Source organism: Echiichthys vipera, assembly GCF_963691815.1.
Source record: "Echiichthys vipera genome assembly, chromosome: 1".
NCBI classification, from domain to species: domain Eukaryota; kingdom Metazoa; phylum Chordata; class Actinopteri; order Perciformes; family Trachinidae; genus Echiichthys; species Echiichthys vipera.
In genome coordinates this window covers 11,850,419-12,138,776 of record NC_139826.1, presented here as the reverse complement: position 1 = coordinate 12,138,776, position 288,358 = coordinate 11,850,419, and the positions used below count along the sequence as shown (strand labels likewise).

Below are 288,358 nucleotides of genomic sequence, written 5' to 3'. Positions count from 1 at the left end.
GGCAGAAAATTCCGTTTTCAGTCCTAAATATGGAGATATCCTGATTTTCTCTGTTTATATTCTATTAAACTGAATATTTGGGGGGTTTTGAGTCAATCTTTACTTTTTTCAAAGAAAATAATTGGCAGATAAAGTGACAATGAAAAAAAACCTGTTAGCTGCAGCCTGATTGGAGCAAAAGGGTACAAAACATAATTTCTTTTTACGCTCCATCATATTAATTAACAATATTGTTTATTGATGTATTCAGACCAATCTGATAACTTTTTTTACTAGTCTTTGTCAGTACCGGGGCTCCTACAATAAGGGCTAATCCAAAACGTGAAAAACCCTTCAGGTGTCAGACTAAAGAAACACTGCTCTTGTGTAATGATCAAAGAAAATGAATAGTAGAATAGCCAGAGGGACATAGAATCACGCATGCACGCACACGCACGCGCACGCACACACGCGCACACACGCGCACGGCTGGATGTCTCTGGGTATGAAAGCACAAAAAAAGAAAAAAAGATAGAAAAGGATTTGACTTTCCTCTTTGACCTGAGATTTAGTTGGGACTCAGCAGGGACGCCTGACCTCTAACCTTTGAGTATGAACCTGGAGGACAAAGGCCGAGGCGTCCCGAGAGAACGCAAGAACATCGATCATTGATACCATCACTGTCCTATAGTCAGATGGGAGGGGAAGTCACCGGTGTTTCAGAACACAAGGCAAACCACCGTACCTTTACGCAAACACAGAAACAAAACCAGCTCAGATACACTTTACACAATTACAAGCATTAAAAAAAAAGGACTGTAGTGGAAATGTTCGTAGATCCAACCTGAAGGAAGTTTTTTCTCTTTTTATATATATATATATATATATTTATATATATATATATATATATCTATATATATAGATATATATATATATAGATATCAACTATAATACAACCACAAGAGAAATAAGGAATAGCAGCTTCTTTCTGTACATGATGAATGTCTCCAACTGTATAAAAGTTAGAAAAGTGACACAAACAAGTGGCGCTTACATAAATGCTCTGCCCACGTAGATGTTGTAAATGTTGGAGACTAATGACTCGTCTAAAAAAATACCTGTTTGTATACAACAAGGACGCCTCTGAACTCGGCGCAAACCCACATCAAGAGGCGCTCCAGATCTAGTGTTCATATTTCGTTTCCTCTTTATGCACTTCCCTCCGCAGTCCTTGCTTCAAAGACTTCTTTATTGATTAGATTCGGTGTTTAAACCGTAACAGAACAGCACTTTGTGAGAGGATGCGGCTCAATTTCAGATGTAACCAAGGTCCAGTAGCTGTAGATGGCAAACAGCAGTAGAGGAGGAGTGTAGGACTGTAGAGGGAAAGTAATATCCCTTTGATCGCAGATTTAAAAAAGGAAGTGGTTGCAGATCAAAGTGATTTTCTTTTCAATCCGGTGTGTTGGAGAATCACAGGGCAAGACTGCAGAAGAGATAATTTGAGAAAAAGTACAATTTTGGCAACAAATTTGGCAGATTTGACCATTCTCCCTCCGGCTGTTTGTTTCGGCGGATCGGCTGTTGACCCGGGCATTACGCTGACGTCCAGCCTGCAGAGCAATGACTGAACGACTGACCGAGACGCTGACCTCTCTGAAGTGCTTCTTCATTAGATATGCTTAACAGTTTCACCATAATGCCCGCTCCACAGCATCCAAAACGCCAGTCATTTATAAAGGCATTCTTATTTTGTTTTCCCATTTTGAAAATACATGTAAAAAAGTAACAAACAACAATTTATAAAATAAGTTCAGCCATAAAGAGAGAGGGAGATCTCCCCCAAATTCTTTTTTTTCTTTCTTTTACCGTTACTTTTTGGTCTTCCCACTCAGCAGCAAGGGCAGTGTCACATCTGACAGCCAGCTGGTAGAAACCAAAACTAGAACAATATGAAACAGGTGTGTGGAGGTACAGCAGAGCATGGACATAGTGACAGTTTATTCCAACTTCCTGTGAGTCTTTGCTTCTCACTGAGTAGCCACTCCCACCTTGTGGAAATGGTTTTTGCTGTATGTGATTGAAGAAAAAAAGAAAAAAAAAAAGATCCCAACCACTGAGACATCAGGTGGCGGGGTTTGCAGTCTGGTGGGTGTCTCTGTCTAATCAGCAGGCAGAGGACTGTGGGAGGGGCATGGCGCGTTCGTTTTTGCGTCCTCCGTTCATGTGTGCGTATGGCGGCAGTTCGTCCAGAGACGGATGCGCCGTCCCTGACCCTGCCGCAAGGCCCGTCCCTGACAGCCCATTGGCAGCCTGCTGGCCGGAGGGCTGCTTGTCCATGGCAGTGGTCGACGTACAGGGAGAGGAGGGGGAGCTGGGGGCTAACGAGGGGGCGGGCGGAGCCTCTGAACTCGGGGAGGGTGGGGTCTGTTGGGGGACAGGGGTTTGATGTGGCTGCGTGGAAGAAGGGGGCTCAAGAGGAACGTCCTCCATGCTGTCCATCTTGTCCAGGTGGTGCGGCTGTGGAGCGTCGACCGGCTTGTTGTCGGCGCTGTAGAAGAAGCTGCCCTCTCTGAAAGACGGCTCCAGCTCATCCACCAGGCTGCTGATGATCTCCACGAAGGATGGACGCATCTTGGGATTGAACTGCCAACACATTCGCATCAGCTCGAACCTGCACACACACACACACACACACACACACACACACACACACACACACACACACACGCACAGGTTAGCTCAGTCTGCATCAACAACATGTCCTCCCGTAGTAATTACTCTATCCAGAGGAACTGTGCCTTCCTAACGACATGCCAATATTTACTTTTGGCAAATGTTTGCTTTCTGTTGCTAAAACGGCCGTATGTGAAGCCCCCTACTTCTTGTTTATGAAGCACAGAGCTGATGCAGCTTTCTCCAGGGCTCTACATCAAGCCTGACGCACAAGGGTGGTATGTTTGTTTCATTGTAGATTAAACTAACAAGATATAACATGTTAGTTAATGAACCTTAGAGGGGTAGATCAAGTTGCGTTTGGACTGGGCTAGACAAGCCGTTTTCAGTCTTTGTGCTAAGCTAAGCTCTTGAGAGTGATATCAATCTTCTTATCTAATTCTTTGACTAAAACATATTTCCCAACATATCAAACTATTTCTTTAAGGCTGGATATGTGCTTACAACAAAAATACTGTACAAGAGCACGCTGTTATTATTATGGACCTGATTTTGTCTTTATGTTTGAGAATAAGTTTATGGACAACTTATTTTAAAATGACTTCTGTTAGAGAACCAACAGAATCCTCTAATGCTTCCTCAGTGTTTTGTGGTTGGTGATAAAATTGGTCTCCCATGTTGTTTTGATGTGGATTTATACTTGGGCTGTTTCACTTTAAGAACAAACACATCGTGGAGAACACAACAGCACAAACAGACAGGCCGCGAATGCGGTCAGCTGGGTATGGAAATCCCAATGAGTATATGCTGAAGGGGCAGCAGTACTGCTTCACTGCTTGTGTCAATAAACAGGAGTCACTTAGGATTTAACAAGCCAAGTGGAGGAAACTTGGCAAACAGGAAGACATGGGCTTGTACGCTGAAATGTGTGAAATCTGCAGATCGTATGTGTGTCTTACAACATGTCCGGACAGTTCTGTGGTTTCTCCAGCAGCCCTCCCTCCATGACGAAGCGGAGCACCTGCTCATTGGACAGACCTTGGTAGGGCTGTTCTGACAGGGTGGAGATTTCCCACAGTACAACCCCGAACGACCTACACAGAGGGAGGGAGGGATGAGTGAGAGGGTTCAATCAGTGTGTCTTCCATTATCACTACCATACTCTGAACATATTCTTTGGAAGGAGTAAACCCTAGAAAACAAAGCCACCATGTGTGTGTGTGTTTTTGTTCGCCTGCTCACCAGACATCAGAGTTGGTGGTGAAGACTCCGTCCTTCAGAGACTCAGGTGACATCCAGCGGACAGGGAGTAAACCTTTACCACCTTTGCGGTAGTAATCTGTCTCATAGATGTCTCTGGTCATGCCAAAGTCTAAACACACACAAACACACACACGCACGCAAAGGGAGGAAGAGAAGCATTGAGAGCATGTTCAAAAAATCCACAGCATTTGATAATGATGCTTCGAACTGTTCTGGCTGGGTGTTGTTATTGTTGTCCTGTTATGTGGAGCCATATTCCACAGGAGGGCGCTCTTTATTGCTATTATAAACGTGGACATATTACTACAGTAACCATAATCCTGTAGAGATCACTCTATACTGCTATTACAGACGTTTACAACTCCTGGCACACGATTGTAACCATAATGGCCCTAGACCTTTTCACACTCAATGAGGTTACACATTCGAAATGGGTTGGATCCTATCCTCTGAGAAGGAATAAATGTGTTTTGTTGCTTCACATTTCCACTGAAGAGCTCAGATCTGGATCTGGGGATAAAAACCTGTTGACAGAGCTGCACTAGATGGTTCCCTTGACTGAGATTAAAGATACCCTGATGATTTGGCCACCCAGTAACTCGATGAAGTATGTTGAGTACTAATGCTTGCAACTGCCTCCCACCTCTGCTCCACCGCTCTCCCCTGACCTCCTTACAGTTCTTTACCTCCTATCTTAACAGTGAAGTCCTCAGCCACCATGCAGTTCCTGGCTGCCAGATCTCTGTGGACAAACTTGTTAGCGTTGAGGTAAGCCATGCCGTCAGCGATCTGCCCGGCCATCTGAAGCATCTTCTTCAGAGGAGGGAGAGACAGACTCGACCACTGTTGCTGGAGACGGAGAGACGGGAGTGAGTACGTTTTCAGAAGCCACAGGTTATCAGTTCGCTTATACTGTGCACACAACTAATGACATCGTGGGCAAGATGAAGCACAATTAATCATGTAAGCATAAAAATATGTACTGAAATATTTTATCTTCAGTTTATAAACTTACTCCAATTTGCAGTAACTGACTGTTGCAACCCAAGTATATACAGTCTGTAATTACGCTGTAAATATAATTAATAAATTCAAGTGTTCAAATGGTAAATCCCCATCATAACATCAAAGTTTAAATTGAATCTTTCCTTTTTAGGGTTGTTTCTTTATTGGGGGGTATCTATTTTCATTTTGTTGTGTATACTATATACCTGATACATATATATATATATATATATATATATACACACAAGTACTCATCTAAAACCAGCATACGTAAAAGAAAAGGGTTATTTCTATTTGGGTTGGGCAATATGTCAACATTTTCCAACTGGCCACCGTCAGCCCAGCAACCAGCGATTGCAGATCTATTCGGTGTGTGTGTGGCAGCGGTGACCCAGCTGGCAGATGTGTTCAAGCCGCAAGTTCACTACAAAATATCTCACAAACTCTCAACGAAAGACGCTTTTAACACTTATTTTCCTTATTAAACTTCATAAATGGAGATTCACCCTAAAATGTGTGTCCAATCAACAACAATCAAACCTACTCAAACCAGAACAGGGACCTGGTGGGAAGGAGCCAATGCAGGTTAGAAGTCAGTCAGTACCTCTTTAGGTCGCAGGGAGCGTAAGTAACTCTTCAGGTCTCCTCGCGTCATCAGCTCCATGATCACCAGGGTGGGTTGGCCCTGAGAAACCACTCCCAGGAGACGAACCTGCACCAAACACAGCGCGTCACATTACAATAACACAACAATTGACTGACACCTTTGTCTTGTACAATCAACCACTGCTCTGTATGAACTTAATGTGTGTGTGTTTGTGTGTACATACCACATGGTGACAGTTGAACTCCTTCATGACGGAGGCTTCATTCAGGAACTCTATTCTCTCCCTCATGCTGGCCGACTCATTGACAGTCTTGATGGCGACGCGTGTCTCTGGTTCATCTTTGACCACGCCCTTTGCCAAGCCCTCGTACACCATGCCAAAGGACCCCTGGCCGAGCTCACGGCTCAGGACGATCTTCTCCCGGGCCACCTCCCACTCGTCTGGCACGTACACTGCACAGAAAGATCACGCGTTAATAAAGACCATGCACTGAAGTTTTCTGTTATTCTGACAACAAAGACAAAACTGCCCATCATATTTCCCACATAAACAGCACTCACTCTCTGCAGCGCTGAAGTACTCTGGGTTGACTGAGGCGTAAAGGACACCATTACCGAGCCGGTCGCTGTTCCTGACCGAAACGAAAACAAAGTGTTTACAGACACACCTAAACACTTGCACATAACTTCTGGCACGCACGCTTTTGGGATGTGCTTGGTCTATAATCATGTAGATCACAATTTCAGCTTCCAAAGAATATTGGCAAAATGCAATAATGAAGCATTTCTGAAAGCCTCCTTAAAACATTGATTTAAAAGCACCATGTTATACTCATTTTCAGTTTCATATTTGTATTTTGGGTATATTTAAAAAATAAATAAATACATTTCTCATGCTACCTGCTTGAATATACCTGTATTCACCCTCTGTCAAAACCACTCAGTTTTAGTTCCTGTCTCTTTAAGACCCCCTCCCACAAAAGGAGAAGCCCAGTCTGCTCTGATCGGTCAGCATTTCTGGGTCTTCTGCATCTGCGCTCTCTGTGTCTCTGCACCATCACTGCACCCGGGGGATGACTATAACAGCACTGTAGCAGCACCTTCTATCTATATGCTGTAGTTGTGACATCACAAATACAGAAGTCCTGACGGCTTGTTTAAGGACACAGTTTCTGAATATGGACTGTGTGTATTGGACTGTGTGTATATGGACTGTGTGTATACTACAGTAGAAACGTAGTATATGGCTGGACTGTGTGTGGTCAGTGTGCTTCATTTTGGCCATATTGTTACAGGGATAATAAGCAGTGGTGTATATAACGTGAATTTCCGGATATTAAATGTTAACTGAAGTAGCATATTACATAGCATGGTTAAGCTATCTTTGACTGCTTTAATCTTTTAAATGTTACAATAGTCATACTATTTTCAACAAATTGTTGCTCTGAATAAGTGTCCACATAGTTTTTACTCTGAGCTTTTACTCTCAACGTCTTTTTTCAGTTGTTCCCAATAGGGCAAGTGAAAATTTGCTGCAACTGCTATCTTTTTTCAGAGTGGTCTGTTAATCTGCGTATACTCTGTCCATGTTGGTCAAAGCCTGTACATTCAAACGGTTAAAGCGGTAGTGGCAGCAACAACAAAAACTGCATATCTTTTCCAAAGAAATGGAACACCAGTTCATTTTAAAAAGGGCCCCATGCCAACGCCCAATGGGTGAGCTCCACCTCAAATAACGAATGGGTGTCGTCACTCACTTTGTGACTCATTGACAGTGAGTTAAGCGTTTATTGCTCTGGCCCGCAGACCAGCCAAAAACACTTGGAAATCTCAGTTTTTACAATAAGGGACCTTTAAGATTTTTAAAAAAAATAAGCAGAGCAATAACTTTTCCAGCATGGTCACAGTTGTTAATTACTTGCATGACTTCATTACTTCAAATTACAAAAAAAGAAAAATCACAGAACTGCATGATATTTCGTCATCTTCAGTTTGGTTTATGATTTTTTTTTGTCAACTTAAGTTATGGTGCCAATCACAGTGCAAATTCTATTTGCACTGTGATTGGCACTGTGTGTGTGATCACACACACACACACACACACACACACACACACACACACACACACACACACACACACACACACACACACACACACACACACACACACACACACACACACACACACACACACACACACACACACACACACACACACACACACACACACACACACACACACACACACACACACACACACACACACACACACACACACACACACACACACACACCTACACACACACACACACACACACACACACACACACACACACCTTTTCCTGCTGAGGACCACCAGCATTGCGACTACAACGCAGATGATGGAGATGATGAAAATAGGAATGAAGATCATAGCGTAGAGGGCGTTTTCATATCCTGTTGAGTCAAACACTTTGATTACATCAATGTTTACAGTCATCATTATTTGTGTGCTGTTCAAAAACAGAAACAAAGGTTTGTGTGTTGCAGTCACATGACTGTGTGCTCTTACGTTCAGCCACATAGAGGTCCAGAGCGTGTGTCCAGGAGCCGTTGCCAGCAAGCGATGTGGCTCTAACTCTGACTGAGTAGTTTCCTGGACTGAGGTTGGACAGCCGAACGCCATGCTGGGCCTGATACATCTGACCAGAGACACATTCGTGCTTCTCGGTCTGACACAAACACATCCAAGGACAAGCACACACGCAAAAAAGAAAGCTATTATAGACTGAATTTTAGAAATGCAAAACCAAAACAAAATTTGGACAGAAAAGGACAAAACTGCTGCGACACTTGGTATGTAGAACAACTAAATAGTCAGACCGTCGCACCTCCTCCATGCACTTGGAAGGATTTGTGCCAGAAATCCCCACTCTACTTCTACAATAAGAAGTCAGGACAGGATTTTCAGAGCTGGACTCCTCCTCCATCATGATGAATAACTAGGGCTGGTGTCAGGTCACTGGGTCAGTGGACCAATTGTTGTCACTTAAAAAATTGTGGCTTCTTTTGTTTCATGGTTGTGTTTCTGATACTTCACTCCCGTTTACTGGGTCAATATTCTGTGTGAAATGTCTTTTTTTTATTTTTTTTAAAGTTTATGACCAAAAATGATTCTTTAAAATGAGCATGTACTAAGTCTATAATATATTTTGTGTTTCTGAACGTACCTTGCACTACTGTCAGACTATTACGTTATGTTTTAAAGGTCCCATATCATGCTCATTTTTCAGGTTCATATTTGTGTTTTTGTTCTAGTAGAAACCCAAAATACATCTTTTTCTTGTACGGTCAGAATATACCTGTATTCACCCTGTGTCTGAAACACTTTCTTTTAGCGTCTGTTTCTTTAAGATCCCCTCTCATAAAAGCCCGATCTGATTGGTCAGCATTTCCGGGTCTTATGCATCTGCGCTCTCTACGTTAGTGCAGCTGGGGAATGACTGTAACCTATTCCCTCGAGGTGGCAGGTAGATGTACAGAAGTTGTCTTACCTCAGCAGCTAGTTTAAACTTGATCTCATACATGAGAATGAGTCCGTTGGGGTGGGGAGGCTCCGGCCAGCGCAGAAACACCCAGTCCTCATGTCCCTCCCAGCTCACGGGGCCGGGTATGTCGTCAGCCTTTTCTGCAGACGTGCGCAGAGAATAGGTTAGCATGGTGAATACAGAGGTCAGGGGTTTGATTTCCCCAACAGCTTTGTGTCTCCAGCAGTTGGTACATCCTAACATTCACCAGCTACCTTTAGTGTTCCAGCAGAAATATATACTTGGAAGACATTACACTACAGTGCTAGTCAAACATCTGAGTTAGCATGTACAGATCCTTCCTTCTCTAACCTGCAGGCTTGGTTCGGGAGAAGACAAACTCTGCGGCGCTGCAGCGTTGGACCTGTCTGTTGCAGGCGTGAATGTCGATGCGGTAAACTGTGAACGGCTGCAGGCCGGTGATCTGCAGCTCACGCTCCGTCACCTCTTGCTCCACAAACTCAAACTCCCTGTCGGCTGGCTCCACGTCCGCGTTGCTGCTGTTACCAGCGGCTTGGAGAGGTGGGACGGTGCTGCTGTTGATGTGCAGCCGGTTGCGGCGGAGGAGAGTGGAGTTGGCTATGCCAAAGAGATCTCTACGCCGACGATCTGGTGGCCTGGAGGTGAGAGGGAGAGCATGGTAGAATGGAGATACAAAAGGGATAGGAGGGAGGGTTGGATGGCGGAGACAGAGGAGAGTTTTAAGATGAGTGTGGAAACAAAATATGGTAAAGGTAAAATGAAAATGCTACGTTTTTGTGTAGAAGCGGATGACGCGCAATATATGACTGCCACAAGAAGGTAATTCTTTTGTTTCAGCCTTCTGGGTTCAACTACTGATCCCAGAGCTGTTGGGAATTCTTATTGACTCAACCTTCAGTCTGAGTAATTTGGTTGTTTTCATTGGCACTTGGCATCAAAATGTTAGGCAACCTGTTAGGCACATTCTTAAAGGAATTACTGTTTACCACGCTGTTACTTAAGCATGTGTATCCAATTTCATGACTTTTGGTTAAATGGGGAAATAAGTTAGTTTTTTTTTTTTTTACCTCAGTAGAAAAGACGTGTTTGCCATGTGTGCCAGGTTTAGTTTCATCTGGGGTCATTTAGCTTGAACTATATTTCTCTTTTCAGAGTAAATAACTACATGAGCAATAAATTCCTTCTCCAACTGTTTCAAACAGTTCCACCACATGTGGAGAAGTCTCTCTATGTCACATAAGCAGAGTCAGGGTCTGAGCTCAGCTGAAATGAAATGCAGGAAATGCGATGACACCCGATGATTATCCATAAAAGAAAACACATCCATCCCTCTCTTCTGCATCTGCAAAACATACTGAGAACTAATTCATGTCAACTGGACCAAGCTCTGCATGTGTGCGTTTGTGTGTAGAGACAAAAATAATGTGATGCAGATGTCTGTAGTGAAAGACAGACTCCCTAAATCATACAGAAGCCAAAACGTGATTTAGAAAAGAGGCAAAAAAAATAAGCTCTTTAAGGTGGTCAGTGTTTTTTAACGACTAAGCATAACTTTATAATGGCCAACAACTGAAGACAGTAACTGATCTGCTCTGAAGTTAATCAAACATTGGTGCCATATAATAAAGCAATGATAATGAGTCTTTTACCTTGGTGTAAAAATGGAGTTGTGCAGAAAGTTTTCAAAGACTTTTCTGTAGGAGGCGTCAGCAGCTTCGGCCTCCAAGTCCTCAACTGATTTGGGGCAGGGGCAACAGGGGCCTTTGTCTGGCCCGTCTGGCCCATCTGGCTTGGTGGGCTTGGTGTCCTCCTCCTGGTCTCCCACACCTATGGCAGCCATTCTTATGGGGATCTTCAGCTCTGGAGGAGGAAGCATAAGCTGCGTTTCATGGCGGATGCACTCTGTAACATGACTAGTAGTAGAGTTGAGTACATAAGTTGCGTGTGTGTACCTTTAGAGCAGTAATTGTGCTGATACAGCTCTCGATCTTCGGCTTGTTGCTGCCACCTGACCAGGTAGTAAGTTTGGTTTCCATTTGGTGAGATAGGGGGCGACCAACGCACCACCAACTGTGTAGATGAGTTTGAGTACGCTCGCACATCCAGAGGCATGGAGGGCGCTGAAAGAGAAACAAAGAATTAATTATTCTGATCTCAGTGTTATTGGCTACGAGATACAGTAAACCTAGTTTCCTTGCTTTTTCCTTCACGCTGAGATGAACAGTCTGCCAGTTGCAGATGTGATTCTCATCACAGATACTTCTTTACAGTGCAGCTGGATTGATTTAAAGCAATCTCCCATTTCATCTAATTATATCATGCAGTAGTTTTTGTACATCAAATTTTCTCCATCTCTTTGAGTTGCAGCTGTGTTTACAAAAACAGTCCTACTCTCGATCTCCTTACAGTATGTTTGGATCGCATCCAGAAATGCTAACGCGCTGTCATCAAGAAACAATCCCACATCTATTTGACAAACAAGCAGCAACATGGACGGAGCATTTAGCCGTCAGTAGCTGTCCAGTGAGATCATGAAACAAGTGATTTGTCATTTCTTGACATTCAAAGCTTCTAATGAGGTTTTCGAATGGGGCTTTGAATAAATCTGCAGTCATATTTTATGAGTACGATTTGTTAGTTTTGTCAACATTAAAACAACAACAGGAAGTCACTGAATCCACTATGTTTTTCCCCCCCAATAGATTGTGTCAGTTGTAGAATAAGATTCCCTCAGTGAGTGGGTATTGTTTCTCACTCAAGCCATTCAAACATTTCCATTAACTACTACGTCTCGCTACAGAGACAGCCAAACACCGTTTATCTAAACACAATGCCATGACACAAACCTGGATAAAATGGGTAAAATATCTCTTAACAACTGTTTGGAGTTATTGGAAATGTTTGAATAACAGCGGTCGGAAACAATACACATCCACCATGGGAATCTATTCCTACAAATAGTATGATAATTAATAATATACACTATACACACTATACACTAATAATATAAGTGTAGTACAATCTTTATCTGCAACTGAGAAGAAATACCGGGTATAAACTAAATGAATAGACATGCAAAAAAAGCACAAAAAAGAAATTCCACTACTGCCCTTCGGCTGTCCATCCACATAAAAGGGGACATATAATGCTCATTTTCAGGTTCAAACTTGTATTTTGGGCTTCTACTAGAACTTGTTCACATACTTTAATGGTAAAAAAACACAATATTTTTCTCATACTGTCAGCACTTTATACCTATATATAGTATAGTTGTGACATCACAAACGTACAGAAGTCCTGACGGCTCGTTTAAAGTCAGTTTCTGAATACGGACTGTGTGTATTTTTCTGTGTACAGTACTACAGTCACTTAAATGTAAATGTATCACACTCTCCTTCATGGCTGGCTATCATAGACCTAGCTTAGGCGGCGATATCAGTCTCACTCACCTCCGTTATTTGCTATCATTCCAGAGTCCCAGTAAAGTTTCTAATATCTTCTGTGAGAATGCAGGCTGCGACCTTTGACCTTGAACTTAACAACTGATGGGTTGTAACCAAAGTAATTGATGAAAAAACATTTACCTGAAGGGCTCGTGCGGATGTAGACCACTTTGCTCTTCGCGCTCGGCAGGTGTTTGTCCTCCACCATGAGTGTGATGGCCTTCACGAAGACAGCGTACTGCGTCCAGGGCTTCAGACCGGACAGCAGAACTCCGGGGTCTGAGTCCTTGTCCGGCCTCAGCTCCACATCTACCATGGTCCAGCTGTTGGAGCCACAGCCATCCTGACCCTCATACTCTGTGATGTTCTGGAATGGCCTGCATAGAAGATTGTTAATTATTAAGTATTGCCTTTTTGGCTATGTTAATTACAGTTGGATTCATATATTACTGAAGAGATTGAGAATTTTTGTATTTTCCCATGTATTGTAATGTATTATATAAGTATGTCCATTAACTACTAAACAGCATTAGAAAATACGGAGTGTGTTTCTGTCTACCTGTTTTTATGCACATTTTCAGTTTGCATAAGAAACCCTTGGTTGAAACGTCGGAAAGGAAAAAATATGAAATAGCACAAAAAAATTTGTTAAGGTGCTCTTTTAATTACATCATGTCTTTGCGCCCACTTCCTCTTCTGCAATAAAACCTGACTGGATAATAAGCAACACCAACACCACCAATTTTCTGCAAATTTGCTTGAAATTTGGCCTAAATTTAGATGAAAACTTGGCTATTAATTAATTAGATTTATTTGTTGTTCAATACAATAAATACATACAATTAAAGTCGTGTTAATCAAGTGAATAGTGAGGTTCCAATAGATCCCTGAAGTCCATTGAAAGGTCGATGAATCAAGTTCCCATCACTGCTACAATCAGCCAAAGGAAGGAACAAGCAAGCAAGCGACTGGGGCGACTCAGAAAAACTTACGCCTCCTTGTAGTAGACAATAAAGCTGATGAGGTCTCTGTAATCGGGGGGACGGTAGCGCTGCCAGGTCAGTTTGATCCTTGTACTGCTGGTGCTGTTGGACTTAAACGTCAGGATTGTACTTTCACCTACATAGACAGGAATGAGGGAGTGAGGGAAGAGTTCAAATCATAAGTCTTGTAGACAGAGCAGTGCAGTGACTACGGAAATGTGGTGCAAAACAACATCGGGCTGGGGGGGGGGGGGCTGGAAACTAAACTGTTGTAAACTAAAGTAACTCCTGTACATGTACTGGACATAGCAATTTAAATTCTTGAGGTTTTCAGACTGAAGCATGGAGCCCTTACAGCTGGCTCTGTCGCCGTTGTTTCGGAAATCGCTCTCATCAAAGCGCCCCTTTATGCCCGTCTTCTCCCACATCTTGCGGATCTCGGACATGCAGAGCTTTGGGTTGGCTCTGAAGAACAGCTTTCCTGCCTTGATGGTGAGGTTGTGCTGCTTCCAGTCCCAAAGATACTGAAGCTGCTGGTTGTCAACTGCCAAGAAGGCGTACATGCTAGTGAGCAGAAAGAAGAGAGGATGAATGAATGATAGTCAACAATGTGCCTCTTGATTCTACCTTCAATGTGAAATGTTTCTGTGTATGTATTGTGATTCATGTCGAACTCAAGGCCAACTTTTACATCAATGACAATGGCTTATTTTCAGTGCATAATGGAAAAACCGCACAATGAGTCGTAAAAGAAAGTGTATATAGAAGTGAAAACTCAGATATACCTGCTAGTCTTTTCCTATATGGGGGGGGGGGGGGGGGCTGTGCAAATTGTAAGAAAGGTAGCAGCAGAGTACTCTAGAATTTCAGCTGGTGATTTAATAAACCAGTTTGACAGTAGGTGGAGTGTTCACACAGTAGGATAAAACTGCTTCTTCACATAGGAGAGGTGAGGAGGTGCAGATTTTATGAGCCACTACGTAGCACCCAGACATTCAAGAATGAGGGCCTTGGGACAGTAAGATTCCTATGAACTCAAGGAGAAACAGACAGAGGAGGGAGTGAAGGCCTCTCCATGACCCTGAGAGAATCTTTCCTTGGACTACTGGATGTTATGCTGCACTCAAGGTCTTATAAGAAAGGGGACATCTGCCGTTAGCTTAAGTAAGTTTTAGTAAGTAAGTATTTACTTTTCCAGTTTATTTCAGGAATGATGTTACAGTTACCAACTAAAACAAGCAAGTCTGCCCTTCCAGTCTGCACCCTCACAGTCAAAACATCCTTTCCTTTTTCTCTCTATCCTGGTCAGGGTCACATAGGAGAAATAAATATCGGCTCTTATCCGCCTCCTGTTTACTTCTGTCCTATGCTAGAGACATTTGCTTCTGATTCCAAGGCAAATTCAAAATTCAATTGTTGTGAACTTTGACCAGTGAGGGCACAGCCTCAACCATTAGCAAAGCAGTGTGTGTGTGATTGACCCCACTTGGCTGTCTTTGGCTATAGTTTTCCCAATGGGCCAAGATGAATGAGACGTTGATTGTTGCTGAGTCTAAACGGTGGTCACTCTCCTGCATTTGCATGTGTGACCGACTGTGCCCTTACGCTTGGTTACTAAGGGAACTCTCATAGCAACAGGGAAACAGAGAGTAAAAAAGGAAAAATGTTGTCCTCGCAGTAAAGTGCAACATCAAAAGCCAGTGTTTAGTTTGTATATTTGACTATTGACAATAGAGTTAAATGTTTGCGTTTGTGCGTGCTCCTACTCGTCCAGAAGGTCTTCTCCATCGATGTATCTGAGGCTACGGAGGAAGGCCAGGGAGCTCAGAGTGTGAGAATGTCTGATCCGCACATTACCGGTCACCCTCTGGATCAAACCTGTGAAACTCTCCAGCTCTGCCACCATGTTGTCTGGACACACACAGAGATCCCCACAGACACGCTACTGTTATTACCTATTATTTCATTATCAGTTTAAATTAAATTACTTTAACTACATTCATGTTTCTGGACAGCTGGGATTGTAAATCTTGCCTTCATATTTCATACAGCTATATCCCTGAATTGCCTTTTCTCTTTCTTATTTCTATCCCTTGCGTTCATCTTCTACCCTCCTTTCCCTTCTCACCAGCTTCCTTTTGGGGCCTTCTTCCTCATTCTGCTATATGTTTTCAAGATTTTTCAGGCATCAAATTATACACATTAAAAGCCTCTCTTCTGCTTTGTAGAATAATTTATGTTAGCCGAAATTTTCAGTGAAACACCACGCTGCTTGTTTTGAAACCCCAAATCCAAAGGTGTCGCAGAGAAACAGTTGACTTTTCCACACTGGGAAATCTGGGTCCAACGACTCATTTGGCTACTGGTGTTATCTGTCATGGTTTAACAATATGGAACTAACCAACCTTTTTGAAATTTCCTGGAGATACGGTAGAGTGGTGGTAGATATGTTAGTTTTAACTGTAGTGTTGCTGTGGTACACTGCAGTACTTACGGCCTCTGCGGATGTTGATATGCAGGTTGCCTTTGATAACGGTGCAGCCTTTGAGAGATTGAGCGGCATCCACGGAGTCAATGACCTTCTCCTCACAAACTTTATCACACAGACCATCACAGGCTGTACAGAACATACTGCAGACAGACAGACAGAGAGAGGGACAGGAGATGTTTGCAGTACCAGCTAAATGATGTAGGAGAGATTCTGAGATTTAACTAGAAAATAAAGGACTACATGAAATTAAGGTGAATGGTTGCCTCTACGCTACCCTAAGTGCCATTTATTCAGCGTTCCAACTAGAATGTCAATTCTCTTCCTGAGCCCGATTAGGCCGCTGGGTTCAAGCCGGGTTGAAGCATTTGAAGTGATCGGGTGAATCACTTCAAATACCTCAAACTACAGCCAAAATCAACACACTACTTTTTTTTTTTTTAAAGAATTAGAAGCACGACGGAGAACAGAACCCACTGTCTTGTCAGTGTAGTCTTAATGTATTTGATTATAAACTAATTTCTGGACATACATGCAACATAAGCATATGTAGCCTACATACATGCTACATAATATTTCATGACATTATAAGCTATGGAATATTAAATGTACAGTTTCAAAGCATTTTTTACAACATCCTTTCAGCTTCTATTCATAGAGACGGAAACAGAGCGGAGAGAGAAAATTTAAGACAAAAGTACATACTACTAAAGAAAATGTTGTCATACATCGATGCATATTAGAGCTACTTTATGTCAACTGCTGCAAAAAAATACATTTGGCATTATGTGTTATTAACAAAAGATTACTGGAACAACAAAATTCAATGACTTGGTCCTAAAAAATGAGATTTTGGATTGCATGACTTTTCCTGGTTTTCCATGACCGTGGGAACCCTGTTTATTGTAGCTGTCGTATCAGATTCAGTTTTTGCTCTGATGAAAGGTTACAATGGAAACTAATAGCAGGGTGTGGAATTGGTACCAATGTCAGGCCAACAATAAGAGTACCTCCACCCAGTGGCTCCATTTCAGCTATCAGGGTGGACTGCAGCTCACCTGTTGGGTGCAGTCTGCATGTACCCATGCGGGCATTCAGACATGCACTCTCCACCGTGGATGATGAAGCTGTTGAAGTCCGGCAGATGGACTTTGGAGCAAAGCTCGGCGCTGATGCATCGCCAGCCTTCAAACTTGTAGGTGCCGGGTGGGCAGTCGGCCACGCAGCGTCCTTGGTGGTAGTAATGCGCACATGCCGCACAATGTGTGTCACTTCCAGGGGCTGTGCAGCTGCCCAGACACTGAGGGTGGCAGCACTCGCCGTCCGGTGAGCACGCTCGCCTTACACACTTCTCTGGACACTCTGGTGAGGGGAGGGAGGGAGAGGGAGAGAGAGAGAGAGAAAGAGAGAGGACATATTATAAATATGCAGTTGAAAACAAATTTTGACTTTTTTTCACGACACATTAGGACATCCGACCAATACTAGATCAGTTACTCATAAAGGGACAACTCCTCCTCCACAAATTGTACAAAATAAGTTTTCAACATTTTGTGGTACATCTGCAAAATTTCAAATGTCACCATTAACCCCCCCGCCCCCCCAGGGCAAAGGGGCATTTCCCTACGTTATGGAACGCCAGCATGTAGCAAATAAACCAGTCGGCCTTCAGCTTGAATTAGCCTCTGGCATGTCTGGCTACAGTCCTGAACAAATGATTTGCATTTAGTGGAGAGTGCCTGACAACACACATGCAGACGCACACATCATCTCTCTGAACCCAGCTTGTAAAAGACTAAAATAAGACACCCATGAGGAAGGCGTGTAGGCGGCTTCGAATCCAACCAACAAGTTTGTGTTTCTTAAGTCTAAACACAGCTAACTAAAGCAGAGATAAAAGCTGTGTGTGTGTGTAGTGGGTGGGCTGGTGTTCAGCCCAGTGGTTCATCCCAAATCCACAGAAACAAAAGCATCTCCACTCCGGGTTTTCCACTGAGCACTGCTACAAATAACTCCTTCAGTTGCTGTGGTGTCCCTCTAAATAAGAGGATATTGTAACTGATGACAGGGAAAAACTGATTGAGAAGAAGGAAAACACTGGACTGACCCACGTATAGTAGAGAAAGGAGCCACACCTCGCAGTGTCCTTTGTCTCTTCAACATAGACATTTAAATCAAGCATGATGGAGGCTGAGAGCAACCAAACAATACAACAGCTCATTTCACCAAGTTGACACACACCTTAGTCATCACCTTTAAGTTCAGCATCAACCTAAAACCTCGATTTTATTGACAGCAGCTCACTGGCTCGACATGCCAGTACAAACAGAGACAGAAGCTGTTTGAGACCTTCAAAGGCACCTGGACTGTCTGCCACAGAAACAAACACTAATTGCTATGGAGACACTTGGAATTACTGCTTGAAATTATTTGTGTGTGCGGTGGTACATGTCCTGTAAGGCATGAACAAAAGAAGAGAACGAAATAAAAACTCATTTTGATAATGTCATCCACTTGGGTTAGCCAGGGCTGTGTTTAAACAGGGACCAAACAAAGTGAACTTATGGGAAATGGAGTGATAATAAAACACTGAAGCATGCTTCAACATGTTGCCTCCAGCGTCTCTGTCAAACAAACTGAAGACACCCGGCCGGAGGAGATGCCTATTGCTCTTCCTCTTATTTATATTTCAGTGATGTGTCCACCATGACTCCAGAATCAATGGTTTAGTCAGGATGTCTGCAACTTGAACTCGTTGTACTGCTGTACTTAAAAAGGGGTAAGTGATGCTAAAAGAGCTGGATACTGAGTATAAGGCTCTTTGAATTAAAAGCCTCCAAAAAACAGATGTCAAATTGGAATAGGAAGTCATTCCCAGGGCCTGAAACACAACAGAGAGCTTCCAATCAATGATTTTTTTTTTCTCCTTCAACTTGGAGCTCAGTGTTTAAGGAAGTGTTCTTTTGGCGAAAATGCTACAATTAAAAAAGCACCGCTACAATTTTACAACCAACCCTTACTCTACATTTCTGACCAAATATATGAATACAGAATGCATTGATCTGCAGCACACCTGCTAAGGAAATCCCTTTCTGCAATGCAAAACAGAAATTAAAAAGTGTCTATGTGCTGCCAGGCGTGTTAAGCACTCTGATAACTAAGTTCATTTTTCAACTCCCCTTTGAGTGAAAGATGAATGCATGATGTTGGATTGTCCGATATGACAAACTGGCAGGCAGTGCCCATGAGATGACCTTCCAGCACGCCCCCTGACTGACACAGAAGCCAATCAGAACCTTCAGACTGTGTGGTCCCACCAACCATTCAGCAGCCTGTTTGTGCTCAGCAGGAGGGAACCAGCGCTGCGTGTCTCTGGCACAGAATGTTCTTTTCCTGCTCCGAGCCCCTGCCACCCCCCCGACTCCATCTCGCCCTCTGACCTCTGTGATGGGGTGATGGGAGCTGTGTTGGAAAGGTGTAATTTTGCAGTTTGATAATGTACAGCCTGAGGCTGACAGACAGAGGAAGCTGAGAGAGAGAGGAAGGAGATAATCTGCGCCTGAAGTTTTGGCTAAGGCTGGGGCTGTTTGTGTCTGTGGCCACTTAAACACAACTCACTGACCAGTGGATCAACATACAGTGCACATCGGCATTCCTCTGAACATCTGCAACATAATGGATCCCAGCTTTTACTGTTTTTTACTACACTTCCAGAGACAGGTTGATGCAGAGCTGCAGCACAAGGGGAGGATATGGAGAGGTACTGTTGGAGGAGACGGAGGAAGTGTACAGGAAGGAAGAGGAAGAGAATTAACTACAGAAGGGGGAAATGCGGTGGAGAAGACAGGGGTGTAAAGATGGAGACGGGGAGGGAGTGGTAGACGAGGAGGGAACTACAAAAACATTTTAACGGGTCACAACTTTTTGAAAGCAGCATGCACACAGAGTTGGTGGAGCTTCTGGCCCATAGCCGGACTTCTATGAGCTGAACAGACTACAAAACACACCAATTTGAACCTAAGGTCCGCCCTGTTTTCTGAAGCAGTGAACAATGTTTCCATTGCACAAGAACCTTATGGGATAGGAATGATTGTTCCAGGTATTAGTCAAACCCTCAGCTGTTACCATGGAAATTTGAGTTATTGTTTTTGGAAAAAAGGTTTTTGATTGCAAAATGCATGAAAATGTAAATAAAGGGTCTTTAAAAATATATATATTCTTTGGCAATTGACCATGGTAACAGTTCTGGCCTCCCATCATTATTCCTGTTATAGAACACGCAGTCAGAATCGAGTATTCACCCAGACCACTGTAAAAACTGAGGAAACTTAGAGCAGATTGTCTGTTTCTCTTATTGTTCATGTAACTTTCTCTACTGGACTCCCTTCTAGTGATGTCAGTGTGTTGCCTAATCTCAGACAATAAATCAGTTTGTAAAATGACACAAATTATGTCCAAAAAAATAGAATGTGCAGTTGCTTAGGAATTGAAAATATTGTCCAAAAGAAGCAACAAATCGATGAATAGCCTAATCTAGTGAAGCTATGTAATAAGTGTGGTTGGCACAGGTTGTGACCATTTGGTTGTGCTTCCTATTTTTTGTTCTACTCATTTTTGGTACATTTGATTTTCAATAACGTTATGAATACATCGGTCTACATGGGTTGTTACTTCCTAGACAGAAAGTTACTGTAAGTAAGGTAGTCCGTTCTGTCATTACGCAGCACTCTGGCCTCTGTGGGTCAAAAAGATGATACAGGAATACCAGCCCAGCAGGAAGGCCGGCTGTGAAACTCACACCAGTCACCTGCCAAAGAGCGGAAAAATGCTGCTCCTGAACTCATTTATCGTAGCAGCTAGAACCAAATAGGAGTTAAGAGTCAGATATGATTCTAAATATCTTGCTGGCCGGTTAAACAATGAAAGTAGCAGGTGGACTGATGTCTTTCTCTCTCTCTCTTTCTAAGAGGCCTTTCTAACTGTTAATCCTCATTTTCAGCCCCCATCCTCGGGGTGATAGGAACAGGATGTCCCACACAGACACACAGTTGCTGTGTTGACGCTCCAGGCTTTAGCAGTGTGTACTACTCAGCAGCACAGCACAACAATTACAGGCAAAGGCAGATGTCTAGACTGATGACAGCAGAGTTGATTCAAAAACACAGATAGAGATCTGTATTGGCTTCAGTTCCAACAGTCCTGACTGGAAATCCATCAGTGTTAGTGTAAATTCAACCCACGTTATATTATTGGGACAAATGAAATTTGGCATCTTCTCAATCAGATTAATAACCTTAGTCTTTGCCGTGTCAAAGACCACTGAACAGATCCACTGACATACATGTTTTAGTTCAAATAAAAACCCACACAGATCTCTATTTTAAGACTTAAGCAAATAACTTTAGAATCACTGAACCTTTGTACATGGTCCATGATTTTTACAGTACTAACACAAATTGGATGCCCACTTTCTCTTGAATATTATGATTAGAGTTTGAAGGTAAATACAGCACAAGTTTTTTACTTAAGAGTACAGGAGGTGGAGCAAAATAGTAAAGATTTGCTCTGATGAATAAGAATAATAATATAATAAAGGAAATAACATTGCGTCTATTCCATTCTTGTGGTATTGCAAGTTCAAACCCGGGCTTTATAAATAACTTGATTTGATCAGGATGTTAGATGGAAATGGCTGTTGTCAATATTGGGATTGTGATGTTTTTTTTCCATTAATTGTGTATCCCTGGTGACAAAGACTGCCAGGAAAAGAGCCCTGGGGGCTCCCTCGACTTCCTGTATGATTTGGTTTTTGTAAATACCCGACCCAACATGGCAGGGCTGTGTCATTAAGTCTCAAAATGACAATGAAGGTAATTCTCCAATATGTTCTAAACATCAACATCATTTATCAAATCTGGCTTATGTATTTTTAAATTGATATTTAACATAACCCTTTTCACCTTAAATAAAAGTCAAAAATAGTTTAACTTTTATTACAGGATTTATTCTAAATTAAATGTGTCGGTGATGTTGGAATGTCAATACTGTATGATTTGTGAATGCAGAAACTAAAATCTCCATACAACCATCCATTCAGAATAATCAAATAATCCTTATGTATGACGTGTCTGTCATTGCAGGAACTGGGCAACGTGAATGGGATAGACAGTGACCACCAAAACAAGAAGGCCCTGAGATCCAACAGCGTGACAGAAACACAGTGCAGCAGATATGTTGGTGTCGTCCCTGTTGATTCTCCCACTCACTGTCTTGAAGTACTTTCAAAAAAGCAGAGTTCTATTTTAAACATTATCATGTTGAAAATGAATTATCTAACCACTCATCACAAAAAAAAGACACGCATTGAACACATTACTGTGTTACTACTGACCAGCGGGCAAAAGAATATTGATCTGCACCGTTTCATTCATCATCATTCAGCCTCATTCACTGTATGAGCACTGCAGCTTTGATTCTCAGCCTGAACTCAAATGGGATGAAACCAACTGGTTTAGGCTGCGTTTAGCGAAGCTTACAAGGTCCACTAACAAATGCATGCTCGCTTTGTTTTTCTCCTTTATTTTGGCAAGTTCTTCCTTATTTTATATATTTAATTAATAGGGACAGAGCTTGTTAATGAACATCGGCATAAAAATATTATTTAAATAAGTGTAATCATGCCGGAGTTAGCAAGAATGGCAATTTACATCTGTAGTCCTTAGGCAGGCAACAAACAAACAAACAGAACATTACAAATAACAATATATAGAGACAACTATTCAATACACAAGTAGAAAAATCAAAACAACAAAACAAAATCATCTCTATGACTGGGGACCTGTACCAGGCATATACCCACCTCTAGAATCGGGAAATAAAAAGTGCCAGTACGGTCTCCTCAGAGTGAACAAGAAGTTGATGATGGACAGAAAAAACAACAATACAGCTGTGTTTCCAGTCTCCTACAAAGCATGTTCTGTTACAGCCAAGGAGTCTGTCAATGTGTCGGTTCAGACAGTGAATCAGTCATTCAGAAAAGCAGTCAGTCAGTGTGTGTGTGTGTGTGTGTGTGTGTGTGTGTGTGTGTGTGTGGTTTAATTTGTCAGTAGAACAAAGATCCCCGCTCATTCAGTCCATTCACAGCTCTTCATGGCTGACCAGCACTGTCCTGTTCACCTCTGAAGCCTCCCAGCAGATACCAGACATCACAACCAGCCAGCCAGTTCAGCTGGTTAAATGCATTAGACAGCCACAGACATGACAACCCGCCAGTCAGTCTGACAACCAGGCTGCTCACAAAGTGCTTTGAGTGATATAGACAACGACAAAAAGTGAGCACAGCATCAACCCTAACAGCCATGTTTGTGTGTGGGATGCCAAAATCCACAAACAATCAAACATAATAACAAAACCAGTTACAGGAATTCTTTTACTTATGTAATCTTCTCCAGTTCTCTTGAGAATATTCTCACAACACTCATTGATGAAACGGCACACTGTTCCACAAATTATTTGGAAATTTCCCCTAAAACCTGTGCACCGTTTGGACAGTAACAATGATTGGAAACAGGACAGAGGAGGTATAGTTTTCATTGGCTGGTGCAAAGATCCCAATTAGATGAGTCATAGAGACATTTTCATTGGGTCCTGTCCCAATTAAATGAAAGGGACTTATTAAACTCATTTTCAATTTTATAATGGTCAGCACTATGGGTTCTTCAGTCTCTGTGCTACTGCAGAAGACTGACTGCAATGCAGTATATCCTGGGATTTTCTGCTATCAAAAATCACCAATAAAGTCTCCTGACCCAAACATTACACAGCAGGCATGTTCAGCAGGAGTGTGATCTGAAATTCGGGAAAGATTAACAAATAAGCAACCACTTACACAGATTTGTTTGGCGTTAGCACGTTGCTACATGTAGTTAACAGTGGACTGTGAGGGAATGTGGCAGTATTTTCAAATCACAAATGAAGGGTTTAAAACCAAACACTACACAACCGGACATGTTCCAGCAGAAGTGTGATCTGAAGTTAGGGAGAAATTAACAACATCAACAACCAAAAATCATAGCTCCCCTGATTTAGCAAGTTAGCAGTTGACCGTAAGGGAATACAGTAGCAGTTTCTACCCAAAAAATAAATAAATACAAAAAATTGTTTATATGCCAAAAACTTTCAAAAAAAATACTTAATAACAATCTGAGCGAGAAAAACAAATACTTTAAGTTGATGTATACTGTCTGTGCGCAGGTGCAGTTGAAATACATGGGGAAATAGGGTCCAGGTTGAAAAGTAAAGAAATTTCCCTTTAATGATGAATAAAAAGGTTTTCCTATTCCAACAGGCTTTACTTCACTTTTAAGATGAGTCAGCTATCTAGTTTATTTCAACACAAAGGCAGACACTTGAGCAAGTACAGGCACTTTTACCGTTAAGCACCAGCTGTACAGTACAGGTAGAGAGCTGTAGTTTGCGCTGATGGGAATATCAAACATAATGCTTCGCTCCTCCCAGTGTGAGGAGAGATCCCCCAGGAGATGTGTGGTCGGACGCTTCCTGTTGATAATTACAGACTGTTCAAAGGGAAAACCACTAAGAGAGGTGAAGCGCTCTCAGAACATCTTCCCTGTAAGTGATGAAAAGCTGGACATGTGTCTCTATCTGGCTCACTCTCTCGATGAAAGCTGGTTCACACATGACTGAAGAATCTACTGCCTGCCACCTCATAACATTATACCAAGATGGACTGCAGTTCCTGAGACTGTGGACCAAATCTCATTTTGATGCTTGCTGAGTCATGTGACAGCAATAATACAGGTCTGTAGTGCGTTATGGTCTGGATGAGTGCAGTTGCTGGGGGGCACTTGGGAAGATTGTAGAGGAGCTCAACTAATTTGGAAAAAATAGGATATTAGGATTTGATGAAGAGAAGGACTATTTTCAAACTCGACCTTTTATTTTGATCAACACTGCATACCTGTTCATTTTTATGACTGTATCTTACACAGTTGGGACGCTATTGCAGTCACAAAATCTGTCCACAGGCAGACATAAGCACGCACGCACGCACGCAAGTTGCTGCCACACTTGGTGAAAACAAGGCTCAGCAGCCATTAAAAACAAAACAGTTTGAAAGAAAATCATAGGCAAAGCATATGAAACAATATTCTGTTTAAGCTAGTCTAAACAGAGCCAACATTTATCCTTGTGGAACAAACGTCTGTCAGATCAGCTGACGCTACAGGATAACTACAGACACAAGGAATTCCTGGCATCCCCTTACTGACTGACCTGGAAAAGACAAGACAAATCAAATACTTTGGTCCCCAGAGTCTCCACACAGGCCAGACAATAACAAGGGTGGATTAGGTTGACGAGGAGCCATCATGTTAGCCGTTTGCTGATACCTACAGCTCCAAGATAAATTAAGATTATGACTGATGTCACATATGGCTACAGTTCCAGAAGGGCAAAGAGAGTAGGGATGGGCACAGGTAGTTAATCCCAAAATTGAAGGATTGCATCCATTCCTTAAAAAAAACATAAATAGATTTGCGTTCACATTCTGTTAATAATCAGTCCCTCCGTGGAGAACGCATGCTCTGTTGGCACAGAGGTGGCAGGTATCAGCAGATGCTGCTTTGCCAGAAAGCTCAGTTTTTTGTGCCTGTTGGACTTCCACCACTCCAGTGGGTTTTGCTGAGGACGGATGTATGGCTTACTGAAATAAGCTTCTAGCTCTTTGACATCCACATTTTCGAATTAGTCCTCCGTAGAGGTTGTCTAGTGCCTCGACGTTGCTGCCCCTAGCGTCACTGCTTTCCCCATCGTCTGGGTCTTGCACAGTAACCCCATCATGTAGGTCACACAACTTCTCCCGGCTTCTCTATGGCTTGTTTACCAATTGAGCTCATTTGAAGGACTACTCGAGGAATCGATCACTCGGGCCCATCCCTAAAAGAGAGCTGTAAAAAAATAACGGATTATGGCCACAATCAGAGCACTTCTGAGGGTTATGCCTTAATCAATAAGACTGCTACAAATGATGACGGGTTGAATAGCCCTTGAGCACTATCTGTGATGGGACAAAGATTAGGGCTCACACACATTTTGACAGGAAACACACATAACCTGATTTTTATCATTCAAAAGACAGTTCACCACTTTCACTGTATTTACACATTTCCTTTATTGTTAATGTAATGATGTAAGTAACTGGTCTGAAAGAAACAAGGCCATGTTATAGTAATTCTGATGAAAAAGCACACTGTTTCTGTTCAGGAGAAAAGGACATGGCACTGAGCCCAGGGTTTCCATATCAACAGAAACCATAAAGCCGAACCTCAACCTAACTGGCGCTGGTTTATTCGCACTTGGACTGGGTCCCTCTTTATCATATTAGCTTGTTTTTGGATTTGAACTCAGCCGCTTTTTCCCTCATAAAACTACAAATGTTTTTGTTATGATTGGCTTCATTCACACAACGGGCCACATCCTTTTCTAGTTTTGGTGGTACAGCAGCTTAATTTCCCAAACCTACAACGTAAGTGTGAAACAGGTGGATTTAACCCTCAGCAGTCGACTTCAAGCTAAGAGTGGTAACTTAATTAGCCAAACACGAACGTGTGCACACACACACACACACACACACACACACACACACACACACACACACACACACACACACACACACACACACACACACACACACACACACACACACACACACACACACACACACACACACACACACACACACACACACACACACACACACACACACACACACACACACACACACACACACACACACACACACACACACACACACACACACACACACACACACACACACACACACGCACGCTCCATACACACAAGCACACACATACACCGCATCAGAAGGAGATTTCTACATTCTTGGGACTTTGTATTTGTGTCTTTATTTTGCGTGGGAAGACAGAAGTATCTCTGGAATTTGATAAAAAAAGGATGAAGGAGGCAGTGTATAAGATTCCCATTCACCTTGAGGCAGTCTAACCTTGGTACAGAGTGAAATTGCTTAAAGCCATCTTACTAGAACAAAACTTCCAAATCAGTATCCTTAATAAATAACATTTGATAAATGCAACAGCTTATGTTTTGGTTTGAGTACAAACCGGTTAGCCAATTACACGTAAACATAACAAATAATAAAAAAAATACTAAAACTGTAGTCTTAAATTAGAGGACACAAAACCTTCAACTGGGCCATTGTATTTTGTCTTTGTTCTCTCTCTGAAATAATCGAAAATTAGCCTTTATAACAAAACATAAACTATTCAAACCAACCTCCAATCCCCACACAAGAGACTCATCTCAGTCCCCGGTCACATCTCATCCCAATCTGATGGTGTTAACAGAGCACAATTAAAGGCCACATAATTACAGCAGGCACTTCAACACAGCCAAACCAGTAATGTTCTCTTCCAGGAATTTCAGGGATGGGTGTGACTGTTCACTAAAAGTAGTCATGGATGTGCCTGGTTTACAAAGCAGTCCCTATAATTACCAGCCCTGACAGCCTCCGGGTTCTGGGTCAGGGTACGGGGTGCATCATCATATGATGTGATTTTAATTTTGACCACCAATAGTTGCTTTTAGAATGCCTGCTGTAGGCGAAAACGATAACACTGTTTTTACTGTCACAGAGTACAAGATCGTTATATCTAAGTAATATTTAGTGTAATTATGACATTTTACTGATTGTGTACAAGAAGAGTGGGTCTGAACTCTCAAAGATCATTTAACCAAAATGTGACTTATTGTATATCAGAAGGTGTGACTGGCTGTTTCAAAGCCTTGATTCAGACAAATGGATGGATACACCAACTATGAGTAGTTATAGCAAAGCCAGCATAATATATATTGTTGTTGAACTATCTAAAAACCGGACTAGACACAGCCACGTCACTAATGTCAAAATATTTAAGGCTTTAGAAAATGTTGCTGGAAATACAAACATTGTTTTGTTATATTACATTACATTACAACTGGCTTTTGTATCCTTTTTATACCTGTCAAAGTAGTCACACAGTCAAATCTAAGGGCGCACTCACACTGTCCTTCCCCACCGTGCCCCGGGCTTTAGGGTACTTGTCCCCCCCTCCCTCTCCCCCCACACCCCAGACCTGTTTGTACTCACACTGCCTGGGCCTCGTACAAATGCGTCTTGCCTGTCCATACGTCATCACGTCGTAACACGTCACATGCATTGGTTGACGTCATCGCGATTTTCCATAGACCTCGGAGTTTTTGTTCGTCTTGTCCGACTGTTTTTGAATATTTTCATCTGACCAAATCTGCAGTAAACACTCCACCTCTGCATCACACCAACGTGAACCTTGCGCCGCCATTGTTGTTGTTAAATGTCCGCGCATGGTCCGTCCTTCTATTTTATTATTTATTTTCTATGTCCGAACAGGCGCACATAAATGACGTCAGAACCGCCGTAGCGCACGCTTGTGCATGTGCAAACGCATTCTACAAAAACCCACCTCTCTCAGACGGGCCGTGGACGGCTAGCTGGCCAAAGTTATGCGCGGAGCGGTTGCACTCACACTGGTCAAACGCACTAGACTTGACCCGAAAAACCTGTTTTGGCCCGATGCGGAAAGACAGTGTGAGTGCGCCCCAAGAAGGGCTGCAACGATGAGCCGATTGATCGCTTAGTCGACGGACAAAAATAAAAGAAATTGACAACTATTTGAATAATCGATTGAAGCAAAACTTGACAAACACTATCTGCCCCACTTCTCAAATGTGACAACTATTCCCTGATTGATATATTTTTTTAACTAAATAGCTTTAGGTTTTAGACTGTCGGTTGGACAAAACAACACATTTGAGCCAAGAGACCAAGATGCATGCTAGCATTTTATATGCTATTGTCTGTTAAATATATGCAGCTTTAAATGTAGATAGCAATGCTCAGCTCATGTGTGTGAGTGGCAATTAAAACACACCCACAAGCGTAAGACAAGAATAACCTGGGGTAGGTAATCATAGGGGTGGACGATATGTAGAAAATCACAGAACACAATATTTTTGACCAAATACCTTTATATTGAAATTGCAACGGTATTTTAAGGTTGACTATTACTGATTTCATATAATGCTTTTAAACGATGACATTTTTGATAACTAATCCTCAGTAATTTAGATATAAGGACTAAGTGGATAAAGGCAAATAATAGAAGAAGAAGAAGAAGAAGAAGAAGAAGAAGAAGAAGAACCTCGAACAGTCTGTTAAATTAATAAAATTACATCACTTTACTGTAATGCAGCCTTTGCCATAAGCACAGATTTAAATGTATCTTGGCCCTTAGGGACATCTCTGCAATAGAAGTTAAGGAAAGGAAGAGCATGTCTCAATCACTTTCACACCAGGGATTTAAACAGGCAGCCAACCACATGGTCCCAGGCAAACTCCATCAATCCCTTCAAGACGTGTGTGTGTAGCAAGACTGTCTGATATGAACTCGGCACATGATGTTATGGAGCTAATCATAGCAGAGATTAGACATAGATCAGCAGAAACTGGTAGTCACTGGGCTTCCTTAAGCCCTAAGCACCGGGTCACACGAGCCAGACTGTCTGGATAACTGACTTCACTGCTGGAGCTGGGCTCCTCTCACTTTGATTTACTCTGATCAAAAACACACCCACCCTCTCCCCTTACAGAATATAGATATACCACATACTGTCAGTGGTCTAGCCATAGTGCTCCTTTATGTGGTTGTTCTGCATGTGTGTCAGTATGTATTATAATCCTCTATTTAAGTTACAGGTCTTGCTGTCATGTAATATATAGAGGTAGAGCTTTGCATTAGTTTTATAGACCAATGCCATATAGATCTGGGCCAGGGGAGAGAATGGGAGGCAATCGCCCCAACTCTACTTCCCTCTCCCCTACTTCCGGTGCCCTTGCTCGAACCACACCGGTCTTTGAACTTGCCCTTCAGTTTGGTCTCAACTACATGCATGTAAAGTTACATGACAGCATTTTGCACATTTGTGATGCTATCACTATCACTTCTGGTCCACAGACAAACATCTCAAACCTCACCTCAAAAAACACTTAAAATTGCCTCTGTGGTAGTTCCCACTACAGCAGGTGTCTCCAGGATCACATTTTTCCACCATGACACACAGGCTCACAGGGTGAAAACAATAGCAATGTTGCAGCTGGTAAAATGGCCAGCCACAAACATAGTCTGCAATTCTGTTTAATATGTCATGACTTGCAGTGATACATACTGTAATTGCTGGAAACACACTGGCGGTTTTCACGACCCCCTGTACCAGTTGACATCCAGGACATTGAGATGGTGAAATCTGTCAGTGCAGCAGACTCTTTCTGCTGAAGAGAGTTAGGTCTTTCTGAGTGCAGGGGGCACTCCTGAGGGCATTCTTTGACTCTGGGGTGATATCAGCCATCTTTTACGGAGTGGTCTACTGGGGCAGTAGCATCTTGTCTGCTGACAGGAAGCGACTCAACAGTCCTGGGATGCCCCCTCGATCCAGTGGAGGTGGTGGGAGAAAGGAGAATAATGGCTAAGCCATTGTCTAATGGACACCCCATGCAGAAATCTGGACTGGACAACTCCCTCACTCAGAGATACTGCAGGTCCATCTCAATGTTTCCTAATGCAATACGGTGAACTAACAGTTTAGTCTGTCTACCTTTTAAATTTCACTTTTTACTGTTTACTGCTCTTTTATTTTTTACTTGATTTTTATTATTTAGTGCTTTTTTCCCACTGTTTCCGTATTTCTTATATATTGTATTTTTCTATTGATGCTTCTTGTTTTTGCCCTATCCCTTTGCTGCTGTAACACTGCAAAGGTCCCGACAGCGGGACTAAGGGCGCTCTCACACACTCGCCCAGATGACCTGTGGAGGGCTTTTGATTGTCCCCCCTCCCTCATCCCCGCGGCCCAGGCCCGCTTGCACTCACAATGATCCAAACCTCGGCTCGATTGCTTCTTGTTTATACGTCATCATCACCCCTCTGAGTTTTATTTGTTGTCTGACTGTTTTTGAATAGTTTCATCTAAACTAATCTCCGGTAAACAATCTACCTCTACATCAGACCACGTGGCGGACTTTAAGTTACGTATTAAAGAATACAGGGAGAAAGTGCAGTTGCAAGGAGGATCAATGATGTGATGTCTGGTTCTGGAAAAATTGTAACAAATGCATCAGTGTAACTATGTCTGAGTCTCAAACACTTTACAGCCCAAATCAATGCCTTAACACAATCCATATTCATGACATTTACCTAATCTCATCTGGGAGAGCAGAAACGATCACGGTCAAATACAGCAGAAATGGTTGACTACTGAAGCCCCCTCCCCACAAAAAAAAGAAAACAGTGAGGAAGAAACTGAAAAACAACTAGTTTACATCAAGAAAGTTAAAAGATTAAAAATGTCCTCACATGAAGCACTTGAAAAGGTAAATAAACACTGGGTCTACAACATCCAAAACCAACCAGCAGATAGGAGAGTTCACTCACTCTGTTGAGTGAGCTCGGTACTTTCCAAACACATGTGATGTCGCTAAATTCTTACTATTTACAACACTTCTGCTGCTCCTCCAAGAAGTTGTGCAAGTGCACTAATCGTCCGTGTGTGAGTCTGTTTATGTGGAAGTGTTGTAAATGGTAAGGTATAAGTGAAAATGCATGTGTTTGGGAAGTGCTGAGCATACAACTACATAAGTGAGACTTGGATTATACTGCATATGATATTGTTTTTTTGACACTTTGCTGTTGTTAAACGCAACCCCCTATTTCTTCAATGCATAAAGACTCTCGATTTCTGAGTCTCCGAAATCAAAGATTTCCCTAATCTGGAGGTATTTATTCCTTTAAGTTTAGAAATGTGTGCCCATACTTGATTCGTATCTTGCCTTACAATGCCACTGCTCACTGTAAAATAGGTACTTTAAATTGAAAAAATGAGCCATCATTGATATGTCAAGTACAGTAAATTAATCCTGCAACAACCCTGAAGACAATCCTTTTAATTTAATGTGTAATCCATTTAACCAGGGGTGGACAAAAGACAAAAATTCCTTCCAGTAAATCCCGGAAGACCTACTTTGTACTTTAATGATGTGCTTTCATCTCCTCAGACCATACAAAGCGCTGGAAAAACATCCCCCATGCTGTTCAATGGAAGAGCGTGTGTGCGGGTGAGAGAGAGAGAGAGAGAGAGAGAGAGAGAGAGAGAGAGAGAGAGAGAGAGAGAGAGAGAGAGAGAGAGAGAGAGAGAGAGAGAGAGAGAGAGAGAGAGAGAGAGAGAGAGAGAGAGAGAGAGAGAGAGAGAGAGAGAGAGAGAGAGAGAGAGAGAGAGAGAGAGAGAGAGAGAGATTCCCAGCATGCACGGTCATGGCTCTTTTTTAGAAGAAGCCTATGAGTTATGAAGGAGTCATAACACCCAACACCCAAACCAGACCCCCCCACCCCTACCCTACACTCCCCCACCCCACCCAGGAGAAAAAACAAATGAGTGAAGTAAACATGGGAGAATGCAGCCCCCTCCACCCTCACGACTAAAAAACACTCCACTTTCCCACAGAAGGAAACAAGCTTTCAACCAGCTTTCCCTTGAAACATTTTTATGAATGAGTTCCGGCTGAAAGAATGTCTTTTATATTACAATGCGCTTTTCCTTTTCCGTCATTTGTTGATCTAATTAATGACTTCCAGGTCTGGAAATAAAAATGCTTCTGAATACAAAGATGACTCTCATGTGAGCACAGCAGCGGGTCTGTGAAGGAGGCACACCTTCAAACAATACAATCTAGATAAGTTTACTGAAGCTTGATACCGGGTGTTATCAGAAGAGACAAATAAAAACCATCCTAATCTGGCCTTCTATTGTTGTATTGTATTTTGCTGATACTGATACAAAATCAAGCAAACACATGATTCCAAGTAAAGCAGCAACAAGCTTTACCATCTTTACTGCTACATACAACTAGCACACAGGATTGTGTAGCGTACACACAGACAGCGTCTGATCAGGTACTGGAGTGGCCAGACAACAACTTGAAGGAATATGCACTGTTTGGTCAGCCAGCTCAACTACTCCAGTTATCGGCCTTCCTCTTTTTAATGAAGCCTGGTTTTACTACCACCAGACTTCTCTAATAAACTGCCTAATAAATAGCACAACAATGCAGTCTCTGCAGTGAGAGCAGCAGTGCTCGTGTTGTTTCAGATCAATGCTGTTCTAAGGCAGCGGCAGCAGCAAGTGATGGCCCATTTGCCCTGGCTGACACACTCCCTCAGGAGCCCGGCTGACTGCTTATGCATCTTCACTGGGTCATTCTTCACTGCTTCTACATATAGTCTACTTAAACGGACTTAAAACATGTCGTCCTCTTGGATAGGAAGATGCCAACTGAATGCAAACACATTAGTTATGCCTAAAAGTGTTTTCTCCGTCCATTTACTCCGTTTCTGGAGATGTGGCTGAGGATATACTGTTACCATGTGGCTTTGGGGCAAGTGTGGTGGAATTATCTGGACCCCCGTGTTTTAACATAGCAGAGTAGAGCCTACATTCATTCTCCTGAGAGTTTCCCTGTCCTGCTGTCTAAATAAAGAATATAATTACAGAATACGAAGTTAAGAGAATTTATATTTTTTCACAGACTCAACTGTGCTTGCACCAGTTAGTCAAGAGTAATAGTGGAGCAGAGGTCTGTGCGCATACATGTGTCTATTGGGCTCTGACATCACACAGCTGCACACAAAAAGAATGTGGCCCCAGCACTACTATGTGCAGTAGTGTTGTTAACAGTGGTTTTAGGACGCACTCACACTTGGCACAGATGATCTGTGCTGTGCTTCAGCGTGATTGTCCCCCCTCCCTCTTCCCCCGCAGCCCAGGTCCTCTTGCCCTCACATTACTTGAAATGATCCAAGCCTCGTTACTGCTTGCTTTAGACGGCATCACCCCTCGGAATTTTCTTGCTGTCCCCTTTTTGAATATTTTCATCCGAGCAAATCTGCAGTGAACACTCCACCTTCGCATCAGAACACCAGGACCCCTTCACCGGCATCTTTTTAATTGTCTGTCACACGGAACAGTCGTATAAAAATAGCCGTCAATTCTGGTGCTCGTACACATGCGCATACTCATGCTGGTACATGTGCATTCGTGCTTTTATAAAGCCCACCTCTCTCAACCGGGCTGTGGCTGGGAAGCGTGCACAGAACAGATGTTTTCACGCCGGTCAAACAAACTTTAAGACTTTAAGCGTCATTCGTGCTCTGACACGGTGTGAATGGCAAGAGAGGTCATTTTTGCAATAGACTTAAACCAGCCACCACCGGGCCAGTAGGGTTGGGTATCGTTCACATTTAAAACGATACCGGTGCCTGTACAGGGAATTTGGTACCGGAACTTAATGCTACCTTTTTCTTTTTTCCCTCTATAATAAAAAATAATAATTTCAGTTGCAACAATGAGTGAAAATCTACTAATCATATTTACATGGAACATTATTATTTATTTAAAACAAATTTTAAACTAATAAAACCCCTCCTTATCTCCCTCAACCCTACCAAACCCATCCCTATAATCTCCAGCCTGTCAGTCTATCACCAAGGCAAAAAGAACGCTGTTGTGTTTGTCTCCGAGGAATTGTAACCCACCAGTCTCGGCATGTCATTAAATCATATTATATTGCAGAGAGCGCTGTCTGCTTGGAGTTCTGAAAAGGGTTTCCATACTTGCTACCACTTTAGTAGTTACTAGTAGCAACAGATGGCTGAGAAGTTGAAGCAGTAGTAAGAGAAACTGCTGTAGCATCAGCTGTCACACAAGCACTGGTAATAGAAGTCATACTAGCTGAGGCTTTTAATTGTTGGCTTTTTTAAATAATATCCAAATCTATTTCATGTTCTTCACAGCTCAGTCTGTGTGGGTCACCTGCGTCACCTGCCTCACTCACTGTGCTGGACGGGGAAATAAAGTCGATGAATCAGTTAAACACTGTTGATTTCTTCCCATTGAGCTGACATGAAAACTATTTTGGTTTAGTAAATGTCTGTCAGTCAACTGGTGAAGGTAGGTTATCCAGCCGGTGCTCAGGCTACACGGTGGCAGACACCGACGCGTTCTTTCTACTCGTCACATACGGAGACTTCGGGTACGTCAGGTGGCGACACTGTGACTATAACTTGTAGCCTGATGTTAGAGAAGCTGCGGGGGCCTTACAGTGCTCACTGTTTACCTATTGTTTGTGTCTCATCTGTCATTATGTTGCCGTTTCCACTTCCATATTGATATCGCCAGATCTCGTGGAACGATATATAGCCACACCCGTACCCTGTACTAGGGTTGTCACGATACTAAAAATTGAAGATTACAACAATACAAACAACATCAATGACAACATTTCAAAAAAGTTTTCTCTGATGTAGTGAAAAGAAAAAAGAAACACAACTGTAGGGCGTATATATGACAAATATGTTCAAATTCTCTTGTTTGATTTATTGTGTTGCATAGCTCAGGGATTTCTGTGAACATTGAATGATTCCATGAAGGAGGTTAAACCTAAGATTCAGTTAGTGAATAAGTTGTTGTTAGTCAGGTTTCTCCACAGTGTAAACAGGGATCGGCCCATGCTAATGTATTTAGCTAGTTTAGTTGGTTTATCTTCTGTGTCTCTGGTGACTTGGCTCCATATTATCGTTGCTGATTAAATAGAGTTGGTTCCAGGTTGCCACTGTTTCTGTCTCTGCATTGGTTGACTTTTCAGACACGTTATTGTGTCATCCTATTAAATTAACGTCTCTTAACGTTAGACGGTATATTATAAGATGGTGGCAGCTTGTTTACATCCTTAGCTCTTCCCTCGCTGTTAGCCTCGTATGCTAAATACTTCCAAACCGCATTTTGCTTTGTTCATTTTCTACTAAAACCAGTAGCAAAGGTCCTCCAGCGGTAGTGCTAGCTGTGTTCAGTCAGCTCAGAGTTGTTACCGTGATGAACCAGCGTCATGTGCTCAGAGAGACGAGCTGTAGCTTCTGTCTTATTTTGTCTGCACGCTGCTGGCTGACGTTACACGTCAACTGGAGGAAGTGGAGGTTGCATTGTTGACGGTAAAAGTGTTGATACTTTTGCAAGTTATAGATATAAGATATTATATATATATATATACACTCAATGCCTTAATATCATTTCATCTTTCACATAAATATTATCATTGGAACCGAATATTACTTACTCTCAATCAACATAAATACCACACTGATGAGCTTTATCTTGAAGTTCTAGTTGCTTGTCAAGTTACTGATTTAGGAATTGCAGCTTATTTGATTCACAATATAAACACTAAGAGATAATGGTCCCATGAATTACCAAAATGTATATCTCTTGTGGAGTTATTTGTCAAAGCAACACAGCTGCCGAGTTGAGGTTATTGTTGAGTTGATGGCGCCACAGTTGGGAAGACGGGTGGCCTTCTCGCATTTGAAGACACAACGGCAGATAGGGCTTATGATTTACTAGGTCACCAATATTGTGTCTTATAATAGGATGAAACCTTAGTGAACTTATAGTGTTTTCTTTCTGACGAGAAAAATGATAAAAAGCAAAGAGTTCTGCTTTTCCACCTGGCACCCCCTCCATCCATCTAACATGTCTTCCTCTAAAATATTCCTCCTCCTGGTTTCTTTTCCAGCTCTGCCTCTCCAACAACCCCCAAAGCAGGCCAGGCATATATGTGTGTGTCAGACGTATTTGCATCTCTGGGATTTGTCTGTTTACGTGTGGGCCTGCAGTGATCTTTGTCTACGTGTTTGATGATGGCGACAGCGTGTGCGTGTCTATGTGTGTATGTACATGCATGCAATCCAGGCCAGTCCTGCGACAGTTCCATGTCACAAGACTGAAAACATCAACATGCTGAGTCTGCAGCAAGGCGCCAGTCACCAGGGAAACAATTCAGCCAGACACACACACTCAGTCAGCCAAAACACATTGTCTGAAATGCACCGGCAAAACAAGTCATATACGATGCTGCAGTCGTAAACACAAAATTAAAGGGAGAGTTCACACTCATGCCTGGAGTAGTTTAATTAAACTGGACCATTTACTCCTTTAATTCAGTTTGTTTAGGCAGAGGAGAACATTTTAATTGAAGTTGCGTGGAGCCATTGTTCTGCGTGAGAAAAGCACGAATAAACACCCTAAAAATATTGTACTTTTTATATATATATTTATATTTTAAGTAAACAAAAGGTTGACATTGACCGCCAGTTGTTGCTCACATTCAGAAATACCCGTTTCTTCATCTTTCCTTAATTTAGGTAAAACAGGAGATATATTACAGCTGAGATCTGCCGACAAGTCAATCATGCATAACAACATCCCCCTGCTCTCCTCCTTTCCCACAGCCAAAACACAACAGCTCTTAAAGCTACAGGTAGCAGGCCACACAGCTGTAGGCATAGTGTCGTTCGTTACACTCTCAAATTCACATCTACACAAATCAGGCCAAGGGCTAGACTGTCTGCATGATCTACTAAATTTGCAATGTAAATCCCCGATGAGCTATGATGTGTGACGGTCAGCTTACCTTTCTGGCAGTGATAGGAATTCCAGCAGCGGTAGTTGTAGTTGTTGTTGAACATGGTCTTTCTGCACTGAGGGTTGTTCTCCATGATGCCCGGACAAACGTCGCTGCACTCCTTGGACTGCTTGTTCCCAGCGATGTAATTGTTGAACTCTGCATCCAGGATGAGGGACCAGTCTATGGAGTCCAGGTAGCAGAGCTCGGGGTTCTTCTCAATGCGGATGGCACCGCGGGTGATGTTTCTCAGATTGTACAGGCCGATGTCCTTCAGGCTGGTCATCTCAAAGATTACAAGGGCGTAGTTGTAGAAGAGGTTTCTTCCGCGTATGACAGCGAGGTTAGGAAAGAGCGTGCTCAGACTGTCCAGGCCGGATACCCGGAACAGCAGCAGGTAGTCCGTGATCATGGTCAGCTTGGGGAAGCTCAGGGAGCGGAAGACTTCCTGGTTGATATTGTTGTTGTTTTTGTCACCGATCAGGAGGATCTGCAAGTAGCCCTCCACCACCGTGCAGTTCTCCAGACGCCTGAATTCGCTGATGTCGTTCCCAATGTCGATGCTGGGACCACAGACTGCGGGAGGAAAACAAAAAAAGGAGAAGGTGAGGGGTGCTATCCAGTCAATTCAACACAGTAACGTAAATATATAACGCCTCATTTGCTATACTCTTATTTGTTTATTTATTTGCTTTCTTCTTTCTTTTGATGCTCTCCGTTGGGATCTGTACAGTTTCAACATCACAATATGAGCTTTTTTTTAAAGCTAAGCAGCAAAACAAGAACTCACTCTCACAAAGTATCTGGATAGTTTATCATTTATTTACAAACTCTTTAAAATAAAAAAGCTGTTTAATGTAACAATTAACAAAACAATGTTCTGAAATAGTGATATTTATAAAGAGATGTTTAAACATCTTTTAAATATTGACGGTATACTTAAGCTGTACCGCTGTTGACAGTACATGATTGCTTTGCAGTTCTCATTTTCAATGCCATCTTAACATGGCGTGACAAAGTAAATACTTGAATCAGGTTCTATTCAAGTTCAGGTTAACGGTGCAATATAGTTTACACTGCTCTGCCCTTCAGGTGATTTTGCTCTTTTGTTCACCTAATATGACCCCAGTTCTCAAACACAAGGACATCAAAGGCATATAAACTATTCTACTAAAAAAGTCGTAAATTTTTTTTGTACAGACTGATCAAATACAGTATGTGTCACACCAACCTGATAAACAAAGGACAAAGTGTATCATGGAGTTTCAATACTCTGGCATCATAACTCTTCATGAAACGAGTACACAACCAAGGTACCAGCTCAATAAGGCACAGTCACGCGTTGTGGTACATGCAAACATCCCAATGCTTAAAATGCTCACAATGAAAATGCGAACATAATGTTTTTTGCCAGTATAATGTACCATGTTCTCTACATCATCTCTTTTTTAGCATGCTAGATGAAAAGTCAACAGTTGTACGATTCATCCATGTTTCTTTGTACTAAATAGTAGAAGACACAAAATCCCAACTCTGAATGCTGTCCCTGTCACCAGCAGCAGCAGAGTCGCCGCACAGAGCAGCAGGTGTCAGGAGAGTTCACGGACAATAGCGGAGGATTTGTTATGAAGCTAGTGCTGGTAGCATTGTGGTCATGTGACAGTGGTGGAGCTCAATTGGAGCCTAACGTTAGCTTTTTACTTCTGGCGACTGTATTTGCACCAATGGGAAAATTCTATTGTGTCGATGGAACAAGGCCGATGCCAAATTTTTGCCTACAAAAATACGTCATAGCAGAAGCACTCTACTTCAGTCTGGACTAAAGCGGACCAACACACAGACAGAGCCATATTGGCACCTTTAAAACCATGCTGCTAACATGGTTAAAAACAGCAGAAGTGCAGAGCAGTGCCCCCCACTGGAACAGTCTCAGCCTGTAGCAGCCTTTGTATACTTTGATCTAGTGAATTTAATTATTTACGGTAGAAGTGAAAATGTCTGGGCTTTTGATCAAAGGACAGACAACAAAGAGCAGTTGTCTGCCCTTTGATGTGAACAAATTGTAAAAACATGTATTTATTCAATTTTATGTTCAGTGTAAAATAGATTTGTTTACATTTGTTTTTAAAACCTCAGGAGTAGCACTTTATTTACTGAGACAGTCAGCAGACTCTGATTCCATTCAGACAAAGACTAAACTTTTTTACTTTGAACCAGAACAACTACAAAGCAAAGTATTAAAAAAAAGAAGGCACTGCTCTGAATCTGAACCCGCATCAGGAAAAGTTTGGTAAGGCAAGATGGTGATGATCGGTGTTGGAGGTGGAGCGTTTCGCCTTTCTAACTTTTACTCCCACCTGTGCTCTAAACAAGTCTTGGCCGGAAGCCCCCGCAGCACCCACAGAAACATGGAGGCCATTATCGCACATCACTGTGAGGAGGATTTAGACTTCAAAAGCTTAAGGGCAGTGAGTCATGGAAAACTCACACCAACCAGCTAACAGGTTGTCACAGTACTACTTTATTACTGGTCTATAAAGTTTTAATGTAAGCATGTGACGAAGAAAGCTTTGGGAAAGACATAACCAGCAAATCATTGATTGTTTTCTTAATTACAACATGTTAGAATTCAAACATCAGGGCTGTTGTTGCAGGTTTAATGAGTGTAAAAAGAAATATCCTTTTGTCCTTCCTGGAGCAAGAGCAATGGGCCGTCTGCTATTCCCCACACTACACCGCAGGGCTGTACACATCATGTATAATCTAAGTAAATAAGTTGTAGTACAATGTTATTAACTTATTAAATTATAAAAAATGCATTATTTTTTTCCCAGACCAACTAGGCAATCAAGCATGCTTTATGCATCATTATCAAGGTATAAAGACAAACTAAAGAGTGATGTAAATCTGATGTAGACTGTGAATATGTAAGACCAGTTAATGTCTCAAGATTATAAGACAGTAAGACAGTTTCCCCTTACAAATGTGGTGTCTCTTCAGAAACCACATGGCTTCTGATGTGGAACAATGTTTAATTTCCTAAAGAACACCATGAACTTTTCTTCTGGCATATGGATATTTTCCCCAAACCTCCCCTTATGGTTTGATATTTTCTATGATTTTGTTTTGCTGTGAAAAATGTCAACAAACTCATGTTTCCCAATGTCTGAGTATGTACCGCCCTCTGTTAACCGCGACCAAAGTTGATGATGAGCACGATATTGAACAAATCTAGAGCTTTTTGTTGTGCAGCTCAAATGCTCTGTACGTATTCACTGAAGAGCAGCAGCCCTGGAGTCAGTTATACAGAGAAAGAGAGGCTAATATGATCGTATGGCACTATCCTAATGCAAGCTGCAGGTAAGTAATAAAAAGAATGGAAGTCATGGGTGTGTGACAGATGCACCTCTCCAACAAAAATCAGTCACTTGTTGATGGGGGAGTTAATATTCCTGGTAATTTCCAGAAACTTTTCATTTGGGGAACTAAAGGAAATGTTCGACTATTTTTCAGAAATATGACTTTAAGAAATCAAATTGGGTTTCTGTAACCCAACTCTCTAAAATGAGAAACGCAATGACGCGGGTCAAACCAGCATCTCCTGTATGAAATGGTCATTAAAAATTTCTGATGTCACAGTATTCCTTCGGTGCAGCTCCTAGACAGGGAAGCACAATTTCTTTAGTCATGTTTAAGATTGTAATCACGCTTTAGAGATTTATAAATAATTCTTATTAAACATCCCTGGTTTTAAACACTGAATACAGAAAATGAAGCAACAAATGAAACTCATTAACCAAGATTATGCGGATGTCTAAGAACTGTGTCTGTGATTGAAAGTGACAACATGAACAACCAAATCTTAAAGTTTAGTTTTAGTTTATGTTAACTCAAATAGGGGTACTGTGTATTATTAGATATAGAACAGAACTCCTTACAGTGAATGCTAAATTTTAGCCTTTTTTTCTCCACCAAAATCAGCACATATTTTTTGTTTCTTACATGTGTCATATGGAGGCCAGAGAAAATGTAACGTTGGTTACTTTTTTATATCGGTTTCTTTTTCAATCTCTCTTTTGTAACTCTGTGTGGAATCATTTGGAACGATGTCCAAGCTAGGCTGACACAGAGATGGACGGAAACTATGGCAACACGTGTCATAGCAGCGCAATGGGAAATTGGCGAAGATTTGCGTATCCACCAAAGTGTCATGTTTTCATCACTGCCAATCAGAACTGGAACGGTTATACCTGTGACTAATTAAGAGTAATTTGTCCAGGGAATGAGCGCCCATTGTAACCTTTCCCACTAATGACAAAAGCCAGATGTTAGTGGGTGTTTTCTCCAGTGGGAACGCAGCTTTAGTATGGTTAGATAATTGAAAACCAGCAGTGGTATCAGATGGTAAAAAGATGAAAGAAAGTGGCATTCCTAAATGAACATATTATGCAGTCCAATGCCACCTCACATATCTGCAACTTTGCTCCAAATCGTACACGCATGGTCCTTTATAACTATCTATGGAAAGCAGCAAAAGACACCGACAAAAAAGGGCAGAAAGACACACATCTCTTCACAAAAGAAGGCTGGGCCCACTTGTGCAAATCAAGTTAGTAAACTGGCAAAAACAAGTGTAAGCTTGTCCTATAATTCTTTCCCCAAAAAGCAAGTTTTACCACAGAAAAGGCTACAGCCAACAAATATACCCAATGTAAAAACTTTTTCTACGGTTGACCTCTTTCAACCCCACTTGTGACATAACTTTCAAAGCACTGGAGCTGTGGCTTGTTCTGTACCAGTGTGACTTTAATGTATCGCCTTTGGCATTTTAATTGGGGTTAATTTGGTTCTGACATTAGATAGAGGGTTAAGAAAGAAAAGAAAACTGCTGAGAGTTTAAGTCTTCTCTAGAGAGGATGCGAGAGCCTCTAGTGAGCCATTATAAAATGCCTTTGGTGTGATTTAAAGCAGGCTGTGTGCTGGTATGGCTGTTATGTCTTTCTCTATAATCTACTTGTCAGTGCACACTGTCAGCAGCCTTCAGCGAGCTGCATACCTGTTTATACAATCCCAACACCCGGGCCTGTAAAACGACACACTGCCTAGTGACGTTACATCACCACAGCCTCGCTGTGGCGTTGTAACGTCACCCTCTGTGGCCTCACTGCAACGCCAGCATGGCCATCTTTCATGGGAACTGCGCTTGTGAAGATACTAAACAGAAGTTTATGATCAAAATTTAAATCTTGTGCTAAGCTAAGTGAAAATACAGATAGCAGGTGTAGCAGCTTAATGACTCCCCCTCCGTCTCCTCTCACACGGACACATTTTAAACAGCTGAGCACACAAGCCTATCTCTGCAGCTTTGATGAGCCTCCAGATCACATATTTACTTTTGATAACCTTTTCCCAGCTGGCTGCAGCACCCAGACTATCCGCAGACAAGCAGAGGAAATCCACTAGAAGTCCCATAAGACAAGAAATAGGAAGCAATACGCCCTCAAAGCTGGTGCTTCATACACTGCCACTAGACTGCAGCAAGTCTGTGTACTCCTCATTTCCATCCTGTTAGTGACAGATTGCCTGAGGAGGGGAACATATTCGTAAATACTTTTCCACATGAGAGGCAAGGTGAGGAGCAATGCAATGGGAAGCTTTGGCAAAAGATCATTATTGACAGATAAAACTTGTTAGGTTCTTCTAAAAGGCTGTATCTGCAGCAGCCAGTGCAGTGTAAATACTCAGGGGACAAGTTTACCCCCCCATCTAAAAAAATAATTTACAAGATTTTGGGGGCACAAAAATAATAATAATAATAGTATTTAGTGTAAAAAATTGCTACTTAATGTGAAATGTGATGGGATTGGAATGCATACATCATCATAACCATCATGAGTAAATAAAAGGCAAACTACTGCTATTATCAGTGCCTTTATATGCAATGGTGCTGCTTGTGTGGGTGCGTTTAAGACTGAAATGGAAATTCAATGAATGGAATGAAAACAAAATGGCTTAATGTAGGATTTGGATATTGGCCTAAACTGGTAAATACTGTATAACTGTTGGGAGTTTTTGTCGAAATCTTGGACGCAATTTTAGCCACTCAATCACATTTTTAAGGGCATTCTGAGATTTCTTGGGGCAATTTTCCATTTGTTCCCCCCCGATTTCTAACACTGGCAGCAACAGAGCTGAACCTGGTTGACCCAAACCTACCAGCCGCCCTTTAGTCCCAACTGATACAGCAAACCAGCAGGAATGCTCAGAGCTTAGCTACACAAGGAACCTTTACACAGCTCCACACCGGAGCGAGAATAAATGTAGGATTTCGATGGGAGAACCTCTCTGCTTCTCCCAGGTTTGTCCTGTAACCACTGGGGCTAACAGTAAACCCCATGACACACAGTTCACAAGCTCCTCACTCTTTCCAATCAACAGAACTTAGTCTGTTTTGCTTGCGAATGTACTTTGGCTTGTTCTATTTTAAAACCCAGACCCTGGTTCAATCCCCCAACTCACCCCTCCCAAACATGTCATGATGAATGGGATGAATCAGGAAGCCTAGTTTACAGTATAACTGGAAACATGGAAAAAATTCAGATGGCAACACATAAAAAGATTATTTTGAATAAATATAGAAGCTTTAAAGTCATCCTGAAAGTTTACATGCTGACAGAAACTGTGAGCGTCAATATGCTGCCTTACGTATGGTTTACTTCAATAGTTTGTCATTGGACTAAAATCTATAACCTCAGCCCTGTGGTTACCATAATTTGCCTCATGAGAGGATGTTGCAGGCACCACCTGGTATTCATGAAAATATTTCCAAGCTCAAGGTATCCCCAGGTTTGTTTAGTAAAGGAGAATAAACGACAGGGAGTATTATTATAGTACCGCCATTTGAAAAGAACGCCTACACACAAAAGAATGCCCAAAATTGACAGTTAAGGCTGTGCTGTCGGGTTAGGTCGACTTATTCTCATCAGAAACTTTGTAAAGTTAATAAAATATGACCGAAAATGGCAAAGCTGGTAAAGCCTTTTTTATTGTTCTAAATTAAACCTATATAAATGCACCACATTGTGACTCAGAGATGAAAATGTGGTGTATATATATAGCTTAACAGACTTTCTCCAATGGCTGAGTCATAGTTATGCATTTACCATCACACTCAAGCTGACTCATGTTTTGACTCATTTCTGTTTTATAAAAATGTCAATATTACAACTAGACTTTCTACAACACATATCCCTTTTTTTCACCAAAAGTTAACTTCACCTATTTGCATTACTAACACACTAACATTACATATGAATTGTAATAATGTAATTAAAGCTTTCCCCAATAAGATAATACATTAACTAAATAGGCTTAGTGCCAATAGAAATCTATTATGGCCACATAAATGCATTGTGACATTTCATTTTCTATTTACCATTCACTCATCTTTCATAAATGCTGAAATATAATGTGTAAATTGTAAAGAAAACATGGTTGTCTCTATTTCACGTGTTCTGCTGTATTCAATTCAATTGTATTTATCATTTATAATGCCAAACCATAACAAAAGTTATCTCAAGACACTTATGCTACATATAGAGTAGGGCTATACCACACTGACTTATTTATGATTTACAGACACCCAACAATTCCCCCATGAGCAGCCAGCCGCATCTATAATAATATTAATAATAATAATATATGTATACAGTATTCATCCAGCAATCTTGTGCGCATATCATCCAGCAATCTTGTGCGCATATACATACACACACACACACACATAGTGTATATACGTAGTAACGCATGGCATTTTCACTGTAACGAAAGCCAACCTGACTCCCCACATTTCAACAACACTGGAGCCTGGGAGTTAAAGTGTCCCCCGTGTGTGTGGTGGTGTGGAGCAGCATTACTTACTCTCTGCGGTGGCGGGCCGGAGGCAGGACGACAGACCCAGCATCAGACCCCAAAACAAGGTCAAGCGGCTCCTTTCCGTTCGAGTCCTCATTCCTGGATGAGTAAATCCTCCCAAAGCCTGTAAATAAATACGTTGAGGGGAGGAAAACGTGGGCAAAACCTGCTGAGAATGTTTAAAAAGCGTTTTTAATCTCCAGCCAGCACCTTTTTAGCAGTTAGCCGGCTAATGGAGCTAATAGCTACTACACACAGGCTAGCAGGGTAGCTTTCTCACGTTTCCTAATGGGAGTCCAAAAATCACCGATTTATTCCTCTGGCAAGGACATATGCACCCATAGTTCTGATTTATTCCTGCCAAAAACAACCCCGAGTTGATGTGTACAATGAAACCAATGCGGTTAGAGTAGCGGCGGGGATTCCTCTGTAATCCGCATCTTCACACTCCATATCTGGAGGAAAAACGCTCAACGTCCCGCTGCTGGAGGACCCTCAGGAGGCAGAAAACGGGTCGAACACCTTTAAAAATAGGATGGAAAGAGACTGTCGAGGGCATTCTGTAACATATTAAATAGCTTCGCAGGCCCCTTGAGTGAATGGTACGACGTTTGTGTCGAAATATCCAGGATAAAATCTAGTTTCAGACCGCAGCCTCCTTCTCCTCCTCCTCCTCCTCAGCCGCTCATCATGCACACACACACCGCGTTGTTGTGGTAGAAGAGTATTTCACCTTCATACCAGTGGGAAACTGAGTATTTGACCTTATTGATCCGGGTCAGGTCAAGTCTTTTCAGTCGTCTAATGCCCTCCGTCGATAGATGGCTGAACGGGTAGCGTAGTTAGACAGATGAACGCTCAGGTACATGCAGTCTCCTTCGACCAGTCTGCAGTCTGTCGTGTTCGCTGTAAACACGGCGCCCTGCGCAGAGATCGTCTCTGTTTCAGAAGATGAATCACTCGAGCCTCTGCCCCGCCTTCCAGTCTGTGGAAGTGGGCGTCGCTCTCACTGCAGTTTAGCTAGAGCAGTTACCATAGTGACTGGTTTAGTACTCACAAGAAGGTCAGTGTCATCTCTGTGTTTTAACAGTGTCGTTAACAGCACAAACTGTATATACGATATATCATTACTTTAGTACTGTTATCGTGTGCACCAGATGACCATTTCACTACGCCAAAGTCTACGTACATTCACTACAGACACTGAGGCAGGGGTAATAAAGTGGACAGACAATAATCTAAATGAAACGTATGAACAAGCATACTTTCCAATTTGAATGCATTCATTTGTGCACTTCTAATCTGCGTTATCATCATCCCCATCATCATCATAACATAACAGATCAAAAAATCTAGACAGAGTGAGACCTCATCCTCCTACTTCTCCTCTCTGGTCACCGCCGTAGCGACTCCGTTTACGACGCGGTGTGAAGGAAAAACGGGATGCTGATCCAGGATCAGGGTTGTTTTGCTGCTCACAAATACACCGCGGAGGGCTGCCCATACAAAGATCGTGTCTGTCTGCACCACCTGTAATTACACTCTTGAATCTACGCAGTCAAAGCTGTGTCTTTATATGAAGGCCTTTAGTGTTATTATAAGCCTGTCTATGACTTGCGTCTTCATGTTCACATATTGCTTTTGGGGGTATCTCCTACAAGTGCCTGTCTTATGTCTGTATTATTGTTATCCAGACATAAAAGAATATGTCCCCATGTTTTTACATGATGACATAATATTAGGGTATTTGACTCACTGTTTGATGTACTGGAATATTCAAATTCTATTTAAACTAACTAACAAAGTCACATAATCCCATTGTTCTTAAGTCCCATTCCTTGTAATATCAGGGTTCATCACAAAAATGATCACGTAGTAATGTATTTTGCAGCTTGGTAGGTAGCAACTCATGCAAAAACATTTGGCTCTGGGTTTCCTCTGAAAAGACAAGACAGAAATGCTGCCATCTTGAGGGGAGCAGAACCAACTGCAGACTTGAAATCTACAGTAGGCTACAATCAAATACAAGAGGGAGAGGTAAAGCTATGAACATTTGTGTATTCATTCAACATATTCCTTCCCCCTTAAGACATGGTTTATATCATTTATTTCCCCTTTGCATGTGTTATTATTACAAAAGATCGCAGTAGTTTTATCTTGAGATTTCAATTGTTAACCTGGGCATGCATGACCTATTAAGCTCCATAAGAGCCACACAGAAAAGAGGTAAAGCCATTTACTGTTGTTTTATGAGCTGAATATATAAAGAGACAGAGCAGTTAAAGTTGTACCCAAGGTAGAAAATAAAACATTTTTTCACAATTTGCAGGTCAGTTATGGGCTCCCATGTTTGGAATTTGGAGGCAATGACATATACACACATATATATATATATATATATATATATATATATATGGTTCATTTGAGAAACAGAAATCTCAGTTTTTATTTCATGGGTTTTTGTCCATGCAGGGAATATCAATCAAACTGCTGTTGGGTTGTTTTGATAAGATATCTCAAATTCTTTGTTTAATTTTCATAAATTGTTTTGTCTTAATGTGCACTCAAGTGACTATCAATCAAACTAATGTTGGTTTATTCATTTTTATAATGGCTTTTGTCTATTTTAATACACAATCACATTTTTTTGTTTTGTTTTATGGGAAAAAATACCTTAAATTCTGAGGCAATTTTGCTCTTTTCCCCCTGATTACCTTCTGAAACCAGCGTCTCTTCATACGGCTCATCACCTGACCACACAGGTACAGTTGCAATGATCTTTTGAGGCCCAGGCTGACAAAGTGCAGGGCCAGGAGCTTGTGATGCTGTGAGAGGAGCAGACAGTAAACAAAACCGTCCATAGAAGAGTCCCTGACAGTTTTGATTATCCCTGTAATTACAGGCCGCTTTCATCACTTCACTTCAGTAGAGCACAGAGGCATTATATGAACTCCACACATTACCTCAGCCTTGGCAGACAGCGCTCCACATCCGTCACAATCCAACAATTAGCACTGAGAGAAGAAAAATGCACATTAAAAATGAAGTGAATATCAGTGGCCACCCAAGAGTCCAAATACAGTGAGTCACCCTATAACAAGTGTTCACTGTACCAACATGACCTCCTTGTGCCAGAGAATGTTGTGCCTGTCCACTTGCATTTGTTAAGTCCCTATTAAAGTCTCCATGAAGGCAGCCGGCGGGCCCACCTACCTCGACTGTCCCGGTGAAATCCATTCTCACACTGCACTCATGTGGAAATAAGCCTGTTTACCACCAACGGGTCACACATGCTAATGAGCGTCTGTTTGTTTTCCACTGTGCTCATGCAGGAGGAAGGGAATTCAGAGGGGAAATAATAGATGATATGCAGACAACAGTCCGGGTGGCTTTGCTGCACTAATGATGAAAAACCTAGAAGAGAGAATTAATGGATATGAAATCAGAACAGGAAATGTGGTCTGACATTTTGATGTTGCTGGGTCTGATTACTGGCCTGGTTTGGAAGTACTGGATGTGACCCAAGAATCCCCAGTTAGACTGACCCAGACCCAGTAAGGGTGGTCTGATGAGCCCCCATCTGACAGGTGAGGTATGATATTGTTTAGAATTAGATAGTTGTCTACACCATAAACTGCACAGTATCTACAGTTTATGGTCTCTTTGTATAGAAATATAATGTTGTTGTTTTTTTACTGTTGACAAGTTGTTTGCCAATATAATATATATAATATATAACACATAAAACACACTTTACATCTGTCTTCCAGGTGATTTAAAAAATTTACAACTATTTCCATCTCTTGATATAAACGAGCACAGTTAGGTATTGGTAAGGGCTATTTTTGCCATTCAAACTGCAAAAGCGCAGAATATTATGTTTCAAATGCAGTTTGAATAGTTCAAATCCACTCAGCTACTGTTGAGGTATCAAGTCAAAAAACTGTCTTGAGGGGTAGGTATCAAGGATATAACATAGGATATAAGCTCTAGGTGGATGATTTCAACATATTGACACAGTGAAACATTGAACTTTTGTCAGTGAAAAACACTGCTGAGAACATAAAACACATTGAAACGGTCTTAATGAGTAACACTAGAAAATTCTGCAAGAAAGTTAAACTGTGGGCTTGACTTTTACCCGTTCTGATACTTAGTGCATATCCCAATGCTGAGGTCAAAAGCAGTAAAAGCAGACGTTGGCTAGTAGTAGAAGTAGTAGTAGTAGTAGTAGTAGTAGTAGTGGTAAAAGTACATGGTAGTCCACTCCTGCTCCTGGAGAGCTACTGTCCTGCATGTTTTGGGTTTCTCTCTGCTCTAACACACCTGAGTCTAATGCTCTGGAGCTTGATAAGGAGCAGAGCATTAGACTCAGGTGTGTTACAGCAGAGAGAAACCTAAAACATGAGAGCAGGATTGGACCCCGCCCCCTGAAATAGATCAACAGTTAAAAAATCGGTCCAGACGCAGAGTGTGGTATAGCATTTATGGCAACAATACTCTCTTGGCTCAAAATCCAAAAGTTGTATCGGAGTACCTTTTTTACTGTGAACGACAGGAGGCTTTGCTGGAGATGCTGACTTTAATGTTTACATCAGTCTGATACGATATAAAGGCCAAGCAAAAATACAGAGAGCTATTAGAAATGTCAAATTAAGCAGATATAAGCCCGAGCAATAATACACTGTGGGCTTTTTAAAGCTCACGTGATAATAAACACCTGTATATAATCCAATCCCGTTCATTAACACTACTAGCCACTAAAATTACCATACAAGTTAAATCAACACCTCAGGTCCACCATAACATGCCACCTTCATAAATAAGAAAGATCAACAGCGTGCAGGTTTGCTGATAAGATGTGCATAAAATACATTTGTATAATACAAAACCTCTGTGTTGTTGTGCTCAGTTTTGTGAATGGTAGTGTCGCCAAGCGCACCTTTGTGGGCGTGAACAAACTAACAGGTCACGTCACTGTCGTCTATTTCCAGTGTGAAGCTGAAGCTACGTCATGAATTAGAAATACCGTTACACACCTGTTGGGATAACACGGTTACGTAACGGTAAATGGATAAATGAATGCACAAAAGTGCTCATTTCTACCTTTTGGATAGTTCACCACATATACGACGTTGCCCCAGCCGTTTTCCGGCGCATGTATGACCCCTTCCACGAGGCCCCGCGCCCCTGGAAACCGAGCCGCCGCCGCTGTCGAGGGCAGCACGGTGGGCTCCCCGTTCCCCCCCCCGCCACTCTTATATCAAGTGGTGTAATGTACTTGCCTTTAAGCGTAACACTTGTGAATAAATTAAGTGTTGCTTAACTCTGTTCAATTTATAAGTTATATTTATCTAAATGAATTAGGCCTAAAACATTTTTCATAGAAAGGAAAGTGGTGTTAATAAGTAGATTTTTACGGAAGCCCTAAAAGGTCATACATTACATAGAGTTTATTTCCCCCGCGTTCTCGATCAATGTCAGAGGAGCAGGAGGATAATGGTACACACCACATATCTCTTCAATCAGGGCCTGACAGGCTGATATAGCGTTATTCCTTTTTTATTATTATAGATAATGTTCACAGTGCGTTAGGAAGGCTTCAGTTTTATCAGGGGCATGAGTCCTCATTAACTACATTTTTTGTATTATTTTAACAAAATTTATCGCCAACAATATTACATTACAACAACATCATAAGAAACCAGTACAGGGAGGAGTTTGACAATGTGCACATACACTCACCGGCCACTTTATTAGGTGCACCTGGTGCTTAATAAAGTGTCAGTGTGGTCTTCTGCTGCGGTTCCCTATCTGCTAGAAATTAGGTGGTTTTGTGTGTTCACAGATGCTTTCCTGCATTCCTGTGTTGTAACCAGTGGATATTTGAGTTACTGTTGCCTTTATATCAGCTCCAACCAGTCTGGCCATTCTCCTCTGACCTCTGGCTAAAACAAGGCATTTGCCCCCACAGAACTGCCGCTCACTGGATCTTTTCTCTTTTTGGGACCATTCTCTGTAAAAACCCTGGAGATGGTTGTGCGTGAAAATCTGAAATCTTTCTGAAACACTCAGACCAGCCCGTCTTGCACCAACAACCGTGTCACATTCAAAGTCACTTAAATCACCTTTCTTCCCCGTTCTGATGCTCCCTTTGAACTGCAGCAGATCCTCTTCACCATGTTTACATGCCTAAATGCATTGAGTTGCTGCCATGTGATGGCTGATTAGAAATTTGAATTAAGGAGCACTTGGACAGGTGCACCTAATAAAGTAAATCTACAGATTACAGTTTAATTAACAGCAAATAACCGACTGAAATCATCTGTCAGTGTTGTCTATAGTGTTCTTCAAGATATGAAAAGTGTTTATCAGGCAGGACATGTCAGGAGTGATGGAAATCTCAGGCCTATCACGTTTCACTCAATGTATGATCGTTTAGGGCTTCTGTAGATTTTAGTACTTTTAGATACATTTTGACATGTCCAATCACTTAGTTGTATGCATACTACCTAACACACTCCTGTTTTTTGCACAGTAATGATGCTTCAGATGAGTATTTTCAGCATAGGAGCGCGGTTGACAGATTGGATACATAGTAAGTGGTTTCAGTTATACACGCTTTTCACAGCAGATATTTAAAATAGGTTAGTAAAAAGGTCATAATCACAATGATGATTATTAAATGTACTTGGTTAGACAAATGTTTCATGTTAAAGGGTCTATTTTGCGAGTTCATCTAGGCAATTGTTAAATAATAATACATTGTAAATGTGTTGATACTGTAGTACCTCCTCCGGAGCACACGGTGGTGCTGCATCGTCACATTTAAGACTGAAACAGCAGTTGTTGGTTCGGTGGTGAATCATTTGTGGCGCGAGTTTTTCCTTTTTCAGCTTCAACTGTTCTCTTCAAGCCAACAACTTGAAACATCTGTGTGTCTACGAACTGGTCGTCCAGTTTCGTCTGTCCCACCCAGATTTTGTGAGACTTTTTCAAATTTCACGTCTCTTAATTGAAGCCGCTGTGGTGGAAAGTTTCTCCGCAATAAAATGTCAGTTGATAAAGACGAGACGCAGCAGGTAAAGACGCTATTTGAACATGTTTGACTAATATTAGCTAGCAGTTCATTCATATTGAGTCCCTGTAATGGGATGTAATGTGCGTTTCAGAGGTTAAAGGCAGCAGTCCATTACACCGTGGGTCTTCTGTGTCAGAGGACGGGAGAGGAGCACAAGAGGCGGTTCAGTCGACAGGTCATAGCAGCGATAGCCGAGACAGCGTTCAGACAGTGCGGTGGGTGTCAACAAGTAGTCCTGGAGGGTCAGCCCTGTCATCCCTCATTTCTATTAAATAATAATAATATTGTATATATGACCGCACTGTTTTCACAAAACCATAATTCTATGACCTAAATAGTTGTATCCTGTGTTTTTGAATTAAAAATGAGTGGGGGGAAAATCCAGAATAATCTTTCTTAGTTCCTTAAAGGTTGAATATGGAGACTGAGCAGAACACCGCCAGCTAGTTTCTCAAGATCGTAGTCACAACAACAAATAAATCCAGCAGTCGGGTTGCCAGGTTCGTTGTCCAGCAGCCTACAGGAGACTGGAGTCTGTTTGAGCCTGTTTCAGCCCATCCCCTGCGACAAATCGCACCATTAAAAACAAGTATTGCAGAGGAGTTTGACAGCTACTATTACAACTAAGTAAACATGAAAGTTAGCTTACCGATCAAGGAGAAACGTAGCTGTTGAACTCTTTGATCACAGTCCATGGAGTGAATGCTCGGCCTATATTGACTAGTTTTTGCCCGTCTCCTCTCACTCAGCTACTGGGACAAAAGCTGCAGGATTGGCAAACTCCATTTCACCCAGTGCCAGCAGCCTACAGTAGCTGCACCGAACAACAATACTTTCATTCTGTACCCCTCAAAACGCCCTGTGGGTGTATTATTTAAAAAATATATAAAGCTTTTAATAAATATTCTACATATTCAACCTTTAATATTTCTTCCTTAAGTTTAATTTTCTTTTTTTATCAGTGAAAACGCATGAAAAGCAGGTGAAATACTCAATTCTATTATTAATTTGAAGGAACAAAGACACACTCCCATCCAGGATACATACACCACCAGATACAGTACATAATAAATATATACCCTCACCAGCCATTTTATTGGGTACACCTGGCTAGTACCGGGTTGGACCCCCTTTAGCCTTCAGAACTGCTTTAATCCTTCGTGGCATAGATTCAACCAGGTACGGATTTGTCGGCTGCACATCCATGATGCAAATCTCCCGTTCCACCACCTCCCAAAGGTGCTCTATTGGACTGAGATCTGGTGACTGTGGAGGCCATTTGAGTACAGTGAACTCATTGTCATGTTCAAGAAACCAGTCTGAGATGATTTGCGCTTTATGACATTGCACGTTATCCTGCTGGAAGTTCCAAAGATTTGCTTTTATATTTATATATGTATATGTGCAAAGAAAGCTTTAAATACAGAGTTTTGCTGGGGGTTGAGTTCGAGTATGTAACATTTGGGAAGTTGTGGTCATTTTCGAGAAATATGTGCAACTAACTTTAAAGAACTCCATGTTCCCTCACTTTTTTCAGATACATTTGCTAAAGACCTGGAGGCCTTTGCAAGGTTAGAATGGTTAATTTTGTTACCATATTAAAAAATGAACTAAACATCTACTGTTTTGGTAAAACTAGTATCTGTTTTTTTTTTCGTGATACATCGGATTTACAATCTCAACTTTTCAGGCATGCTAAAAGAACCACAGTGACTGCAGAAGATGTCAAGCTCATAACGCGACGCAGTACTGCATTGGTGAGTTATTTCTACTGTATTCTCAGAAGGGAATTATACAGCACTAGGTTATGTGTTATGTCTTGTAACGTATGTGTCAAGTTGAAATTAAAAAGCATGTAGTTATACCACTCAAACATTTTATGCTAATAATGCAGTATACTGGAACTATATAGGGGTATATATTCTACAGCAGACTTAATGTTTAATTTGCCTTTTATTTATTTTAGTACATCTACATACAAAACAAAAGTGAAGAACTGAACCAGGAGCAGAAGGAATTGAAAAAGAAAAATACTGCAAAGAGGAAGAGCAAAGACACTGAAGAGGAGAGCAGAGACTAAGGACAAGACACAGGCGGGTCTGTAGTGTCTCACCTGTGCCCAACATTCATATAAACATGAAGGCTATTTAAAACATGTCAATAAGTTAAGTGTCACTAAAGATGCCATAGTCAATCTTTTATGGGAAATATGCTTTTCAACTTTCAAGATTTCTACAGCAGGAGATCTTATTTGATAACCATGTATGTAAACTGTTTCAAAAGTACTTGTTTTTTCTGATATTGAATTAAAAACGTAGCAAAATCGTACCTGTTGTCTCCAAGTATGTATTTCTTTGTGCTGTTAGGACTCAGGCAAACAAACCACTATGTGCAGCGACCACTTTTTTAGGTACACATACAAATACTGGCCACTGTGTGTACAAGGGACACCTAAAAAAATCCAAAGGTCAGCAACATGCCATTAGTTATCATTCATACATATATATATGTATATACATATATGTATATATATACATATATGTGTATGTATGTATATACACGTATATGTGTGTGTGAATATATATATATATATATATGTACAGTACAGACCAAACGTTTGGACACCTCATTCAAAGAGTTTTCTTTATTTTCATGACTATGAAAATTGTAGATTCACACTGAAGGAATTAAAACTAGGAATTAACATATGTACTTAAAAAAGTGTGAAACAACTGAAAATATGTCTTCTAGTTTCTTCAAAGTAGCCACCTTTTGCTTTGATTACTGCTTCGCACACACTCTGCATTCTCTTGATGAGCTATAAGAGGTCGTCACCTGAAATGGTCTTCCAACAGTCTTGAAGGAGTTCCCAGAGATGCTTAGCACTTGTTGGCCCTTTTGCCTTCACTCTGCGGTCCAGCTCACCCGGAACCATCTGAGTTGGGTTCAGGTCCGGTGACTTGAGGCCAGGTTGTCTGGCGCAGCAACCCATCACTCTCCTTGGTCAAATAGCCCTTACACAGCCTGTAGTTGTGTTTGGGGTCATTGTCCTGTTGAAAAATAAATGATGGTCCAACTAAATGCAAACCGGATGGTATAGCATGCCGCTGCAAGATGCTGTGGTAGCCATGTAGATTCAGTATCCCTTCAATTTTGAATAAATCCCCAACAGTGTCACCAGCCTCCTCAATGCTTCACGGTGGGAACCAGACACGTAGCGTCCATCCGTTCACCTTTTCTGTGTCGCACAAAGATCAGAGATGGAACCAGAGATCTCAAATTTGGACTCATCAGACCAAAGCACAGATTTCCACTTGTCTAATGTCCATTCCTTGTGTTCTTTAGCCCAAACAAGTCTCTTCTTGTTGCCTGTCCTTAGCAGTGGTTTCCTAGCAGCTATTCTACCATGAAGGCCTGATTCACACAGTCTCCTCTTAACTGTTGTTCTAGAGATGTGTCTGCTGCTAGAACTCTGTGTGGCATTGACCTGCTCTCTAATCTGAGCTGCTGTTAACCTGTGATTTCTGAGGCTGGTGACTCGGATGAACTTATCCTCCGCAGCAGAGGCGACTCTTGGTCTTCCTCTCCTGGGGCGGTCCCCTTGTGAGCCAGTTTCTTTGTAGCGCTTGATGGTTTTTGTGACTGCACTTGGGGACACTTTCAAAGTTTTCCCAATTTTTCGGACTGACTGACCTTCATTTCTTAAAGTAATGACGGCCACCCGTTTTTCTTTACTTAGCTGCTTTTTTCTTGCCATAATACAAATTCTAACAGTCTATTCAGTGGGACTATCAGCTGTGTATCCACCTGACTTCTGCACAACACAACTGAGGGTCCCAACCCCATTTATAAGGCAAGAAATCCCACTTATTGAACCTGACAGGGCACACCTGGGAAATGAAAACCATTTCAGGTGACGACCTCTTGAAGCTCATGAAGAGAATGCAGTGTGTGTGCAAAGTAGTAATCAAAGCAAAAGGTGACTACTTTGAATTTTCATTTTTTTTACACTTTTTTGTTAAGTAAATATTTCCACACATGTTAATTCATAGTTTTGATGCCTTCAGTGTGAATCTACAATGTCAATAGTCATGAAAAGAAAGGAAACTCATTGAATGAGAAGGTGTGTCCAAACTTTTGGTGTGCTGTATATGTCCACAAATATATTGATTCTTAAGTCTTTTTACTGCTACATTACATAATTTAGCTTTTGATCAGATTCGCTAACTACTGCAGATCCCAACAAATAAAGATAGGTGTGACCTCAGTGCTTTGAGATTTCAAGGCAGCAAGAAGACAAAGGGTCCAGTAATTAGGTGGCGCCTCAGTTGCTGGTTCATTAGTCACAAAGACTGCAGATTTATGCAATGTGGCGGTGAAAAGTCTCAGAACTCCCGATGACACATGGGAAACACAGAAGAAGAGAAACAGTGTTAACAGTCAAAAGTGCTGACATGAGATATTGACAATACAGAGCTTCACATGGCCTAAAACAGTCTAAAATATCTAACTTAAACCCTAAAATAATAATAATCTTCTAATTATTCTTCAGATGACATTAACTACATAACTAATGTTTTGAGAAGAAATAAGTCTTCCTGGTAGGTAGAGCGTTATGCAAACTCTAAAAATGTCATGTTTGTCAGTGTGTATTGAGAATAAGTGGACAAGCATACAGATTACTAATGCAGGGATAACACAGTTCATAAACTCAATGTGTTCCATGATGCTATGATGATTAAGCTACTACAAATATGCTGTAAACTTATATCCTCACATTTATCTAGTCGCATTTTATCCACATCATGTCTGCACTTTTTTGTTTTTTGAATGATTGCTCACCATAGCTCGTGTATATTGCATAACATGTATACAATACAAATTTCTCCTCATATAGGCTAAACAAGATATATGTACAACATTTTAATGTAAGAATAAAAGATCAAATTTGAATGTGTGTTTACATGCACATTCATACATACATGTTTAGCATCATCATCAAATCTTATTTAGGATATGATCTGTATATGTAAGACGAGAAGCTTAGTTATTAATATCCATGTATAGGCAGCATGATTCTGACAGTAGGCTAATCCAGGTTTCTGATCATCTGTATGCAGACCCATCTATGTTTAGTACCAACAAAGAGTGTTCAGAAATTTGGATGAGGTGTTAACATACCACAGGTTTAGGTTTCAATAAACTAGAATGTGATGTTTACATGTGCAACACGTTAACAGAATATTCCAAAAGCTAGATAATACTGCAGAGGTAAACGCACTCAATGACCCGCTGCCCGGAACAAAAGATTGGTGGTGTTTGTTAGAGGTCGACTGATGAATGTGGAGACGCAATCGGATGTAACCAATTAAAGCATCCGCCAGCTTAGAGTCTAGAAGCCGTTTAGCACTCTAGCTAACGACACTTAAACAGTTCAAAGCTTAATATTTTAACAATTACTTCATATTGTCACTTGACAACACCAAGGAGTAGACATGATTAAAGCCATCTTGATATTTAACAACCACGGGAAACCGCGGCTCATCAGGTTCTATCAGTATTTTGTGAGTATTATTGGAGTTGCTGTTCAAAACATTAGCATGTTTCTGCTGCCTTCACTATCATTTGGCTCAGAGTCACTGTGGTATTATCCTTGGTCCCACACACACGACCAGGATATCCGTTGTACGTGTGTTTAAAATGTTTGTCATTAACCGACTTAACATACAATTAACAGATAACGTTAGCTAGCAGCTTGCAATTGGTCAAGACATGTTTTGGTTTCACTTCCCTCCTGGTCAGATAAACATCTCTCTTTGTAACATATTTTGAGATTGTACACCTCCCTTAATTAAGAAAGGTTTCTTGATTGTTACTTTCATGCTTTGTACAAGTACATTTGTAACTACTTACCAGTTGGGTAGTAATCACTGATTTAGGATGAATGATGACCTCGTAGATTAACTTAACGTCTGCCACAAATAACAATGAAGCGAATGTGATCATCAGGGCTCATTGATGGTACATAACATCCAGATCCTATTTGGGGGATTGTTGAGGCGAGGGTTTTGGGAAAATTCAGTGCCCACAGTGAATCATGACCTCAGTCACATAGCTGTCAAGGTAGTGCAGTGCAACACTGTACTGTGTGATATGACTAATGTTTCAGATTAGAATAAATAGATGATTACTAATTGATTCTTGAATATTCTTGATTTCAAAGCTCTAAATTAAAGCAAGTGTATGAAATTTAATTTTATGTTTTGTATGATTGGTCCTAAAAAAACAGCCCCATCACTAGCGCTGTGGGAATGTAACAAAGTACATTTACTCTAGTACTGTACTCCCATGAGTATTTTCTTCTTTGCTTTATACTTAAATCTTGTATTTAAGTCCACTGCATTTATTTATTTGGCAGCTTTTTTTTTTCTATATTTGTGAACCAATAAATCAATTCATGATGAAAATAACCAGCATATTAATCCATAATGAAAGTAATTATTATTAAAAAAAAATTAATACAATAGTTAATTAGCTCTACCTCAGCCAACAGTAAAATCCTGCTTTTATAATGCATGAGAAATAATCTAATTATATAATATACTAGTAGACCACCGACGGGCCTGCGCTGAGTCCTTTTAATTTTAATACTTTAAGTACATTTTCCTGATTATTTTTACATAACTGTACCAAAGTAACATTTTCAATGCAGGAGTTTTACTTGTAACATTTGTGGTCTTGTACTTTTAATTTATTCAAAGATCTGAATACTTCCATGACCACAGTCCACACGAAGGACTCTCATGTTAAACATCAGCTTTTTCAGTGACGTAATAATATTTCCAAGTGCATGAAAGGCAACTCGGTTTGATCAAAAATCAGTTTTTTTTGTCAACACAATGTCCAATGTGCAACTTTCACTGCTGTATCAGTCAACTCAATTGAGTTTACGAATGACATGGAGAAAAGTGAATTTATTAACCAAACACAGACTACATTTCCTAGAATGGCCGGCACTTACCTGACCGTGTAACATGTTTTCTTGCAGGCGGAGGACATGCAGCAGCAGATAATTCGGGAGACTTTCCATTTGGTATCTAAAAGAGACGACAACGTCTGCAACTTCCTGGAGGGTGGAAGGCGAGTATTGCTGTTTGCTATGATTCTGTGCTAAATTCATGTTTGACTAAAATGGAGCATTTCACACAGAAGGTGAATTCAGGTATATTCAGACAGACCATATGTTTTTTGAAAGTTAAAGCATGTAAACATGTTCTAGTAGAAACTCAAAATAAAAGTATGAACCTGAAAATGAGCATCATATGGGACCTTTAAATGTATGTTGGGAGAGACTTCAAGGCAGACCTGTAATTTCAGTTATGATACATTTTAACTAAACTTCAGATATTCACTAAAAAAACCCAGCGACACATTCGTAGCATTTCTCAATTGGTTTGATGTCACTACAGAAGCTGACATCATTGGCAGCAAAGATAAACAGCTGATCAGCAGCTGCAGTAGCACGACTTAACCGTTAGATGGAGTCAAACCCACAAAAGCAGACCTGGTCTCAGTCACTTCTGTTCATTTGTCTAATCTACTCTTTTAAATACCAAACCCCAACTGTGAATTTTGCAGCATGCATGTATTTCTCTGACCAAGTTTAATTCCTGCTGTCACAATGACACACAGCACCACACCTGTCTTTTCTTGTAAAGTAGCATTTTGTATCTTCCTTCAGTCTCATTGGTGGCTCCGACTACAAGCTGATTTACCGGCACTACGCGACCCTCTACTTTGTCTTCTGTGTGGACTCGTCTGAGAGTGAACTTGGCATCTTGGACCTGATCCAGGTCTGCTTCTACTTTATTTAAGCAACTTTTTATATTGTTTTGTTTTTTAATTAGAATCACACATCCCCTTCTGTTTGCTCATACAATGTTCTGCTCTTTTCCATTCATTATGATGTATTTCCGTCGCTTTCTCACTGGTTCCTCCGTTGATCTTAGAAATGAAACTCACTCTACTCTTGATCTGATGTAAATCTTTCTGGATAAGACGGTACCCAATAGTGTAATAAAGTTTTCCCAGCACTGACACTTTTATTGTCCCTGTGAGGAAACTTAATTGTACACGTGATTGCACATTCTGTAAGAGCTGTAACTCATCCACACTTTCAACAATAAGTACCCTAAAAAGTTAAGCAACATCAGTTTTCGGATCAGGAGTGAGTGGACCTGCTCTGTTCTTCCACTGGTGACTGACATCACATATTTATCAGCACAATCCTGCATCATCAATAAAGGACATTTATGTGGAATAAAAGGGGGAAAAAGCGCAGAATGCGGGATGAAGATTGAAATTCACAGATTAGGGGCTGTGTTATGATCTTCTCCTTTATTTATCCTCTACATGCTTTTTGATCAATGCACCAGCCACATTGAGTATCCGTCTGAAAATATTCCTCAGCATCACATCAGAAAAACCAACACATGATACAAACGTAGGAATACTTTTAATAAATGACCTGTAAATGTATCATGATTGTGGGATCCAGAGAGGAACTCCTCTTACAGTCTTTGTTGATTGATTCCACACTGACCTGCATTCAACCCAAATGTTTGATTTGATCCTACTACATGTCCTCACCTTTAATACTGTCATCCATATTGGTATTCTATCCAAAATCAGTCTCCATTTCTGATTACCATTTAGTTTTTTTTAATGTTTAACATGAGGTATAAGTCATTGCACCAGCTACTGGCTTTCTACAGATTTGCTCTATGACTGTCTTTACTTACTTATTCAGAAGAATTTATTAGAGCTTTGTTAAGTAACGATAAAAATACAAATCCCTGGGGAGAGCAAGCATTTGTTACACCCTCAAATAAAATCAGAATCTCTATTAATAACCTTTGAAATATTTCCCCCTCTGATAACATTTGAATGTTCACTCTGCAGGTGTTTATAGGAGAATTGAGATATTTAACCGTCCAAATTCTTTTTCTTGTAGGTGTTTGTTGAAACTCTGGATAAATGTTTTGAAAATGTCTGTGAACTCGACCTCATATTCCACATGGACAAGGTGAGTGAGCCTTTTGTGTAATGGTCATCTTCAAGTGTTTTTGCTACAGTTGGAGCAGCAGCACAGTATGACCTGCTGAATTATGCCCCTTTCTAGTGTCAGAACAACAACGTGCTGTTAATTTTTAATCTGTTAGTGACACAACTCTCCTATGTGATGTTAATAAGCTTTCAATATTAACTTCACAATAAAAGCATTACAAGACAATTCTGAGTAGCAGCTGCAGGAAGCGGAGACTCTGTCTCTAGTAAACCAGGTTAGTTGAAGCCAGGAGGTCGACTTCTACATTTAAGAATTTTCTTTGCCGCTATTTTAAAATTTGCTTCATGTAAGTAAATTGGCATGGTAAAAATCCACAAACAGCCCATATTATGCTCATTTTTCTTTTCTTGTATTTTGTGTTTCTACTAGAACATTTTTTCATGCTTTAACGTTCAGAAAAACACATTATTTTTCTCATACTGTCTGTTTGAATATACCTGTATTCACCCGCTGTCTGAAGCGCTCCGTTCCAGCACATGTTTCTTTAAGATGTTTCTTTTATATATATACACACACACACACACACATTGGAGATCAAAATTAGAGAACAAATTCTAAATATTTGATTTATGCTGAAATATTCTTTTTATTTTTTATTGTTCAGAATTTGAAAGAATATCTGCTGTGGCTATACCACTGCTGTACTAGCATGTTTTTAAGTAACCAAGGCACTTCAACAAAGACTTTTTATTGTGAAAAAAGCAGTGAGCAAAATTAGAGAACAGTAACCATTGTGTCAGAAGAGAAGATTTAAACAATGTTTTCTTCGGGCTATAGGATTAAAAAATGAACAGGAAGTGTAGAGGCCACAGCTTTGAATGACTTCAGCACATCTGCACCAACAGCACATCACTAGTTTCTCACACTGCTCTGGTTTGATCCGCGTCCATTCTGACTCAGCCTCTTTCACGGTTCGGTAACTGTAATGGGTTTCTTAGATATTACTTTGTTGCCAAGGATTTTCCAGAGATTCTCTGTGGGGTTTAGGTCTGGACTCTGAGCTGGTCATTTTATTGTTTCAACATTCTCAGCTTTAAGGAACTGTTTAAACTGTTTTGCAGTGTGACAGGGGACATTGTCTTGTATAAAAATTGCAGCTGATGGTGAGACAATTGCAGTGAAGGTGTTGCATTTTGCTGAAAGAGGTTCACATAAACATTTGCATTCACCCTGCCATGCAGCTGTACAAGAGGCCCAACTCCTGCTGCAGAAAATATCCCCCAAACTCTGACAGTTCCTCCTCCAAATATAACTGACTTCACACTTTGGGTTCAGTATTTTCTCAGTCAGATGCCAAACATGATTGGCAGAGACAATAAATTGAAGGTACTCTCATCACTGAAGTCACTCTGGACCAGATGTCCTCTGTCTCCACAACATGCTCCTCAGCAAAGGCAAATCTTGCCTTTTTATTCTTTCTGCTGATGCGAGGTTATGTCACTGCAGAGTGGGCTTCGTTTAGTATAGTTTTATATAGTTTCTAGTTTTTAAACGGCGAGACACAGTGTTCCAAGATCCTTTCCCTGTTCAGCACTGAGCTGGCGAGGAACTCCAGCTGCAGCGTTGAACTGATTCCCCATTGAGAGTCTTTGCATAATCCTGTCCTCTCCTGCACTTGTTTTACGTGGACGACCTTTTTGAGGGACTAACATGATCTGTGTCCTTGTAAAGTTTCAATATTATTGAAATCGCAGACTTGGAACGCCCAACCTCTCTCTGATGGCTGAGAGGGTCGTCCCTTTGGCCTGTAGCAGGGTTTCAGTCACCTTAGAGCGACTTGCCATCATGTAAAGTAACCAGGAGAGCGGCCAGAGAAATAGGGTGTGTCCAATAATTAAGTAAATTGTCACTAGGTGCCAGATTAACACCAATAACTGGGAGGTAAGTGTCACAGTATTATATAGCACTTCCATCTGCTTTATAATCAACAAAGACATGGACATCTCACTTTCTACGCTATGGGCCCTTTAAAAGCACATTAGCAGAATGTTGTACTAGAAACAGACAAGGTACAAAGCATCTGTAAGACTACTTGACATGACCCAGAGGTAATGCATCATAGTAGTGCGTGTTTGTCTTTTCCATTCAGCCAGATGCTTTTCAGGAACAGCTGCATTGCTGGAATTCATCCAGTTCCTTTTGGTTCGTGGACTGAGCATGTTTTATTAACACTGTATATCAACGTGGGCTCCTGACATCATACAGTCGATCTTGAAAGAGTGATTCTGCAGCTCTGAGAGTGCGTACTAGACTCTGCTCCTTTTGTCTGCGCAGAGCTGAGCTAGTAGTGTTGCTGGAGACTAATCACACACATCTACGGCCATCTTGATTTAATTTTCCCAGCAGGAAATTGATGTCATGTGGTGTAGCGGGGTTTGGCCTGAGGAATGTTCCCAGGATGAAACTTCAGAGAAATCCTTTGGTTCTCAGAAGGCTCTCCTCGCTGGACACCACCGCCCTGCATTGCATCGTAAAATTCTAATTTATACATGCAGGTTTAAACAGATTCAGATACATCAGTTTTATCGATTACACATTAGAGCTGTTTTATTATTTTTTATTTTTTTATTATATATATATATTTTCCTAGTGTCATTTCATGCAGCTATTACTGTATATTTTATTGCTAGGAGAACATTTAGAAATATAGCTTAATGGAATACTACCATACTGATTTCAAAGTCTTTCCAGGCAAGATTGTTTCCAGATTATCATCCCGAACTTCAGAGTAAGTTTCGCAGTAGAAGACAGTCTCATGTTCCCGAAATAACTTCTACCCACAGGAATTCCCAAATCTCAATTTAAGAGTGAAATTGAAACAGTCTGTGAGTAAGCGGTGAATAACGTTCTGGAGAGGACTGAAGTCTCCAACATTAGATGTTGTACTTCTCTCATTCCTGGTGTATCATTTGGTGTAAAGAAACACAAATGAGCTGAGTTTCAGAGTTGTAAAGTACTCAACTTCACGCTGCTTTAAACACTTACATATGGCCGTTTGAAGCAGACAGTTTTTATCTTTGCATTTTCTATCTGACATCATTCAGAATGTTGTGTTGCATTTGGCGGTGTATTTTGAGCACAGCACCCAAAGAGACCTGTTCTAATGACTGCGGTGACATGTACAACAGGTTGCTGCTGTATATTAACCGATGTGACGTGTCTGTCTGCAGGTCCATTATATCTTGCAGGAGGTGGTGATGGGAGGCATGGTGCTGGAGACCAACATGAATGAGATCGTAGCCCAGGTGGAAGTGCAGAACCGCATGGAGAAGTCAGAGGTCAGTCTGTCAGGCATATTAAATGACCCTGCCCGTATATGGTTCTGGAGACTCTGCTGTTGTTGGCCTTCTTTCTTTAGGACTGAAGAACTGGACTGCTGACAAACTGGTGACTTTAGATTGGAAGTTTTGTCCTGCTCTGAGTAGTGGGAGGATAGATGGAGCTCTGCATCGCTGTACTTCGTGGGCGTGGCTGCAGTGCAACCCATTCTGGGTTGGCTCCATTTTCACTAAGGAAACTAAGGAAAAGCATAATAGGTCCCTTTAGGAAACCTTTTTTTCACATCTGCAGCAGTATTTCCTAAGACCTGGAAACAGACCCTGGAGTGTGAAATCAACATATTTCTTTGACCACTGTGAAAAATGTTATGTTAACTGCTCTTAGTGATCACACTAGTGAACTGAAAATGTTGACAGTGGGACAAATATGTTAGTGCAAAACAAATGACTGAATCAAATGAAATGGCAATTCAGTCTGATTACCAGGCTAACTCACTGTTGCTTTTATGTCCAAGTCCTTCATGTCCTGTCATTTTGGTCATGCACTTGAGGGCTGGGGCTGTTTTTCCTTTTTGATGCATACATGCGCCTGTGAGAAGTTCCCACAGTGTACCTCAAATCTGAGAATAGGCTGCCAAAAAGCATCACGTTCATGAGCTACAGTATGTCGGTGGAAAATGAAACAAACAAAAGTGAAACATGAATGTTGTCAAAAGATTAGGTGGATTTCATTTCATCTTGGATTGAATCAATAGTATGGTGTGTGGGAAATACACTTTTTTTCTTTCTTGCTGAGAGTAGGGCTGCAACTAACTAGTTGGCCTGCCGATCAAGCTGTAGTTTATTTTCTCGATTAATCGATTAGTTGTTTGTTCTATAAATGTCAGAAAATAGAGAAAAATGTTGATCAGTGTGTATCCCAAAGCCCACAATGATGTCTTTTTATAGATGTTATTTTGTCCACAACTTGGACAGAAAATATTCACGTTTAAGAACCTGATTTCAGAGAATGTTGACTTTTATTTTTTAAACAAATAATCAAATCGTTTCTTAAAATAGTTAGTGATTAATTTAATAGTTTACAACTAAACGATTAATTAATTGAAGCTCTAGCTGAGAGTTAGATGAGCGGGTAAATGCCACTCTCATGTCTGTACAATAAATATGAAGCTACAACCAGGAGACGCTTAGCTTAGCATAAAGACTGGGTGAAACAGCTTGCCTGGCTATGTCCAAAGGTAACAGAATCCACCTGTATCCATAGACAGGGATGCACGGATCGGCCGGACATTAGTATCGGCCGATATTGTTTAATCAGCTTTGGCTAGCAATCAAATTGTTATTTTAAATATTGGTATTGGTATAGGCCCAGACTTTCACAAACGGTGCATCCCTATCCATAGACTGTATAAAAGAAGTGTACTTAGCCACCCTAACTTCAGCCATTTGGGTCTGCACTACAGTATTTCAAGAAAGTCTCAAATCTCTGAATTTACACTGCTCGGAAAAATAAAGGGAAAACTCAAAAGGTAACACCTAAACATGAATGAATGAAATATTCCAGTTGAAAATCATTATTCATTACATCCAGGGATGCATTAAGAACAAAATAACATAAAAATGATCAATGAACAGCAAAGTCATTAAAGGGTGATCCCTTTCTGTGGAAATTCTTCAAGACAATTCAAAATGAGGATCAGTAGCGTGTGTGGCCTCCACTAGCCTGTATGCACTCCCTACAACGTCTGGGATCCTGATGAGATGACGAATATTCTCCTGAGGCCTCTCCTCCCAGACCTGGACCAGGGCATCAGTCAACTCCTGGACAGTCTATGGTGCGACGTGATGATGCTGGATGAAATGAGACATGATGTCCCAGAGGTGCTCAATTGGATTTAAGTCCGGGGAACAGGCAGGCCAGTCTGTAGCATCAATGCCTTCTTCATGCAGAAACTGCTGACACACTCCAGCGACATGAGGCCGGGCATTGTCATGCAGCAGAAGGAAACCAGGGCCCACAGCACCAGCATATGGTCTGACAATGGGTCAGAGGATCTCATCCCGGTATCTATTGGCAGTCAGGGTACCTCTGGCTAGCATATGGAGGTCTTTGCGTCCCTCCAAGGATATTCCGCCCAAGACCATCACTGACCCACCGCCAAACCGGTCATGCTGGACGATGTTTCAGTGACCACAGGCCCCACATGTGGACGTTGGGCCCCCTCCCCTCATACCACCCTCATAAAGTCTGGTTCTGAGTGTGTGAGCAGAACCATGCACTTTAGTGGCCTGCTGGAGATCATTCTGTAGGGCTCTGGCAGTGGTATCTCCTCCATGCTCCTAACACTATACTGAGAGACACAGCAAACCTTCTTTTCACATTGCAAATTGACGTGCCATTCTGGATAAGCTGCATAACCTGAGCACCTTCTGTGTCTTCCAGACACTGCCTCATGCTACTTGTACTGGTAAAGGCAGTGGCAAAATGCAAAAGTGACCAAAAATCTGCCAGAAAAGATGAGTTTAGGGAAATGGTCTGTGGCCATCAGCTGCAGAACCACTCCTTATTTAACTCAAATTACTTATGCATTGTGGGTATTTCATAGTGGACTATATAGTTAATGAAATTAACATCGGAGAATTTGAACACCACTACAAAATGGCGCATACACTGTATAGTGCACTACTTCTATGATGGGGAACGATTTTGAATAGCTATATTCATCAGTTTCTCACATCATTGTCAATAGTGTAGATGACATGATGTCTCAGACAAATTGATGTTTGTACTGTAGTGAAATTTTACTTACCAACGGTAACCGCTTACTAGAAAGAAAAATACATTCAGAGAGGCAATTGCTACTTTGTTAAAGCTGACATTAAGCCTAATCTGTTGGCACACTTGAAAAATGTGTTGCAGTATAAAATACTGACAGTAGTTATGCTTGAGTTTTTTCCGTAGACTAAAAAGTGTATCTGTAATTTTGACAAGGTTGTTATCACATAGACATTTCACTCACAGGGGTTTTAAAGGTGTTCTAATAATAATGGTAATAATAATGCATAGTTTTTTTGTATAGGGCTCTTCAAGAAGCTCAAAGTAGTCGTTTATGTTTTGTGTTTGCAGGGAGGTCTGTCAGCGGCCCCGGCCCGCGCCGTTTCTGCCGTGAAGAACATGAACCTGCCCGAGATTCCCCGCAACATCAACATCGGAGACATTAATATCAAAGTGCCGAGCCTCTCCCCGTTCTGACCAGCATTTCCAGCTGAGCTCTGCTGGGCCGATGTACTACTGATGCCGTTCCCCTCCACCCAGTTCTGTTGTTAATACAAAGAATCAGTTTTCTATGTGTATTATGGAACCACAGCAGCTTACTCTCCTCCTCATTCCTATCTTCTCTCATGAACAGGAGACAAGCAGTGGGTTATTTTTGAGTTCTACTGTATACAAGTTACAGATTAATCCAGTTGAAGGATTTGCACAATAATGTAAAGTTTGATTCTAGAAAGCATCAAGAGCATTTTAATACATATGTATTTTCTGGTATCTTTCTGTTTATTTTTCGTTTTTTTTAATCCCTTTATTTGATTTTCTAAATGAGCTGCGTTGGCCCTCTGCATCTTTTTCTGCACAACTCTTCCAAAGCTCTGACATTCATCAGCAGTCGTCCTGTCCAAGGTCTGAAATGTTTCCCTCTGTTTGGAGCAAGCTTTTGGACTCGGCACAGTTCACTGTAATAAGATCTTTTGGCTCCTGTACTTGGTTATAATTACTCAAACACATCTTCCAAGCGTGTGTTCATACAGACTGGGATTAGACTCCTGCTGGGCTCTTGTCAAAATGTATTTTTCCTTCTCTGTAATATATTGTCTCAGACGTCCTTGTGATTTGTGAATAACATTATTTCTCTCCTGGGTGCAGATTGTGCTCAGTACGGCAAATGCAAATACTGTTTAGTTTCAGCCAAGTTTTAATGTGCTATGACAGGATCTTGCCAACATCTGCTCAGAGGCAACAGACTTTTTGGATCTTTAAGTGTTTGTATAAAGTGTATTTGTGTCTTGTTGGTTGTATTAAGTGGTCAAATCAAGTTCATATAGGTTTTACCATTACGTCCTGTCAAACCTCTTAAGAAAGGCGTATGTGTCCGTGTCAAAGACATTAACTGTGATGGTAAAATTAAATAAATGAAAAGACAAATCCCTCTGGCTGTGCTTTGTTGTAAACCAACTCTTGCGACATCGAATTTTGACTTTGTCAGCAGGTCGGCTGAGTCACCAGGTTGTGGTCTCCTGCCATTATGTGAAACTTGTATCGACCTGGTCAGAACGCTCTGTAACTCTGAGGATCATATGCACCGAGTTCTTTCTCAACCACAATGAGTTAGAAGTCTTGTTGATACAGCCGCGTTCCTTCAGCCACCCCCCCTCCCACTAATTTAGTAAATTTTTTTGTTGGAGGGGGGAATTGTGGGAGTTGCTCCCTCCCTACATCCCCTGGAAAACCTGTGGCAGCTCCAACTGCCGCCCTCACAGATGCAGACTGAGAGAGTGTTTCACTTCAGCCAGGATTATTCCAGTTTAACTTCTCTGTCTCGTGCAGACTAAAATCAGAGCTCACAGTGGACATTCAGCTACACAAGGTTTGGTATGTACTGTTTTCCCCATGTTTGATGTGTTAATTTATCCAACATGCTGCATGCCAAGTCACTCCTTTTTAAGTTGGCAAATGATGTGTAACGGCCTTTGTCTGCAACAAAAAGGTCCATCCCTGACTGTTTGCGAATGGTGCATCAATGCAGTATTCTTGCTAGCACATGTTTATGAAAATCAGAGATCAATTAAGATCATTGGCTTCTAAAGTTTACATAAAGCAGCCAGTTTTCTTGCAGTCCGTCTTGTTTGGATTTCACATCAGGCTAGTAACACTTTCAATAGTATGCAACAGTAAATAACACTTGTGCAATGCAGTAATAGGACATATATTGTATATTAAAAGTACCAGTTTGACTTCTTGGCTATGCTGTGGATCAATTGGTTGTCAGCATCCCGTGTGGGCTGTATTGGATGTAAACTCTGCGCATCTGGCGGAAGCATGTGTAGTGGATCTTATAGTGTAGCTTACAGGTTCATGTGCAGGTAGAAGGATACTGCAAAAGCATGTATGGATTTCACCTTCACATTCTTGAGATACGATGGATGTTATTGATCCCCAACAGGGAAACTGATTGAAACGACAGTAAAAAGTTTGAGAGAAGAGACAAATGATGCAAACAGAATGAGTGGTTATAACAGTAAGACGGCAGATGTCCTTTTAGTCCTTCCCAGAGGTCACCAGTAATTCACAGTCTTGTGTAAAAAGCAGAATAGTTTTACTTTCTACTTTGATGTCCAAAAAAGGCACTAGCACGTATGCATGTGCATATTATACAGAGCACTTCAGGATTTCTGATCATATGATGGAAAAGGAGGTGCACAGGTTTTGACCAATAAGAATACAGTAACCTACCTGCAGAGAACCGAAGACGAGAGTCTGTGAAAATCACACTGTGAAATAGAGGCGGTTACATGGCTCTTTTGTTGTCATTCTTCACCCCATGAAAAAATTTGATTTTGTGCGTCCAAGATAAACATTCCCACTCACAAGACTACCTGATCTGTACTGGCAGGGAGAAGTTGCTTGTGATTTGTTAGGCTTATATTTCTCATTTACTTGGCCTCATGGGCATTTATCCAACAGATTTTTATCTAGGTGATTTATTACCACTACTTTGGTCACCCCTGCTATTGACTTCACATACTGATTTTGATTCACTCTGGAAAAACAATTACATCATTTTTTACTTAAAGCACAGACTGCACCTGCGAAGTCCTTCTGATCTGTAATTTTAAGACTTAATACTGTATATACAGTATATAATCAGTGTATTAATAGTCAGAAATGTCATGACAAACCCAACCTCAACCCTTATTTGGAACTGTTAATGAAAATATAGCAATTTCTATTATTTATGTCACATGTTTCTAACAGACAAGGTGATTAACCGAGAAAAGCCAACATCATTTTGTCTAAAGTGAGTTAAAAAGACCTTAATCTGATTGTTTTACCTTAAAAATATTATGCAGTAGAAAAAAAGTCTCTGCAAACTTCTTCTCAAAATTTGCAAGAATAAAAAACAACCAAAACACAGCAATGTACAAGCTAGCTTGTGAGACATTAGTTTTTAAAAATGTTTTTTTGTTCTGATGATTTCACAATACAAATTTTACAAGCATAAAATATTGCTCACAATTATACAGTTTGAAACCGAGCAAAATAGTAATACAGTGCAACATAAACAAAGTGCATAAGAGACAATGAAAGCCAATGAAAATAATAATAATTGTATCATTTCTATCTGGGGTCAGATTGAATGAAAGGTCTGATAAACATTCATAAAGAAAAGAAGCATTTTTGGGTCTAATCAATCTTAAAAAGTTTACAAAAATGGATAATTCTTAGTTAGCTAGTACTATCAAATAATTAAACAAAATTTCTATTGTTTTATCATCTAAAATCAAACCAAATTTAATATTACTATAAATCAGGGCTGGCATGTTCCGATTATTATCCCAAATCCATCATTGTAGAAGTCCTCCCAGAATAAATGAGATGTATCTGAAGATAAGAATAAACACAACATTGTTTCTACTCCTGAATTACAGAATGTACATTAATTTGGGTCAATGTTAAATATTAAACGTAAAAAAAACTCTTAATATCATTCATTAGTTTAAAGTGCACCTCTTTAGCTTTGGGTGGTAAGGGGAATGTGATATATCCACAGCTAATCCTTTTAGAGGTCACTGTAGAGTAATCTTCCATTAAATATTCTCTTTTTAAAGGGAAAGGAAAGCATTCTTTGGAAAGCACAGATCTTGTATTGCTACATTTCTTAGTTGACAAAAGAAAAATCATGGATAAACAATGGAAACATTCTGGGTTCTCTCATTGTGTATAAAAAGGACCCTCTGATAGCACAAATAAGGGCTTGGACAATAGCTCTCATTACGTAACAGTAGTCCCTACTAGTGCATGTTAGACTGTATTTGTATCTGAATGCAGCGGGATCTAACATCTATCAGATGTTCAATAGACCATTACCCCTGATCCATCCTTTAAAGTACAATGACTTTAATACATCTGTTGTTCCAGATTGGTGTGTTATGGGGGGAGACATTATGTTTAAAGATTCATTTCCAACAATGAAGGACTTGTTGGTTTACGTCACTCAAAGTCAAGAGCACCAAGAACACTTTTGAAAGGAGACTGAACCAAATAAATGTATTTATAAAATTGAATTTCGTTTTAGGGAACCATTCATGGAATCAAAATCAAGGGCATTCAGGCCGCCTTCCTCCGGCGATTTAATGGTGTATACCTTTCTGATGTAGTGATGTCTGGTTTTCCAAACAAAATTCAAATGGTTTTGGTTGATAGTTCTAATTATATTAAATCAGGGACATCTGGAGAGTAATAAGTCTTGACAGGCCTTCTATTTTGGAGAGAAGAATTCTTCAGAATATTGATAACTCCCTTTGTAACCAAATGTTCATTCTTAAGATATTTTTAAAGTTTCAAAGCTTTCTCTCTTGGAAATAGTAATCCCAGGGTATTTGACTTCATTTTTCATTGGCATGCCTTCAACAGGAGTTAAAGGGTGTTTGTGGATTGCCATCAATCACATTTATTTCAATTCAAGTAAAGTCCTGATGCCTTTGAAAAGAGGGAGATGATTTTTACAGCTTTTGGAATTAGTGCCTGTTTTTTAGGAATAGGGTAGTATCATCCACCAGTTGACTTCTGTAAGATTTCATTCATCTTTATTTATCTTCAACCGCTTGTCCCTGTTGAGGTCGCGGGGGGGCTGGAGCCGATCCCAGCTGACATCGGTCGTGAGGCGGGGTACACCGTGGACAGGACGCCAGTAGAGACAAACAGAGACAGACAACCATTCACACCTACGGGCAATTTTAGAGTCATCAATTAACCTAACACGTTCATGTCTCTGGATTGTGGGTGGAAACCGGAGAACCCGGAGAAAACCCACGCAGACACGGGGACAACATGCAAACTCCAAACAGAAGGGCCCCAGTCGGGATTCAAACCAGGAACCCTCTTGCTTTCATCTAGTTAATTGTCTGTAAAGTAACTATCCACAGAATGAGAAGCGTCTGGCTGCGGCCGCCACTCTGAGGCAGCGCCAATCTAAGGCAGGAAATGCACACAAAAAATACAAAATAAAATCGTACTGACACTTAGGGTGATGCAAACTTTAACTTTAACTTAACACATAACATGTTGTCAGTCTGAATGGGCATTAACGGTTGTTATCACTACATTAGATATGAGGCGTATGGCTCTACTCTACCTGCTAGTTGCCTCAGAAGGCCGTTATATATCTTAATTGTTAACTGGATCAGTAATTACTTTTTTTTTTTAAACGTAGCTGTAAAATGACAAAAATGCATTTTCAAGAAACTGACATATTGTTATTGGGTTTGTTATCCCACATAACCAAATGTGGCCGCTGTTTAATCCAATCGTGATGGAGAAAAACAGTGCTACACTCCAACTAAAGCTACAGATGCAGCCTGCACCTGCACTTCCCCCTCCTGTTTCCTGTCAGTGCGTATCCAGATTCCACTGAAACCACACCCATTCTTTCAAGTGCGGGGTGTCACCATGAGATGGCACTTCTTTCACAAAAACACAAACCAACCCTTGAAGTGCACTGAAACCCTGCTTGTCAGTGGTGGAATGTGGAATTAAGGTAGAATTAAGTACAACGTACAATTACTCAAGTACTGTACTGAATATTTTGTATCAATAATCTAAATAATATTATACCACAAAGCAATATATGAGCTCTGCCTTTACCACCTGCAAGATTCCTATTTATTATAATGGTACCTTAATGGTTTTTAAGTTGACAGTATTTCTTGTTTAAACACTCCACTGACTGTAGGTCAACACTGAGTGAAATATTCAAACCAGATACTTTATGTTTTTGTGGCCAAATCGTTCCATCATATGGAAATGTGCTTGATGGAAATTTCCTTGGGTTGGACAGTTTTTCTGTTACACGTATCCTCATCAACGGGTTCGTAGGATATCGTGCAAAAAGTTCTGCAAAAAAAAGTGGACCACGATGTTTGCTTTTGGTATCGCTCAGGCTTAGGCAGCAACACCAACGTTACATGACCAGTTTTAGCCTTCAGAAGGTGGCGGTTAGGGTTAGGCATCAAAGCGACTTGGCTAGGATTAGAAAAATAGTTGTGGTTCAGTTTAGTACGTACGGAACATGAGAGACTACGGCAGACAAACCCGCTCGCCCAGATATTACCTACAATACATGACTGCTGTGGGCTGACAGTCAGCTGAGGTACACTGAGGCTCCTGTAATAAGAAAGTTGATCTACTGGCACCTTTAAGATTACTATCACAGCACACCATGGGTTGTAGATTAACTATTATCAGTTCAGTTAATCTTAATCTTAAAGTGGTGTGTTAATGCGAGACTGTATGTGCTGTTCACCCCCAAAAATTACTACTTTAGGCACACTTTTTAGAGTCTTTATTATAGTATTTATAAATTGTACTGTATGCTTTTAATGGTATGGGGAACCATCTAAGTCAACTGGTAGAGGATGCACACCATACACAAAGACTGCTGCAGCGTGGGTTTAACTCTGACCCTTGGCCCTTTGCTGTTGATGTTTTCTCTTGTCTCTTCCTCCTTTCCTGTCAGCCTTGAGCTGTGCTGTTGTAATTACTTACTAAGGTTTATGACTACAGATATTATAGCTTAGAGAGTGGGTCCGAGCAGGTCTGCAACTGTAAATGTTACAAAATCATTAAGAAAAACGTGATTTGCACACTTTCAACCACAACTCAAAGTCTTCATCAGGAGATAGTGTTTGCTCCAGTGTTATGAAGATGACTCGGAGGTCCTTACGTGAGGAGTGTCAAGGTCCAAGTGCAAGAATGAACTTTAAAGCTCACCATTAAGTTTAAGAAAATAAAAAAAAACTATGAAATAAGCCCTGTTACTAAATATATATATATATATATATATATTCAATATATATTTATTTTTTCTTATCAAACTATTTTTTATGAGGAATATCATAAAATATTATTATTATGAAAAAAAAAACTATTTAGAGAAAAACACGTGTGCTTCTGAAAAGCTCTGACAGATGTGCTGACGTTTCTGGGTGTTTCTCATGTACTCCCACATGTACGGCACAGTGATAAGATGATGGTGTTGTAGAGGAAACACATGTGCATGCTGTCACATAGGAAGGAAAGGAGGGATGTGAAACTTGGACAGAAATTGCACAGTTAGGATTTTAAGGAGCAACGTATGATTTGAGCTTGTTCTTTTTCTTTCTGTGTGTCAGTTTGCTCTGTACCAGCAGATATTTGCACAGCTGATCCCTCTGCACTTACTGATAATGTGAAGGGATTTTGATATACAGTAGAGGGGGAACAACCTGCTGGTCTCCCACAAAGACCAGAAGAATAAGGTTTACCCGTGACTCGTTGGAAGACTTTTTTGGTTAAAATCTTTTTTATATTTATTTGATTTATTTATCTTTGTCTTAACTTAAAGGAGCTGTACTTCACGTTCACAGCACTAGTAGTAGCAAAAAGTCACTTTCCCGCTGTGTGTTGTAATCCCAAACTGTTTTTATATTTTTATATTGTGTATTTAGTAGATGTGGGTATTTTTATATGAATGTGTATGTTGAGCATATTGTCTCAAAACATAAAATAACAAATTTTATGTTTTTATGACATGGTAAAATCAAAGACAAATTTCCACTTTGTGGACAATAAAGTTCTCATATTCATATTAATAAATGCTCTGTTTAGTTTAGGTGAGGGTATAATGTGCAGGGGGTAGGAGATGACACGGACTACACCGCTCCGACAGAGCCGGTTCTTAATTTTAACAACAGAGTCTCTTGCTGTTCTTTGAATAATGTCTGATGTCGGTTTGGATTTTGATGTCGGTTCTTTCTGACAGAGGTTCCCGAATCAAGTCGTCTCTGCAGTTAGACATTTTTGTTGCTGTCTATGTGTAAATCAACCTTCTTCAGCATGATATAAATGTCATCAAGATGCCCCCATTAAACTCTGTGGATACGTGGAATAAGTGCTGTGCCCACACATGAGCCTACTCAGAGAATACCCAGTCTTTGTAGGCTACTAGGCAGCTGGCAGGGTTACTCTTTAAAGTCTGGTCTGCCTGAATCGGATATTTGCATTCACACATACAATCCTGCCGATTAATGTCTAGATAATTTCAGGTTTGTAGTGCATGTGTGAAAGGGGATCGAGTTGTTTGGTTGCGTCCAGCTGCGTGTGAATGTTAGAGCATGTGGCAGTGAAAAAACGTTGCTATTTCACGTATTGGGGAATGGTCTGTGAGGAAATCACAGCCTAATTTCTTCAGTATTTTGAGTACGGCTCCTTTAAGTCTGAGCTGCTTTGAAACCACCAGTTTACCATCACATTTTTACCAGCTGCAACAGCAACAGTGGCGGATTAAGGTGGTCAAGGCTAGGCCCTAGGCTACTGTTTGTTTGGCCACATTATTAATCATATTTATCAGAAAAAAAACAGCTAGAACAGAAGAAGAGTCTGCAACCTTGTCAATTTTTCGCTGTTCTTTTAGTCATTGTGCTTTTCTTTTTCGTGCTCATTTCCTTTCTGACATTTTGCCGCTATACTGTCTAGTAACAGTGAGTGATGTATCATTTGACAACAAAACTGACCTTATGAACCCGGCCACATGGTAAATGTGTCCCATATATATTCAATCAGGGACGTATTTTTTTCAAATGTTTCTAAGGGCCCCCCCAGTGTAGTAAATTAAAAAAAATAAAATCTGGCCAATCCAGGGCCCCTGCACACCTGGGTCCCCTAGGCCAGCCTGTGCATTAATCCACCTCTGAACAGCGACATTGGTATTGTTGTCACAGTTGTTTTCTTGTGTGTGTGTGTGTGTGTGTGCGTGTGTGTGTGTGTGTGTGTGTGTGTGTGTGTGTGTGTGTGTGTGTGTGTGTGTGTGTGTGTGTGTGTGTGTGTGTGTGTGTGTGTGTGTGTGGCATCATGGCAAAATATCATCCTGAAGACACCTACTGTAGCAGGAACTACCACAGAGTCAGTTTTGAGTAGAATATTCTGTCCGTCTGTCTGTGGACAGATTTTGTCACTACGATAGCTTCGCAACCATGGAAGATACAGTCACAAAACGTTACAGCTTAGTGTTGAAATCGAAGTGAAGGCAGAATTCATATATGGGTGTCGTCCGAGCAAGGGTGGTGGAGGCAGGGGGGTAAGAAGTAGGGCCATTGCCCCAACACTAGGCCCTGGGCCTGATTCAGCTTCGGCCCTGATGCCATCCCATCGCAAGATTGTCTCTGGTCTATTGCCTTTATTTTATTGCTGTTGTAGGGAGATCATAACCTTTATTGTCTGTAGTGTATGAGTACGTAAAAATGTCAGACTGCTGGGAACATCAAAGAATATCAGGGATTTATCAGTTATATTATCAGTCATAAATGCTGCTTATCAAGAAAGTAATTAACCAGAGTCTGTTTTATGATGTCACACTGTGATCTACGTTCTAAACAAATTGTTTCTTACTGTACAAATGTGACATGGTCCGTTTGCTCCTGGACATGCATAGTTGTAAAACAATCCAGATATTGTCATGGCGACTATTGTCCACACTGCTGGTCAGTGTTTTATTAAAGATGAATTACTATATACTGCAACATAAACACTAATTATAGACAAGAAAGACAGACTAATAATACAAAAGAGAATAAATCAATAGACGGGTTTCCGCTTAAGAGATAATTAAGCCACACTCACACAATCAATGTTCAAAAAAATAACTTTAACATGCAGTTTGCCTGCTGAACAAGTTAAGAGCACTGACAAACTCATTCTGGTTATTATATCTGTAACATTAGCTTTCATACAAATCCTGCTCTTTCCTCAAAATATACCAGGCATAATATATGTCAGATGTACTACATTAATACAAAAACAAGCCTAATAGTACTATTAGGTTATTTTCCACCCAAAGCTTAGATCATAAGGGCTTGTGCATGCTTTGTTTAAACACTTGTGTGTTAAAGCTTGCGTCAATGCCAAGGAAACTTGCAACCCTGAGGAGATGTAAGAGATTCATAAACCTCTCAACTTTATGTGTACGCTGACAACATTCGTCGTTCAACCAAAGAGGATAATGGAAGTGATGGCAGAAGTCGCTTAAAAAAAACATGAAAAAAGAAAAAAGACAACACTTTGAATGGAGCAATACTACCAGAAGAATGTTCTAATCATCAGCGGCAGGAAGACCTGACAGCAGTTATATACAAGGGCAGCTGCGGCCTCTGAGGATATCTCCGCCAGATGTTTCCGAGTCCAAAACGAGAAACATTGGAGCACTGGTGGCCTTTTTTCACCCGTTTCAATTGAAATGGGTCCCAGCTTCCCAAGGGCTCCTGACTGACATGCAAGAATTAAAGAATTCACCCCCTTTTTTATGCTTTTATTAGCTGCCCAGCTCTCTCTCTCTCTTTACTGGCCCCACATTAGCTCTTGAAACAGGCCACCACTGCGTTGAACAGCTTCTTGAAAAGTAAGGGCAATTTTGGTTGACAGCAGTAACATTGAAGCCTTTGACAACCTGCCCAACAAGTGGTGCGTCACCAGCACTTTTAATCCAGTTCAACAACAAAAGGGTATGCGCTCCTCAGACAAGGAAGGAAACAAATGGGGAGTGTCATGTAACCTACTGTCATAGGTTCTAGACTGTAGTAAGTTGAATGGATCGACACCAGAGGCAGTAAAAGTCCTTGTCTTAAGGGACATCAATGAACTGAACAGGTTAATGACCTGCGTGGACTAATGGATTGTGGAGGTAGGACTAACTACTATCTCTACTGGCAATAACCATCTTTTGTATGATGATTAACTATGATTAAACAGTCTCATTCTCTTTTACTTTCCATGATTTCTTATAAACTACTGAGTGTCACCTGTGACATCTCCAGGGTCAAACGCTCATACATGTAAAGACGTATTTTAAATCATTAAATCCAACACAAAACTGGTACTGGAAACTCGTGAATACATACATAGATCATTTGGAGTATACTGAAGCTGAACAAAGAATTGACCCTGAAAACTGTCTTCAACAACTTAAGCAACAAATGATTTACTATACAAATGCACAATTTAACATGAGGGTTAATTCAGACCATGGAGTGACAATTATTCACTTATAATTAATCCACAATTCCACAATTATTCACAATTTATGGGTTTTTCAATTTATTTTGAGTTGAATACATATGAAATGGGAGAACAACAAAAAGGAAAGCACCGGTATGAAGAATAACTTTTGCCAGACAGAAATGACAGGTGAATGTTAAGCATGCTGATAGTGACGTTGTTATTGGATTTCTTTTTTTTACATTCTTGGGTAGAGATGTTGATTATGTATTAAGAGGAGGAAAATAATAGATCTGTTGTTGGGACACTGGGGCTGAGAGTGGTTTATGTGACATATTGAGGAATTAGATTAGTATAGACCAGAGGTAGACAAGCATATTGCTTACTCGTTTTCAGATACGGATTGTTAATATGTTGAATATTGTTCCCCATCATTATTAGCTACTTTGGTTTGTCAATATATTTTTTTTAAAGGTTCAAAATAAAGTATATTTGATTCTAAATAAATCAGTGTATCCATCAGCTGTCACCAATTCCTACACTGAAGCAAATGGTAACGACTGGCAGCCTTGCTTTACACCACTGATCACATATAACTCTTCCACGAGCTTCCCTGCACCGAAGACTTTGCAATGCACGGTATTGTAGGAGTTCTGCATATTCTCTGGAGTGTCATAGTTAATAACAATGTTACATAAAGCAGTTGTGACTAAATAGTATGACGACAAATTGAGGATGCTGGTAATGTGTATTTAGATAATTGAAAATTAATGACTGAGGTTTAAAGTTGTACTACTAAATAGATTTTCATCTATTTAAATGTCTGTTAAGTTACTATCTATCAAAGAATGAGTTATAACAATGGTGACTGATCATATGACCCACTAATGAAAGCACTTCCACTTGCCCTTTTGCAGAGTAGTCCAATATTTGTGTCTGTGGCGACATTCCCGGGCTAGATGTCAATAAGTTGCCATGTAAGTGACACTGCTGACAGCGGTTGGTCTGTCGGCCCAGATCATCACCAACAGTTATGCTGCATTTACTTGTAATCTGAAATTGTCAACCTCAACTTCTGGCTGAGGCTTGTGTAATAGGTATGTGTGTGTGTATATGGATTTAAGAGGGTAACATATAGGGGGACGGACTGGAAGTAGAGAGTTGACTGTGTTTCAATAAAGTTTACAAAAGAGCAAAAAAAAATAGCCAACACTCATAATGACCGTGGACTTGACAAGATCGAGGGCTCGGAAAAAAAAAAGGCTCGCTGGAGTTACATCTTACTGCCAAAGAGGCTGCTAGAAACAAGGTATCTCAAATCTTATGAAGTACCAATGTTAATGTTTTATTAATTTTAAATAAGCACACAGTAACAATAAAAACTACAATGCCAGTTTTGAACACTGATTTTGCACCATTGCTTGACATTTACAAATCGGTAAGTTGCTGACTATATGACTAGATGACGAGGTCTTTTCATCTTTCTATTTCTCCACAGTTGTTCAGAAAATGTCTCTTTTGCCATGTTAATAGCTCAACTATTAACTGAGGAGGGAAGAGACCTGATGTCCTGCACTAACACAGACTGAAACCCCTCAGAGTTCTTCTCTGCCCTCCTGAATCAGACATGGGGAAAGTCTACTATGTCAGTAAAACTGTGGGCCTCGGGATGCTTGTACTGGCTGCCATTGCGCTGCTTACAATTTTAGCGCTTTCCATAGCTTACGACAAGGAAAAGGCCAAGAATCGAGGCAAGCCTGGAACTGGAGCAACAGACATCACCACCATGCCACCTCTCACCACGCCCTTCACCCCGAAGGAGCCCTGGGACCGCTACAGACTTCCAGACTCCCTTGTTCCTGTCTCCTACAAAGTCACGCTGTGGCCCCGGCTGAAGCCCAACGCAGACGACCTGTACATCTTCACTGGACATTCAGAAGTCGTATTCAAATGTGTGAAGGAAACAGACCTCATCATCATCCACGCCAACAAGCTGAACCTCACCATCTTCTCTGGCTACCATGCTAAGCTGAGTGGCCTGAGTGGAGCCAATGCGCCCACTATACAAAAGTCTTGGTTTGCTGTGAAGACGGAGTATCTAGTTCTTCAGCTAGGCAGCAAACTAGCTGTTGGAGCGTTATATATACTTTACAGTGAATTTCAGGGAGAGCTGGCAGATGACCTGGAAGGCTTCTACAGGAGTGAATACACTGATAATGGTGTGAAGAAGTAAGCACAGAGCATAATGGTGTACCATCATTGTGCTCCTGACTATAAGATTTAATTGTCATGGTTCCAATGTTAGTTTTGGTGAGTATTTCGCTTGGTTGATGTCTATTTTGTGTTAATGTTTAATTGGAATATTTTGTAGAGTTGTCGCTACCTCGCAGATGCAAGCAACGTATGCCAGGAAAACCTTCCCTTGCTTTGACGAGCCAGCCATGAAAGCCGTCTTCATTGTGACCATCATCCACGACCCAGACACTGTGGCTCTGTCTAACGGCAGGGAAATTGGTTCGTCTAAGAGACATAAAAATAATTAATAACTTGGACATGTTATAACAAAATTAGCAACTAGGTGCTATGAATGCATAACAGAGTATCAGAGTCTAACCTTTTCTTCCCTGAACAGGCATTGCAGACTCTGTCATTGAAGGCGTGCCTGTCAGAGTGACTACATTTGAGCCCACAGAGAGAATGTCCACATATCTGCTGGCATTTATTGTCAGTGACTTTGTCAATATTCAATCAACCCAAAACAACAATTTTTTGGTAAGAATTTCTCATTCCATGTATCTGTTTACATTACCAGTGTAGTTAGAATACAAATTAATTGGATCATCAAGCAAAAGCAGTGCAAACAACCAGGGCTGATTATTGTAAAATCTATGCCTGTTTTCAATCCTTTTTTTACCCAGATCTCGAAAAAAATGACTATTTGAATGATTTTGCTTGCAGCCAATCACCGATTTAATAGGATGTGTAATCAGTCCACTACTAAAGCAGCTACAACCCATACCGTGTGTGGTGTGATGAGGGGGGCAGGGTGTATTTGGTGGAGTTGAGTTCAGTGTGTCGAGTTTCCATTCACATGATGGGTATTAAATTAATAAGAAAAAAGGTATAATTTCAAGTACTCTATTGGCACACGTATCACTTTAAGAGTACTGGTATTAGTACTGGTATTGTAATTTTATAAACAGTACCCAGTCAAACAACAGTGTTAATAATAATATAGGGTCAATTCACATGATTAAGATGTATTCCTGTGACCCCAGAATAATAGAAAATGAGGACAAAGAAAGTCTTTTTTCAAATTCATCATTTTTGCCTTAAAGCTGTCAAATTCTTTGCAGATCCGGATCTGGGCTCGAAGAAAAGCCATAGAGGACAGGCAGGGTGACTATGCTCTCAACATTACAGGGCCGATACTTCAGTTTTATGAGCACTACTACAACGCAACATATCCGCTCTCCAAGTCGGGTAGGTCAAATCCGCTTCAATGTGAAGATAGAAATACGAATCTCATTTCCTTTATCTCACTTAGCCAAGAATTCAGTCTTTCCATTGAATTGAAAAGAACCGCTTTTTGTGCATTATGTGCACGCTTTGCACATTTGCTCTTGGACATTTTAACCAGTCTTCACAAGGACCAGTAGGTAGAAAATGTTTTGCATTGTGGATCAACAATATAAAGGAACCAGTAGTAGTGAATCAACAAGACTAAGATGCTCTGTGAGGCAGTACTTATATACAAGAGTGCTTTGAGGTAAAATATCAGCATGATAGCATGTTCGCAATGAAGATGTTAACATGCTAGTGTTTAGTGATGTTAAACGTATTTACCCTCTTAGTTTAGTGTGTCACGATGCGATGCGATGCGATGTGATGCGATGCGATGCGATGCGATGTGATGCGATGTGATGCGATGCAATGCGATACGATACGATACAATATGATACGATATACTTTATTATCCCTGTAGAGAAATTTGTCTTGGACCCTGCACTGATAATGCCTCCACAGTTACGACAGAACAACGATCACACTATTACAGCATGTTATATAATGCTAACATTACATAACAGCATGCTGATTAGCACTACACACAGCTTAGTCTGATGGGAATGGTATTAGTTTTGCAGTTGGTCCTAAATCAAAGTAAAAATGTAACTTAATGATGGCTGTATAGAAAATGATGGATTTGAGAAAATTATCACGATTCATCCAAAGGATGAAACAATGTCTCTTTTCCTAGGATGGAGAAAGCATGCCCCACCATACTCTGCCTCTGATTGGCTTACACTGGTATTCTCTAACTTTAACCATTCTCACTTCACATGCCTAAACCTTATCAAGCTAAACAAGAGAGGAAACAAGTTCTAGTTAATCACAGGCAGAGAAGGAAAGAAATAAATGCAAATTTGCAAGGCGGACCTGACAATCCATCCAATAGCTGATGAGACATTTCACTCACAACCAAACATGTCAACCTCATGGTGGCAGTAGAAGAAAAGTCAGGGGATCAGCAAAGTCATTAGGATTCCTCCTCCGGGGAACATGAATGTCTTATATGCCAGTCTGGATCAAAGTGGTGGACTGGCCAATCAACCAACTGACTGTGACTTACAGACATTGCCATCCCTAGAACCACCAGCTAAAAGCAAAAATCAGACCAGATAACACATCACAAATGTTATCCTAAATATTCTCTATTCTCTCTGTTGTGTCAAACTCCATTTAAAAACCTTGGTTTCCAGCAAACATATACTTCATTAACGATGATTTCAGTGCCTTCAAAAGACCAATAAGTCCCACTGGTGAATTCATCAATTCAAGAGCATTTCAACCTCACCTTTCTTCTCTTTTTTCATATGTAAAATATCTGGATAATGTTTGATATGAAAGCTTACATTAAAATGCTCGATGTTTTTTATTGTTTGGTGTCACATTCTGTCCATTCACAGGGAAATTGGTCACATTAAGGCTTTAGTGCACACTGTCATTGTCCATTTCTTAGATATTTCTGATGTCCTTGTCCCCCTTTAGATCAGATCGCTCTGCCTGACTTCAATGCTGGGGCAATGGAGAACTGGGGTCTGGTCACATACAGGGAGACAGCCCTGCTCTATGACCCCATCATATCTTCCACTGCAAACAAAGAAAGAATTACAACTGTCATCTCCCATGAACTTGCGCACATGGTAGGCCATATTATTACTGCCAAAATTCTGCCATCACATCAGCACTGGAGAAGAAGAGAAGTTAGAAAAGGAGTTTACAATCAGGACATACATTTTTGTGCAAACTCAATCTCAACTTTATTTTCAAGAATAATAAAATTGTAAACAAGCATTTAGCCAAAGCACTCAACTTCCCTTGGCAAAGGCAGATGACAGATCATCATCTGGGGACACATTAATTTGCTCCCTTTGTGATGTATTTAAAAGCCTTGAATAAGTGATGTGAAATTCTGTGGTTGGGGGTTTTCTTAACCCCCTGCTTATTCAGTTTTTATAGTTCTTGGAGTTGAATTTCAATGGAAATGCTGGCCAAAATCTGTTAGACAGCAACAGGAGAACATTAGTTTCCCGAGAATGTACTTGTAGGCATTAATGGTTACTGTGGCAAGTGTTTTTTTTAGTGGTTTGGCAACCTGGTGACTACGCGATGGTGGAATGACCTGTGGTTGAATGAAGGCTTTGCATCATATGTGGAGTACCTCGGAGCTGACTATGCTGAGCCCACCTGGAACATGGTAAGAGACGTGCTTGTACGTTCAAAGACAGAGATCCTTGACAAATCATTCATGGATTCATGGATCAATGACATCTCACGGGCATGGTTGGGTAAGAACACCTGTCCTAACTCTTCTCTTCTTGGCTGCAGAAAGACCAGATCATAATTAATGACATGCACAAGGTGTTTGCTGTGGATGCCCTGGCTTCCTCCCACCCGCTGTCCCGTCAAGAAGACGAGGTCACTACCCCTGCTCAGATCAGCGAGATGTTCGACACCATCTCCTACAGCAAGGTCTGCTCCTCTGACAAAAATGTATACAGGATTCTCAAAAGTATTATAGATAATGTAGATGAACATAATAATTTTTTTTTGTTTTAGTAAGTAGCTTCAAAAATTGAAAAAAATACATTCAGAACCAATACCAAAAAAAACTATAACACATTTGTGACAGGAATGTTTCTGGCTTTTTAGTTTTTTCTTTTATCTTCCATTCATCCATTGACATTTCCTGAATCAGGGACCATGTCCGCCCACCAGGGAAACATTGTTTTAATATAATGGATGGAATATCCTCTCATATGGTTTCTCTTTGTTGGTGTTAGGGAGCGGCGGTGCTCAGGATGTTGTCAGAGTTTCTCACTGAGCCTGTGTTTGCCAAAGGAATCAGTGTGAGTATTCATTCTCCTTTAAGGCCCCATCACTTAAAAACTACTGCCGCTCTTTATGTGTGTGTGTGTGTGTGTGTGTGTGTGTGTGTGTGTGTGTGTGTGTGTGTGTGTGTGTTAGTGTGTGTTTGTTTGTGTGTGTGTGTGTGTGTGTGTGTATGCGTGTATGCGTGTGTGTGTGTGTGTGTGTGTGTGTATGCGTGTATGCGTGTGTGTGTGTGTGTGAACAATGGCAATGCAAGACTAGAATGATTAATAACACGATGTACATCATAACATACAGCATAATGCAGCTTTAACATCTTAACAGTTTCTGATACTCGACCTATTGTTCATAACTGCTTTCTCTTCTCAGTCTTACCTGAATGAATTTGCCTTCAGCAACACAGTGTATACAGACTTGTGGGACCATCTCCAGCAGGTCAGTTCAGTTAAAAGACTTCACAGTCAAAAAAGTGTTGTACCCACCCGTTCTCGTACCAATGTTTTTTAGGACCCTTTGATCTCACTTGTCAACTCACTGGGTAGCCCTGCACATCAAACTGTGACACTTTACTACAGATGCTGTTTTAAACAAAGGGAGCACATGGTTAACACTGTGAATTCCAACAAAACTACTTTGTTATGATTATGCAACAAAACCACTTGGTTAGAGTTTGGAAAAGATTTCAGTGTGGTTGAAATAAATATGTTTCTAATCTAATTACACTGAGTGTGTTTACATGGACATGAATATCCTATTTATGAGGCTTACCCCAGTTATGCTTATTCTCTGGATATGGTGTTTACATGAGCAAAGACAAATCAGGTTATTTATATTCACTGTATACATGATAAATAATACCCCCGATCTCCTCCCCACACAGACTTGGTAACTCTTACTTCTAAAAGCACACAGATGCTACTGACTATCTGTATCAAACGCAGAGGGCCATGACAAAGCGTTGCTTATTTGACACCCAGGGAATGTGAATGGTCTGGTTGTGCTAGATTACATTGGCAATGGCTCCCTGGGTGTGTGTTTCTCTTCTTAAGTTCCTGCAACTCTCTATTTGTCGTCAGGCGGTTGAAAACACAGCAGGAATGCATATTCCTCACACCGTCCACAACATCATGAACCGCTGGACTCTTCAGATGGGCTTCCCAGTGGTCACTATTGACACCCGGACAGGAAGTATCACCCAGAAACACTTCCTGTTGGATCCAGACTCTGTAGTGGAGAGGCCCTCTCAGTTCAAGTAGGAATCAGTTTTACCTTAACCTGTGAGTGCAGTGTAGTCAATAAATGGAGAGATTCCTTCATGGGATGAATGTCCACTCTAACTCTAACAACGGCTGTAACAATCACTACCTGCTTAAGCACAAAGAAAATTGCTCTATGTTTTGGAATCATAGTATTTGTACATATTATATATCTCAACAAAAGCTGTGTGAGGCTATATCTAGGCACAGCAGTGCTTCAAGCTAAATGCTAACATTAGGCGTTCCTGTTTTCCAGGGTCATTTTAACTGATTTTAACTGTGTGTGCAAAGTTAAATATTATTTTACATGCCAAAAAAGACTCGGCAGCAGAGCCTACCAGTTGACATCTCAATTGCTTTGTGCTAATTCATTTATAATAGTTACCATGGTCAAAATACATAAAACCAGAGTTATGCCCATTTTTATTCCATAGATGATAACATTTGACATTTTAATGATATATTGATTTCCTAACTGGAAATGTCCCTCGTTTTCATTTCATACATCTGGACACCTTAGCACACATGGGAATGCTAACATGCTCAGAATAACAATGCTAACATGCCAATGTGAAGCAGGTGCGCACTCACACTTGGTCCAGATGATCTGCGGCATGCTTAAGAGTAATTGTCTCCACTTCCTCCTCCCCCACAGCCCAGGCCCAACCTGTATTCGCAACACTTGAAATGATCCAAGCCTCAGCTTGATTGCATCTTGCTTAAACATCATCACTTCTCAGAGTTTTTAATAATAATGATAATAATAGATCAACTTTATATAGCGCTTTTCTCAGTACTCAAAGACGCTTTACGCATAAAAAGAACAGGAAGCATGTTAAACTTCACTAGAACAAAAGAACATCACATTAATAGAAAAAAAGATGGTGGATTATAGTTGTTGTAGGTGATCCTGAAGAGATGGGATTTAAGCTGACTCTTGAAGGATGGGAGTGTTTCTGAGTTCCTGATGGCGAGGGGAAGGGAGTTCCAGAGGGTAGGGTCGGCGATGGCAAGGGCTCAGTCCCCCAGGGTGCGTTATTTGGTTTTGATGATGGGGGTGAGGAGGTAGGCGTCAGCGGAACAGAGTCGGCGAGTGGGGGAGTGACGATAGAGGAGATCAGTCAGGTATGAGGGTGCAAGGCTGTTTAGGGCTTTGTAGGCGATGAGGAGGATCTTGAAGTTGATACGTTGTTGTATGCTAATCCAGTGAAGCTGACGGAGGATGGGAGTGATGTGTGCTCTGGAGGGGGAGAGAGTGAGCAGTCGGGCTGTCGAGTTTTGTACATATTGCAGTTTTTGAAGTGCAGTGGAGGGGAGGCCATAAAGGATGCTGTTGCAGGAGTCGAGTCTGGAGGTGATGAAGGCGTGGATGAGTGTTTTGGCGGCTGAGGGACTTCGTGTGAGACAGGGAGGATGTTGGATTTGTGGTTGTTGATGGATCTTTCAGACAGGTAAGAGATGAACCAGGAGAGGGCGGAGTCAATGATGCGTATGGATTGCAAACGGCTGAGGAGGATGGAGTGATTGAAGGTGTCAAAGGCAGCACTGAGGTTGAGGAGGAGGAGAATGGTGAGGGAGCCGAAGTCAGAGGAGAGTACCAGGTTGTTGGTGACTTTGAGTAGAGCTGTTTCAGTGCAGTGGTGGGTTCGAAAGCCGGATTGAAAGTTTCGGACAGGTTTTGTGCAACTGTTTTTGAATATTTTCATCTGATCAAATCTGCAGATAACACTCCCCCTTACCACTGATACAAATGGTAAGTGTGAGTAGACCCTAAAAGTTTGTTAGTATTCTATCATTTAATACTGGGCACAAAACAAGAAGTACAACTCAGGCTGATGGGAATATTGCTTCTAAAACAAAGTAGGGTATTCTTATGTTTAATTTTGATGAAGAGTATACGAGGATCACCAATTATTATGACTGTTGAAACATTTCACTCAAACCTAAAAGTCAGGAGATTACTAAAGTCAGAGGGATTTATGAATAGCCTGACATTACCATCCCTAGAGCCAAGCTGAGAGCATAATTGTTCCAAAGTTTTCACTCACTGCCTTTGTCCATGTTTCTGTTCAGTTACATGTGGTTTGTCCCGGTAAAATGGATTAAGACAGGTGTGGAGCAGCAACAATACTGGCTCCTTCAAGAGACAGGTATAACATCCACTGCTCTATCCTAGAAGAACATAACATAATTCCTGCCAGATCAGTGGACTCAACTATTGATCATTGTGTTGATATTTTACACTAATTTCTTTAATATTTTTCACCAGACACACACATTCCAATGAGAGTGTCAGGAGACAACTGGGTGCTGGCAAACACCAATGTATCTGGGTACTTTAGAGTGAACTATGATCTTGACAACTGGGATCGTCTGCTCTCATTGCTCAACACTAACCATCAGGTGAGTGACATTACGTTTTTCAATCCATGCAGTGTCATTGTTTGTGCTGTATTTCCACTTTTAGATGAGTGTAGAAATTATTAAGCTGTATGCATTTTCATGACGGTTGTTGGCTTAAGTCAAATCTAAGAGTCTTTGTCATTCTAACTTAAAAGTAGGTATATATATATATGGATTTTGGTACAATGGCACACTTCGCTGATAAACAATACACATTTTGATGGCTCAGGAGAATCAGTAGGGAGGCTGCCAGAGGGCAAAGTCTGGATGAAATAAAACTGCTCTATGAAACACATTTAGATTTTATTCAGTTTAACTGTTCATTTGTTGCCCCTTCCTGTTACACACATGTGGGTTTCAGAGTTTTTCTAAGTTGTGTTTAATCAGGAATGTGCTGGTTTTGACAAATTTCATTCTTACTACTACATTTTCAGAAAGTCCCAGAGTATGGTCTCTTATCCAATGTGGTTTCTGAAACTGCAGACACCAATTTGTATGAGAAAAGAACAAAGTTATCTTGGCCTTTGGCACCAGTAAAGTAGCTGCTGTTCTGTTTACTCCATCATGTGGGTTTGGTTGCGTGTGCATGTGAATGTGAACATGTAGGCCTACAAGTTTGTGCATTTCTTTCAGGCCTTATCAGTCATCAACAGAGCACAGATTATTGATGATGCGTTCAACCTAGCAAGGTAAAGGAAAATTAGTAAAATATTACATCCTCGATAAATTGTATGTCTTCAAAATTTGCCAAGGATTTGTTCCCTTTGTGTAGAGCCAAAATAATCAATACAACATTGGCCCTGAGAACAACCAAATACCTGTCCAAGGAAAGAGACTACATCCCCTGGGAGTCAGCGCTAAGAAACCTGGACTACTACAACCTCATGTTTGACCGCACTGAGGTCTATGGAGCTTTACAGGTTAATACTTACCATGAATACCAATGCTGGAGGAGGTGTATAAGGGAAAAGTGTAAAACAACTGGACATAAATACTATTGCTGATTTTTATTTTAGTCATACCTCAAGAAACAAATCCAACCACTTTTTGAGCACTTCAAGAAAATTACAGCTAACTGGACCAAAGTACCTACAGGACACACTGACCAGTAAGGAATTTCAATACCAGAGCAAAACATTTGGTGAAGTAATTTAGTACAATGCAATATTTCATTTGGCTTGTTAATTTTTCACACATGTTGGGTATTGCCATGCTATATTACAGTTTTCCCCATCTCCCTTCTCAGGTATAACCAGATCAATGCTATTGGAACAGCCTGCAATATGGGTGTGGTGGGTTGTAGGGAGCTGATCAAAAGCTGGTACAGACAGTGGATGGAAAGTCCACATCACAACCCGTAAGCAGCAGTTGAAGTCTGCATTTTCATGTTTATTCTCACAAATTTGACTTATGAACTGTTTGTGCAATCTGTATTAATTTGCCCGAGACAACCAGTGAAACAACTGTACTAACTTTAGCTCTAGCTATCTATCAATGTATGTATGTACATTGTATGTATTTTAGTCTAATCTACTGTACCTTGATGTTTACTAGGATCCATCCCAACTTGAAAAGCACAGTTTACTGCGGGGCCATAGCCTACGGCGGTGTGGAGGAATGGGACTTTGCCTGGAGAATGTTCAAGAACGCCACTTTGGCAGCTGAAGCTGCCAGGCTCAGGTCAGCCATGGCCTGCACCAAAGCACCTTGGCTTTTGAACAGGTATGTGGGGCATCCATATTTACGAATATTCTCGTACTCTACTAATGTTCAACACTGTAACAGTTACAGTTATGTAAGAGTGGAGAACTTTTATCTCTCCTGCAGACCATTTTTTTGCTGTATACTTTAAAATACACTAATACGGTAGATTATAATTAAATTAACTTGATATGTTAGGCCCTTTTACTTTGATCTGAAATTTTGTTCCAAAACAAGACTGTGGCTATTTGCCAATTGTTTTCCTCTAGAATTATTTAAAGTGAAACTGTAATTTATGCTAAAAAGCATAAGCTTTTGCCAAGGATTTGTTTTTTTGTAATGTGCTTTAAGACTTTAAGGGCGCGCTCACACTATCCTCCCGGACCAAGACCCGGACTTTAGGGTACTTGTCCCCCCTCCCTCTCCCCCCCGCGCCCCAGCCCCGTTTGTACTCACACTACCAGGGTCTCGGCCAATACTTCTTGCTGTCCATACGCCTTCAAGCCGTAACACGTCACACGCATTGATCGCGTGTGTGTGGATTTGTTTACAAATCTTTCCATAGACCTCGGAGTTTTTGTGCGTCTTGTCAACTGTTTTTGAATATTTTCATCCGACCAAATCTGCAGTAAACACAACGTGAACCTTTCACCACCATTGTTGTTGTTGTTAAATGTCCGCGCATGGTCCGTCCTTCTATTTACATGTCCGAACAGGCGGACATAACGCTACTGCCGTAGGGCTCGTGCTCGTGCTCGTGCTCGTACACGTGCGCACGCTCGTGCTCGTACATGTGCAAACGGCTCCGCTAAAGCCCACCTCTTTCAAGTGGGCCGTGGCGGCCCAGCTGGCCCCAGTTGAGCGCGGAGCGGGTGCGCTCACACTACTTAAAGGTACTAGACTTTAGCTGAAAAACCGGTTTTGGCCGCGGCCAAAAGGATAGTGTGAGCACGCTGTCAGACATAATCCGCAAGATTTTCATATAACTAATTGTGTTTTAAGTTATTGTCTACAGTATCAAAAAGTGGGTTAAATAATGATGATTGATCATTTGACCCACTAATGAAAGCGCTTGTAGTTGCCTCTTTCCTGAGAATTACCATCTGTGTGTCTCTGGTGACATTCCCTCCCTAAATGCAAATGCGTTGCCTTGGTCAGCAGCCATTGGTCTGCCGAGCTGGAGCTAGTACCCGACAGTAATGCTACGTTCACTTATACTCGGAAATCCGGAACTTCCAACTTCTGAGAGTAAAAGGGCGACAAAAGGGAACGTTCAAATCTGAATTCTGAGTCAGGTGCACTCTTATGTGTCTAGGAGATGAGGTCCCAGAGGCCCGCCTGCAGTTACATCCCACTGTCAAAACAGCACAGGACGAAAAGAGTCATGAAATCAAATCAATCCGACTCAGTAATGTCAAGTTCATAGCAATACTTACATTATATTTGCTAGCATTGGCTAATGTTAGCCACCATAAGCTAATGGTCATAGCTGAATGCCTTGCGTCACTCAAAATTTGACTGCTGGACTGTGCAGTGTATATTCACCTAATTAATTACTCTGTACAAATATCAACTATAGCTAGCAGCATACACAACAACTATGTGTGATTGTGTGACAGCTCAGACTGAGGCTACATCCATACTAAATTATTTTCATTTTAAAATACATAACTTTTGCTACATTTGCGCCTTGCATCTACACTACTATGTCAGCGTTTTCAAGCCCCTAAAATGGAGATGTTTGGAAATGCAGCTGCCACACCCAGAGTTTGAAAACTCTGAGGTGGCGCTTTAATCTAGACGGGCGGAAATGGATACCTTTGGAAATGATCAGGCAGAAACCCACGTCAGCCAGTCTTAGCAGTTAGCTAGCCCTACATGCCTTTGTGATTTCATCCCTGTGTGGGTACTCCTTTGCCATCACCATGACAAAGTATCAACATATTTGCTGTGCAATGACTCTAATGTATGTGTTCTGCCTTTACAGGCTTAGCCTCAGAGAGGTAGCATACTGATGAGCTCCTTTCAGTAACAGTCCAACCTTATCATGGCCATTGCAGTTCTGCCTCTGTATTTTAAACTCTTATTATTTTTTACTTATATGTAACATTAGACAATCTGGTTCCTGTATACACATTCCTAGTGTACGCAAATGGTCATGTTGTATGCTTTATCATGTGTGCTAATATGGACAGAGATCATTTATGATACAGTCCCAAAATGCTTTTTTTTTTTTTTTAATGAAAACATAGTAGTGTGGATGTAGCCTTAAGCCGATCTAAGAACTCAACAGTTTAAATTTTTTCTTCTAGGACAAACCAATCTTCACCTTAATGTGTGCCACTAAGAGCTTTGCATTTTCAGTCTGAGTACAGCTTTAAAGCTCAACTGACTTAACTCTTTTTATAAGAAAACCTTATGGTAACAACCGCGTCACCCTTTTTAAATGCTCTCAATGTTTAAGATATTCAATGATCTTCTCTTAATCTGTAATAAGTTTATTAGCAAGGGTTTTGAAAATGATTTATTCATAAGAACATGTTTTGGTTGAGCCAGGTATCTGGAGTACACCCTAGACCCAACTAAAATCCGCAAGCAAGACGCCACCTCTACCATCCAGTACATCGCCAGAAACGTCGTGGGGATGCCCCTTGCCTGGAACTTTGTCAGAGCCAGATGGAGCTACATTTTCCAGCAGTAAGAGCTCACTCTTTACTGGAGCGTCTGTTGGAAAAACACTCTCAAGGACTGAATTTAGGCCAGAAGAATACCATTCACAGAAAACACAGCTCCCAACTGTGTGTGTGTGTGTGTATGTGTTTGTGTGTGTGTGTGTGTGTGTGTGTGTGTGTGTGTGTGTGTGTGTGTGTGTGCGCGTGTGTGTGTGCGTGTGTGTGTGTGTGTGTGTGTGAGAGAGAGAGAGAGAGAGAGAGAGAGTGAGAGTGTAAAAGTTGAAAATGCTGAGAAATTCTAGGTAGAAATTTACCTCACTCCAATTGCAGTGCACACGGTGCAAGTTTGCTGAGTGTGCATGCTTTTCTTCAAGCCTGCCCTAGATATACAGTAGTTAGCTTGCAAAATGGTCAAGAGTCTTTAACAATAATGCATAACAACCATATATAAAGTGCTGATTTGTAGCTATCGCTGTGGCACTGAGCCTTCACACATGTCTAAACACCACCAGACTTTATCTGCAGACCTTCCTGTTTACAGGGATATTTATCTGGTGTTTTCCCAGACAGATGTTCAACAAGGTCAACAGCAGGATATTCACAATTTTCTTCTGCTTATCACCATCATTATATCACTACGCATTAAAAGCGTACAGCATCTTTCTTTTCTTTATCAGGTATGGAAGAGGATCATTTTCTTTCTCTAATCTTGTCAGTGGTATCACAAAGAGATTCTCTACAGAGTTTGAGTTACAGGAGGTATGCAGCCCACACAGCCACAACCACAATGAAATACACACATACAATGGGTATTTAGAGCAAAAGAAAGACAACTTATGCAATAATTCAGCTTTTCATTTTTTTATTGTCTGTGTGTGTGTGTGTGTGTGTCTCCCTGCAGCTGAGGAAATTCAAAGAAGACAACCTCCATGTTGGTTTCGGCTCAGCCACCATGGCCTTGGAGCAGGCTATAGAGAAGACCACAGCCAACATTAAGTGGGTGACAGAGAACAAAGCCCATGTGCTGAAGTGGTTTACTGAGGAGTCATCATGAGACGCTTAGACACTCAAATTCCGCTCATTACATCACTATCATCAGGAACAACTAATGGCCAGCTGATTTTCTTGGTAACAGTTGCGCAAAGACTGCCTCATACAAAGACCTCACTGGTCATCTGATGATCAGTGTATCATGTCAATATGTATCACTATATATCATGACATAAATAAAGAAGTTGGACTCCTGTCACTCTAGTCTGTGATTGTCAGAGAGAACCATTGTAACAAAAGATTGTTTTACTTAAACAACATTTATTTTTATTCCCAAAACAGCATCAACTTGTTTCTTTTTCATTTCTTCATACTTCACATTATATATAGCTGCTTACTATGATGTTTGCATGTGCATTTAAACCATAAAACCACTAGCAGAACACCAGAGGAGCGTCAGTGTCTGTTGACATCAGTTCTATAACCTGTGGCTGTGATAAGACAATGTTAACTTCATACTGTATTTCAAATTGACGCCTTTAATGACTGGTAAATTAACAATTCCTGCAGCTCCTTTCATGTTAATTCATTCTCAACACTGGATGTCTTTACATTGAAAATATACGGAGAGAGAGAGTCTGTTTTGATTTTTATTGTTGTCCTTTTTTTAACCTCATGATTAGTTCATAAATCATTGCACAATAGGAAGATGAAAACGGAGGAATAATTCAGAAAGGCCCTGAAAGATCTGATGTCTGTGTCTGTGTTTCTCTCTATAAAAAGGATTCCCTGGTCTCTCTTTGACGAGTCAGAAGCTTATGAACACTTTTCACAGTCTGTGTTTAGCACTTAAATTTGGAGGTGGTTTCTAGAAATGATCAAATTAAAGGCTCCACGTGGGCCAGTTTCCTTTCCATATTTCTGGCTGTGTGTACTGTATCGCTACAGTCCTTTGGGAATCGGTCCTGTCATGCTTTCAGTCCTACAACAAATAGCGGAAATGGAATCTTACAGAAACGCTCCACTTCAGGAAAGAGTGAGTGAGATTAGCACGGAGGAGAAACTACTCTTGTTCAGTTTGAAACAGACGTGGTGACATTTCAAGGTGACAGACAACATGGGTTGATAAGAGGTTGTTTTTACTGACTTTTAATGACCTGCTTAAAAAAGATTAAAGGGTCTCTCTGTCAAAGTTGATCTACTGTTACAGAGTACTGTACATCCTCTGAAAACACTCGTGTAATGTGGCTTTTGAGAAAATTATAAGTGACATCTGGGCTCAAGCTTGAATATATATTTTGAGCAGGAAGCAAGCATAAAGTAGGAAAGATATGTGCTCAGTGCGATTTCACTCTACTTCATGCTAATGTGAAACAGGAGGTCCCAATGCACCTGAGCTTTACAAGCAGAAGCGTAACTTTGAAACGTCAGACAGAGAAACAGATCTCGTGAAATTTACCAAGAATTCTTGATCCTAAATCATATCAGCAAGCATAGGACACAGGCGGACAAGAAACTCTGGATCTTGCTGGAGAGGTTTTACTGGTCCGGCCCACTTGAGATCAAATTGGGCAGTACCTGCCCAATGGACATAAATTAGTTTGACACCCCTCTATTAGGCATTTAACTCAATATTCTGTAAACTGTTGACTGAATATCACACATTGTACAATTCTACTGGATACAGATGTGTTCTGATCTTAAGAAATGCGTCGACCTGGATTCATCTTCAAGACAGGACACGGGAGGCAATGACTGTTTATTCTGGGTTTGAGGATTGTGCAATATCCTGCGGAATTATTTGGAAAAACCATCTGGATCTATTGGGGAAGTTGCCGCTGATTTTGCATGACCTGGTATAAATAGTTGTCCCCTTTGGCAACAAACTGAAGTTTTCACATTTTCAAACAAGAGATCTGCCGCATTTCTTGGCACCAGGGGACGAGCAGCCAACGTGCTAAAAGTGAGTGCAGTGAGGCAGACAACCCTGCTTTGAAAAGGTTCAATCATACTGTAATTTGGTGTTAGCTGACGTTTGTGGATGGTTATTTTGTAATCATTCCAGACCAAAAATACAAAAAACATACCTGTGTTCAAAGAAAAACACAAGGGTCTTCTTTGGTGGGGTTTTAAATATGATCCAGAAAAGACAATTGCAGAGATAGATCAGTTCAGATGGATTTCACAGCCACTAGAAGTCAAAGTAAAACTTTCACAAGTTAATTTAAATTCAGTTTATGGTGTTTTCCTGTTGTTTTCACTTATTTCTCAACAAAATGAATAGGTAAAGTAATTTGACTCGTCAAAGTTGTAATTTCCTGTCATTCCTTTGGAAATAATGATGACTGAAGACTTGTGGTTTTTCGTGGTAATAAGGCGTGTCTGACTGTTCTATTCGTCATTCTTCACTCTGCTCAGTAATGCTGATGCTTCTCTTTTACTTCATGTTATTTCGCCAAGATTTGATAAAGTGTACCATCTTAAATTAAATTATTTGCACATGTATTTCTTCCTCTGTTTGTAGAAGAAAATCAAAATGTCCTGAGGTCAGGAAAACATTTCAATGTTGACAGAGGCGCCTGTGCACAAAATATGTGTTTTTAGTTTAACCGTCAGAATGTCTCCATTTCTTAAAGCCGCAACTGTTTTGGTCAACTTGAGCAAACTTAGAATCTGCACAACATCGTCTAAATAAATGTGTGTTCAGTTTTATAAACCCATCTTTATACAATAATCCTCAATAATGGATAACTAGAGCTGTATACAGTTGACAGGTGACTTTTGTACACACACACACACACACACACACACACACGCGCACACACACACACACACACACACACACACACACACACACGCACACACACACACACACACACACACACACACACACACACACACACACACTAAAGAACAACACTGAATAAACAGATAAACAGGGACTAGCTGCTAGAGGAGGCCTTTATTCAGAGCCATTATGCAGGTATAAAGTTCACAGATTAGACAAGACTCTTTCTTATCTCAAGGACATTTTACAATTCAATGTTTTGCATTTTCCGCTGTTTTCCCCACCCAGGAAATCAACCATTAACTTTGGGCTCAATCTTACAAGGCAGGCCATAAATAGCAATCACTTTCCTCCTCCTGTCTTCTTTTTCTCTGGTGGAGACATGGGGAAAGGACTCTTCATCAGCAAAGCTGTGGCAGTGACCTGTGTGGTCGCAGCCATCGGTGCTGTTGCCACCATCATAGCCCTGTCTGTGGTTTACGCTCAGGAGAAGTCAAAAAATGAAGTGACTCCTTCATCCACTGCCAGCCCCAATACCAGCCCTCCTTCCTCTACTACACCCTCCACCCTGAAGGAGCCCTGGCAGAAGTATAGACTTCCAGACACCCTCGCTCCTGTGTCCTACAATGTAACCCTTTGGCCACGACTGGTGCCCAACGCAGACAACCTGTACATCTTTACTGGAATCTCCACGGTGGTCTTCAGATGTGTGAAGGAGACCGACCTCATCCTCATACACTCCAACAAACTCAATCTCACCAGCTTCGAGGGACACCATGCCCAGCTGAAGGGCCTCAACGGAGCTACTACGCCTGGCCTGAAAGAAACCTGGCTGGAGATTCCCACCCAGTACCTGGTGATCCAGCTCAAGAGCCCACTGAAGGCCGACAGCACGTATGAGCTCCTCACCGAGTTTGTCGGAGAGCTGGCCGATGACCTGGGAGGATTCTACAGGAGTGAATATGATGAAGATGGGGTGAAAAAGTATGATGTTCTTTTGAATCTGAATTTGAGTTTCGGTAAATATTTTAGTTCAGTTTTGAGAATTATGTCATAGAGGATTTAAACGAAGTGTTAATATACTGTAGGTCTATGTAGAGATGTTATTTGACCACATATCTTTAAATCAGACCTTCACTTTAAAGACTAGTTCAGCATTTTGGGAAATGCACTTATTCACTTTCTTTGAGATTGACAAACAGGGGGAAACGAGTGCCTGCATTTGTACAAAGTTATGAAAATCTGCCTACCAGCACCTCTAAAGCTAATGAATGAACACATTATATCTTGTGTGTTCAATCTTTACAAAATTACATTTCACCTGTTTGCAGTCTTCATGCTAAGCTAAGCTAAACTAGCTGGCTGTACAGACATGAGAGTGGTACCAATCTAATGATTTACCTCTCGGCAAGAAAGCAAGTATGTGTAGATCACGAAATGTTGCATACCTTTTAATAAGAATAAAGATAAATACATTAGCGAAGCTCTGTTTCTATTTGAATTTAAAGTTAAAAAAACAAACAAGGGATCATTTCTTTACCAGTTTATTAGTCGCAATGTCAGTCATTTATTGATTTTAGATGAACTTGACCTACAAAGGTTTGCATTACAAAATAGAAAAATAAAATAAAATAAAATTCTCATAGTATTTAAAAAAAAAATTTAAACAAATCTCAAATCCAAATCTTAATTTTGGAGTGTTATACTAGCCGCTCTGTGTATGATTTGAAATATTGTCACTTTGCTGACTTCTAGTGGTTGTATCAAAGACTGTGGAAGACAGCAATGCAAACTCAGCTTCTGCTGCTGGTGATATTTCTGAAGCGTTTTTTTGCAGAATCATTTCATTAATCTTCTGTTGTGTTCTATCTTTAGTTTCAGCCTCCTTGTCCAGCTCTGCCCCCCTGGGCCACTCAGGGCTCCCTTCTTAACAGCGCCCCTGTTTCTAGCAGCTGTACTGCTGATACAGTATAGGCATATTTCTTTCTATTTATTTAAAAAACCTACCAGCAAATGACAACAATGAGCAAGCCTCAATAGAAAAAAATCAATTCAACCACATGGCATGCTGACTTCTGTGGACATATCTGAGTGGAAAAACACTTGCTGTCCTCTTGCAATAGTTTCTAGTAAGGTTAAAAATTAGTCCACACCCTTTTTCCATGGGTTGCTGAAACATATCCTTGAAATTCCCATAAGAATGAGGAAGAAGTGAAAAAGACACATTTAGAGATAGTGAGTACACCAAAAACAAAAACAACCACTTAATTACAGAACACGTCAGAAGACATTGAACAAGGCTTTTAAGTATGGGAGTATCTTAATGTGGAAGGTTCCTTTAACATTTGATGTGGATGTTAATTATGCGTTTTCACATCTGCTATTGTCAGAATTGTGGCCACGACTCAAATGCAGCCAACAGATGCCAGGAAAGCCTTCCCCTGCTTCGATGAGCCCGCTATGAAAGCAGTCTTCCACATGACTCTCATTCACCCCCATGAGACTGTGGCTCTGTCCAACGCCATGAACTACGGCAAGTTCTTCTTTTTTTAATGTCCAGGCAAACATTTTACATGTACACAAGTGAAGTACACCTTACCTCAATTACATTATGATATGTCCTACAGCAAACGTATATATCTACAATATTCATACAATGAGCATATTATTACTCGTTTCTTCATTTGTTATTAATCTGCTGCTGTCTTTCCCTCCACACAGAACCTTTAAACGTCACCATGGAAGGACAAGATTTAATCCAGACACGTTTTGGACCAACAGAGATCATGTCAACCTACTTGTTGGCTTTTGTCGTGTGTGATTTTACATTCATTTCCACAAACCCGAATGCAGATGTTTTGGTAATTATTTACTTCTATATACTATACTTCTATTGTTATGTTATGCACTCACTCTGACTCTTTGCATAAAACGTATAACAAACTATAACATATATATTAATTCATCAGCTTTGAAAAACATAATTCACCTCAATACCAATTCTAAAATACTTTTAATATCTGCGCTTGTCACAATACAGTCCACTGTTGCTTCTACAGCTTGAATGAGGCCCAATAATGTAAAGGGGAACACCTAAACTGTTTGGTGGCTCGATCAAACAAAGTATCTTTGGGCAAGACACTGAACCCCAAATTACTCCCGAGGGCTGTGCAATCGGTGTGAATGTGCCTCTGCCATCAGTGTATGAAGTTCTGGGTGATTGGGTGAATGTGGAAAGTAGTGTAAAAGCTCCTTGAGTGGTCAGAAGACTAGAAAGGCGCTGTATTAGTACAAGTCCAGTCGAATTTTAGCGCTCTCGTTTTTGAATTTGAGAGAGGGTTGCTCCTGTTTTCTTATGTTTGGACTGTCTCAGACCATAGGGTTAACATGTATGAATTTTGAAAATAGTCATTGTTCCCCTTTGAGATCATCTGACTCGAGGCCCACAAGAACTAATTTTTACGTATGCATGTATTTGCACAATGTATCTGCACTGAACGCTGATGCATGGTGTGAAATTACAACACCAGAGCATATTAAGGTAAATTTCTGCAATGACAGCAGTTTTGAGGAGGTATTTTTTATGTTAATTTAAGAAAATGCATTTGACAAACACCACCACACCACACACCAGATGTTGGCTCGTCTGTCGTTTGCGACTCTTCCCTGCTGGTCACTGTGGTTCTATGCTGCCCTCTGCTGGACTCCAAGCTTAGCGTAGGCCTCTGGTCTAATATTTTTTGGGTCCAGTTAATAAAGTACTGTTTGTGTCCAGATCAGGATCTGGGCTCGCAGGAAAGCTATAGAGGAGGGCCAGGGAGACTATGCCCTGAATAAGACTGGGCCTATACTGACGTTCTTTGAAAAGTACTACAACTCTCCCTACCCCCTGAACAAATCAGGTAGGACACACACACACACACACACACACACACACACACACACACACACACACACACACACACACACACACACACACACACACACACACACACACACACACACACACACACACACACACACACACATATAACAGTATGTGTAGATTGTGTTTAAACAGTAGCTGCATACATTAGTTTTTGTTTTAGAATAGAATCATATAGAATAGAAATACTTTATTGATCCAAAACTGGGAAATTGCAGTAGCCGAACAAGCAGCTGGCAGTGAAAGAATTACCTGCATTGACTCCAAGCGGTTTTTTTTTTAGACCAGATCGCACTTCCTGACTTCAGTGCTGGCGCCATGGAGAACTGGGGCCTGATCACCTACAGAGAAACTGCCCTCTTATATAACCCCAAGGCTTCATCCAATGGAGACAAGGAGTGGGTGGCAACAGTCATCTCGCATGAGCTTGCTCATATGGTAGGAGGACATTCATTGGTGCACTGCCAATTATTTATTTGGTAGTAATTGCGTTTTGCTTTGAAATGTGTTTAAAAACCTGCCAATAAAATGAAGCTCTGTCCTCTCAGTGGTTTGGGAACTTGGTGACCACGCGGTGGTGGAATGACTTGTGGCTCAACGAGGGGTTTGCCACCTACGTCTCTTATCTTGGAGCCAACTTTGCTGAACCCAAGTGGAATATGGTGAGTTTTAGTCTCTTGTAGAATTGCATCCAAGCTGAGAATTTACCCGCTGAATATCCTGAATAGACCTCTTTTTAAATTAACCAAGTCCAGAAAAGGTGGATATCAATTTACCATGTAGGGCTGGGAGATATGAATGATATGGGTCATATGATTTATCATCTTTCAGTGGAATCGCATCGTGATGAAATCATTAATTGAGATATCATCTGAGTTGATCATAACAAGCATGCTACTCAAATTTCTCGGAAAATCAAATGTGAACAGTTATTATTAAATTAGAATTAAATTCACACAGGACTATATTAAAACATGGCTATTTATTTATTGAGTTAACAAAAAACATACTATATCGTGATATATATCATTATCAACACATGAAATAAATGTCTATCAGGATAGAGAATTTTGGCCATATCGCAAAAAAATGCAAAAGTACAAATATTTCTCTGTATTTTCCAGAAAGATTTAATAGTTCTGAATGAGATCGTTGGTGTGATGGGTGTGGATGCCCTGGCATCCTCCCACCCCCTGTCATCCAAAGAGGAGGACATCATGAAGCCAGAGCAGATCAGTGAGCTGTTTGACTCCATCACGTACAGCAAGGTGCGGTATAATTCAGGGTAATCCCAACTGCCTTATGGTTCTCTTCAAGCCCCACTAGACAAGATGCTGACCTCCACTAAACAAAAAAGAACGAGTTTTCTTTTTTCCCTGGGTGACCCAAACCAACAACTCCAGACATAACATAATTAAAGTACTTATGAATCAGGCATCCCCATTAACAGAATACTGTAACTGTGTCCCCCAGTGACGCTGCTGATATCCTCCTGTGTGTCATTACAGGGAGCTGCTGTCCTCAGGATGCTCTCAGAGTTTATCACCGAGGATGTCTTTTCCAATGGACTCCATGTGAGTTCAGCGGATTTTGTTTTGTATTTTATGAATGTTTTTTGACCACACCTACATTATTTTGTTCACAACAAAAACACTAGAGTTTAACAAATGGGTATTATGTATCTGCAGACATACTTAGAGGAGTTCAAGTATAAGAACACAGTCTACAAAGACCTCTGGAAGCACCTGCAAATGGTAAGATAGCACCATCATCACAACTGCTTACTTTCCACAAAACAGCTTCTTACTAAGAAAATGCCTTCAAAACCTTGGTTCAACGTCTGTGCAGTATCTATTAGTAGTAGTCCGATTTTTTTGACCACTTGAGGGCAGCGCAACAAGCTGTAAACACAAAAGAGTCAAACAGTTGCCTACTAAATCTCCAGCAGCAGACAAACGTTAGCATTCAGTTGGAGTTGTGTTTCTGCACAGACACAAATTACAATTTTCACTCTCCTATTAACTCTGATTTTTGGTTTCCACCAACTCCTGAGAAAAATATATTGCTGCTCCACAGTGTTCACCATCCTAGTGGCTAATGTGTTTTCTCCACGCTGGGCAGGTAACATCAGTCTACAGGGAGTTCACATTTCACTAACGTGTTATGTGAGTGTTTTCACTCGTTTTTTTATGTAAAAATATTGATTTAGTGATATATATGTCTTTTGAGACACATTAACGCATGGTTCCTCAAAATTTAAAGTTGAAGTAATACAACTAGAACTTGCTCTTTCCACTTGGTGCTACACCCTGTTCTTGTGGTAGCTAATGTTAGCTAATGTTAGCAAAAACTGTAACTGACATTACCAGTCATTTTCATGTACACTTAAGCATTTAGCACTTATCATGGAACTTTGAAGAGACACGGAAATACATAAAAACAAAATTATTTCATCTGCAAGGAGCAACAAAGATTCATAATATTACTAATATTTGAATATTCATTTATCAGGCAGTGAATAAAGCAGGCATTGTGCTGCCCGACTCTATAGAGGTTATCATGAACCGGTGGATCCTACAAATGGGGTTCCCAGTGGTCACCATCAACACCCAGACTGGAAAAATCACCCAGAAACACTTCTTATTGGACCCAGGCTCTGTAGTGGACAGACCCTCAGTGTACAAGTAGGGAATGTTCGAAATGTTTCATATGAATATGCTGAATAGACTGTATGTGGTCATATTGCAACCATGTCATAAGAAACTCACCTGCTTTCCATTTATACTCTGTGTTTATTCATATGTATGGCTGGATGGATGCGGCTCTAGTTATGAGTGGTATGTCCCCATTACATGGATTAAGACAGGTGAAGCTGAACAGCAGTACTGGCTTCTTAACAAAGAAGGTGAGATTTATTTCAGGTGTACATTCAGAGCATTGCAAGGGTGATGAACATATTATAAAAACATCCTTTTTTCATCTCCATCCAAACAGATACAAACACAAACATGACTCTTGGTGCTAATGAGTGGCTCGTCGCCAACATAAATATGAGGGGCTTCTACAGGGTCAACTACGACTCTGAAAACTGGGAGCGTCTCCTCGCCAAACTGAGCTCCCAACATCAGGTACAACATCTCCCAATGGAAATATCTACCTCTGTATTGTTTCTAAATTACTATCCAAGCCCCCAATAACAGTTCTTTTTTCATTTTTCAGGATATTCCAGTGATCAACCGAGCTCAAATAATCGATGATGCTTTTAACCTCGCAAGGTGAGGCCATATTTAGTTTTTTTTACAAAGCATCATTGTCATATATGGAAAGAGAGAGCTGACCAATTGTATCTGTCGTATTCAGGGCAAAGATGGTGAACACAACTCTGGCACTGAGCACTACCAAGTTCCTGTACAAAGAAGTCGAATACATGCCCTGGGAGACCGCCAACCACAACTTGAACTACTTCTTCCTGATGTTTGACCGCAGTGAAGTGTATGGGCCCATGCAGGTAAGTGTTGAATGGTCAATTTAGCCACAATAAATGAATTCCAATGCTGATCCCCAAAGAACAGCAGAGTAAGGATATTTATGACGGTATGCAGATTGACTGAATCATATACAATGCAAATTAAATGCAAGTATTTAATTAATCATTTCTGGCTGCCACATTTGTCGAACAGAAATGCAAATTAACAAAACGTGTACATCTTTATCCCTTAGGCTTACCTGAAGAAACAGGTCACCCCTCTGTTTAACCACTTCAAAACGATTACTTACAACTGGACAAAGATCCCAGAAAATCACACAGACCAGTAAGGATGTTACCATGCCGTCTGTTTGAAACCATGTCTTTTACACTCTTTAGAATGCATGTGTGTTATAGTAACACTCACCGTTGCAGGATATGGTTGATATACCAGCCTCCTCACTGGTTTAATCATCAGACGACTGGACAAGTGTTTGGATGATAACTTTCTTTGACAATTCCATTGCACTGAGACTGAGTAACCCATGTCCCCATGAATAATGCAATGTAGATTAGATGAAGCGTTAATTATCCCCACAGGGAAACTAGATTATGTGTCTATCTATCCTCTCTCATAAAACTCTTCCCCTCACATAACCTTCTCCACACTGTAACCTATCTCTTTAATACATTCACACCAATTTACTCTCATCTTGATAGAAACATTCTCCAGTATGTCATTAAATCAGTTAATATTCACTTCTTCACTTACATTCTCACTCTTGGAAAACTTCACTGCACTTCTACTGAAAGGTCGCACTATCAGCTGTGGTTTTCACTTGATGTCGTTATGTGAAAGACATTGTTCACCTCGTCGTAGAAGTCAACACTTAGAGTTTCAATGGACTCCTTCATTAGTGTGAACATTCCATGAGGTACCAACTGCAGGCGTCACGCCTGGGGACCCCAAGTCTGAGAACTAATGTGAAGAGATTAGAGTCTCCATATGTAAGATGCGTCATTTCATTTTCTGCCTCAGAAGTATAATAGCATATGGGCTACCACTTTTATGGTTCCTTTTTCTTTAGAATGAGTAGGTAACAATACCTTCTGTGTCAAAAATCTACAATTAGTGAAATAAAATCCAAGAAAGCTACACAAAGAGTGAAATATTCAGGTATTACTGGATGGCTATTACTTTATTTTTGCAGAATAGTACTGTCTTAAGAGGTTAAATAACGCTCTAAAGTTACCTCCAGATATCTGAATGAAAATGAGTTTTATGGGTTCTCATAAGTCTCCCCTTTCCAGACATACCCACTTTGTGCTAAGCAGTTTGTCTCATGCATTACAAAGTGTTATTTTCGTTTACCCCTCAATTCTCAAGTGATAGAAAATGGTTAAATTTAGTACCAAACTTGTTCACTAAATCTGAATAGGCGCCTAACAAAACACAATGTTTATTACAGATTAATGACTTGAAAAACTGGGCTGCATCTCAAATTAACATTCAGGTTCCCAACTTTCAAATGAGGTATAGCTTCAATGTGGTATTCTGCTATCCCCCCTAAATATCTTATGTACTTCCCTAAAAAATACATTTTCAAATCTGGTAAAGTAAAAAAACACTAGTAAACGAAGTGAACCATATCGCTAATTGGAATCCTATACTCTTCCCCCACCTTGTCCAGGTACAACCAGGTGAATGCAATCTCTATGGCCTGCAATACTGGAGTGGAAGGCTGTAAGGAGCTGACCACTGGCTGGTTCAGAGAGTGGATGAAAAATCCAGCTATCAACAAGTATGTTCTCACGCCATGCTCTCCTTTCACATTGACTCTAAGTATTACAGTTTCCTTGTTAAATGCAGCAGTTTCTTTATTTCATTCAATATTTATTCTTGTCTTCCTCTTGACCTCTTACTGCTGTCTTGGCTTTTAACTCTTGGTCATCTTTATCAATTGTTCCAGCATTAGCCCCAACTTGAAGGAAACAGTGTACTGCAATGCAATTGCATCAGGAGGAGTGGAGGAGTGGGACTTTGCCTGGTCCATGTACAAGAACGCCACCATTGCCTCGGAGGCTGATAAACTCATGTCTGCTCTGGCCTGCACCAAACAGCCCTGGCTGCTTAACAGGTCAGTAGTACTCACATCATGCTGAATAAAGTTTGTTCTCTCATTGCTCTTCTTCATGTCATTTTGCACTCTGCAGCATTCTGAGTGCACAAAGAATAAAAAGATGTCCTCTGTTATGGATTTAGTTTGTTTAAAACATTATGACTTACCTGTCCTAGCAGGGTTTCAATGGTCCTACTTCAACACTGTTGCAGCAGAAAACACATTAGGGTTCTGTCCTCACTGTGGGCGTGTTTCAGGTACCTGGAGTATTGTCTGGATCCAAAGAAGATCCGTAAGCAGGATGCCACCTCCACCATTGCTTCCATTGCTAGCAACCCCATCGGTCAATCTTTAGCATGGGACTTTGTCAGAGCCAATTGGGACCATATATTCAATGAGTGAGTATATGCCATCAAACGGTGCTGTCACATTAAACTCTGCTAATGTTTCTATGTAAGCAAAACATGTTAAAGTGACTGGTGTTGTCCATCACTTTGGCCCAGAGAGCATTATCTAATGTCTGTAATAGTTTGGTTTGTGACCAAATTCCAAAACTAATGCCTATCCCATCAACCTCTACTCTTCTGCTAATGAGCAAATGTTAACATGCTAAACCAAGATGGTGAACATGATCAACAGAATATATGTGCTAAACATCAGCACATTAGCATTGTCATTGTAAACATTTTAGCATGCTGACATAAGCATTTAGCTCAGAGCACAAATTTCCCCAAATGTCCAACCAAACAGCTTTAGTAACAGCCTATAGTTGTTTGCAGAATGATGAAAATATTGTTTTTGCCTCTTCTTCAGGTATGGTGGTGGATCGATTTCCTTTGGAGGAATAATTAACGGAGTGACCAAACGCTTCTCCTCCGAGTTTGAGTACAAGCAGGTACAGTTTCTCTAATATTTGTGCTTGTTTTCTCTAAGACTTTATACTGTATATCTCATCATTACCAAAAATACATTACTTCAACACACAAGTAATAGATAGATAGTGATATTCATACCTGTTAATGCTGACATACCTTTTAGTCTTCTACTCTACATGCAGAATTGAATCCCATTAACCCCCCCCCCCCTTCCTCTCCAGTTGCTCCAGTTCAAAGAAGACGTTGCAGAGCAGCTCGGCTCGGCCACCACAGCTCTTGAACAGGCGCTGGAGAGAACCAAGGCCAACATGAACTGGGTGGCCTTGAACAAAGAACAGGTGCTTGGATGGTTCACCAGTGAATCTTCTTCTCCAGTTTAACTCTTTCCACAGTTTTCAGATGTAGATTGTTTTACTGACTTTGACTTCAGCTGGAACCACATGTGTTATTAGAAATGTTCTGAATGTGATGGAGCTTTTTTAAATGTAAAGTTTTGATTATGGATTTTTATGAATAAAGACTATTTAATACCAAAATCTGTATATGTTTTAGTACTGTACATAGTGTCAACATCCGAGCGATTTTAGGTTTTTAAGGTTTTGCAGATTTTGAATAAATGTCACTAAAGTGGGATATTATGTGCTCACCAGGCTTCATCCACATTTTTTGCATTTTCTGTGTATGCTAGTCTAGGAATAAAAGCCATTTTAAGTTGTGACCTTTAACCCTTCTGAGAGGAGCAGCAAGAAGACAGAGATCATTCTGAGGATTTTTACAAAGGTTGTGAGCACAAAACAGAGCCCATTCAATGTCAACAATGTTTTAGCCACTCAAGGCATCTGGGGAGCATCACAGACCACAGTGTTGACATAGCAGTAGTGTAAAAATCAATTCACAGAGTGGGTCATTCATTTTCAATGACTACGACATAATTTGCCCACATTAGTTGTGGGTCATATGTGGACACTGCAGAGAAAACATCTTCCAACATGAAGTGACAATCAAAGCTGTGAACAAAAGAAAACCACTTCAGCAGCATTTTTGGCCAAGTTTCTGAACTAAATACAGGGGCAGTTAATTATTTCTTTAGTTTCTGCATTGTCTCAACCACTAGCCATGTTTACACAGGACAGAAAAGGTGCCAATTAACTGGTCCTACTTCAGCTGCCACTTCTCTCAGCGGGGGTCTTTCCTTGAGGACTTTAGAGAGGATGTGCTCCCTGTTTAGCACCTCACTGTCCTGACAGCTGCAGTGTTTGTGTAAGGAAGTGGAGGCCAAGCACCAAGTCTGATTTCATTTGTTTAGTTTGTATAAAACATCACTGAAAGAGAAAACCAACATGTGGATGAATGCAACAAACTCAGGGGTTATTTTGATAAATAATGTTTAATAATTTTACATTGTAAAAGCTCAATAAATACACAGTTCTTTACAAAAAAAACAACACGCAAAAAGGACAGAAATATGTTTTGTTCAAAACAACAAAAATTAGACGTTTTTTCCATTAATTTTCTTCAAGGTCATTGTTGCAATGAAAATAGTTGAATGGATGGATGGCCATATCTCTCAGCATGGTCCAGAGAAGGCTGCATGTTGAAGTTGCTGCTGCTGCGGCATCCAGTACTGCTCGTTTGTGAAGCAAAGCTCACTAGAAACCTGACAACAGAAAACAGTTTTAGGTTAAGAACTCATTCCACTGAAACACAGGATCACTGTAAATCAAGTTCTAATGAAAAGCTATTAATTATTTGACCATGATATGAACATACCTGATATGAGGGCTGCAGAGAAGACAGCTGGGCTGGGCTCGAGGTGTTACAGTCCGGTTCTTGTGGGCTGTAGCTGACTCTTGGCTGACTCAGGAACTGGCTGAGGTTTTGGGGCTGCTGCAAATAGCCTGAGGATCTCTGCTCCAGCACCTCCTCGCTGAGGCCCAGCTGAGCCGACAGGTAGGAGATGTAGCGGATGGTGAGACGCAGCGTGTCGATCTTGGTCAGGGTCTGTCCGGCTGGTGCCACTGAGGGTGGCAGGTATGTCCTGAGGTGATTCAGAGACTTGGTCAGATCCCTCATCCTCAACTTCTCTCTCTCGCTGGCTGTCTGGCGCTTCTTCCCCGGATACCTGGATCTGGATTTCTTTGTGGTGGAGGTGGTTGTTACAGATCTGGAGCAGGGCAGAGGCTGTGTCTCTTGGGTAAAACGAGGCACTGCCGGGCTCTTAAAGATGAAACTGTCCAAAGCGTTTTGTTCGTTTCCGGCAGGCTGAAGGGCAGTGGGGGAGAAGCAGCAGGAGTCCACAGAAGAGGTGGGAGACAGGCTGCTGCCTGCGCTGAAGTAACCAGGGTCTAAAGCCGGATCATAGGCCACAGGATCATAAGACTTGTCCAGCAGGAACTCGCAGTCAAACAGGAAAGAGTTGTCCTGGAGCTGGAGAGGAGAGCAGTGGGACACCTCCATAGCAGCTGTTGTAGCCATCGTTGTAGTCGGTGCTGTGGTTGTAAGCTCTTCCCTGAGCAGTGAGCTGTGTTTTTGGTGAGGCAGGCAGGGGATAGTGAGGAGGACCAGGGAGGCTGCTCCATATATGTGGTGGGAGGTGCGAAGTGGCACCTCCAACAGCCACCTCTGGTCCTAAGAAGCTCTGGGAGCATCGCTGACACCTCGGCCAGGGGGTCCCATGGGAAACATGCCAGCTCCAGGACAAGGTGTGACCCGGAGGCTCGCATGGGCATCATGAAGGAGACAAATTCACACTTATTGCTCCTGCTGCCTGAGAACATGACCCTGCCATAACAGGGCTGACCATGGGTCACAGGTCTGTCTGAACCTGAGAATTAGAAATCTTGAGTGTTGTGAGCTGTGACCGGGAGCATCTAGATGACTTGATACCAAATATATCCAATAATCCAACATGGCTTTTTTATGAGTGGCTGATTGAAAGAATAAGCCCTTTAACTTTAAGGTATCAGGTTCAGCCAAACACCATAGTCATTGCTATGTCACATCATCACACATGTATAAGAAGTTGTTTAGTGAGACACTGAAGTTAAATGGCAGTTCAGATCTCACTTTTTTTTTTTTCTGCCCTGGTGTTCCCCGATGAATCAGGCTGGAAAAGTGTGCCGGGCAGCTGTGAGGTGTGAGGAGTTTACACCTCGTCCTGTTTGGACAGCAGTAGGCCTCACTGGCCTGGGAACCCTGAACTGCACAGGAAGAATGTGCCAGACCAAGAACTATAAACACAGAAATATTCTAAACATTTCAGACATAAATTGAAGGAATATGGCCGAAGAATCTCGTAAAAGACCTTAAAAGAGGTTTCTGGTCAAATATAATCTTCAGTTTGTGGATTTAATAACATTACTTACAGTTAATGTCCCTTTGATAGAAGATTGGAGAGAAGTGCTACAAAATTGTTGCCAAAATAGACTGGTGCAGAGGAAATGAATGATTGATGGTTAATGATCCTAATGGCTTTTCATACATCATGTATCATTTACGTTACAATTTTATATATACTTTATATTTATATACTTTTTCAATTTCATAAACGTTATTGCTATGCAACATCTCTTTACACTAATCTCCTAAATATTGTTTCTGGTTGACAAACTGCTGCATACAAATTTATTTGTATGTCATCTCAAGGTATAGAATAAATATAGTATATAGTTTTAATTTCATATTGTTTAATTTGAACCAACAGAAAGTTAATTTAAGACACTACAATATACAACATACTTTATTTTGTGTAAATGATGAAGTTGATGGTGTTTTAATAGAATCACTGTCTGATTTCTTTGTTTGGGAATCCAAATGTTTGAAACAAGAATCTGCAATTCTTTTATTATGTTTAAAAAAAAATGCTGCACAAAGAATATTGCATAATCAAAACTTCACTTATGCCTTATGTTGTGTTTTCCTTTCATCCACACAGTTCATTTAATTGAGCAGAGCCAGACTTTTATTCTCGAAGATATCAAGTTAATTGTGAGTGAGTGGATTCTCTCTGATATTTCTGTAGGTCTGAATGTCAGGTGTTGACTCTGGATCTGAGTCCCGGGCAACGTTCCCACAAACCGCCGCGTCACATTTGACTCCAGCACAGGTGTAACCCATGAGCAGGACGTGTGAACCGGTCTCGCGCAGCTCTTTGTTATGCAACAAAAACAGACACCTGAATTAGGAAGAAAATCCAGAGCTGAGACGGGGCAGTAAGATTGTTGCTGAAAATCAACATTTTTAAATGGCATTAAAACTGATTTTGCTCTAGCTGGTTTAGTTTTTTCTATTTGTCTTGAGCTGGAGAGTGTGTGAGGTGACACCAGACCTGACAGCTGACCCAAGGAGTCCCCACAGCGACCTTCAAAACACCCTCCCACACACACACACACACACACACACACACACACACACACACACACACACACACGTGATCATATCATATCATGATATGTGTGACATGACATTACATGACTCAATAATAACAACAACTAAACATTAATATTTCTGTCGTTCCCAGTAACAAATCGTTTTTGGTTACATTTACAAATGTCATTTTCATCCTACTGACCTATGCTCTGTGACATTCTGGTTACTTTTTTAACACAAGCACTCAACAATCAATTATCGATAATGTGATAAAGAGTGATACTCATATGAAATGAATGACATTACAACTAATAATAGCGCTTCAGTCTTTGGTTGAGTTTGACGCTTTTACAGATGGGATCCTTTCAGTTTTAAATAATTGTCTTTATTTATTTGTGTCTATATTTTTGTGGAAAGAACATCTTTCGTTCTGTTTGTTTCTAATGATATATTATTATTGTTTTCCATTATATACCTTCTGCAGAGTTCCCCCCAGCTGTCAGTCTTCTTTTTCCCCTCCCGTGCTGATGAGAGGATCTGTCTTCTCTTAATCCACATTAAGATCTGACGGTGTTTACTCACATGTAATGAGTGAATAATCAGCACAGCAGTGTTAACCCTTTCATCCCAAACCCTTTTAGGCCACAGAGTTTATTAGCTTTTCTGTGATGAAAGACCTAAGTGGGTAATGAGGCTTTGTGTTGCATATCAAATGCACTGCATGTATGTGGCAAACTAAACACTCAGGCCTAATTCTCCTGCCTTCTATGCAGACCCACACTTCTCTATGAATATTAAAGTCCTCTCTGTTGGCTCTGGCAGGTAATTAGGGCTGTAGGTGAGAGAAAGGGGGAAAGAGAAAGGATCTTATATCTAGTCTAGACTTAGCGGTGCCAAGGAGCTCTCTGTGTTTGCAGAGCCCCATTAACAAAGATACACTAAATAAACTAGATAACCTGTGGCAGGGGCTGATCTCTAGTCTGCTCAGGAATAAACCTCAGGAGACTCACTCACATGCTTTAAACCATGAGAAGAAATTACTATTATGTTTCTTCAGGGGCTTGTCTCTCTGTGGCTCCCCGGTAATGTTCCCTGTTTAAGTGTGTTACCTATCATAGTGTTCCAGTCATATTCACATTGGAAAAGGTTATTATTTATGTGTGTATGGCAAAAATTACATCTTTATTCAAGTTGTTGAAAATGGTATTTATAAGTGTATACTTCTCCCTGCTCCTTTTCAGACGTGTAATATGTATTTATTTAGTTTATTGAGAATATGTTGTATGTTTACTGTTCATGTTACAAAAATAGACAGGACATTCAAAACACGACCAGAACACAACATTTCATATAAAGACATGAATAAATGACTAAATATAAATAAATAAATAAGAAAGTGTGCTTGTCGTCTCAAAAACCTGCAGCATAAAGAACTTGCATCCCTCTTTATTATGAAATGTGTCCTGTGCGTTAAGTGTCATTTAATAGTGGATAATTAGGGACAAATTATTTATTTAAGATATTTTTATTTGCTGTGATTGTTATTGGTTATTCTGGTTTTGTTTTCTGTTTAAAGATTTTTTTTTTTGGCAGTTTTCAAACCTTTTATTCGATAGGACAGAAAACAAATGGGGTGAGAGAGTGATGGGGAGACAGCAAAGGGCCGCAGGTCTGAGTCAAACCTGCGGCCGCTGCTTCAAGGACCTTCAGCCTCTTTACGTGGGGCAAATGCTCTAACCACTGGACCACCGACCATGGTTTTGTTTTCTTGATATTTGTTACATGTTCAAAATAAAATCTACCTATAACGTATGATGTGTATGATATGCTGTAAAAATGCTGCAGTAGTTTTTATACAGTTGTTTTATTTCCTAGATATGAAAGCATATTCATGTGTAAACACAAACATTTAACAAACAATTTTGCAAAAAACATCATATATTTTCAATCATAGGATCTTTTAGGGTTTATATTCTGAAATACAAAGAATTCATTCTTTTTATGTGTTTTCCATTGTGTTCCTTTTGCAGCTTTATTTCTTATGAAGTCAAAATGATTTTTTTCACAGAAGACATGTTGACATGTCACATTATAAAAGCACAGGTGTAAATATTGAATTAGGTCGGAGTTCTATTGAGCTGCCAGTTTCAGGGAACCTGCGTTAATGTCATCAGCGACACCTGTGTGTCTCCTGCTGCAATATGACATGTCAAAATACCTGCTGTGAAAAAAAAAAGACCTATTCAGGCTGAATTTGTGTGGAAATGTGGATAAAATGATGAACCAGACCAATGATCATTCATTCATCTTCAAACGCTTGTCCTTGTCGGGGTCGCGGGGGGGCTGGGGCTGATCCCAGCTGACTTTGGGCGTGAGGCGGGGTTCAGCCCGGACAGGACGGCAGTCTATCGCAGGGCACATAGAGAAGAACAGAGACAGACAACCATTCACACCTACGAGAAAACCCACACAGACACGGTGAGAACATGCAAACTCCACACAGAAGGACCCCAGCCAGGATTCAAACCAGGAACCCTCTCGCTGTGAGGCGACAGTGCTAACCACTACACCACTGTATCGTCTTTCTGTTTTAATAGATTGTTTACAGCTAATGTTGGGGGAGGTAAAAAGCTAAGATAAGATGTACTTTATTGTCCCGTTGGGGGAACTTCACCTGGGCTCACAGGTCTTTGGTGGTGCTCCACACAGGTCGTAGGTGTCTCAACTGCCAGACCACCAGGAGGCCCCTACAATATTTCTCATTGAAAGTAGCAGGCATTATTTTGGGTTTGAATATGTGTAAACACCATTTACTGTAGTTCCAATGAAGAGATGTATTGTAACAAGCTGATATGATGATGACAGGATATGATACAATCAGATTAAGTGGTGAACAGGGGGGTAGTTTCACAGTCTTAAAAGTCGGTCAGGTGCCCATATAAACAACGAATGAGGTGTTGCTTGATATAATCAATCCTCCTACGGACTTTAAAGAGATCCCTTACTAAATGCTTTCAATGAAAGCAATCTAATCCAAAGTCCTCATTTTGTGAAAACTGTATTCAGAGTTAATTTGAAGATAATACGAGGCTTCAGCAGCCTGAGTTACTCTAATCGAATGAAGTGAGTGTCTACTGAAGTTACAATCTTTGTACTAAAAAGACTTTGGAAGATATCCACATGAGTATCGACTCAGACTAATGAAGCCTCAAATTAGATTTAAAAAAAAGGTCGGAATACGTTTTGGATGGAAGGAAGTCTATGGTGTTATGCCCCGCATCACTTACATTGGATGCAAGCGAGGATTACAGCAAGAAAAAACTTTTTCATGGCATAAACATTTACCTCCCGTTCACTTCCATTCTGTGCAAACGGTATTCCAGTGGGAGTCAAATTCATGTTGAGTTCAACTTTGGTGAACTTTGACCAGCATAAAATATCGCCTCGACAGGCCATGGTCTGTCAGCTGTATTTGTGTGTGACAGACCACACATATATTTAGGAACCCATCCTTTAACAGGCTTCAAACTATCACATTGTCATTTGATACATTATCAAAGTAAAAATGATATCAATTATAGCCTCTTTTAGAAAAACAAACAAAATAAAATGTTCTTTTTAGTACACATGCCAATATATAAAATATATGAACCTTAAATAAATAAAGGGTAATAATATAACGTTAAAAAAATGATAGTGAGGCTTGCTTTTTTAATGTAATTTTTTTAGATATTAGTATTTGTATGCACAGAGCTCAATCCCTAATAAAAGTGATAACAGTTTTCATCCAGATTTGAAGCTACTGCTGGTTTTATGAGGTGCCAGTGTGTGTTCATGACAAACAGAGGGCGCTCTGTAGCATTCCCTCCTCTGCTCCTTTCTGCCCCCAAACTCCCAAACTGGGAGCTAAAAGTACAACGTCAGGGTAAAGTGTACTGCATTGCATTGTGGGAACAAGGCTTCGAATGATGACAAGGAATGAGACATTTTTAATATTTTATTATAAATAGTGGTATAAAGAAATATAAAAATAGTTGATGGACATATCAATATTTACATGGAACATTTCACAAAATAAATAAGATGTAGAATAGCATATACATTTCAAATAAATTACATGTTTCACAGTCAGGCAGTAAAAGCAGAGAAGTAGTTTGTGTCTGTTGTTGGATGATGCTGGTGCAGCGTTGGGGTGTTTAACCCCAGTACTCTCTGGGAACCAGCGGCATGTAGAAGTCCTTCCCACACATCTGTATTTAAAACATCAATAGGAAATTTCATTAGCATTTTGTACATCTTACAAAAAAAAGATGCAAACTGTTTGATTTCTACACATAGAGAGTAAAACATAATTTTGATGAGTGAATGTTCACAAACCTGATAGCAGGGCTGTGTTGCTGGAGGTGACTGAAGGATGCCATCCATGCTCATGTCACCCTGAGGAGCTTCAACGTATTCATCCACTCCGAAACTACAGCTCCCAGAATACAGCATGGTGTTCTGGCCGAGACACTGGGCTGGGTACAGGCTCTGGTTCAGGCTCTGGTTCTGCAGCTGGGCCTCCTGTCCTCCCATGGAGCCGTGCTGGAAGTAGCTGAGGATGTCAGGTGACGAGGTGTCACTGGCCGAGGTGTCTCCTTGCTCCCTCCTCTGAAACAGCACCTCCTCGCTGAGGCCCAGCTGGGCCGACAGGTAGGAGATGTAGCGGATGGTGAGGCGAAGAGTCTCTATCTTCGTCAGGGTCTGTCCGGCGGGGGCCACTGAGGGCGGAAGGTAGGACCTGAGATGATGCAGAGCCTTGGTCAGATCCCTCATCCTCATCTTTTCCTTCTCGCTGGCGCTCTCCCTCTGCTTGCTGCGCATCCGGGGGGCTCGGCCCATCTTCCGGCCACGTCCAGACAGGGAGCAGGGTAAGGATTTGAGGGTTTGGGAATATCCAGTCTTAGCTGCCTTAGGAGTTGACTGTGGCAGCCTCTGGTAGGAAGGGGAGAGGCTGGAGTCCATAGAGGGGACCGGGGAGAGGGTTTCTGATGAGGAGATGCTAGAGAGGTCCGAGTCGGAGCACCACTGGTACTGCAGGCCGTAGTTGAGCAGGGAGACCGATGAGGTATCCATGTTGTGCCAAGGGAATATGTGTGTCCGACTGGAGAGACCGGCAGGCTGTGAGTGCTGCTCAGCTCTCTTGCACTGGTTTATAAGTCCAGGGCAGGCCGCAGAGGTGTGAAGTGACACCTCTGCAGATTCTCACATACCGTCACTGTCTAAAGCAGAGGCCACTGCCCCTGAACACACACACACACACACACACACACACACACACACACACACACACACACACACACACACACACACACACACACACACACACACACACACACACACACACACACTCTTCTCTTGTCTCAGGACCTCTCCCTCTCCTCTGTGTCTGGGAAAATGCAGCTACAGGAGTGGAAGTGTGAATTTTGACTCCTGCTCAAAACAATAAACAGTTTTTTGCTTTTTGGGTTTTTGTCCCTTCAGCATCCCAGATGCATTTTGCACATGTTTAAGGGAAAGCGGGTGTTTTCAATGATCTGATTTCTCCCGCATTCACTTTTTAAGAGTGAAGCCAAAGACACTGGACAATATAATAGGAAAGTATGAAGAAGCCAAACAAATTTACTTGATTCTGCATAAATGTGTATCAATTAAAATCCCACCACCACCACTGTCAAAATAATCCTAAACATAAACTGAAACTGAATCTATAGAGGCAAAGCATGAAAATCCAAGGCTCAAGCATGCAATCTCAGGATCTAAATAATAGTTACTTTCCAGATTCAAATTAAACGAAGTTCAAAGTGCTGTATGATACACATAATAATAAAGCACATTTGAAAAGAGATCATTGTAATTTCCTATTTTGAGTGAATATTTCGATGACATTTACACAAATATCAATACAGGACTTTTACTTGAATTTGTGCCTGAGTACTTTTACATTTTGGTATTGTTACTTTTACTTCAGTAAAACATTTCTTGAGTATTTACAATTAAATTTGAAAGACAGATTATAAATATGTTCACCTGTGCTATAGAATTACACGCTAAGATAGAAAACAATTTAAGTCAATAAAATGAGCATTACAGAGATGGTTTCATGTTAAAATGTATACAAACATAATCCAAACTACATGTACATGCTACATAACATCACAACTTGACGTTATGGCCGCTGTGTGGCTGACTAAACGGTTTGTGGATGGAGACACGACGAGTTTTGATTTTGATGTCAGTTTGTAACCTGAAAGCTTGAGTGGGTTTGGGTTTAGCGTAGTGTATTTGTTCTGCTTATTATTATTCTGCTCAATTCTGGGCCCAGTGCCGACGTGTCACTGAGAGATTGGGACATGCAAAGAAAAGCGCTGAAACTTAAAATGTATATCATTGTGTCAGTGTGTCAGAAGTCAAGAGATTTCTCATTAAGAGAGCAGAAATGATCCTGTCCTTGTCTCCCTTCGTCCTCCTCACATCGCTCAACCTCCAACCTGACATCAGCGTGTTTTGCTCTTCTCTTGATCTCCACTTTATATCCCAACACCTCTCACTAACATGATTACTTTATTGTCACAGCGAGTCAGACTGTGATCTCTAATCTTTCCTCTTTTTTCTTAAATCTTGATCTTGGAGGTGGAGCTTCCTCTAATGCAGCTCTTTTTTTTAAATGTATTTCTGGATAGGAACATGTATCCTACATGGTAAAAATGTAAATGTGAATCCCTTTAATGAAGTATAATGACCTGTATTAACCAGTTAAAGCAGAGGTGTGATAGTTTCACGCTGATGAGAACTGATGAGTCTGGAGGCGTCACTTCACACCTCAGCTGTGAGAACTGCTACTGCTGGAAAAGACTGTCGAACTCTCTCTGTCCCCTCTTTCCCCTGTGCTTCTCCAGGTTTTGGTTTCAACATCAGATCTGTTGAGGAAGAGCGATGCATTTTTATACAAAATAACGATGCAGAGCTCTCAGATATTCCAACTTTTGTTGCTTTACAGCAAAGTGTTTAAGCACATTGCAATACTCTGACATGGACGTTGAACGTTCTGGTTTGTCTTTCTAGTAAAATAAGAACACATTAGAGATGAGATATTTTCAATTTCAGAGATAACACATTCTTCAATACAACTACTTGCTCATGGCTACAATTCTTCCTTAAAAAGGAATGTCTGAGTGAATGCTGAGTCACCGCATCTGTGTCCAGATCCAGTCTGATTGCATGCAGCATTTAAAAAAATAAATGTTAAACTATGAGCCATTTCTGTTAGTTCTCTGTATATTGTGTAAGTCGTTGTTCCATCACCTGGCATAAACCATCCCACTTAAACACAGTGGATAGTTTTATGATTTTTCTCAGTTTTCCCAACATTTTGTGGTTGGCTTGGTAAAAATATTTTATCATCCCTGATGGAGGGAGAACTGGCTAGCAGAAATACAGATCACTAAAAAAATACTCTGTGAACACCCCTGTCTCCTAGATTATATTTCAAGGGAATTGTGTTTTCCAGCAACCGCCACACGTTGGGAAATGATCGTTTTAAACTTGGTTAATGTTGCGATTTGAAACGAAACTCCTGAGCTAGCGTTCGAAAAAGATTGTGCTTTGGGTTTGATTAAGTACTTTGTACAGACTTTAATGTGCCCTGTGATAGACTGGCGTCCTGTCCAGGGTGGACCCCGCCTCACGCTCGATGTCGGCTGGGATCAGCTCCAGCCCCCCGCGACCCCGACAGGGACGGTTGAAGATGAATGAATGAATGTACGGACTTTGATTAGAAGTATTTGTAATATGCCCATTGTACTGTGTTGTATTGTTTTTAATTCTTTGTATTGTATTGTCTTTTATGTTTTCATGTCCAGGGACCCCAGATGTTAATTAGCTGTTTAGCTAACTCTGGCCCAAAAGTTATGTTGTGCACGGCCCCAGTTAAATAAACTATCAAAATAAGCTAAACTCAACAATAGGTTTGTCATATGGGAACATATTTTTTAGAAGACAGGGCTGCTGATAAAATGATGACACACAAAACCGTCCAAAATGCTCCTCTGCATGTTGTTGCCTGGAGTCCCCTTAAGTTCCTTTGACCAGAACACTGAAGCCCTACCAGCTCCACGGAGCTAAATAATGAAAAGCAGGTTGACTATTGAGAGGTGGTGAAGTGTTTAATATGACTGAATCAACTAAAGATTAAATATAATACGCCCTGAACAAACTAAATGTAAGAAGTGTGCTGTGTCAGGCTGAGGGCAGGGTGAACTAGAGTTGAATCTGCAGCACGACCCTGCCAGTCACCCTGACCAAGGTGAGGCTGTGGGAGCCTGGCTGGGAGTTTGGCACCTCTGGGTGGGCGCACATCCACAGCAGGCTCTGAGGCTGGGCTGCCTGCCACCTGTCTGGGCCTCCTGAGTCCGTCAGCCCCACCACGACCTCCAGTGTGCTCACTCTGCTTGCAATAAAATCCAATTAGATTTCATAATTTCAATTATTATTGTGGGGGACACTGGGTTGGTGCAACAGTGATACAGTAATGAAAAAAAAAGTAACAAAAAAGATCATAATAACAGTACAGAGGAATAATCTGTTGCTGGGGTCAGACGTCAAAACACAAAATGGTTCCAGATTTTAAATGAGGCTCATCAAAGAAAAAATGAATAAATGAGAGAAACAACAAATGCAAATGCTTCCATGAGAAAACAAGTGCTCAATGATTTGATACGCATGAAAATGTTCTATGTATAAAACACTATATTGGTGTTTCCTTTCATTTGTGTGCAGTGTGTGCCGTACAGTGCACATACAAATAAGGCATTCTATACGATTCTTCTCTCTGCTCTCTGTAATACGCACTCAATCATAAACAATCGGTTCTTTGCACATTTTTACGGTACTTTTGATTTGTATATATTACCATTGTAAATTCGATATTTTATATATATATATATATAAAATAGAAATATATACTGTATATATATATATATATATATATATATATATATATATATATATATATGAAGAGCTCTTTTTGCAAAACGAGATAAAAGCCAAATTTAAAACAAATGAGTTTGTCGTGCCACTTTGCTGTATACGGAACCTTTTCACTGCTTCATGAATGTTTAATGCCAAATCTCTGTATTTCCTAGTTTAAAATGGTCTCAAGATGCAGTTCCTTTCCAAACCGCGACCAGCGCCAAACCTATTTTTAGCCTAAATGCGATACGTCCTCTCGACCAATCAGAATTCAGCGAGCGTTCTATGTGATCCAACATGACGGCGCTCTGAAGCGGGAGAGCTTTTTGTTTTGTCCGTCCGTTCAACATGTTCAGACTGAGCCATAAAAACCATTTTGACAAGATAAATTGAATATTAACCAAATGTGTGGGTCTGGGTAAAAAATGTAATTTTCCTGAAAACTATTCAAATGGATTTATAGCGTTTTGGAAAAGAGCTCCTCATATATATACATACTGTTTTATATTTCTGTTTTTACAAATATGTTATATGTATAATATTGTTGTTGTCAAATATGTTGTTTGTATAGCTGGAGTTTGAAACAAAAACAATCTCCCCCTGCAATTATTAAAGTATTTCTGATTCTGATTCTGAATGCTTCCCAAAACAATGACAAAGGTTTGGTGCTCTGTGGGCTCTATGCCACAGTTTACTGTTCAGCTATTAGAAGAAGTCCCATTATTAGAAAATAATATAAAACTGCTGAAGATAATCAACAACTTTCTTAATGTAACCACATACAAATGAGGGCAGCATCACTCAGTCAACAGTCAAATGAAAATAAAATGTAAGAGTTTGTGTGTGTGCGTGTGTGTGTGTGTGTGTGTCTGTGTGTGTGTGTGTGTGTGTGTGTGTGTGTGTCTGTGTGTGTTTGTGTGTGTGTGTGCATGTCAATGAGTGAGGTGGTAGGTAAGGGGGATACATTCTGCACCCTAGGTGTGAAACATAGCTGGAACTGAAGGGGTCAGCCAGAGGAGGACAGTAAATTTCCTCTAATTGTAAGAGAATGACATTCGAAGCAGAACAACTTAACCAGAGCAACTTAACACAGTGAACTGACATTCATTAGTTTGAGACAGGACTTAAGGAGCAGGAGTGTTGCCTCTGTGGGACTGTTTGATAAATGTTATTATTCCAGGCCTCCTAGATTAGTAGGAATCAATCTGAGATATTTGAATCAGCCAAATCTCACTCAAGTCAAACTAGATCATATTAAATCATTACTTCTGGCGTGTCTTCTGTTAGCTGACCTCTAGTTTGACATCAAGATAAACCTGGTGGACAGATCAGCAATAGTATCTTTCACACCTCAGCCAGAGTAAACACATCCTCCTACTACTGGCACTTGCTCACACTTGTGTGCTGCCATGTTTTTACAAGCCCTCCTCACCTACCCCTCGACACACAGCTGCCACTGGCATGGGAACAGCAGCTCCCACTTACTGATATCATGCCTGAAATATACCATGTTTCAGAGTAAGAGCAATGTACGAGCAGAAGATTCAAATTTGTCTTGACAAACAAAATTTATTTCAGATTAAAGTTACAACAAGGAACTTTCATTTTGCATTGACTTTGGCGGAGCAGCCTGGTCTCACCAAAAGGCGTGTGAATGACACGCTATTTCTCTCAAGCCATCTCGCGTATAATTACAATTACTCCGCCACCTTGCGGAGAAATACGAAGTGGTGGAGCTTTCTGTCAGAGGGTTGTTTTTAAATCAATATTTCATGTGAAGGATGGCTGAAATAACGGGCGTGAAATGCCCTAACCCTAACCCTAACCCCTAACCCTAACCCTAAGCCTAACCTTAACCCTGGGGAACTACGGGCGTTAAATGACACGCGAAAAGCTTAATATGCGTAGACATGCACGCGAAAAGTCGTGAAAGTCATGAAAAGTGGCGTGCTATTTATACGCCCTCCCATGAGACCACGTAGGGCGGAGTGTTTCAATAAGCACCACCTTGTCCTGTAAAGGTCTGCAGCGGCCAGACTCCCTTTAGAAACTGCAGCAGAGTCTGAAGGTCTGAATTGAATTAAATTGTATCGAATTGACTTTATTGATCCCCGAGGAGGGAAGCACTCAGTTGTGTTTCTGGTTCTCTCTGACTTCCTTCCCTTGAGCGGGGCCCAGCAGCATGGCCTGGGCCTCTAGCTGTGTAGTGTCGGCTCCTAGGAACCGGGCTGTGTTATCCGGGTCCTGCAGCCACAGATGGACTTTGGTGCCCAGAGAAAACCAATGGGCTCACAATTCATCTCAATTTCAGAGGCATTTGAAGCACCGTTCTGTATCGAAAGCCGATGGGTTTGGGTTTCTAGTGAACTTGCATTCCATAAATAGTTTGGTCTGATTTTGCAGGGAATCAGACTGAGTGGCACGGCATAAAGAAAAATTAGATATATTCTTGCTGATGGTCTTGTTTACTGAATTAAGACTGTTTCATAACCAGTTAAAAAACTCCTTGTAGAAACTTACAAATACTTTTTTGTGCTTATTTTTCAAAATCAGGGTTCTTCTGCCTGTTAGAAAAGATGTAGACAATGCAACCCTGTAGTGCTTATGTACTCTATCCATTAACTCATTTTTACATCTGATCAGGACCACAGCTAGTTGTCAGTTGTCTGAAATCAAAAGGTTCAACATTTTGGTAAGTGCGCTTATTTGCTCTCTTACCAAGAATACTATGAGAACATTGATACCACTTAATTAGGTGTTGATAGAGAGGGACGGAGAGAGTGAGAGAGAGAGAGAGAGAGAGAGAGAGAGAGAGAGAGAGAGAGAGAGAGAGAGAGAGAGAGAGACGGAGAGAGAGAGAGAGAGAGGGAATGACATAGAGCAATGGGCCAAAAGATAGATGTAAAACCCTGACTGCTGCAGAGGACTTAGCCTACGTCAGGTATCTTCTTATTTCACCCTCGTATTTCCCAAAATAACAAAAAGTATTTTTTAAAGTCCAATCAGAAACTCTCCAACATTCATATACATTCATATACATTCATATAAATTATTTAACCAGGAAACTGGATCATAAGCCCTCAGCTTTATTCAAGTCATGATGGAGCTACTATTTTACAACTAATATACACAGGTCTAAAGTATGTACAACAACATATATAGTATTGGTAGTCAGACTATTGTGTCAATTCACAGACATGTGGATAACAACCGCACACACACATACACACACACAGCTCAGTCATGCCAAAAAAGTAACATGCTCCTTAGAAATCTTGACACGTGTTGTCAGAAATGCAGCCGGTTCTGTAAAACTGTTCCTCATCAGAACATTAAAACGAGAGCATCATATCAAAACATCTAATCTCACAGTTTTGTATCACTCTTTTTTAGAAAAAAAGACGAAAAAGAAATCATTAAACAAACAGAAACATTCCTTACACGTTGTCATGGCAAGAAGTGACAGATAAGACTCGATTCTACATTATCACCACCACCTAACAGAACACAGCTCTACAGACACGACGTCTCGGTCGAGGACGAGACGGCAAACAGGAGGAGAATATGGTCGGCTGTTCAGGTTGGATTTGGATCAGCTGGGAGAAATGAACAGGAGTGGATTCAAAAATAACAGAAACAAACTTCCTACGTTTAAACAAAACAGTCAATCCAGGTTTATGTCTAGAGATCTCAACAACATGTGAGCTAAAGAAGACTATACACCACAGGACAGTGCAGAATAAATAAAGACTGGGTGAACAAAGAGGCGTTTTTCTCTGCAGTGATATTGCTGCTGAGCCTCAGCATGAGTACAACAGGATTCAAATCCAATCCAAGTTATGACTTTAAGTCCTCTCTCTTTCCTTTTTTCAGCAGGGAATGAACTCAAAGCACAACATGGTAACACAAACTACTTCACCTTTCAAGTACAAACATATTTCATCTTATATTAATCTTTCTCTTACACAAACCTCAAACAATAAATTTTTTCTACACTCTGTGTGGCGTGTATGTGTGTGAGAAGAGGATGGGCAGGAAATGACAAAAAGGAAATGACAAACACTAGTTTTATATGATGTGACAGAAATGCTGGGCAGCCTGATGAGCTTACAGAGGGAACAGAAAGCAAACACAGGTTCACGTAGGCAACCAGACAGGTTTTCAACATTTGAAATCATAACTCATAAACACAGCTAGCACAGCACAGCCTTTTTTTTCCTTGTCTTTCCATTTAAGTTTAAGTTGATACGTCCAAAAAACTTTCCCCATAGCTGTACGGTGGGTGAGGCCTGGAGGCTGCAGGAGTTTGGCTTTTCAAGAGAGGATTTTCTCCCGGGTTTCAGGCAGCTTAAGAGCTACCAGACCTCCGCAGACCAGGGCGGCGAAGGCCAGGAAGATAGGGATGATCTTAGTGATGCCAATGAAGGCTGCGAAGATGGAGCTGCCAAGGATGGCAGCAAATTTACAGAGCCCATTCAGGATACCGAAAGCTGTCCCTCTGCAGAGTCACAAAGAAAGAAAAAAGATTATGTGACAGACTGATGAATTGAATATGCTTTGACAGTGCAACTCGTGTATTTCTTGGTGAGAGTGAATTGCTCTCTGACTCATGAATAAATTAAAATCTAGAAAAATATTGTAAGAATGCAAAAGTTTTAGGTGTGCTGTCCTAAAAGAATAAAATAATCATATCAGATGAATTATTGTCTTTGTCCAGTTGAATAAGATTTCCTCATTTTAGCTAGGAGGCATAATTGTCCTGTAGGTTACCTTTAGGTGCAGTGTAGTCGAGCCATCATTTCAGGGCAGAGGTTAAAATGGCACGTGGCTTTTAACAGAGGTGTTACATTGACCATTCACCAACTCCCATCCCCTTACTATTGATATGCTTGTCAAGCTTTCTGTTATAACACGGAACATATGCAGTTTAAAATGATAAAATAAGTTGGTTTTTAGATTTTTGATACAATAGGGCTTGCAAAGGTCAACAGGCTTACAATTTCTAGCCAACGATCAGCGATTTTGATGGAAAAATGTTGTCGCTAGCCTGTAATTAGTTAGCTAACATAAGCTACTGTAATTAGTTGTTGTTGCTAACTCTGTGGGTTCATTGAAACTCATACTATGACAACATAGTTGGACCGCTTACAAGAGAAGTGGTTTTGAGGATAACGATTAACTGATGAATTTAACAAGCGCTGCCTTTACCCTGGTTAGTGAGTTTGGCTTGAGTTGCTAGAGGACTGATCTGCTCATTTTAGCTTAAACTCTGATATTGCAGCATCTCTTTGCTTCCACATGGATGTTTCAACCCACAGAATAACGTGGATAGCAAATGACATGCGGCCTGGCTTTGGAAACGATATTACTACTACTGCAGTAAGATAGTTAGCTGGGCATGCTAGTCCACATGTTTTCTGTTGTGTTTTTGGTTTGGAAAGATAAAAAAGGCACCACTCGAAAAATGCTTTGGATATCAACTGTCTATCTTACGACAGCCCCATACATACCAATTCACATGTAAAGAAATTCAAAGCTTGCCAGTCTTGCTCTGTGCACAGTTGCTAAGCTATGACTGGACATTTAATGTTTGGGTGAAGAGTTAAGTGAACAATTAATGGAACAACCCTTACAGGGAATGGGTAGTGAAGGATGTGATATGGTAGAGATCACACTGTTTTACCAATGGGATAGTTGGACTGTACCTTTTAGAGGAGGGGTACAGTTCCACAGAAATGACCTCTAGTCCGTTCCAGGCGGCCACGCTGGCGCCATAGAAGAGACACTGCCAGCATATTACAGCTCCTTGACTGAAACTTAGCAGCAACAGAAAAGTGCAGGCAGACGACGCCAACATAGAACCACCTAGAAAGATAGATGATGACATACTAAAACAGGTTTGGCAAATATTACTGTATACTAAAGAAACACCTTTCCAGTGTTACTGTACTGATGCTGTTTTTTGCTGACCTCACCTATTATTCTGATTCGTCCTATCTTGTCCATGAACAATGCTGAGAGGATGTTTCCAGGCAACACAGCCAAACTTCCCAAGAAGCTGACCATGTAAATGACGATGTCATTCTCCTCCTGGAAGTTCAGATGGCAGCCTTTCTTTGGATGGAGGAAGGTGGTGTTCTCCATTCGACAGTCTTTGAACTTTTCCTGCCAGAGGTCTGGAGAGAACCGAGGGGTGTGAAAGGATTACGATTTAACAGTTTAACAGTTTTTGGTTTGACTTTACTTCAATCTGTAAACAGAAGTTTTCTCCTCTTAGTGCTGGATGAAAGTGTAAATGCTTTGACTAAGGGCAAGGGCAGCATTAATGTTTACATATTCTTTTAACAGTAATTAGTTGAGTTTATTGAGCTCTAGACTTTAAGGAGCCAGCAGTGTGCAATAAAAAATGTATTACAATCATTCGTCACTAATTTTGCATGATACCTGTGTTATAGAAGACAGTATTTTTGATGGTGCAATTCTCAAAGAAGGTGTTGGTTGATTTGACATCCTCAAAGTAGCAGTTTTCAAACAGAGAATCCTCAAACTTCACGGACTTAATCTCAATGTTTGCGAACCTAAATGAAAGGAAAGAAATCTTATTAAGTATCTGTATTTAATATACAAATATGATATGAATATATGTTTTTATATGTGTGTGTGAGGGGCAGAGGAAACATACTTGTCATGGACGTACTCTCCCTCACGGTGGATCTGGTTGACCAGAGAGAAGTTGAAGTGGAAGCGCTCGACGCGTTCCCGATGGAACACTCTGACCTTGGACTCATACTCCTCATACTGCATGTACTTGATCATATCAGGAAACCACACTCCCAGGCCGTGATAGCTGATACACATGGACACATACAAACCTTAGCACATTAAAACAAAATGATCTGCATAGCTAGATATTATCACAGGGTTAAGTGAGAAAATATGGGTGTTTTTTTGCTTGTTTTGGGCCACTGTCAGTGATATTCTTTTTTTTCTCCAGATAGCTCTGCCTTGGAGAATTTTGAAGATTAAAATGCAGTGTGCTGGGACGGTTTTGCCTCATATTTCTACATGAATGTGCAGGTTAAACAGATTTGTTGCTACCTGAAGGCCAAGCAGAACCAGACAATAACCAGGAAGAGGCCTTGCAGTCTGAGCTCTGGGGCTGAAAGCGACATGATGTTAGCCATCACCTGAAAGAGGTAAAGACAGATGTAAGGTTTGCAGGAAAACACACTCACTTTAAATATGACAAATGCAAAGTTATTTTTTTTATTCTACGGATTCTGTTGAAGTCTAGTGGAGGAGCGGTCTGCAGACCTGTTGCAGCATCGTCATGTGTCTGACGGTCCATCGCTGGAAGGCAGTTCCAGTGTCACTCTGGATCTCTATGAACTCATCTTCCTGAGTTTGTGGGGTCTTAATGTTGGTCGCCTTCACAAAAAAGAACAGTTTGGAAATACAGCATTATCTTTTTTTCAGGATTGCGTTTCAACAGAAAGCAACAGAATTTCATTTAAAGATTTGAAACTGGATTTAATGAGAACCGTAAAAGGCATTGGCTATCCGGGAAATAAAAGCTACACACTATAAATAGTCATTGGCTATTTTCACTGATATTCAAACCCACCTTATAAAACAAGAAGTTGAGCTTATTGCTATTTAATATTTTTTTATATTATGTAATTACATACCGCATATGCCATATTTGCAAAGTTACCTTGTTTATTTCCTTTATTTTTTCACATGTTCTATCACATATTGTGTCTTTTCACCTTTTTCACAGGAGACACAGCAGGAAAAGAACAGGTGTTACTTATATAATTAATGATAGCTCTGTTGTATTCAAGTGTCTCAGTAGGCTATGACAGTGCGACAGTGAACCAGAATACACAACTCCAGGACCCTGAAACCGTACCAGCTAAATGGAATATCATTAACTGTTATCTACACCTGTGCTCTTCTGGCATGATGAGTTCCTCCTTTTACCATGGCTTCACTCCATGCCATATACACATGATAAAGAATAAATACACTGTTTATTGACATTTCTGTCTTATTTGTGCCCCAATAAATCATTTGTAGGGTTGTCCATCTGTTGCTAAAGTCTTTGTAAACATATGCATTGTTATAAGATAAGAATAGGATATATATATACAGTATGTATAAAATATGTTGCTATTCATTTATATATTGTTATAAAGTAAAGATTAGTGGTGATTAATTTATATATATATATATATATATATATATATATATATATATAAATTAATATTATAAATAATTAACTATTACTAATTACAGAGCAGGAGTGCGATTAGATAGTGTACTTCTTCCTGCTACTTGTCGTTTTATTTTAACGTAAATTAAATTAATCTATGTTCAAGTTTATCTTTTTTTTTGTTGCTTAAATTATTTCTGTATGTGTTTTTTCTCTGCCATGGTACGTTAATATTGCTTTTTCGTATTATTTTTTATATTATTTATAGAATCAAACATTAACATTTCAATTAATCATTCAATCAACTGGTATTGCTAACAGTAGCTAACCTAGCTAGCGTCCCCCAACCTAGCTAGCGTCTCCCAACCTATTAAATACAATGGTTTTCCGTCTTGTAATGACGACGTAATTGAATGCGGTCAACTCAGGTGTGATGTCAATCCCACTTCCGACCTCCGATTTCCGAGGTAAATACAACACAGGATTAGTAACACCTGTGTTTTTCCTACTAGGACATGTCAAAATGACTGCTGTGAAAGAAAAAAAAACTATTGCATAACTGCTCACTGTCATGACTTACAGATGAATGTACCATTGCAATAATTTATGACATTTGTGACAGCTGATCAGATGTATATCTATTTTGTTAATGAACCGCTAAATTAAATAACAGGTGCTGAGTGAGTGCTGTAAATAAAGGCTTACAGTGAAGACTCTCTCTGGCTCCCCCTTGGCCTTCCAGTTGGTGTCGTGAACTTGTCGCAGGACCATCCACGCCTCATCATGTCGGGCACTCTGAAAAAACAAAAAATAAACACACACACATACAAACTCACCCGTCAATGTCCACATAACCGATTTCATAACCGTGTTCTATGAAACCCCTCAGGGTTTATGCCATGTTTATTTCCCACATACACTGCAGCCAGATGCAGTTGTGTGACAATGTTCCCATGAGGTCTGCCTCTTATCAGATGGGTAAAATGTGTGATAATTTGGGGGTGTGTGATATGAACATGTTGGAGCAGCCCTGCTGTAACATACAAATACAATACCACATGTGGTTAAAGGTCTGACAATGTCCTGGATGAGAAACAGGGGTGGGTGGTGTTTTGGTGGCGCCTTAGCAGCCTTTCGCTACCTTTGCACAGCAGTGGGATGTTGCTGTGGTCGCTGAGGATGACTCAACATTTTAACCAATCACAGCTTGATGTTTAATACTGTGCACTGACATAATGAAAATTAGGATATGGAGCGTACATCTCAATGTTTTTGTTGTTAATCTCTCCTGTGTTAGCACTAAAGATAAATATGTTTGAATGTTTTGCAGACAATCAAACCACATATTTTCATCTTGAGTATTTTAATCAGGCAACACTCAAACTGACCTCCAGGAGGAAACGAGGGCTCTCAGGCATGAAGATGACTCCGACAAGTGCAGCCAGCGCAGGGAAGAGACACACCAGAATGAATATTCTCCAACTGTGGATCTGGAACTCTGAACCGATGGCGAAGCCCCAGCCTGGAAAGCCATCCATCTATTAGCATGCTAATATGTCAAGGACTCATTTTAATATTCAAATCATATTAATACTGCAGTGCAACAAAACAGATATTTTGTATGTACGAAACTTATGTTATGCACCAGTGTATCTACTTGCTGTCATCTGCAATTCCTGATGTGGAAACCTTTTTACTTGTTTAAGTGTCATATTTTAGTGGCATATTGGCAAGCACAAAAATGATTGTATCCACATCCTATCATGCAGATTGAAAAGACAAAATATTGGAATGCTCCTCCAGTGTATTATAGAAAATAGGATCTCTGGCTCCTGAGTTGATGTAAAACTGTCTACTACGTGTGTGTCTGGTTATGTGAGTCTACGCTTGTGTGTTACCATAGTGAGGGATGATTCCCCAGGCGGTGAAGGAGGCGTACAGGCCTCCCAGCATCCAAAACATGCAGAGCCAGCTCAGATGCTCTCCACGTTTATCCATCTGCAGAAACTCTGTGAAGTAGGTGTACACTATTGGGATGGAGCCGCCGATTCTGTGGGAGGAATCACAAGACATCTCAGAAAATAAAATCTCTTCCTTAACTAAACTTTTTTTTTTTTTTAAAGAATGGACCCACAAGGTAATACCCCGATTCTGGAAAGCCAGTTTTTAATACTTAAAATAAAATGCATTTTGTGAGATAATGATGAATTCCTGTTGGTGACTGAATACTTTGTGGATAGTTTTTGGTGGTCAGCTTTTTCCGAGGGCTCTCAGTGTTCAGTATGATGCCATTACTGAGCATAAAATTAAGTAGAGGAAATTATTTGAATATACAGGGGAAAAAATCATTAAAAATGTTCATACCATGAGTTTGAATGTTTTATGGCTGGAACCAATAGGGACATTTCAGCACTAGCTTTGTTTAAGGGTTAGGGCATACTCAGATCTTTGGCATCTTATTTTATATTTGGTATATATTATGTGGACAGGTCTTTGACCAAAATCATAATAAATATATTTATTTATTACTATTGATAATTATTTTTGGATGATTTCAGTGACATTTCCCTATTTAACACCAGTTTAAACAGAAAACCTGAGTACATAAAATATGCATGCATACAGTGGAGAAATCACATGAAGGACAACAAAACTTGTACCAATGCCACCACTATGTTTAATCAAGACAAACTCAAGCTTTTCGAAGGCTATAGAGTGTGCCTGCTCCTTGTGTTTTGTGAAAACAGAAAACCAAGTACTTTAGCAGATTCAAGTGTCTAACTAACATGGGGCTCATTATCACAGTGTCTCAGCTACAGCTGAACATTTTATTTCTGTGACCTTTTTTTGCTTAGCAAAAAGCTTGATCAGCTAACATCAATACTGCAGGTCTGGGTACTCTCAGGCTATAATCATTATCAAAGGAAATGTGTCTCTGAAAGTTGCAAAATCGATCAGTGCACAGCAAAAGAGCTGGCGACTGCAGGTCTGCAAGTCAGTAATACAACTCAAATTTAAATAAAGCAAAGAGCATTGCTCCCTTGTTTTAATTGGTGTGATAAGACAGTCTAATAAAGTATAAACAGAAATGTCATTGTATGCAGTAACTATGTAAATGTGTTATATTAATAAGGGAAATAATGCCTTAATTGAGTCGACTGGTGTTCTTGAATTATATCTTGACCGTCCAATGTTTGTTTTGAGGGCTCTTCCTATTACTCATCTTGCTTAAATGTCAGGTGTCTTATTTTAAATACGACCCCATAGATCGTTTGTTCAAGCAGCTCATTATAACAGAGCAGCAACTGAAAAATGAAGTCGACGCAAAGAAACTGCAGTTCCTCGAATGGCCATTTGAGGCTGGTTCCAAAAGCGACTCAATCCCTGTAATAACTGTACAGGGGGCGCATTTTCGTATAACTCACCCGCTTGATTATATTAGAAACCAACCAAACCTCAGTTCCACAACCTTTGCCCATTTTTGGATCATTCGGGAGTCAGCCAGAGCCACCCACACTAAGCTGTACAAGGGCTCTTCATTATTCTTTGCGTACATCCATACTTACAGTTTATGATCAAGATCCAATATTTAAATTTATAGTAGCGGCGACCTCTGGTGGCTGTAGTAATTAAGGAGGAAGTTAGGTGACGTAGTATAAGGAGCAATAAAATCCACGTAGAGAAGAGGTTTATGTTAAAGTTGTACTCCATAAGAAGTGAGATACCTTGTTTCTAGCGGCATCTTTGGCGGTAAGATGTAACTGCAGATGAGCCTGTTCTTTCATAGCCCTCCATATTGTCACGCTCATGGTAACTTTGTGTTTTGACCATTAATCAATCCATTTATTTTTTGCTCTTTTGTAAACTGTATTGATACACATTCACCTCTCTACTTCCAGTCCGTCCCCCTATATGTTACCCTCCTAAATCCATACACACAGACATGTTCCACTTAAACCTCTTCCCTTACTACAAGCCTGACTCAGAAGTTGAGGTTCCCTATTTCCGATTACAAGTAAACGCAGCATAACTGTTGGTGACGATCTGGGCCAGAAGACCAAACGGTGTCAGCAGCGTAACTAACATGGCGGCGGATTTACACCTAGCCCGGGAATGTCACCACAGACACGGATATTGGAGTACTTAGCAAAAAGGCAAGTACAAGCTCTTTCATAAGTGGGTCGAATGATCAATCACCATTTTTGTTAACTCACTCTTTGATAGATAGTAACTTAAAAGACAATTCAATAGATGAAAATATTACGGAGTACAACTTTAAGTAACATAATAAACAGATTCATATAACCCAAACCATAATCTTTTCCTAAATCTTCCTGAACCTTTCCCTTAAATTCGGACCGCTATGTTTAGGTATGAGGATGTGTTGATCTCTTGCCACTGGTAGAGGGCACTTGTTTAGGAAATGCTACTGCACACAACAAAAATCTTAGACTTTCTTGTTTCTACTAAAAGGATAAATATCGGAAAAGGTCAGTCATTATAAAAAGCCAGTGGATATGTTTTTGTGTACCCTGCCAATGTAAACGTAAACATGTCTCACCCAAAGCCCGAGCAGAACCTGAAGAAAAGGAAGAAGCCGTAGCTCTGAGCGAAGCAGGACAGGAAGGAGAAGACCAGGTCGATGGTCAGGACGTAGATCAGACACTTCCTCCTCCCCATCTTATCACACAGACCCCCCCACACCAACGCTCCCACCATCATGGCCACGTACACCAGCAGACCTGTAAATACACACACAGACACAAACCTCATTTGGAGGCATTTACACATTAAAGGTATTTAGACCTTTACACTTATGTGCACACATCTAAACACACAAAAATCACTGGAAAAATAACCATAGTAGAGTTATTGAAGGCCGGGAGTACTGATCTCCACAAGGGGGCTCCCTTTACCCTTGTATGAAGACAGAGGAAAAGAGTAATTCAGTGTGATGCATCCTTCCTTATGTGTAAATATACCCGGACTGATAACAGCATTTCCAGAAATTTGACTGAGTAATACAAGTCATAATGATTTTGAGTCATCTAAGAGTGCATCACTTCCACCATATTCACCGTACATATTTTAAAATCTGACATTTAATTGTTACTTTGATTATATACTTTAATGGTGCAAATTCATTTTCTCACTTTTTGATCTGCAGATTTCCACTCTAAGTCACAGAAACCTGGAGCATATCCCAGCATGCAGTTGGTAGGAAGCCTACTCTGCCATTGCTTTTTGTTGTCAAGCAACAGCTATTAACAGTGACCAACTGTGCTACCCACGACTGCACCAAGGAGATAACAATGATGATGTACTTCCTTTTTATGTCTCCGGGGAGAGTAATATGTTCCCCTGCCGCCTGTCTGTGTCAGGAATCAAACCTTTGTAGGTTTGATTCCTGACACAGACCCAGACTCGGCCATCCTCCTCACCGTGTTGTTTAAACCTTTGGACCCATACCTCCTGCCTGCTCTGTGTTTTACTACACACAGCCCTAATTACAGTGGGACTAAGCAGCTTAACAGCACGTGGAGCCATAGTGTGCACCTTCCCTGTGGATTACTAGACTATCCAAATGGCCCGGTGCTTTACACGCCAAGCTGCACATCTCTAACTCAATCAACAAGAGACTGCTCAGGGCATCAGGAGACAAAGAGTCAAGGCTAATATGTCCCCTAATATATTGGCCAAGTTGTTGCTTAAGGCAATGTTTATGCCTTTGGTATGTACATGGACGTGTTGACAGGGTGGCCTTGTGATTACAGCCTGTCCTTACAGTGGAGGACCAAAATCAACCCCTGCAGCGTCTATTTGCCTGTTAAAGTGTCCTTGTGCATAGTGAAGACACTAAATTTCTGGAGGAGAAAAATGTATTTTTCTTTTTTCTTGAGGTATTAAAATAGAGAGCCCTTTAAGTTCACTCAGCACATCTAGATGCAGATGTAATGAACTTACTCGGAAAAACAGTGCGGACCCTTACAGAGTCTGCGTTCTTCAAAGATACAATATGTAAGCTACTATCTACAGAGATTAACCTGTATACATAATTAACACAGATATGGCTTTTCCGATCGATGACTTAGCTTGAAATTCAGTTTCATTGCAGATGTAAGAAATTACGCTAATTACTCATTGATGCTTCAGCAATATGAGATAAGATATTCCTTTATTAGTCCCACAGAGGGGACATTTCTTATTCACAGCAGCAAGTGGATAGCACACATAGAGGAAGCATCAATAAGAAACAATACATTTTAGAAAAAATAATGAACAATATAAACACAGGGAAATATAAAAATATAAGAATAACAGGAGAAATATATACAGAATTTGTAAGTGTTTTAAAGTTACAAATTTACACTGAGGCACAGAGGAAAAACAAAAGTACTGCACATTATGATTGAAATGGTCATTATTTATGATTATTGTTTTGGTGTGTGTGGTCTGGAGCTGGAGCAGTGCTGATTGTACAATATCCATACAACAGTGTAACATTTAAGGGAATGTAACGTGGGTCTTTATAATGCTGAACAATAGACACATGACAGCGTTATTCCAAAATGGCAGTGAAATGCCTTGAAACAATACTTTGTCCTGCTATTGAACAACAATATTGATTTAAGTTATTCCCGGTTGATGAACCAGCTGTTCAGAAGTCCAGACTTAGTCCCATATATAATATATATTAGCCTATAACACAAGTAAAATTTTGCACATCACTAAATCAAAACAGGTTGCGATGGTACTTCTTACAAAGAAATGTTCTTGCTGTTAATATTTACAGCCGGGTGTAGCTGTTGCGTAGCTAACTGAACCTACTGACAAAACTAATGCTAGCTTGCTAATGATCTGACTTGTTTGGAATTGAGAGTTAAGTGAAGTGGGATATGCGTCAGACGGGGGGAGTTAAGCATACGGTGCCCTTGCAAAATAGATAGCACTTAACCCAGCACTGTGCATCCAGTAAACCAGACTAACATACTGTACATTTAACAATAAATATAACACAATATAGCTTATCTCAAATAACAAATTGTTATGCCAGTAATGTTAGACTAAGTTCTCGTTACATTAGCATAATCAGATATTAACCACTCAATCAAAATCACGTGAAACTGATACTTAAGGGCTTCCTGTTAACTGTTAATAGCTTTTTATTAGACAGAGCAACTGATTTACACATTACTGTCATGATCTTTACTATCTAAGATACATTAGCTAGCTACACATACTTATATTATATACTTATATATATTTTGCAAGTTTTAATGGTGCAACACAATTAAGTAAGTCATCTGTTTAAAACTATAGTTTGTTGTTTCAAAGACTTAATAAGAATTTTACACATAATGATTGTGCAAAACAAGTCTCCTGGTACAGAAATAGTGATTTTATATGTTATGTAACAGCAACGACGGCAAAAGAAGTTGATCATTTTCGTTGATCATTGACAAAAAAAATAGAAAATCATAGTCGACCAAAAGGAAAAATACATCAAGGAAATGGACATCTGCTTCTATTGATGTCTAGTCTCACCAAATATATTCTAGATTATCTCTTTAGCAGCAGGGACGCATCATTAAACCAACTCATAATTTATGCATGAGTTTTTTAATTCGCAATTCCAGTTTTATTGCAGAAATGCATTAGCTGCATTGCAAGTTTAGCAATTTTCTTTGAGATAACTGGTGAAATCTCTGCAACCACATAAAGCCTGAGATTTAAAACCTGCCAGAACATGCTTCTCTTTGTCTCCAGTATTGTGTCTCCCACTATTAAACTCTTGTATTTCCACTCTATAGATTAGACACTAAATCCAATAAAGTGCACCAACCATCCTCCTGTTTTTAACAAAAGGTTTGGGAGTCTATCTGCTATCAAAGACTAAGATTAAACCCATTTCTGCTCTGGTGAGTGGTGAACGGAGCATGAGCATGAATCAAAAAGGATCATTCTGCAGATCTGATTCATATTCTCAGCTGATGATCAGTGCTCCCCTCCCGCTCTGCACAAACAGACGCTGTGATTTCATTTTCACCAGGCCTTCCTCCTGCTACCACAGCCTGTCAGAGGCCTGAAGCGTATCTGACAGCTCTGCACTGGGCGCTGCAGGCCTCCAGGCTCTCTGACTGGTGCAACATGCTCCATATTAGCCTGGGAACACACACTGAATACAATCACCACCAGGTTGCTCATCAATCTCTTGCAATGCCTCATCCCAGGAGCCTGTTGTTAAGATGAAATGAGCGATGTGCAATCTGCTGCATTGCCTGGCTACACAAGAGGCCTGGGAAATAAGGTGAGGGGCTTTAATTTGCAGTTTGGTTGTCTGCACAGAAAGTGAGGAACAGGCGCTTTCAAGGCACATTTCCCAGTAAGTTGGGTCTATGCTGCATACAAATTTCATTGTTTACTGTTGTTCCACAGTACAGTATTTCAGTACACAGTAAAGTATTTGGGAACAATTGAATCTAGCAGGAAATAAAGGAAACTTAATATACACTTAATACACAGCACTTATTTCTATGTCTGGTATTTAACATAATTAAACCGTTAACATGGGGTGGTTTCCCTCAGGTCAACTTCCAGATGCTTGTATTACCAACGCCAAGCCTCACTCTCCAGTGATTCAATCTGGTGGCTCACAAAGGACCCATAATCTATCAGGACACACAAGGTTGGTTATGTTCTTTATGCATAATTGCTCCAAGCGTCTGGCGTATATTTCTGTCTGACGCAGTGGTCTGCAACCATGTGCCATCAAAAGCCAAACATGCAGGATTTGGTTTCATCCGAGCACAACAGCAGATCATTGCACTGATGATATCCTCCTCTCTGGTAAAAGATTGGAGCTCCTCGACAAATCTTTAGAATTAGCTAGTAGGTTACCAAAAGGCTGTTTTGGAGAAATGCGGTTGCTAGATTAGTGTTAAGCCATGCTAACTGCATGGTTGGAAGAAGAGCAATGTCTGTCAGTGTTCAATGAATGCTGTGAAATTTGGTACATTCATGGTACAAAAAGGAACTACTGGATGGATGACCATGAACTTTTATATTAAGATTCATATCCCCAGCAACACATAATTGGTTGAAATGAAAGCCTTTTTCTTCAAACAAAACTCTTTTTTATTTTCATTTCAGAATGAAAAACTAGAACCAAGTTTTTACTACATACACTCAGTAAAAACCTCTATTTCCACCTTCTTTCACTTTGCTGTCACTTACCTAGCAATCCTTTGTCAGAGTTGGATATGCACATGTCCTTCTCAGCACTGGGAAGGACAAAGCCCACCACGAAGCCATCCACTCCATCAGCCATGAGCGCCAGGCCCAGCACGAAGAACAGAGTCCACTGGAAGCGTCCATGGCCACAATCCTCCATGAGGGTCTCATACTGCTCTGGCAGGTTCTCCTCCTCCTCTTCCTGCTGAGCGGCCTGACGGGCTTTCCTCCTGGCCTCCATCCGAGCTGCCCGCCGCGCCTCTTTGATCTCGTCGGGGTGGGGGACGCCTTGGTACTCCCCCTCATACATCTGCTCATCATCGTCTGCGCCCTCCGTGGCATCGCTACGGGCATCCTCTTCCTGAGGAGGGTAGTCCGTTTGGTAAGGGTAACCGTCTTGACCTCCTCCATCCTGGGTGTAGGTGTATTCTCCACCTTCTGTCACCTGTTGGTTCAGGTTGTTGTGATAGGGGTCATCCATTGTTAATGCCGGGTGTAAGTGGAGCGGGACTGACTTTGCCTTCTAGCCGTCGTACTCTGAGGAAGCCCAAGTTGTCAGCTATAATGGCATAATCCTCCCTAGGAGACGTGAGCTTTCAGTGTGGCTGCAGGTATTCTGGGCGATCTTCTGAGGAGTCTTGGTCTCAAATTTAAGGCCTCAATGGCTGCGTTGAAAGACTATTACCTTCCTTGATTTGCACAGTGCTGCATGCTGAACCTAAAACACAATAGACACCACACACATCACAAATGATCTCTCAGCAGAACAGCAGAGAATAATGCACATGTAGAGCACAGATATTGGTATGCAGCAGTCCCTTTTTGGACAGATTGTGACCTGCCAAGTCCAGTCAAAATGACAGTCTCAAAGGGCTTCACTACATTCATAATATGGAAACATTAATGACTTTTGACTATCTTTGACAAAGTCCTTAATAACCTAGAGAAATTTAGTATGTAGTATGTCGTTTGTCTTCCACATGTCTTGTAATTGAAGAAGGGCAAGACATTTCTTCATTCTTCAATGTTTTTTACTCCCACCATTTCTGTTTGTCTAGTTTTTTGTTAGTTTGCCTTCCCTATCCTATACATTTGTGTAATTTATTACTATTTGTAAAGGAATATAAGTCCTAAATGATTGGTGGTTATTATTGTAGATATTAAACGTGCTATTAGGCAGGAAAGAGCAGTTCAGGACTCCCAGTCTCCCTTGGAGGCTGCGTGTCCTTCCACACAGCCAGATAATCTCATTGTCTCTCTGCTCAGATGCTGTGACGCCATTTTGATCCATCACATAGCACTGCTGTAACGATGATACATTCAGATCTGTCTTGGTTTTTATGGTGACCAGGGGCCAGAGGCACTAATAGGACAGCATAACACAAATTATATCATATTTTAGGAATGTTGCTGGCTGTCACACACTTACTGACATAATTAAAATACTTGCACAGTGAAGACAGGCACATATTTTTTTTTGTTTTTTCAAATCAAGCAGCCTGAGGCTTGATCCTCTGTAATTTACAGATAACAAAACATGATGTGTTGTGGGAATGTTTTGTGACGGACAACAAGCTGCAGCTGAAATGCCAAAAACAACACACAATTCACGACTAACAAATCTTCATTTACCTTCATGGACGCAATCTGGGCCAACTCAGAGATGCTTTTTTACTTTTTACTGCTGCAACTACAACTTCAGTGCTAGTGCTGTGCCCAATGACATCTTGACAGCACTACCTTTAAAGCTAGCCATGTTACTTTTACTATGGGAAACAGAATAATGGTTAAACCTAAAACAAAATGCTAGTGACGGTAAATGCTAAAATGTAGTAGCATTAGCAATGTTAACACAAGAAGAGACAAAGTCAGTCAACAGACTAATGTCACAACAATATCAATCTAAAGGTTTGCTAATATTAGCCAACACTAGCCTCCATAAGCTAATTGTCATACCTGACCAAGTAAGTTGGCCAACCAAGTAAGGATGTACTGTAGCAGCACCACCCCCAAATGTAATATAATGATAAAGGGTTTGTTTTATAGCTTTAGAAATCAAGTTTTTATCTGTAAGGGGGAAAAAAGGGATGTGTTTTTTCTTCTTTAAAACATTACATTGTGTCACTTTATGAACAGGACATTTCTCTTACATTTGACACACTACTGATTACCACCATTTCAAAGCACTTGCGCTTTTGCTGTTTTACATGTGTAAGATTAATCAAGGACCTTAAACAATTTGGTACAGTATGTTGCATTTAATATCTTTTTTAACAAAAAAATCAATAAACTCATTGCTTTATTGAACTAAACAGGAAGTTTCTCCTGAGTAAGCTAAAGCTTTTATCTTTTAGTTTTGCATATTTTGAAACAAATGATGTGGGGGGGGGGGAGAATCCAACATGCATATTATTTCCAGTAAAACAAAAGGCAAAGCAGAAAAACAAGTAGCAACATCTTCTTTATAGTAAAAAGCAGCAAAGGCTGATTTAATCCTCATTTGGCCTAGTACCATAATATCTAGATTTGCTTTAATTAAACATTTGTAAATATTACTATTTTGCCTGTTCAAACATTTAACAAGGTTAAGACATTTTGTTTGTCTATAGTACATATATCTTCAAAATGAATAGCAGGCTTTTTGTACCATTCATGTTTTATTTTCCAGAATCCGATTATATTTGGGGTGTCACGTAATTCATAAAGGTATTACTTTTTAGATGGATATTAATACAGAAACAACTGTAGTCTTATTGTCTAACAAGTGGATGGTTGGTTTGGATTGGTCTGGCCTGGTTTGGAGCCAGGATGACGAACACTGTATTTTAATCCAGATTAAGACTGCAGATTTTTTTCATTTTGCCCTTGTTGCCTCACATTATTGTTTCATCACGAAAGTCATAGAGGTGGCTGACAGTGGATTATGGAGTCTGGATTGATGCTTAAATGTATTTCTCTGGTCTCGGATTTATAGTTTTGAATTCCCAGAATCAGCATTTAAATGTATTGATCAATTTTGCAGCCAGGAGTAGTAAGCGGAATCATAGTACCATGATGTGATCATGATCATCTGAGCATGTCAAGCTGTTGTTGTTTTTTTTCTCCATTTGCTGTTTCCTTCGGTAACCTGAATAATACATGACCAAAGCAGGAGAGAGAGTGTGAGAGGGTGGATGCTCAGTCTAGTTGAGGAAAGCGGTGTTGCTTTCATCATCCTGCTGCAGCGTCTTTACTCACACAGCTGGCGTTTACATAACAGTTAGGCTGCCTGGCCTGCGCTCACTCTTTCCCCCTCTGTCTGTCTCCCTCTCCCCTCACGTTTCACTTATCGATCTGTGTTTGTGTCTATAAATGTATCAGCTCAACCACCCTACTAATTCATATGTCAAATCAGCATTTATGCCAGAGTTTGAATAGGTCAGGATCTGCCTTCCTCTGAGAGTGTCCCTGGTGTTAAAAAGTCAAAGAGCTCATTTGATTCATGAAAATCAATGTGAGTCCAAGGTTTAATAGGAAGCAGATAGGTCACTGTGTAATTTACAAAAAGCTCTCTCAATTTCACAAGCAACCTTTTACCGTTCATATATTTTATTAGTTTGACTGAGTCGTCTTTGCTACATCAGTTTTTGTAGCTTGTTTTACAGAAAGTCACGGAACCACACAGACTTGTGAAGTAACATATTAATGCTACGGTAATCGACTTTGGAAGAATGGCTGTAAAAACCATAAAACATTGTTTTGTATGCATATTGCCTTTTGTCATCTTGATCCTTTTTTTTCATTCTTTTTTCTTTTTTGTATATTTTAATCAGTCCCTCAGGGTGACTCAATCACACCTGCACGGTCTTTACTAGTTGTTTATTTCTCTCAATCTGCCTTTTATTACATGCTAAACTTTGAACTAGTGGATCTAAAGAAAAAGGCCTCATTGCAAATACAATACATTATTGTACATGTAATACATATTTGATCTGAACCTAACAAAAGTGCTTTATCACATGAGCATGGAGAAAAAAAATGCACTTGAAGAGTTTTCTGGATTTTGCTTGAAAATGACCAACGTTGTATATGTTGTCATCAGCATAGCTGTATAACCTCATTTCCAATTGTCCTGCAACAAAAATGGCTGACAACCAGGGTTTGATTGCCACTGAGGCTAGAGATATTACAGAAACACGTAATGTTCTGATTGAAAAGAATAAGACATTTATCATCCATCTATCTACTACATGCATTGTATCTGTTGATGGAATAGCTCAACTGTCAAAGTAGTGAGTTCATTTTAATCTCAGCTCCTCTGTGACCTCAAGAGGTCAAAGGACTTTCCTCCATGGTTTCTGGGGACTACCTGTCCGCTAACCTTTAAAATGCATTTATTAGCAACGTGTTTCTGTGTCAAATACCATCATTAGAGGGCAAGAGTTTTCATTCCGGAGTTTATCACATATGTAACTTGATGTTTGCATGACAGTACCTTTGCTTACAAAAAACACTACATTGAATATTCTGGTAACGTAGACACTAGTTTCCACCTGCACATCAGGTTCAATCAAGAGCTAAAGAATTTTACATATGTTACCATGTCTAGAAAACATATTTTTAAGAGAACTAGGGTGACTCAAAGTTGACAAAATCCCTATTTATACATGGACTGGAACCTCTCTATAGATGAATAGATTTTGTTACACACATGGTAATGTTGATGAAAAAGAACTGCAGCTATATTTTGATGTTGTTGTTAAATTATGGAACCACAGGCATCTTTTCAGCCAGGATTATTTCTCGCTTCCTCAATAAATTGTCCAAACAAATAAATAACAAGCAAACATCTGAGAAAAAAAAAAGTTGTCGTCTTACCAGAGTTGGCATTCCAGTAATATAAAAATGACTTCAGAACAAAACAAACATACATTAAAAACAAAAAATGCTAACGTCCAAGTAGCATTTTCAAACGTCCAAAGCCTACATGTCAGTTTATCCCAGGGCCGTGCTGTAGCCGAGGCTCAGGGATTAGGATCCAACCTCACGATCCCCCACTACCACTCCTCCCTCACCAGGGCTCATCCCTGCAGGAAACTCCCCGAAATAACCCCCCCACCTCTCGAACCTAATGGTACAGCCCTTCAAGTGTAAAGAGCAACAGGCTCTACTGAGAGCAAACTGTGGAGACAGACTACATGATTTTTAGTGATACTCTTGATCTCTACAGACACTCCTTTACAGAAAGGTCAGAGGTGAATGGCGGCCCTGGAGCTGGTAGAGATTCTGTGTTGTTTTGTTTTTTTTGAGACTTGAACTCAATCATTGTCAAGAGGCCTCCAAGAGTGTGTACATACATACATACATACACACCAGGCGTATTGTCATCACAGTAGTGGGCTGTGATGGCATGGATTGCTGCCTACACTTACACCAGTAAGAGAACAGCTGTAAACATGTATGAAAGATGAAAGTAGATCTAATGAAAGTAGTGCTTCATACTAACTTACAACCATTTATATTATGGTTTTGGTCTGAGGTACCCCTATAAACTTACGTACCCCTTTATCGATTCCCAATGGATGTTACAAATATGACACTTTTATTTTATAAAAACAGATATTGTTGATTTTACTTACTACTGCATGGGGTGAAGCTATTTCAACCGTTTAGTACTTTTAGCTGATCATTTCAACTATTTACTTTTATTTATTTATACCATTTATTATTACTTTTAGCTAACTATTTAAACGCCTGTGCTTGCTTGATAGCTGATTTTTCACACATTCTCGCGTAACTGTAACTTGTAGAGTTCAGGTGTTACAGTTGATTTAATGTTAATGTGTGGATATATTTTTTTAATTGATTTTCTATTTTTTCAAATTAGTTGAGCTACGCTACAGTCTTTCCAGATGGCACTGCAGAAGTACCACTTGGAGTACAAGATACTGATTGGGAATCACTGCTGTAAAGTGAAGGGTTCCAACCAGGTATCAAACTGGGGGAAAACGTTATTTTAAAGATGCCCTTGGGCTTAGGGAAATTTACAGAAATCACCAATCAATGCTCAAAATACTCAACTAATAGTAGTAGTGGTAGTAGTGTAGTGTCTAGATACACATTTGGATGCATCAAGCTTTGACTTTCCCATCACAGGAAGACAGTGTAAACATTGCCAGTAAAAACAAACTACATAAAGATGCTTTGGCTGAGGGAGACTGCAGACAGAAAGTGGTGAAGGCCTCTTGAGGCTTAAGTAATACATCTATATATTAAAAGCTTTTTATGTGATATAATATACTATCATTTGGGAGGAGCCTGGCATCAATCCACCATTTCATCCAACTATAACTGCTGCTCTGCTGTGGCAGTCCTCTCAACTCTCCACTCGCAGCAATGATATGTGGTGCGGGAGAGCAGGCGCATCCATTATGACCTCCATTCACATCCAAAAAAACTAACCACCAGGCCGTCCTTTCTTCAGTAACTCACCATGTTAAATTTTTGCTCTCAATAATTTCCATTAAAAGGACTTCTATGTAGAAAGATGTGTTTTGTGTTAGAAACAATAGTGTGTGCTTATGTTATATGCAGTCTGTTACAATTACATGCTAACTACAATACATTATGTTGCATAATTTTGACTATATAGGCAACAATATGAAATGGTGCTCGCACCAGTACACTATATAACATATACTGAATGATTTTGACCCAAGATAAGCAGTTGAAGATGATTGAGTGAGAGTTCTTCATTTATTACAGCAGATAGTCTGGCAACTCATCCACCCCCACCAGGGGACATGGTATGGCCTGTTATGGGACATCATTATAGAGAGTAGATGTCTTGCATAGAGGCAAAGCTCTCTAATCCGAAGGCCAGATAATTCGAGTGTAAAGAGGATTAGCTCCACCCCAGCAGAGCCATTGGCTAAATTTAGCCCCCATCCTCTCTGTCTTCACCAGTCTCCATTTAACCCTCCCTCCAAGCCCCGCCCTAGACTGCTGTTAGCTGTCCATCCAGACGCACCATCCACCAATCACATGCTGCAGTTCATCATAACACCATCATGACATTTTTTGGACCTCGCCAACTGAGTAATCCAGCATCTAGGCCCAACAGTCAGGTTCTGAATCATGTGAATATTGTTGACATGAGAAATCACACACGCAGAGAGGGGCAAATAGCTTTTGCCTGCTAACATGCTATTCTCCCTGATTTCTCTGCCCTTCATCTGCAAGGCTTCGTCCTCTGGTGAACACTGGGATTACAGTTGATAGTGGCTGCTAGGCCGGCCTCAGGAGGAGGGGCCCAGCCCACACAATCCCTGCCATGGCGAGCAAACTGGGTCGCAGAGGTGTCTCGTGCAAACAACCAGGAAATTAATAGCTCTAGCGGGAGGATTCTGGGAAAAAGTGATAAAACCCACCCCTGTGTCCCTGGTCTAACTTGACACACTCACTGTTTGTTTCCTCTGACCCCTGACATCCTTGCAGGCATTTAGAACTTATTCTACACAGCCAGTGAAATGCACACAACTTAAAACACAGTATGGGTTGTACTGACTTGGGAAATGATTGACTTTCTCTTCTCTTCTTGTCTAACAACACCTGCTAAATGTCGGTGTTGTCTTTCCTCTTGTCTGAATTTTCTGTAATATTGTTTTTAAGACCCGCGGGGTTTCTGTTTCACCTGCTCATGTTTTAGTGTTCTTTTCTCTCCTTAAGTGCCTCCTTTTCTGCATGTGGGCACAAAATAACTTTCAGATAACAAGGCAGAGGAGAGACACAGAAATAAAACCCTGCTGGTACAATTACTGCTACAAACGTTTGTGCTATTTTTCCTCCGTTGACTGGGCCTTAATTGACTTAGTGCCACATTTTTAAAGGGTGGGTCTTTTTTGAAAACAGTTGTAGAGCATTATGGTTGGTCTCAGGGCTAGTAAGTCCTGGAACCATCCTGTTTTGCTGTGGCTCATTTTCCCGCTGCTTCTTGTCGGGTTAAAGGTCGCACACTGTAAAAAGTTAGATTTCCATGGGTTTTTTAATTATAAAACAGGTGCAGGGGCTATATAATTACTGTGAAAGTGTCAAAATGCTCAATCCACAGAGAAATGCACACAGCCCGTATTCAGAAACTGTCTTTAAACAAGCCGTAAAGATTTCTGTATAGTTGGGATGGATGTCCCAAATGTACTATATATGGGGAGGTAGAAAGTGCCACTACAGTACGGTTGTAGTCATTCTCCGGCTGCAATGATGGTGCAGAAACACTAAGAGCTTAGATGCAGAAGATCCAGAAACACTGACCAATCAGAGCAGACTGGTCTTTTTCAGGTGGGGGTCTTAAAGCGACAGGCGCTAATACGTAAAGGTTTCAGACAGAAGGTGAATACAGGTATATTCAGTTCAATAATGTGCTTTGTGAACATTCAAGCATGTAAACATGTTCTAGTAGAATCCCAAAATACAAATACGAACCTGAGAACGAGCATAATATGCCACATTTATGTGGGGAAAATTTCATCACCTTCTCTGATGTGATGCTAATGTTAAATATAATCTAAATCAGCAAGTGATTAACTTCATGACTGTGTCCTCTCCTCTTGGCCAATATGAGTTCATAAAGCATATTTAAAACCAGCAGACTAATGTATTTACATAGACACATTCAGAGATTAAATTTGCAATCATGTGTCAGCAACAATAATCAGGCCCTCTCTGTTTATTTCCCCAACTGTGCTTCTTTTGAATTTTCTTTCTGGAGTCACTGTGCCTTCACTCCCCCTGTTTGCTCCTAATTAAAGAGAAGAGATCTGAGGGAGTTAATCTGCAGGGATTTAGTGAATGGAGGTGGGATGTGGAAGTGGGTGGGAGGCAGCGTGGGGCAGACCTCCCCAAATCCCTCTCATTTGGTTGGACACGCCGGCTCAGCTTAAGTCACCTGACCCGGTCTCTGGCGTGTATCCAGGGCTGCATGTGTGGACGCATACATGCACTAGTGCATGTAGACTTAGACACAGGTGACTTCAACTTTGACCCTAACACTGTTATTGTGAAGGAAACTGACAACTGTACGAACGAGATTCGTAATTCGTAACATAATTTGACAGTCTTAGGTCTGAAAATGTTATTTTAACATTCAGGATGAGTGGTGGCACACTCACACACACACACACACACACACACACACACACACACACACACACACACACACACACACACACACACACACACACCCACACATATATAACGGGTTTGTGTGTCCGTGATTTGTTTTGTGATGTGTTTTAACTGTAAAAACAGTAAATCCTGATGGGATCAGCTGGACTTACTGACCTGCAGCACCAAAGACACTGACATCTTGTGGACATGACAGGCACTGAAATGATCACTCTACAGTTAATTATGATTAGTGGCCACTGACAGTGAAAGGTCCTTTGCATTCTCTTTGTCTCTTCCTGGAAATGTTTTTAATCTATGCTAGAAATGTCAACATTATAATAAATGTCTGTTTTTAGTTAATTTAACATCAAAGTTAAATGTGCACAGTGTCTCAGTGTTACGGCTTATCATCTTTAATTAGTATAAACATTTACAATTACTGAATGAATAAACAGATCATTTTATTATGAGAATCATCTCAGTTTTCATAAAGAAAATTGTTTTTTCAACATTATTATTAATATTTCACAGCACAAAACGCAAGTTGGCTTTTTGCGTATTGGCTTACACATGGTTTAGATTACTCTTACATTTTGAGCTTCCCTAAGAATGAGCAGGAAGAACGCACAAATAGAGGACGATGACACAAAAGTTCTCAAATTTGTGCAGACGATTCATACATGAATCGCATCTTTTTCTATATTTTTCTTATTCTCAACGAATCCCATAAAAAAAACAAACAACAACAACATTGTCTCTATACTTTACGACTTCCTATCTTCCTACCTTGTCGGTGGTACACAGCAAGTCACTGGTTCTTACTGAGGACGTAAATCAAGTCGAGCGCTGCAGTTTTTAACAAGCATTACTCAAACTGTATATGTGAATTGTGTATTTGAAGGGTACTATGTTCAGTAGAGTATTAATATAGATCTGGTGCTCTAGTGAGTATTTCTGGTGTGTTCATGTTTTTTTGAAATAAAGGCACATTTCACCAAGTTCACCAGTATGGCTCACTGATGTGTTTTAATGGAAATTGAAGGAAGACCATTTATGTACCAGGCTTTGCTTACACAGATTCCCTGTGTAAGCTCGCTAATATGATCAATTATGGTTTTGGTGTTTTCACACAATTTAGACAAAAAAATAGAATATCACCAGATTTATCCTTCAACAAGAGCACACACACTGATAACAGGGTGGCAATGTTGGATATTACCCAGTCCAAGCAGCAGCATGACCGGTACACTGTTGTCTGTGCAATTACACCACACGCTATCAAGGTAATTCTGAGGTACATTTTGATGCTCTGAGGCATTCTATCAAGCTGAGATGGAAAGAATGAGGAGCTGCTGGAAAACATCCAGAGTCAATTTAAAGTTGACAGTTACAGAGAATGTGTGTGAATTACCCTGAGGATGGGTTTTACCTGTAGCACTGTTAGCATGTAAAAAGCCCTGCTAAAACAAATGGTGGGTGGCAGTTGAGTGAACTGTGTTGCCAAGAAAACAGACAGCTTCAACCCAGAGGAAGCTTTTAGGGATCTTTTTGGTCGTTGTGCTGTCAAAACCTTTTACTGAACATGTTGCCAAAATAATAATGATGAGAAACTTTAAAGCAGAAACAGTCAGTCATCTTGTGTTATGATCTTTTTCACTCTTTTTTTTATTTTTAGATATAAGTCGAATAACCCAGTGAGAATTAACACCCGATATAGCAGTTTCCTATAGCTCAACAGGGTGTTTAAGCATCTTTTAGCTAACAACTTGGTTTTACGTCCCACAACTTTTGGTTAAGTCTCTGACCTATCATCAACCTGGTTTCCAACCACAGCAGACTGGGTCTATTAGCGAATGTGGCTGTAGATGTATAGGTTTTATATTCCTAACATTAAATGGTAGACTGACTGCGACTATGGTGGACACAGTGATGCATTTCAAGGCTAAAGGGCTAGATATTTCACTCAGCAGTTGTTAGCAAACCAAGTGTATTAGACCTACATTTGCCAGGTGTCCAGTGGCACAAATGAATGTAAATGCTGCAAATAAAATTGTACGTTTCTATCTCCTTGTGCCGCCCCCAAGGGGCCCAAAAAATGTTTGCAGCTTTAAATCAAGCTGCTACGAAGAAAATAAAACAAAACCTCTTATTTTCTCATTGTCATAGGGAAAGAACAGGGTAGAGGCAGCAGAAGAAATGTATCTCTTCTGTTTGGCCAGCCTATTCTCGTTTGAAGGGTGTCAAATACAACACATGGCACCCTTGAGCATCTGTATGAGACACATCAGGCTTTTAACTGTAATCCCAACCGCAGCAATATTATGTGCTCAGAGCAAATCCTCCAGAAGTAAGAGCGACAAAGTGGTTGGGCTGGTTGATAGGTCAAACAAACACAGGCTTGGGCCACCGCAGTTTGTGTCCCATTGGTGTCCCGTGTATCAATGTACTTACCTTACAAACATACTTTTTTTTTTTTTACCCAAACCACAATCTTTTCCTAAATTTGTCCTTGTCCTTTTGTCTGAATTCACAACATAGACCTCATGTTCATGTTCTCAACCTTGTGTTTAAAAGAGCAGCACATTTTGACGCGCATGGCCACCCAGTGGATCAACAAGTGACACCAAGGGGTCCTGGCAGAAAGTCCGTACAGTATGTGACGAGTTGGGATAAGAATGGGTTGGTTTGGCCTCAGCATTGTGGGAATGGCCAAGATGAAAAAAAACAAATCATTAACTATACATATGAAAAGAAAGTGACATCTGCAGACAACTGCTTTTTTTATGGATATTTCATACTCGTAAATAGTGAGTGCTTAGTGACGGTGAACATCCACACATGAGCGTCTCATCGTCACTGATTGCTTACTATTTCTACTGTATTGTAGGGTAAAACGTAATATTTTTGAAAATTCCTTGATGCCATTGGAGCACAGAACACCATGTCCCGTTGCCACTGCTGTCCTGCTTTTTGCCCTGAAGGTGTTTGTGTGTAAGTGTTGTTGTTGTTGTTGCCATCCTGCTTGTTGTTTTTATGAGACCAAAGACAAATTTCCACATTGTGGACAATGAAACTAACTACAGTTACTACCTAACTACCTAACTACCTAACTACCTAACTAACTAACTAACTAACTAACTAAATAACTAACTAACTAACTAACTAACTAACTGACTAACTGACTGACTAACTAACTAACTAACTAGCTGTTTCTCTGTTTATTACTCTGGTGAGTTTCAAAGATAACCGTTGCCCTTGGAAACTGTAGTTGACAAAACTATTTCACCTCAGGAGACCTGATGAAGATTATGTGATATGATCTAAAGGACCAGAACGCCTGCTAAATGGACCTTGAGGGGAGATTGTTTTGTGAACAAAGGAAAAATGAGACATTAAACCTCAAGTTTGAAGCCAACATGGGTGAGAAGTCCTGAACGACAAGATTAATTTTAACGGCAGCTGGGCAAATTTCATCTAATGATGACGATCGTGTGATGTGTTTGGAAGCTCCAGCACAGCTACGAAATGGCCCTTTAGGTAAAATTATTTTGCCAACTATTATTCACGTTTCTGATATGGACATTGGTTTGAAATCAACTGAACTGACATTCAAAGCTGACGTCATACAGCAGCGTTTTAAGTGATTGCAGACTGCCAGAATGTTGGGCAACTTATCTGGCAGTTTATTGACAAATGTTACATAGTTTAGATATTGACATTAAAACGTACACTAGCATTTCCCACTAGCTGCCATTTTGGGCCTCCAATGTTTCCCAGTACAGAACAATACAATCCTCTTGGCTCTGACTGAGTCAGAGGAAATGTCGGCACTGTGCAGCACTTTGAAGACACTTCAGCCAAATGTTATGCCTCTCGCTCCTTCTCTCTGTCGCCCTCCTCCCTCCTCTTGCAACTAGTGTGTTTCTGTCTCTCTATCCAAGTGTTTACTCTGGTTGGGATTTTCTTCAGCGCTATCTCTTCCATCCAAGTCCTCCAACTTACAAAAACTCCTTTTACTTCTGCACAAAGGCAGCTATGTACTTCTTTGTGTCATGCTTGTTTCCTCTTCTCTCCTGTGTTCTGGCAGTCTGCAGACCGCCCTGCTTCAACATTCCCCCCACGTCCCTCCACTCCTGCTCCAGACTGCAATAATGTGTCTAAGTGCAGCTCAGCGGGGCGGTGAATGGGAACTCTTTTCAATACCCACTGCCATTTATCTACCCCTCGGCTGGGTACAGGTGGAGTAGAGACACAAAGCCCCGAGCTCAGATCCTTGTGATGGGAGGAAACAAAACAAACTTTCTGTGGTTCAATTTCACATACAATGATGGAAACCATATACCCAGTGTGTTTCTAACACTGCCTGCACATGTTTGATGAGGTACCAGATGCAGAAAATGCATAAAGTTGAGCTTTACAAGGTGACAAAGTTTTCTACAGAGTAGGTCTTTGTTGCGTGAGATGCTACAAGATGTGTGTACAAGTTCCTGTCAAAATTATAATTTTTTGCAAAACAAATTCCCCACAAAAAAAGAATAACAATGCAATAACAGTACAAACATGGTCCTCAAATGTGCAGAATTTTATGGTATATTTATCTATCCATCAGGAATAAATGGGACATATTGTGCTAATGTTCAGGTTTATACTGTCTCTTTAAGACCCTCTGCCAAAAAATTAGTTGTCTGCTCTGATTGGTCATAATTTCTGGGTCTTCCGCATCTGCACTCTCTGTGTCTCTGCACCGTCATTGCAGCCGGGGAATGACTGTAACGGCACTGTGGCAGCACTTTTTTAACTACAGTTGTGACATCAAAACTGTACATACAGTAAGTCCTCCAAGTCATTTAAAGGCACAGTTTTTGAATACTTAACTACTATTATACTTTCACATTATTTATATAGCAACTCGTCCTGCTTTATAATAAAATCAGGACATGGAAATATCACTTTTTTACAATACGAGACCAATAATGTAAGTCTGTCTTCTGTCTGCAACAGCTGAAGACACACCAGGGTATTTATTGTGTTTTTCTCTTTCTGGCAACAGACATTTATTTGGAAAGCCAGCAGACACTGGTGTGATTCATCATTGTGCTTTTGTCACAGTTATGACCCACAACAACAGATAAACAATGCTGGGAGTGGAGTGAGACAGACTCAAAACTGATTCTGAGTTAGTAACTAACACTCAGAGATAAGTGTCTAACTCTGATAGGTCAGTCTGCTTACATTCATCGATGTGGAGTCTTAGTTTGCTCATAATATCATCAAAATAGAACAATGAAATGTATTAGGATGTGTTATAAAGACTCCCTCTGTTCCATAAAGAAGTGTGGACTCACATGGTGACACGGCTCAGCTGAAAACCACTCAATGTTTTTTCTTTCTTTCTGCAAAGCCACATAATACAATCTCTGTTCAATCCATGTCACTCACAGGGTGTCAATCAGATGAATCTGTGCACTGGGGGAAAACTTTTTTTCAAACACATCTTTGTCTTATTTGTTATCCATTTTCAATATCTTCTCTACAAGCCTTAATTAATTTATTTTTGTCTAACCTTTATTGGGTCAACCAAAGCTAGGGACTGAATGCTGCTTTTCAGCGCTGCTCTGCTTTGCATTCATGTATACAATTATGCATAAAAAACGGATGAAAAATAAGGTTATTCTAAACACTACATCCTTTATTCAAAGCTGTGTATACAACAAACACATATCTAGTTGTTGTATGATTTATTTCCATGGAGGGTTAAGACATGCTGAGCTGAACACATTTCACATGAATTGGCTGCTGAAGAATAGAGGCATTTCAATGCTCAGTGCTCATCAGAGGCAGGGAATCATCTGAATATAAGGAAACCACTTTAGTCAAGTTCTGTATGAGTTGTTGTTCTCTGCTTGAGTCTGTTTTCTGCTTTTTATGGGTCTGTATGATAAATAAAAAGGGAGTTAACTATAACCTTCTTACAAGGCAAACATCCAGTAGAGCACTTTAGAGCCAAGGCATTTTCCTTTTTCCTTTACACCGTGCATCAGCTCAGTACAGTTTAACAAAACTCTTTGTCTCGCACCATCAGTTAAAATCTACGCTGCAAATGCCTCAAGACAGTTTGGGTGCCTTTACTTCAAACGGTATCCCTGGATCTGTAGGCCTACAATGTGTGTCCCTGCTTTCAGAGATCATTGCAGAAGGCCTTCTGAACCAGCAGAGGGCAGTTCAACCCACAAGAGTTATTTGTTTTCTCCTGTACCTAAAAGGTGATGTACGTTATGCAGTCACGATGAGACAGCTGAAACCTCCATATAGAGCATTACCAACACCTAATGTTTACACCACTGGGCAATCCAAATCTGTGATTCACACTTAAATGACAGTTGGTTATAGTGTGGCCCTGGACATGGACCACTACTTGATACATTACTAAGCTGAGACAGAAAGAAAGAAAGAAAGAAAGAAAGAAAGAAAGAAAGAAAGAAGGAAAGAAAATGTTATTTGTAGAGATTCATACAATGTGTCTTTTGGGATCAGTGACCTTATCGTACTGTATGGTGTGCAGTCACTATGGCACTTCATACGATGGTCAAATACAGATTGAGTGACCTTATAAGTTAATGCATTTTTAATACTTATTGTATTACTATAACCTCTATGGGATATTATATAGGCCTAGTTGCCATTTCAGAATAGTAGATGGAAGTTACAGTGGTGGAGAAAGTACAGAGATGGTGAAAACTGTTTTATGGCGATACCAAAGTGACATCATAAGGATCTCTTCTTTATTTATTTATTTATTACTCTAAACATGGTAAGATCTCTGTCAATTTTACAGCAGTTTTGTAGCTAGATATTTTGTGGCTTTGAGACCTTCCTTCAAAATAAAAGTAAAGTTTTATTGACAGGTTCGAGCTGAAAACCCTTTTGCTACGGTTTCTGGGTTGAACGGACGTGTTGCCTAGTGACTTTGAGGTATGTTTTCTCTCGTTTGGTGGTTGTGTTAGAGACATTACCCAATCAGTACTGATGTGAATGTATACTTCCTATACTAGGCTACTCTGGGCCTGCCTGTGTTGGTGATCATCACTATGTTCCCCGCATCCTACGTTCCCCAGTTGCATAAGCCTATGAATTCGCTGATTGAATTCAATAATTTGTTAGAGTTAGGGTTAGGTTTAGCGTGCGCAGGATGGGCACCCCAGAAGGCACGGGCACAAGGGGACTTTGTGTCATTACAACACTTTAAAAACCTCCTTAAAAAGAACCTGGGTAGGATGTTAAAGGTTAAAACAATGGTTAAAATGTGAATTTAGATATAAAAAGAGATCAAGTGTGCCACTGGTCAACAAGGTCAACCAGAGATGGTTTGATTATCAAAGTGCCCTCCTTCCTGCACAATCACTCCCTCCTAAGACATCATAAGGTTGGGTTAGTGTTAGTGTTGGCGTCAAGGTCTACATAGGTCTACTTGCTGTGGCACTGATTGTGGAAAAAATAACAGACAGAGGAACATCAGACCCTTTCTGTAAAAAGGGTCTGATGTTCCCCGGTCACATACAAAGCAGGGAACATAGGACACGGGGACATAGGTACGCTCCCCCGGTGTAATATGTGGTCTTACAGTTTCAAGCACACACCACACCAACAACAAACAAAAAAACAAAATGAATAATACATGCTCTAAAACTAAAATGAAGTTGCACAGAACAACCAAATGAATTTCCAATGTTGATATGGAGCATTTTTATACAGCTATTAGCTGAGATAGGCTACATAGCAACGAAACGGAAAACAATAATGTTATGTTTAATTATAAATGTATTGTTTATACAATTTATTAACATAATATAGTGGCACCAGCCGGCTTGTTCTAAAGTACTCATTTTATTGTGAAAAACACAAACCGGATGACAATTAAATGTTGCTAGATTCATCCTGCCACAGAAGCGCGACCACGAGACTTATCTAGAACAGTCACAAAAATAATAGCATACCTCAAGTTGTCTAAAGGTTACATCAATAAAAAAGTAAAAAAAACGCGTTAGTTAGTTAGTTTGGCCTCCTTCAAGTCTGAACATGTGCTTGCTCTTAGTGAGAAAGTGTAGGCTACTCCTCAAACAGACCCAGCGCAAATAGGGTTTATAATAGCCCTCGTGCAGACTCCTCCCACTGAGTTGTCCTGGGAAACACTAACAACTGTAGGAAAGTGCCCTCAAATCTGCTGTTTGTGGACGGGCACGCTCTAGTGGGAGACCCGCATCAACCACTCATCCCTTTCACTCAACTGGACAAACTTTTTAACAGGACATTTCGACCCGCTTTAAAACACTGCGAATCCACCCATCAGGAGGAATATTATGCGTCCAAAAGCTGCTGCTGCTGCTGCTGCTTCTTCACACTGAGCTTCATCTGCTTAAGGTAAGAGGCGTCATTCACGATGTAGCCCGTCGTTAACTGTAGACACGAAGAGACTCCGGTGTTCATTTGTATCTTCCGGCGGTGTTTTACATTGAGAGAAGTTGTTTAATGGCTGCTGGGGTTTAACTTGTTGCTTGGTAGCCATGACATCCTCATTCACAGCCTGTAGGGCCAATGTGGGAACTTCTCACGTTTCTGTGAACTCAGTATCCCATACAAATGTAAAATGATACTAGAACAGCAACAAAAGTACAATAACGCGTCCTAATATTCAAACTAGAGGACTTAAAAGTAAAGTGTGCAAGTACCATTACAAAAAAACACTAAAGGCATTTAATCCATGCCTATTACTATTACAGTATTAAATGCATTATGAAAAAAGTAGATGGATAAATAATTGATACTACGAGCAGAAGACCTTGATATTAATATATTTTTATACTAAAGGGCATGTTCATCACGTGATGTTGAGTCACTCTGTGGTGATAAAGTCAAACCAGACATGTAAGATCATTTAAAGCTGCCATTCTCAAGTATTTCATCAATATAAAGAGGAATTAATGAAATAATGCAAATTGTGGGCAGAAGAAAACTATTAAAAATAGTAATATACTAAGTATTTTCATGTATTTGTTTATTTTCTCACTCAATGAAAAACAATAATAAACATTTAAATGTATTCGTTTATTTATTTTTCTAAAATCCCTTTTATTCAAAATGATGAATGTTGATATGTTGCCCAGTCTTAACTGTCCAGATTGCACTAGCTCTGTTGTGAGTAACTTATATAACCATCCCATTAAGCACAATACGATCATTATCAAGCTGGTGGCAGCACAGACACACAATCTCTATGGGGCTTCTTTTTTTCCAAGGACATTTATTTCCACATGATCTATTTTGCGTGGTAGTGGGAGGTTCTGCACACGTGTAAAGGAAAACAGTAGCCTACTAATTCATTTATACGAGCTTGACCTCACCCACTTAAACACGTTCAAAGGACCAGGCACATAAACATGGCTGCTCTTTGTTTTCCCATATTGTAACGCACCCATACTTTTGCTCGGAAGTCGCATCATGGAACACAACATCTTCACTTCCAGGATTACCTGGACCATATCCCAGTCAGTGTACGAAGAGCTCGATTGAAGAGGCTCAGTAGGGCAGAGAGTTAAACTCAAAAAGCTGGTTTCCTTCAAGTTGTAAAAGCGAGGGAGTTCTGACTGTAAAACCCACCCTTCCATTGTCCTTCAAAAATGACACCTATCTGATGATTGCATGCGTTATGCTGCCTCAATACCCACATTTACACCCATGATAATAATATTGGATCTCACACATTTTATCTTAAACGATCCTCAGTTGTAACCTTGGAAAACTAGCAGAACGTGAAAGCGTTTCTGAAAGGGTTTGAGGATCTTGAACCTGTTTTGTTACCTCCTCCCTCTCAGAAATGTTTAATTTCTGTCTGAGAGTATGGATCACAATGACTGGACCCAATTTTTTTCACTCCTCCAGCATACTGTAGTGGTAAGACCCTCTTAGTCACTGATTTTGAGCATCTGTTCATCTCGCTCTCATTGCAGGGAATTCTTACGGTCAGTGTGGACTCAGTATATCTGACTCTAGTCTAGTGGACAGCCTCGTCATCTGCCATTTCTGCGTCATCTGTCTTTTCTTCGTTTGCAGAGGAGGTGACAGTGTAAAAGAAGGAAATACCTCTTTTCTTACTCTTCTCAAAGGCGTGTCTGATTTATGGTATCACTTCACTTTGCTAATTTTTAACTTTTATGTCTCAGGAAATGAGTTTAAACTAGGAACTGCTACAGAGCAGCTCCACTGGGGATTGTTGGCTTTATGTTCCTTGCTTATTAGGACTTTGGACAGCTATAGAGGGAATGGTGTCCAGTAAGTCCTTGGATTTGAACCGCCAACCACCCAGATTATTAATCTTCCTTCGCCACATCTTGATTCTGCTCTTAAGGGCCATTCTAGGCTTTATTCAATATTCCCTCAAAATCTCTCTTTCTGAGACCTTAAGAATTTTTTTTTCTAAGTATGTGTTACGGCAATTATCAAGTGCATTAACAAAGTGTAGGTTCCTCAACATTTCAGCTAATACAATTCTCCACACTGAAGTGTATGTGGTTTTTACAGACTTAAAAGAAAATTTGAAGGACGTTTTTTTTAAAGTAATAGTTAATGCTGCTGTCATATAATCTTGTTAACAGCAGCATGTTGTCTGAGTGTTTGTCACGTTTTTGATCACTGGGTATGTAAGTCTGTTATGACTTTCTTGATATGCAAAAAAAATATAAAAGCAAGAATTTCATCAGCATTGCAAACATCAGGAAGCAGCAGCAGACCAAGTTACGGTTAAGTTCTAAGATTGACAAACATCCATAAACAATTGCATTTCATTCCCAAGACTATCAGGAGACTACACAATGCCTTGACTGAACCAAATCTTACTAGTCCACTCTCTGTGTCTCTTGCAGCAAACCTTAGGCTTAGCCTTCCCCATCAGAAATAAGTATTTAGCTCCGGTCCACGAGACAAACGAAAGGAGTTGGCCTCCCATTGAGAGTACTATAAATTACCATGAGGATTCTGCTGGCTCCAAGCTGAACCCAGCCGATTTCTCATCTTCACAAACCCCCTAATTTAATGATGATGGAGGATATTCACGTTGTCAGCCTTGTAATTATACTGTATTTACTATAGAATGGAAGCAGCGTCTTACAGGTACTAGTTCTTGATGCGGAATGGGTTTTGTATGCCTGGGAGGGCGACAGCTGAATTCCTTGCTGATATTCACAATAAGGCCTTGACTCAGTTTTTATTAAGACTGGAATCCTCTCAGCACGCCAAACAGAAGCCGCACTCGCTGTTCCAAAACAGCAGCCATCTCTGCAGCTTGTACACATTTTGTGCCCCGGAGTGGTGTCTCTTTCCTCCTGGGACTTATCAGGCTGACTTTGTTATTAATTGTTACTGTGCCTGTGGTGCTACATCGTCTTTCTAAAAAAAATTGGCCAACTTTGCCAGCCAGAAGTTTGTCTTGAAATAAAGTGTATGATCTGCTTATAAATCTCTCAAAGGAAAATGTGGAGCGGGTCGACGGTATGCTGGTTTGAAAGACCACCCTGGGACCAGTGCCATAGGTCAATGTATTAAGGTTGTCAGGATACCTGAATTCTAAACTGCGATACAATACTGGTATTAAAATATAAAATAAAATATATAATAATAATAATAAATGTGTAATAAATATACACAATACCTCTTTATATACCATGACAAAAAGGAAAAAAAAGTCCAAGGCACACAAAATTAACAGTCTAACAGACTGCATACAGTGCTGGTACAAAAAAAGTTGCTTCCAGATGGCAGAAGGGTACTTCACAGCAACAGTCTTAAGCCCTATTCGGACTGGATTAGTTTCATGTGGGGATGTGGGTAAAATAGTCTCACCTCAGGACATCTGTAATATAAAAATTGCTAATTCGCACGGGATTGACAAATCCCTGTATTCTACCAGGAGTGGGAGGGGTCACTTGATTTATGCACTACGTCACCTCCTTGTCACCATGTGCGTGCTACGTAGCTTCCTGATATCACAAAAATGAAGTAAACATGAAACTAAAGGACAGAATCGATTATCTAAAAAATGTGATTAGCGCTTCTTTAGGCGCCTCCATGCTCAAAAATATGTGGAAGCTACATATTGACGGGATATGACAGTATAACAACATATGTTTCACAGAGGGTCGTACTGGGATGGGACTAGTTTTACCGAATGTTTAATTACATTTCATCGTTTTAAAACTATGTTATCGTAAAAGTATCTAAGGGCCGATACTTTTGACATCCTTAATTATAATGGGAATTATTTGGGGATAATAGTGATGATATAATAAAACAATTTTGCTATCAATACTAAAACAATACCACAGTCTAAGAATGTTTATTTAAATCAAAATTCTGATCAAAGAATTAGTAAACAATAAGACAAATCTGACCAGACATTTGATCCCTACGTCATGTATCTGACTGTTTTTGACACCTTGTGCTGCTACAGATACATTTTGGTTCATATCAAAAAAGTGTTGAGGCTTATTGCTCTGTACTGTTGCTGCATGTATTGGATCTTACGCATAAAGTGTAATCACACACAGGCCTGATAATTTAAAATGTCCTCAGGAAGTGGTCTGGTTGCATTTCTTTGCAAAAACAACAATGTGTAAATATTAGAAGTCTCCATATGGACAGAAATAAATATTTGCGTGCCGACCCACGAGAAAGCAATCACAAAACAAACAGAAAACCGGGGGGCTTAAATACAACAATGCAAATAGATACTTGCAAAAACTGGATTGTCAGGATGGATAGAGAACAAACCAGCTGGGGTATTTACTATTGGGTTCAAAGCTATCTGGAGGAAGTATACTCTTGAGAATGGAATCCAGCCATGTGCATGCGAGGTACATTTAAACCAGGTATAAAGAAGGCAACTGAGCCTTTGTCTGCAGTGAGACAAGTTTGAAGACATTTTCAGACTTCTTAAACACAAAGACTCATCTCTGCTGCTGATAAGAAATCTATTCAGTCTGGTGCGGTGTACATTTTGAAAATGATTTTTTTGGGGCATTTTATGACTTCATTAGATAGTGATATTGGAGAGCATCTGCTGTAGACCTCAGTACAGTACATTTTTAACAAGTTTCAAATAGTGCGACTCTATTCTATCAACTTAAAAAAAGAAGTCAGCTGTAGTGGTGTAAAAGTAAACAGGTACATTTACAAGTAACACAAACTCTACATACATTCAGTTGTAATTGAGTATTTTCCATTTGATGCTACTTTATACTTATAACTTATACTTTATACTCTACTACTACTCCACTACATTTCTGAGGTAAATGGTGTACGTTTTCCACTCTGCTATAATTATATGACAGCTAGTTATTAGTTGTTTTGCAGTTTAAGATTGAACATGCAAAATGATAATCTTATAAAATATGGTACATTGTGATAGATTAAAATACCCACTATGAAAAAAGTTTGAATAAGCGCCACCAGCTGCAGCATTAAAGTATTGCTTGCATACTTATGCACCAACAGGGACCACTAGTCGTAATGAGTACTTTAGATACTTTTGATACTTAAGTATGTTATGCTGCTATTTGCTATCCTAATCAACGGTGACAAATATGTTAACAGTAAAAATCCCACCAATATTCAATTAACTATCATGTAAGACCAAGAAAAGCACGCTACTATATATCTGAGAACTTGAACCTGTCAAAAAATTGAAAACATGTTTTTCACTTGACGTAATGAATCAATTATCCAAATTGTTTCTGACTTTCTGTCAATGGACTAATCAAGTAATCAACCAATTGTTGTAACTTTACCTTAAGTAACATTTTGAATTTACGGCTTAAACTTTATTGAATGTTCTTATAGTGTAGCAACAACATGAGCAGCTGTTACCATGGCACGAAAGCCCATCTCTTTATATTATCCTAGCATAACACTCTCACCACTGCTGATTATGTAGTCTGATTGATAAATAAATGGGAGTAGCTTATCTGCACATTCTCCAACACTTTTAATTTGGATATGTTGAGAAAGCTGTGGCAGGATAGCTGCAGTTCCACCATTGCAGTAGTAGCAGACACCTGACCTGTGGCCTGTAGGCTCCGCCTCTCCCCTCTGACATCAGGGTTTGATCTGCCTACTGTCTGTGTTAGCACAAAGCCATATTTAGCTCAGTGTAATCAGTGTGCTGAGAGCCTGCATGCCTGCTACTCAGGATACCTGCCTAGTATAAACACACCTGCTCTCTCTGATGGACTTAAAATGAAATGAATGTGCACCTGAAGGAGTCAGCTCACCGCCGTCGTCATTAGATCGACTGAAGGTAAAGTTTGCATTGATGCCTTCATTTGCTGCTTTTAAAGTTGGTAGGTAGTTTCAGTTGACAGTGAGACGTAAAACTAAACAAGCAGCTCTTAGATTGTAGGTGGTGATGTCAACTAAACAACAGCTTTATTATGTAGGAATTTACACATTGATTCTAGGAATTTACACAATGATTCTAAAGGTTTTCTCTCTTGTATTTGATTTGATAATATTCTGCAGGGCTGAGTTTGTCTGTGATGCACCTTTAGTATCAACGTCTGACTAGTCTGACTCTTAATGGTTTTGTTAATGTGTGTGAGCAAATATTCTGCTGTTAAATTAAGTTGTAATTGGCCTCTGCTTATGGGAAATTACAAATTTTATTTCTGCACACACATTTCCTCGAAATCCAGTTTGTTAAAGCTGTGAACTCAGGCCTTCTACTTAAACTACTGGTTGGGTTATTACGGTATGAAGAGGAACCTGATACGTTTCTGAAAGGTGGAACATGGAGGATTCACTCATTAACATTTCAAAAACAAGAAGGCAGAGGCTGACATATCCTGACTTTTAGTCCCTAGTATTTATACGCCCGATGACATCATTGTAACAACTGTTTTCACACGTTGTGGGACACTCCGTATGATGATTAAACTGATCTTCATGTGTAAAATTTGGGCCCCCTTCATAAAGTATGGAGCATGTGTCACAAACAAAAAAAACTGGTTCTCTTTGTTGAGTACCTGCGGTTAACACTGAAGCTTATGGCCAAACTCCATGTGCTGTGTGGGATGCGCAACAGGTGAAAAAACACGCAATGCAACTGACGGAGTCTGTGCTGCAGGTAAAAACTCTCCTGCGCCCGGTCCACGTACATATAAAAAGGCCTATCTCTCCTTACCCCCTTACCTGTGAAGCCCCACTTCTTGATACATTTTCTTTTACCCATATTTCCACTGTGCTCTTAATTTTTACATTTTATGCCGATCTACTACAGGCAATATGCCACCACATTCTCTCCTCTGTGGTACCTAACCGGATAAAGTAAGACTAAGTGTAGCATTGGTGGAAAGTGAGGGTCAAACAAAGCATTGCAATGCAATTATTGAGGGTCATATGATGATGCCATCACCAGTGTGCAGAGTCCATGCAAGAAAAAATGTGGTTAATCAGCTGAAGTGATGAGTGATGGTGAAGAAGGCTTGTAACAATGATGGCAGACCTCATATTATTTAATTTGCCAACATAGATTTCTACTTACATTTGGTGAGTGCTGGGTGCTAATTTTGGACCCTGCTTAAGTGAAAAGACAGGATATTCTATTCAAAATGTTCTTGCTTTAATCTAATACTTAAATTGATGTTCTTCAACAATCAACTCTTAGTTTAAGAGTAGGGCTACTTCATCATATACTTAGATCATAAGTATTAATCTCAGTTAGAAGTGCATCATTTTCTTCACGTCACATTTGAGAATAGAGTGTTCTTGTGGGCTGAGATGACTGTTACAAAAACAGGGAATCAGTGGGGGAAGTGAGAAACTCATGCACATCACTGGCAATTCAGTTCCCTAAACCACTGCAACGGCTTCAGTTTCACACTTCTTGGACCATTTTTGAATACTTAAGGAAGAAATCGAGAGTGGGTTGAGATGTGTCATCTTGTTGTAATGTAACATGTTGGAAAGACCCTAGAGAGGTCACAAGTGTATCACATGGTAAACACACATGTTTGTGGGCAATTTAGTGTTTCTGATTAACCAAACTTGGGGCTGAGAATCTAACCCAAGCCTTCTTGCAGTGAGATGATTGATGATTGTATTGACCAGAAGGCCGATGTTACTGTGGGAGGCAGTATTTCTATTTTAGCAAAACAACAAGCAACATTCAAAATGCTACTGATACATTTCATACACACACACACACACACACACACACACACACACACACACACACACACACACACACACACACATACACATACACATACACATACACACACACACACACCGGAATGCGAATGCGAATTTAATTACGTTTTTGTAAGAAAACAATGTTTTAAAGAAAGAAAAAAAAATGATTGGGGAAAAACGTTTACTCGATTGGCAGAATGGAGTTAGAATTGATGCGATCCCTTGATCTTGGAATTCACTACTCGTAAAACAACCCGAATCGGCACCGACTACAGAATTTTTCGGTATTGTGGCATCTCTAATCTATCAAAGCTTTGGAAATGTGCATACTTTTATTGCACTTTTGCTAGTTTGTAAATTGAAAAGGATTTACAATACACACATACTTAGGGCGCACTCACACTGTCCTTGCGCACCGCGACCCGGGCTTTAGGCTACTTGTCCCCCCTCCCTCTCCCCCCGCGCCCCAGCCCCGTTTGTACTCACACTGCCTGGGCACCGGCCAATGCTTCTTGCTGTCCATATGTCATCACGCCGTAACACGTCACACGCATTGATCGCGTGTGTTTGGCTTTGTTTACAAATCTTTCCGTAGACCTCAGAGTTTTTGTGCGTCTTGTCGACTGTTTTTGAATATTTTCATCCGACCAAATCTGCAGTAAACACTCCACCTCCGCATCACACCAACGTGAACCTTTCACCGCCATTGTTGTTGTTGTTTAATGTCCGCGCATGGTCCGTCCTTCTATTTTCTATGTCCGAACAGGCGCACATACTGCTACCGCCGTAGGGCTCGTGCTCGTGCTCGTACACGTGCGCACGCTCGTGCTCGTACATGTGCAAACGGCTCTGCTAAAGCCCACCTCTTTAAAGCAGGCCGTGGACGGCCGCAGTTATGCGCGGAGCAGGTGCACGCACACTGCTTAAAGGTACTAGGCTTTAGCTGAAAACCCGGTTTTGGCCCGGGACAGAATGACAGTGTGAGTGCGCCCTTAGACACACTCAAATGAGACCCACAGCAGACACTTTCTTTTTCCTTCACATGCTTGAATGAGTAAGTGAAATAACTTGCTGGTGATGTGTGGTATTGATAATTTTGAGAGATTTTGTACCAGTGTCTGCTTCTATAAATAAGCTGAAATTCCACATCGCTCCCATCAGGATCCTATGAGAAATCTGATTGCCAAGTGCAGCTGAATTCAAGTAAAAGCCCTCTTGATAGTGTAATGTGTTGATCATTTAAACACGGGCAGAGGTATTCAGCACATTTATTCTTCTGCAGGTTTCTGAGCCTTATTGAATTTCTCAGTGCAAACATTCCATCAGAAAGCCATGCCACCCTTCAATAATCCCTTTAAATAGTGGAGCCTGTTCTTTCTGAAGGGTCACCATGCCTAAGACATAGCAGCTGCATTTTTTTCCCCTTAAAGGTAAAGATGGACATTTTAGGAAATCTGTTCATTTGCTTTCTGTACACTGAGTATGAAGCTACTGCCAGCTGCCAGCTAGCTTAGCTTAGCAGAAAGACTAGAAACAGGGGGAAACAGCTAGCCCGGCTCATTAACTAACATGGTATATTTGGTTCGTTTATGTCTATACAATGGGTTGGTTTTTGTACAGATTAAACGAAGAAGATATAACAACGTGCGCTTTAGATGTGTTTAGGGTAGAGCCGGGCATGATGTTTCCCCTGGAAAATCTAACTCGGAAAAAAATGTCAATAAGCAGATTTCCAAAAATGTTGAAGTATTAAGAGGAGCACCTCATGGCTCTGCGGTGTGGAAATGGAGGGGGAGGGGTGGCATCAAACCTGGGGAGGAGCGCTGATCAAGGCCCAGGCCCTGATTACAGGTCGGCCCCCAGTGTGCCTCACAATAAGATAATGCTATCTGGGCCCACAGGTATTTGGTTTCAGTGGAGAGGGTAATAACTGTCACCAAACACTGAGGAGACCTTTCATCTCCCAGCCTTGTGTTGTCAGCCAGCGCTTGTGTGCAGTCTCTGCACAGAGGCAGCTTTTGTCTGGCAGGGTGAGGTCACATCACCACGATGGCCTCATATCTGTCCATAGAGACAATAGCAAGGTTTGATTAAATCAAACAGCCGTGACTATCTAAATAGTAGTCAACATTGTGTGTCCAAGTTACTGTGGCGTCGTTGTTGAGGAGGTGACGTAGCCCTGACTAACTTAGTCGTTCCCCAGAAGAACAGGGCTGATAGTGAACCATAAAAAGACACACAAGGGTTCAACACAGAGCAGGCACACTTTGCTCTCTTTGGGGTTTTGTGCTCAGCTGGAGTGCAGTCAGTATTGTAGTGGTAGGCCAATAAGTGGTTAACCAGGGGAGAAAGCATGAGAGGTTAAACAAACGACTGAGTTAAACATCAAACCTAAATGAGCCACACATTGACTTCACCCTCCCTTGGTGTGCCATATTTAAACGCTTCTATTGGAAATGTTATGTATCCATTTAAGTAACTAGCTGTTGATATGGTCGTCAAGAGTTTTAGAAGTCTTGTGTTATGGGTCAGATGCTGTTCATGTTTGGAATGAAACTTTTATTTGGACAGAAAGGCAAGAAACTGCCTTTCAGCAAAAATGTAAAATTACATTTATTATCCATTACAGGCTCTAGGACTTACAAATTAAATAAGAAGTGCATGACATGCAAAAGACAGGCTGATAGTATGAGAATAAAAGTCAGTTAAGAGGAGTTAAGAGTAATCTGTTGGACAGTTCATATGTCTCTCACCAGGCTTCAATCATCCTGAAAGCTCTCCCTGGCACTCTATATCCGCCATTTGGTGGAGGTTTTTATCCAAAGCTTCTTACTGTACCATGAGGCCTTATATCCAAAGCAAGATGTCCACTTGGGCATCGAACCCCTAAACTTGGCAGGGTTTGTCGAAAGCTTTTAGTGTTATTGCTCACACTTGGAAAGCAGTTTTATGTCAAGACAAGGGCCACAGTAATATTTTGTATATTTGTCACATGGAAGAAATAGACCAAAACAGGCAGAAAGAATAAGGTATCCAGGACAGTTTGTTCTTGTCTAGTTTATATGAGAGGGAGTACACCTGCATTGTTGAGATACAAACTCTGTCCCACCCCTCTCTGTCCTGTCTCTGTGCCATCATGGAGCCCTGGTGTTGGATGTCACCTGAGGTCTATATTGGGCTTTTGTCCCTCTTTACAGGTGTCTCCATGTCCTTGACTGTAGCTCTCTATACACCATTCAGAAAGTTTCATGAAGAAGAAGACCCAGGTATTTGTTGTCCCCATAACACAGATCTGCATTGACATTCTTCTAGTTAATTAATGGCCAATGGGAGGTTTTTGACCCAGAAAGATTGCAGCATGAAGCTTTGAGGGGATAAAACACTTATGTAAAGTTGTATATTGCTTGTTATGTACATTAAGTTCAAACAATGTGACCTGTTTTTATTTCATTTTATTTTGCTTCCACTATTTGCTTTTTTGGCATTATTTATCGAGGAAAGCTTTAATGAACCCTGTGCTTTTTTCAGCAGCAGATGTTAAGATTTAAGATTTAAACCGAGGAGTTGATCAGTACAATGGTTGTTGTTGAGGTAACGTGTTGTTCATTAATTTTTTTTTGACCTTATCTAGAATCGGGTGGTGTTCACTTCTCTAAGCTCCATGCTGCCGACTCTGATTTGCAGGATAGGCGCAATAGCTGCTTGGTTGAAAATGCATGCATGTCATGTTGATTTCGAGGCAAGTGCAGCAAGTACAATGAGACACCGTGATGAATATAGCCGTTGAACTTTATTTCCCAATATTGGTGCCATTTTGTTGATAAGATTAGTAGGCAGCCATCCACTATAGCTGTGATAATGACCCTGTAAATGACTGAAAGGGCAATGCTCCAGTATGTTGCATATGGGCACGTAGATCATGGTTTTAGGGTCGAGTTAGGTTAACGCCACCTCTAGGTCACGCAAGAAACCATACTGCTTTTATTTCCTGAATATTTTGGTTTTGTAATACTTAATGGTCTCCTAGCAACTGAAGAACTCTGACCTGCACCTATCATGTGCATTTGTTTTAGTAGTTTAAAGAGATGTGGCCTTTGGACAGGAGGAATTAGATGTTCCTACAGGAAGTCTCTGAGGTAGTGGTGCTGACAGAAAAGATTATCTTGATGCCATCACGGGCCTCTGTCACCTCCGATCTATGCACTGTTTACTGTTCTTACCGTCATATTGTTGTTAAACTATGATTCTATCTATAGTAAATTCTCTTTGATATGAAGGATTTTGAAAAAGTAAACCTTGTAAGATGATTACATGCCTTTTTAGAGTGTGATGCCAAAGAGGGGGAACAGGCAAGAGCAGGCATGTATTGTATGAAAAAACACTTGAATATTGCCGTACATTTGGATTTGTTTTGTTATTTTAGGTTTATGCTAGGTAGTCTATCAATGTTTTATGTTCAAACTCTTGGTTCACTTGATCATTGGATATTTTATATACTGTATATATATATACATATATATATATATATATATATATACATATATACATATATATATATACATATATATATATATATATATATATATATATATATACATATATACATATATATATATATATATATATATATATATGTATATATATATATATATAATATCCAATGATCAAGTGATGTATATATATGTATATATGTATATGTATGTCTGTATTCTTGAGATCTAACAAATGTGTTGCCTTCCTCAAAAATACATTTGCAAAGCCACGTTTTTGTATTCCAACATTGTTTACAGTCACCTTAATCTTTAAACAGATATCTGCATATAAATAGCCCGGATATTCTCTGGCTAGACCAGATCACCTCAAATATTGGCCGCCGCACCCAGAAGCTGAAATCGACTTCAGACAGATATCCAATGGGTTCTAAGATTGCATTTATATTTACTAGCTTACAGTGTTCTTCTTTCCTGTCTTTGCTGGCATATTTCCCCACGGTTTCCTAGCTTCCTAGCATACATGTATATGTAGCTATTTATATTTCCAACTCTGTAAATGGAAAATCATAAGGATTTCCTGACCTTTCGAGTTGTTTTTGAGTAGGTTCCTGATAGCTTTCCTTCTAGCTTGTGCATGAGGATGCCAGGGATTAAAATCAACGGTCCCATCTTCCCGAGGATCAATATACTCTCTCCGGTCGACCTCGGGACGAAGAGAGTTTTGTGGGCACTGAGTTTTCAACACTTTCTGGAAAACCAGAACGGATTTGCAGTCGGTGGAATAAATGGAAAAAAGACTGAGCTTCATTCAATTGGCGAGCGCGCTCTAGTTTGTGTTGTTCAGTGAGACGCAAACGGTGCTCTAGCACTGCCAGAGGCGTTAATAATGTTAAATACAGAAACACCACTGCCCTTTTCGGCAACGGTGGCAGTTTAAGCTAGGAAGCTAGGAAACTGTGGGGAAATATGCCAGCAAAGACAGGAAAGAAGAACACTGTAAGCTAGTAAATATAAATGCAATCTTAGAACCCATTGGCTATCTGTCTTAAGACGATTTCAGCTTCTGGGTGCAGCGGCCAATATTTTGGGTGTTCTGGTCTAGCCAGGGAATATCCAGGCTATTCATATGCAGATATCTGTTCATAAAGATTAAGGTGACTGTAAACAATGTTTGAATACAAAGACGTGGCTTTGCAAATGTATTTTTGAGGAAGGCAACACATTTGTTAGATCTCAAGAATACACACAATACATTTTTTGAGAATGTAAAGGAAACTTATTGTGTACAAGAAAACTCTATAGGGTGCCTGTACATTTTGTCAGAATACAATCAGGTCTGTCATAAAGTCACTTCATCGTAATAGCTAGAGTCAGTGAAGCTGTTCCTGTGGCTTATATTGGACCCAACATGGTGTTTACTTGACTGTGACATTAACATTGGATGCACCCCTATCCGGGGAGGATTATTGAATCTTGTGTGATGGCAAGCCGGTAAGTCCCACTGAGAACAGGAATATCTTTTTCCAAGAGACCCAACCATGTCACAGACAATAAGCAAGACATTTACAGACAGAACTGCAAGAAAACCATTTAATATTGTGCATGTGGTTGTGTTGGGGAGTCCTCAGCTGTTAATTGGTAAGGATGTAGTCCGATTAATGAGTTGTGAAGCTAATCCTGTTCATCCTCCCATTCACGCTGCAGTCACATGGCTATTATGGCTTATTCTGATTACCAGGGGACCTGTGGAAGCCATAACAAGTCCATTCACAACCCTGACTTGGCGTATCACCACTCCTATCCCAGCATTGAGGGGCTTTTGTGTCTTGATTTAGTGGTTCATTTGTGATGGCTGTGCACTTGAACGTGGCTGCTGCTATGTGGCCTTCCTGCTGCAGAGGAAGAAAATTCAGTTTTAACAGCAGTTCAAAGGCAGTTTCTGCCACTCTTAAGGAGCTTGGCTGAAGGTACCCAATGTTTTAGGTAGAGTTAATGGGTTGTGTAAGCTCTATAAGCAGGTGTCGGGTGACCGTAGGGTGAGCTTAAGGGGTGTCATTTCTCAAGGTTCTTCTGTTACCAGAGAAGGAAACAGAGTTTGGTTTGGAAACAAGGCCCTTTCCTTAATTATGTGAACAATGCACTAGTTTAATTCATCCATCTTGTTTCAAGAAAAGATTGCAGATTAGAAGAATATATATGTGCGATTTGGTGAAGACTATAGGGATGAAATGGTTACAGGTTTAATGATAAACTGCAGGAAAATTCCAGACGGTTACTATTGCCATTTTAATTTTTAATGAGATTTTTCAGTCTTCTAAGGGAGTCTGTAGTGTCGTCATATTTTGCTTTTTAAAAGAGTCCTAAGAAACTTGATCGAAGAAGATTACGCGGTTTGCAGAACATGCATAAAGAAAGTCCCTCTTTTCTATACAAAATAGTACATCTGTACATTTTCAACATTTTTGTGATAGCGTGATAATTTTGGTCACTTTAATCTTGATATGAAATTTTCATAGGAAATAGGATAATAGGTTTCACTAGAAATAGTTTGACTCCTGTCCCTGATTGCCCTTTTAAGTAAGCTAAAAATCAAACTAAATATTATCCTCTGTTTAGTTTCGTTAAATTTAGGCTTTGTGAAAAACTGTAATCGTAGGATTTATTTTTTCCCATCACATGAAAAATACAGGTTGAAAGTTTGTTTTCTTGGTCTTAAGTGTCTCTGGTTTTACCATTAGTCCTATAACGGACACTGTAACTTGACCTATAAGTCCAGGTGTTATCCACAGCACCAAAACATCTTGTTACAGTAAATTGCTTGGAACTTGTGTACCTCTGGGGACAATACTGCAGCTTTTTGTGTTGTGTTCAGTGTTTCGAGTCTTGTTGTTTGTGTAGTTTCCAGAAGTTGTAGTAGAAATGTCCTACAGATGTAGCTGTTTCAGCAATGTACTTTATGAATGATTGCTGCTGCCCAAGAGGAACTGTTTGAACAGATGAAATGTCACACCCAATATACTGTACTACTATGGAGTCAACCACAAAAAAAAAGATCCAAGGCAGTCTGGTGAAAAGATATTAAACCTGTATAAAATAGATATTCATGATATTATCATAGAATCAAATGACTCTTTGTCTTGTGACAGAGTCTCTCATAGTAGTGATGAACACAGAGGATTGCAGCTCCACACAGTTCATTGTTATTTTGGTATGATTTATTGTTTGGTTGAATCCCACCTCCCTTTTATAAGCCCCTCCTTTATAAAATGCTTGGCAGATGGTTGCAGCAAACAAGCTTAGACAGCCAAAAGCATGCTAGATGTCAAACACAAAGCAGCAAAGTCAAAACCCCAAAACTAGTGGCCGCTGAAGAAAGTGAGCATCTAGCTAATAAAAAGGTAAACATGCACATTTTTTGAGTTTGTGGGGACCAGAAAACTGCTAAAAAGGTAACTGAGTATTTGATGTTCATTAATCAGGTGGCCAGAAATTCAACTCAAAGCAATTACAATTAACAAATCCAGTATGTCCTGCAGTGTTTGAATTGCACTTTAGAAAATAACAATCATTACTATTTTCCCCCAGAACCTTACTCTTAACAAAAATGCCTCTGAAAATAAATACACACCATAATGGGGCCCTTCCAGCCAGGTCTGAAATCAACTTTTTTTTGAACTGCCTGCCACTGTAGCAGGCAAGTATTTTTTTTTGTCTTTTTTGAAGGAAAAGTAATACAGATCATTTAGACATCATTTCATGTAATAGAAGAATAATTCAATGTTCAATATACAGTATTTACACTTAGTCTTTAGCTGCATGCTTTGGCTGATAGGCCTTGGTGTTTTTTTTTTTTCTTGAGACGTACACAACTAGGTGGGTTCAGAGAGTCTCTGTAAATCAAAAGGATTATGGTTCAGTAGCATAGTTATTGACTGCTTGTATATAGCAGTTACAAGCAGTTATGAGTTGCGAGTGTGTTGTCTATCAAATCATACACTAACATAACTAAACATGGCTTTCTGTGCGTCCCCCCTACCTGTTCATTAAGTGGTAGATGGCCTGCGGTTTTCACTCCACTGCCAACAATTCACCCACATGTGGTGGGTGCTTATTTCAAACCCTGCTTTATATGTTAGCTTGATTACACAGGCCCAAAGCTTCCTCCACATCTGGCTGGATATGTCTTCTGATTGAGACTGGCTAGCATAGCTTGACAGCCACAGTTTAGATTTAGTATGTGGCAATGTTACGGGCCTTTAACAATAAATACAAAGCAAGCAGTGGAACAATTCAGCTTCCTTTTATGTGTAACTTTCATCTCTGCATCATAAAATAAAATAAAAAACAGAACAAAAACATAAGTGACCAAAGAAGGAAATTGGGTAGAAAGTTGTACTCAAGTTCCACCTGCACACTTGTACATGTAACATATTGTTTAGCTGTTTAAAGACAGGAGAGACCATTGCAAATGATAGTGTTAAAGACTAGCTAAACCCCATATCTAATGTTTAATGTAGTCCCTCTTTGATCAGATGAACTGTCAAGTCAAGTCGAGTCACTCTGTATAACCACATGTTTGAGTGACATATCTGAACATTTCTAAAAAGACATACAGCAGAGAAATATTTAGTATCACACTGGCATCAAATATGTAGATCCACATTTCATCTGCCATACCCTGGTAGAACCCCCAAAACTAAATCTCACCAACAGGCATTTCCCAAAATGATGTGATAGATCAGACTGTAAATGTAGTAATTTTTAATAGTTACATTTAAAAAAGACAAAAGTTTTGATGTTTTTATGAATTTACCCTGACTGGGAAAATCAGGACTTTCCCTCTCCCTCAACAACTGCAAAGAAGTGACCATTACAGTGGCAGACTGAGCCATTTTGTTCAGCTGCCAGGTGTGAATGTGTAGAGAACATAAACCAGAGTGGAGTTAAAAAAAGGTCACAGAAACCTTGCTTGTATGAATAAATGTTATCAACTCTGTCCTCAACAGTGAAAACGGTGAATATAGTAACTCGCTTACCAAATATTTTTTTTTGTGCAATGGGTTAGGCCACCTGGTGGTCAATAAGAAGTCACATAAAATGAAATGTCAGCCGACAATGATGTCAATAGTCAGTAGTTTTATGAAAAAAAAACCACTAGCAGGTGACAAATGTCTAAAATATCCTAATATAAAAGAACCAGTGAGCCTATTGGGGACAGTATGTGAGAGTCTTATCAGTAAGAGCTGTGCATGTGGTGAAGAAGCTGGTCCCTGGCCCAGTGCACTTAAGGCAATAGGATTAGACTCCAGAGTATTATTAGAGCTACTGATTATCCCCTTACCTGATGCGCCTTATTCTAGCTCGGGCCTGTTTATTTAACAGAAAAGAAGAAAAAAAGAAATGTTTGGATTGGGTTGGAGAAAGTGAATTGGCCTTGCCGTGCTTCAGTGCTCTTTCGAGTCCAACATTGACTCTTTTGGTGTTTTCTGCTGAACTCATTAGGTCCGGGACTTTTGTCGCTGCCTCCCCCGCTGTTGGGTTCATGTGATTAATGCACTGCTGATCACTGAGGCCAGAAGCAAGGACTTGTTTTAGTGCCAGGGAATGGCAGACAAAAGAAAATTGTCTCTCCAAATAACTGAGAAGAATACAGGCCCTCAAAGCCGACCAATCCCTTGACTCATTGACAAATGTAAGGAGGCCAATATCTCTTCAAGATAGCAAAAAGGTTTCCAAGCCATTCATTCTTGAGGGTACCGATGTAATATGTTTTTTGGATAGAATTACACACCCACTGCTTCTGACCTTGTGCCCAGAAAACAGCTTTGAGGCCACTTCCCAAACTTAGAGTATGGAATCAAACATAAACGTGATCAATGAATCCTGCTAACTGATCTTCCGGACATAAACCTCTGTAGAAGATGCAAAGTAGTGTTTCTTTGCTTGGTGAAAAACTAATGGCCAGACCAGAGGAGGCAGGAGCACACAAACGGGCTGCCATCATTGCTGGGAGTGTCTTTAAATAATCAAGCACAAATAGAGACTTGGCATTTTTGGTTGGATGAGTGTGTGTGTTCCTGGCCACGTGTGATTCAGTGTGTGTCTGTTCTACACTTGCACAATTAACCTCCCACAGAGTGTTGGGACTACTGCCAGGGTCAAGCTTAACTGTCACCTTGTCAGCAACAATGTTCTGATGCTTCTAGAGCTGATATACATGAATTTAAAAAAAAACAAACAAAAAAAACCCAAACGCAAATACAACCACCCTGGCCTGTATCTTAAGCAATTTGTTTGCAGGGTTTAATTCCAGCAAAACCCAACACTGGCACATTTCACAGAGCTAAAAGGGAGAGTGAATATTGTACCTACATTTATTAAGAAGCCAGAAAAAAATACTTCAAATGAATGCTAAGGTTGCTCCATGTTTCATACTAAAGCATTTACCCCATCAACTTAATTATGTTCTTATATGACAATTAGCGATGCACCGCTTCATCGGCTGAATATCTATTGGCCGTTTTTTTCCTTTTTGACCTATAACGACCAATAACATGACAGGCAGTGGGCCAAAAAGATTTTTTGGAGAGATTTCTTTGTTATCCCGTGACATAGAAGGGAATAAAAAAGAAAAACAAAGTAAAAAACCACAACAACCCAAAACATTGGCATAGGCCAAGTTGTTTTTTAAAATATCCGTATCACTTTTGGCGAGAATGCCACAATCTGGGCATCCCTAATGTTAACATTGTGTTGACAGCTTGTTGTACTGCTCAAACACATCATCTCGTTTATATATAACGTAGATTACCAAACCACACTGCTATAACCTCTTATTTGTTCTTGTCTTAACAGTGCCCAGGGACATGAAACTCAATCCACAGCAAGCTCCACTATATGTAAGTATCACAATGCATACTAGAAATGACATGGAAGCCATTTCTCCAGTGCACACAGTTTGTCTCTTAGGGCGCGCTCACACTATCCTCCCGGACCGAGACCCGGACTTTAGGGTACTTGACTCGACTGTTTTTGAATATTTTCATCCGACCAAATCTGCAGTAAACACTCCACCTCCGCATCACACCAACGTGAACCTTTCACCGCCATTGTTGTTGTTGTTAAATGTCCGCGCATGGTCCGTCCTTCTATTTACATGTCCGAACAGGCGGACATAACGCTACTGCCGTAGGGCTCGTGCTCGTGCTCGTACACGTGCGCACGCTCGTGCTCGTACATGTGCAAACGGCTCCGCTAAAGCCCACCTCTTTCAATCGGGCCGTGGAGGGCCAGCTGGCAGCAGTTATGCGCGGAACGGGTGCGCTCACACTACTTAAAGGTACTAGACTTTAGCTGAAAAACCGGTTTTGGCCGCGGCCAAAAGGATAATGTGATCACGCCCTAAATGCCCCTACACATCGTTAGTCCGCCCACACAGGTGTTTTCCCTTTGTCTGATTAGACCTCTTCTCAGCACTATGTACTGTACGTGTGTGCAGACTGTTCCTGAAGATTCGTTAGTTGCTCTTTTATCATACTTATTAGTATTGTATATTGAGTTAGATGACTTCATGTAATTCCTGTCATAGCTCCGCCTGACTTCCACTCTGAGAACAGGTCTAATTAAGTAGAAGGAACTGAAAACAAGCGTGCGGGTGTGCAGGGCCAGATAATGGAGAACACAACAGCAGACTGCATGCAAATAAACTGGCTATTAATGTTTACTGACTGGCAAACATTTAACTGTGTGTCCTCAGCCTGCTGCCCTCTATTGTGTATTTAGTTGTCATGTTTTACGTTATCAGCTAATGAAATAGAAACAACTTGGTGGGCTGGTGATAATATAAATATAGACCAAATGTAAATGACTGATACAGCGACATGAATCTGTTCTTCTGAACACATCTCCCATCTTTTTATCCAAATACATTTTTTTTGTACGGTAATTCCAATAAGGATTTAACCCCCAACGCAGTCAGTGTCTTGTTCCACCCATTAATGTGATATTCTTCCTCATCAAACTATAACGAACATCTACATCGTCAAGCCTTCACTGGCTCAGATTTTGGAGGAGCGTGATCAAAGAATAGGTACTAAATCTCTTACAGTACTTGGAACTTAAATAATCACCCTGAAAAGGACAAATTGAGGCCTAGTTTACCGAGACATGTTCCATTTGTCCAAATCAATAGGTGAGCAGGTAATTATAGTTAAGAGCTTGGCGCTTTGTGTGAGGTGCAACCTCTTGATTGCTGGCTCTTCTTGTTTTTTGTGAGTTTCAAATATTTTGATGATTGATGTACTGAAAAGTTGCTTTATATCCAGGAAGCAGGGTCCACTCATATATAGAATGTCTGACAAAGCAGTAAAAGGTCTTCACCATGTAGTGACAAGATTCTCAGGTATTTTATTTCCTAAATAACTGAGCACAAAATGAACTTTGTGGATGAGTGTCCCAGGCAAATTTACAATATTCTTTTTCAATATGAATAATCCGTTTAGGTCATATGCAGCTGATTATAATTATTTGAAGTTTTTGTTTATTTTTTTTACATTCTTTTGTACCATCTACCAAGTGTAAGCACTTACCTGGATCTGCACTGCAAGCATGTGATCTCCGACATCCTTTGCCCACGAGGGCCACCTCATGTCGGGTCGATAAGCTGTGATATGGTCGCAATGTACCATGGCCTATTGTGAGCTATTGCTGAAGTATACCAGTGGAGCCAGATGAGGTGACTCAGGTGGAGGAAGTGCAACTTGTTGCTTAGGTTCTCTCAGATTGCTGACCTATTCACTGTTCAGAATGTGGCAGTCACCCTGTAGAGGTTATCTCAGCAGCTTTAAATCTCCTGGCTTATTCTTTGTCACTACCCAAAGCTTGTTACTGCAAGTGAGGGTCAACTTCTAAACTGAAAGCTTTGATTTATGGCTCATATTTCTGCTTGTCATCATAGGTAACAATGCAGCTTTCTGCACCCTGTTCCCAGACTAGCCGTCAATAAAGCTCCAACATGCCAGATTTTCCCTTTCAGTTAGATAGAGAATGGCACTTTTCATGCCACTGTGCCCGCAATCTTCATGGCAGTAGCCATTATGTTTTCAGGTTGTTCGTCTTTCCTATTCTTGGATATGTGATATTTTAGGGGCGCCTAAGGGAGATTTCCTCAAATGTAGCATGGATGGACGGATGATTTTCTTTACACACTTTATGTTCAGTCTTTGCCCAGTCCTACGCCAAACATAATGTTTCCATCAGACACAAATAAATCAGCAAAGGCAAGTCTAGCCTTTTTATTCTTTCTGCTGAATACCGTGACCTGAGTTTGGTCACTGCAGAGTGGGCTTTCAGTCCAAATTGTCTTAAACGCAGAGACACTGTGTGCTGAGACAGATCCTTCCCTGTTCATCAGTGAACTGGCGAACAACTCCAACTGCAGTGTTGATTGAATTGGAATTTTGTTCCCTCTTTTTCACAAAATCAAGGTTTTTTTTGAAGTGCTATGGTTATTTAAAAAAAAAAAACAAGCTAATACAGCAGTGGTATAGCCACAGCTGACGGTAAAAAAAAAAACAGTATTTCAGAATGCATCAAATATTAACAATTTGTTCTCTAATTTTGATTTCCAGTGTATATCACTCTGGATAGGAATAAACGTAAACTGCAACGTGACGGGTTGGCAGAGGCACGCAACTTTAAGGCTGTCATTCTAGTTTTTTCCAGGAATACGCCATGGCCTCCGGCTACTTCTTATTGACCTTTTTCTTATAATAATTGTTTAAAGCTAAATTATAACTGAGCTACTGTTAGATTACAGACGAGCTGGTTTTGTAAACCTATTCTTTTTAGGTTTTGAATTGCTCTAAAATACACTTCCACTTGCATTCTTTGATATATGAGGTGTATTTTATTATGTGAGTGGGAGGCATTTCTGAGAGAGTGTCTGGGTGGTGGCACAGGTTTACGATCACTAGCAGGTGAGGAAGGCACACAGGAAATGAGATAAGTCCAAGGTGTGTGTGTGTCTCTCTCTCTCTCTCTCTCTCTCTCTCTCTCTCTCTCTCTCTCTCTCTCTCTCTCTCTCTCTCTCTCTCTCTCTCTCTCTCTCTCTCTCTCTCTCTCTCTCTCTCTCTCCCTCTAAAGGCTAGAGTGGCTCACACATTAACCACCCAGACACCCTTATCTGTGATTTACAGTCAGACTCTTCAGCAGAACCGGGCGAGCAGTCAGGCCTCATTAGACATCAGTCTTAGACACTTACCACAGTAATTTTCAGCAAGATAGGGGTTAAGTAGTCAACCTGTAATTGTACCTCTTAAAAATACACAGCCATCCGTAGTCACCGAAAATGAAATGAAATGAAAGTTTAGTCTAAATTTCTAGATGACCAACTGTAGAAACAACCAGTAGTAAGGAGGTCATGACCTTGATGTTTGTGCAATATTTCTTAGGCCAAAGAATGACTTTTAATGAGGAAGATCCTAGATTTCTTTTTAGCACTGTAGCCAGGCTGACAGAGAGCCACAGCTCTATTGAGCCATGTATTCCTATAACCCTCAGTAGTAACGACTTCATGACCTTCTTTAATGACAAAATTATAACTATTAACTGTCCATACGCCATCACGCCGTAACACGTCCCACGCATTGATCGCGCGTGTGTGGCTTTGTTTACAAATCTTTCCACAGACCTCTGAGTTTTTGTGCGTCTTGTCGACTGTTTTTGAATATTTTCATCCGACCAAATCTGCAGTAAACACTCCACCTCCGCATCACACCAACGTGAACCTTTCACCGCCATTGTTGTTGTTGTTAAATGTCCGCGCATGGTCCGTCCTTCTATTTACATGTCCGAACAGGCGGACATAACGCTACTGCCGTAGGGCTCGTGCTCGTACACGTGTGCACGCTCGTGCTCGTACATGTGCAAACGGCTCCTCTAAAGCCCACCTCTTTCAAGCGGGCTGTGGACGGCCCGCTGGCAGCAGTTATGCGCGGAACGGGTGCACTCACACTGCTTAAAGGTACTAGGCTTTAGCTGAAAAAACGGTTTTGGCCCCGGCCAGAAGGACAGTTTGAGTGCACCCTAAGTGCGCCCTAAGCTCGCCCTAACTGTACCAAGCCCAGGCATGGCACACCCACTGGCCAAGCCCCTGTTGATAGAGGTGGGCTTTAGTAAAGCAGGGATGCACATGTACGCTCACGAGCGGGAGCCTTGGCGGCAGTCCTGATGTCTATTTATATACGACTGTTCCCCGCGACAGACATTTAAAAAGATGCCGCCAAACACTTCGTGGTGTTCTGATGCGGAGGCGGAATGTTTACTGCAGATTTGGTCAGTTAAAAATATTCAAAAACAGTTGGACAAAACTGAATCTCTGAGGGGTGATGACGTGTAAGCAAAAAACATTTGAGCCATGGCTTGGATCACTTCAAGTAATGTGAGTGCAAGCGGGCCTGGACCGCAGGGGGTGAGGGAGGGAGGGAGGGACAATCACCCTAAAGCACAGTACGAATCACTCTAGCCAAGTGTGAGTGTGCCCTAACACAGAGCACATGACTGTGGGCACAGAAGCAGTTGTGTTGATGGAACAAGTGACCTCTGCCGCAGGGATGAAGGATGCTCTAGATGTCAGCTGCCTTTGTAAATTGGAGAATTTTTGTAGTAAGCTTACTAAATGTATTGTCATGTTTGTGTGAACAGGAGCTGACTTGACAGTGGTGTGTGTCTGTCTTCCGAAACTCTTAGAAAAGTATATAAGATTCCCATAAATTGTCTTCTAAATTGGCAATTAGGAACAAAAAGCAGCAACGGGTAAACCACACAGAAGGTTGCAATATTATTCTGCTTTGTGAATGCCAGCAGGGATGAATCACACTATAAGGCAAGTGTGGCCATAAACCTTTATTTATTTATTTTTTTATCACCTTGTGGTGCATCTAATGTGATCATGCAACAGGACTGAGTAAAGGGTGGATCTATCACATTTACAGTAATTAATGCTGAAAGAATACATTCACCTCTCTACTTCCAGTCCATCCCCAATATGTTACCCTCTTAAATCCATAAACACACACACACACACACACACACACACACACACACACACACACACACACACACACACACACACACACACACACACACACACACACACACAATTACAAGTGTAGGCAGCATAGCTGTAAGTGACATGTTTGGCAGACCAACCGCTCATATGGCAGCTAATTTACATCTACGAAATGACGACACTCAGCTGTGGTTAGATTACTGTTATGGTTAGAGGAAAAACTTTAGGGAACTGCAGTCAATTTCCCAGTCAAGTCGAAGTGTCCTTGGGCAAGACACAACACACAGGGATTGCTCCCTGTGCTGCGCATGGGTGTGTAAATGTGGTGAGAATGGTTAGATTAGATGGTATTTAGATGTCCACTGCCATCAGTGTGAATGGGTGAATGTGACTAGTGTGAAAGCGCTTTGAGTAGTCGGAAGACTAGAAAGGCTATATAAGTACGAGATGAGTGTTCTTTATAGTTTATGTTTTATGAAATATTGATTATTGTTCCATCCCTAAGAAGTTGGACATACTTGTGTGTATGACTGATTAAATTTGACACAAATAAGACAAAAGTGCTAATAAAAGGTTTATTCCTACATATTTCATTACTGTTGATGCACGGTTGATCTTTGATGTCAAGGTTAAAGTTTGTGAGGTTCTTCTGACTCTCTGACTTCAGAGGACGTTCCAATTGAAATTTCTGACTGGGAAGTCGAGCTTCTGAATTCCCAGTTAAAACAGAATGCACCATTGAACCCAGTACAGTTGCATCATGTGAGGAAAAGGCTACACTCACTGACTCACATATGCATATTTAAGAAGAGGGGGCTGGGTTCATAGCCTCCAGCTGTTCTTTTGATGTTGCTTAATAGTTGCCTGTTCCCCACTGAAGCGCCATGATTAGCAGGTCAATACCTCAGCAGGTCACTTTAAGTACTTATTCCCAGCAGAGAGCACAGTCATACGGTGTGACTGAAAGACTTCCATTTGTGCATGTCACACAGCTTAAAAACCGCTGGTTTGCTTTTCTGAATTGAGCCGGATACATTAGATCATTTTCTATTTTGCATTTTAGTTATTGATATTGTTAGACTTATCTTCAGTAACTTGACTTTGTGTGTGTGTGTGTGTGTGTGTGTGTGTGTGTGTGTGTGTGTGTGTGTGTGTGTGTGTGTGTGTGTGTGTGTGTGTGTGTGTGTGTGTGTGTGTGTGTGTGTGTGTGTGTGTGTGTGTGTGTGTGTGTGTGTGTGTGTGTGTGTGTGTGTGTGTGTGTGTGTGTGTGTGTGTGTGTGTGTGTGTGTGTGTGACAAAGGTCACTGTGTGCAGCTGTGTAGGCAGCCTGTGGTCTCCAGCAGATGTTTCACATCTCTGTTTCCCCACCTCCACCCCCCGCCAACACATTTTCCTCCATTGACAATGATCTTATTCAGCTGATTCTTTTCTGCTCTTGATTCTCACAAGTCTTATTCAAATAAGTTTAGATTCATAGATAGCAGATTGATTACAAGCAATCATAACTCAGGAGGGTAAATGTAACAGGAGCAGAGTGAAATGTTTATGAGTAGTTTATGATTTTATTTATGATGGGTGGATATTAATTTTGACAAAATGAGATACTGATGTGGTGCCATCAAAAATCATTTTAGCAGCTAATGTGCTAAATGCAGCAGGTCGATATTGTAATTAAGGTGATTTGCCACCGGCCTTCAGCAGTAGAACAAAACAATTTCTCTCCATTTTTTTTCTTTCCTTTTGTTCATAGTGAGAATGTGGAACTTAATTTGACATTAAAACATTTTCATTTACACATGGAGTTTAAACTCACAAATGAACTGAGATACCAATCCCTTCAGTATTATCAAACCCTAATTTCCAATCTGGGCTGGGATAAGAGATGCATTTTTAATGGGGTGAATGTCATGCCTGCTGGCTTTCATCCATCTACAACTCATTTAGGCCAATGTCGCTGCTCTGCTTGTTAAAGTGGAGACTCTCTGTGCATAGCAAAGCCTGCCTCCCTCATGTTGCAAGTCAATGTATTTAGTCCCAGCTCTCCGAAGGTTACTGCAGGCTCTTTCTCTTCCTGTGGCCTCTGGGCTATGTGGTCGCCTTTGAACACATTTTTTCCCCACACATTGCTCAGCAGCAGCAGCAGCTTGCCAAACAGAGACTTGCCAATCCCAAGGCTGCTGGTTAGCTGCTGTCAACCCGCTGATCCCCCTTGTATAGAACAAGGCCCCGAGGCTACCACTTTATAAAAGAAGGAGGAAGCACCTTTAACCCTGACTGTTAAGCTCTCCTTACACCGGCCTTCACTGTCTGCCACGTCAGGCTGTTAATGTTGGATCGGGCTAGTGAAAAGATTGCAAACCTTGTCAGATTAAGTGGGATGTAATGTCTCATTATCCCTCCTTCGGGTCAACAAGCTGCAGTCCCTACAGCAAATTTTAAACAATATCCCCATTTTCTGATGCTTTTTCTCCTCCTCTTCAGTCTGTCCTCAGATGACACCACTTCATTGCCCACCACAATCCATCCACAACATAGCCAATTGTCACTTTAGAAAAAAAGCAGACTGCACAATAGACTCTGCATAACTGTATTTTCACATTGGAATTATTTGGACATTGGGGAAATACATGATATTATCTAGCAAGCACAATATGGCTGAGAAAACAGGTTTACATAAATTGAAAAAGTAGCTGTAAATTGTCCCTCAAATCACTTATAATTGATTGTGTGCAAAGCCCAGTACCTTTAAATAAGTATTTCCTCACCTGATATGTTTCTCGTCCTTGCACAGAAAGCTTGATTTCAAGTGTAGACAAAAGCAGCTTCGCAATTTTAGCTGGCAACCATCTGAGTTTTTGACGTTTTCAACTGAATCATAAATTGACATTCCTGTAGAAAGGTCTTAAATATGCATTTGATGTCTACATGCATGATGTGGTGTTAAAAGATCATTAAACACAAGGTCATTTCTTGTAATGTTTGCCAGGGTTCCTGGAGTGTCAATCTTGGAACCCTGACGAAAATTTAGCCTCTGGGGGCAAAGGCTAATATTTCGCCAAGACTTCCTTTTCCGAGTGGCAGTTGTCATATACGATCCATTTAGAAACTTGAGACACAAGAAGGGAGTTGAGAGATGCTGTCTCTTTAAATAGATCATAATCTGTAATATCACAAAATAATGTCGTTCATGTTGTACTTATTAGTACGAATAGCAAGCTAGCTAGCCAGACATGCAAACGGTTGCCACTTACAGACCATTTCACAGTTGTAATCATACATTTTCTAAAAGTGTCCCAGTTTATTTCCTGTTGCATTGCAAGGAAAATATGAAAGCAGGAACGATCATGACGTCACTGTATTCTACACGATATCTGACCAAACAGGGCAGGTCCGATCTGTTATCGATAGAGCTAGCTAACAATAGCACTCCTGAATATTGTTTAATATCATTAACAGTTTCATGGTTGGTTTCCTTACTGATAACATATCTGTTTGTGTTCGCAGCGAAGCATCTATGTTATAAATAACAAACCAACCATAAAACTTTTAATTATATTCAACAATATGCAGGATGGTCATTAGCTAGCTCAGTCGATAACCCGTCAGACCTGCCCCGTTTGTTCATGCATCATGATGTAACAGTAATCTATGACCAATCAGGGTTTTGAGCTGAGCTATATGCTGCTTCAGCAGTTCCACAATCTGTTTGGAGACCTAATAACAAGGAAAACAAATGCACACATTTTGGTAAAAAGGTAACAATCAACATCACATAATGTTTTTTATTTATTTTTATATCGAAGCATTTTTCAGTGAAAGGTTAAACAGCAGAGATATGATCAGTTATAATGGGGCTTGCCATGTCCGCTCCATTAACTTCAGTAGAACTGGCATCAAAGTCTGGCACCAAAGCAGCTTTCGAACAAGTAATGACCATTCCTTCTTTTATATTTTCGTGCAGTGCATGTGGAAGCTAACAAGGACCCAGGCTGTAGCACAGGAATGGAATTTTGTTGAAAATGTCTATAATTGAGCAGACAAACACACTAGCAATTCGGTTTCTTGCACCTTTTAAACTTGTGTTTTTGGTGTTGCAAAGACAAAAAACATTGTCGTTCAATCTGCAGAGCTGCTCCTTCTCAAGCCCTATACACGGTCTTTGCACCAAACTGGAACATACGGCTATGGAAAGTGAATTGGTACACTTAATAACCACTGTTTGGTTGCCAGTGAACAATTATTTTAAACCATAACTGTTGCATTAAGAAAGCTCCTGGTGTGAAGTAGGGCTCTGAAAAAGAGCATTGATGGATGCATAAGGGTTAAAAAGCTTTATTAGGTGATAAAAAGTGCTAATACCGAAGCTGTTCATCATGTTGCCTCCTCCATTTGTAAAATAGTTTTATTATCCTCCCCTTTCTCCTCCGCTGCAGTCTGAGCCTGACGGTGCTCGCTCACTGAGTTGGCGGAAAGTCAAGCTGTTCCTCCATGTTTCAGCACAGTCTGCTGCCTCCCTGTTTGTTTGTTAATGATGTGATGAGTAGCATCTTAACGTCAATAAATCATTACCATATTATCTTTGAGGCATTTGTGTAATTGTTGTAAACAAGCGTGGTGCTGAGAAAACTGTCAGCCTTCACACAGAGTTTTACACCGTGGCCCTGTTAAGATTTGACATCCAGATATCCAATCTGCAACTAGATCCAGTGATGAAGGATTGTAGTTCACATCTGGCATCAGCATTTGTCTTAAATGCATCTTAAGTGACCGGCTGATTGGATTTCACTCTCCTGATTGCTTTTGATTTTATCAATGGGAGACTGATTAATGTGCACTTTTTCGGTCAGCCAGAGAAGAGGACTTAAATTAGAACCACTACTTTTTGCTTTAGTTGTGGACTTTATTGTCGAAGTTGATTGGGGTTTTTTCGTGCTATACACACACTATTGAGGCTGTATTAAATTATTTAAGAGATGTTTTTGTGTTCTTGAGCATTTTTGTGCACACTGGACAATGTATACCCGACTAGTTCCAAATGTGGCTCGGTAATTGTAATCGAAATGCATTAACACAATCATTAAGAGCTGTCTGCTTGAAATATGTCTTAATTAAGACTTCATAGAAAATGAGCTCCTTTCACATAGTGGTTCAACTTCTAATCAGAATAAGTCAAAATGTGCTGTATATTGGCAAATCAATAGATGAAGAGGTATACGATAAATCTAGATAGTAGATATTTTGAGAAATATGGTGCGGCACAACATATTTACTACAGTCAATGGTTGTTTCCTCCACTTTTATGGTGACATTTTTGCAAACTTATTTAGATCTATCTCTCTGTTGTTTTTCCTTCTTCCTTTTTTGGTGCTTCTTTCTTTACTGTCTTCCTCCCTCTTCCTGTCTCTCTCTCTCTCTGCAGGGACGGTGTGTTATCACGGTGCAGCTCGCTGATGAAGAGCTTGCTGCGGATGAGGAGGGCGTGGACTACTTCCTGCTGTTTGCTGGCAGCACGCAGAAGCACCTGACCAGCACCCTAAGGAGCAGTCATGACACCTTGCAGGCGCTGTGTCCCGGTAAGCCACCCCACCCACATCGCCTGGCAGCTTCCCTGTTACCTCTAATGAACCCGTGGGAAGGTAGCTCCACCTACAGTATTTGATACATGTTAAACTCATTTTTAATTCTGCTGTCATGTCTGTCTGTGTTAAATGATAGCACAGACCTTGTTGCAGATACCCTTTAGAAAAGTGTTGGTAAAAGTCTGTGAAAGTAGTATCATGGCAGTCAAAGTACTATAAAATAATTAATCTTATAACATCATAATACGTTTGCTTGGACGTGATGTACGTTAATATAATGCAAGTGCCCGGTGTGTTTATTGCGGACTGCGCTCTGCACCCACTGCAGCAGACTCTGTCAGCCAGCTGCTTACGTTACATGAGTAAGAGGTAATGCTTCTTCCACACACTCTTGTCACAGTGTAGGAAAGCACATTGATGTTCAAAGATTAGTGACAACTTTATTCCCCTCATTTGCTGTAACAAGTGTAGCGTTAAAGCATAATGGAATAAGTGAGCTAGCTAATAAGGCAGTTAGTAAGCTTATCGCTGTGCTAGCAACACGTGCGTTTACCAGTGGTGGTCTGATAAACAGTAAATTCATCAACTTACCAAACTTGTAGGTTGTGTACAAAATATAGTCCTGTGTTATCCTCATTCCATACATCAATGTTGATCAATCATAGTTAATGGATCTGGGTAAAATAGCACTTATTTTCTATACTTTGTGGCCACTCTGTGGGCACTTACGGGTATTGCAACACATACCAGTACTTTTTTTTTTGGAAGATAATATCGTTGTTTTTCTTAAAGCAATATTGTCATTCGGGGAATTTCAATATCGCCCAACCCTAAGGGATGCTAATGCATGCCGAAATGTCCCAGAATGTTTAAAAATAAAAGTTATTTTTAAGAAGATGATGGTATTATTCGTCCCTGACAGCACACAGATAGCATAGGGCAGTCAGGAGTTATTATTGCTGTGGAAGACCTAATAAATGATTAGTCATCCACCACTACTGTCCTCATTTTCAAACTAACGTTGTGTGTTGGAGAGAGAGAAGTCATTTGACTTTTTCTAGAGCCTGGCTTGCTCATCACACCCCTTGGAGCACATCCCACTTTATCTACTTGTAAAATTGAAAGTGTTTAGCCAGTACTTCAGTCAGAGATACTTGCTGTGAGTGAATGGGCAACAACATGCAGCCCAGAAATCAAGGGTGAAATCAAAGGTCACTGTACACAGAAAATTGGTGGACGGTACGAAATGTTTGGAAAGACATAAAATATGAGATAGACAGTAATGAACAAAGGTGGAACATTTTAAACTGCGTTATCTTGTTAAGAGCTCGGCTGAATTACAGTCATCTGAGGGGGTAGGAGGAGGGGTTACTCTCTGCTAAGAGATTAGCTCTGCTTCACTGCTCCCTCCATCAGTGCACACTCGGAAAGGACCCGTCCTGTGACCAAGCAAAAGGTCGAGGGATAGAATTTCCTTGTGGCATGAGAAAATTGGCTAGATACACTGGATCAGTACTTTGGCTTGGATTGAAGTGCCCCTGAGCAAGGCATTTGAACGTTAATATTCTAGTGGAAATGCCAAGTGACCATCTGACTACATTTATAACGACAAACAACACCGACGTAGAGAAATGAAATAAGGTGATTGGAAAAGCGGGTCTGATGTGGTAGCTTCAGATGCGGAGGGTGCTATCAAGGGCCATTACCAGTTTGTTTCTTTTTAATGAGTAGAATGACAAGGATTCCTGCATCCACGGCGTATGACTTGGCATTCAGGCAGGACGTAAATTGATGCAGAAGGCAAATTTGAAGCAGAGATGTCAGAACTGCATGCATTAGAGCCTTTATTCCTTTTTAGTCGTGATTTGAAACTGACCCTGTATGTGGACTACACATACTGCCTCTTTGTTCTTTGTTTTTGTTACAACAAAAACTGAAAAACTCATTTGCACACATTTTCATTTAACTGATAAGATTCTGTGTAATTCATTTGTTGGTAGGTTGAGTTTGATTTCTGACTTTTCAATAGGTATGAGTGAGATCAATTGAAACATGTTTTCATTAAGTAAAATCATTTTCAGTTTTATTGGTATTAATTGGATATGATTAAAATCATAAGCAGTGCAAATCTGCATTGTACTGTATTGTAGCTCATTATTTTTAATGAGCAGTTCTTATTGTGCAATTCTGTGATGTTGAATAACTAAAATATTGTTGGTTATCTTTTGTACTGCCTATAGAAAAGTAGGTGTTACTAATAGCATTGATGATAGTAAATGACAATGTAAATGACAATGGCTCTGTTGTATCCAAGTGACCCAGTAAGTTGTGACTGTGTGACAGTGAGCCAGCGTGTCCAACACCAGGATCCTGAAGCTGAAGCAGGCAGCTTAATGGAATTTAACATTTATTTTATTATTTACACCCTCACATAATTTTCCTACCATGAAGTGTGATGTCAAAATGTGTTTCACAAAGTTTTGAATGAATTTGTTTTTGGGAGCGATAAGTGACAACGGTTTGCTGGAGGAATCCTGTGAGATTTTGCACTGCTAGCATGGTACTGTCGCTGTAACCGGCTAGCACCCTCTATGTTAAGTATCTCCGTTGCTTCTAAACCCTTTTGCTTTCTCATGATTTTCTTTCCCCACACAGGTCACAAATGTTGAACTTCTAATGTCCCGGTTATTTTATATACTATTTATTTTGTCATTATTGTTTTTCTACTCTCTATGACTTAATGTGTTGTTGCTATGACACTAAACTGACCTTGCTAGCCGCAATTAGCTAACACAGTTAATGCACAACACAGGGATGTAGCAACAACTTTATAAAGGGTGAATTTTAAAGACACACTTTAAACAGACAGACTGACAATAGGCGATATAATATAACCACTAATTTATTTTTGTAATGTGAAAAACGTTTTAAAACTACAGTAAGTTATAGTACTCTTTCTCCTTTCTTCTTTTAACTCACCCTATCTTTCTGTGTCCCTCCACGTGTTGTCTTTTAGCACACGACTGCTGCGAGGTGGTGACGGTCACCTTGTGTTCAGTCAGCCCAGGTGTCCCTGAGTCCCCAGAGGACCTAAAGACCTGTCTGGGTCGTGTGGCTCCTTTGTCCGAGCAACGATTCAGCTTTGTCCAGGATTTAGCTTTTGACATGGCCCAGTTCCTGGTGAGCAACAAGATGAGTCATTTCAAACTGAGAAGTAAAATAACTGCACAGACTGAGGCTTGTCACAGGAAAAAAGTGTTTACCATTGGTGACAAGTAATAAAGCAATGTGAGGAAAGTGACAGTCAGACAAAGGATTGCCATGTTATTGTTACTTCCCTGACTGACAAGGCCTGATGTCTCCCAGTCCTTGATGTTCCATTAATAATTATTTTCAGCACAATTTATCTTCCCATAGAAATTTAATATAGAAGTTGCTTTGCTAAGGAGAAGGACAAGATAATGTAACTGTCTTGGGCACTCAAACCTGCCTTTTTTTTTTAGTTTGATTGATGATGTTTTGGTCAACACAGTGCAACACAGTGCAGTCCCAAATTGAGCTTAGTACTGATAGATGCACGTGGATGTGTCTTCCTGCATTTACATCTTACATTTTAGGCATGTGGTTAATGCTCTTAGACTGAGCCTCTTAAAGTAAACTAAGCCTCGGCTCTTCCTCTGTAAAACTTGACCCATCTTTGAAACCGCCCTCCACACAGGTGAGCACGGCGGGCCGGGCTGACGGCCTCGATGGAGCACTGATGCTGGATGAGTGTCAGATTCCCCTGCAGGAGTGTGAACGTCTAGATGAGAGCCTGGCACTGGCCCTCCACCACCTTGTGCTGCCTCCAGGATGGAGCTTACTGGGGAACAAATTAACCAACAGAACTGGTGAGACTGGAGGGCATTGATCTGTCTGTGACATGTAATTTCTTCTCACACTAAAATGTACGTCAGACAGTATGTCCCTGCACTGATGCAGAAACATACTGGCAAATTACAGTTGTACAGCGCATAATGACACACATGGCAACTCTGTTTGTGTGTTTGTCTATGTATAACATGCTATATAATTAACTGTGTTGACAAGCTATCAATGGAACCTGGAAGATTGATCGCTCTCAGCATTATTTTACAGCATTTTAAAACACATTGCTACTTGGCCTAAGATGGACACAGGTGTTACTGGTCAAAATCAGATATTGTTACAGATTGGTGCAGAAGAGTGCATATGCAACATACAGTTTAAATGTTGTGTGCGCGTGCGCGTGCGCGTGCGCGTGCGCGCGTGCGCGTGCGTGTGTGTGTGTGTGTGTGTGTGTGTGCGTGTGCGTGCGTGCGTGTGTGTGTGTGTGTGTGCGTGCGTGCGTGCGTGCGTGCGTGCGTGTGCGTGCGTGCGTGCGTGCGCGTGTGTGTGTGTGTGTGTGTGCGTGCTTGTGTGTGTGTGTGTGTGTGTGTGTGTGTGTGTGTGTGTGTGTGTGTTGTGTGTGTGTGTGTGTGTGTGTGTGTGTGTGTGTGTGTGTGTGTGTGTGTGTGTGTGTGTGTGTGTGTGTGTGTGTGTGTGTGTGTGTGTGTGTGTGTGTGTGTGTGTGTGTGTGTGTGTGTGTGTGTGTGTGTGTGTGTGTGTGTGTGTGTGTGTGTGTTTTCTACTGCTAATTAGTATAAGTGACTCCTGTTTAACTTCCACCTTTCTGGCAGCTGATTTATGTGATGCACTCTCAAGCACCGCTGCCACTCCAGAGTGAAACCTAACAATTAAGGTACAGCTTCCGCCTGTCCTCCACAGTCTGGATGTGCAGTGCTGTGTGGAGTAGGTTAGCCAACTAAACCCAAAAAGAATTACTTGCTCGCTTATGATTAAGATAAAACTCCAAGATTTATTCATTCTAACCAGAAGAAAGCATCGTTTGATAAAAATCAGAAATGCATGATACTGTGCAAGTGAAGAATTGTAAAAGTTCTGCAAGATAACATACTACCAAGTTAGTAAGAGACACCATTGGCCCTATGTGCACAGATTGCCTAGTTTTTAGTGGTTTCTGGTTGGTCCTTTGTCAGAAAGCTGCTTGGAACACAACGGAAACATGAGGATTTAATGGAGATTTATGACAGTAAAACTGATTTCATGGAGCAGAGGCTTTGCGTTTTTTTCCCTTCCAGTCTCAGTTTGTTGTTGGAGCAGCTGATAACAGTCCAGTCCAGAAAAGACAGCTCGCTGTAAAAATGGATTTAAATTCATGGAAAAATGTAAGTGGGTTACTACATTTCCAACATGTAACCGGTTCTATAGGATCTCCTGGACAGATTTCTTGGCAAAGGCACTTAAAAAGGAAATATTTTACACAAATAAAAGTGTTATAAGCAGGTTTACAAGTGAGGTGCCTTGCAGTAATGGGAGCTTGTCTATTTCCGCCAACAAGCTGGATTGGTTCATAGACTTTTTCATTGTAGGAAAAGACTCATTAAGTCATTTTTTCCCTATTTAAATCATCCAAAATACAGGGAACATTAACTTAAGCTAGACTCAGTGGCCCTCATTTATCAAACGAACGTGCGGCAGAAAAACGTGCGTACGACCATTTCCTGGCAAACGTCGGCATTTATCAATTTGGACGTGAGCGGGAGCTATGATCAAATCTCACGTCTGGTCTGAGGTCGTGTACGCACATTTGAGCCTGTGTATTTGCGGTGCAGCACAGCAAAACCTGTCAGAAAATAATGAACAAACCTCAGCTGCCATTAGGCATAAGCAGTCACATATTAAGAACAGTTAAAAACGGATTCTTAAAACGAATAAAAAAAATAATAATTGTGGTTAGAGCGATTGATTGTACTCATGTGCGTCTGAAGGCACCATCCATGAATGATCACGCATTCATCAATCGCCAAAACTACCACTCGATAAATGTACATGTGATTTGTGATGCCAAGCTGTCGCTTTTAAACGTGGTGGCCAGGTGGCCGGGGGTGGTTGCAAATATGTGATATGAACCATTTTTATGTTATATGTTGATTACACAAATTAAGGCAAGCAGAATAAGTTTCATACTGAAAAAATGCTTTTAACTATTTTTCCTAGATCTTCAAACTTTAAAACGGGTCAATTTGACCCGGAACATTACAGGAGGGATATTCAACGTTTAACAGATAGACATGAACATGACAACATGTCTCTATATGGACTTCAATCTGACTCTGGTGTTAGTATGATCAAACAGAGCTCCGTATCTTTGTGCTGCAGCCCGGCCAGACAGCAGCTTGGATTGTGAGAAATAGCTATGTCAGTGCAAACAAACATACATTTTTATTAAAATTAAAGTGGCAGTTTTCTCAAGTCATTGACTCTGATGACTTTAATCAGTTAAAAGAAGCCAAACGAGCTGATGTGGATGATAAACTCTGCAATATAATTGCTCTCTGTGAAGCAGCGTAAACAAGACTTTTGGGAGTTGTTGCCTCCGGCTATTGTTAACACAATAGCTTATAGTTTAACATGGACTTAGATATTAGATCGAACCAGCAGAACCAGCAGGAGTTTTGACGAAAATAAAGACTCAGTAAGTGTATAGTGGAGATTAAAAACCCACGCATTCCTTCAAATGTTTTATTAATTATTTGCTTGGGGCTTGAAAAGAAAAGTCATCAAGTTAAATTTTTGGTAATGACCTCTCTGCTGGTTAGATAAGATCTGCTTGTTACTGTTGTGAATAGTTTACAGATTATTATAAAATGTACACACACACACACACACACATTCACTCTCAGGCTCCTTTGCATTGAAGCCAGTTGTTATGTTGTTGATGTGGAAGGCGGCTTCCTGCAGCGGTGAGTGATGTGTACTCTAATAGGCTCTGCTTCACAATGTGTCGCCGCTTCAATGCAAGACGCTCGGCTGCAGTGAACTGCGGGGAGGGAGGAGGAGTGCAACTCTGCTCTCCATTTATCAGATGTTTCAGATGATGGATAGCAGCATAGTATAGGTGGAGGTGACGCTGGTTTATCTCAGTCATCCTTCACGCTGTGGACACGCAGCAGTCAGTGATCTCACCATAGCCAGCCATTTATTGTCCCCGGGGAAAATCACATCACCTGGAAGGACTGTGCATGGCGATGAAAATGGTGAGCAACACCCAGCTAATTTACTGGTGTTGAACAGCAGCAATGTGGAGATAAGTGCTAACATGCTGATATTTAGCAGGTAAAATGTTTACCATGATCACCATCTTAGCATGCTAACTTTTGATAATTACCACCCAACATAAAGTACACCTGAGGCTGATGGTTTCATTTATTTTTGCAGTATTTGGTTATAGACCAGAGTCTTTAACAAATTAAAACATTGGCCTGATGATGACACGAGATAAGAAAGGACGTGATTTACTAGAATTCTAACTCATCTTGAAGATATCACGGTAGTCCATCCAGTCTGTTTATAGGGATACACCAATTGTGAAATTCTGATACAGATGTTTAAAATTACAATTCGGCCGATAACCAATACTGATGTTTTGTTGTCCTTATTTAAACAATGTATTCCCCTTCAGTGACAGGGAACAAACTCATCATCATGATGCTTTTTGACTGAGCAAAAATTCAATCATACAAATTTATCAAACAACCTTTTTATATATCCTTCTTTCACATGAAGCCCTTTTATGAGATTAACGTTACCTACCCGATGACAATCATTTTCAGCACTTACATTGCCCAACAGAAACGTTTTGAGAAACGGAATATTAAATGTAAATGCCACGCTTGCTGCTCAAAGCTTCTCAGATTTCAGGATTTGCTGCTTTGCCCCATTTTATTTCATTTCGAGTATCTTTAGGATTTGGACTGTTGGTTGGACCAAAGTAGTAGAACAACACCACTGTTGGCTTAAGAAACTTGAGATTTTTTTACACCAACTAATTCATTAACCAAAATAATAATTATAAAACATTCATAGTTAATGGGAATTATTGTTGTGGTGCCAAGTTTGTAACTGTTAATCAACAGTTTTGAGTATTTTGACTAGACAAGACAGAAGAACATTAATCTGTTGCATTTCTAGTGAAGCTAACTAATAGCCAGTTAGCTGTGCCAAGAAGCAATGGAGCTGTTTTGGTAGACATTCAGTACTGCAGTATAATAACAGTACAATAGCTGTAACCACATGTATTACTCAGCTTACCCTCTAGATACCATTGTGCAAAAATGTCATGGATGTTATGGCAGCTAGATCTGAGCAACTACCATCAAACCCAGGGACTGCAGATGGAAATTAGCTTTTAGCTAGAAACTGGTACAAATCATCTTTTTACACTATGTAACCAATGAACTTTGTACATGGGCCTTGAAACAAATAAACGAAACAAACTAAACTAAACCCAGCGGTAAAGCATTTCCTGCCACTGTTTGGTACCTCGCATTCCATTCTGGCCCAGCTCGGCCAAGTGGAGCATTAAATTTGACCCATTAGCTTAAGACTCATCAGGGCAGGCTGCTGCAGATGGGCCCACGTTACCTCTCATCAGCAGACACAACCAGCATTGTAAATGTTGCCTAATGGTTATGGTGGCGGTGCTGATAACAGAATGTAAAATATGTTCTCTGCCTCTTTCACTGATCTGTTGCATCTGTTCTCAGCTGCTTTTCTTTCTCCAACTGTTTTTTATCTGACTGTTCAAATCTGTGCAAGGTACAGTAAAATGTGCAAGAAGCGAGTTTCAATCTAGAACTGCTTTTATATGTCAAACTAAAAAAAAATGTTCCCGTTTGCTCAAATAAATATCTGAGTTTGTGTAAGGACACGGGGAAGAAAATACACAGGCAGTGACAAATGAAAGGTAAATAGTAAAACACAATGTGTCTCATAACAGTAGAGAAACACTATCGCTCTCACTCTCACTGCACTTTCTGCTCTTATAAATAAGCACACAACAGCTGGTTTGATAAACCTGAGCGTTCTGTTTGCAGTGTACTGACTCTGCATTATAAGACATCTGGGTACTGAAGTAGAGATGTTCCATCACTTAACCCCCTAACATATACAGTTGTATAGTCTTCCAACTTATCAGTTTAACTTATGACGGTTTTAGTTTCCCTTCAACTAACTCTATCTCCCACCTTTTATTGTGAAATTACCATTTATTGGGTTCCAGGAATCACTTTCCCCACTTTTTTAACAAGCTCACCCTTATCTCAGGATGCACTTTTATATTGACAGTAAATTTGCCCGTGGGTAGTTAAATATATTATTATTGTTAATGTATAAGATCGTGCGACTCCTGTAGACCCTGGAATGTTTTAATAGAGAGATTTAATTGTGCAGATTTAATTTGAGATGATTCTCTGGAATATCCAACAGCCACTCATCCTGTCTGTAATGCTAAAGGGAGCCTTTCTGAGTTCCTGTTGCTGTAGCAGAAAGATGTGTGCTTTTGTGTGTGTGTGTGTGTGTGTTCATGAATCTCCATTATTGTCTTTGTGGATGTGTAAATAGGAGGGTTTCAGTGTTTGATGGTGTTATTAGGAGATCGATTGATATATGGGGTCAATAATGGGCTTACATTAAAATGTGTGTGATGCACTTAGTGTTGCTCACCTCTGCTGACATAAAATGGGGTAGTTTGATTTAGTCATATGCATAATTGTTGTTGCCATGATAGCTTTATTATCGCATATTAGATGGTGATTCAGAGGCTTTTTCACACTGACTGGAATACAAGCACTTTATTATAGAATGACAAACATAAGATTCTGTAATTTTGTGCTCAGAAATGACCATTTTTAAAACACTATCAAATAGCATTTTAGCTTTAATCCATAAATGGCAGTATTCTCTTACAGATAAGTGATTCTTTGTTGAAGATAGACAGAGACAAGCTGTGGTTCCATCAGTCTGTAAATGTGTAAAGGTCTGTTTGTTTACTGGACCACGACACCGTAGTGTTGCCAAGCTGCAGCAAGCGATGGTATGTTGGTTGCTCAACCACAAATTGGCTGCCTGGACTGCTGCACTCTTCTTGTCTTTCTCAGTTTCTTTCACTTCTGTTTGTTTGTTTGATTCTTCCGGTACTTTTACATTTATTCCTGCATTTCTCTCCCTCTGCCTCTTCCTCAGACCTGAATCCTCAAGAGACTCTGCTGCATTTCTCAGCTCGCCGAGGTCTTTTTCGGGTTACTCACTTCTTGCTGCAGCAGTCTGGAGCTAGAGAAGCCCTGCGACTGGCCAACCGACAAGGCCACACCCCCTCCGCCGTTGCAACACTGCGAGGACACGAACGCCTCCGTGAGCTCCTCACACGGTAAGCACTAATCTTGTAATGACAGTCAAAGGTTGTATTCAGTAATGGTAAATATTGCTTTTCAGTTTCTGCTTAATTCCAAACCAATTTAAAAGAAGAGAAAATAAAAAGATATGAAAGACAAAACTGTAATACAAGCTCTGAGTTTCAGGGAACATTTCTCTCCTCTCAACAGGCACACATAGTCTCATATTAATATATTAGAGGGCAGATGGCATAAATCCTCCAGGCCCTTAAGGGCAACCTTGTTTGTCGGTTGTCTTCACGGAACTATGGAAGAGAATCACCACAAAGCCCACTGATGCCTAGATTAGCACTTTCAGCTGCAGCCAGATAGTTGAGGGCAAATTGAAAAGTTGTGGGCTGCCAGTAATGTTCCAAGAGAATACAGAAAGATGGAAAACTATTCCGCTACACAATGCCTTGACAACGACTCCCGTCTCCTCCTGTCTACCGACTTGTTATAGTACCACTCCACACTACATCTCTCTACGTAAAACTTAATTTTTAATCCCCACACACTGCAGTGTTGTCTACAGAGTTTAATGCAACAAGGATTGATTGAGTTTTCAGTTGTCAGGTTTTATCTCAGATAATGCCTTTTTGTTTAGTGACTAGTGAGGTCAGATTCTTCTCATCCCTTTCTAGTGAAACATTAAACTCAGGGTAAAAAAAAACAGCTTCTTAGTAAATGGACGGAGACACGGCTTAAAGTGGAAACGGACCCTTTTTATGTCTTTTAAGCACTCTACTTATCTGCTAGAGAATAGTTTTCACTTAACTCAAAATGAAGATGCCACAAGCTGGAAGACAACTACCACTTAGTGAGCTCTCTCATTGCCAAGCGTGTACTAAAGTTGCTTTACAACTTAGACCTCCCACTTTATGTGTTTGTAATTACATTTCCCTCATGAAGAGTGAAGTCACTAGAAGCCTTGCCGGTGACCTCAGCCGCCGGGCCTCACAGCTAAAGCAATCCACCCAGGATTACGCAAACAGCTCTGCCTGGCTGGGAGGTGTCTCCCCTTTACAGCACTATCTTTATGAACAAAAACACTGCACATACTTTTACCTTCAACACTGAGAGCAAATGCAGCAAGGGGAGTGACGTTTTCTCAGAAACTTTATCGAGTAGGTGTGGTCCTGAAGTATGGTATGGAAGGGTGTATTTTACTAAAGTGAATGAAACTAACATTTTCGGATGATTGACCACAGCGTCTGGAACTATTAATCATGTACCAGCTACTTTTTTACTTGACAGCGTTCCCATAGGTTACTTGATTCGCTGCTAAACTGCTAGAATACAGTAGACACATAACAGCTGCAGTAATTGACCGATGGACTTTGCCACTTGGGAGTAAAAAAACAAACAGCGATGCACGTGGATTATCAAAAGAAAGGGGGGAGTCTGGATCGGCTGACATCACTGTTAAAACCTTCTCTTGAAAGCATTTTTGTGCCGTGTTAGCCAATCACGTTACAGGCCGTTTTGGGATGATCTAAGTGTTTATTTCACGGCAGGGCTGAGACGGACAAAGGGGCCGAGACTGTCCAGCCGGTGTTGACTGACGCCCGGGTAGTTTGCCACCTCCCCAGCCTGAACACACACACCCTGACACTGAAGATCCACCCGGGCCACGACCCTCCAACCCTTCAGAGTAGCGTGGAGCAGCTGCTGCACTTAATATACCATCTCCATGCCAAGGTGAGTCACGCCACCCTGCCCTTTTAACACACTATCTCCACTCACGTTGGCTTCATCCAGGAGCTCTGCTACAGCTGAACATTGTTGGATTGTTTGTCTTTTCACTGCCCTCATTTTTTTAACCTTCAAGCTTAGTTTGTATAACCATTGGAACACCTTATGCAATCACAGAGTTGGCGATTGATAAGAACTAGAGAGCAGCTCTGTTGATTTCTCTGAGGGAATAGTTTACTTTTATCCTGCTCCTTTTTTTATATTCTGCAGGGAGTTTCTGTGCTGGAGCTGCGGTTTGATTCTCTGCACACAGCTGCTGAATGTTGTGATGGTTTACAAACAGAGATAACCTGTCTGGAGCGACTTCATCTGCCTACTACAGCCTCACAGTGCCTGGATACAACAACAGAAGGGAGCTGTGTGGAAAGCTGCTCAGTGGAAAGCTGCAGTGGTGTTTATTGTGGACATGGGAATGCAGAGAGAGACTGGAGTTTGTCTGTGAGTGCTCCAACGTCAGAAATACGCCCTCAGGAGCATGTCGTCGGCCCCCCAGCGGACTGGGTGTGTCTCAGTTCAAACACTGTTAAAGATTACTGCCAAACAGAGCAGGAGGGAAGGGAGCAGCCTGCTGTTTCCACCCAGAGTTTTAGTTTGCTTGACAGGAGTGGAGGAGAGCAAGGTGGGGTCGAAGGGAAGAGCCTCAGTGTGGGAATCCTAACACCAGCAGGCTGTGATAAACAGGCAGAGGAAACTGATAGAGGAAAGGCTCTGATCTGGGAAGGACAAGAGGGCAAGGAGGGAAAGGACCTATCAGAGCAGGAAGCAGAGGATAGCACAGCTAGAAAGCGGGAGGAGGAGACAAAGTCAGAGTCAACAGATCTAATAACGCCTTGTGGAGACACAAAAGCTTGGATCATGGGCCAGTCCCCGTCATTAGAGGGCTCAGAGGTGTCCGACACTTCTGATTCTGAAATGAGGGAGGGCAGTCAGGAAGGAGAGAAGAGTGGGAAACTTAACCAGGACCTTTGCGATGGCCTTTCTTTCGAGGAGGAGAAGGCAGAGAGTGAAGGGTTAAAAGACCCTGTGTCAAACCCAGGGGACCTCCCCAACCCACCGCTGATAGACTGCCGTGATGTAATCAAGGAGCATGAATCTGCTGTTCCACGTCTCTTGATAGAAGGCCTCCACGAGGGGGAACCTCCACCAGACATAAACAGCCTGGAACAAAACCAGGAAACAGCTGGTAGGGATTACACTACAGAGCAGCAGTGGGGCTCTGCTCCAGAGACTGGTTGTCACTCTGGGAAGTGTACTGGAACTGAGAGTAGTAAAGAGCTACATGGTGAAGACACAGCTGAACCTTCTGGACACAATATTGAATGTAGCAGTTTACCAGAGGACGAAACCGACAATCCAGCTGATTGTCAGACTGCTGGTAACTCAATGGAACATTTACAAACAGATCCAACATCAGAAATGATGCCAAGCTCCAGCAATACACATGATGAGCATGATTCAGGGATGACCCACGGCCTCTCCAGTGATGACGATGGCAGTTTCCGATCAGTAGGAAGCTCCACAACAGATATATTCCACCCAACTCAAGACAATGCTAGTGTGGAGGATCAGTACTTGCTTCAAACCAAGATAGCAGACCTCTCCTCTGCGGGATTCAAGATGGAGGAACCAAATGATTCACCCAGTGGAAGCAATGAACATGCACTGACCGTGGACGCAGTGTCCCCCTTGGACCAGGGGACCGTGGCAGACTGCAGCCGGACTGGCACTGAGCCTGAATCACAACTGTCACCCAGCCTCCAGACAATGGATGCTTTGAATGCTGAGGGGACAGGAGAGAAACTCGCCTCAGAACTTTCCAAAGAGGATTTGTCGTTAGGTCCAGCTTTGTCGGAGATGAAGGTCGACAGAGGTGAACCCGAAGAGGCTGAGGACTCTGAACTGAATGCAGGGTCTGAGTGTTCAGCATCAGAGGTCACCAGTAGGGTTTTATCTGAACCCAGTCCATCTGTTGCAGGAGAAAGTGAAGCGATTGGCCCAGGTGAAGGGGACCATCAGTCAACAGAGACCAGCGATGAAATTGCAGAGGCGTCAACTGACAAGAATGGAGATGTAGAATTGGTGCTAGAGCAGCCCGAACAGGATAATTCAGAGATGACAGCAGAAGAGAGGTCACTGGATGAGGGATTAAGGCACTCACTGGATCAGATCAATCCATCTTCATCACAAGGTGTCACTTCACTTTTAGACAGTGCATATGTCAACCCCTTGGAAGTAGAGACAGCTTCTCCAAACAATGAAGTATCCAGTGGACCCCATGTTGAGAATGAGATGACTGAAAATTCAAAGACTTTGGACGTAGTGGATGGAGCATCACAAAGCCACAGCAGCACAACTCAAGGTGGGCAAACGGTGATTTATTTCAGACCCTATTCAGGTTTATTCTAGTTCCACCCTCTCACATACATCACAGGGCAATATGTTTGTCAAAGTCTTATTCCCACACAAATATGCTAAATCAGATTCAGTACTCCTCTGGTGATTAATGGCTATAGCTCTGCAAAGCTAAATGCAATATAGCTCACCCTCATAGTTTTTTTGTGTGTGTGTGACGTCCTGTTTTGATATATTACTTTTGTGAAGACGTGTTTTGCTTAGGCTTTCTGCTGTTTTGGTGCTAATTGTCATTCTTATTAGGATTTAACTCTTAGTTATTCTTGAGGATTTCATATTTTTGTTTTAAAATAGTGACAAAAATGTGACATTTAGCGATTAATTGATTAGTTCTTTGGTCGATAAAATGGTAAAGCTGTTGATTGGTGTTTTCCGAGACCCAGCATCTCGTCCTGGAAAATATTTATCATCTATTCAGTATCTGTCACAGAGGAGGAAAGAAACAAGAATTTACTTGGAACGATTAAATCAAAAATAGTTTGATTATTCAAATATATGATTGATCTTTGCAGCTCTAATTGATTCTTCTTTGTTTTACTGTTCGATTATGGAGGAAATAAGGGATGTACTTTCATTGGTAAAATGACTTCCATTTGGATGAATTCATTTGACTTATTTGCCAAACATTGGTCAGGCTATTTTGTTTATGACCGAGCTGTAAAATAACCTCTAACTTTATAAGGGAATTAAATATAATTAAACGTTTGAACGCTGCAACAGTAATTTTGGTGTCTCGTAAACCAATGAGGGTTGGGCACTTTGTGTGATACAAAAATAAAGAATTCAATGAGTCAATCAGTAGTACGTAACAGGAATTAATGAGCCAGTCTATCTTTAAAACCTTATACCATGTAGTCTGACAACATTTCCTTTTATTTTCATATGCTGTCTGTTGTCTCATGCACTCTGGTTAAAGCACACTGCATGTAAGCAAACACAGTCACATTACTAGTGCATGTGACCAAGGCTCAGACGCACAGCTAGAAGGCTGGGTGCTCTTAAACAAACATACACAAGCCAGCTGATGTGAGTGTAGAGCAGGAAGGGAGGCCAGCAGAGTCCCTCTTCTCTAAGTGAACTTCCAGCACTCCTCTGTCGGCAATTTTCACTTATCAGGAATAATTGTACCGGACCCAAGTCCAATAAAGGGAGGTCAAGGGCAATAATGGTGCTGTGCGTCACACAGAGACTATGGTGTCATTATTAACGTGGGGATATATTTACAGCCTGACAGTGGCCTTGCATCAGGTAACATCATGGACCATCAGAGACAAGCTTTCAGTTGTTTCATGGTTTGGAAACAAAGACGTGAATATTCAGTCTGGATTCTAGTGGATGCTTAAAAACACAAGAAATACTCTTCCTTCTTTTTATGGAGTGTCATTTCTGAGACTCAGACTCAGTTCATCAAGTCATGTTTACTTACACAAGCCTTCCAAGATCGATTCCTTTAATCCATCCCAGATAATTATACAGTGGCAGCAATGGGTTATTTGGTTTCTGTTTTGAAAGTTTAAATAGTACATAAAAACTATCAACATAAGCTGCTACATCACCAATGAACTCCTCTGTGTATCTGCAGTGATGATAGACATGTCCCACATCCTTTCACTCTAAACACTTATTATTGATTCTTGTATTTGGAGGATTTGCCATTGGCCTGATTGTGTTCATTTCACCAGAGGTGGAAGTCATCATGTCGTCTGAAGAAAATGTAATTGGTGCAGGAGAGGAAGAAAATTGCCCCTCTGAGGAAACCGACTTCTCCATGGTAAGTCTCTAATTTAGTTGTCCGATATCAAGCTCTGCTCAGTTGTTGACTTAGGTGTGAGGTTTGATTAAGACGGGTATAAGATGAGTCATTGTTTGCCAAACTCCTTGAAACACCCTAAATGTAACCTTTGGCACAAAGATGTTGTGAACAATCAGGCAACCAACCTCACTTCCTGAGTTATTACATGAGCAGGGGTACAATGTGATGGGGGTTAACTAATAACGTCACTAATTTCTGCATTGCATAGTTATGAATTCCACCTGTGCTTCTCTTGCCATGACAAGTCAAAGTATATGCTGTTTAAAATCTGTGAATTGGATTTATTTAGGAGCTACAAAGCAACAGGAGTTGTGTTTGTAAAGTCTGGCAGTAAAGGCAAAGTTAAACTTTTTTAAAAATATATATTTATATCGAGAGATGGAGAAAAGAAATAATAATGATAATAACACTCATTAATGAGTGAAATAATTGAATGAGAAATATGCATAAAAAGAAACAAACATAAGTTATGTTGAGTATGCACGGGTGATTAGCAACATCATTTAACCTTTTTACAAAAAATGTTACTATGTTTTCAATATTTTGCATGAATAGCCAGGAACTGCTTAATATCTCAATTGTGCACCAACAATTTTTGGGGGAGAAGGAAAGGTGTGATTTGCTTAAGAGCAGCTTTATGTGCCAACTAGAGATTAGCAGAGAGTTCACGAATAAAGCTGTCTGGAGAATTTTCTCTTCTGAGTAAAAATTTGAGACTTGCAGTCTGGTTTTTGTGTTTTTGGTAAGTGCAGTCATTAAACAAGAAATCTATTACCTGTAAGTTTTCTTAAGTATGACCTCTACATTTGCCTCACTGTAATACCAACAGGATCATCCTGGCAGAGTCGTGTTATGCAGTTCGTTTACCGCCTCAGCTCAGCCACTGAGCACATGGATGCGATCTTCAGTAGACCAGGCTTAACTATTAAATGTTGCTGACTGACAGATTCCTCAGCAGCCATAGACTGGAGTGGCTCTGCTTATTCCTGGGTTGCGGTCTAGGCTTGTTTTGAATGCCAGATGTTTGACTGCAACTGCAGGGGGATATACACATTCTGCAGGATGAAGGGGTCGCCAGCAGAGGGCGATGTAGCCTCAACGGCAGCATTGGAGCGTTTCCTCTTGACCAGAGAAATTTGGTGTGGTGCTGGTGTGGAACAAGCTGTAGTGGGATTTGAGATGAATAATTTACCGGAAAGATGTATCCTCATAATTTATCTTTAACAATTTAGTTTCCACTATTGGAATCATAGCAATATTTTGACACATTAGAATAATAGAAATAATCATTCATCAACCATCATGATTTCTATTACACTTATAATATGTGGAATCATATGTAATGTGAAAAGAGCGTTGAAAAATGGATAATATAAAGTTTATATATAGAGAGATGATTCTAAAACTCTAGAATGCACTTGATAATAAAACTGTCTGGATAACAGATTCTGAAAGACAGCAACATAAACTCGCTGAAAGAAAGGTTATGTAAGGTTAATGAATTGATTAAAACACGAAGAGTGTGTCAATGTTTTGACAAGATAAGATATTTGACAGCAGATAATTTAGTGCTGGTTAATTAAGCATGTATAACATCTTCTGCATTTCATTTTTAGAATATTAACGGATATAGAGAATATATAAGCCCAACACAAAGTGCTTTTATAGCGTGGCTTTCATCTGCAGCCGTGAGTCCTGTTCTAAAGACATGAGCATGAAATAAAGAAGATTAGGTTATTTTGAAAATGGAATTCATTTAAAAGATAATGCTGTCAAGTGCTGTTCAATAAACACATTTGGCCACGGATGTTGCTTGGATGGATGCCATTTTACCTGCCATTTTGCATTTTGCAAGGTAAACAGCTTATCAAGTGAGTGAACTTCACAGCCAAGACCCAGAAAAAGCTATGCTAACAATACATTCAAATTTAACTACATTTCATGCATCTCTAATACAACATGTGTCACCGTATTATTTACCACATTAGTCAGGTATGACTGATTTGCTATATGGACATCCTGAAGGTCTCATTTGCTCTGTTTAACAGAAGTAAAAACCAAAAGACTGAATTGTTTCCTCCTTTTTAATTTTCTTCACTGATATGAATAGGTCCCTAAGCCCCTAGCTTAAAGGAACAATGAGTGGGTTTTTCCTAAAGAAAAATGCATAGATTCAAACAAAAGTATCCCTCTCAATTATCCTTAATGATGGACTAAAAGTGAAGCGGTGTCTGCATCTGCAGAGACCCTGCAGTCGTGGCCAGAGGCATTGTGTTTTTGGGTTAATCGTCTGTCCATCTGTCCCATTCGTGTGAATGTGATACTTTATGAACCCCTGGAGCCATTTAAAAAAAAAAAACTTTGCACAAATGTCAATTTGGACTTACGGATGAACTAATTAGATTTTGGAGGTCAAAGGTCACTGTGACCTCCAAAACACATCAAGAATTTCACACAAATGTCTGAAACACATGTGTCAAACTGAAAACCTGCAGCCACCCTTTTCTGGATCAGTTTGACACCCCTGGTCTAAAAGGATAGTGAGGAAGTGATGACATTTTATATCCCAAAGGTCAACGATCATCTTTACTGTGACATCATAGTGTTTCTGTCCCTTATTCAATGCCATAACTCAGGAACAGAAGGGGAGACATTTGGACGGATACTGAATTGGTGACACTAATACTGAAACTGTGGTGATAGTACTGATCTTCTGTGTTGCTGGGTTGTAGATATCGGCAAAGTATCTACACCCCCCCACCCCCCCCCCCCCCCAAAAACACTAAATACCTTTTTTTACATTCCTTCAAAGTCACTACACATATTATGTTAGTCTCGACAACTTGAATGGTTGGTGAAGGCATTAAACCACAAGGTGATAACTCTAGCATCTTGTTTTTGCTGTGTTCAGGACGTTTATGGTTGGGCTGCCCTCTCTCAGTTAGTTGACTAAACAGCTGTTTTGGTTGTAGTCTACTAAGATCTCTGTAGTTCTTTAGTCATTTTTAATGCTTTTTTTCATGCAGATTTACCTTTTTTCCATGAAACTTATGAGCACATCTCCGGTAAACACAAGATTGAAAGTGGTGCTTTTCCATGATTCATTGTAGAGAAACTTAGTTTTACAGATCTGTCAGTTAAATCAACTTATCGATCGGTTGACAAAATCATATTAGTGTTTGTTGACTTAGAATTTCTTTAATCGAGGACAGCCCTACTTTCTGGGCGTAAGCATTTGAGCACTGGATGCAGGCATTCATCCAAAAGGAAGCTATGAAAATGGTGGATGCTGTGCCGAAACAAACACAAATATAGCAAGGCGAAATGCCAAGCGGACACAGATTGTTTTAAACAAGAGTGAATCTAGGGTTGGCTTTCACCCAATAGCAAGCAGAAGTCAGGGGCGTGTGCTTCTGGTGCTATTGAACCTGGGAGGAGGGATCAGCTTTGGCTGTTTACAAACCGCAACGAGGAAATCCTACTCATTCTGCCTTTAACAAGATGCATCTCATTTCTCCTATTGCTTAGTTTGTTTGCTTCTCCCAGTAAACGGATGGGACGCTGTTATGGAGAATTAATGGCAAAATATTTTGTGAATAAGACATCTTTCCTGCTCAAGAGTAATTCATCAGTTACCGATAAGACAACTCTACCTGTCCTATTAATCACTAGCATTGACAGTTGAGTCTTCTTATATGCTATTTCACCTCTTCATAATGTGGAAAGATGGAGAACTTGTTTTAGGAGCAAATGGGCTATAAACTGTAGCAGAGCAATGTAAGGAGTGTCAGTTTTCAAATCTAGCAAACAACAGTTTATATTCAAAGTCTATATTTTCTGTGCAAACACTGTGGTTCATTTGGTTCAATGGATTGGTTTCAGTGTCTCACTGAACTTTGAGACACCTTGTGCTCTGTGAAAGACAGCGTTTGGATTAGGGGTGGATTTGATTTGTTTTTGGCTGCCGGGATTTGTTTGTGGCTGCCGGGATTCACACCTTGGCCAAGGATGGGACATGAGGTCAAAGCTGGAGTCTCATGTCAGGGACAACACACAGACTGCAGGGACTACCACAGGGTTACATGGATCTAAATGTCAGCCAGGAGGTGCTCAACCACAGCGTACAGGCTTTCTCTTAACCCCAGAAGTGTAAGTTTTGGCAAGAGTTTGACAGACAGATGGTTCATACATTTACCTGCCAGATATATTTTGAACATTCCTGCCCCTCCCCAGTCAGTTTCTAATGAGGGCTTCTCAGATGGTTCTGTGTGACAAACCATCTGATGAGTCAGGTTAGACTAAGGTTGTCACGATTGTAATCTTAGATACAATAGCAGTGTAAAAGAACTCCATACCTCTTTCAACACCACAACACAAAAATGAAAAAAAAAAACGAGAACACTAAATAAGACAATAGTTTTTCTTTTTTTAAATTAACAACCTGCACACAGTGCTGCTACAGAGACATCAAACTCATACCAACACACTGATTTATAGTCTTACTATTCTTAAATCAGAAATGACAAACCTTGACATAAATAACAATGACAATTAGATTTTTTTCAATAGAGTACTGTGAATGTGATTTTTGTGAGCTTCTGTCATGGAGAGTGGTGAAGAGACAGCATGTTTCCGTGTCATCTCTCAGTCACATTTTTCTCTTCCTAGCTGTGAAATCGTATTAAATCTGATCCCAAATTACATTACACACCTGTGTAGCCTCGAGAGTTCACATACATCTCACAGCCTGCATGCTAGGAACATGTTTTGTCATGGACACAGACACTCAGTGTTTAACACATAAACATGCTCATGTCTGCTATCCACCCTGCTATTTGCATCCATATTTGAATGTATCATGTCTATTGCTCCCTGTTTGGATGATTGCCTTTGAGCTAGTTTTGGGAGTAGAGAAGCTATTTCAAAAGACAGCAGATTAATCAGTAACTCTCGCTATGCATTAAGAAATAATAATAATGGGATCTTCTTATCATTTTACAAAAGTCTGTTGCCTAATTAAATGATTCCATGCTAATCGCAATTAAAGCTGATAAAATAAATGTGTTTCAAATGTTTTGTCTGGTTCAGTGCAGTACAGTGGGGTGCCATTTATAGCAAACTTGTGCCATAGTGTGATATATATTTATGTAGGATTTCTAAAGATTAAATGTTGTATTAATAATTTCAATGATATCTCTCAGAATTAGACACAATAAATGGCATGTGGGGAAAAATCTGCAGTACAATCTGGACTGGTGACTGGCCAATTTCTGGCTTCGCCACTGTGGATGAATATGCAAGTGCGACTTCTACCTGCAGCTGACAGCACTGCCATTTCTATCATCTGTGAGAGGTGTAATCACACCTTGAGGGCGCTTCTCAGGTGCCCTTAAGTACATACTCCTCCAGCAGGGGGTGTTGTAACTCAACAGCATACATTCTGATGGCTAAATCACCTTAAGTGAAGTAATAATGCCTCAGTGTCATCTGTGATACTCTAACAATGTACTACTTTGGGAGGCGGAATTTACAGGATGAGAGAGAGACATTCACAGCCTATGAGAGAGTGAGAGACTGAGAGACTGAGAGAGAGAGAGAGAGAGAGAGAGAGAGAGAGAGAGAGAGAGAGAGAGAGAGAGAGTTCAGAGGAAAAGAAAAGGGAGGGAAGAAGAGAAGGAAGGAGGGAAGAAGAGAAGGGGGGAGGGAGCAGAGTTGGAGCTGGAGAAGGCTGCTTCTGTGGCCAGATGTGAAGCTTAGCAGACAGCTTCAGCTCTCCTCAACAGTGTTTCTGCTGGATTTTTTGTTCTTTAGGAAATCTGCTCTGGATCTTTAAGGGAAAATGTACGAACGACACAAGCGGAGGTACAGTTTCTGTGCCAAAGGAGAAAGGGCTGTAGACGTGGTTTTGATAAAGGTAGGCTACCTATCCGCACTTTCAAAAAAAGTTGCTCGGTCTGATAATACTGTTACTGCTACAGTAATAACAGTCATTTGAGCGGATGCTTTGAAAAGACGGTTGTTAAGTGCTTCAGATAGATAAAAAAATAATGGCAGGAGCAGTAAAAGCAAGGTAAGAAACATAAAAGCCGGACCGAAATCGTAAAATTAAACCATAAAAGGGGAGGTCAAAGATAATTAATGACATTATGACATGAAATTAAGTCTATTAAAGAGAGTTTGATGAAGAGATTTCGCAGCTTAAGCTCCTCACAAAGACAGTGTCTAAAGGCCTCATCACACTTACTCTTAAAGCTGTCCAGAAAAAGTTAAGCATAATCATAACTGTCACAAAGTGCTTCAACATGTTCTTGCAAACCTGTAGTCATCTGCCAGGGATGTTGTGACGGGATTTGCTGTGTTGCACCCTGGGAGATGATTGCATAGTTGTTGATAGTGGCCCTCCAGACACAGAGTGCTGATTATTTTGGGGTGGAGTGTGGTTTCTGGATGTACGGTGCCTGGGTACGCTGAATGGAACACGGAGACAGATGGCTGCACTCTATCCATCTCTGTGGAATAACTGTGTATGAAACTTAATGAGGCTCAGGCAGTTTAAGGTCTTTCTGGGATTATTTGGTCAGGATAGCGGGTACTTGAAGGATTTGTACTGAAACTATAAAACTAAAACAGAATATACAGTAAAGTAATGTCTCGTCACGTTGCACAGGTGGGACATTTCTCTCTCTCTCTCTCTCTCAAAGGTCCTGTTACTGTATGATAAAGGTTATATGTCAGACCATTTGAACTGGGTGTTCTTTGCAATATTTCTAAATGGGATCTTTATAGCACCCAAATGTGCTATTTAAAGCTCAAATGGCACTACACATATAGAACCCTTTTATGCCTTTTCACACTGTGCCTTGGATGTTTGTTTTTGGCTATAGGGCAGCAGGGAGTCCTGTTGGTTGTTTGTAAACGTGTTGTGGTTTCTAAAGAGTTTTAAAACTCTTAAAAGTGTTTGACCTTGTAAGCAGACAGCCCCGGTTTCATACAGCACATACCTGTAAAAGGAACAAATCCTATCAACCTTTAGCTGGGGCTTTCTATGGTGTAAGTATGACAGTGTTAGTGGGCGGGGCTTCAGATCCAGCAGCACTCAATACAGAGCATTTATTGTTTGTGTGGGAAAACCATGTTTATAACAAAATATGAATCATAGGAGAGTTTCCAACCATTTTTTTATGACGATGTTGTATCTCTACTTTTTTAACCACGCTAGGCCTGTGGCTTTAAGGCAATATCAACCTCTGTGTCAATTGGAACACTAATTTGGTCCACATTGAAATTGCTCAACAATTTAATAGAATACCAAAATGAAAAGTGATGCTGCAGTTAAAGTAGCATGTAGCTCAAAGCCCCGCTGTAAATCTCGTCACAGTGAAGACAAATGAAACTAAACAGGTAGTGATTATCATTGGACTTTTATAAAAACAATGAAGCAATGAGATCAGTGGAATAAACTATTGTACAGTTCAAAAATAGGAACTTTCCGCTTGGCAAGTTCTTGAAGCTACTTGAAGTCCTCCTGGATCCATATTATTTTAGTGTGTTTACAATCTACCATCTATAATTTTGTCATCTAGAGTTTCCATACTGTCATTTTACTTTGTTGCATTTAACATATAAGGCACGTCTGTCCGTCCGTCCTTTGTTGAGCTTCCTTACATCTTTTTTGCTAGACGGATTGTAAAGCCCTTGAGACAAATTTGTGAAAGCCAAAAGCCTCCCTGAAAAAGACTTCCCTTCCCACCTCTCTCCATTTTGCTCTGTTAGCTACATCGACAAATGAATGAGTCAACCCACAAAAAGTAAGGTTTAATGTGGATACCTAGTTGCCCAAAGTCTCATTTGAGTGGATTCATTTTTGTAAGTTCCCCTGAGTGCGGGATGAGTCATTGAACATTTGAAACTGCATTACTCGGTTTTACAGGGAGAGAAAAGACAGGGATTTTGATGTAAAAAAAAACTATGTTTGGCCCCATTTTAACTATCATCTAAACGAATAATGAACTAATAACATCTGACTGAGACTAGCCTATTACTGTAAGTATCAAGCTTAAACTAAATCACGACCTATACCACACACCGTAGACATTTGATGTGTCCTACAGTGCATCATGCTATCTGCTGGTTGTGACATGCAGAAGCAGAGCAGACTGGAAGGTATCTATGAAGTGGAATGCTCTGGTATATGTAACCCTTCTCTGTAGTCTATTGTCACTTTCTAAACTTGGTCCTGATGTCAGCTCTTCTTTTCACCCGAGGGGTGAAATAGCAAGGATGAGAGCGTGTGTGTGTGTGTGTGTGTGTGTGTGTGTGTGTATGTATGTGAGAGAGAGAGAGAGAGAGAGAGTGTGTGTGAGGGAAAGAGAGAGGAAGAAGGAAAGTTAGAGAGAGATGATGGTGTGGGAAAAAGGCAGCAGCGGGGTAACGATTTCCTCTGGCCTCAGATGGAAACAGGCATCTGGCCAAATGACTTCATTCCAACCAGTGTTTCACATCCCAGCATCTCTTCTGGCCTGGACTCACAAAACACATCATCACTTCACTTACCAAGTACAGTACAGTGACTGTTGTTAAGCCTTTATACTAACTAACATAGTAGTACAGTATATACAAGCGCATTTGGTTCTGCAGATAGATGGCAAAAACGGACAGGAAATCAATCTTTTCCGTTTGCCTTTTGGTTAATTTTCTTTTTTTTATTTTTTTTACCTCATTTCTCATATTGTTCCCTCAAATGATTTTGAAGAAATAAGGGTTTATGTAGTTACAAAGACAGTCCTTCAACCAGAGGACCCAGAACTCCACTTTGCTGAAATATTTTACAACAAAACCCTATCCCTGTCAGCTGCACTTTTTCAATATTCTGTAGCTAACCATGACCTTTCTGTGAAGGAAGGTTAGTGGAAAGGATTTCAACAAAAGAGGCACTTATTAATTGGTCTTGAAATGTAAAATGGAACCTAAACCAAATCCTGTGAAGCACATGGGTCATTGTCTGACAGCTGATATGTGTGCTTTTATCCTGTTTAAGTGCTTGGTAAGTGCTCTGAATTCAGTGCCTTTCTAAGGTGCAACAGAGAATAGTCTGCTGCCAGCCAGCCTAAGGGATCAAACCATGTATACATACTTGGCTCTAAACAGTCATTCAGTCAGCCATGACATCTTTCAATTTTGCGGAACCTCTCTGGCTGCCCGCCTGTTTAGAAACACGGCACCAGTCCAAGTCCTGCCTGCCCCGGCATACACAGACCAGTCCGCCTTTTTATTTTTAAACCAGATGTGTTTTTACTGGGTACAGTTTAGATTCCCCCGACGCTACAAATATGCACTGGGCCGTTCAGACTCATGACTGCCAGCTTTCAGAGGGAGCTTTCACTCGCTGGCTGGCTGACTGGTTTGCAGCCCTGCTAACTTATTGACTGGTTAAATGTCTGACAGCATAACTTGCTGTTGCCTTGTGGCTCTTGGTTTGTACCATAGACTGTTTAAAATATTGATGCAGTCTCTGTGACGTCAGCCGAAGGTTTCTGAAGAGCCAAAAAGAAGGTCAGTGTGGGTAGCTCCAGCAGTTGCCATCCTGGCAGTGCCTAATGCCACCTTGCGTGAGCAGTGCTTATGCGCTGTTGAACCTGTTGTTTTTGATGCGGCTCCCACGTTAATAGGTCGGAGCAGTCACAGCCTGCCTGAGTTCAGGCACGGCTCGGCTGTGTGTCTGCAGCAGAACATAAGAGATTCGAGGTCTTGCCTATTTTTACCACGACATGCTTGCGGTTAACTGCAGAAAGAGACAGTGAATGATCTTCTTACAGTCAAATTTCAGTCATTTTACAGCCCCAGAGGTCACGGCTCGATTTTTACATTCCTCACCTCTGCTAATCTGACTACCTGTCAAACCCTACTTTTTTTACTTCATCCATAGTGCTTCTTTCTGGAAAATAGGCAGAAAGTATTACTTTTGTTGCACCTTCAGTGTTGCTATGTAACTGACATCGGTGAACGGTTACGATTGACAAGGGATGGCTTAAAAGGAGAAGTTCATGCTACAATTGAAAATCCACATGGGTCTTTCTAGTCCAGACTGAGCTGCATTCTTGTGTTATACAGTCAAGTGGTCACCATTTCACCTCATTATATGAACTGCAACACACCAAAATAAAGGAAACACAACTAAATATAAAACTCTCATTAAGAGCAGGTAACCTACTTCCACATTTGCCAATCCCTAGGAGAAGTAGCCACTTCATATTCACTTAATATGCCATGACGAGTAAGAGTTCAGCTCATTAATCTGTGCCAAAACACTCTGAAGCTGTTCTGGTGGCTCAGTGTGTAAACAGTCTATTAAAACAGCTAAAGCATCTGTTTCCTTTACTTTGGCTTTAATCTGTATTTTATTCAGGAAGTTTTGCTGTCACTGCTCTGCTGTAAGGTCAAGTCATGAAGCCTTTTGTAATTTGTTTCAATCACTGGCAATCATTTCACTTCTGAGCAGAACCTGTGCATACATTTCTGTTTGCGTCTGTGTGTACTGGCGCCCTCTGTGACCAGCTAATCTTTCCTCGTCAGCGTGTTTGTTCTCTCTCAACGGGCAGTGTTTGATATCTGAGCACAGCTGTGAAAAGAGAGAAAGCCTGTGTGTGCTGTCTGTGCATGCATCTGTGTCTGTGGGATTTTATTGTGTGCATGTGAGACTTGATGAGTTAAAAAAAAGTAGCATGAGCGTTAATAAATGTGCATGCATGCAACACCTTTGGCTGATGGAGGTGCACGGAGACATAACCACTAACCAGTAGGTATGTAAATGCAGGTCATTGTGTTTTTAAGAATGTAAACATGTAAGGTCACAGTGGACGCACACACACACACACACACAAACACACACACACACACACACACACACACACACACAATCGCCACCCCCAAGCCTGGACCATAGAGCTCAGTGTTTCTTTTGCTCTCCGCAGGCTTGTCAATAGTGTCCTCTGGGACAGTTGAGCATAATTTTTTTAGGAATTGAGCTCGGCCCCCTCTCCCTCAAAGCATTCTGGAAGGACAACCTTGCTGGTTGGACACACTCATCGTCCTCTCTTGATTTGTGTAACTTCCTGTTTTGCCTCTTTTTTGTTTCTGTCTCTGTTCCTCAATTTACTTAATAACTGCATTGTACAGTACATGATCCAATTTAGTTTTGACTTATTTTCTCCTTTTGTTTTACCGGTGTCTGTTTTTGTGCCTTATACCGTGTAGGTCTGTTATTTTGAGCCCCACTTGGGAATGGCGGACTCCGCCTACAATGAGAGCCACTATATAGAGAGTATATACATTGAAAAGCTATCACTCAAACAAAATTATGCATCATAAATTGAAATTTGATTTCATGACAATCTGAAGGATTGAAATGATTTAACATGCAGGTACATTTGCTGTTTTGAGCCTCCCAAATGTGAGAATAAGCTGATTTTTCTTTTATATTGTAAATTGAGTATCTTTGTGTTTTAGCTTGCTAAAAATGAAGGACCCTGAACTCCAAGAAAATTGTGATAAACATTCTTCACATTTTTTAACATAGACTTTGCAATTAATTGGTTCATCAAAACAAACTATTGCTGGAGCCTCCATAGGTTGCCTGGCAACCTTATGGTGTCAACAAGACCCCAGGAAGCCACTGTTTCCTGCCAAGAAGTAGTCTAGATCAGTGGTTCCCAACCTTTTTGATCTGAGGTACCCCCACAGTCCTGTCAGACGAACTCACGTACCCCTTCCCAATGTATGATCCAAACATAACCCTTTTCTTTGTATAAGAGTGGATATTGTTAAATTGTTATACAATTGAAGTGTCCATATCTAGGTTGATTTGGTCAATTGTACTGATACTGCTACTTGGAGTGAGTATTGGAGTATTAGCCATTCCTTATAACAACGTGTTAAACTACTGTGCTGCTAACTGGAGATGCACTGATCCGGTACCCGGATCGGATATCGGCTCCGATATTGACTATCTGATGAATGAGGCCGATCCTGTCATTTCTTTTTAAATAATATCATACACAGAAATACAGTTACAGCAATCTAGTCACTTCTATTCAATGTTTGTAACACCGGTTAGGGTTTTCTATTACATTTTAAAATATCTGTTTGCAGTGCACTTTGCATGGAAGTTTAATTATTTTTGCTGCTAATGTACACTTTGTTATTTGTCACTAAATAATATTAAGTAAATTTATATTTGTGTTAATTTGTTACCTTTTTTTACCAAGACTGAATGTTTGTGTCAAGCCGGATGCCTTCACTCACATGGCAAGCTATACGCTTCATTCATTCAATAAAAGTATCAGATCTGTTTCGAGTATCGGCTGATACTCTCAGCCAAGGTATCTGTATTGAATTGGATCGGAAAATACTGGATCGGTGCATCTCTATGGCTAACTAGTTTTCCACACACTCTTATTGAACTGCAACATAATGTTCAGGTGTTACAGCTGATATATTCAAGACAACTTTTTTCCTTCCATCCAATCATAATTTCTATTTTTTCTATTAATTGAGTTGCTCCATCATTCCAAGTAACCCCTGGCAACTGCATAAGTGCTGCCTGAAGGGAAAGTACCCCTGGTTGGGAATCACAGGACTAGCACATGAATGAAACAATTAATAAATTGTTTAACATATCTTATATCTTATGTCTTAGTCAAACTCTTCACTTCCCACCAGAATTAGTTATTCATTCAAGTACCTCTCAGCAAATCAGAAACAAGGTTAACTGTATAAGCGAACAAAAATGACTGCTCATTCTCACTGATCCCATAAAAGTTACATGATCCATACAGTGGCTGGAAGGAGAACATACAGTATCATCATTATGGGATATTCAATGTTGTGTAACTCAAAGTTGATTTGGTAGGCCATGGTGGTACAGCATCTTTGTCTTGTTCCTCTTTCAGATTAAAGGATGCAGCCTTTAGATTAGAAACCTGTTCCTACTGCATCTGGGGGTTCCTTTGTACAAGTCTAACACAGACAAGTTTAAAGAGCCATGCTAAAGCCTGTTGATCTGAGCCAGGCTTAACCTGGGTTTACTGGGGTTGGAAATTGAATGGAAAGAATTAAGGATGGAAGGCAATAAGCTACAGTAGGAAGAAAAAAAAGGAACAAACCATTAAAGGAGGACTATACATATCTTTAAGGAGGATACCATGTATACTCCATCACAGTAGCTTTAGCTCAGTTCAATTATCACTTGACCCCTAAAAGAAAGCCATGTTTGTCGTGGTCTCTGCTAAAGAGCTTGGTCTTGGCAATCTGGCTTTTGTAATAAATTATGCTATACGGTATTTTGTTGTTAGCTTTCTCTGTTTGTAAAAAGGACACATTCAGAATCAAAGCTTGTGATCCATGTCTACATGTCATTGATGGAGTTCATTAAAACACAATGAGCTTCTCTGAGTCTCTGTTAGTTTCACACTCAGAGCTGTCAGTCAAATCTGCACAGCTTTGGTCAAACTGTCGGGGCTTTTGTGTTGCCTGCAAAGAGGGGAGTGCCTGTGGCTTTTGTAGCTAAAACCAGCCCTCTCACCCTCACCCTCACTCACACACACACACACACACACACACACACACACACACACACACACACACACACACACACACACACACACACACACACACACACACACACACACACACACACACACACACACACACACACACACACACACACACACACACACACACACACGCACACACACACACGCACACACACAGCTGTTGTATAGACACTCGGACCACAGAGGAAGCAGAGCCCCAGTGTTGTGTGTTAACAACCAACCGCAGATCTCTGACAGTGTGTGTGTGTGTGCGTGTGTGTGTTTAACTTGGTGTCAGTGTAATTGTGTAATTGTGAGTTGTTAAGGCTGAAAACCGACCAAAGTAGGATCTTTCCTCTAGAGATGGAGCTGGAGCACAGCCACTAAAGCCGATGAATACTCTGCTATTCTAAATAGTGTCTTATCGTTGCCTCCCATCCTGTGTACCGAGCTACACTTCCTAACTGCCACGCTGGTCTGCATCATTACTTCTTTGTGGGTGACGGTCACATGTTGCTGAGGCTGATTCAGTGTCTTCCTGTTTCTCTGTAGATCCACCGAGACAGAGAGGCATCGTTCCATCAGCCCTGCAACACTCAACTCTCAGGTAAGAGTTAATCTCAGCTTCTACTGATCTAACTTTTCTTCTCAGATTGAGGTATAAATTCAAAAAGCTTTTCTAGGTGCTGTATGTTTCTGTGCTTTATTTTTATTTATTTATTTTTGAGTATTTATGTATGAATAATTGGGAGTTCACCGGCCCGATAATCTGGGTTTTCATGCAGTGTATAAACCACACTGCAGGGTTGCTTTTACATCAGTGACAAATGTAGAAGTGAGTCATTTATGCATTATTGTTTATGCTGGAAGAGGCTGTCCTTTGTTCTATAAAGCCCATTCGTTTCAAATTATAGCAAACTGATGCTTGGCCTGGTAATTTTTCAATCTGTCTGGTTAAAGTGTCACTGCCTTGTTTGAGCCTCAGTATTTGGCAACAAATTATTCTTTTTGGAGTAAATACTGGGGAAAACAGCTTAACAGCCTCTGTCTGCCATTGTTTATCTACTCAAAAGAGAATTTTAAGACCATCAGACATTGTTTAGTTGGTCTGATACGCTAAGTCAAGACTTGGAACAATATAATATTTTGCAGTCATATATTGGTATCGTTGGAGTGAAGCCTTTGCCAGTCTCTAATAGTATTTTGTGTCACTACTTAATTTCTGTGATTGTTTGGCCAGTTTCGTGCCAAAGAATTTCAAGTATTCAATATTTGACCCTGCAGTAAATCTCTAGTCTTGTCTAAGAGGAACATTTCTGAAACAGCAAATGAACCACCCTGCTCTAACATATAGACGTAAGCTGTAAAGATAATGCGAGTGGTAGTAAATGTTAATAGCTAACACAAAGGTGATAACTGTTCTTTGTGTATCACTTTGAAGCCTTTTTATCAAGTAAGTAAGTAAAAATGATTTGCAGAGTGCTTTTCACAGACATCGGCTTTACACGTAAAAACCTATATGGAGTTGTGGATTTGGTAAATCCTCTGATAAATGTGTCACCTGTGACGCGTGGTTGGACTTCCTGATCTTGTCCTGCACATAACAAGGACAAAATGTCATATAAGACACTGTATAAGTGAGGCCTTACACTAAAATAACTAATATTCTAAATATGTAATATGAAAGACTTAAAGGTTGTGTGTGTTTTTGACCATTAGTGGAGCTGTCGAGCAATGTTTTGATGTGTGGGACCCACTTTGTATCTCATTCCAAATGGCATGTACATAAGGCATACACACCACAAGCATTGAGAGGATGTGATACATATTCCTGCCCACTCCACAGGGTGGTAACAGTTGGTAATATTCCAGTTGACCCATTTTGTATACAAGCCAATTCCAACAGTGTTTTTGGAAGTGACTCTGTACATGTAACAGAGCTAATTAAAGTTGGTGCCAGTGCTGTCTCAGAGGAACAGCAGGATGGAGTGTAGAAACCTGGTGGTCAGAGAGGTGGTAACGGTAGTTTAGTTAACAGTACTTTAGGTTCTCAGATTTAAACATGTCTCGACTTTAGCGCTCACCTCTTCATCACTTGTGATTAGTTCATGATTTGTTGTTTGTCAGTGTCTCGGTTTTCTTTTCTTCTCCTTTTTTATAATTGTCTTTGAGTAGTTAACAAGACTAAAGTCGTTTGCCGACAAATCATGTCCGCACATTGTCAAAACCCTTTCACACATGTAGCACACAGGAGACTGTCCTTGTCAGATGCTTTCTCAATTACCGGTAATACTTAGGGCCAATCCACACGGAGATGCGTTTTTCCTGTAACCGCACGACTTTAGTATCGTTCTGGCCGACCATCCACATGCCGGCGTTATCGGAGCCTGAAAACAGTATCTTTTGAAACTGGGTCCCAGAGTGGGAAGATTTGAAAACGGCCCTCATGGCATTGTCGTATGGACGGCGAAACTGCATACTTTGTTAAATGATGGTGTCATCGCCTCACCTCAGACCTCTAACCCCTGTGGCGTCACATAACAACAACAGTGCTGCCGCGTTACAGGTGAGAGACATGGACCACTAGACTGTATACTGAGCTGTACTCTGAGCTACATGCATGGGAATTAATGAGGGCGACCATATATTTCTTCCTTTTCCCTGATGGTCTGAATAAGTCGCTAGTAGCTTTTTATAAATAAAGTTGCTAAGAGAAAGCAAGAATGTGCCCGTCTGTGAGTGCTTTAGTACGGGGTAGGCACCCGCTGCTCGTTGAGGAGACTAACCACAGAGGGATTCGTGCATCAGAGTGTCCAAAACACCACAAAAGGCTCCAATAACACCAGAAACTGTTGCTAGATTTCTCTCTAGTATGGATGAGGATTTGGGAATTAGCCAGTTTTGGCAAGAACCTTGCCGGTGTTTGTATCACAGGCCTACACAGCGTCTCTCCGTCTCTTCTTCTCTGTTGTTGGTGTATTTCTGGGTTTGGGCAGACGTTTTCATTGGCGTCATTGTTTTAATGATCCCTATTCTTCACTGTCGGGTGTTTGTTTTCTAATGGTTTTGCAAGAGCCGCACAATAGAAACATCATCAACACGCCCACTCGCTCGCTGTGAATTCTCGGCATGGGCTTAATCCGACATTACACAGACTTTGTTCTCGGGAGCTTGGATCCGATCCAACTGATTCGGACACTTGCATTGCAATGTTGATGTTTAACAGTTTAGCACACAACATACAGCTAAGGTTGATGAAAATGTAAAACGTTTTGTAAGTATTTTGATTTTTAGTGGAGAGACTGACCGATCAACTGACTTTTCCATCCCTAGAGCAATGCTGCTAGTGTGGGTAAAAATAAAAAAGCTCACTGGTCATCACAACAAATGGATGATTGTTGCAGCTGTGAATACATTTTAGTATATGGGGTTAGACTGTAAAAAAATCTTAATCTGATAATAATGTATTTGTCAACATGTACCTATGTATGGGCAACAGCCACAGCAAAATAGGAAAACAGGTTTCTCTGACCTGTAAAATAAGTTTGCGGAGAGACCAGTCTCAATAAAACATGACCAACGGATCGATGAGAACAAGCTGCATTTTATCTGTGGTGGAAAACGAATGAAACATCAGTCTGTCAGATAGAGCAGGAGAGGAAAAAGGTTTTATTGAATGAGGTGAAGAAATACAAAGGGGAAAAAAGGATACACAAAGATGGAAAGAGAATGACAAAGAAAGAAAGGAGTGTCAAACGGAAATAAAATAGAAGGGTGGGTTAGAGTGGGATTTCCTCTGCAGCAGCTGGGAGAAGTTGACTTCACTTCCTTTTTGGTGGAAATATCTCTCTTTCTCCCTCATGAACCTCATCCAGCTCCTTCAGGCTCTTTCTCAGTTTAGCAACATCAGGCAGTTACAGGCGCAGTGGCAGGAAAATCCACCATATCCCTCATATTACAAATGTAATAAGGAAATGCCCAAATGAGACAGCAAAATGTGATGTGCATTGTATGTAGTGTGGGTACCTATTGTGTTTTTAGCCATGGTTCGCATGGCTCTAGGGTTGGCAATGGCAGTCGTTCGTCCGGTTGGTAGGTCAGTTAGCCCACCACTTTAATTCCAGACTGAATTATTTCAATAACTATTGGCTAGATTTCCTTGAAATTTTGAAAAGATATTCATGGTCTCCAGAGTTGCTAACATTGGCATTTAGCTCAAAAACCAACACCGCAGCAGACGGTGTTACATGAATATTTGTAGTAATATCCTCCATATTACGCATTTTTCTGAACTTTAAAATAAGGTCTACTAAGGGGCCCCGGGGACCTCCCTGCCACTGATGATAGATTTGGATTGGCTGTCAGTGTTTGTATCGTTCATCAAATTGCTCCGAAAGTGACCCCAATGATACGGTTTACCACTGTCGTCGTTGTTTTGTTGTAGTTGGGACTCTGCGGAGTTACAACGTTTTTTTTAAAACTTTTTATTTATAGTTATAGTTATTATGCTGTGTGGACGGCCCTTTAGTCATGTTGTCACTGAAGGACATGAGAACTCCAAATACTGCTTGGTCATAGAATACAACAAAATTATGCTCATGATACTTACATGATACTTATGATTATTAAACAAGACCGAGGTAGGAAGTTGGGGGCCGGCCTTCTTCTGTCAATGCCAAAGGGTGTATAAGAAGTACAAGTCAGTGTTTAACCATATTGCATGGCCAAAGTGATACATTGTACAAAGTAACAACACGGTGACCCAAGAGAACCTGATTCACACGTTTATGCAAAGCCTCAGCCTCACAACATGCTGTGCTTTGTCTTTGGTGTATAATGGACCTGGCTCTGCATCCCATAATATAGCTGTTTAATATGTTTTTGTAAGGCCACAGTTTGGTAGTGTGTCAGGCAGCCTGTGGTTTGCTATCCTCTGCTGAGAGGCATGCTGCTGCTTTAAAGTGTTGTTTGCAATGCTGCATGATATAACATTTATCACGGGTGAAGCCATGTACTGTTTAGCTCAACTCGACTCAGTAGCCCTCATTTATATAGGAGGAGACTTGCTGGGTGCGCCTTCGATTCAAGGCAAAAATAATACAGTGAAAAGAGAAAACAAAGGTATAGAAGTACAGTATATGGTGGGTTTAAATGAATCACTGTGATGGTTTAAATTACAGTTTAGCTATGTAGTGTTTCTCCGAAGTGTTTGCAAGGAAGAACGCAGAGGACATATTTTTTATTTCAGGCTATATGTCAGCAGCCTATTGATAAATTAAACTGTAGTTGTGGTTATTGTTTAATTTTGTAACAAGAGCATTGAACAGCAGATGGTTGGGGGAGAGCTGTATATGAGCTGATTCAGTTTACCTAGTTACAGCAGAAAAACACGCCAGGCTGCTCTACTTTGAGGCCCTTAACAAACAAAGAAGATGGTGCGGCATATTTTGCTGAGAACTCAAAGTGCACCCAGTGTGGTCAGCCCCCAGTGGTTTCTCAGCTTTGTAGAATGACTGACTAGCTGCTGTCACGAAAATATCCTCTATCTGCAAAAAGTCAGCTCAGTTACACAAATTTAACATGTCATATTCTTAGAAAAAAACAAGACAAGGAAATATAAGGGTATAAGACCTTTTATAAGAGGTATATATCTGTCAGTGGTGATAATATCTGCACTTAGAGAAACACTTTAGTTAGCCTCAGTGGCGACTTATCTTTAATAACGGTATAAAAATGTGCAGAGAAGAGTGTTTTGAGACAGGGCCGGCCGGTTGATACTTTATCTTGTCGGTTATTTCTTACCACATTCATTACTTCAGATTAGATGATTTGTTTGGATCATATCTCTCTTGAAATTTTTCTTCTTACGCATGCATGTTATCAGGACCTATTTCTCTTCCTGAGTTCGTCCTGGCTTTCTTTTCGTTGACATTTTCAACTGCATGGAAAACCCAAATAGCGTTAACTGTTTGGATTAGAAGCCATGTTTAATTGACCTGCATGGTTACAGCATCAGCATGGCAACTGTGAGAAGTGCGTGGTTTTTTCACATGCCAGTATAATAATGGGTCTCTAGTAACATATACAGTAACTACTTTATCGGGATGAAATAATATTATGATATGACCTTTTTTCCTAGAGATGCTCCATTTTTTTTCCTTCTTGACACTGATTAAAACGTCTTTTTTAACCACAAATATTACTCTTGATAAAACCAAACCTCTGCAGTAGCATGATAAGAGTCTGCAAACATTAACTCTCCGGGATATCTCCCTTAATAGTTGTTACCCAAAAATATGTCTTGATGGCTTAATGATGAGCGTATTTGCCAAAAAAGAGCCCAGCATGATTTTACGCTGGAATTTCACTTTAAATTGGCAACATTAGTGCCACTTCTTCGCTGCCCTAAAAACAGTGGTTGCCACTGGCAGCACAGCACAAATGCTGTGTAGGCTACTGTTTTAGAGTGGCGAGGTACAACTTAGTTCTGGGAAAACATTGGTTTTATCCGTCTGAAACTACTCTAAAGTTTAATTTTTCATCGGTGCATAGACTTGCGTGTACGCCGATACCAAATCTAGCATTTTAGGCAGTATTGGGGGATTTTCTGATAATGGTGTTGGTGAACAACTCTACCTTTTGCCATTGGGGGTATTCTAGAAATATAAGCTCTTTCTGTGTTGACCCCATTGGTCTCTCTAAATAAAAGTCAAATGAATGATAAAAACTTACTCACATTCAGCCAACAACCTCAAACACCCACTGACTCATCAGCAGGCCTTACACCTGTCTGTCTCTCCCTGTGTGTGTGTGTGTGTGTGTGTGTGTGTGTGTGTGTGTGTGTGTGTGTGTGTGTGTGTGTGTGTGTGTGTGTGTGTGTGTGTGTGTGTGTGTGTGTGTGTGTGTGTGTGTGTGTGTGTGTGTGTGTGTGTGTGTGTGTGTGTGTGTGTGTGTGTGTGTGTGTGTGTGTGTGTGTGTGTGTGTGTGTGTGTGTGTGTGTGTGTGTGTGTGTGTGTGTGTGTGTGTGTGTGTGTGTGTGTGTGTGTGTGTGTGTGTGTGTGTGTGTGTGTGTGTGTGTGTCAGGGAAGGAGACAGCTGTCAAAGCTCACGGTCCCCTGCTAGTTTTGTTGAACAGGTGTCAGGGGGTGGAGTCTGAGAAAAACTCCCACAATCCACTTCTGTAACCACCTCTTGCCACCCCTCCCAACACACATACACATTATCACACACATTTCACATTTGCATTTTGGGATTCTCCATCCTTGGTGGGCTTGTGACATTAGAAAATATGAAGAACAGGTTTAGCTCTGCTGCAGCACTTGGGGTCAAAGGTCAGTGTAGTTTTCATATTTTCATATTTGTGTTGTCCACTGTGTTGTTAAGGAGACCTGCTTTGGACGATGTCATGAGGCGACTGACATCCGCCTCTTTAAAGCCCTGTGTATCTCCCCTGTTCAGAGATTTGCTCAGTGATTATCTGAAAGGCAGAACCGTAGTTCCAGCAATCAAACGTGTCACCTTTCTACTGCAGAAACACTTTTTCCTAAGGGAGAATGTGGATACACTGTAGCTGTCATATTATGGCAACCTCCCTGCTGTGCTGCTGGATTCATATAGCTCAACAATGTTAGATACTTCAGAGCTGCTAAAATAATGTCATTGTGTGTTTTTGCATCGTCTGTGTAACGTGCAAGAATGCTGTGCTGCTGTACTGGTCCACATTGTGATAGTGAAGACCTCGATCTTCCCTAACTTCTTGGGCTTAGCAGTCTTTCAATAAGTAAGTACAGTAGGCCTGAGGAGGACCTGTCTGGACGCACCACACCTTCAACCCACATACGTTTCTCCTGAAATTGCATGCATGTGTTGGTGGTCAGCAGAAAGCAGTTAATCAGTCACAGGAAGTCTGTGACTGTAACCCCCAGTTGCTCGTTTGTTATTACAGTGTAACAGATTCTTGCTAGAATGAAGGTCTCTGTCACTGACCACTCCCAGTGTAACCCTTTTGTTCTATGCCCCGTCCCCCTGATGGCCCCGTCCTCTGAGCAGCTGACTGCAGCGGAATGTTCAGCCTCGGGATTCCTGGAAGGCCCACTCGCTATAGCTAGAGATCAACTGAATTTAGTGTCTGCCATTGTTGCAAACCTTTATTCTTTAACACCACTGATTACATTTTCACAGAGAATCCAAGCACACAAGGAACATCCTCTTGCTCATGTGAGCACAGGGAAAATGTTCCACAGGGATAAAGAATAACTTCCGCTTTCTCTGGCAGAAATAGACATCAGAAATGACGCAAAATAACAAACTAAGTGAATGATCTCATACAGTTGTTCTTGGCATCTGTAAGTGTACTATTATACATCTGAAGTTGGGTGCAATCTTCCTCTTTTAGTTTGCACTTGGATATTATCTGTACATGTCCCTACATGTACAAAAATTGCAGCGCCACAGTGATGTTGCATAAGAAATGTTACACTGTGTGGATTTCTTGTTATTCAACGAGGGGGCTTGAAAAAACATCTGAAATAGTGTTTTTAAAACCCAAAATGGCTCATGGTGGGTTACTGAGCGCTGGGACTTGATGAGAATTGCTGGGATCTTAGGCCAAAGGTTTGCAGTGAGAGCAAGGGTTCAAAGTTGTTTTTGTGGAAGATATTTAATGTGCCACATTATGTGCACCTATGAATCAGGCGGTGCACACATTTGCACACACTGGTCTTAAAATGTCTGTGGGCTATTTGTAATTGCACCTGATCAAACAACTGTTAACTAAAGTTAAAATGACTTCTACTTTCAAGTTTAATACAACATACGGCAGAAAATCTTTGTAGACATCAGTGTCCAATTGGCCCCTGGATGAATGATGTTAAATGAGATGCTGATCTGTCACGAAAACATGTTTTGCCGTACATCAATCGCATTTTCAGTTGTCATTTTCTCTGAGTGAGATTTTAACTTCAGTTCTGCTCTCAGACCTTTTGAACACACAAACAGTCGTTGTTTGTCTTTGGAGTTCAGCACAGATGGCTTTAGGCAGGACAGCCAGCCATTGATCCGCCAGGCTTTTCACACCTTCTCAGATTCCCAGAAGTCTTTTCACTGATGTATAACAGACCTGCTTATGTTTTAGAGGAAAGAACAAAAAACAGGTTTTTTCGAAAACATGGTGCTTTTCATTTGAACAGCTGAATGCTCCTGTTGAGTAAATATGTCATGTGTTTATGAGTTAAATGGAATAGAATAAAATAAAAGGTCCAATATTATGGTCATTTTCAGAATCATGTTCAGTTTCTAGAACATGCTTAAATGTTCAAAAGACACATTATTTTTTCTTATACTGCCTGTTTGTATAAACGTGTATTCACCCTCTGTCTGAAACGATCTGTTTTAGCACTTGACTCTTTAAGCCCCCCTCTGATTGGTCAGTTTTTCCGTGTCTTCCACATCTATGCTTTCGGCGTCTCTATACGGTCATTGCATTGAATGACTGTAACGGCACTTTCTACTGCTTGTTTAAAGGCATAGTGTCTGAATACGGGCTGTGTGCCTTGCTCTGTGGATTGAGCATTATTGATACTTTCCCAGTATTTATATAGCACCTCAACCTGCTTTATAATCAAAAAAGACATGGAAATCTCATTTTTTACAATATGGGACCTTTTCCTGATTTAAAATGTCAAGATTTCTCCTGTTACTTTCATATTTGTTTGTGTTTTCTACCTGCTATATTTCACTGTTAACGTATTGTTGCTGTGTATTTCAGGATCCTCACAGTCTTCAGCTTTTCCCAGTCTGCCTAGTAGAACCAGCAGGCCCACCAGCTGTCCCTCTACAGTTCACAGAGACTCTGGCAGCGACATAGAAAGCTTCCTAAATGCAGAACCAGGCTATGACAGCGTCTTCAGAAAGGTCAGACTCACTGTTTTCTCTCTGTAGCTGGGGTTCGGTGGGAAAAGCTTCACCTCCAGGTCAGACAAACTGGACTGACGACTGGAGGTTTGCTAGTTTTACTGAGTTCCCTAGCTGAGAATATCTCCAAATCCACTTATTGAAAATCAATGTTACGTTTGTTATGAACAATGCACTGAAATGATAGCAAAGTTGATATGAGGGGAGCAGAATGGTTGTCCAAATGCCTGTTTCAGGTGGAATATTTGGGGGGCAAAAATCTAAAAAACAACCGTCTTAAAAAAAATAAAAAATAAAAAGATATATATATATATATATATATATATATATATATATATAGCTCTTATTTGCGACTGTGTGTCCGTATGAAGGTTAACCCGCTTGTAACAGAACCGAACTGCAAAAAATAAATCAAAAAATGAATGTAAAATTAATAGATGATCTGTTTTGATGTAACTTTGATCTAGTCATAAATTCAGGCCTCAACTACAATCCTTCTGGCTGCGATCCAAACATCTAGTTCACTCACACTGAACAGCAAGAACATAGTTTGTGTTTGCCCCTGAAACTAGCCCTATAGGGATTATATAGTAGTATATAAGAGCTACAGTATTTTGTCAGTCTATGCTTAGCTTTTTATTTATCAGCACCCTGAGGCTGAGATGCCAAACATCTCCTAAGCATCTTTTAAAGCCGGCAGCACTACACTACTGCTGCTGGGGAAGTGAAAGCCATGGTCCCTGCTGTCACTCTGCTGCTGTTGCAAGTCTGTTTGAAGCCAGGCGCCGTTTGGTTAAAGTCGAAATACTTGTGTCTCTGTATCCGCACTACTGAGCACTTGAAACATGCTCATGGTTATGTGAACCGAAGGTCCTTATTGTTGTAAACAACAATGGAAAAAGTCAGCACAGTGAACAGCAGCTGCCTTGGAGTTTACAGTTTGATTTTGAAGGTCAGGATACTGAAGATAGACATGGATGGGCAAAATGTACCATGAAGTCCACAGGCTTTGATTCCACACAAAGACCACAGCAGCTAAATTCAGCCCCAGTAAGAGAGGATTAATGTCTTCACTGTTCTATGCAAGATACAATACCATACACTTTCTACAAGCTGTATAATGGTGTCCAGAGAAACCTTTTCATAACCAAGGAAGTCTAAGGTCATAGCCTTCATTCCAGTAGCATGTCAGTTGAGCGTGTCAAGACAGTGTAACTTTAAAGGTCCCATATTCTAGAAAGTGGACTTTCCATGTCTTTTTTTATTCTAAAGTAGGTTGAGGTGCTTTATAAATACTGTGAAAATATCAAGAATTACAGAGAATGCACACACCGTCTTCACCTCTGTTGCGGTGTGATGTCACAACTATACTATATATAGGTAGAAAATCTCTGCAATGCTGAGCTGATTGGGCTTTTTTAGATGGGGGGCTTAAAGAGACAGTCACTAACATGAAGCTAAATACATTTTAAAGTATGAATGCAAAAATGTGCATAATATGGGACCTTTAAATGCTTTGAATGAAATGTAAAACTAAGTTGAAATATTCCCCTAGCTCTAAAGCTAATGTCATGTGAATCACAAACATACACTGCAGTCTCATGCACTCTGAACGTATACACACACACACATACACACACGTTCTCTCACTCCCACAGGAAGTCGTGTCTGCAGCATAAAGCAGATCTTTCATTCCCAGCTCCCCAACAGAAGCAGCTCTATGCTCAGTGCTCTCACTGCAGCTGGCAGCACAATAGGCCCAGTTAAGGCTTACACCTACAAACTAGCTCTACATGGACTATCCCATACCTGTGTGTGTGTGTGTGTGTGTGTGTGTGTGTGTGTGTGTGTGTGTGTGTGTGTGTGTGTGTGTGTGTGTGTGTGTGTGTGTGTGTGTGTGTGTGTGTGTGTGTGTGTGTGTGTGTGTGTGTGTGTGTGTGTGTGTGTGTGTGTGTGTGTGTGTGTGTGTGTGTGTCTGTGTCTGTGTCTGTGTCTGTGTCTGTGTGTGTGTCTGTGTGTGTTCTTTCCCACCAAACCCAGAGCAAAGACAATTTAACAATACTTACTGTTTTCACAATGTTATTCATTGCTACAGACGAGGTGAGACCAGTCAAGGACAATTCATCCTTGTACAGTCTCCAGCATTTCTGGCCTTCCATACTGTAAATTTATATTTTATTTTTTCAAATGAAGAAAATGCATATTACTTAATTGACAAATATATGTATATATATGAATATACAGTATATTTTATAACCTGTTAGTGTGTATATATGTTTTCATCATTGTATTTGTCAACTATTAACTAACAAACATCTGTCAGTCAATGATGAAATTATTGTATATACCTTATATAACATTTTCCTTGGATGTGTTTGTTTTCACAACCTCGGGATCATTCATTGTTGTTTGTTTTAATGTCAGTATTGCTACTAAGTGGCTCACTATCCCTAAGTCTTACCATTTGCTCCTCATTATATTCCGTTCCTGTGGGTTAAAAAGCTCTTCAGCATTCTCTTAATTTGTTGCATGCTTCAGTAGAGAAATGCTGATGGATAAACAACGTGATAGACTGGGTGATTATTTGAATATACTTTATTTATCATTTGAAGGTTTTGTTCTATTTAATTCTACTGTATTCTATTTTACTCTGGTCTATTTTGTGCTATTCTATTCCTTTCAAGTCTATGCTGCCCTTTCCTATTCAAATCAATTCAGCTCAATTCAATTCAATCCAAAGGCTATATTGGCATGGTATTCTATCCTGTTCTTTTATTTTCTGTCATTTTCATTTCTCTTATATTTTACTCTGTTCTATTTTATCTTTTATATTTTATTCTACTCCACTGTATTCTATCTTTTCATATTTGACTCTGTTCTATCCTGTTGTATTCTATTATCTTCTGTTAATTATACTCTCTTCTATTGTGTTCTATTCTATTCCACAGAATTATATTCTATTATATTTCTTATAGGCCTCTCTGCCATGCTCTATTCTGAAGTCTACTATATTTACTCTGTTTGTTTCTATTCTGTTCTATTCTACTGTATTCAGGCAGTTATGTTCCTTTGTATTCTATTGCATTATATTCTGCATCTGTGTGGCTGGAAACATATTGGCTCATATATTAGAAGTATTCCTCAGTTACAGTAGCTAGATGACCAAAAAGTTTCAGGGTTAAGGGTTCCACTTCCTGTGTGGCTCTGTGAGCAGAGCAAGGCCCTTAAACTGCCAGTTGTAATATTCTTTCCACTAAAGTGCTCCTTGATTAAATGTGTGATGGAAGTTAATACTTAAGAGAAAGCAGCTACTTATACTCACGTCTAGTCTCTTAAATAATAAATCAATCAACATTTCATTAGAGTTTTGCTTGGAGTTCCCTCATTTCTGACTTAATGAGGCTGTTCTTGTTGCTCCTGATAGACTGTCACTTTTATGTAGTGCTTCCTTTACTTTGACAGTTCAATACCAATAACATATGTTTCTTGGATCTCTGCAGAAAGACGAACCAGTGACGGGAGGAGACAGTGCCAGTGAGGTTTCGGTCTCCTGTTCCTCCACAGACGACACCGCCAGCGTTGGTCCGACCAGCTCCAGTCCTGAGGGCAGCCAGGGCCTGGAATGCAGCTGGAGCCCAGTGGAGAGCATCCGGACTGGGGCCACTATCACTGCAGGACTAGATAGTGGTGGTGGTGAAGCTGAAGAAGAAGCCAAAGATAGAGTGACGGAGGTACCGCGACGCTCCTGTCTTCTACGGAACAGCATCCGCTCCCTGTCGCCCCTTCGCCGCCACAGCTGGGGTCCTGGGAAGAACAACGGAGGAGACGCAGAAATGAACCAGAGGAGGTGATAAAGGAAGGGGACCAGATTATGTTCTGTTCTTTAAGACGAGGAATTTCTTATTACATAGTGGATGGAGTGGAATTGATAGCGAGAGACGGGAAATTTACTCCTTTGTCCTCGAGTTTTGCTGCCGGTGATTGTCTGAAGTTAGTCAGTAGATGTCAGTAGACCTGATGTGTGCGGATGTCATTATTATTGGAGCTTGTTGATGTCACTCCCTCTGTGCCATGTTGAGAGTTCTCCCTCCTGCTGCGAGCAGCTGGTTTGCCATTTGTCTGGTGTTGGTAAGGAGCTACACACAAAGACTCAAAGACACATGCTCACAGCAACATGTTCAGTATAACAGTTGACACGTACTACTTCACATTTACATTGACACACTAAGAACATGAATGCAGAGCACATCAACAACAAGACCTTGACAGCTATTTTGTCTTTTGTGCTAGAACGGCAGCCTGTCGCGGACTGTCTGTCAAGCAGTTGCCAGGCAATAAAAGCCCTTTGCCATGAGTGTAAATTAAAAAACAACTGCTTTAGACTTTTATCAGCTGCTATTTTTATAGTATCCAGGTTCAGCTCAAACTGCCACTACCACCAAGCTTTCTGTAGTCTCTCTCTCTGTAGTCAGTTTAATTAATGACATAAAGAGGAGTAATTTTTTGGTGGCAGGTGCCATTTATAGATAAACACCAGGCCGCTTGAGCACATAAAAAGCTTGTTAACTCTTTAAGAGGAAACATTTATAGAAACGTTCCTCCTGCTGCTAAACATGCATGCTGCGTAAAACACAAGGACTGCAGTGACATTTCTGTGACTATAAAAGTATCTTTTAAATGTTAAGCGATAGGAAAATGAATGCAATAAGAGTAATTTGTGAGACAAACGCATGTCATCATCACTTGCTGCTTGATTTTCTCCCTTCTACTGTATAGTCACATGAGATGTAACCATATATCAAGATATGTATCCTTTTCCCAAAATGTCATCTAAAATACCTGACGGAATAGTTGAAAAAAGTTTTGGTTTTATAACCAAAATGGTCATATCGTCATATCATATTCAGTAGTATTTTATGTTAAGTTTCTATCACAATGTAGAAAAAACCATTGCTGAACTGTGTTATGGCAATTTTAAGATCATTTGGACGGACTTTACGCTCTCATCCTTGGATGTTGTGTTTTTTCACCAAAGCTTTTAATAATATTAGGAGATTAGAGTACTTTTAATTTAAAAAAAATCTAATTCACACAGGAGTATAGGGGGTTATACATTGGGTTAATTCTTGGGCGGGTGCATCATAGATATCTAACCAAGTAAAACGATTATGGTTCCATCAGCAAATAAAATAGGTCATTTATTCATTCATTATGTTCTTATTGACCTGCCATCCCCTCATATCCCAACTCGTCTCACCCATCATCTACCATTCCCCGTCTCTCTCTCTGTCATCTATCACCTTCAGCTCCATCCGTAGCCCTGGTGAGGGAAAGCTGACCTTTCACAGGAGAAGGTACAAATAAATCCCAGTTGTCAGTTCATGTGATGTTAAGATTGATTTTTTGCTGGGTGATGTGCTATGGCAAATTCATGTTGCATAGCCTTTGTGGATCTCCCACTTTTTAATGTATGTTTGCTGAACTACTGCTGCATTGTGTTCCATTCCTGCAGACAAAAATGTTACTCTCTTTTCACCCGTTGAAAAGTGTGAGAAATACAGTGGCAAATAGACGGTTCAGACACACTGGTGTTGTGTATGTGTATTGCAGTGGTAATAACATGCAGCAACAAGGAAAGTGGGAAGTCTAGCTCCGGAGGCTCAGAGGACTGAACTGGCGAGAGATTGAGAACAGAGGATTTCTTTTTTTGGTGAAATAAATTCCTATAGGGAATATTTCCACACTGAAGGCAGTAAAGACAGGATGGAAGTAGTTGCTTGTATTATTCAGAATCCAAGGTGTGTGTGTGTGTGTGTGTGTGTGTGTGTGTGTGTGTGTGTGTGTGTGTGTGTGTGTGTGTGTGTGTGTGTGTGTGTGTGTGTGTGTGTGTGTGTGTGTGTGTGTGTGTGTGTGTGTGTGTGTGTGTGTGTGTGTGTGTGTGTGTGTGTGTGTGTGTGTGTGTGTGTGTGTGTGTGTGTGTGTGTGTGTGTGTGTGTGTGTGTGTGTGTGTGTGTGTGTGTGTGTGTGTGTGTGTGTGTGTGTGTTTGTGTGTGTGTGTGTGTGTGTGTGTGTGTGTGTTACACATCGGCAAAACTTGAGAACTTTTTATCGGATATACTTCACACTTAGCGGGGTATATTGCTGGGGGCCCTATTACGCGCTGCGTTGAGCATGTGTTGCTGTGTTTATCTTCTTTTTAAATACCTACAGTATACATCTTCAGTATAACCACCAGAGCCCGTACACACGCCAAGACTCAAACAACATAGGAAACATAATATTTCAATCCCAAACTTGAAACAGAATACCTACCCAACGAACAAATATCCAAATATTAAAATATTTGGCTCCAGCCCTATTGCTTATATACACAAAGAATGTGGATACAACAGTAAAGTGTATGTTTAACAGATATTTACATGTTGCAGGGATGTAATTAACACTATTAAACTTATTAACAATATAGAATGTGACCTTGGACACCATGGACTGGTGTTAAGTGTGCATTCTATTGACGGCCTGTGGAAAGAAACTGTATCAGCATAACAGGTGACAGGTATGCTGATACCTTTGATTAGCTAATAATGGCCAATAATATCAGCCTGCCTCTATACTGCATCAGTCATACTCTAATTAGGACATGGCTGTTTTGGTCAGAGGCCACACCTTTCACGTTAAAGAAAACCGTGGCTCCAACTGCAGTGGTTGTAACAGTTTTAATATAACCTAGGTTATTCTGACAGTATTGCATTTCTGGGAAACTGCTTGAGTTTCTTGTGTGCTATTGATATTACCACAACCCTGAAGCAGGAAATGAACTTGAACCCATTTGCACTGTTTATGCTTGCCAATGTGAAATCTACTGTACACACTTGGAGCAGTAGTTCACTTCTGCCAGAACATTGTGACTCTTTTCAACCCTGTAACTCCTTCCATTTCACGTCATCATCTTCTGCTTCGCTGTAATTCTGCCATACTTCCTTCCCATCACTCCTCTTTATCTCAATCAGTCTTTTCCTTACTAACCCCTCCACCTCACACTCACACCTCAGCTGGTGCCCTCCTGATGCTCTCCACAGCCACGGTGTGGACGTAGTTAGTGCCCTCAGGTACAACGTGTTTGTGTGTGATGCTTTTTCTCTTGCTAAGAGCACATTACCTTATTAAATAGTGTGTGTTTACATGCTTTTGTGGGTGTGTATGCCTGTGTGCATGTGAGTGTGTGAAAGCCCTGCCCAGTCAGTCAGTCAGTCAGTCAGTAGCTTCCCACTGAGAGTTGCAGCAGCTGGTAGTTGTTCATGTTTCAGTACAGAGGACTTTGTGGCTCTGTAGGCTAGTATGCAATAATACTGGAAGGAAGTGGGCCTTAATATGACAAATATAGTCATCTTCATTCGCAGCCCCCTACACTGGTTACTGATAATCACAAAGCCATGATTCTTTTGGTCCAGTTTATGTTAGTGATGTTTGAATGTGTTGGGCTGATGATTTGCTGGATAATAGAGTGCCATACAAACCCTCAAGCTGCAGATAAGAGAGATTTACTGCTGGAGCTTTAACTATCACAGAGTCGGTCCTGAAGCCAATGGAGCTGTGGCCGTGTGGCATAGCTCATCTTGAAATGTAGCTGTAGTTTTCCTCCCCATGATCATTGTACTGGATTTCAAGGCCTCTTATTTCCAGTCATTGATCGATGCAATTGGGTTTGTAAATCACAGCTGTAGAGCTCTCTATGCTGATGCTGATGTTGGGAGACATAAGCCGCTGCTTCAGCTGTAAATCTGCAAATCTGCTCCGAGCCCAGTGATAACTCAGCTGGCTAAACACTGTGCAGGGTCAGCTGTGTGTCTGTCAACAAGTGCACGTGTGCATGCCTGTTTGTGTTTGTTGCAGCAGTTGTTGTGTGTAACCACAAAGCCACATAGTCCAGAGAGACTTGTGGAGTGTATGTGTAAAGCAGTCATACCTCCTTCTCTGAGGTCACCTCTGTCTTCTGTTTGTCCATACAGCTACAGCCTGGAAGGGCTCAGCGGGGCCCAGGAAGAGCTGAGAGGCCCCGCAACTCAGGGGCCCCGGATCCTGGAGCCTTCAAGGGTGCCCAGGCAAGACAGCGATGACAGGGGCTCACTGGTATCTCTGACAGAAGAGCAGGAGAAGCTGGGGGAGCATGGCAGACTACATGATCTGGTCAGCTAACACACACACACACACACACACACACACACACACACACACACACACACACACACACACACACACACACACACACACACACACACACACACACACACACACACACACACACACATGACATTTGTCCTTTAGATGACATATCTTCATACTGTCATGCAGTCACTCCAGAGGGAAAGACATCCTCAGCCTAATTCACATGAAAGGAAAAAAGGATTTGTAAATTTTAAACTATACATAAACAAGACATAAACAGTCTGGGGAACTTTGTCAGTTTGGGGATTACTAAGAATTAATAAACATCACTTACCTCAGGCAGCTTCTCTGTGTTCTCTTTTGGTAAATCGATTGTTGAACATCACAAATCATTTATGTTGTTCCCCTTTTTTAAGTTTATCATTCCTGTTTCCAGTTAAGTGACTGGTAATGTTTTTTTCACACATCATCTCCGCCTGGTTTACTGTCTTTTTTTTTTTTTTTTTCATTTTCTTGCACTGTGTTTGACTTAATCTTGCTTCTCTTGCCCCAGAAATCAAGGCGCTATCGGCCTCTGCGAAACAGCTGCCCCCCCATGACCCTGCCCCTCACCAAGTCTGTTTCCATGCTGGCCATCAGCCAGAGAGACATTGATGGTGAGTGACAAGCCGTGAAACAGACTTTTCTGTTTTACCCTCAGTGATCGTATTACAATTACAGATCGAAATCATGGCCATGACTTGTAACACTGCACATATCTGACCTCTTTATCAATGAATTCCCTTTTATTATCCTGCTATCCTGCCGTACTTCACATACCCCTATTTCTAAGCTCAGAAGGCCCAGCGTGCAGAAGGAGTCTTTTTATAGTTTAATGAGAAGTGTAACTTTGTATAAAAAGTAACACAAAATGAAGATTTTATTATGTTTTCTGAGAATTACCCTGACAATGGAGAAAAAGCTTGATGTTTATCTATGTAGGTGAGGTGTGGAATTCCAGGAGTTTATGAGAATGATAAAGCTTTGCAATACATTATCATTCTTATTGTTTCATTACAGAGATAGTTCAGGTTTTTTTTAAGTGGGGTTGTATGAGATACTTATCCATAGTTAGTATATTGCCGACAGGAGATGGCATTCAGTACGCCCCCAGTTTGGAGAAGCAGACAGGAGGACAGGCATGGAAGCTGAGAAATATACTGCCGTGGATGGGGAGGAGCAGCTAAAAGTATTTTAATCGCCTTAAAACATATCAGTTTAAGTATACGCTATAAATATAATATAGACTTTTTCCAGTGCTAGGCAACAGTCTTGATCCTTGTTATCTTCTTGTCAGCTGATGTCATTCACATACACTGCAGCAGGAATCAAAATTGGTCACATTTAGATTTATGTTTACAACTTTGAAAAGGTCCATATATAGAATATATTCGCCACTTTACCTTGCTGTCAGACAGCCCAGTTTAAGCTTAGGTGGAGGAAACTGCAACCGTTTCCTGCTCCCGTCAAAGTCACCAGACTCTTTTGAGAAAAAACATTGAGGGATTTGCTGGTCTACCGCTGACTCGATAAAGCATTGATAATATTGTAAATATAGCATCGACTTTAACCAGTATTGCTTTTTGGGCTTCTTTTGGTGACAAAACTAAGTTTTGCTGTGTGGACCTGTCCACAGCAGTGTATTGATTAGCTTCTGTGTCATCCTGCTTCTCCAAAATAAGAGAATGCCAACCGCCATCTATTGTAAGCAATGCACCTGCTATGCATAATAATCTCATACAAGCCCACTTCAAAATGTCCAAACTATCCCTTTAAATTTGGAAATGACAGCAAAGCTCCACCCATGTAAGGTTCACAGGTCTAATTAATCAGAATAAGTGGAAAACCCTGTGTCAGTATTCTTTCCTGATTTCTTCTCCAGTTAATGTCCGATATTAAAGTTTCTCTTCATGTTGACATTGACATGCCTACCTTCCCCAAATCCACACTGTTATTATAAAATGTTTTAATTTTATTAAGTGATCAGTTCCTGATGTGGTTCTTTCCTTCCTGCCCACCTCAGCGGTGAGACACCTGAGACGTAAGAGGCGAATCTCCTTTTCTTTCAACCTTTCCCCCATCCTCACCAAATCTAAGTCTCAGTTCGTTTATGGCGACTCCTCATCTAGCGATGATGAGGATAACTTGAGTAAGTAATATACGATAAACATAGTTGCAGTAGAAAATAGCTGTGATTTTAGAATTGGAGCATTAGTTGTTCCTGTTACAGCCCTGGATCTCTCAGAGAACTGTAACCTAGAGTCAAAGGTGTCTATTCACTATTCACTCATCCTGCTGAAAAGGGTCCAGTTCACATTGTGATAAGCAGTGCAGACACACTCAAAGGTTAATTAACTAGTAGGTGCTAAATACCCAAGTTTTTGCACCCATATGCCCAACTGTTACCCACAGTACATCTTGAGAGATCTTTTTGTCCACTCTCTTGAGGTGTCAAAAAGCTTTCTGAAATCATTCTAATAGATGCAGACAAGGACGGCTGAAGGAAAAGTGGTTACACTGGAAAAACAAAATTATAATTTTCCATCGCATAATGGCTCATTTAAAATATCCTTAGAAATTATGCGTAGTATTTTTCGACCTCCTACTTTTTAAAGGTTATCTGTGGGTGTGTTGCTCTCTGTATTATTTACCCTTTTGCAGCAACAGAAAGAAATGCAATTAAGTCTCAACGCAACTAGATTCTGTAAGGTGAGGAAGCCCTAAATGTTCAGCTGCAACAAACTTTTTTTATAATAAGGAAACCACTTATTGCTGCTTATATTAAGTTGTTTGCACTATGAATGTGCTTTTAGAATAAAAATAATAGTTCCTGTTGATGACATTAAGTGCTGCCTTGGCTACTCCTACCCCCTACCCTGTCCGGTAGTGCAGTAGATTAGTCTTTGGTTTGTCTCTTTGCAAAAATGGATCATCAGAGAAAGAGGAAAATAATAAACATAAACACTGCAAGTGAACTGCCCTCCAGATGAATTTGAGCCTGTCAAAGACACAGAGCCTTGTCCTACAACACAGGCAGGCCTAAACTTTGGCATCATCATCCTGTTTGGGGTTTGAGTTTCTGATGCAGAGCAAGCAAGCAACACTTTACATATTTGCATGTACATCATAATATTGAAAAGAAGAGATTGTCTAGAAGGAAGCAGTTGTTCCCTCTGCATGGTCCCATATTATGCTCATTTTCATGTTCATACTTGTATGTTGGGTTTCTACTAGAACATGTTTACATGCTTTACAGTTAAAACACATCATTTGTCTCATACTGCCTGTCTGATTATACCTGTATTCATCTTCTGTCTGAAATGCTTGGTTTTGGCTTCTGTCTCTTTAAGAACCCCTCCAAAAAATAACCTTCACTAACCTGCTCTGATTGGTCAGCGTGTCCAGGTTCTCTGTATCTGCACTCCCAGTGTCTACACCATAATAGCCGGGAATGACTGTTACAGAAAACTATATATATAGATATCACTTTATACAATATGGGACCTTTAACTTAAACGAATAAGTTTAGACCCTGTGGTGATTATTTGACAAAGTCTACAGTGTATGCTTAATTGAATGCTTTAAATAAAGACTTTGACAGCCACTGCAGTCAGGGAATCCAAGTTTGATTCATAGAGGGTAGAGCGTGGGTAAAACAAGCTAGCTACAACCAATCAATTAAAATAAACAGAATGAATTAAATGTGATCAGATATTGAGACCATAAAATCTTGCAGGAAACACAATTGACTTTGTATTTTGGGAATGCATGAGATTGGATTTCTCTGCAGCCAGGGCTTTTTTTGAGCCAGTATTTCGCAGCCATGGATGGCACAGAATCAAAAGGCAGCAAACAGTGCTGGCCGCCCTCATCATTGCCAGAGTCATTTTGTTTTTGGCTTCTCCACAGCTACCAGGAGAGTAGCTAGCTGTTAAATACCTTGCTCAAGGACATTAACGGTAGCTGCTAAAGGAAAAGAGCACATGGATTATTCAATTCTCTGCCCTGTTCTTAAAGCCAGTATTGGAACTAACAACCTTGACGGATCAAATGGATGATGAAAATGTGGCACAAATACCTCCTAGAGATGACCAGATCAAGTATTTGCCCTCCGATCTGATTTATTTAATATTAAATTGGTCTATCTGCTTATACCGCTTGTTGAACTCATACTTCTATTTTCCTAGATACAGCTGCACAGTGCACACCTCAAGTACATTAACATTTTTAAATCAATCCAGTGTACATGCTTGGTAATTAAAAAGTGCTCTGCATTGTATTAAAACAAAAAGTGCTTGCTCTCTCCTTTTAAGTGTCCTCCAGTGTCCATTGCTTCAGAGCAGCCTTTGCCTGAGTTACCTGAAAGAACTCTATTTCGTTGAGTCTTTATTTTCATTGCCTGTACATCTTTTTACCAGATTAATAGATTATTTTTGTTGGCTTTTTGCTCACAAGGCTTTTGTTGCACTTGCAGTGGTCTGGTGAGTGTGGTTGTTGTCGGCTCTCGTCAGTCTCTCCTTCTAGCAGACACTGGGTGGTGACACACCATGCTCCATAAGTGACAGCAAAATTCAAAAGACTCTCACACCTAGCTTAAATTAAACAAATTCAAATATATTACATATACATAATAATAATTAGGTTAAATAAATAAACAGTCTCATACTGCAGTTTGCTGTAGTTTATGGTGTGTGGTGTTTAACCGCAGGCCAGCCTCGGCCCCTGCTCTTGTACACACGTGGAGCTCAGCAGAGTGGAGGAGAGACTGGAGTTGGAGTGTTGATGCATGAAAGCTTCGCGAGTAAAAACACCTGTGTGACAGCTGACGTAAAAGAAAGGATCGGATCAAACTTAATATAGCCGATACTGATCAATAAAAAATGTCCCGATATTGATCTTTGAGATCGGATCGGGACATCCTTAGGACACATCGATAGGACAGTGAGTTCATTCAGTTGCTGTATATTCAGGCAGGTGTTGTGAAACATTGAGATATCACCGTCTCATCGCCAAATTTCCACCTGAGACAAATACACTGAATAAAAAACGTGTCCCATTTTTACTTACTCCTGAATCTTTGTCCTACCGCTGACTTCCTCTCTCGTTTCTTTCCAGGTATGAGGTCGTTTTCCAGCGCCTCTGGCTCACTAGCATACAGGTCAGTCCAACTCTGAACACACCACACACACACACACGAATAACCAGAAAATAGTTTTTACGGATTTTACTGCAGCTGAGACCTTTTATAGTCCTATAAAGAAACTGTGTGGAGAGGTTATGTAAGCAGCAATAGTTCTGCTTTGGAATGTGTTAACAGGTACATAAGCCTTGTGAATGCAGCTGTTTGAGGATAAAAGTAAACGTGTTTGTGTGTGTGTGTGTGTGTGTACCAGTATATCTGAGGAGGAGCCTGGCCCTCTACGGAGCGACACCGAGGGAAAAAGTGTGACGAAAGTCAGCCGCACCTTCAGCTACCTCAAGAACAAGATGTACAAAAAGACCAGGGTGAGGGAACATTTCATTTTTAATTGATATACTTTAAAGGTATATTCACTATATCTCACTATATGTTCTATTTACAATACTATTTCTTATGTGTGCAGTGTGTTCGCTTCTCCTCCTTAAACATTTGTGCCTTCAGGCATGGAAACTAAATGCCAGGCTGCTTTTTTTCAGCCATACATTTGCACACACTCTGGAAGCTGCCCTATGCATCATCTTCAGTTGGCCTCTGAACAGATCCAGTCGAACAGTTGGGGGTTTCGTGTCTTGCTTCAGGGCAAGCCAGTGTTTCATGTTACTTCCTCCAACACGTGTTGTTTTACGCCATTTTCTGGTAACACGTGAATCCGTGGTGTAAGACGTGGTCAAAGTCATCATCTGTTTCATACACAGAGCCCCGTCAAGTTATTCACTCGCCAAAGATCTTCTTCCAGTTAGAATATAGTAGTTATTTCTCACCACCAATTGAGAGTAGCGACTTCTGATTATATCAAACAGGTCAAATTGAGATGAGAGGTCAAATTATTTTAGAGAAAGAACAATACTTTGGGGTACCTCTACACGATTAGGAAATCATATCACTGCAATTTATTACACTGATGATAGTCCTATTTATGAATAAAATATGTTGATTTGTGAAGATATATAGAGGACATTTACGAACCAAAATTACATACATATATTCATATCAAGCCCAATTATGGCACTGGACCTTTTTTTTTGTTAAAAGCACACTTTTATTTCAATTCATTTTTATTGAGGCAAAGAAGATTTTGTGTCAATGCTCAATTACAATTACAGTTGTGCTCATAAGTTTACATACCCTGGGAGAATGTATGATTTCATTCTTTAGAGGATATAAATGATAACATAAAAACCTTTCTTCCACTCATGGTTAATGGTTGGGTGAAGCTATTTATTGGCAAACAACTGTGTTTACTCTTTTTAAATCAAAATGACAAAAGAAATTACCTAAATGACCCTGATCAAACGTATACATACCCTGGTTTGATAATACCGTGAAGTGCCCCTTTTGACATCAACGACAGCTTTAAGTGTTTTGATAATCTTGAGGTCAGGAGATTGAGATGGCCACTCCAGAACCTTCACTTTTTTCTGCTGTAGCTAAGAACAGGTCGACTTGGCCTTGTGTTTTGGATCATTGTCATGTTAGAATGTCCAAAAAAGTCCCATCCACAGCTTCCGGGCTGATGAGTGCACATTTTCCTCCAGTATTGTCTCTTTTCAAAACAGTTTGGACAGTCATGTTTACCACTCTGTTGCATCACCTCTTTTAACAACACTCGTTTGGGGACTGAGGAGACCAATTGCTGTTATTTTGAAAGTGGAATGTTTTCCATTTCTTGCTTGATGTAGAATTTCGGCTGCTTAACAGTTCAGTGTCTCCTTTGTCATATGACTGCAGGCAGACCAGTTTAGCACCCAGACTCTTTTACTACAGACCCATGCTGTTGTAATACTAGCCCAATGTGGCTTGGTGTTGTCTTGCTGAAATAAGCAAGGCCTTCCCTAAAACATATGGCAGCATATGTTGCTCAACAACCTGTATATATGGTTCAGCATTAATAGTGTCTTCATAAATGAGCAGGTTACTCATGCAATGTGCACTAATGCACCCCCATACGATAGAGTTTCCTGTGCCTTTGTAGCTCACACATCCCCAAAACATCAGTGATCCATCTCTGTGTTTCACTGTAGGAATGGTGTTCCTTTCATCATAGGCCTTGTTGACACCTCTCCAAATGTAGTGTTTATGGTTGTGGCCATAAATAAAAATGTTGGTCTCATCCCTCCAAATCACTTTCTCTGTGCTGTCTGGCGTAATGTAAGCAGGATACTTTGTGACATTTGCGCAGAAATGGCTTTCTTCTGGCGACCGAACCATGCAGCTGTATTTCAGCTAAAGTTATTTGTGGATTTTTCTTTGCATCTCGAACAATTTTCCTGGCAGTTGTGGCTGAAATCTCTGCTGGTCCACCTGACCGTGGTTTGTTTTCAACAGAATCCCTAATGATTGGCATTCTCAATTTTTTTACACCCCTTTCCTGTTTTATGCAGTTCAATTACCTTTTCTCTTCGATCCCTTCACAATTATTTTGTTTTCCCCATGACTCAGAATCCAGAAACGTCTGTGCAGCACGGGATTAAAGATGCAAAGGTCTGTCAGAAGCCCAGAAACTCACAAGCCTTTTATACATACTGTATACACTAATTACAAACAAACAGGTCACAGGTGAGGATGGGAACCTTTATTAGCCATTCAAACCTGTTTGTGTCAACTTTTGTGCATGTTATCAGGTCTAAGACACTGGGGTATGTAAACTTTCGATCAGGGTCATTTGGTTACTTTCTTTTGTCATTTTGATTTAAAAAGAGTAAACACTGTTGTTTGCCAATAAATAGCTTCACCTAACCATTAACCATGAGTGGAAGAAAGGTTTTTGTGTTATTATTCCTATTCTCTGAAGAATGGCCAAGAAATCATACATTCGCCCAGGTTATGTAAACTTATGAGCAAAACTGTATAGGAAAGAATTTAGAAGTGCGAGTTCCGCACGCTTTATAAAAAATTCCGTCCATGTCACCTACAGTGCTCCATAGATTAATGTTATAGCAAACTTATCAAGCAATCAAAGGTCTTTAGTTGCACAGTTGTGAACATGTTTGGTAATTATGCAAATTAGTATGTAATAATACAATAAGTATGTACAATAATAAGTTGTGAATCAATCACATTTTCTCCAATATTGTCCTTAATATGATGAGTTAAGAATATATATAATTAAATATCCAGAATCCAGAAATGTCCAGAATTAAGAAATGTCTGATATTGATGATGACAGCATGGAACAGTTGTTTAATTTTAATTCTAATATGTTAGCTACCTTTGTTTCTAGAGCTTCCTAAAGCCAAAACATCAAGATGCTTTTTATGTTTAGTATTATTTTGAATTGATGTTGCTGCGCTGGTTTCTGGTGCAGTATATTATTCTAAATAAAAGTCTTATAAGCCTGTTTGGCCTGGGTACATAATTAATGCATGACATAATAATATAAAAACAAGTCAAATCAAATCAGAAATGATCTAAAAATATATACTCAAACACTTTTGTTTGCAGTCTGTAATTGTGCAGCCTTTGCAAAGAGACACAGAGGGGTGAACAGGAAGTAAAACAGGAAGCTGGAGTTGGCTGTGGTTTTATAATCTCATCTCTAACCTCAGTAATGGTTGTGCTTTTAAAGTGACAGGATTCTGAAGGAGCTCGCCAGAGCTGGTCAAAGTTCAGATCATTTTTACATGATCGTGGTTTGGCTCCAAAATAATAAGCAAAGCTGTGATATTCAAATTGGCAGCTGGTTATTGGATTGCATCCATGATATATGCATATATTCAGTGACAACCAAAATGGCCATCTAAGGTAACCACAGGCCTGTCACACACCACATTAAACGTCAAATTTCTTTATTGTCTTCTCACATTTTTTCTCACATAAAATCATAACTTATCTTTTTAAAAGATCTGGATGTTCTAATTATTGTATTTGTGGCTATTGTCAGCTGACTTGTTTTTGTATGTCTCATGCACTTTCTGTGCAATATCCAAAGTCTGAATGTTCTGCAAAGGGGATGTAGTTTGTGCAGTTTTGACATAGCGTCTATACCCGACCGAAGGGTCATTGCAGAAATAGCACCTCCTGTAGCGAGCGAGTCACTTCCTCTTTGCAGCTTTCCTGATGGAACCTCAGAGCTGGTTGTAGCTTCAGCCGCAGCCAGCGATGTTCAGAAGATTTACAAGGAGCCATGGCTTCTCATTAAGATGGAAAGGTTGTCTGGAGGTAGGCCGAGAGATAGTTCTGGTTTCCCAGTCACATTGTATTGAAAGAGACTGTCATAATATCATGTCATAGCATGTGCCTGATGTTCCCTCCTGAGCTGATGTCTTTTTCTAGTGAATTCATTGCCTGTAACAGTACGTTTGACTTGAACGTCTTTTTGTTTAAATGTGGTTTAGATGTCACAAGTGATTACTTGAACTGTTGTGAATGCTTGTAGCCTAAATACTTGTCTTTACTTCCTGTGGTTCCTTTGTTTTTCCAGTAAGTTGGACTGTCGTGTTATTATTTTATTTTAGATATTATCAAGCATCGTATCTAAAGGATAGAATTCTAAGAAAGGTTACTGTGGTGAAGAATGCTTTATTGGGCCTCTGGTTCATAGAAGTGTTGCTGTGTTTCACCTCTGGTTAGACAGCTGTTGCAGGAAGTGAGAATGAATGCTCAATGTTGTCATGGCTATAAAACTTGCAGGCTTGCTGTGTTCGAGGCAGCCTTATGGTATCTTAAAGCTACTGAACAAAATGAGCTCTAGTATGTCAGAGCTTTGTGGTCCCCTCAAACCAAGAGGCCCAGGGCTGGCCATTAAAATGAGTTGGAAACTCCTTTTTCCCATTTCCTCTGGGTTTGGGTGGAGGCTCTGTGATGCAAGTCCAAAAGAATAAGAGCTCTGTTCTTCTCTGCATCACTTTATGGGATTGTGATTCAGCTCAGTGTACAGAGATGACCAACTATTGAGGATGACATCGTCCATTAATGCGCAGGCAACAGAAATGCTGCCCTGTTTTGGAAAAGGTCAATGAATTGATTCCCAGACACCATGTCTCCGTCAGTAGTCATGCATCCTGCAGAACTGTGTTTGAGCACACTAAAGTCTTCCCTGCTCATCTATCATAAGATGGTTTGACTAAGAGCTTTACAGTAGCTGAGATTAGCAACACATTTTAAAAAAAGTTGTGACAGTGACAGCAAAAGACTTGAAGAGTTGTTAAAGGCTAAAAGAAAACACCATGGTTGTACATCTCGAAATCTATTAGGTTACTTGGCAACAGCTTAGTAATATATGGTGCGTTTCCATTTAGGTAAAATGTGGCCGCTGGGAAAGTTTCAGGACACGGCCTCTCAAATGTCCTCTCAGTCGCTGTGTCTCCATTACAAAAAAGTACCCTATTTAACAGATTCCGGAGGTGACCCTCTGAATGGGTTTTGACCGTGACATCGCATATGCGACACATTTATCACGTGCGACCCTCCAAATGTAAACAACAAGGAAGGAGACACTGAGATGGAAAGAGCAAAGCTTGACGGCTTTCTCGTTGTTCATGCACATGGAGGTGGAGATTGTGGACAATTGTGTCTACTCTCATCTTCACCGGCTTATTGCGCTTGTTGTGGCGTCGAGTACTACCCACGTCACATCTCACTTAGAGTTCTATCCAATTAGCAACCAGGCTTTTAAAGATGCGTATGGGTTCACCACTCTGTGAAAGACTACAATTTCAAGTAGTACAACATTTTGAGAATAATATTACTCATATGAATGTGAAATAGCAATGATTTTGAGGATTTCATTGTGTACAATACATGATATCTTTAAAAGATTCAAACAGTCTAAAGAAATCTCTGTATGCAAGGGACAACTGAATACCAATATTGGATGTTGGTGATCTATGGGGCTTCAGACGGCACTGCATTAAAAAAAGACAGGATTCTGCAGTGGACAACCTTGCATGGGCCCAGGAACACTTTCAAAAACCATTTTCAGTGAACACAAGCGTTTCTGCATCCACAAATGACAGTTGAAACTCTACCATACAAAGACGATACCGCATATTACCCAGATCCAGAAATGCAGCCGCATTTTCTGGGCCCAAGATAATTCAGGATGGACTGAAGTGAAGTGGAAAACTGCCCTGTGGTCTCACAAGACGAAAATTTGAAATTCTTTTTGAAAATCATGAACGCCTTGTCCTCCGGGCTAAAGAGGAGAGGGGCCACCCGGCTTGTTATCAGCACGCAGTTCAGCATTCCCTACGGTATGGGGGTGCATTAGTGCACATTGCATGAGTAACCTGCTCCTTAATGAAGGCACTATTAATGCTGAACCATATATGCAGGTTGTGAAGCAACATATGCTGCCATATGTTTAAGGGAAGGCCTTGCTTATTATGACAATGCCAAGCCACATTGTGCTAGTATTACAACAGCATGGGTCTGTAGTAAAAGAGTCTGTGTACTGAACTGGTCTGCCTGCAGTCATATGACAAAGGAGACACTGAACTGTTAAGCAGCCGAAATTCTACATCAATCACGAATGGGAAAACATTCCACTTTCAAAATAACAGCAATTGGTCTCCTCAGTCCCCAAACGAGTGTTGTTAAAAGAGATGATGCAACAGAGTGGTAAACATGACGATCCAAACTGTTTTCAGACATATTGCTGGCATCAAATTCAAAATAGGCATATCATATCCAAAATACAATGTAATTTCTCAGTTGCAACATCTGAAATGTTGTCTTTGTGCTATTATCAATTTAACATGGGGTTTCAATGATTTGAAAATTATCATTCTGTTTTTATTTACATTTTACACAGCATCCCAACTCTTTTGGAAATGGGGTCAATAATATGTATATATATATATATATATATGTGTGTGTGTGTGTTTGTGTGTGTTCGTCATAAAGTATAAATTATTAAATATAACCATTAGAACTGCAAGGATTAGTCGATAAGTTGTCAATTATTAAATTAATCGCCAACTATTTTGACAATCGACATTGCATTGGGTCGTAAGTTGCAGCCATTATAACTATAATTGCCTTTTTAAATGAGGCACAACAGCAGACTCCCTGAAAAAAAGATGCACTACATTTAAAATAGTCTCTTAATGAGACAGTTTGTTGTCAGCATAAATAATGCATCACTTAATATGCAATGCCCCCCGCTGTGTAATACATCAGAGTAATAATGTTGCTCTGCTGGATTCACATTTGAATTTAACATTTACCAACTGGCCCAATGCTGGGACACTTTGTAAATGTAGTTTGTCACTCTGCAGGTAACTCAACACTTGTTTTTTTCCCCTAAACATCTAATTGGCTGGTATCATAGTTAAAGTATTTACCTTTCTCTCCTGGTATAGTTGTGATCTTAACTATGATACTTCCACTTGTGCAGGAAAAGGATCGAGACAAAAAGGAAAAAGACAAGGAGGGCAAGGAGAAGGACAAGAAGGCGATTAATGGTCATCTGTTCACACCAATCAGCTCGGGCCAGGCTACCCAGTGCTTTCAGTGTAAAAAGGCCTTCAACAGCAAGGAGGCTTTCCAGTGCACACGTACGTACATTTGTCTGTCCGTTTCTTTTTCTTTGCATTGTTCTAATTATTTGTGACTGATCAGGAATCCTGTTGCCTGAAGTCTAATTAAAGCCCATCAATTGCTGTGATCCATTATTAAAAAAAGATTGATCTTATTGTAAATTCATTTTAAATTTGAAAACATGCTGAGCTCTCACTGCTCTGCACTGCTGGCAACACGCGACTTTGAATATACCGTGAGGAGAAGAAAACAAACTGTAATCGTGAAGAAACGCTCCTTGTGTCGTGCACATACATCATCAGGCATGAATCACTTTTGGAAGTGGAATCAACTGAATGTAAAGGCTCAGTCAGTACATCCACACCATATAGTTTAATACACATACACAAACACACACACACGTGTATATATATAGTTTATTTTTATATGGATATTTTTAGACAGATCATAATAGAAATATAGCTCTGCTTATTATTTTGCTGATGTAAATAAAGTTTTAAAGCAAAATCCTTAATGTTTTATTGCAATCAAAATTTAAAGAGGTAACTAAACTTTCCTTCCAGCAAAGGTCCAAACCTCATAATAAATTGTGTCTTATAGGCTACCCCTATATCGATAAAATACATTTCCATATCATTCAACAATATTGTCAATTTTTTTACTTTAAACATACAGTCACAACTTAGCTGTTTTACCTTGAATAGAAATAGTCCTAGCACAATGAACTCAAGGCCACATTTCAAGTATAAGAATACAAGTCAAGACTCTTATGAGTCTTTGAATAAAATAAATAAAAAGTGCTCCTATTTGCAAAAGTGAAAAACGGTGCTTATCTATTTTTACTTTATGTAGCTCTTCTAGAGAGAGAATGGGTAGATGTGATGACCCTGTCCGTAGTTGAATGGAGTGAGTGCCATTCTCATGCTCATGTGTAGGTGCTCATTGGTGAGCCTGGAGCAGTTCTTGGTTTTAATAATGTTGCACAAGTTTGGTTCTAGCCCAACATGGCCAAGGTGTGTAGTGTTATCTTGGTTAGAGAGAAGTAGGGTCTTGGCTTCATGCTCCATGCTGTCATCTCTCTCACATCTCTCTCACACGGTTCTCCCCAGCAGCAGTGTCCGTTGTATAGCGTGTGTGTTGTAATGAACGAAAAGAAAGTTGGCAAAGCAGAATCAGTCGTACTTGGCTGAGCCAGCTCATGATTCGTTTGAAGTAGTGAAACTCTCTAAAGGGCTACTTCTAATGTAATCCAGTCAAGCTTTCAGTGCAGATAACAAAACAGTTTCTGCATTGTTTCCACCAAAACAGCAGCAGCTCTAAAGAGGATGTAGTTTATTGCACAAGCCTTTGGCACAACCCTTAAAAAAAAGCCTTAAAAGGAGAAACCAGCTCTGCGATGGATCACAGTGATCCTCTCAATGGTCACAACCTGCCTCAGATACTTCAGACTGGCAAAACCGCTCTTGTTGTGTTCAGTTGGTTTGGTCCGGATTGTTGGAGCCACAGAAGGTTCTGAGTGTGTTTTTGTACTCGCAGATGTCTGACTGGTGTCCATTAAACAGACAAATACAGTGATCCTTTGTCTAAGATTAGCTGGAATTAGTTAGCGTTAACTTCCATAAAAGCAGTAAAATACCCAATAAAACCTTTTGAGAGGAGAAAAACACTGCAGGAATTTAAGCTGGTTTTATTGTGCAGATAATAATTAGATACATATCACATAATCAACTAGGCATCTTAATACTTTTATCAACATTTATTTTACCCTAAAAAAATACACTTTTCTGGTGATAGGTGGAAGTGAAAACGGAAGCCCTAAAGCTGAACACTTTCTTTTCTCGTTGACTTTATAGGATTATTTTCTCACCCTAACTCAATGCATCAGTGCGTTGATGTTATCCTAAGAGCAGAAATGTTGTATTGGATTTAGCATGGATGACAAGGTCTGTTAGGTGGTTTGTTGCATTGCACTTGTGTGCTACATGTCTGTTTATGACACCACCGTCTATTGGAGGCATGCCTATATCAAAGTTAGTGGGAAACTTGTTGTAAGGCTAGATTTTGACATGTTTTTCCTCTCTGCCTTATGGATTGACCGCTACTTCAAAGTCAACTCATACAATGCTATTTGACAGTATGAAATTAAAAAAAAAAACATGGCACAGGGGAATTAAAGTCTTTCATTGACTCAACAGGATCAGATTACAGCTCTTATTTTAGTAATCTTGAATAATGACCTTTCCCTCGTTTGGGAATGTTTATATAATTGAATTTTTCCCATGCATTCTATGTTTACTTGTGTGTCATTCCTCAGTCTGTCTTTCTTTTTTCTCCTTCGTCCACGAGCAGTATTACCCCTCAATTGCATCATATGCTCTGCTCCAGTCTGGCTTTCATTAGTGGGCTGGTGGAGATTCCTGGCCGGCTATGAAAACCAGTCAGAATTTTTTTAGCCCCCACATTTCCACACTCCCTCGACACCCCCACAACTGTGCTCACAGTATTCACTGAGCGTTCTGTTGCTTTTCTTTCCAGACTGTAATGCTTCTGTCCACAAGAGCTGCAGGGACAGCCTGCCTGTTTGTGCCAAGGTGAAGATGAAGGTAAAAGTTCTCTTGGAATAACTCCACCACTGATTCGCCAGTACTTCTTTCTCTCCTTATTTATGATTTTATTCTCTGTTTCTTTGGCTAGTTGCCCAAACAGCAGTTTGCAGTACCAGATTCAAGCACTTTTCCTACAGTCACCATGAGGAACAAATGTAAGTGTCAAACCTAACTCTTACAAATCTTCATTTCCAGTTCTTATATGCACATTTGAGCTTTTTTAACATTAAGTGTTGTTTAAGCAAACATTTGGACTGAAGCTTGACTAAACAAAGTTACTGCATTACATTTCTACTTCTTTTACACTCACAACAAGTTTTCGGCCTGTTTTAAGGTCAAGGTAGTCAGTCAAAATCAGGGTTCCTGTGAAGAAACATTGCCTCTGTTGGGCAACAGCACTAGTATCTACAGATAAAGTAAATGTTTAGATCAGTTAATGATTACTAAATCCTCAAGGGACTAAGCAAATTCTCTAGCTTCTTAGACTTCAAACATTCAAACATTTGAAAACTCACTGTATTTCAAAATTGTTTCACCACGAAACAAGTAGATTAATTTGTATTAAAGAAAATAATTTGATGAAAATCTTTTGGGTAGCAGAGCTGGATCTTATTCAGAATATCAATATGCATACAGAAGTTAAAGGAGGGCCTCAAGGGCCCTTTAAGGATCTCCTGTTATTGTAATTGTCGTTGTGGTGGTTGTTGTTGTGTTGGTTGTTGTTGTTGTTGTGGGGTTTGAGCTTAATTTAATTCAGAATGTCAATATGCATACAAAAGTTAACGGAGTGCCTCAAGGACCCTATTAGGATCTCCTGTTATTGTTATTGTTGTTGTGTTGGTTGTTGTTGTGAGGTTTGAGCTGAATTTAATTCAGAATGTCAATATGCATACAGAAGTTAAAGGAGTGCCTCAAGGACCCTATTAGGATCTCCTGTTGTTGATGATGATGTTCACATCCTCTATACATTATATCTAACCTTTATTTAATCAGATAATCTAATTGAGATCAAGATCTATTTTGCAAGAGAGACATGATTACAACAGAGAGAAATAAAACAAACGTAACCAAATATTAACCAAAGGACAAATTCATATGAAAAATATAACCAGCCAAACAAAAGCAGCATCAGAGACAATCACAGATTTCACTGGATGCATTCTAAGTGATATAAATTTGTTCAGCGGGATGAGACATTCACATTTAAAATCCTATTTAATTTAAGGGCAGTATATACCTGAGGGATAACTAAGAGTTAAACTTTAGTTTGGTGAGCAGCAGTTTTAAATTGTAGGAAGAGAAGTCTGAAGTGTAGCGGAGGGTACATGCAGGTACATGATGTATCCACCTCTTTCTGGTGGTTTATAGTATACTCACCTATCAGCCAAAAAGCTTATAGCAGAGTATTCCCACTTCCTCCTCAGTAACCTTCCCATCTACGTCAGTGACGTGCAGTGAGGGTTGGGGTTGGGGAGGCACTGACTCACAAGTCAGATTTACAAACATACAGTAGGATGCCAATAGGATAGGATGAGAGAATAGGAGCGAATAGGATGCTGAAAACCATTTTAAAACACCAGTGCCACTGTATATTGCAGTATATCTTACCTTTACTTGTAAATGACTTCTTGCTTTGAGTGAAAGTCCAGCTTTGAAAAATGTCTTAGTTTAGAAATCAAATCCTCCATTTTCAGGGCGAGAAATGACAGCTTGTCGCTAAGCTCTACAGCGTCGCACAGCGCACTTCTTGTGTTTACTTTTTGCACACGGGTTAGAATTCACAGTGACCTGGCTGGTTGCAGGCTATCAGGCTGCTCACTATCGCCGCCTTCCTTGAGGCAGAGGTACTGCCTGCCTCAAGGCACGCACTTTCCCTGTGGATTTATGTCATATCAATAAGATGTAAATATTACACACATACGTAAAATACATCACTGAACACCATGGAAAAGAAGGCGTATACTTTTATTACATAAAAGTGTCCTCAACCATCATATTGGAAACATACACAGAAATGGGCAACAAGCACACGCCATTTGCACGCGCTCAATCCAGTTTGTGAGTGATTGCGCAATCTGGAGGGAGGCGCGGCTGTCCGTGCCTCACCTCTCGTCTCCGAAGAGACTCCGTTTATTTAACCAGGAAATACAGAATTTTCTGCGATTTTTACTGTAAAAATGGTTAAAATACATTAAGAACCACACCAAAATCATAGTCCAGAGGACAAATATTAATACTTGTGTTATGTTATTATTTTGTTTCTTTTTTCTCTCATGATGACAGGGGAGGCACAGCCTCACCTGCCTCCCCTGACTGCACGTCACTGATCTACTTAGTAGTACACACATTTCATCAACATCACTACGCCACTGAGGGAAGTGATATACTGTGGCAGCTTTTGCAATAGACCTTTATGAATAAATAAAAACGAGGACCAGTGTACTTTTTTTTACAGTATATAGTAAACAGTACAAAATACTTATGTCCTGTAATGCATCTGTCTCTGGTCCAGCTGGTGGGACGAGGGAGCGCCCCTGGTCTGCAATCTTGTCCCCGGAAGACCATTCTTCCTTGTTGATTCCATCACGGAGACACACCAGCATCATGGCTTTCCATGGCAACAACCTCTCCAAGAGTCTTTCCATAAGCAACATCGCTGGGTGAGTGAGTGAGGGAGTGAGTGAGGGAGTGAGTGAGTGTATTTTCTATTCAAATGATATATTTATATATATTATATTTAATATAATATATATTATTATATATTTTTTATTTATTTATCTGACCGCTGCTTCTACAGTGCAACATGTGTTTTTGAACAGCGTAATGTGTGTTTGTGGTTGTAACTGATTATTTTCCCTTATTATTATCTCTCTATTTAGTCCGGTGTTCGATGAAATGCCTATTAAAGGCCTGCGGTATCTCTCCCAGTCTACTGACTCTCTCAACAGAACCAACCAGGTCACAGAGTCCATGGAATCGCTCACCGATGAAGGTCAGTACACACACAAATACACTATTGATCTGACTTTTGATCAGTTGGGATCTAAGACTCTGAGCCTGGAAAACTGAGTCAATATCTAACAAAGATTTAACAAAATCTGATATTATTGATAATGAATGTTCCTATGTTTATAGTACGGTAATACTATTCATTTCAAAACTTGTTGTTGGTGCAGGGACAGAGATGATGGATGGCCAGCTGATGGGGGAGTTTGAGGCAGAGGCCAAGGAGCTGGAGGCTGACTCGTGGAGTTTATTTGCGGAGCAGCAGTACCTGCAGCAGCTGGACAAAGAGCTGGTGAAGAGACAGGACGTCATCTATGGTACATTTCATTCACCCCAATATGCTTCAAAATTGGATCGTAAGAAGTTAATGGAAAATTTTATGGAAATGTTTAGGAAGTTGGACTTTTCTGTGTTTCTCCAGTTTAGTCTCATCTAGGTCTCTATTGTTTAAATAAAAAAGAATGGTTGCTTGACTTACTTGAAACAACTAGTCAGAGTGGACTATGTATGGTTTTATGTCACTTTTATGGATTTTTTTTAACTTTAGAGAACTGGATTCATGCTTTTATTGCCAGAGGTTTCACTTCAGTCGTACCTACAAGTTTTAATGACCTGTTGAGACTACAGATTTAGCTCATTTAAATATCCATTGAGATACATCCTGATTGAGGGCCCGTCCACACAAGGACGCGTTTTCCGCGTTTTCCTGTAACCGCACATTTTTAGTATTGGTTAGGCCGACCATCCACACGCAGCCGGCGTTATCAGAATCTAAAAAACGTTTTTTGTGACCAGGTCCCAGAGCGGGAATATTTGAGAAGGCCCCCCGTGGCATTGTCGTCTGGACGTTGAAACTGCATACTTTGCCGTCAGGAGGAGAGACACGGACCCATAGACTTTTTACTGAACTGTACTTTGAGCCACATGCATGGGAATGAATGATTGTCTGAATAAGATGCTAAATTGGTCGTTAGTAGCTTTTTATAAATAAAGTTGTCAAGAAGGTTGCAAAAAGTAGCGAGACAGGGCCCGCCTGTGAGTGCTTTGGGACGGGGAAGGGGCTCACAGCAGCACCCTCTGCTCTGTGAGGAGTGACTACAGAGGGTGGACGCAGATATTTCTTGAGCGTGGTCTGTGTGGACAGTAAAGGTCGTTTTTGATTGTGTGGACGTACCTAAGATGTCTCCAGATTCAGATTAGAATACAACTTGTGGCAAATAAATTGAATTGAAATTATTATATTTCTATATGTATGTATCTGTTTTGTTGGTTTATTACTTTGTTTGGTTTATTTCTTCACACAAAAATTATTTTTCTTTTTTTCTCTCTATCTCTATCTCTCTTCTCTTTTATTTCTTTTCTTTTTCTCACATGTCAGTCATGGCAGTCAAATTCATGCAATGACTTCCGTCACCCGTGGAAGGGTGCTTCTTATGTAAGTCTTTGACTAAGTATAACTTTATATCCTTGTATGTCCTTCAGAGCTGATGCAGACGGAGATGCATCACATCCGGACGTTGCGCATCATGTCCGAAGTCTACAGCAAAGGCTTGCAGAAGGAGTTACAGCTGGAGCTCCAGACGGTGGAGAAGCTGTTCCCTGCTCTAGATGAACTCATGGAACTCCACACGCAGCACATCCTCCGACTCCTGGAGAGGAAGAGGGAGAGCCAGCTGGAAGGGGGGAGCTTGGAGGGAGGCTTCATCATCAGCAGAATAGGAGACATCCTGGTCAACCAGGTTAGAAGAGGGAGGGGCTCTTGGGATGAGGTTGCAGGTCCTAAAATTGTTATATCACATGATAAGTTCATTGTTTCTCTTTTGAGGCAATTCTACCTGTTTTCCTAGTGCAGGATGCCTTGAGGGTTCATTTCATATGAAAAGAGAATTTAAAACCAAAAATGTACTTTAGAAACACATTCCATAAACTACTCCATGTCAGTGTGTTGGTGGATCGATTCACCAGTTTGGTCCGGACAGAAATATCAGCACAACTATCGGACAGTCTCCTAGTCCCATTTCCAATTTTCTGAACAGCTGTAAAAGGTAGCAGTCCTTAGCTCTGGGGGAAATGGTTGTCATTGGTTTAAATACTTGGCTAATCCCAGTGTTTTAGTATGCTGCATGCATACGTACAAGTGCAACATTCGTTAAATATTGTCATAATGCCCAATACTAACAACAATTTATCCCAGCTCACTGTTAAAGCTACCTTAGCTTGTTTTTCTTTGCTCTGCTGCACCAGTGTTTGTTTGGTGTATTCATGGCTGTTAAATTCTGCTCTAGTTCTCAGGATGCAACGGGGAAAGCATGAAGAGGGTTTACGGAAGATTTTGCAGCCGCCACAACGAAGCTGTAAACTTCTACAAGGACCTCCTGACAAAAGACAAACGCTTCAAAGCTTTTATAAAAGTAAGACTCTTTCAGCATTTTTTAAGGTTTATCACGGATCTTCTTTTCATGTCTCTTTTTTACAGACATTTTTTTTTTTTGTTGAATAGATGCCTAATGAACAGTCTGCTTTATAGAGTTAAACCTATTGTGTTATTCAAGGAGCTTCTTCTTGTTCAGTCTCGCTTTTCATTTCAATCAGTGCATTTACCATAAGTTGTCATATCCATAATCAGAGCAGACACATTCTCAAGTATTATTATTACTGCATTGTTCTACAGAAAATGAGTTTCTCGTTGATTATGTGAAGTCTTGTTTTGTTATGAGCCAAAGCATGCCCTTGTGTGGGTATGTTTTACTTAAGAACTTGTTGTTTTTTTTTCCAGAAAAAGATGAGTAGCAGCATTGTGCGGAGGCTTGGTATCCCAGAATGCATCTTGCTGGTAACCCAGAGGATAACAAAGTACCCGGTGCTAATTCAGAGAATGCTGCAGCACACCAAAGGTTAGCCTCCCGTCTGTCTTTTACTTAAGGTTATGTGATTAAAAGAGAAAGATGTTATAATCACCCTGGCAACTATAGATTATTATACTAACAAAGCAGCAAGAAGTTAGGTCAATGGATGTGTTAAATACACTGTAATACCATGTTATTATTCATGGCTCACTCAAATGGCATATGTAGGGAAACCACTGGTTAGTTGCCACTTGAACCAGTTCTTCCTGTTTCAACAAAAGAACGGGCTGTCGGCCAGGACACGTGGTTCCAGAGCAGCACCAACTCTTTGCTGGTCTTGAACCAGACCCACAAAGTCTTGCTTGCTTAAAAAAATGTGTTGTTGTGATTGTGATTGGATTTGTGTTTTTTTATTTTTGTTTTTTGTTAAAATGAATTACATTAGTATGTTAAATTAACAGAGAAACAAAGTTTAACAAGTAGTAAACTGTCTTTTTTTTTTTTTAAATGTTGATTTAAAGTTATGCACAATAATTATTGACTGTTCCTTTTAGAAAATCAAAGAACTAGTAACAACTCGGCAAGCAAACGTTACACTAACGTTGGCTTCCAACAAAGGCTAACATTAACATCTTACATCAAGTGTTAATAAAAATTAAAATGGGTTAGATAATTACCTTTCTTCTCTGACAAAATATTCATCCATAGCATTCAAGACAAGCAGTTTGCATAGTCCACCATTGTTGTTGAAGTGGATGTTAGTATTTCTGGGGAAACCTCAGACGTATACAGTGACGTAATGACTTGGCTCTCTGTTGGCTCTCTAGCCTGGGGAAAACAGGTTCTGAGAGTGGAACCAACAATGAACCAGCACCAGCCCAGCACCAGGGTTTGGGTTGGTCGAAAAGGGTTTCTGTATATGGAACTATTTGAAAGTAAAATGTACAGGACAAAACATTCACACAGTGATTTGAAGTCTTTAAGTTAAAACTCTCTGCTTGGGTGCATTTATTCTCAGATTTAAAGGATTTTCCCATAAACGAGTGACAGAAAACCAGACAGAATAAGGCCAATCACTGCATTAGTATCAAAACTATGTTGTTGCACTGCACTGAAATGTGTTTGTCAAAACCATAAAATGTAAGGGTGTTCAGAATCACGAGTCGATGCAAATGAGCTTTCCATTTCAATGATCAAAATCCAAAATAGGATCAGCAATCGATGAAATTTGACGATATAGCCTTAGTGTGGCACATTCCGTAATATCAAATATGACAATCTATATGAAAAATTGATACCTTGTAGCCAGTCCGAATTTGAAAATGTGAATGAAGGTTTTCAGGGCATAAAAACAATGATCTGTTGATATTTACAAATCAAGACTCAATAGTCTAACAATGGCATAGCTGTCAGAGTTGAAAAGAAGCGGTTTAAATCGAATTGTTGATTTGGAAATTTGTGACACTACTAAGAAAAAGTGTAAAGCCAAGCTAATTTGAAGCATTGTCCAGGCTTAAATAACCTGGGGTTAATTGTTAATATCTGCAACAACATAGCCACAGTTGTATTAAGAAATATATGAGCAAATCAAATCCAGTTTCTATATTTAACAGAGATTGTTTTTCAGTATGTTGATCGTGATGATAGTCACAATTAGCATGCTAAGATATAAGATTCTCTCATAATAGCTTATCAGTCCATCTTTTTTATTCAGTTTGACTAAATTTCACTTCATCCCATACAGAGATCTTGTTTTTGGAAAGCTCATGGAAAGCTGTATTCCTCACACATGATTTCATATATTTTGAGAAAAATTAGACATATGTTGGATGCGTGTTTACAGGAAAATAGATCAAACATACTTTGAGGAGTACAATATTTCAATCTGATTTAAAGCAGCTCTCGTCAGCTCCCCCAATGTGTACATTCATTCTAATCCATCCCTAACGCCTGTTTATAGTTCTATGTGGAATGGGGGTACTTTGCCTTAATCCCCAAGGTGCTTTAAGAGGACTCTCTCCTGCCAACTCTGGTATATACTGAGTAGTAATAGCAAAGCACACTCAAAATTAGATGTAGTAGCCTGCTCAGTAGCACTGAAATACAATAACCAAACAAGGAAAATATTCCACTTTGGGGGGAAATATTACATAGTGAGTGCAAAACTCAAGAGTACAATAATCAAGGCATGTTCATCTGAGACATGTTGACTCTGGGACTTTTCCTAGAGTGCAGACCTACAACCCACTGTTGATTTAATCCTTGCTCTTCTGCTCTAAATTAATTCATAAAAAGTACTCCCGCTGTTGAGACTACAAGGTCGCTGATGTGCAGCTGGCTCTGACCTTTGACCTCCTTATTTTTACTCTTGTTTGGTTTTTGAAAAAATTCACAGTTCATTTTGAATCATTTAACACTGAGTGAACCTCTGCCCCGTAATAAAATCTTTTAAATGTTCAGTTTCTTTGGGGTTAACGGATGAGCCACATACTAAGCAAAAAACGGCAATAGTGGTGGCTAAATATACTGAGATAAGAGCACCCACACAGAAAAAGTCCTATATTGTAAAAAGTAAGATTTCCATGTCTTTTTTTTTTTTAAGAAGCAGGGGGGTGTGCTTAAATACTCTGAAAGTATCAAAGCACTCAATCTACAGAGAAATCGACCAGCCTGTATTCAGAAACTGTGACTTTAAACGAGCTGTGAGGACTTTTTTTACTGTTGTGATGTCACAACTATACTATATATAGGTTGAAAGTGCCACTACAGTGCCTTTACAGTCATTCTGCGGCTACAGTGACGGTGCAGAGGCACAGCGATAGCAGATACAGTCAGAGCAGACTGGGTTTTTTTTTTTAAACAGATAGTTCACAGGTATTTTAAGACAGACAATTTGAGAAACATTGAACATCTTCTAGTCGGGAGTCAAATGTCTCTGAAAATCTACTGAATTAGCTTATTATGCTGTTCGATAGAGTCCTACATAAGCACACAGTTGTGTGCCAAAGGTAGAATAGTTTTGAGTATTTCACATGAGAGATTTGTCTGTACTGTTTTTGTTTTGCACTCTTCCTGCTAAATAACAAATGCGTGTTGCTTAGTTTGACCAACGTGACATATTTCTATGCACCAACAACAGTTAAGCAACATTAGTTTTTTTATGTTGCCTGTTCTGTCAATCAATACTTATCAAACCGCACCCACAGTGTGTGATGAATCAGCTGAGCTGAGCAATTATCATTTAACTTTAATTGTGACAGTAGCTTATTCAGTCATTAAGCTTTACAAAGGGATATGTAACATTTTAAACGTTCAGGGGTTTTAAGGAAAGTCAGTGAAGTACTGGTTATACCGTTTGATTTACAAGTGAGTTCAGTGCAAGAGCACCCCGGATCTGATATGCAGATCAGCAACAGAAACAAGAGGTCAGGTCAGAAAGTTCCATAATAAGTGTCATTTTTCATCTTTTCTGATTATCTATTTTCCTCTCTGACTATCGTAATACAATTACAAAAATATCCATCATGTATCAAGCAATACAGGAAAAATGAGAGAAACTTAAATTATACATAATCATCAGTGTGCTTTCCCAAGCACATTTACACTCCACATCCCAAAATCCCATTAAGGTATGTTGAATAGACCTTTTCAGAAGGGAAAGTCATTTTTGAAACATTTGTGAAAAGCTGATTCAGAATATCTACTATAATTAAGCTAATGAGTAGACATTGTTCAGTGAGACAGTGTAGCCAATGCTGCATACAAATGACTTAAACAGACAGGTATGATGAATGGGCAGAACAGAGCATATATTTGAGATACAATAATCTTGCCAGCGGAAAGCACACGCTGAATTTCAATTCAATTCAATTTTATTTATAGTGCCCAATCATAACAAAAGTTATCTCAGGACACTTTACAGAGTAGGTGTAGACCACACTCTATGACTTATTTATGATTCACATAGACCCAACAATTCCCCCGTAGAGTACGGTGGCAATGAAAACCTTCCCTATAACAGGCAGGAACGTGGAACAGACCCAGCTCTGTGGAGGACGGACATCTGTCTGCACCGATCGGGGAGGAAGGAAGGGAGAGAGAAAGAGAGAAAAGACAGATAAAGCAATGTGACTATGACTTAATTAATACAGCTGAACTGCAAGAAACAGGCACAGCTAGAGTGACAGAACATGGCAATGAAGGAAGTGTTCTTAAGAAGGACTAATGTGGGTGTGGCAAAAAAGTATTAAAAATTTTGAGGACCACCATAAACTGTATAAAATACTGTATGTACATGGTATCAGGGACATCACCCATAGGTTTCTGCACTGGCTTCATTCATCAGCCCCCAGGGTTTCTGCTTGGGGACCACAAGAGCAAGTGCAATCTTGTAACACCTCAATATTAATAGCATTATATAGCATTTTGGTGTGCATTTCAAATAATATCAGGCAGGTGGAGAAATTCTGTCAAAAAGAAGTTTAGGTGTGTCAATAGAGGTTTGTGTCCAATTCTAACTAAAACCATAAGAAAAGCCTTCATTACTCTCGGCAATGGCATTTTCAGAGGTTGCACAGTGAGTAGAAATGCAGGTAAAGTTAAATGTCAAAATATTTACTGAAATTTCACTGCACCACCTGCTATGCATAAACTCATCCTCAGCTGTATCTCTACCAATCTGGTTCAAATGTTTTAGTTTCGAGCTATGAAATTAACATATTTGATTGTGCTGGTTCTGTACCTGCATGAAATGAAAAGCTTTTACAACAAGTGAAACAAATTAATAGTGGGCTTTGATTACTACCTCATTTGTTATCAAGTATCGGGTTAAGTGTGGAAATCTAACCTGATGCTTTTCTTAATGCCAGACTGCTACACTGTTCCCTGTCTAACCTCTCTCGTCACATGTTGACACAGAAAGCGAGGAAGAGCATTACGACCTGACGGAGGCCGTTCGGCTTGTGAAGGAAGTGATCGCAGCGGTTGATAACAAAGTGAACGAGCACGAGAAAAGGCGCCGTCTAAAAGACTTTCATGGCCGCACGGATAGCAAGTCCATCATGATGATGAAGAGTGGTCAGATTTTCGCCAGGGAGGATCTTCTGAGAAGGAGGCTGATCCACGATGGAGTGCTGCAGCTCAAGAACTGCCAGGGAAGACTAAAAGGTCAGGAAACACTTAACGGACTGCTTTACTGCCCGTTAACTCACCACAAATGATCTATTCCTCTCTGTAGGTATGTACATTTATTTTAACTTTTCACTTTTTTAACCACGACTCCATTTCTCCTGGCTGTTCTCCAGATGTCCATGCTCTGCTGCTATCAGATGTCTTCGTCTTCCTCCAAGAGAAAGACCAGAAATATGTCTTCGCCATGCTGGTAGGATCCTATTATTATCTCCCTCTGTCTCGCTACACGTCTCTCCTCTAATTCTCCTTCCTTCTGTTGTCCCCTTCCTTTTTCCTCCATCTTATTAGTGCGGCGAGAGATGCTGTTGTCATATCCCAATGTTGTTGCTGTTAGCATTAGCTGGCCTGCTTAGCTTACCCATAATATAATATTGCCTGCGTTTGGCTAGCTAGATGCACCTAATAAAGCTATTCTGGCTCTGGCCATCTAACCCAACCATGATAAATCAAATCGGTTTGAGACTTTTTTTTTTACATGTTTACAGCTTCATGGTACACACACGCAAACACACACACACACACACACACACACACACAGTAGAAGAAGGCCTGTGACATAATAATTATACCTATTATTAAAAAGACTTGGCACATTTGAGTTCAGGTTGATGACATTGAAAAGAGGTCTAACATGTGGTTCTAAATGGATGGCAGCCATGTAATCCAGGTTGAATTTTGGGCAACACAAGCTTCAGTTCTTCCAAGATCACCAAAAGTATAGTCCTGCGTAGCCAGAGCTTTGTCCATAGCACTGTCAGCGATGGAGTATAGTCTGGCTACGCCGGCCTATCATTCTTGCTTAAAAACAATACAATGTTCTGGCTTGTTTGTATTTATTTAAACCAATCACAAGTCTTGGTCGGAGCCAAGTGCACAGTTCCCTTGCAAAACATATCTGAGAAGGTGGAAGTGGCCTGACATCTGGCCCAACACTGTACATCCAGTGAGTCCTACCACCAACAGTACAAGCAGCCTGTAGCAATGAGGTCAAAGGTCTCCAGGACAGGAGAGTATTTATGTGAAGCTAAACGTGGATAATATGAGGCTTCAGGAGTAAGTTAAAGGATTCCAGAGGGAATGTTACCACAACATGATTTGGACACTGAACAATTTGTTATGGGTTTTAGTGTTGTTGATACTGTTCTGTCTATTTGGCAAGTTTTCTACTCCAATCACACACTTTGCTGCTTAAAATGTAGTGTTTATTTACCTCCACGCAGTGTTTTCTCTCATACTTGTGCATATCATTAACAGTAGAAAAATATGTGTTGCTAGCAATTAGCTGGTTTTCATTGCTGAAATACTAATACCTCAATAATACTGTTACTACTAAATAAAATATAACTAAAAACTCACCAGGAATACCAACTGCCTGGGCAACCCTCTGCCAAGCCGGCTGTTGTCGATCTTCTTTCAGCTTTTTTCTTGTAATAGAATATTTGAGAGTGAGTGCCCCATATAAGCTCAATCCTTGTCAGCTGCAGCAAGTCCGACCTGTGGCTCTGTGCTGCGAGCAGAAGTTGATAGAACAGTGTCACATATTAAACTGTTTTACGGTTTTGTTAGCCTTGAAGATGCAAGGTACGCTGAGGCTCTAGACATCAGCTGACTCCCATGTGGATGATGACAACCAGAATCTCATGTTGTCTTCTTCTTTCCTCTTTTCTCCACATCTTTTATGTATCTTCCCATTCTTTCACCAAATAACTCACTGCTCCTAAAAAACTATTTTTTTTCTAACTGAGCTTCCTTTTTCCCTCCGTCTTCACTGCACTTGTTTTATTCCCCTGATTTCCTTTTCCCTTCCTCCCTCCTTCTATAATGATCCTTCTCCTCTGCATCTCCCCCTCCTTTCCACTCCCTCCTGCTTCAACCCACCCTTCTTCCTGTCTTTCTGGTCCTCAACATTTGTCTTCCCTCCTATCCTCCCCTCCTCTCTACCTCGATCCTCCCACTGCCATCTTTTTTTTATTCTCCTCCCTTGTTGCCTCCATCAATCCCTCCCCTCCTTTTCCTGCCCTTTTTCTCCCTGTAGGACCAGCGCTCCACGGTCATCTCACTCCAGAAGCTGATAGTTAGGGAGGTCGCTAACGAAGAGCGTGGCCTCTTCCTCATCACGGCAGGGATAGAAAAGCCGGAGATGATGGAGGTCCTGGCCAGCTCGAAGGACGAACGCAACACCTGGATGCAGCTCATTCAGGAATCCATGCAGTCCATGTAAGTGGGATTTATTTATTTATTTACATTTATTCAGCTGTTTTTTACTGAAAGACATTTAGAGAAATATGCTCATACGTCAACGATTATATGTTTTTTGTAGCTAGAAGAAGAGTTTTAACATTTTTTTACACAAAGTTCTGCTGCTCCACTGCACTCAAAGTGCTATACATTCAGTATTGACCTCTTAGGGTTCACCCATGGTATATCTGTGTTGTAACCCGGGAGTTAGATCCAGCCCCGTTCTCTAGATAGTAATAAACGGTAAGCTGCGACAGAGCACTTTGCTGTCAGGAGGATTAGCGCTACTCTACCTGGGGATGGGATGTACTCAGGGACAGTCTAATGCTGGATTGGCTTCAAGGGCAGCTCACTATCAGCAGAGGATTATTCGACTGCAGCCAGCGGGAAGGAGAGAGATTTAGCCCTCTGTCTCTCTCTCTCTCTGTCTGACTTCTGTCAAAACACAAAATAGAAATCAGGCTATTGGCAGGAATGGAGGAGATAAAAACAAAAAATGTTTTCTACTGATGTTCCATCGTCTTTCTTTTTCACCAAAAACATCATATGCATCAAATATTTGGCTCTCTCGGGTTCCTCTAATCCCTGTCTAGTGAAAGTGTTGTCCTGTGGTGTTGATGTTGTACATACTGATTAGTTCTTGACAGGGCTGCAGCTAATGAGTATTTTCATTAATCCTTTCTAAAAGACTTATAGAAATGGTGGCATTTATGGTTGAGAAATAAGTTGAATTAGATTTGGCCATTAATTTCAGACTTTATTGTTTTGTCTCAACTTGTAGATTTAAACATAGATATTGTAGGTAATGTTGAACTGCTGAAGATGTAAATTCCTGTAAAATGTACTAGATGTAATGCATCATGTTTTATTTTTGGACAGGGAGAAGGATGAAGATGAGGGGATTCCCAGTGAGACGGAGGATGACAAGAGACAACTAGAGACTAAAGCCAAGGAGATGAGAGGTGAGAGACACACATTTATAGAGTTTGTGCGAAAGAAAACAAGGAACATTTCGCTCCACATACCACTCTGTCTCTGTCTCTGCTGGTCAGATCTGTTGAGGCAGAAGGACACAGAGATCATGTCTCTGCTGGAGGAGAAGGTGCAGCTCTTCAGGGGGATGTGGGAGGGCTTGAACCAGGGGGAGGAGGTCTGCCGGCAGGTCCAGCCTTTCTTCAGGTCATCCTGCAGCCTGGAGCCACAAAGAGGAGCGTCTATCATGAATGATGCCCTGCATGAAGGTAAGGCAGAGAAAGAACAGAACAATAAAGCAGAATGATTAAGTTGAATATAGAGACAGTAGCTTATTTCAGTTTCCATTTATGGACATTTATTGGAGCTGAAAACAGAAGCTTCCTTATAGTCATATGCCACATGAATGCATGATGTTGTCATCAGTTTACATGTACACAATGTCATTTATGTCATGTACTGTATCACCAATGTGGTTTCATTGTCACAGGATATATGCCCATCATATGTTACACTAAGGTTGCCCTGCCCCAATGCACCATAAACAATATGCATAGTTATCTATTAGTAGTTCTGTTTATGTACTGAATTACTTTGATACTGAACAAAACTTAGAATTGTGCTGGTTTAAATTTCCCAGTATGAAAGGATTTTTTTATATACCACCATACTGGTGAATAGATGAAACAATTGATGCATGTCTTCAATAGGCAGCAAATATATACTATTGGTCACCATGAAACGCACTACTGTCGGGGCAAGCTGTGAGTGTATTGAGACAGGACTCCTACTAACTGCAGTGCATACCCTTCTTACTAACAGTTAGAACCTTTAACACTACTGCCACAATGGAACACAACAATTTTGTGACACTAATAACTGCCCATTTACAAAATGACACCAGCAACCGTTTCAGACTAAAACGCATTTGTGAATTAGTGTGGCGATGCCAGGTTAGTCTATACAATACAGGCCACAATACAACAATTAAGTTCCTGTTGTTATTAGAATACTGGTTAGCCTCACGTCTATCCCTCATCACCTCAACACACACACACACACACACACACACACACACACACTTTTGGGCAGTTTTTATAATAACTTTTTAATCAGTTACATGTGCATTAAACTAAACCATACATCGCATTAATACGATACATTACACGATACATTTTGAGTTGTCATAATAGGAAAAGCACTCCTTGTCACCAATAACATTAACAATGGCTCTGTTCCATATTAAGTGTAAAACAAAGCCATGCTGCTGAGCCAACATGCACAAAACCCCTTCTACTGGAACATTAGAAAAACTTGGATTTGTACAGTTTTACTGGAAATAGATCAGAAAAATAGACCTTTGTCAGCCATCTTCTTCCACAGTCCATAATCCAAATATGAAAAATGTCTGATCAACTCTTCTTTTTTTTTTCGGTTTGAAGAGATTAATTTTGAAGTACATATCAATGTCTGGCACGTGTCTGATGTTTGAGATGATTTTAAGAGAGATTAAAGGAGTCGGTTTTAGGATTTTACTCCAGCTCTGTTTGGTGCTTTGGCAGCCCTGTTCATCACATGTGTATGAGAAGAAAGCAGACTGAAGTGAAAAGTTAACTGAGACAAATGCCGTACTGTGACAGAGAGAGAATAAAATGTGGAGACAGACAGGCAGACAGAAGAGCACATCATATTCTTTGCACATTATATAAACTTTAAATTTAAACAATCTGCTCTGGAAACTGTTGGTAGACTGAAAACTGCTGCAGATGATAAACTATTTACTAGACAAAAAAAACAACAAGTCAGAACAGATACTTTTTTTTCATGCTCATCATTTCCCTGTCTTTTTAAATATGTAGCAAAGATAGTATTGACTGAAAAAGATAGAGAATAAATAGTATTGTAATTCATTGTCTCTTGCTGTGTGATGTTGTGCCATTGTAACTGATTTCTTGGTATATTTGATGTACTGAGACTTGTCTAGTGTTTTTTTCGTATTTGCATTCTAAATAATCCTCAAAGCAATTTCAGTCCAAAGCAACTGGACTTGGTTATTTGTCTAAGAAGATGTTTCACCTCTCATCCAAGAGGCTTCATCAGTTCATGTACACATCTGACCAGGCTGGGACTGGTCCAACTAACTGGTGTGGAGATCCAGGTATTTAACCTCTCACAAGGCTGATGATGTCACTGACACCCTTTGTGCTCCAAGTGCCAACGACCGTCGTTAGAGTGGCAGTCGAAGGTGCGCAGTTGGTTTCGACTTTGTTAGTGCTCTATTGAGTCTGAACAACAGTCGTTGGAGTCACAGGAGGCCATGTGTGAACAGTTGTCCTTTGTGGTTAAATTGTTAAATCTTCTGGGAAGGAATGAAAGGGCCGCATTGTAAATTGGAGATAAGTGGTGTCTCAGGCCTCCTCCTCTGTTTAGTGATGGTTTCTCTACTTTTACAGAAGCCATCTATGTAAAAAAACAGAGTTGTTGGACCAGTCCCAGCCTGGTCAGATGCGTACATGAACTGATGAAGCCTCTTGGATGAGAGGTGGAACGTCTTCCTAGACAAATAACCAGTCCAGTTGCTTTTGACAGACAGTCACAGGCTTATTCTAAATAATATACACTGGCTCAATTGGAAGGTACTGTTCTTGGTAAAAAATGAAAAAAGGTGTGGGTAGGAGCGCTTCCTGGTCACAATTTGAGTTTGCTTGAGGTGCTCTTTGGATCAGGATACATGTAGATGCAAAAAAAACCACAAGAAAACTCCAATAAATTCCCTTTTGAAAAATTATTATGCCTTTAAAGTGCTTGATGCCAAAACACCTTACATCACGGTTCTTGGTGATGCAGCCTGGAAAGAATAGGGAACTGCACATATGCAGCTAGTCTTTGTTTCTAAGGATTGCTGTATGCAAATAGTGTTCTACGAAAAGGTGTAGTTGATCATAAAATCCAGGAATTTGTTTAACAGTTTACAGGTCTGACATTAAACCGATAATTGTTTGCAGCCTTAATGATAAAATGTATGAAGGAGGGATTCTATAGTGGTTTCCAATTCTGAAACTTGCAGAGAAGGTTTAGCTCCACTATTACATAATATATTTTCCGCTTCCTTCTGAAGCCTTGGGCAATAATTGTACTTATTTGAAATGTGAATTGGCAACAGTAATGTCATTTCTTCTGCTGAGGTCTTTCTGCAAGTTCACATCCACCAGCACTGTTTGTTTCTCATCTGGAAAGGTCACAATGCTGCCTGCTCCATATATACGCATGTGGATACCAATGCTGCTTATGTCAGAATCTATATAATTTCAGTTGGTTAAAATATTTAAACTGTAAGTAAAAGAGCTCTGTGGTTCAAACAGGTTGTGGATAGTTGCTTGGCAACAGGAGCCAATGCCAGGTTGAAAGCAAAAGAGCAAAAGTGCCTTGTAGGATTCATGAGTGCAGAGCTGAACTGTAATACAGTTAGCAAGGATAATTCACTTACTGACCCGCACATTGTGTGTGTGTGTGTGTGTGTGTGTGTGTGTGTGTGTGTGTGTGTGTGTGTGTGTGTGTGTGTGTGTGTGTGTGTGTGTGTGTGTGTGTGTGTGTGTGTGTGTGTGTGTGTGTGTGTGTGTGTGTGTGTGTGTGTGTGTGTGTGTGTGTGTGTGTGTGTGTGTGTGTGTGTGTGTGTGTGTGTGTGTGTGTGTGTGTGTGTGTGTGTGTGTGTGTGTGTGTGTGTGTGTGTGTGTGTGTGTGTGTGTGTGTGTGTGTGTGTGTGTGTGTGTGTGTGTGTGTGTGACAGTGGAGACATTACAGGGGCTGGTGAACGGCAGCCTGGGTGGAGCGATGGCCAGCGTCCAGGAGGGAGGAGGCGCAGGGCCGGTGTGTTTGCCTCGTCGGGCCGAGACCTTCGGAGGCTTCGACAGTCACCAGATGCACAGTAGTAGGAGTGAGTCTGCTGCTGCATGCTTGTTTTTTATGAAGAAATGTGCAGACTGGCCAAGTGGCCTGCCAGACTACATGCCTTCAACAGTCAAAGATGATGAACATTATCTGCTGGCGCGAATAACTGCATCAACTCAATAACTGAACTGCAAATGTGCAGTGACACTGCTGATTTTTAGTGGTAACATAACAGCAGGCACCACACGCAGCACTTCCCACAATGCCCCTGTTCAGTACAGTTAGAAAAGAGACTATAGACGGGGACTTGGACAGCAGAGCTGATGCTTCCTGTAGGAGATGTGGCGATACCTCTAAACCAGTGGCTTGCAATCTCAGAATGGGACTCTATGGCAGATATTAAGACTTCCAGACTTCGACATCAGTAGCAGAACCTGGAGAACTACAGAACATTTTTATCAGTGTGACGTTTTTAAAACATATTTTACTCTTTAATTAGTTAAAACTCCAGACAAAGAAAAAAATGTTAACATCAGAAGCATTATGTCAAAATTTATAGATATATATATACCAGGGAATAATTGTATTCCCTGGTGTGATTTCTACAATTTTACCTATCCGAACAATTTAGAGTATTATTCATAAAAGACAAAACGATTTTCTCCAAATATGTATTTATTTTTGGGTGGTTGATGGCCTGGTGAAGACCGTGAACAAACATCAACAAACCTTGCACTCAAACAATAACTTTAATAAATTAAATAAGGTGTTTATTTGTACCCCAAATGTAAAAATTATGATCATTTTTAATTATGATCAGTCTTGGTTATGCACTTTTGTTGCAAACCTGTGCACTGTACTGGACACAGACTCAACTATGTGTAGAGAAGTGCAGAACAAAAAAAACCTGCTTATTGACCAAACTGTTATAATCTTTTCAACACTATATAATAAACTATAAGCTGACAAATTAAAAGATTATCCTTATGCCGTAATATTGTGATCCTTTTCTCATATTGTCTTACAGTTGACCCAAATGGGGATTATTTTCTGCCTGGTTCATTATTTTTCCTGTGATTTCCCTGTATGTCAGGTGGTGACTGCGACGAGAGTGAGGATACGGCAGGAGACCTACGCAGGACAGAGTCCGACAGTGTTTTAAAGAAGGTCAGCATCTTAGATGCCAATTATTCCTGACTCAGAAGCCGCTACGCCCCCATGCCAGGATGAGAACTGAGGCCTTGTGTGGGGGTGCATTTGTCCTCCAACATTAACAACACCATTAAGATGAATTTAGCCAGTTCTCATCCCTCCAGTGAATTAGCCTCTTGACTCTTCCTGCCAGCGCCCGTTGCTAATGGCCACTATCAGTTGTATAAGAATTCAATAGTGGATGAAAATGAATGGGGGGCCTCTAGGTGCTGCTATTGTAGTTCTGAACTGGATGCTAGCCTTTGTAGTCATTTATCCTGCAGCTGGACTGCACATAATTGTTTTTTGAATGTTTTAGTGGTGTCAAGCTGCTGTAGTATACTGTTTAACAAAAGCTTTCTTTTTTGGTCCCTCCTTTTTGTTTCCTTCTATCTGAACAAAATAGCAGTGCTTGATTTTTATTTACATTTCATCCTGGGCTTAGAGCCAAAGTTCAGAGGGGGTTCAGCAGTAAAAGAAGTGTTTGCAGAATGATCGTTAAAGATACAGCACAGAGTTCATTCAAGCATTCTGTTTTCTGTTGTATTCAAATTGATGGTTTTCTTTGTAAATGGGAAATGCATTTTTAGAGACATTTAATACATCATTATTCAAAATACAGCAACTGTGAAACTTCTGTATTAATGTATCAGTGGTACATAACAATAACCAGATACAATTAGATGTTAACAGCACACACACACACAGCTATAATCACATTCAGTCATATAGACTGTACAGCATGCATGCTAACATGCACATACTGTACAAACACAATGGGATACACACAAAGATGTGTGTATGTGAGTGCATTAAGTGTTTGTTTGTGCGTGTGTGCAGGGAGGAAATGCCAACCTGCTTCTACTGCTGAAGAGGAACAGTGAGGTAACACTGACTTCCTGTCTGTCTCTAACTCAATTAGAGCTACTGCTTACATGGAAACTGTCCTAACACTAACTGTTATCTTCATTATCAGCCTCAATAAATGTACACCCTAAACAGAAGTTATAGCAGCAGCAGCAGTGGTTGTTGTACTGTATTATATTTGTGGTCTTTTTTGTTGTAGCATTATTTGAAACACTAATAAATAAAAACAATATGGCAACCATCACAGCCCATGTTCTAAGGCTGAGTCCTTAGCAGCCATGCATGCCATGCGCGGATAAGACGCAGTGTCAATGACCTTTTAAGTGCCTGTGAACTGTATTGCCTATTACTCGCCTAGTATTACTCTTACATTAGGACAGCGAACAGAAGGTAAAGGTAGAGCTACATGGCTTTTCCACAGATCATCTCATTATGCCGTCAGGATATAGTGACAGTTTCAGCAAATATAGGGGAACAACATTTTTCTTAGAAAATTTAACAACTTCAGCTTAAACCATCTTAGTTTAGTGTGTTGGCATGCTAACATGTAATCAGCATTAAATCAGTTATAATCCAAAGTATTGTAAATAACATTTGACCTGATGATGACGCTAGATGAAAAGTCAAGGTTATTATAGTTCTGCCTATGGGGATAGTGAGTGTCTGTACAAAACTTTGAACCAGTAGATACTGAAATATTTCAAACGTATCCTAGGCAAGCTTTAGATGGTACATCACTAATCCATAAACCGATCATTGTCTGATATGTGTAACCCTATTAAATGGAGGATCAACTGGGACATCACATTGGTCAAGGAAACGTAAAACCTCCAGCTCAGAGTGGAGAGAGACAACGCACTGCCATCATAGCTGTCAGCCACTGACAGTTACAAGCTAACAAACAACAGAAACTAATAAACGATTCTAACTACACTTACCATTCTAATATATCTGCTTGCCACCGATTTTAGTGACAACAGATTCCTCATCTGAGTCGGGTTCTGACTGATGCCAGGTTCAGGATACATAAACTTACTTAGTTTCAGATTGTTAACGTTAGCTCGTGGTCCATCCATCGACCCCTGGCTTTGCGAGTCACACGCAGTATACCTCAAAAAGTCCATCCCTCCAAGGGGCTTCGCTGCCCTGCCTCCTCTTGTCTCAAGCCAGCTTAGACATGAAGACCTATGGCTGATTCTGTCCGATGTGTTTAGTCATCTTGATGGCTGGTCCTCGCGCTTCCCTTTCAACACAGGCTTGCTCGTCAACCTAGGTTAGAAGCTAGCACGAACGAGTGAGGCCAAATGCAGAATTTCCCAATGAGGGAGAACGGGTAGATGTGTTTCCAGCCCCTTCTCTGAGTGTTTTTGATTTCACAGGAAAAATTTGACTAGAGGAAAATACAGAACCACCAAATTCAGTAGGATTCATCCTCTGGTCACCATTGATTTGTGTATCAAATCTATTGTCAATCTGTTAGGGTCTCCAGCTTCTCAACATTTAATAAAGTACCCGTTGTGTTCACTAACACTTAATTCAACCGTAACAGGCAAAGGACAGTTTCAATAGAAAATAAACATTTTGTTTTGTGCATGCTATTTATTAATCCCACTCTCCATTTGTTATACAGGCCGTTATGAACTCCATGCTGTATTTATATTTGTTATATTTGAACACTTTCTGCAGATGTTCTGTTATAAATGCTGTTTCTCTGCAGTTCCCAGTGAACAGTAATTGTAGTATTTTGTGTCCTAGTAAATATCATTTGGAGCAGAATGCTCGGTGACCTTGTCTCTTTGTCAGTATTTGAAAGGAGAAAAGTTCACATCATCGGTTTAATGCGGTCTTTGTCTAAGAGCCCACTGTAAAATTCATATTACATGACATCCACTGCCAGTGCTTGTTAAGAAAAAGTCACTTTAAAATGAAGCACTGCTACCATCCCTGGTGCATTTAACAAGCAAAGTCAAGTGCAGCGATAAGCAAGACCACATCAAACAGAACAAAACAGACTAGGGTGTTTTTAGTCGACATGATGCTCAATTTTCTTTTCTCTTTTCTGACAGCAGGTCCTCCACAGTGTTTCCAATCTGCATCTCCTGCTCAGCACTCTGCAGGTAAGATGGCTTTCCTTGAGGACGGAAAGAAATCTGGTGCAACATGAACATGGAGACTGGAAAAAGAATTATGACCTAATCTATCTGGTTGTGGCTTTGCCAGGCGGTGGTGGTCCAGCAGGATAGTTTCATAGAGGATCAGCGGCAGGCCCTTAGCGAGCGCTCCTCCTCCTGCACGTCTTTATCACGGCCGTCCTCGCGGCCCAGCTCGCTGATTGAGCAGGAGAAGCAGCGCAGCCTGGAGAAGCAGCGGCAGGAGCTTGCCTCCCTGCAGAGACAGCAAGTAGCTCATGCTGAGGAGAAGAGGAGAAGGGAGAAGGAGTGGGAGGTGCGGGAACAGCAGCTGACTGAAAAGGAAGGGCTTTTGCACATACAGGTAACCATGCATCATTTACTACGGTCTCTGTGTTTAGTTGATATGTTTTGTGGTAGCTGTAACCTCTGACATGGTTTTCAATAGTGTCATGGTTTTTCACTGTAGTTATTCACCTTTACCATATTTTATCTATTGAATTACAATAGTATTGTGCAAGACATTCAGGGTTTCCTGCGGGGATGGCAGACTGCCTTCAAACACTTTGACTGAAAATCTTTAAAAAATTCTCCTTCAAAATCTTCTTCAAAAAGTCCATTAAAGTTTAGTTGCACTGAGATAAAAGCTGCAGGGTTATATAAAAGTAGGAGGATGCCGAAACATTGCAGTAGTGGTAAAAGGTTCAGTTAATTGGCTAAAGATGAACTCACATGCTTTGCTTAAGGATTTGCAGATGGTGAATGGATAAACTGGGGACTGTCTTGGCTAAATCCTCACAGTAATGCTGTTTTAGTCAACAATAACGGAAGCTTGTTTTTTGCTCATCTTATGCCACTCTCATCGCATGAGCTGTCAGCAGTGTTTTACAGTTGCCCTGCTTTAGAACGCCCACGGTGTTTCAATTAGCTAAACTCTAAATGTAAAGAGTCAAACCGACTTGTTACAAAAAAACAAACAATGTCTTTCCTTTTGTTTACTTTCAAAATGCTAAGTCTCTTACAGTAGTGTAAATTATGGTTTAATTACCAGCCTTCTTTTACAGTAGGAAGCGTATGCTCAGGAAGAGTTAAATTACCTTTTAAAGGGCTAAATGTATTTTTAAAATGCATTTATCAGTGAGGTGAATAGGACCATAGAAATAGCATTAAAGTAGAACGAATAAAGTAAAATTTATTGCCATGGTCAGTTGACTAGTTTAAGAGAAAAGAGGGATGTTGTTAGTTACTTAATACATTGAGAACTCTTTCGTGGTATCATTTCATAAATAGAATTTGATGACTTACCAATAGAAAACATGAAGCAATTAAAAGACAGTAGACATTAAAGACAATAGTGCACGAAAAAATGCCTCTCCATGCTTGCTAATAGTCTGCTTGTTTGTCCCATAACCTCACTTCAAAAAGTTAGCCCACTACAACGGCTACAACTCTTTGTAGCGGCAATGGACCACATAAAAATGGCTGCCAATCTGTCCATCCTGCTATGTGGATTTGAATGGGAACGTCTGTTCTACTCTCATTCTATGTCTTTGAAAACATGATTTTATGTGATCTTGAATAAGCATCAATACTTATTCAGCTGGTAGTTTATTTATCAATGAACATGAAACAGTAATTTCAGGTGAACCAATGATTTACTTACAGCAAAGGCTATTTTCACCCTGGTATAAATATCAGTTTGCCATTTGTACCTGGATTACGGTAGCCAACAATGCCATTTTCACCCATTTTCTTTGCCGTACCCTAAACAAGTTTTTTTTTCAGTAAACCTAACCAGGTACTTTTTTTGTCTAAACTTTATCAAATCGTTTTTTGTTTTTTTTGTCTAAATCTAACCAAACTGCAAAAATAATAGGTCAGCACAATTTTTAAATCACATCCCTAGGCTGGATTTGAGCCATGGTCTCCAGGGTGTAAGTCCAACGCTTAACCCACTCACCCACAGTTAACTACCACAATACCACACTTTGTCCCTGTTTGCGGTGGTGGATGAGGGGTAAGGTGTACATTTTCACCTGGTTTTAATAGTCACACTGTTTACTTATTACCTTTTAATGAAAGATCAAGGTCAAATTTATTTTTTTCTGTTTATAGAGCGTTTTAAAAACAAACCAGGCTTGTGCCTTACACCAATCATAATTGAGGCTTAGCACCAGTCTTAAGACCAATAGACGTGTATTATTAATGTACAAAATGAATCAGTAAGAGTAAGTCTTTTTCTGTGTCTGAAAATATACTGTTTATTTGTGCTGTACCATTTCAATAAATACATCAATGCACCTCCCAACCACTGCAGGAGGAGGAGGTCCTGAAGCAGCACAAGGAGCTGGAGGACGAGAAGCAGGGGCTGCAGAGTAAGAAGGAGGAGTACCAGAAAGACCTGGAGAGGCTGAGGGACGCCCAGAGGAAGCTGGAGAGGGACAGGGAGGCAGTGCAGCGACAGCTCGACAAGATGGAGGAGCTTAGCTTGTCTGAGGTGAACAGGGACTCTTTGCAAATGTTAACAATAATGATAACGTGATCTGTTGCTCCCTGCAGGAAGAGTGCCTCTCTGTTTCCCCTCTGCTACAGTGGAATTGTGAGGAATTCAGTGTTTTGCTCAATGACACTTAGCAGGGGTTGTGTGGATGCTGGCATTAGATGCTTGAACCCGGGGACTCTCAAAAGGGATTAAAAAAAACTCTTGGCACTGTATTTACTAGAAAACAGTGATGTATCGTAATCCAAACAGCAGAGTTTTATTTCTATGCCAAACTCTGTATATGTAGATAAATATATATATTTCATTATCCAACATTAAATTATTTTCTGGAAATATGCTCATCTTTTATTCGCAATAAGCTTGCAAAAACTTTCAAATGTGCACCTTTCATATATATTCACTTACAGATGTAGATAACAGCTGTACATCTTTCTCACATTTACTTCCAGAGGACTCCCTCTACAACGTCGGATGAATCCCAGTTCCCCGGCAGTTCCCAGTCTCTGGAGCTGGACCCGCTGGAGCTCTCCTCCTCGTCCCTGCTGAGGCTGCAGCCTCAGCATTCTAAGCCCAAAGGGAAAGGGCTCAACCCCTTTACCTCATCCTCCAGCAGCCTCAAAGGAAGCGAAAGCAACAACCAGATCTCAAAGAGCCTGCTGCAGCTGGCCAAGAACAAGAGCAAAGAGGGAAAGGAGAGGGAGAAGGAGAAGAAGAAGAAGAAGAGCAAAGGGGGGAGCATACCGACAGCAGGTAGATGATGGAGAACAGCAGGGATTTATTTTACATTTACGTTTAATTATTCAGAGTCTCAAAGTGAGACAACAGGCTGCAGTTGTGTTGTTGTCAGGGAAACACTAGAAGAATGACTGCATCAAGTCTTCATTTTTTTCTCCGGAATGACAAATTGAACCCATGTTTATTTGGAGCCAGAATGTACTATATTTGGAGGGTGGAGCTGGGGAGGAGCGCTAAGCTAATGCTGAGTTATCAGCAAAATGTATCTACCAAACGCTTAACAAGACATTTTCAGGAAGTGAAAACCAAAACACATGCCGTGGAGTTAGAAAAACAAATCTATTAATCAATTTAAGTGGTACATGGAATCATTAAAAAAAAAAAATTCAGTGAAATGTAATGTGATTGAGAAAGCAGCATATAATCAGCCAAAATAATGTGTGTCTGCTGTGTGGATGAGCGGCAACAAGCCTAAAAGTTTCCATTGTTGCGATGAAAATATTAACTATAAAGGGTTTACCCCATAGACTGTATAAAAAAGTGGACGTAGCATACCCGTTGGGGTCCGTTCTCTCAACTAGATCCAGTCGTCCTCGCCTACAGGAGTCGCCATCTTGTCAGACTTTGACTCAGCCTCATTTCCTCTTACCAAAAAAGGGCATTGATCTGACGTTGGGGGGGGAGGGAGATACGTCCATCTGGCTGATGTATACCTCAGAGGAGAAGTGAGGGCCAGAGGCTAGCTGTCATTTAAATGGCCACGCCCCTAATTATTCATCAACTTTAACCTCCAATAAAATCAAAACTAGCCTGGTACAAAAAGAAATTCACCCCCATCACCCCCATCAACACAATGAGCCCCATTCACATACATTTGTTTTACACCTGATAATGTTTCAGGATTCCAGATAATATATTTCTGATGAAATGCCAATAACAAAACCTATAAAATCATGTATAGACATTTGTTACTGAATGACATTGACAATTCCATTCCAATAAGATCTCATCAGTGCCTGTTTGTGTCTGTTTTTAGTTTTAAGGAAATTAAGCTTTTTAGTGTCAGCGTGCATCAGGCTTCCTCTTTATCTTCTCTGTCTCCTTTATCTTGTAGTGAATGCAGACACAGTCCACTGTGTACTTTGGCCACTTTCCTTGGTCATTGTGCAGCAGTCTTTGCTGGGTCGTAGCAGCAGTTGTTAGCATGCCCTGTGGTTCTGGAGTCTATTGTTGTGCCCAAAATACATACTTCAAACTACCTGTATAGAGTATGTACTTGAATCTAATATCCAGGGGAAGAGGCACACAAAGTAAACATTCAGGGCTCAGCCCAAACATAGGGGGGTATGCTCCCCTAGGAATATTTTTTTCTTCCATTTACGGCAGCAGCATGCAATATTTTTTAAGCCATTTGATGATAAATGCCTTAAATCTACGCTTTGGGATAAACTTGAGTTACAGAGGGAAAAAAAATCCTCCTGTAGATCCTACATCCTATGTTGTGTCTAATTGTTCTCCAACTGTCTTCATCATTCTGAAACCACAACACAACAAAAGTTGAGGATGACTAATTTTAACACGATTTCTAATGTTACTCTTTTTAAGTTAAATAACACAGATGGTTTAGAGATTTGGCGTAAACAGCATTACTAATTTTGAAACCTATTTATGCTATATAGTACTATGCTGGAGTAGAGTTCAAAGAATTGTTTCGCTGACAAATCGGCTACATTTGCAATCATCCCATAATAATCTGGTCTTCTCTAATTGAACATAAAGGATCCCCGACAATGCCAGGTAAATGTAGACTTCTCTGAATTGAATATAAGCCCAACAGAAGAACATTTACTCGTACACTTACACTTGAAATGATACAAAACGAGTGCAGACGGACGTCAATCAAACTGTGACTTTGGAGTGTTATTGTCCGTTAAACTAAGCAGACAGCAAAAACAGTTTCTAGTTTTGCTTTCTGATGTGTTCCTGGAGCTCCGCTTGCTTGAAGTGCCGCTTTTCCTGTGTGAACACACTATATACTTAAAATCTGCTTAGTATGCAGTCTGGCTCTGGGACACAGTTTAGATGTTGTCTTTGCAATATAAGATTAGTCAGAAACTTTAATTATTCAGCTGTCATTCATTATAGGGGGAGCTTTAACACCCTAAAGTTGGTTCGGCTCTGACTTCTCCAGGGTATGACTTTATGAAAATACTGTGTATCCCTGTATCTTTAGATCAGCAGCATATTGAACAAAATGCATGTACAGTACATGATGCACAAAATACATTTAATATGAATCGCATTGATAGACAAGAGTGGAAATACATGAGCACACACGAAATGATGCCGGAGAGCACATTAAGCTGCTCGCCGAGGCTGCTTTCAACAGTTCTTGAATACATCTCAGTGACGGCACGGTGCACTGTGCTAAGGTTTGATCAATGTGAAGCATGATGAGGATGCTGCTCGCTAACACTCCCTGGAGAATAAACGTTACAACAAATCAGCTATCAAAACCCTCTGACGCGAAAAATCCTCTCCTGTGACGGTGACACTGACTCCTCTCTTCTCCTCCCTCTAGACCCCCAGCACCTCCCAGAGCCTCCTCTAGATGGAGAGATCTTCTTCTGTTGAGAGAAGTGGCTCTCCTCCTCCTCCACCTCCTCCTCCTCAACCTCAATCCATCACAGCCATTCCAGAGGATTGTGTTACTGCCAAGTAGTAATACATTCATCTGCAACGTAATACTGCAGTGTACTATCAGACACTTTGGCACCTTTCAAAACACCTTCACCTTTTCCCCGTCATAATCATCATAATGTAGAGTAATTTAAGATCACATGCAAGAAAAAGAGGAAATGTGTGTTTTCATGTTTTTTAAAATCCACTGTTTTTAGTTTCTGAAAAGTAAAATATTTTAGGGACTCACTGTTATTGCGTGCAAGTAGGTATACAAAAATGCAAACATAGGCAACATGGAAGAGCAGCGTATTTTTGAGTATTCTCTTTCCTTTTCCAAACACACCATGGTTGGATGACAGCGGATGAATTTCTTCATTTCAAAGAATTAAAAATTTGTGAGTATCAAACTGAAAGCATTTGACTGTTGGCTGCCTCACAAGCTCTGTCAGGTGTGTCACAGGCTTCACTGCCTTGCTGTTTGCATGATTGTTATGGCCCCCAGCCAGCCCCCTTTTTAACAGTCCGTCCCGGTGTTAAGTTCCACACCAACAGGCTGTCATTTACGGAGGCTTTCCCATGTGACTGAACCCACCGGTACGAGGACACACACATGTACCCGAATGCCACCTGGAAACAAATCTGAATGCCAACATGGAAACTCATCAAAACTAATCATCTCTATTGATAATTCACAGAAGACTGAAACCACAGAGGAAAACCTAGTGCCCTGGCAACATGTCTCAATCAAAAAAAGGTCCAGTGTTTCCTTCAGAAATGCTACTGTGGAGATTTCACGTTGAAAGAAAAAAGCAGTTTTAGTTTTGTCCACTAATTTACCCTCCAGTTAGTAAGCAAAATTGAATTTAAATAGCATCAGTAATCCTCTATAGCGACGCTACGCTGTCAATCTTGTTCCTTGGCTAGGTTTGAATCCATTCGAATAATAGATAGCTCCATTTTGGAGTGACACTATTCAGATGTGTGCATCTCTTCTTCGAGACTCAACAGTAATGAAAGGATTGAGACGTATCTTCCAGCGTCTAATGGCTCAATTCATATCCTTTAGTGTGTTTTAGAGCCTTGGGTGGATATTAGCTTGATCCTTGCTTTATCTGCCTGTCAATGGGTTTTTATGCAGCCCTCATCTTTCATCTTAGCGCTGACAAGTGGGGACTCCCTTCGTTTTTTAATTGCATGTAACTCTGCAGGTAGCATACTAATGGCTTCTGTCTGTTAAAGGGTTCAAACTTCTCTCTCAGCCTCCTTATTTCACTTGCGATAATAGACTGTATATGCCCATGGCTGATGGTTTCAGGAAATGGAGGCTGTTAATTTCAGGAACAAAGCAGCTGGTTAGAGAAAATGAGAAGGGACATTAACTAAAAGCACCAAATGACGCTATGTGCCCCTGTAATGACTAGACCTGGTACCGCCTAATCATTTCAAATTAATCAACACTCATCAGTTTCGTCCTACTATGTTGATTTTATTATTTTTATTTTTTGTTAATCGTTTTAGTTGAGGGCACTGATGCTAAAAGCAACAATGATCCAAAGTGATATTTTGTGTTCAAGAACATAAAAGACTGCCGCTCCGTATTTGTTAGTGTTGAAATTAAAATGGGGTTTGTCAACTTTTATGGAATGTTTCCAAGGTGTTTTATCCCCACTAAGCCCAGACTGTGGGCCACACACTACTTGCTGGACAGGTAGGAAGTAAAAACAGAAGTAAGAAAAAAAAAACCTTCTTCCAGTGAATTACAGAGCAGCGCAACTGAACTGCTTTCTTGCTGCCTCTTTTGTCTTGCATTTAAGTGCTTGTTTGTTAACTCGCCGTCTGTGCTGAGGATTTGACTTCATGTCCAGGCTGGTTTATTATAGTGTGCTTTCTAAGAGGCTTACAGGGCCAGACAATTAGCTGCTTCATGTCTTTTGTTTATGGCTTTGGTGTAATCCTGTCAAAGAAACAGAGAGGAATGGGCTTCTTTTTTCTCCCTCTGTTGCTTTAGGTGTGCTTTGACCACTAGGGAGCACTACACCTATGACTAAATTAGTTTTCCCCCTCACACAACAACAACAACAACAACAACCAGAAAGTATGAAACTATTTTTTTCAACTTCTTTTTTTTTTTTTCATATTTTCCCTGCTATAAGAAATTGACATCTTTTCTCAGCAGGTCACTGCCGTACAGAGATAATGTGATGAGCATGGGCTCTCACACTATGTGACATTTTCCCCACGGCATTTGTAATTGACTGCAGAAACAAATAAGTTGTCAGAGATTGTAATTGGTTATTCAGGGAAAGCAGTCAGCAGCAGCTTTAATGTGGTAAAAAAAAAAAAGAGACGGTAACAGTTTGAGGGAGTGACCGTCTGAACCACAAACCTCTCTCTGTAAAGGACAATCAGCAGACACGAGTCAGAAAATGAACTTCCTCCCCGTTGATGATGATAGGGCTGTCCATGAGATGAGTGTGTCCATCAGGTGAACCCTGCATAGCCTTAAATCTTAACGATAAAATGCACTAGAGTAGAACCCAGCATCTTCTCAGGAGAGAGAGGAGAGCTTTTATACCTCTGCTTTGAAACGTTTGTACTGTAAAAGTGGTACAGAATAGTTTCGTTCCCAACAATGTAAAAAAGGGCAAAGACAAATATGTAAATATGATTTATGTATAAAACAAATCAAATGTAAAAAAATGTGTCGTTTGTGATCTATTGCAACATTTTGTAAGAATGTTTTATTTATGTTTTATGCTCACGAATGGGGTGATGTAAAGTCATATTTCTCTCATGATAAAAAAAAATCATAACGGACATTTTGAGTGTTGGTGGTTTGTCAGTTACTGTTATTTTATTAAGTTTTCGTTATCTGTCCACAACAAACTGCTAAAATGGTTCAAATACAGTAAGTGCAAAATGCGTGAAATCACCTCTTACTAGATTACTAATAACGCACATCCTCACCTACAGCTGTGTTCAAACCATTGTCAGTCAGTGAGACATGAATGTGTTCAGAATTGTTTCCCGAAACCTGCAAGATATTTATGGATATGAGTGTGACTTTTGGACCACTTTGATGAAAGCAAGATGGCCGAAAGCATGGTTAATAAAACATGTCACACAATACAGAACAGTTGAGGTACCTTTTGGAAACAATGTCGGCTTGTTGTGATGTTCTAAATGATTAGAATAAGTCCTGCTGGGGAATTTTATAGACCAAAAGACTCATTTTGAGAGAATGATCAGCAGACTAATTGTCTGAATTGTTAGCTTCAGCCCCACATGTTTTATTGAATCAAAATGAAATGACGTGTATGTGGCTTTCTGATCAACAGAGAAACGCCACTGGATGTCGAAGTGAACAGATCTCTACATAATGATCCAAATCAATCACAGATATTAAATATGTTTGCACAATACTGACCCCCTTCTAGTGAGTATTAAGCATCAATTCTGTGTCGATTGTGCCTATCCCCATTCTTCTTACAAAACTGCTCAAAAGTCTGTCAGAGACAAAGGTGCAGCTGGACTGATACCTTGACTCAACCACTACAGGAAATTAAAGTTGTTTTTTTTGGAATATTTCCCATACAAGCACATTATTAACTGACATAATGAAGCTCTTCCAACTAGAGTTTGACACAAATCCCATCTTCAAGATTGGGCCAAAGCTCAACCAACAAAGCAGCACCCATGCGATGGCCCTGTAGCGCACAATGATGTAATAATTTCCTGAAAATGTTATACAAATTTTCTCTTAACCTGATCGAACATGTAATAAAAAGCAATGATGAAATAATCTACTGTTTTGCCTTCACTTGCTCCTTTAATGTTAGCCATCTTCTGTAGCTTTTGTCATCTTCTGATGATCTACCATCCGCTCTGGTCTAATGAACGAGCCTTAAACGACCAATCAGCATGGGCGGATTTATTTCCCTTTGACAGGGATTTTAGTTTAAAACATCTTTACCTGATGAAATCACGTGATGTACCATTTTTTTGGTAAATTTCAAATTCCAGATACATGAAATCAGTGTGAGTGTGTAGTTTTCAACATGACACAGACGAGTATTATTATTTTGTATACTTGTACTTCATCATCATCACTTTTGAAGAAGAAGGCCCACCTAAGAGGTATTACATTATTGGTAAAATGTTATTACAATATCAGTCAGGACATTTTATGAAGTTATTGGGTTTTATCATATTTTCAATCATGTCATGTCCAGTAAAGTTGGTCTTTAGTTTGGCCCCTGAGGCAGTTGATCACTTTGCTCAGCTGGTTATCCAGCATTAGACTGGTGCAGTCATACTTTGTGTTGCTCCTCTTTCCTCTCTTCTTTTCTGTGATCTCGTATTAACTACAGCAATTAAACACCTTTTTTGTGTCTGTTTTGTGTTGGACTTTTTATTACAATAAAAACAATTCTTCTCATTAAGACACTTTCTAGTTTCAGAGGCAATTAAACGGCCATCAGCAAATCCTGTTAATGGTTTGATCCTGTTTCTATAAGTTGTGGTACTGCTGTTTAAGCACCACCGCCAGAGGAATGGATTGACAGCACTGCAGGCAGCCATCAGCGTTCCTACCTCCTGATAAATAAAGAACCAGCTGCTTTAATCTCTCCACGCTCTCTTCGCTGAAGACAGCGTCTTGCCTCTGGAAACCTTAACTGTGAGGATTTCTCTCCTTTTTTTTTTCTTCTTAACTGTACGATCTTGTAAGTCACATCAGTTTCCTCCCCGTGCCATCTCAGCCCATTTCTTCCCAGCTCTAACGTATCGATTGAGCCATGGGATCTCTTAACAGCCCCTTTCTACATATTTCTCCATTCTGCTCGTCTATCATAAATCCCAGAGACAAAACATCAGCTGATAAGACCAAACAGAAAGTCAGTATAGCTTGATGTTTTAAGTTCTGTTTACCGGAGCAAGACACCGTAAAAGTCATCCTATCTCTCTTTTTAGATTATTCCCACCCAATCAAAGTTGTGCAGAAGCAAGTTTGTTGGTGAGATACAGCGGCAGAAAGATAGTCTCGTCCGCTTTTGGTTGTCATGGTGACGGGGAGAGTAAGGTTTTGCTGTTGCAAAATGAAAAGTGAAGACTGACAGACAGAGAGGGGAGGAGGGGGGAAATAAAATCTATTCAATTATTCCAAATTAAAAATCCCATCATATCCTAGACAAAGAAAACTGTACACTTGAAAACAAGTCTGATCGCTTTAATAATTAGGACAAACAGTACCTACATCCTCAGATTGATTCATTATCTGGCATGGATAAGATACATTTGAACAAATTATTGTCGCATCATAGCATCATATTTGACTGAATTGAGCTTGAATAGGAAAACAGACAGTCAGTGACACAACCCTAAAGCATGAGCACCTTCCAGCACACTGATTTATCATTGCAATTCTTCTTTGAGGTGGTCACACTGCAGCTCACTCACAGGGGCACTCTACAAACACTCACTCTCCTTAATGTCAAATCAGTGGTGGAAGATGTACTCAGGTTGTAAAAGCAGACATACCACAATGTAAAAGTACTCATTTGTAACTAAAACCCCCCAAAAAACCCAGCATCAACTGTTTTTTGGCCAGTGGCAAGAAAACTGAAGAAACAACCTGCCAACATCTAGCAGGAGAGGAGCAGCATTATCATATATCTGGAGTCCTGTTTCTGGCCACCTGATCAATGTAAGTCCGATGTAAGTCATTTTGGTCGCCATAAAAATGTTGATCATAGCAGCTTCAAGCAAAAGGGCCCCTTTCATTAAATGATATTATATTGTTTTATTTTGCCTTAAGCAGCATTTCATTGTTGCAGCTGGTCAGTGTGGAGTTGATTTTACCTGTCCAAGAAGCAGGATTTTACTCTCAAAGGGAATATCAGAATTAGCATACTCTGTTCTATGTACATATGTAGGTCAGGGGCGTCAAACTCATGTACTTTCATCTCTAGTGGGCTGCACCAGTAAAACCACTGCATCATAACTGATAAATAACAAGACCTCCAAATGTGTCCCCCCCTTTTTTTTTTAGCATAAATAAGTAAAAGCACAGTTTATTCTGAACGTCCATATGAACTGTTTTGTGATCAAGGTGGATCCCTCCTTGGAAAACCCAACACTCTGTGTCCACTTTTCTCTGAACAGTAAAGTGAACAGTGAACAGTAGCCTACTCTTCACAGTGTTGTGTCACGTAGCCTGTGTGTAAGCACGGGAGACCTATATCAATGTATCCAGCAGGGCCTGCTACACTCAGCTTTACCCCCAGGGGACAATAAGAATATTTAAAAATTGGAAGCAATTTACTTCTCTGCAATTTTCACACTTTGCAAAGTCATTTAGTGGGCCAAATTGTACTAATTCTGGCCCCGGGCCGAATGTTTGATACCCCTAACGTAGATCATCGTGTGTAAAACAAGGTTAAGGACAAGGTGTGGAAAAACCACACCCATTTAAAAAAATAAAAATAAATCTGTTTTAACTAGTGAGTAAAAAAAAAAGAAAAGGTGGCTTTCATTTTCTGGACTTTTACTTCTACCTCTTCTGGACATACTAAGTTAAACCTTCAAAATTAATTGGATCCGGCGCATCTTGTCCTCTGCTCAGTTGGTGGTCTTAAGTTTATTTTAGCTGTGGCTCAGCAGGTAGAGCAGGTTGTCTACTAATTACTCCGCACTGCATCCGCCAATCCACTTGCTGCTCCCTCACTGCGAGCTCCCCATCGGCATCCAGACAGCAGAAAGTCTGCACATTTTCCGCTGCAGGCTATAAACGCATCTCTTTCCACTGCACCTTGGCAAAGAAGATGATGTCTTGTTTAAATTTTAGAAAATTAAAAAATAAAATGTATACTTACACCCTGCACTTACTGTATATGTAGCAGTCTGTAGTTTGGCTTATTTGAAGCTAACGTACTCACATTATACTTGCTGTTCTGGGTTTGTACCCTCACTGTTGAATGCACTTACTGGAAGTCACTTTGGATAAAAGCGGCCGCTAAATTAAATGTAATGTAGTGTAGTTAAAAAGATTGGCGGTTAGATCCCTGGCTCCTCTGCAAATTGTTCTTTTCTCACATTTTAAAACGTGGAAAAGGGTGTCATGTATAGACATGAGGTGTAAATGGCTTCAGCCTCTTCATGACCCTGGATAGGAATAAGAGAGAACAGAACATGAATAATGAATAGTAGCAGCTGAGTAGACTCCCTCACCTCACACAATGAAGTCATGAGATGAAAATGGGAGGACACTAGGACCAACAGAGGTATCTGTGCAATACAGCACAGATCTACTGAGTTTGGCAGATCAGTCTTCCCTAGAGAAATGGACCTTTGGAGCTAAGGTGCTGGAGCTGGAGCTGATTTTAAATTCCAGATGAAATCATGGCTAAAATCAACGAAACCCCACATAAAGGCAAACACGTGATGTGTCTGGATGTTGAGAAATCTTGTTGTACTATAGCTGATGTTGTTATACAGTGAATATGTACCGTCTAGTGTTCGTATTTTTATACTACATTGCGAATCATCTTAACAGAGAGGTAAATTAACCTGTTGCTAATTCATGTAAAGCTAAGAAGCTGTGCTATCTCTGTCCAATAAATTAACTAGAGACTATCTTGTGATGGGCTCACGCCAGCCACAATGGCCCCTTTCCTACTTCCTACCCCTCTTCTTCTGGCGCCCTTGCTCGGACTACAACCATGTTTGAACTCAGCCTTCATTTGGATCTTAACTACACGCCTTTAACGTTTTATGATTGTATCAGGTGAAAAAAACTGTCCACAGACAGACATAGAAACAAAATACTCAAAAGCACCTCTGTGTTAGTTCCTGCTATACAAGGTGTCTCGAGGATCATATTTGGCCATTATGACACACACACACGCATGCACGCACGCACACACACACACACACACACACACACACAGACTCACAAGGTGAAAACAATACCAGCACTGCTGTCATGGCCGGTAATAAAAGTTCAAGAACAAAGAGCAGAAGTTGAGGATCAGCAGCTGAGCACTTATAAAGTAACTGTGGCACAGCGGCAATGAACTAGAGTACATTCTCCCAGTAGATATTTACAGAATGCTGAGTAGATATTATTCCAGTCCTTATGGAGGTTTGAGGGAAATCACGGCTGTGAGCAGTATCCGTCCCACAGTGGGGAAAGCGGTTATGGCTGCAGCGGGGAGGGAGGGCGGGCAGAGGCGATGCCAGGTCCTCCATCTTGCTCAGAGATGTGAGGATGATTTAGGAGGCCTGTCTTTAACAGGGTGTCGAGAGAGGGAGCGGGGCTGAGCAATCCTATTACTCCTCGATGACCCTGCTTTAATGCGCACACAAATACGCACACACTTCTCCAGTGCCTATACAACTCACACAGTTCAGGGAGTCACCACCAAACTTAAAGACCACACTGTAGTCAAGAATCAGCTGGCAAGGTACTGGCACAAACCGAAGACTCACAATACAAGAGACTTAAGGACTATATTTATCTCAATAACGTAAATCCACGTGATTGCAATAAATGTTTGAATGAATCCAGAACAGGTTCCAAACACACGTGACCACACTGATGGAAACTTGCAACATGGCAGAGGAAGAAGGGTACCGAAGTGGTGTGGCGCATTAGCATTAGTATTCTCAACGGTATTTGCAGTAACTGAATACTACTTAATCCCCTATAATATGACATTAAAACATGCGGTTTAAAGATCTCTTAGGGCTTTGCTTTTGTAATGTTCCTCCTTAGTTTTTTTCTTCAAGGTATATGTAGACTGATGTAACGAGTTAGACGTCAGATTGGCAAAGTCCTTTTCTACTTCAGTTGTCACACTCTGCACTTAGCTGATGAAACTCTGTAACAGGGAACTCAGAGATACTGTTCTAATGTGAAGTGTCTCTTCAATTATGGGAGGGCCAGCAGGTTCACATAAACAGAATGTGTTGTGTTGATGAATCCAGTTAAACCAACACAAGGCTAAAGTGTTTAAAGTTGTTGCTGTTTGATGCAATAAAACTCAACTCGATTTTTGAATTCTGTCAAAAGAGCTTATTAAAGTGTCGTTTCCAGAATCCACTCCTGTCTTAATTCTCCATTACAGGAGATGATAAAGTATTAATAAAATACTAAAAGTTAAATTTACATGGAAATAGTGTTATCAAGACTGTAAATTCCTACTTAAAATTTGTGTTTTTGAGTTTTTACTTCACACATTTTAGACGAGCCAGAAACGACTGAAAAATAATCTCCACTATTATTATAAATGCCAAGTAGAAATAGTCTTGTGCAAATAGGACTTCAGTTTCCAGCTCTTGTAAATGCACATTAAGTCAACTCCTCTAACGTATATGGCATTACATGGACTTATGCCTCAGCAAATCACAGTTTTGGAAAGAATGCCTTATCATTAATTGGAGATACTTTGATTTGGTTACTTTTCATATAGGATAATATGCTGTTTAATGCAGACCCATCCCTTACAGTAAAAAAAAAACACATGAATTTCCCATGTTTTCCACATGTGATCACATTTAGGAAACATACTGGGCACATGTGAAACATGTGGTACCATAGAACACTTTTGGAAAACATGTCATAACATGGAAATATTTCCACATTGATTTAATTGATGGATTTGATCACAGGTAATCACATGTACCACATTTTGCACACATGAAATGTAACAGGTCACATTTTATTTAACATGTTGCACATGTTATCATGTTTTTTCCCCATGTGAGATTCATGTGTTTTTTTCTGTAAGGGAACCTTTTTGATACTGCTAGTTTTTCGGGCTGGCTCTATGGTTTGATGTCAGTTACACATACAGTAGCTGTTCATATCCAGAGAAGAACCATAAGTAATCTGAAACCATATCTGCTGTCATTTAAATTAAGATGGAAGGGAAATCAACCCATGATTCAGGAGTTGTAGGTCTTAAATGGTAAACTAGAGCACTATCATACAGACTCATGGGGCCCATCTCCCCCAGACATGTAGCAGATGCAGGCTAAACTAAAATACAAACACAAAGTCTCACAGCCACACATATGAACAAGAAAATATGCAGGCACTCTGATGTATAGATGTTCAGATTGTCTGAGGAGCTCCTGTTCGCTCGCTGGTGTAGCCTGTTGCCACAGTAACAGGCTGTTTCATTTAGAGATGGTCTTGATGACCTCTGTGCTGCTTATTGAGCTGTGATCAACATGTTTGCCTGTGTAACCTCTACTCCCAGCAGGTTTCACCAGACAGAGAAGCCAGGGAAGGAGGCAGGAAATAAAATGTTGCTCTTTTTGCTATTGAAGTTTACCAAAACACAGACAACTCTACAAATACATTCATTAAATAAGCCATCGAGAATTTTTTTAGTGTAACAACTATTAACGGAGATATTCCGGGGAGTCGCTGACAGCCGGAACACTGATTAGGTTGGCGCATAAAAGGTGAAGGCATTAAAACGTCTTTTTTAACTACTAATATTGCTCAGAATAACACCAAACCTCTGCAGTAGCATAAGAGTTCCTACACATAAATCGAAACACCAAAAATGTAGTTA

General features: G+C 40.5%; 8 protein-coding genes across 11 annotated transcripts; 5 read left to right on the top strand and 3 right to left on the bottom strand.

The window, feature by feature from the left end:
- Nucleotides 1-1,886: 1,886 nt before the first annotated feature.
- Nucleotides 1,887-45,664, bottom strand: LOC310951255 (insulin-like growth factor 1 receptor; the record flags this gene model as incomplete). 2 transcript variants are annotated; one of them, XM_083919398.1, is made up of 21 exons in its annotated part: nt 1,887-2,653; nt 3,615-3,749; nt 3,898-4,027; nt 4,605-4,767; nt 5,528-5,635; nt 5,754-5,983; nt 6,092-6,162; nt 7,867-7,966; nt 8,082-8,241; nt 9,064-9,197; nt 9,409-9,713; nt 10,728-10,938; nt 11,031-11,198; nt 12,663-12,898; nt 13,514-13,640; nt 13,860-14,068; nt 15,271-15,415; nt 15,999-16,135; nt 17,051-17,354; nt 37,639-38,205; nt 45,550-45,664. In XM_083919398.1, 21 exons carry the CDS (start codon nt 45,638-45,640, stop codon nt 2,146-2,148), a joined length of 4,239 nt encoding a protein of 1,412 aa, XP_083775524.1. In that variant the 3' UTR covers nt 1,887-2,145. The 2 variants fall into 2 exon arrangements, with proteins under 2 accessions (XP_083775524.1, XP_083775523.1); XM_083919397.1 differs by having other exon boundaries at nt 6,092-6,156; nt 45,550-45,640.
- A 6,821-nt stretch (nt 45,665-52,485) lies between these two features.
- On the top strand, nt 52,486-54,878 carry cenps (centromere protein S). Its single transcript, XM_083933288.1, has 5 exons — nt 52,486-52,625; nt 52,716-52,839; nt 54,162-54,195; nt 54,315-54,381; nt 54,591-54,878. The coding sequence occupies exons 1-5, from the start codon at nt 52,596-52,598 to the stop codon at nt 54,702-54,704; spliced, it is 369 nt and encodes a 122-aa protein (XP_083789414.1). The 5' UTR covers nt 52,486-52,595; the 3' UTR covers nt 54,705-54,878.
- Nucleotides 54,879-58,053: 3,175 nt separating this feature from the next.
- ap3s2 (adaptor related protein complex 3 subunit sigma 2) lies at nt 58,054-69,196 on the top strand. The gene is made up of 6 exons (XM_083918519.1): nt 58,054-58,188; nt 59,673-59,764; nt 60,366-60,477; nt 61,638-61,709; nt 64,922-65,029; nt 68,157-69,196. Exons 1-6 carry the CDS (start codon nt 58,120-58,122, stop codon nt 68,280-68,282), a joined length of 579 nt encoding a protein of 192 aa, XP_083774645.1. The 5' UTR covers nt 58,054-58,119; the 3' UTR covers nt 68,283-69,196.
- Nucleotides 69,197-69,399: 203 nt separating this feature from the next.
- On the top strand, nt 69,400-95,005 carry LOC310945573 (aminopeptidase N-like). Of its 3 annotated transcripts, none has more exons than XM_083911707.1 (21): nt 69,400-69,677; nt 80,830-81,560; nt 81,703-81,845; nt 81,964-82,103; nt 82,688-82,814; nt 84,381-84,535; nt 84,976-85,089; nt 85,221-85,364; nt 85,676-85,741; nt 86,094-86,159; nt 86,774-86,976; nt 89,054-89,130; nt 89,250-89,383; nt 90,017-90,072; nt 90,156-90,303; nt 90,400-90,491; nt 90,630-90,740; nt 90,938-91,105; nt 93,641-93,781; nt 94,434-94,515; nt 94,658-95,005. In XM_083911707.1, exons 2-21 carry the CDS (start codon nt 80,959-80,961, stop codon nt 94,808-94,810), a joined length of 2,922 nt encoding a protein of 973 aa, XP_083767833.1. In that variant the 5' UTR covers nt 69,400-69,677; nt 80,830-80,958; the 3' UTR covers nt 94,811-95,005. The 3 variants fall into 3 exon arrangements, with proteins under 3 accessions (XP_083767833.1, XP_083767834.1, XP_083767832.1); XM_083911708.1 differs by lacking the exon at nt 69,400-69,677 and adding an exon at nt 78,918-79,017 and having other exon boundaries at nt 86,801-86,976; XM_083911706.1 differs by lacking the exon at nt 69,400-69,677 and adding an exon at nt 78,918-79,017.
- A 2,911-nt stretch (nt 95,006-97,916) lies between these two features.
- Nucleotides 97,917-108,411, top strand: LOC310945593 (aminopeptidase Ey-like; the record flags this gene model as incomplete). The annotated part of the gene is made up of 20 exons (XM_083911733.1): nt 97,917-98,518; nt 99,925-100,067; nt 100,256-100,395; nt 101,310-101,436; nt 101,743-101,897; nt 102,008-102,121; nt 102,584-102,727; nt 102,968-103,033; nt 103,148-103,213; nt 103,971-104,143; nt 104,288-104,364; nt 104,454-104,587; nt 104,679-104,734; nt 104,820-104,967; nt 105,180-105,271; nt 106,617-106,727; nt 106,896-107,063; nt 107,303-107,443; nt 107,859-107,940; nt 108,142-108,411. The coding sequence occupies 20 exons, from the start codon at nt 97,917-97,919 to the stop codon at nt 108,298-108,300; spliced, it is 2,898 nt and encodes a 965-aa protein (XP_083767859.1). The 3' UTR covers nt 108,301-108,411.
- Nucleotides 108,412-116,484: 8,073 nt separating this feature from the next.
- LOC310948301 (uncharacterized protein) lies at nt 116,485-117,403 on the bottom strand (the record flags this gene model as incomplete). Its single annotated transcript, XM_083915376.1, has 2 exons — nt 116,485-116,538; nt 116,621-117,403. 2 exons carry the CDS (start codon nt 117,401-117,403, stop codon nt 116,485-116,487), a joined length of 837 nt encoding a protein of 278 aa, XP_083771502.1.
- Nucleotides 117,404-125,611: 8,208 nt separating this feature from the next.
- sv2ba (synaptic vesicle glycoprotein 2Ba) lies at nt 125,612-139,224 on the bottom strand (the record flags this gene model as incomplete). Its single annotated transcript, XM_083912078.1, has 12 exons — nt 125,612-125,795; nt 127,003-127,162; nt 127,273-127,473; nt 127,742-127,875; nt 127,980-128,144; nt 128,396-128,484; nt 128,612-128,725; nt 130,218-130,307; nt 130,901-131,034; nt 131,411-131,562; nt 134,074-134,254; nt 138,747-139,224. 12 exons carry the CDS (start codon nt 139,222-139,224, stop codon nt 125,612-125,614), a joined length of 2,082 nt encoding a protein of 693 aa, XP_083768204.1.
- A 16,972-nt stretch (nt 139,225-156,196) lies between these two features.
- On the top strand, nt 156,197-280,455 carry akap13 (A-kinase anchoring protein 13). Its single transcript, XM_083915365.1, has 39 exons — nt 156,197-156,305; nt 175,472-175,515; nt 186,106-186,259; nt 189,282-189,445; nt 189,984-190,155; nt 196,370-196,553; nt 198,075-198,258; nt 198,523-200,671; nt 202,407-202,495; nt 216,679-216,733; nt 225,893-226,038; nt 229,539-229,885; nt 231,345-231,392; nt 234,048-234,225; nt 234,758-234,860; nt 239,359-239,401; nt 239,637-239,748; nt 246,780-246,939; nt 249,458-249,525; nt 249,617-249,683; nt 252,041-252,188; nt 252,408-252,520; nt 252,705-252,851; nt 254,017-254,273; nt 254,820-254,945; nt 255,311-255,428; nt 260,298-260,546; nt 260,684-260,760; nt 262,606-262,787; nt 263,688-263,770; nt 263,861-264,049; nt 267,568-267,714; nt 268,762-268,835; nt 269,700-269,744; nt 271,793-271,843; nt 271,947-272,219; nt 274,173-274,352; nt 274,808-275,108; nt 277,675-280,455. Exons 2-39 carry the CDS (start codon nt 175,483-175,485, stop codon nt 277,725-277,727), a joined length of 7,269 nt encoding a protein of 2,422 aa, XP_083771491.1. The 5' UTR covers nt 156,197-156,305; nt 175,472-175,482; the 3' UTR covers nt 277,728-280,455.
- The last annotated feature ends 7,903 nt before the right edge of the window (nt 280,456-288,358 follow it).

Excerpts from the sequence above, each read along its gene's own strand:
- cenps (XM_083933288.1), top strand. The coding sequence starts at position 52,596 with ATGTCAGTTGATAAAGACGAGACGCAGCAG. Across the intron at positions 52,626-52,715 it reads ATAAAGACGAGACGCAGCAG|AGGTTAAAGGCAGCAGTCCA; the intron begins GTAAAGACGCTA and ends TGTGCGTTTCAG. Across the intron at positions 54,196-54,314 it reads GACCTGGAGGCCTTTGCAAG|GCATGCTAAAAGAACCACAG; the intron begins GTTAGAATGGTT and ends TCAACTTTTCAG.
- akap13 (XM_083915365.1), top strand. The coding sequence starts at position 175,483 with ATGAAACTCAATCCACAGCAAGCTCCACTATAT. Across the intron at positions 246,940-249,457 it reads GGAGGCTTTCCAGTGCACAC|ACTGTAATGCTTCTGTCCAC; the intron begins GTACGTACATTT and ends TTTTCTTTCCAG. Across the intron at positions 263,771-263,860 it reads TAAAGCCAAGGAGATGAGAG|ATCTGTTGAGGCAGAAGGAC; the intron begins GTGAGAGACACA and ends TCTGCTGGTCAG.
- ap3s2 (XM_083918519.1), top strand. The coding sequence starts at position 58,120 with ATGATTAAAGCCATCTTGATATTTAACAACCACGGGAAACCGCGGCTC. Across the intron at positions 58,189-59,672 it reads TCAGGTTCTATCAGTATTTT|GCGGAGGACATGCAGCAGCA; the intron begins GTGAGTATTATT and ends GTTTTCTTGCAG. Across the intron at positions 61,710-64,921 it reads TCATATTCCACATGGACAAG|GTCCATTATATCTTGCAGGA; the intron begins GTGAGTGAGCCT and ends GTCTGTCTGCAG.
- LOC310945573 (XM_083911707.1), top strand. The coding sequence starts at position 80,959 with ATGGGGAAAGTCTACTATGTCAGTAAAACTGTGGGCCTCGGGATGCTT. Across the intron at positions 81,846-81,963 it reads GTCTAACGGCAGGGAAATTG|GCATTGCAGACTCTGTCATT; the intron begins GTTCGTCTAAGA and ends TTCCCTGAACAG. Across the intron at positions 85,365-85,675 it reads ACACCATCTCCTACAGCAAG|GGAGCGGCGGTGCTCAGGAT; the intron begins GTCTGCTCCTCT and ends TGTTGGTGTTAG.